The sequence below is a fragment of the Coloeus monedula genome (assembly GCF_965178545.1).
Source record: "Coloeus monedula genome assembly, chromosome: 22".
NCBI lineage: Eukaryota > Metazoa > Chordata > Aves > Passeriformes > Corvidae > Coloeus > Coloeus monedula.
In genome coordinates this window covers 2,104,083-2,379,747 of record NC_138802.1, presented here as the reverse complement: position 1 = coordinate 2,379,747, position 275,665 = coordinate 2,104,083, and the positions used below count along the sequence as shown (strand labels likewise).

Sequence of the window (275,665 nt, the reverse complement as noted above, 5' to 3'; positions counted from 1 at the left end):
GAGTCACTTAACTCTTCAGTCTAAAGACTGCAGATGCTGAAGCAATCCCAGTGTCCTGGGGTGGGGAGGAGCTGGGGGGTGGCAGTGCCAGCCAGGGACAGCTCTGCTTTCCTTGGAGGCCCTGGGTGTTGCTGCTGGCGCAGCTGGGCAGGCGCCTGGAGCTGGGCACAATGGGCTTTGTGTGCTGGCTCTCCTGCAGCCCCAAAAGGGTGAGTAAATGCCACTACATCAAATAAAACCATTGCACAGAGCACTGCTCACTCAACAGTGACCTCATGGTAGGGGAGTTGTCAGAAAGCAAGGAAGGGCACAGCATGTGGGAGTGGAGGAGCTATTTCAAGCACTTAATTTGTGGGCATCCACTGTGTGAGGATCCTTCAGATTTCACTCCTGGAAGCCAAAAAGTGATGGCTGACAATAAATCAGTCTCCAGACTCTGGCTATGATAACCATAGAGAGTGCTGAAAATGTGTATCTACCAGGCAACAACACCCCTGTCTTAGGAATCTTCCCCTTCACAGAGGTCAGGTACTGAGAAGAAGCATCCAGAGGACAAAAAGAAGTAAAAAAAATTAAAGAATGCATGTAAAAACAGAGATATTGGTGCCCTCACAGGGTTAGGCAGGGTAAGGAGCAGGTGCCACCAACCAGCTGAAGGCACCACTGGTACCCAACATCTCCGTGTGAGCAGAGGTGTCACCCAGTGTACCTGCATTCCTGGGACTGCAAAACTCGCATCAGTACTTTCACAGGATTGAAGTGAACATAAGGTTCTGGGTTTCACTGGTCAAAGTTTCCATTATTAAAACTCAAAATGTGTTTGTTCTCTCAGGGGGAGGGTTGGACCAGAATAACAGGAACAGGTGGTTATTTCTGGAGGGCTGAAAATAAAGTAAACTCTCCCTGTAAAACTCCAGCTGACGTTCTGTGAAGCACTTATGGAAATCTGAACAAGTTCTAGTCCCTTTCATAAGAGAAAAGCCTGTTATTTTAGCTGGCGCCTCAAAAGTGATCATATTTGACTTCTTGGGGGCACAATGGCTGCTCAAGACAGGATTGGGTTTCCTTCTGTTGGATTGCTTTGTTCTTTGGGAGCAGAGTGCCAGCCCTCACATGGGGCAGCACTTGGGCAATGAGAGACACAGGCTGATGTGGAAGGGAAAACAAATGGTTGGATGTGGGAAAGCAGATCCATTGGGAAAGTGTACAGCCTGTGCTGCTTCACCCAGGACACTACTACAGTTACTGTGTCTGCAAAATGTAACCTTGGGTGTTCCACTGCCATTGCACTGAGAGTTACCACTATTAGAATCTTCATGGTGCAAACCTGCAATGGTCAGAGAGGCACACCTTCAGTTTACTGGAAATTTAGGGATCTGTGAGGATGCTCCTACCCACACAATTCTCATGTAGAATGTATTTTATATGCAACAGCTTCTTGATATTTCTCCAATAAACAGAAAATTGACTGGGACAACTGAAGACTGGAAACAATTCCTTGGTAACTTAGACACACGGAGCTGACCCAGGAGTAGTGGGTTTAGGCAATTCCTTGAGCACAGAGCTGAGGGTGCTGGTGTGTTCTCCTGGCATGAATCAAAGCCAAGTCCCAGTGCCCAGCAGAAGCTCAGCACAGCTCCTGCACGTTCGTCTCTTGGAAAGGCACAAAATCCTGTTCAGTTCTGTGCTTCCAGAGTGGGTTATCCACAATTGTAGCACAGTGGGCATTAAACCTGCCAGGGGACTCCAAACATGGAACCTGGTGTTTCTGTTTCCATATTACAGGACTCCAGTAGGGATGGAGCTGCTACTGTGAGGACAATATGGAAAATGCCACCTCAGAAATATTTCCATATTTCCCAGAAGATGAAGTTTTCTGCTCATCTAACTGCACTTGTGACCATTTTGCTTTCAAACTGAGCTTTGCAACTGTGACCACTCTTGGGTCCCTGGACACAAACTTGTGCTTTCAGATTTGGATCTAAAAGCAAACATGAACTTCATGGTGCTGATGCAGTTCTGGTTTAATGAGTAATTCACACTCGTGTATGATCTTTATAATCCTTAAAAGCAAACCCAGCTCATTTCTAAAGCAGAAAGTGAGAGAGTAAGCACTAGTGTCATACACATTTATTAATTCATGTTCTGCTTCTCCAGAAGTGACTTCAGCAATTGCTTCACACGTATGAGCACAGGTTTCCCTAAATGACCAATGGCCCCATGACCTTTAGCAGTGCTAGAAGGAAACAATGCTGTCACTTTGTCACATGCCATTGCTGAACCTGGAAACACTGGGTTTCAGTTCTATGAATCAAAAGTAGGGAATATCACCTGGTGCTTTCCAGGCATTGTGTCCGTTGGTGCTTTCCACGGAGTGGCTGCCCCCGGGATTGGGCTGGGCTGGCCCTGCCTGGACACCAGATGCCAACAAAGCCACTCCATCACTGCCCTCCTCAGCTGGACAGGGAGGAGAATACAACAAAAGGCTCACGGGTGGAGATAAGGAATTTCTACATTTGAAATGTTCGACACAGTTAAATAGCCTGGAGCAAACCGATCCCAAAGAGCCGTCAATACCTTTTCAGTCGTGTTTCATGTGTTTTAAGAAGACTATTTTTAGAAAGGGAAATTACCTGCTCTTCTAAACATTTGTTTCTGACTCATATATTTCATACCAGGTTTCTCATTCCTTTATTTCTCCTTCAATCCCTCTGGCATAGCAGAGGCACAGGCGTGTGTCCAGCTGCTGCACACCTGATGCATTCTGTTCTGGTAAGAGCATCGAGCGCAGTCCCGAATCGCTACAGGGAAATGTCTGCAAGCCGAGCCCTCTGCCTTCCCTGTGTCCCCTCCCTCACCTCCCGGTCACGGCACGCGGGGCTGGGGCTGGGGCTGAGGCTGGGGCACTGCGGGGGGAGCCGGGCAGCTCTGCCCCGCCCGGCCCCGACCCCTCCCGCGGGCGGGCGAAGGAACCGGAGCCGCGGGGCCCGGCCGGGGCGGTCCTGCCTGGTCGTACCCGGCCCTGCCCCGCCGAGGCTCTGCCCCCCCGGCGATGATGCCGGTTATTTATTCCGCTGCCCAGCACGGGCTGTCCCCGAGGGCTCGGTGTCCCCTTTCAGCGCCGGCCCCGTGTCCTTGAAGCAGCGGCTGCGGCTCCCCGCGGGCTCCGGCAGCCGCGGCGCTCACGGACACTCGCCCGCACCCTGGAGGCTCCCGAGCACATGCAGCAGGGAGACGAGGCACTTTTCCTTTGGCCACCTGCTGATCCCATCCCGGGTTCCCCCTTTTCCTAGGCATCGCTCTGTTCTGGGAACAACTGTGAGAACTCTGCCCGGTGAGTAACCCGCTGCCTGTTCCCAAACCTCTCCCACCGTGACCAAGTGACATTCCCACACCAGGACAGTGACTTGCTGATGGCCATCCTTTACAACTTCTGTTTCGATCTCTAAGACAGTCAGCAACTTTTAAATTTCACTTGGCTGCCTTTGCTCTGTAGACTGAGGTGAATGGTCCTCTCCCAAGACGACTCTGAAATGTCACTTTGGAACAGTTTGCAGATCCTCTCCTGTGGTCAGAACCATCGTTCTGGTACAGGAAATCCTTTGCAGGAGGTTCAGTACGTACAACCCTGCTGTGGCAGCTGCACTCATGAAATGTCACAGGAGCTGTTCTCCTTTTGTACTGCACTACAGCTGAAAAAAGCCATTTCTGGCTGCATTGGACCTCTGCAAAAATAACTTTAAAATATCTAGAGGACGCAGGCAGTTGTCTAGACCAGCATTTTCAGACAGGACTATGGTATGAGGCACCTCATCTCAGCTACCTTTAAATAACACTGATTTGGTTTTTTGGGAATCCTTCACGAGTCATTCTCTCTCCCAAGCAAGAGTAAAGCACCACTCAATAAAAACATTTCTTGATTCAGAAGCAACTTTTCCAGTGGGATTATTTGCATGTTCTCATCTGGAGTAATGGTACAGCTATGAACAACAATCTAAAGTGGTTTTGATCCATACTCTTAGTGAGTGCTTTCCCTTTCCCACCCCAGGGAAGTGCATTCCCTGTCATACATGCCTTATTTAAACCAGTGAATCATCTGCCTTCCTTCACAGATGCCCTCAGAACATGTCTGATTGGACAAGTCTGTGGTATGTCTGGTAAGTTGGCTTTTAATCTTACTAACCCAGAACCATTTGGAAGTTGTTATGAGCAGTACTTGGAGCAAGGCAATGGAAACGCTTCTCTCGGGCAGGATCAGGGAAGGGTTTCTCTGTTTCCTCAGAGCTGCCAGAGGAACGGACTGGATGAGGCATGGGGAGATTGGGTGTCAGGTGGGGACCAGCATTCATCCAGGGCTGCGTCATCTTTCCCTTCTGAGTGCACTGGAGTTGAACTGAAGGGCTTGTTTGTTCTTCCTAAATAGCCAGAGCTTTGCTGGTCATTGGCTCTTTGCACAGGGCAGCTTCCAGCAGGGATTTGTTGGGATGTGGCACTGCCCTGTCCTTGGCTCGCTCCCTTCTACGGGACAGGGACAGTCACCCTCTGCTGCGCTTCCTTCTGAACTCCAGCGAGCACAGAGCTGAGCACTGCCTGCTGGAGTGCCTGGAAAGGGGAAACTGGGATAAGAGAGAGAGGATTCACAAGGGGATTCATCTCTTGTCTCACACGTGTTACAGGTGCCCTGACATAGTTTTCATGGTTTGCATTCTGTCCATACTTTGGTGGCAGCACACAGAGGGAGTTGGTTACTTTTACCTTGTTCAGTCTTGAGCAATTTTGGTTGATACTCTTTGCTTTCTTAACATGTGCTGCTACACAGAGCTGTTTAAAAAGACACAGTTACCAAAAATGGATTGAGAAAGCTTCTAAAAGCCTCCATGAGAAGAGTGAGTTACTTTGAGAAACTGAGGGGTGGGAAGGTGGAGTTTCAGTGGAGAGGAGAACCTGAAACACAGATACATCAGCCTAGGTACATTGTAAATTGTTAAATGATAAACTTCCTTAAACAATAGCTAGAGATAGAATTGTGTTTTCAAGGCATAAATATAATTTAATATAATATCATTGCCATGCTCATTTATAAAGAGAGGCACTAGACTTGTGGAAGTTCATGCTTGTATTTCCCTCCAAGTACAAACCCTCTCCTGCTGTGGAAAGCAGAGCCATTCTCCCTGCAGAGAAGTTGAAAATAACCCAAAATAGTGAATGTTACAGCACCTGTGAGCCAGAATGGATTGTACTGATGGGCAGTAGTTCTTCAACTTGTGACTGAGTATTTGTGATCCAACTTTCTAATCCAGGATCCAGCACCATTCAGAACTAAATCAAGGAGGCTTGGCCTGTCTTCCAGTTATTTAGAGTGAAATTATATTCTGATTTAGAATAAGTAAAACATAAGCAGTAGAATGATGGTGTTTTCCCTCCCTCTTTCAGGTTGATCTTGCTGACGGTGTTCCTGCTCCTGCTCTGTGGGGTCTCAGCGAGCTGCATCAAATTCTGCTGCCGGAAGAAGAGGCTTCCAGTGGAGACCTTCCCTCGGCACCCTTGTGACTTGACAGTGATTGGCATTGACAGTGACAGCACTGCCCACAGCACAGTGACCTGTGAGTATCCTCTGGGAGTCACCTGTTCCATGGAGCATTGCTCCAGAACCTGTGCCTGGAATTATGTGTCCAGCCCCGGCAGGAATGGGAACTTCCCAGTGCACTCCCAGAACAACTTCCAGCCCCACAGGGTGGGCACAAGACGTGAAGGGAGGGATCAGGGTGGCACAGTGAGTGACAGTGAAGACCAGGAGTGATTCTATATGGACAGCTTTAGTGTACAGGGCAAATGTTCTGACACCACAAAAGTCTGTAATTTCCTGGAAAAAAGCAGGGCTAGCCCTTTATATATCAGTGTTCCACGCAGGTGTTTAATTTTTATTTTTCATTCTTTTTCTTCACAGCATATAGCTCATGGCAGTACCCTCCAAGTGTCCAGATTCCTTCGGTATTTGTGGATATGGATAAGAACACTGTGTCTCCTCCAGCTTACAGCCTCTATGCAATGGACTTGCCACCTTCCTATGATGAAGCTGTTCAAATGGGAAAGCAAGTGGCATGGATAAACCAGAAACTTAATGACATCCCTGAACAGGTGACACCCGGTGAGCTGAATCCCAGCCAGTCCCCACCTGACACAATCAACAGAGATCCAGCAACACAGGCAGATTCAGAAGATTCAGAAAATGCCACAAAAGAACAGCCACAGATCTGACTCAGTTCAGATGGGGAGTAAAGGAAGGGAAGGATTGTAAGAGTTAAAGAAGACATGAAGAGTTTGGGTTTATAAGTAGGTTATGATGGAAAGATGTTTCTTCTCATGCCCTTGTAATGATCTGTCAGAAGAAATGTTTTCTGTGACTGCTGTAATCCCCTGGTAAAGCTTCTTCAAGGATATGAAATGAGGTAAAAGGGCAGCCGTTTAAAAATGCCTGTAAAAGTGGGACATGAATGCTTGTTCATCTTCTGATAAAAAAATTGTTCCTTGTGTCCAGCAATAAAAAAGGTCAGGAGAATTTTGCCACCTTGGGAATACACACTCAGAACAGTACAAACAGGAAGCTGTTGTTCTAGAACAGAAGTTTCCCAAGCTGGAGTTGAAGGGGGAATCCCAGCAAGTGATGCTGAACAGCCTCTGTAGTTTCTCTTCTTTTGAGAACATCAGCTGTCCAGAAAACTGCTGAGGACAAAGTGCTGCACAGTGGCTCATGTTCCTCAAGGAGCAGGAAGATGCCAGGACAGGAGAGAGTGGAGGGAAATGCTTTGTGCTGTTTCACAGCTACACACAGGGAAGGAGACAGATGAGACACGACATTTCTGTCGTGGTGGTGGTCATGACACCTGAAGGGATTGTTTCTGAGGTTTTGTAAATCTTTCCATTTCTATTTTCAAGACGAGTTGCCTTGTGGGTGGGTTCCTTTTGCTATTTGTTTTTCCAGATAAAGTACACATTAATTCCAAAGAGACACTTGCACACATGGTTTGGTATTACTGATGTGTTTCAAATATTCATCAAATGTTTCAAAGACGCCTTTATATTTTGTTATCTGCTCAGGTGTCAGGATCTCAGGCTGCACAGGAAAGGAAAAACACAGGTTCCTAGCAGCTTTTACCAGTGCAGAACATGGACGAGCTCAGGAATGAGCAGGGTGACACAAAACATGCTCGTGCCGAGCCATCCAGAATAAGTTAGAGATACAAATACCACAGTACGGGCTGGGCAAAAGTTCAAAGAAATTACTCTTAGGGATGTTCTTCATGAAGTACCGATAGAGGGATAATTGCTGAGCATCATTTTAAAACTGGGAGCTTGGAGCTGATTACAGCAGTTGCAGCCCAGACAAAAATATGGGCTGTAGAAGCAGGTTTTTAATGCCAGCTCTTTCCCTTGCCCCTGCATATTCCAAATGATCCGAATTTTGTCCACTCCTAAGCAGTGATTTTCTTTGAATCCACTTTAGCAAGGTGCTAATCTGGCTGCCTTTAAGAACATGAGCAATTGCCAGGGTGGCTCATTGCTCTGGAAAAGAGCAGCAACCAAAGCCTGAGCACTCGGTGCTATTAGTGAATGTAGCATAAATTTAGGTGTCTGTCATTAACAGGCAGCAGAAGTGGTGGGCACAAAAGCCTGCACAGCTTTTAGAAGACTGTTACTCTCTGACAACCATTACTGCAAGAACTGCCCTGGAAATGAGCACTAATGATTTAAAAATGAAGATCTCTGCCAGCCGCAGGCCCGAGATGCTGCTACAGAGTCATGTGTGTGAGCTGTCCGTGAGTCTGGCTCCCGAGGGAAGGGTCGCTTCTATATTTAACTTACATGTAACTTACTATGAGGGTTGACTGGTGTAACAAATCTGCTTCTCTTGTGTCTCCTCTCTGTCATCCTTCATTATATTTCTCCTGTTTTATTCTTTCCTCTGCCTTCCTTAATTGTGTCAAGATGGAGACTGGGAATAACCCAGGGTAACTATTTGGATGTCTCTGGCTGGAAGTGCAATATGTGCCCAGTCCTGGATGTCTCCAAGTCACAAATACAGTAGATATATTTTTATTTATTGACATTTTCCACAGCACTCAGAACAAGGTTTCTGCCCTTTCAAAGAAGGAATATGTGTTGGAGGGAAATGGCTGAGCGCTCACTCACAAGTAGAGATGGGAATTCAAAGCCAGGCAAATGAAACAACCGTGACTGACACAAGAGGGCAGTCCCTCCCTTCTCGCTGTGCGCAGAGGCTCATCACCGGCATCGGCTCGGGAAGGGACTGAGCTGGCTGGACGAGGATGGGGAACAACCACCGCGGTTCGAGTTCCCTGCCCTGCCCTTCGCGCCTTGGTTTGCACAACGCCTCGGCAGGGCCTGACACGGGACCTGCCAAACTGCAAGTTTTGCTCTGTTTGATCAGAGGAGATGCAAAACCCCAAGAAAAGCCCAAATGCCTGTGACTTCCTAGGAATAAGGGCATAATCTGGTGTATCCTTTCTAACACCTAAGGAAAAGTCATGTTTTGCCCAGGTTCTTGCCTTATAATGTGGTTCATTAACTCGAACAGAAACCATGTGCCAACACCAACTACTGACCCAATCAGCCCTCAGGAACACGGACTGTCCTCTGCACACCAAAAGCAGCTCAGTTTGCTCCGTGACCTTCATAGTTAGGAAATTATTAAGGCCTTTCTTGTGACCTGCCTTCTCTAGAGCCTGCTAAGGGTAACCCCATGCTGGAGTCCTTCCTGTAATGGAGGGTTGAAGAGATCCCTCATCCCTACACGGCTCCTGTTTTCATGGAACAGTTAGAACTTCACATTTTTGAAACCTACAGTCCTCTATCACTTTGCTTGAAATAGGTCAGTGGATTCAGAAGTTATCAGTTGGGTGTGCAGTGTGGAAGGAGGGGAAGCAGGACACAGATTTGACTGTGATTCCAAAGCCTCACTTCCAGAATAAACCAGGTTTAAAAAGAACACCAGGTGGGAGGTTGGTCCCACAGCAGGTTATAGGCTTGGCCTGATGGAGGATCTAAGAATTCTGGTTTGTCAGGCTGGTGGTTTTCACCATCACTAGATGTGTTCAAGTCTGATTATATCCACACAAGCTTTGTGACATCTCTAAGGGAAAAGCCCCTCTCTGTAATTACCCAAAGTGCATTTTTAATTGTGATTTATATTTGGTCCTCAGTTTGGCACTGTTCAGCATGCAATTTTTCTTCTCTCATTTGTTCAAAATGATCATTTTGTCAGTTATTTTCTGCTGTTCTTTGCTGGCTGTGTGAAAGAGCCTGTGCTGGGGAGATGGACTGCTGAGGCTGGAGCCTCCATCACTGTCTCTCCTCTCACACAAATGCACTCAGCACGAGCACTTGTGCTCAGAAAGAAAACGCAGCCATGGAAGTAAATTTCCTCAATAATTCATGGGCTTTATAGCCCAGAGCAAATTATACCTTGGCTCTGTCACAAAATTCAGGTTGCAAATCCCTTTATAGGCAAGCTCGTTAACAATATAAGTAAAGTGGTACCTCTAGAATGGCTTTGGTAATTGATGCATTATAATCTTTGGAGAGTATTTAGTGGTGAACCTGCAGCATCCAGACTGAGGCATCAGAGGGGTCTGGATACAGGAAAAGTCAGAGAAAAAAACATTTCTTTGTTTGCCTTGCAGTTGCCTTTGTCTGCCTCACTGGCCTCAAATAGCTCAGAAGGTTTGGTTGCTTTGTTTTCTAACTGCATTTTGTCTTTATCAGCTGCAGTTTCTGAGGGAAAAGGATCTCTGCTGCTGCCAGTACAGATGAGTGGGACACTTGGACACGTGCAAAACCTGCTCATTTATGGAACAAAATATCTCTGCCACAACCACTTTCCACAATCTTAGCTGTCTGGTTCTGATCCTAATCCTCTTTGCCTGTTAGAACTTTTTTTGCTTAGGGAGACACTGCCTAATATTGCTGCTTTCCTTCACCCACAATTAAAATTCAAACTGCAAGAGATGCCTTGGAATCCTTTTCAGAGCAGACAATGAAAAAGTATCACAGGGGAATTGTGCTCTAAAAACTGGAAAAGACAATAAATGTTTTATGAAATTCTACATCCTAAGGTCAAACTCAATGCACAAAAAAGGCTTAGGTGCAAACACACATTGCTGGGAAAACATTTTGTTCTGGTCAGTCAAAATTTAGAATATAAGATGCCAGAGCTCTTTTTATCTTACTGGGAGGAAAAAGAGGCCTGTAGAAAAGAAGGCAGACTTTCAAAGATATTTCAAAATTTTTTTTTTAAATAACAAAGCTCACCTTGAGCACTCAGAGAAAGGAGAAAATCAATTTCTATTTCAACCTAGAAATGCCTGAATCTGCAGTAAAGGGCTTAATTTTTACTCACTTTTTACCCTGCTTTCCCAAGTAGCTCAAAAAGGAAACAGAAGAGAAGAGACTGATGTCAAGCTCTTATTTGTGCATTGTTTTTTCTCTTTCCATGCTAGGAGTTTATGGCATAAGCTACTTCCTTCCACAGCTAAGGAAGTGAAGTCCCAAGGTCCAAGTACTGACCTGGAAAACCCAGTTTGCTGCCTTTTCTGCCAGACTTCCCACATGACACTGGTCTGTAGAACAGGGACTGTAGCACTGCCTTTTCTTGCACAGAATTTGGAGGATGAATACATTGAGCGTGGGCTGCGCTGTCATATTGAAATACAGGTACAGTCAGAGCATGATGAACTTTGTGTGGGACATGAAGTACAGGAAAAAACCTCCCCACTCCCTCCCCCTCTTAAGGGGCAAATCTGGAGAAGAAACTTGGGCAAAGTGTGAGATTTAGAAACAGCCCCTGGACTTCAGGTGCCTCATCCAGTCATCATCACAACATTCCTAACTAGGGGAAGATGCTGAGGGGAGAGAGGCAAGAAGGTTTGTTCAGCTCCACGGGGCTGGAAATGCTTCATTCCCCAAAAACCCTTGTCAGGCAGCTGTCAGAGAGCCCAGGCCGCTGTGCTGAAGGTAGGAGAAGCTGCTCTGCCCCGCACATAAGGTCACTCCAGCTGGGTTTGAAGGTAATAGAGATGTGATTAGCCGGCAAAGCAGACGGCCATAAAAATAAACACCCAGTGTGTGTTTGGAGAACGTTTCCTCTGCCCTTGGCTGAGCTGCCTGCTCCCAGCAGATGGGGGAAGTGAGCCGGAGTGGTCCCGGTGAAGGTCGGCTGGGCAGACTGCAAGGCCAACACACAGAGCGGCAATTACATTTAGTGCGGTTATTTGGAGGGAAAAAACCGTGGTATGCTTTTATTCCTTACTTATTTCACATATCGACTTTTCTCTCTTGATAAAAGGCCCACCGTACCTGCTGTAAAATACTGAGATTCAAATTACTTGGGCCATCTGGGAAATAAAAAAGCATATGTTCGGTTATTTTCCACTGTAATAATGAGGAAAAATTCGGTGATAACAAGTAGGGTTATCTTTCAATCAAGAAACATCCTGGAGTGTGACAGACTCCAGCTCTACCACAGATATCCTGGGCATCTAGATAGGTACCAATTTCAATGTCTCTGCCTCTATTTTCCACTGGTAAACAATTCTAGGATCCAGAGGTTGGAAAGGACCTTTGGACATCCCCTAATCCAGCCCCTCCTGCTCACTGGGGCCAACCAGAACAGCTTGCCCTGCCCACTCTGGCTCTGAATTCTCCAAGGATCTCACTGCCCCTCTGGGCACTCTGTTCTACTGTCTGGCCCCCTCCCCCCTTTTACAGTGAAAATAGGTTTTTGAATGTTTGAGTGGAATTTCCTGTATTTGGGATTGTTCCCACTGCTTCCTACCTTGCAAGCTGGTGCCTAGTGAGAAAAGTCTGCCTCTGTCTTCTTTCTACTCTCCCCCCAGGTATTTATACACATTTATAGATCCCTCCCGTACCACCTCATCCTGAGGCCAAAGACTCCCAGCTTGCTCATCCTTCCCTCATACGTCAGATGCTTCAATGCCTTAATCATCCAAATATTTAACTCCATCTTTTCTCCAACTTGTCTAAATCATCCAGGAATTTCCCCTGAATTCCAGTGCGCTATTTAATGGATTTCTACTGCATGTGGAACAAAGAGCTGCAAAAAGCAGAGCATGAAGTCCCCCGTGGCCGCCTGTCCCTGTGCCTCCTCCCTTGGCTGGCGGCGGTGCCACCTGGGCACGAGCTGATTGCAGGGCTGGCACTGTCATTGCATCACCTCACACAGCCAGGGAGCACCACGAGTGCGTGACGGCGGCCACCTCGGCGTGGCCCCACGGGAAGGAAATTGCCAAGGTGAAATCAGAGGAAGATGCATCTCCCCTCTCTCCTCTGCTCTACATGAACTGTTTAATCAGAAATGGACGAGCTGCTGGAAAGCAGGAAAAATAAATGCAACCTTCTCCCTGCTTTGCATGGGACTTTGGGGTGGAAGGTGCTACAGAAATACCCCTCCTTTGGGAGACCATGCTTTAGAAGCGCAGGAAATTGCTTGGATTAAAAAAAGAACACAAGGAATAATGCTTTTCCAGCCAGAGAAGGAAGAGAGATTTCCCTTCCTTTCTCTAGTTTATCACATTGTCACCAAGAAGAAAACCGTATTTCATCAGAGCATGGCCTTGCTCCCCCAGGTTTCAAACAAAATGGTTATCGATGAAAAAATCGTACATGAATTGTAGCTAGAGATACTGCAAACCCACTGCTCAGTGCTATGCCAGAATAATAATAATGAAAATTCCAAGTTTCTCATTGATTCCTACCTCTTGGTTTCCTAACACACCCCACTCTTCTAGGTACAAAACCTACACCCCAAAATCTCCAAGCTTTAATCGACATGCAAGATGCCAGGTAACACGTTAATGTAATTAGACAGCACAAAAAATCAGGATAAGGATAATTTGAGCAGCTATGGAATTAGTCTGGTGCCTTCTTCATCCACTTATAATTATAAATCATAAAAGTGCAAGTGTGTACATGTGTCTAATCAACTGATGGCTGTCACACACAGCCCTTCTTCCTGTCCCCTTGATTTGTGTGATCAGGCCTGGTCCTTTCAGGTGGCCCCTTGGTGCCTCTTCCTTCCGTATCTCTGCGCAGACACTTACCCACAGACCTGTGGTCAATCCTGATGCCCAAACTAGCTCCTTTGAGTCTGAAACAACATTCAGAGAAATGAAACTGAAAAAAAAAGGGAGTTTCTCATCCATCTGGAGATGGGGTGGGGGATGGAAGAAGCAACTGCTAGGTCCAAAAATCAGTCAGATTGTTCTTTATGACATGAGCCCCAAACCACAGGTGTGCATGTGGAAGGGTCTTTCTTCAAATCTGCATGTTTGATCTCTAGTGATTCACATCTAAAGCTGTGGCTGCATTGTCTTGAATTCAGGGAAGGCTCCAGTATAAAATCTCTGGCACAGGAAGTTCAGTTTCCTCTCCAGGTTTCCTTCCTCCACCTCCTTATATGCAGAATAGCATGGAACTCACTTCAGCCTTGCCACTGCGAGTGACAACTCTTAGGACTGCAGAGCAGTTTGAGTTTATGGCCCACACCTTCAGCTCAAGTGTTCAAGGAAGGCAGCACAGATCAGTGGATCTTGGTGACAGCACTTAATCCCAAAATATCCTCAACTGCTGAGCTGTGTTTTGTACCTGCACATGAAGCTGCACCCACTCCCCAAGCAAACATAATCAACAAGGGTGATACAGTGTCCCTTAGTGACATTCACCCCATTTCCACTGTCAAATTCTTATTGATGACAGTGGGCATCAATCAAAGGCAGAAAATTTGGTCGTCGCATAACTTTGATACAAAGTAAGAAGAACTGTGGAAAAGCAGGTTTGGATCCAGTCAATGCCTAAGCTACCACTAATTATAACAGGCTAATTTCACTTTCTAGATATTTATCTAGGTTTTGGTTTCCTTTAAAAACAGCTTGCTAGACTCCAGGCCAAGGGCCAGGCAGTTCAATTGCCCAGTTTGAGCCTCAAACTAAAACAGGAAAAATGTGAACAGCATTACAACTGGAAGTCAATGTGAAGTTTGCTGGGAGAATGGCAATGTTTGAATGTTACAAAACATTAAACCTCTGAGCTACGTCCGTAGGAACAGAATCTGTGTATCTGTGAGCAGAGATCCTCACCAGCATCCCAGAAGCAAAATGCCATGGAGTGGGCACTCAGCAGGGCTAAACTGCAGTATGGCAAGGCACTGATGCAGCTCATGATGCTTCCAGTTCTGGTATCTGGTTGTGGGGCTCTCTCTGGGATGTGTGTCTCTGCTACCAGAGCACAGTGCATGTCTTCCCTCCAAGAATTCTCTCCTGGTGTAACAAACCCTGCAGGCTGTACTTGCAGAGTGTGACTAAGCTCCACCAAGCAGAGGTTATTCCATCCCCAGCCCCTCTCCTGAAAAGAACGTGCTATACTGGGGAAGGAACAGAGGCAGCACCTGCCTCAGTACCTTTCACAGCACAGCTGGAGCAGACACCCGCAGAGCTGCAGTGAGAGAGGGAGAGCACCTGCACGGCTCAGCCCCCTCCAGGACAGCCCCAGCACGGACTGTTCTGGGCAGTGGGACTGGGAACAGGACAGGCAGGGAGCTCTGGTACCCCCCTGGATTGACTCTTTGTTCCCAAGATCCCCCCTCTCCTCTCCACTGCCAGACAGAAATACACAGATCTGGCTTTAGCTGTAGCACAGCCTCAGCAAGTGCAGAAAATAACCTCAGGCAGCCCATGCAGACAGAGCAGAACACTGCCCTTGGCTCCTCTCTGCCAGCTTTCCCAGGAGACACGCGTTCCCAACGTCCAGCCTCCCGCCAGGCTGGAAAAACGCCACAATCTCAAAGCACAGACAGGGGAGTCACCTCACTGCCAAAGGCAGGAGGTCGGCCGGGGCAGCGGTGAGGGGTTAAAAGCCACGAGTCACCTGCTACTTCATACAAGAAAACAGAAGAGCAAAAGAGTCATTGAGTTTCAGTCACATCCAGATGCTCAAAGTGAGAGATTAATAAATAATAAATAGGAGTAGCATCAATTACAAATGCCAAAGGGGGATGATGTCTCTGGATGCATTTCTGCTGACTGGTGCATATTAGAAAACCACAGAGTGCTTTTAGCTTTGACTCCAACATTAATTTTGGCAGCGGAAAGAGGTTTTATTAAAAGTACTGAAAATGTCATTCATCTTTATTCGTATTACATTTCTTACAAGGCTTTAAAACCCCAATATGGAACTATGGGGAGATGAAAAAATTGAAATTGACTCATCTGATCGTAAAAATAAATGAAACTCTAAACATGTTCTAAATAGTAAGAAGTACATTTGGGTATTATATTTCTAATACTGTAAGGTGGTGCTGATATTATCTGTTTTTCAAGGTTTGGTTTTTCTCTAAGGTGTTCTTTTTGAATCCCTTACAAACTAAATTATTTGTAGGTATGCTATGATGGTAGCACATAATCCATAGGGGAAAAAAATAAATAAAAGGTGGGAATGTGAAGAACTGAAACAATTCAATTACTATTTTTAAATTCAAAGGAAACAAAACTATTCTTTGAAGTGCTACCCAGTAATCTAAGAGGTTCAAAGTTCTGCTGTAAGCCCATCCATTTATTCAGAACTGTCACCATGTTTTTTGTCTATTTTAGTTAAGCGCTGAATTGAATATTGATAATGGTGGATCTTTTCTAGGATGTTCCAAAGCTGAAGTTAGTGGGAAATTTGAGTTACTTACAGTCTAGGACCCCTAACCTGGAATTCAGATTTTTCTGCTGCAAATGCAAAATTTCCAAAATCCAAAATGAAAAAAAAAAAAAAAAAAAAAAAAAAAAAAAATTCTGATGCAAATCCCTACTGGCACCACTGTGGCAGAAATCCCAAAAGCCCAATGGCCTTTATGTTGTATTGGATTGGCACAACACACCCCAGAAACAGAACAGCACAACTCCACCTCAACACACGTTGGCAACACTGGGGCTCTGTTGCTGAGCTTTTGGAGGTGAGAAATGAGCATTTCATGTTGCTCACGGTGTAATACGAAAGCTGGTTTCCAGCTGCTACAGTTCTTGAGTAAAAATGTCTTTAATCAAGCATCAAATCTCAACACACAATAATCACCTACAAGTAGATTTTATTCTCAGGTCTGAAACTAGTTTGTTCAGTGAGTAAAAAGTTAAGGATTTTTAGAGATCACTGGGATTTTATGGGTTTTCTTCCTAGTTTTGTGTTTGTTCATGACAATGTTATCATTGGGGAAAGGGGGTGGTTTATGTTACTTTGAGTATCTATTTTTTAATGTATTTCTTGACTCTTTAGAAATTCTTAGTCCAAACTTGTTTGTGTTTTAAGGTTTATAAAAATATTTCCCATCAAAATTATTTCTTCAATAAATATTTTGGCTTGACTAAGCAAAAATAGACATGTACAGGGGCTTATTTTTTTCCACTATATGTAACTGTATAAAAACTAAATTTCACATGCTGTTTATTTACTAAAACATTCATTCAGCCTCTGAAAATCAGACTGTGTTGGCTGTTTGTACTTTGTCAGTTCCCTTGAGCAGTGGCTTGAGAGATGTTACACTTTATATATGTTTTGTTTTGCTGCTTGGAAACATGAATTTTATAAGCACGTTCTTTGTAACAGGTCCTCACATGGAAGGGTTTCACAGAATCAGGATCTTTGCTGACAAGTGGTTTGAGATTTGGGATATTTACTGTAACAGATCCCAGAGGTCACAAGAAAGTTCTCTTTTTTGTAAATTTAGAACCCAGCCCAGCCCCTTGCTCGAAGAACATGAACTTTCGGAGATAGAAGTGTAGAGCTTGGCTGCAAGTTCTTTCATTCTGAGCAGAAATTGAACTGTATTTTGCTTGGTCCCAGGACATTTTCCCAAATAAGTACTTATTTTTGGAGTACAAGATGTAACCATCACTGAACCTATTCATTTTATTACCTACAGCAATTAAATTAATGACTACTGACCTTTTCAAGTACACCTTATCCCTCTTTAAGGCAATTAGGCTTTGTTTGACTTCCCACAGATTCTCCAAGGACAGTGGTACAAGTCCCCTGACCATGAATATTTTTGGTTTATGACTGCAATTTTTGTTTTCTGGATTGTGGATTCTTGCAGCAGCACTGAAGTTCTCCTTCAGCTGCAGGTCAGGCTCTTTGAGAGAACAGAAATGTCTGGTAGCAGCTTCCCTAGGACACACACCTGTGCCCACTTTCCCAAACTGCTATGTCAAGGATGGAAGAACGGGATGGAAGCTCCATGGGAATCTGACACACAGCAAGGTAAACAAATTCTTTCTCGAACTTCACCACAGGTCTGGTGTGTCTGACATCATGGAAAGTTTAGTAGCTAGGCTGAATTCTCAATGTGGATTCTAAACTCCCAGCATCTCCTGGGTCCCAGTTGTTTTTCTGTTAGTTGCTCAGGGAACCCCTTGAGGAAAGTCCCTTTAAATGGGGAAATATGAGGCTTTAAGCTTTTCCTCAAACTGCTTGATTAGCATTCATGCAACCCAAATGTTACTTACTTAAAGGAAGACCTACATGTGTGCAATTGGTTGTGTGTTTATAGATGTGTACATACATGCTGCAGAATCTGATTTCTAAGATGATTATAACAATTCTCTTTGCTGCTATTATATTATTTTCCAGGAACACCAAAGGACTTTTAAAAGCCAAGCTACAGCTTGCAAGTTTAAAGGTACAGCAAAAAATGTAAACTTGCAACAGATAACTGAGTACAAAGGAAAACCAGAATAATCCCCAGCACATGGAAAAGAGCTCTGATACAATTGATTGTAGGGAAAAAGCACTCAAAGCTATTCTTCTGGTTTTCTCAAGATGGATTTATACAAATAGAATAAAAAAAAAAAAGGGAGAATTGGTGTTTGTTAAGTGCATAAGCATGCTCACACCAACCTTGAGACACCTGTTTCAAGGTTGGAAGATGAAAAAACAGAAGAGTTCAGAACAGAGTTTACTCCCAGCAGAGGAGTTCTGTATTTTGTTGAACAAGTACCCACATAGGTTACAAAACTCTGTATCACACTGTAGGATTGTACCACAGTATAAAATCATGTGTTGACTGTGAGGAACAGTAGATCCAGGTTCAAGCAACCCCAATATTTCATCTCCCTTCTTTCTATAAACTGCTGGGTGTTGGTGGCTAAATAATTTTACATCATTCTGCTGCAGCTTCCTATTTTTTTTATTTTTTTTTTTTTTGCTTTGGAAAATGCTTCAAGTTCTGCTAAATATAGGAACTAGGAATAAATTTGTATTATCGTTGAAGTCAGAGATACCTGTGACATTGATTTTTTTAAATGGGTCACAAGGCAATAGGAGCAAGGTTTTTCCCTGGAAATAAAAGCACCTCCAGCCAGAATTTGTGAGAAAACAAGACTAGAATTTGTGAGAAAACAAGACTAGAATTTGTGAGAAAACAGGACTAGAGATAATGCGTTTTAGGACATGTAGCCCAGTGTGTCCTGTTCCAGTGTAGCTTATTGTGCCTCTGTTGAGGACGAGCTCTTCAAAGACAGTCATATACAGACAAGATTATATATAACATATATATAACATTCCCAGGAACACACCCAGGACAGCTGTGGGCCCTCACAACTGTGCTACTTCACTTACACGGCAATGGATTTTTCCAAAGGATTTTGAAGTGACTTGCAAAGTCTCCCAACGGTTCTGAATTAACTGTCCTTGAACCCATTTCACAGATAACCCATCCTGATCCTCACCATAAGAAAGGAGTTCAGGATCATCTTCCACCACTGTATTAGTTTAAAACTCAGGTGTATGGACTTCCCTAACTGACATGAATTCAACTCTCAGAACCAGTTCCCCTTACCTTAGAACCTTGTCAATTATATTCTCTGCAGACTAACACAGTTTCGCTAATTTTATGTGATGTTCTCAGAAGTCGTTTAAAATAACTCTTTTGTTCCATAATAATAGGGAAACTGAAAGAAACTGTGAGAATGCAGAATGTAACTAAGGAGACTGAGCTACTCCTACTTTTTGCTCTGCCTGGCCCCACTGAGGATTTATATTCAGTTTTCTTTTACTTATTTATTTTCTCTAATGAATGATCTTGATATTCTGCTACCTGGGTCCTTCCTCAGAAGGTAGCAGTGATGATTGTCATCCAGTTGTTAAAGAAGTGACAAATAACAGCACGTTGGAACAGCTCTGAATAAGGTTTAAAAAAATAAAACAATAGTAAAAAAAAAGAGTTCTGAATAGACTCAGGATTGAAGCATAGCTGAAGTTTAGACATTGTATAAGCTTCCTTTAATTTTGGTGCAATGTCAGGAGAAATGAGAGTTCTGCTTTGCTTTAGGGACCAATTGGAGAACTTCAAACTAATCCAAAATCACGTGAGTGTCTCCTTGGCTCTCTCCAGGGTTCACAGAGTGCACTCTTATAGCCATCAAAGGACACAAAGGCAGACAAAACGTTATGGAATGGGAAATGGTGCCGGTGTGATTCTGGAATATGAGGTGGAGTTTTGAGTCAGTCTATTTAAAACACTTATCTGAGGTTACAAAGAAAGGAGGCAAACCATAATTATTTATTATTTCAGCAGTATTCTTATACCGTCTGAGGAGCTATGGAATCTTGAGAAGTGCTGATTTTTCACCCTTTTTCAGAAAGCATAAATTATACCTGTTTGGTGACAGTTATTCTTACAGAGACCAGGAGCATCTTGATTTACCTTAAAAACTGTGCAATATTTTCACTCAGATACCAACATGTAAATTTTGATTATAACAATGTTAGCGGTATGCAAAAATTAATTACTTTATGAAGTGAAACTGCCCGAAGTTTCATCTAACTCAGGATGTTCCCTACGAAGGGGTTAATGTCAGCTGATTGAGAAAAAGGTGCAAGAAGTTTTGCAATGGAGAACTATGGAGCAACCTTTTTACAGAGAGGTTTTCTGTGGCTCTAACCCAAGAGCAAAACTGTAACTTCAAGGTGGACTAACAAAAAACCATAAAAATTGGTTTTATTAATTATCTATACTAGTTCTTCAGGTATTTACAGGTATTTTCAGCTAGTTAGTTTAGTTACAAAAAATATTTTTGCAGTGTGTAGAAACAGATAAACTTATATCTGACAAGTCCACTTACTTCTGGTGATTTGCACACTCGTCCACTGAACACTAAATACTAGGGCAGTTTATGGATCTGTGTGCCCATACAAAAAAAATTAAGATTAAAAATGAAAAAGAAATTTTAAAAATAAAGGTAATGCCTGTGCAGTAGCTTCCAGCACGGGACAGCAGAATAAACCACCCTGTTGCACACAGCAAGATGGGATTCTTCTGACAGGTTTTAAAATGCAGCAAAACTGATTTGTCCAGTGAGATTTACAAACCAAACCCACCCCACCTGGAACAACCTCCCCTCTGTAAACAACCATTTCCAATCCTCAGGATCCCTCCCCATAATAGCAGTGGAACTGTACATCAATCAAATTTCTCACTGGAGAATAAGATATAATTAAATCACAGGATCAGAAACAGGAACTATTGCAACAGTTGTATTTTTAGGTGTGCTGAAAGCATTAGCTGTGTGTAAATGTGCTATAAACACTCCTGACTGATCCAGATTCCTTACCCAAATTCCATGGATTTGAAGATGTGGCAGAGCACAAGACCTGGGGAGAGAAATTCCCTTTAGCTCTCATGAGACAGAGAATGCATAAAAATTAGAATGCAAGAAAAAAATTCGAGATTCCTAGGAGAAGATAAGATCTGAATGTGTATTTTATTAAAAAAACAAAACCCAAACAAAGCATGTTTAGTTAGTAGAATTGGTAAAAGAATGTAAGAGAAATATAAGGAAGAAAAGCAGTACCTGTATGATAAGAACGTGCAATGGGAAAAAGGCATGCATTAGTTCATAATGGTAACACTTGTAATTATGTAATTTATGATATAATTAATTCACACTACAATTGTTCTAGTCCAATAACAAAATCTCAATGCAGCTATTTTCTCAAAGAAGCAAAATGTGATTTACTATTTGCTATCAATCTCAGAACGTTATTTTTGTTCATTACACAGATTTTTTTCTGTATGATCCAGTGCTAGCTGAAAAATTTCCACAAAATCTTGTAAAATTAAGTAATTTTTCTTTGTAAAACAAGGATTTTTCTTCTTCTTCTTTTTTTTTTTTTAAATCCATTATGGAGAGCACCTTTTTTTTGCCTGATGTGGTAAATGGTCATTCTTTTCCACACAAATGGTATATTCCCAAAAGGATATTTTAATCTCTGCTAAGACTAAAAGCAATCTCTAACTAAATAATATTTAAATAATTTTTTAAAATCATGCAATTTGCCTTCTATAAATCTCCCTAAGATTTAATGACTAAATTATTGTGTGTAACTGCTTTTGAAATCTGTAGGCAACTTTGCAAATATCTAGTAAAAGTTGTGGTGTTCCTTAAGCACTTAGATTTAATCAGTATTTTCCAGATGGGGATGCTGGATGAATCTCTAGCCTCAAGAACATTGACATCCCCGCATGCATACAATGTGGTTCCAGAGATTTTAATAGGATAATTCCTGTCCACATTTCAGGGGTGGAACAGAAATTTCCCCATGGTTATTGGAAAGAATATTAGCAATTTGGGACAGCAATTCAAGAATAATTTATTCTAATTTCAGTAAATTTCTTATTTCGTTATTTGTAAATCTCAGGGTGATGAATTGAAGCTTTAGTGCATCATAAAGGTTATTTAAAAACAAACATTTGATTATTATAAAGCAAAGGCTTAACCACACCAGGATCTAATAGCTTTTCATAACAGACAACCTGAATAATAGCCAACCCACTTTCCTACAGTTTAATTGGCAAACCTGCTCTTTCTCTTTCTAATTAAAGGTAACCACACCTCCCTTCAGAAAGCATGACAGAAGGAACACTTTGGTTTAAATTCCAGGGAAGCAAGAATCTACCGGGGGAAGAGTTTGCAGAAAAAATATTGGCCTCTTTAACCATTTTTTTTGGTTGTTTTTTGTTGTGCTTTGTGGGGGGTTTTGTTTATTTTATTACAGTGTATTCGAGCTGGATAGGTTTGAACTGAAAATTGGCTATAATGCTGTGGGTTGTTTCACTTTTTCCTATAAACCTATTTTGGTTACCAAGTAATCTCACCTTTCACCAAGGTATAAACATATACTGGGAAAAACCCACAGATTTAGACCAGTGACAGGAGGAAAAGTGATGCAATACTGTATCTCTACTTACTTTTCAATATTAATTAGGGTTTCAGTATGCGAGTTCTGGTGTGAAATGATTCCATTTTGGTAACATCTCTCCTGCCTGGTTTGCCTGAGGTCCCGCCTGCAAGACAGAAATCGCAATTTTTATGCTTCTTTTTTTTTTTTTTCCCCCCCTACTTTCTCTTTCATGCAAACCCTTCCAGAGCAGTGATGAATGCTGTGAGGAGAATATGAAAAGAACGCTCTGGAAACTTTGGCTGTGTAAGTATCTTTATAAGCAAAGCTGGGAAAATAGAAGTTCTAAGCTACAGAATTGCTACTTGTCAAGTTCCTGAGGGAAAGATGACAGAATCACAGATTTTTTTAGGGTTGGAAGGGCCCTCTGGAGATCACCCTGGCCAAGGCAGGGTCACCGGGAGCAGATGAAGCAGGAACTTGTCGAGGTGGGTTTGGAATGTCTCCAGAAAGGGAGACTCCACGCCCTCCCAGAGCAGCTGCTCCCTGCCACCCTCATGGAAAAAAGCTCTTCCTCATGTTGAGGCGGAACTTCTGCTTTAGTTTACAGTCATTTCTCCTCGTCCTGTCGCTGGGCACCGCTGACGAGTCTGCCACCATCCTCTGTCACCCCTGGGAGATATTTTTATTCATTAATGAGATCCCTCCTCAGCCTTCCCTTCCCAGACTAACCAGGCCCAGCTCCCGCAGTCTCTCCTCACACGATGATATGAAGGTATTTATTGCTTGCCAGCCTCTTGTGAGCAGCATTTTAAGGCCTGTGGCCTCTCTCCCGCCCTTTCACACTCCGCAGCCCGGAGCGCTCCCATTTGACATGGTGAGGGGGCTCTGCCTCTCCCAGCCCTGAGCTTAAACACCATTTGTGGGTTCAGTTTCGTGTCTTTCTGTTCCCATCCGGCTCTTTCAGACTTGTTTTTGGCCTGCAGGGCCGGCGAGGCGACCGCGACCCCCCCCGTACACCGCCCGCCCTCGCCCTTTGTTCGCTGAGGGGAGGGAGCGCGCGGGAGCGCGGGCGGGAGGAGGGAAGCGCGCGGCCGCCGCCAGCGTAAGGGGCCGAAGGGCGTTGCCCGCGCGCGAGAGCGCGCACCGCGAGGCTCCCGGGAGCGCGCACCGCCCGCCCTCCCTCCCGGCCGCGCTGGGCGGGTGCCCGGTGGAGGCGGCGGAGCCTCCGGTGAGGCTCGCGGCGGCCGGGGCTGTGCGGGGCCAGGGCGGGGCGGTGGAGCCTCCGGTGAGGGTCGGCGGGGAGCGGCGGGACCGCGCGGGTCGGCGGGCCGGGGCGGGGCGGGAGCCGAGCCGGGGTTTCCCGGGCGGGCAGCACGGGCGGGGCGGAGGGAGGAGGTGAAGGAGGGAGGTTCGCCGCGCCCAGGCTGCCGCTGCCCGATGGCTGCGGGGAGCTGAGCGGGCTGAGGAGGAGTCGAGACCCAGCGACACCCCCTCCCCCGCGGATCCCTCCTTCCCGCTCGGCTCTGCCGCCTTCCCCGGGACCCGCCGGGCGCAGCGCGGGCGGCTCCCCCGCTCCTCCTCCGCCGCCTCCTCCTCCTCCTCCGCCCCCCTTCCCTCCCCAGGCCGGCGGGACGCGGGCAGGACCGCGGGCGGCGGACGGACCGGCCCGGTTCATGAGCAGCGGCCGGGAGGGCAGGTAACCGTGTGAGGGGTGCGGGGAGGGCAGGGGTCCTTCAGAACGCGTTTCCCGCCCGCCGAACCCCGGCCGGCCCCACCCCGGGGCCATCTTCCCTCGGCTCCCCCTCAGCCCCGCTCCTTCCCCTCCCCCGCGCTTCCTCCTGCCGCACTTCTCCTTTCCCTCTCCTTTCCTCCCCTGTCCTCCCCTTCCGCCGCCGCACCGGGGGCCCCCCGGGCCGCCGCCTCCTCATCGCCCCCGTTCTCGGCGACCCTCGGTATGGCGGGGTTGGAAATAGCCCCCCTCCCCCGCGCTTCCCACCTCCTCGGGGCTCCAGCTTCCCCTAAAAAAGAAGTGTGTTTGTAGCTGGAGGAGGAGGGGAAAAAGGTGGGGGTGGGACTGATTCCCTCTCGAAGGCTTCCAGGCGAAAAGGGAGGAGACCTCGGATCTTGCGGGGTTCCATTTTTAATTGTAATTACGCTGTAGTGGTCTCTGCTAGACGGTTTTGGGGTCTTGTCTTAAGCCACAAAAGGCGAGTTTCCCGAGCGATCCAGCCGGCAGAGGGAATATTTGGAGAGAGATTCAAGGGGAAAAAGAAGCAATGGTGTGTCTGCTGTAATGGTGGAAAACTGATTAAGAGGAGCCGGGGGTGAGACAAACAGGGTAAGGCTGCTTCCAGCACCCCCAGCCAGCCAAGGGCTCGCAGATGGGGCTCATGCTGGGTGTGCTGGGCGAGGGAGGGGTAGGGAAGGTTTTGTTCTCGTTAAAACCGGAACCGAGGATGGATTCAAACCGCATATTAGTTCCCCCATGTATTATGGTGCTGCATATTTTTGTGTGCCCGTAGCAGCGATAACGAAGATCATGGAGGGTGTTTGCTACAATAGAAAGATGGAGTTTTCTCCTCGGAAATGCTGTTTAAAATATTACTTCAATTCCTAGCTTTTTATCGAAAGGCTTTCAGCTTTTTTTTTTTTATTATTTTTTTTTTAAATCCATACAAGGGGTATTGGACGTGTAGGATTTTTAACAGCTTTGTAGGGAATGAAGATGTGTAAAGCCGTGCATGTAAATATGAAAGAGATGAGGCGTTTTGTTAAGAAAAAAATCTTGTCCAGAAGAAAATCAGAATGATATAGAGGTTGTCGTAAGATGTCAATTTATCATTCCTGAAGATGAACTGAAATTTTAACGAATGTGATATTTCATTATTCTCTAACAAAGTCATGGCTGGGACTCGTTTTAAACCAGGCATCCTTTCTAGGATGTGCCGACTGCCACGTTATTATGTATTGTCTCCACGGGAGGAAATAGGAGGAAAGGACTGTAAATGTAGGGCTTAAGTGATTATTGAAACAGCTTTTGAGAATAGTTGGCTCAACTTGGAGAGGTGATTTAAGACTGAAAAATTAAACATTTTGCTGCTGTAGGATGTCTGCACCTAATCGTGAGAGATTTATCCCATATTTAAGCTGATCTGGACACAAGGATGTGAATCGAGACAAAATGCTGTCGATGTCTATGTGAAATACGTGTGAGGAAACGAAGATGATATGTTAATACCTAAATCCGTCCTAAATGTGGTAGATCAGAGTTTATTTCTCTCCCTTGTGTGCTTGAGGAGAGGAGAAGGAGAAGGGGTGATAATAGTGTAGTTGTTTTGGTGGCTGCAGATTAGCCAGGGTGTGTGTTTGATTTTCTTTTTGCTGTGAATGAATGGATCTCTCTGTGCCTGGGCCCAGTAGCTGCAACAAGATGGCGTTTGCAGCAAGGCAGCTCTCATTTTTCAACTCCTCCTCACCCCAGCTTTGCCAAACTAGATCTTATTTCGTAATTGTGTTTTAGATTTACTTTCTCGTTCTCTTTGCTTTCTTCTGTTCTGGGGTGGGGGTAGGAGGAACATTTGGAAGATTGCTGCGAGAAATCTGTGGGGTTTTTTTCTTAATTTTTGTGAGCTCCTCCAGATAGGAACTAGGTGGGAGGAGTAAATAGTTTTATTGAAATGTTCACATAGGCTCTTAACTGAATAAAGGAGTGACACAATTTTCGTTTTTACCTTCCAGTGCCTGCTTAACACCACCAAAATGTTCCTGGCTTTTATTAAGCCTGTTGCTAAAAAACAGTTTTTAATTGTAGAGCACAGGTATACAAAGACTGCTGGGCCGTGGGTCTGTGCTGGCCAGGTAATCATCAGATCAGAGCCTGTGCAGACAGGTGTCTTTCTGTGGCACAGAAGAGTCTCCTGTCTGCTTCAGAACACTCACAATTTTTAAGACTGCTGCTGACCCAGAATTACTGCCATCCTCTAGATAACTGTTCTTTTAATGGGTGGGAATAAGAAAGGCTTGGGGGATGTTAAAGCAGCTCCGTGTCTGAGAAGTAGTCTGTTTCAAAATGACATTACAAATTTTTAAAGCCTTTTATGTGTGTTTTTAGTACCTTTTAAGAAAAATGGACTTTTGATTTGTAACTTTTGTGATATTTCACTATAATGCCAAGCTCCTTTACTTTGGTAGCCTAAATAAAATAGCTTGGTTAATATTTGATATACTGGACTTAGGCTTAAAACAATACACTTCCCAGCAAGAAAAATAAGAAATGCTTGTTATGTCTCCTGTATTCAAATGACCTCCAAACCTTTGATAATATCAAACATTTTAGTAATGTTTATCTATGACTTAATATATAATCAGTTGTTTGTTAGTTTATTGTAGTAACCCAGCTGTAGCTCATGCAGAAGGAAGCTGGGAAGCAGCAGAGCTGATTTTCAGTTGAGGCTTGTGGTGCTGGTGTTTTTTTTAATTAAAAAAAAGCTGAAATTAGCTGAGTGCATTTTACTCCTTTGGTGTTTCAAGAACATTTTTTTTAAATTAAGAATACTGTCCAATAAGCTGCTAGTTCCATTTGATGTTAATGTCCTGTTAAACCTGAAATTACTTGTGCAATTTTTTTGTTACTACTACTTTGGCCTTTTAGTATGGGATCAGAAAGGAGCAGAGTGAAGTGAGATTCTGTTTTGGGTAAGATAAATTACATTTATCCTTGTTGAGTCCTTGCAGCTGCTAAGTCAGTATGTAGCAGGCATCCTAGCATGAAATCTTTGACAACATGGTAAATTAAAATTCCACAGGAAATCTTAGCAGAACAGTTTTTTAAATCACCTCCATCCCTCATGGAAATTTGGAGATGCTGTATTTGGACTTAATGAAAATTCTTGTGTAAGTAATCAATGAAGTTCTGTATAATCAGGGAGTGTATAGAATTTTGTGTAGCATTATTCTTTATATCATCCCAGAAGAAAACACTCCACAGCTATTAAAAATTTTAAAACTTGAACCATGAAACGAGTTTACTTAGAATAAGAAAATCCTTCAACTAATGCAATTTCAAGGCCCTTTAATTATCGTAGAAGTATATATTGTGTTTGTAGGATGCCTTTTCCTGAAGTTAAGCAAGATGTTGGCTGCACTGTGTAACTTCCTGGTGCTTTGGAGGCTTCGATTTGGTCATGTGGAAAACAACTAAACTGTTTCTTCTTAAATAGTAACTTAGTTATGATTTCTCAATCCCTGTGAAACCAGATGCCAATTCATCTGAAACTTTTGTTGTTTTTGTAGATTCCTACCAGGCCTGGAGCTGTGGTTAGGGATGTTAAGCAAGTGTTAGGTTCAGCTGGTTTTATAGTTACTGCAATAAAAAATTGGAGTTGTTTGCATTCTGTGAAACCAGTGGTAGATTTGTCTCCCCTACATAGGGCTCAGCTCATGTTCTAGGCACTGAATTGGATTAAATTCTTACCGTCCATGGATTTTGCCTCTCAGCATTAGTGGATTGGTAATTGATATTCTCAATTTTAATATCCAGTTTTAGCCATATGGCACAGTGTATTATCTCAGGAATGGCATTTAGCTCTGCTTTGTTACGAGCAAGCTGAAATGGGAAATTGGGCATTCCAGTGGTTGAATTACACTTAGGTGAGTTGTCTTTGGAGTCTCTAATGCCTGTGGTCATGCCAGAATTTTAGATGGGGACTTTTTTTTTTTTTTTTTTTACAGGATTTCACTGGTTATGTGGCAAAAAAGAAGTATAACCTTGAAAGCAGCTTGCTTGCATTAATGAAATGTTTCTTAAGCATGTGACTGAAGATAAAGTGGACATTTTTTGAAGGGAGTCTCTTGGTTGCTTCAAGTGCAGACTGAAAATGAAAAGAATACATACTCCATTCAAAATGTTTTTTTTCTCCCCACTGATAAAGTTGGAACTAGTATTAGCCAAGGTCATGATAAAAAACAAAAATACCCCCAAGCCCCTATGTTTCTATTTAACATAGTGTCTCAATTTATTATTTCTTCACAGGGTGTCCAGTGTGCTGGGGATTTTGTGAGTGTGGATTTGTTTTTCACCAAACAGAAATATATGCAGAATCCATAGATACTTGAGCCAACTGGTAGTTGAGCAGAACATTAAGAGGTTTTTAAAAGCTTTGAGCTGGCTATGAGCAGTACCTTTACTTTAGATGCCAAAATAATCAACGTAAATTGCTGTGGAAGGCTTCCTAGTACAAAAATATGGACACTCCAAGATAGGTTTTGAGGCAGAATATTGCATTTTTATTAAAGTAGTAGAGGATTTCCGAGTAGAGAGAAAGGAGATGGTTAGCCTTGGAATACAAAGGCACACTTAAAAATAATTTTATGAACATAAAAATCACGTCTTCTTGGCCTCTTTCTTTAACAGCTGACCTTCTAAAATGAGTTCTTCGCAATTAACTTCTTGTAAGAGTATTCATTTGTATTAAATACTTGTCCGTTGCATTTATTAGAGAGGTACAGAATGTGTTGTGATTTATTAGTCTCTTGGAATATAATGGAATATTTCTGCCTGTCTGGAGGGCTTGAGTGTACTGGTTACGGGGGTGATGTTTGCCTTGCCCAGTATATTCTTAGAAATGCAGGAATTTTCTGTCTTGAACCCAGCTAGGGAGTAATGACAATATTCATGGATGCCATCTGGAAGCAGCCAAGATGTGGTGTTGCTTGCTATGTATATCTTACGCTCAGTTTTAGTGGGGGTGCTGGAATTAGATGCCTACATGGGAATTTTTTTATGTGTTAGCCAAAAAAATACTTCTTTGGGGACATTATGGAAGTGTAATTTGTAAGGAGCCTTGGAAATAATAACTTCTTAATTCTCTCCAGGATTTTCAGCACTGGCCTAAAGTGGCAGAAAATAAGGATACATCCAGATGTTACACGTTGACCTGGTTATTGATATTTGGGGGTGGAGGGGAGTGTGACAGGACACAGGAATAAGGGCTTGAGAAAGCAGTTAAAAAGCAAATGTTGAGATATTGCTGGATTTAAGTCTCGATAAAATCCAATACAAATCACTCCAGCAGGTTTAAAATAGGAATACTTCAGAAGGTGTTGCAGATGTTTAGGGGACCTGGATTGGGGTTAATGAATATGTTCCCTGTGTCAGATATTCCACAGTAATTAAGAATTGTTGAAAACAAGGTATTTTTGTCATGAAGGGAAGACCTACAGTTATTTCTGTATTTGGTGGGACTGAAGGGTTAAAATTTGATCATCTTGTGCTGTGTCTTATTTTGGAATCCTAATAATGGATAAGTGAAAATGAGGCTGAAGACCTGAGGAAGGTGATCTGAGGGAGCTTAAAGGAGGCAAGCTGTAAGGTAGCTCTGTAATTGAAGGTGGTAAAGATAGGCTAAATCTTGGAGTTCTTTTCATAGGTGGTGTTTAGAACTTGATGAGGGAAAAATTAGTAGCAGATAATACAGTGAAGGGAAAGAGGCTGGTTAAAAATCTACTTGCCATTTTAATGTGAAATGTAATTCATTTCTGTAAGTAGTCTGTCTGAAACTGCTTCATTAAAAATAAGTATATTCATTTGATGAGGTAGAATATCAACTTGTCATCTGCAATTTCTAAAGGTTCTGTGTTTAGAAGAGAAATACATTCTAGATGTTATAAGGATTAATTCAATTGTGGACAGTTAAATATTTTTTCTATGCATTTCTACCTTGATCAGAAGAAGGTTTGCCTACAATTTCATGCCAGTTATGTTTATCATGTTTTTTTTCAGATGAGAATATTTTTGATGTCTTCTTGAAAACTGCAGTAATGCCTGCCAGCACTCCCCAAAAAAAGAAAATATTAATTATCTGTAATTAGATAGATTAGATAATTTTTTGTAGCTTTATGTAACGTGGTCCTATATTCAAAGCTATGTATAGATTTTTGTCACTATTTTAAGCTTCTTCTTTTTTTCCCCCAGCAAAGGGAAAAAAAAAAAAAGTAAAACCAAAATACTTCTCTCTGGAAACTCAGAGCTCCATCCAACTCCATCTAAACTCCTGCATGCTGTGTATCAAAATAGGTTTAGGGAATATTTTATCAGTTCAGATATCAGTGCTGATTTGGCTCACCCTCACTGCAAAATCAAACCGTGTTGAGGATGAGGGAATAAATAAGAAATTTCAAGGCTTTCTGTATGACTTTGAAAAAGACAGCTGTGGGTGTTGGCCTTCGCTGACAGGAAGGTGATGCCTTGTCTTCCTGCCTTGTTTTGTCTTCTGTTACAGTAACCTTAATTACAGCAGCTGATGCCAGTTATTTTCTTTCTTAAAGAAAAAGAGTTTCTGTGTAACTGTTACAGGTGAGCTGTTCATTCTATGCATCTCGATTTTCTTACTGCATTTCTGGCTTTTTTGCCTGGCTTGGATTAGATTTAGGGAACCATCTTAAAAGTCTTCTCAGGCACATGTGCTTTGTGTTTATCCTGCCATTTCAGGATGTACTAAAATCTGTCAATAAATAGAGGTTATCTAAAATTACTTGCAAAACCACGAAGTTATGTGACAAGCTGAGTGGGTTTTGTTTTATTTTTGTGAAATGTTGAAATTTTCAGCCCTGATCTGACAGAAGAATTTTTAATTGTGTGCTTCAAATTGGAGTTTAACTTCCATGGAAACAGAAATACTCATGCCCAGTATTAATGGGGTGTTCCTTACTGTAAGGACTTTCTCACTGGCACATCTGTGCTAACATGGGATATTTTCCCAGATTTCTTTTCCTGAGGGCAACTGTGCAGGATGTTGAGCTTACAGATGTTGTTGGAGATCACATGTCCTGTTTGTATCTGTCCAGATGTGCCTTGCAAGCTCGGGGTGTTGCTGCCCTTCTGTAATCTGTGGGAAATAAGGCTTTTTCCTGGAATTGGAGAAGTTGAATCTCTGGAATCACACAAACCACTTTGTATTCAGTCCAACTGTTTGGAGTTTTTTGTAGGTATTTGAGGGATTTACCAAAACAAATGAGGGATAGGAGGTGGGTCAAAGCTCCAAGGTTAAAACCATACAGAAGATGGTATAAATGTGCCTTTTTTTGTTGATGCAGAGATCTTAAAAGTTAATGCTTGGTTATCATCAGTAGTGAAATTTGTAAGGCCAGGCAGAAATGTTCACTCTGTCGACAGCACTGATCAGAAATCCCTGAACTTACTTCTTAGTTTGATATGTGTGCAATGCTGATATTTTCTAGTAAGATCTTTGTGGTGAAACCCAGTGCAGAAAGTCTGGTTTAGTCATATGTGTGAAGTTCTGTTGTGTTTATTTAAATAATATTTGAGCTGATACATCTTGGCTAACACCGAATGGTTCAAGGTATGTTTTGAATGTAACAATGCTTGAATCTCAAAATAAAAAAGTAAACTTAGGTTTCAGTATCTAAAATACTCGAGTTTATAGCTGCATGATACAAAACTTACTATGTTTTGTTTCCAGTAAATGATGTAACAGAGCAGGCCTACGCCTGCTTCAAGATGCTGAGAAGAAATCTGTTTATGGTCCTCTTGCATTTTATCATTTTGGTTCCCAAAACTCTGGGGTTTTTTTTGTTGTTTTTCAGATAGCCTAACAAATGTGTTGGGAGGTTGGTGTGGTAATTTTCTCTGTTTGTCTAGAAAAACAAAGTAGATGTGATAGTCTGCTGAAACCTTTGGTGCTTGAAATAAGCTGATACTGTACTAATTAAGGAGCTGTCTTTGTTGGAGCATATGTTTGATATTCCTGTTGCATGTTCTCTGTGAAGTGGCAGAACTCTGAAGATAGGCTGCTGTCTGTGTAACAAAGGTGGTGTCTGTACAAAGATCAGGAACGGGCTGCTTGATGCTGATGGCAGTTTAATTGTGCTGCAGGTTACCAAGTCCTGGATTTCACTGCAGCTGTCAGATATTATCTGGCCAGCGCCTGAAAACTTACTGTGCAAGTTCCCTGCTGAAAATGCTGTGTAGTACTCAAAGAAAATAAGACTGAACAGGAACCATTTAACAAATTTAAATCTTGACAAAGTAGTGGGGTCTTCAATAGGTGCCTGAGGTGCTGGGGAGGTGGGATTTTGTGTGTGGAAACTCAAATATCATAGACACTCTGGACAGTGAGGTCAAATTGGTTTGACTTAGATTCTTCCTTTCTTCTAACTATGGACAGGAGATGAAATTTCAGCATTTCAGGAGGTACTGAAGTTCAGCACTTCAGGAAGTGCTGTGGTTTATCCTACTGAGACACCCACAGCTGATGAAGGGTGGAGGGAGCTTGTGCAGATCTTGCCTCTGGGGCTGGAAGGTCTGGGCAGAGCGGTTACCCGGTGGGAGCACTTAGCAGCTCCAAGCAAGCACCCTGTGCTGGTGCTTATCCAGAGGGGCTGTGCTGAGGCTCTTGGGATCAGGGCAGAACCTCAGGAGCTCCAGGGCTCAAACAACTTTCTTGGCTGCTGGTTTGGCACCACTTTGGAGGTATTTTTTTCCATAGAATAGGTGGGATTGTCTTCTGATGTTTTCAGTTTTGTCTTTCTCAGTTAATTCCCTGGTGTTACTTTATTTTTTTTCTATTTATCGTGGATTCCTCTATATTTTGATCACCTAACAAGATGGATACCATCTCCAGGAATGCAACTGATACTTAAAGATTAATGCCAGAAGTTTTCAGAGGGTTAATGCAGATCCTATGGGAAGAGGAATGTCCAAGGGTGAAAGTGAGTATTTCCTGCTGTACCTTTGTGCTTTCTGCTGTGATACTGGCCCTGGGCTGTACTCTCATATCAGCACTGAGCGTTGTTGCCTTGTCTGTTCCCAAACACCACTTCTCAGTCTGATGGATTCAAGGGCTCCTGCATTACTCGACTTTTCAGGCTCAGCCTTGCTTTTCTTGTTCTTCCGTACCTTATTTTGTACAAACAGTACACATCAAAATACAGCAATTGGGAGAAGTCAATGAGCTACTCAGGGCATAAATCATTGCTATCAAAACTAATGGAGCTGCTTGCACATTGATTAAAGATGGGGTATGTTGATTCTGGGGCTAGAGAACAAAGTATTGCTCAGTCTATTTTGGGTGAAAAGATTAGAGAAGTCATGCCATATTTTAATCTCTACTGAGTATCTTTTATCTGCTATATGCATATAATATATTTTGTTGATTTTAAAGTCCATTGAAATACTACTTATCTTCAGACTGGTGCTGGAAAGCAGCTGTTTTTCATGGTGTAGCTAAACTTATTCTAACAGTGTTCTGTTAATCTCTTACTGAAGATCAGTGTGCTGTTTGAACACTGAATTCTTATTTCAGTGAATTAAATGTATTCTGTTTTTTAGCTGGGGCTTGGATAAAGATCTTTTACACAGTTGTAAAGAATGAATATTTTGCTTTTAGCTGATCTCTGAGGCTTTGTACAGTCTGTGTAGCAGAGGCACAAAGGAGCAGATGGTTTGTTCCAATGTCTTAACTCCCCTATTTTTGTTGGGGCAGATGTGACAGCAGCTGTGGTGAGAAGGTAGTTATCAACTCGCGTCCAGCCTGACTCTAAGATGGGGGTTACTTTTGTTGCTTCAATTGGATTTTTCCTTCTTATTATTTTTACTTTATAAAAGCTTAATACAGTAAAAGCTTGCTTGCTTTCTCTGAGTCGTTCCAAGGCAGAGCAGAAAGAAAAATCCCTGTTTCTGAAGCGCTCTCTCAGGGTTTGATCCTGACAGTGAAAGGCATTTTGGGTGGAACTTTTGATCCGTGTGGGGAAGCACAATTGAGATTTGATAGAATATGGACTATCTTGCTGCTCCTGGAAACACAGTGTGTTTCTCATTAGTGTTCTGAGGGCCTTGGTGCAGTGAGACATGGCAGCATGTGAGGTTCTCAGCCTGTGCCTGCATGCTCAGAAGAGGGAAATGCTTTTCAGAAGCAAAGTTGTCCATAAAAGATCACTTTAGATGTGTAAATGTCTCCCTTAGATCAAGAGTAGAGATACCCCAATTTGATTGGTTATTCATCCTTGGTTTTTAATGGTTTTACTTTTAAGGATGTAAAAAGTAGGGTTGCTAAGTGTAGCTTTCTGGAAGTTGGTTGTATTTTTTAAAAGGGTGTAGACAGGAAGCAGCTGATTCTCCTTTGAGTCAGTTGACTCTTTGTTAGCTGGCATATGTAGAACGAAATGGGTGATTCAGCTCCTGTTGATAAAATAGTGGAGCTAAAATTTATGGAAATACAAAATACAATAATGGGAATTTCTGCTGATTTTCTGTGCTTATGTAGGCACAGAGTGTTACTGATTTCTTTTTTTTTTTAATTAGTATTTTTCATGTCAATTCTGCTATTTTTGTTTCTGGGTTTTTTTGTCTTGTAAATAAGTGATCACATAGCCCATTTCCTCCTCTAATGTAATAAATATTGTAGTGAAGATCTTAATGTACCTGCTGATGTCACTGTGTTGGTAATATCTGAACATGATTTTTAACAAGGTGAACATCATTCCAAGACAGATGTGTCAGCCAGCAGAGCTGAGAGAAATCCCATCCAGGCTTTTGGAACCTACTTGTTCTGTTACACTTTAATCCCTGACAGGGCAGCTGATCCACTTGATGGATTTCATTGTAATCTTCAGGATTTTGGTAACAGGAGGTGCCTCTGCCAGGTTTTGCATCTCCCCATTCATTGATTTGCCTGTGAATTCAGTGCAGTGTGATCCAGTCACATGCTGGACTCCTCTCAGCACCTACTGGGAAATATTTGGGGAGAGCTTGAGCAGAACATCATCCTGATGGAGAAATACATCAATCTTTGTGAGGACTTCCTGAGCATTTTTAAATCACAGAAAATGAACTGAAGGCTACTTGAAAATTGGCTTACCCAGAAGTGACTTTTAAAAGACAGTATTTGGATACTTAATGGGAATTCTCAAGAATTACATTTCTTAATAGGATTGCAATTTACTAAGAGCATGTTTTAAATTGTGGATTAAAAACTTGTTTTGATACCTGAATAAACATGGTTTAAATGTTGACTTCTACTAAAAAGAAACAACTATATGTATTTAGGTGTGTAAAGTGTTTTCATTTGCTGTGTAATGATTCTGTCACTGATTTGTCACACTGGGACACTGTGAACTGCACCTACAGCTGTGTGCTTCCATTTCTGGCTTCTAGGAGAAAATGTTGTCTGTATAGCTTGGATTGTGAGCTGCCCCAAACCTATAGATTCAGCTGATAGACATGAGACATCACACATTTTCTGAAAAGATAATATCCTGATTACGGTGGCATTACTTGGTAATATCACAGGAATATTGCAGTCTTACTTTAATTATTAATTATTAAAGCAAGACTGCAATATTCCTGTGGCGCGTGTGCTCTGCCCTGCTTAAGTAGACACAGATTCTTGTGGGTTTGCAGATGAAGTGAAAATATCAGTAAAAACTGGAGGTTCATGATAAAAGGGTTGAAAGAAGCAATGAAAAATGACAGTTGAAGTAAGAAACAACAATTCTGTTACTGTAAGGCTCTGCAGATGGAAGCATCTAGTAACAAATGCTTAGTCATTTCTCTGTTGGTTAATTAATAGTAATATATTCTCCTTCAGTGCTGCCTGTGTTTTGTTTGTCAGTCTGAAGGGAGATGTCTAGTAGTATGGAACAGCAAAATTGCTTGGGTTTGGATAAGGGGTTACTTTAGGAAAGTGACAATTTTCAGTGACTTTTTTTTTGATAAATGTAGCTCGAAATATATGCACAAGCAGATCCTAAGTGTTTAGTGCTTACTCTGGTTGTTTTGGGGTGTTTTTTACATTCTTTTTAAATTGTAAGATCAGGAAGGAAGACTGCCAAAAACATCACTGGCTAGTTGGATAAAATTGATGAGGTTATGTATAAATGTGTTGCTGTTCAGAATGACTATCTGCATAGAGACAGATTTGAATAAAACCTAGAATATTGGCTTATTGTGATTTAATAAATACAAGTTTGTTGAAAACTTACACTAAATACCAGTGATTTTTGTTCTTAAAATAAGTTACCTTTCCATACATGCTTCTTATGAGGAAGTGTAAAAATGCTCTTAAATGGGAATTCCTCTGAGAGGAAGACAGAAAAGAAGAGATGTAGTTAGGAAATCTTTGGGCTCGGGCACTAAAGTACCAAGAGTTATTAATATTCGTGAACTACTTCAAAGATCTCTTAAGACCCTTCTTTTTAAAAAATGTTATTTTAAGCATTTGGCTTTAGGCATCTGTTAAACTTGTAATATCAGTTCTTTCCCTTTTTTACAGAAATTCTCTGCTGTACCTAGAATATTAAGATGATTTTTTTTTTAATAATGCACATGGCTTCCAGATGCATTTAGAAAGGATTAATGAAGTGACCTGTTACAGTCCAGATTTTTATGCTTAAATATTGCATCAGTATGATTCTTTTTTTAAATGTAGGTCATGGGATTAGCATCAGGAAATGTGAGTGTTTTGCCAACATGGGATTCTGTCTTCCATGAAGACAGCTGGAGTTTGTGCAGTGTTGGTGGCACAAGGAGACATGGACCACTTCACATCAGAGGTGTTTATTGCAGTCATGTGTCCTGCCATGATCTTAGCATTGTTGTCTGCTTGTTAGGCTGCTATTTTGAGAAAGTGGTAAACTATCCAAAAGGTTTATTTTCAAGTACTTGTTAAACAGAGGGAGGGATGACTCTTTGGAAAATCTAGGCATGCAAGCAAGAGCTGATGGATTATGCATGATTAGCATTTTGGTGACTTTCAGTAGGTGTTGTGTTGTGTTACTGTGTGGTAACAACCTCTGGCATATTGAGGAATTTGAACATTGAAGTTTAACTTTTATGGTGAATTATTCATATTCTGTAGCAGTTTTGGAGGAGACAAAAACACACTGTTCCTCTGAGACAGTAGCTCCAATTTGGGACTTCGAATGTGAAAGCGCCTTGCTGAATTTGGGTTTTGCAAGGTCTTTCAAGGTTTCCAGATTTGATAATATTTTGTTTCTTCCCTGAATTTTCTGAAATAAAAGCCCAATTTTATTTTTTTTCTTTTTCTGAATAGTAGCAGCTGTTTATGGTGGATGGGTTTGGTCTGGGGTGTTTGTTACTTTTGTGGGGGTTTTGGATTCTGAAGTGCCAGATTGAAGCAGTGAGGCACTTGTGAATTGCCTCACTGCTTCACTGAAGGCGGTTTGGTGGAAGGCGACGTTGGCTGATTAGAGGCTGTTCTGTGTAGGTCTGTTGTGCCTGCTTTTTCCTGTTGTATGTACAGTTTAGTGTGAATGAGGTTACAGGATGAAGGAATGTGGCCAGAACTTTGGAAGGACCCTAGAACTGACCTTCATTCTTTAGCCAACAATTTTCCTGTGTTCTGTGCAGCAAGGAGAATTTTTTTTATTCCAGATGCACTCTTGTAGGTCCATTGAGCAGAGCAGAAAAAGTGCACAAGTTTCTTCAGGAGGAAAACACTTCTAGAGTTCTTCTACTTGAAACAAAACACACAAAATCTCTAAAACTCTCAACATCAGTGACCCTAGAAGTGGGACCTGTTCCATATTGAGCTATAGGTAATAGTGGAGCATTTGTGAAATCAGGTTGTTAAGTTGCAGCTATTTTTAGCTTGTGTAATTATCATTTTGCTCGCACACTATATTGAAAATGGAAATTTGTGAGCTCTCTAGCCAGCCAATGTGGCTGCTGCAAGATGAGCATTAACACTGATCGACCTGATGCTTGTTTTGTGTGTACTTCCCACTAATATATGGAAAAATGTCTACTGAGCACAGCGACTGCTTCAGCTGGGAACTTGGCAATTCTTCAGCACAAGAAGCAGCCAATACCTCCCACAGAAACATTCAGCTGTGCTGGCCTTGCACGACACAAGTGCTTTCAGGAAGTTTTCGAAGGAGTTGTACAATCTCCTGTTGTCCCTACCAGGGTGAACTCTTTGGCAAACCTGTTAGTAAGGTATTGCTTGCTTTTCAGAGTTTGTGTACTTGGAAATTACAGACGTGGCAGATGGTTCCCAGAAAGGAGACTTCAAATAAAGGAGGAGTTGTATCCTTTCACTCCAGCGTATTTAGATTTATGAATTTGTAATTATTATTTTATACTTCTCTAGGTTGTACTTCAAAGCTGCCCTTGGAGGAGGTGACAGCAAAGACTTGGCTTTCTGGACTCCAGGTCTGCACTCCCCAGGGAAAGTGAGCTGGAATTAACTCTTGGAGGGGCACATGCCCAAAACATCCATCAAGCTGCCAGCTGTCTGCTAGAGCTCTTAATGTTGATAATTAGGATCGAGTCATTAAACCGAGGATAGGGTTTATTTGGGAGTTTTTTGTGTACAGAATAATCTTGAAACTTTAAATTTGAAACTTACAATTACTGTTGTCTGGTGGCACATTGGCATTTCATGATGTTGGCAGTGATTCGGCAAGATGGTGTAATCACTTGGGCTTCTAGATACTGTTCTGTGATAATAATCAGCTATGTAGACTATAAGAAATGATTTTAATAAACTAACTTGCAATTGCTGGTTGCACAGACATTATCTCTGCCTTGTGAGTGATATATTACAGTGGTGATGATGTTGGGTACCTGAACAGGAGCATCTGCAGGCTAAATTAGGAACTGCCTGCCTCCTTCCAGCCATCCCTGCTGGCTCAGGGGTGCTCTTCACAGGGGTGCAGAGCAGCAAAGTAACTTCACTTGAAATTGCTGGTTTATCTTAATAGTAATACTGAGGTTTGCTAGTAGGTTTTTGGATGGTTTGAGGTTTTTTGTTGTTCGTTTGGGGTTTTTTTCCCTCCAGTGAAGTTACTGTTGAGTGCCTTGAATAAAACAACCCTATGTGCCACTCTCGCAGGAGGATGTGTTATGCAAGACATTTTTAAGATTCAAGTGGTGTAATGGTCATGAAAACCAGTTTTTACTAGTGTTGGTTGAGATCCAGGTTAAACTGTGTTGATAAAGCTACTAAAATACATGTGTACAGAAGACTGCACACATTGATTACACCCCCCACTGAACACATCTCTCAGCTTCTCTGTGTTCTTACAGCAGGGACAACTGCTGGGACGCCTGGGCAAACCTCATCCCAGGGTTTGAGCCAGATCCTCAGTTGTCTGATGCCTGGCCCCACATCAGGTTGTGCATGAATTGCTGGTGTGTTTTAAGGACTAGAATGCCTTTGCAGTAATTCAGATACTAGCCTTGGCATCGAGTCAATGTGTGTGTGAAGCAGTCTTGAGAAGGCTGGAATTAATATCCAGAATATTTGGGGTTTAAGTCTCTCATTGAATCTGTAGGTCAAGAGAAAAACGTGTTTATGTGGGTAATGGCTTTGGAGAGGGTACAGTGAGTGTGTTTAATCTGTTTAGGAAGTTGCTTCATTTTGGAGAGTTGTTCAGATTTCCTACTATAAAATAATTCAAAATGCTTGCCGTACTCTTACAAGTCCTCTTTCTTCCTTTTCTTCCCTGCTTTCCCCAGCCTCATGAAAAAAGTTGTGGTGTCTTTTGCAGAAGTGTCTTCTTCATATGGAGACTTGTATCTGGAATATGCTGGAGTCGAGATTAATTTTTAGGCTGGGTTGTCAGCTTAGAATAACTATTTCAGTATCTGTAAAGAAAAAGGGATATTGGGCTGGCAGCAGTCAGTGAGTACTTGTCATAGGGAAGCTTTACCCAGAAATGACGAAGCTTTTGACTTTTGGAGTTACTTTACTCTTTTTTTAGTCCAAATGGCTGTGCTGGTTCCTCTCTTGGAGCAGGAGGCTGTGGGCATGTGGGGACACCGGGAACACCGACCATGTGTGGGGCTGGCTCACCTCCAGGTGCTTCGGTGTGGTGGTTTAACCACTTGAACCATGCTCCAAGTGTTCTGTGGAACTTTTTGTTCTCTCCTGTTTTTGAAACCCCAGTTTTTGGTGTCAAGGACCTGCAGCTCTGGGCTCAGGAGGGCTGTCAGGGCAGTGTGTGGAGCTCCTTACAAGAACTCTTTTGCTGAGCCAGTGCTGCGGTGCACAGAATGAACTGGCCTCTAATTTTCATGTTGCTTTTACCAGGCTACATTTTAGCTAAAAATGGAAGCTTGTGGCAATGCAGATCTTTTTTTCATGAGTAGCTTGTCTACTTTTGTCCTTAAATGAGCTCCATTTTTAAGGTAGAATTGAAAATATCTTCGTTGCCAGGACTGCGTTCTGTGAGCATCGCAGGGTGCTTTCAGCATCCTCAAGTGAAAACTTAACCCTTTGAAAAACAAACTCAACTTCTGTGGAAAAGTTTGCTGTTATGCTTCCTTCCTCTTCTTGCAGGCTGGTTAAAGTGGCTTTTTTTTGTTTTGTTTTTGTTTTTCTTTTTTGCAGAAGGCATATGAAATCTGCAACACCTCTCCTGCATTAATGAGGGTGCAGCACAGGACAATAATGGTGTGTGCTTTGGCCTTTGCTATTCTGTATTCTGTGTGCTGTTAGTGTGCCAGCATAAATTTACTTGTTTACATTTCAGGTAATTCTTTCAGAATTTCATTAGATTTCATTATCTCTGGAGTGGGGGCAAATTTTTTTCCTGTCAAGACTTCTGAAAGTTGACTGGAGTTGCTGTATTTTCAGAACTTTAAATGGTCATGTCACGTATTTGTGTCTGAGGGGTTGGAGTTCGGCCTCTTAAGTGTGAGTTACTGTTCTATGTCCCAAAGTGTGTTCTGGCAGTAACAAACAAAACTGCTTACACTGTGATGGTTTCATAATCACAGTATTAAACTGTTCATCTATAAATGAGCTTGGGTGAGGATGATCCATATCCTAAGTAGCTTAACCTCCATACCAGACACTGAAGTGGTTTGTAAATTCTCCAGCTAGTAGTGAACTGTAAAATCAGAAACACGCATTATGTGTGAGATTTTAGTTGAAAGTGTGTGGAGTTTTAGGCTGGCTTTCTGATGTAAGGTCATTTTGCTTCAGTACCTTCTTGCTTTGTGCTCAGAATCATCTCCCCTGTCCTGATGCAGCGGCTTTGAACCCTCAGGTGTCCCCTGGCATCACCCCCAGCCCTTATCTTGGTGTGTGACAGAGCTAGATCCAGATGTTCGGGATGTAGAAGTGATTGTTGGTGTTTCAGATCTTGGGGTGAACAAAAATATTGCTTTGTGCTGCCAGGGGAAGAAACTGTTCCAAAATGCATTATATTTTTCCCCTTGCTGCAAAGCCAGTTTGTTAAAGAGTGCAGTCCAGAATGTGAGTGTGTGAGTTATTTAATGTGTCAATTCTTTTTGTACTTTTTAATATCATTAGTGCTTTAAAGTTGTAACTCTTCAAGAAGAGCGGTGTGCTCTCACTTGAGCTCGTTAGTAGGAGGTTTATGTAACTTCTTCTGATAAAATAGATATCATGATATTTAACTGTGCTTAGAAGGCAAATGTACCTCAGGAACAGGATCGAGCAGAAATAATTCCAGTGTGTTGAAAATGCTGGTGGGGGGGGGGGGGGGGGGGGCACTTTGTAGTACAGTGAAAATTGTACGAGTGAGACTATATTTTATTCTAATCCTAAATTCTCTAATAGCATGGACTTCTCTATCACTAGGGCAGGAGAACTGACCTCAGATTGCAGGAGTTTTCTTGGGAGAAGAATGTCAGAATGAGCTCCTTGACAGAAGCCCCGTCTTTCGGTTGTGTTACTGTTACTAAAACTGTGCCCATTTCCTTCATGAAGGCAGGCCAGCTGTTCAAGTTAGCTAACAGAAATAGTCTGCACTTTGATAGTAGTTTAATTTCTGTTAGATTTGTTGAGAAATTGGTGCTCTTTCTGATAATTACATTAATTGTGGTTTTGGTGTCTTTTTTTTCCAGAATTTACATGTTTGACAGCAGAAGTTGGCTTTCTACTGTAGTGAGAGAAAATGTAAGTAGAGAAAAAAGATGATTTTTTTTTTTTTTCCCAGTCCTTGAGAAACATCCTATTTTTAAAAAGTGGTTAACTTCATGTTTCTGGCTGTTAATCTGTGCAGCCTAAAATACCTGTTTTCTGCTTCAGCATGTGTATTCTTGTGTCAACAGGAAGGATTTTAAAATGGCCAGGAAACCTGCTAAATAATAGATGTTAGTGCCTGCCTTCTGACAGAGAGGGAACTGGCAAAGCAGAGGGAGACCACAGATGAAACTGTTTCATCTCAGTGGGGCAGGGAACTGTAATAAATAAAATGATGAGAATAGTCATTCTCTCATGAATGAAAAATTACTTCTCCACCATGTTTGACAAAAGAAGGCCAAATTTCTTTTGAGCAAAGTGGCTCTTGTCAGAATGTTCTTTTCAATGTGTCAGTCTTATTTAAACAGAACCTAAAAGTTTCCGAGTTTATATTCTGTGTAATTGTAATTATTGCTGTTGTTCTTGGAGCAGTAAAATCTTCATTACCTTCCAGACTTTAACTTGAATTTCTGTGCAGCTCTGTAGTCTGGGAGGAACATTGCTAATTGGCCAAGTATTTGCTCAGTTAAATCTGTTATTTTCAATTACTAGATATTTACCTGTTTTTCAAAAAGCAGGCAGCAGGCTTTATTTCTCTACCCATATCTCCCTCTGGATCCAAAGGGACCCTGAATTCTTTCTTCCTACTTTAGTTTATGTAAACGAGAGAGAGAACACCTCAGATTTGTTCCACAAGCAATTCTGATCTCATTGTGTTTCCCACTGAATAGAAGTGAAATAAGAAATCAATCTCTACTCCTGAAAACAAAAAGAACCCTCAGCTTTTCAAAGCCAGTGTGATGTCAGCTCACTGTAACTAACAGTGAGTTGTGGATAATTCCTTTGTCATTGTGAAAATGTCCAAGCTGCTGTGCATGTTGTTAATAGGATTTGTGGTATCTGATAGATTAGCACAGCTTCATTTAATCAGATGACCTGCTCTGGGACTGTCTGGTGGCCATACTGTGAGCTCGTTGTTAAGGCTGTAAAGTTTGGGCTCTGTTTTTGCAAATGTTTTGCTCTTCAGCCAGGCTGGAGTGATGTGTATTGGCAGGAAAGAGGTTGAGGGAACAAATGTCAGACAGCCTGTTCATGGGAGAACAGAGATTTGCTAAACCTCCTTAGAAAATTACTGTGCTTGAGTAAAATATGAACAATTTATCTTCAAACCCTCTGTGTTACCAGACTGCATCCACAATGGCTTGGTGGGATTTATGTTAGGCTTTGGTGGTAGTAATGTCTGCTAAAAATACCTTGTGGCACACAAAGTTTGACCAGCAAGGGATAGAAATTTAAAATATTTGACTTAATGATAGCTGTGATTTCAAATGTGGGGTTTTTTCTTTAATCTGCAGAGATTGTTCACAGGACAGAGAGAGGGTGGAAGACTCCATCCTTTTTTTTTTTTTTTTTCCTTTCCTTTTCTTAGTAGGAATGGTGTGAGAAAATTAAATAAAGAATATTTTAGTAAGCATTGCTTCATTGCTGTTACCAGCAGAGGAATTTCAGAGAGGAATAATATTTAACAGTGGAATATATGTTTGGATGGGTTGTATTCAGCTCTCAAGATCAGGCTACAAATAAATGTGAGGGTGTTAGTGGTATCTTGTTTTCAGTAACTGGACTTAATTGGATAAACAGCTTGAGCTGTGGAAAGGACACTGGAGTTGTTACAATGAAATGAGTGAATTTGAATTCTTCCTCAGCCTTTGAATTTCTCTGTCTCTGGTTTCAGAACAGTGAGTGAATAATTCTTACTCTTTAAATAAGAATTAGTCCACTGGGATCCTGAGTATATCTCAATTTGCAGGAAGCACATGGAAGTTTTGTAAGACTTGCTACAGTTTAAAAACTTAGTTCAAAGCTGTTGGACACACAACTGACTGACTGGACGTGCAAAACTCTGCTCTTACATTGGAATACAGCTCATGTCACTTGGAGAAAAGCAAACCCTGAGCTGTTCCTTTGACATAAATGATAGGCTAAACCCTTTTGATACAGCTGAATTGTGAAGTTTTGTCATATATAGAAAGTAACAAATCAGGAAAAGTCAGTAGTTGGTTTTCCTGTGTGGGAAACAAAGGAACAAAGTGACTTTTCTATGGGTAACTTGTCAGAAGAGATTAGAGGCTTGGGTCATCTGGAGTAGTGGGGAATAGTGAAGTGCCCTGAAGTGCACAGATTGTTATCCCCAGCAAGAAGAGAATTACCCACAAGGTATACTGGTCAGCAGGATTAGGGGAAATAAGCTTAGACCAGAGACACTTAAGCACTTCAGCCCCTGGAAAGGTCTTGAGGGCGTTCAGGAAAGTGAATGTGTTATTCCTGAGAAGCTGCCTTCAGGGACACACTCACATATTCCAAAGAAAGTGAGGTAAGCATGAGTTTGGCTCCTACCTATTTCTGCACAGCTATGGGGGTAATTTGGGGAAAAGGAGTGTGGAACCTGAGGAGTGACTTTTTTCCTGACGTTTGCTTGATTTAGAAATGCAATAACTTCTTTCAAAAGCCAGAAATAGAATCATCATCCACATCAAGCTTACAGGTTCTTCTAGAAATCTTCTTGGAAAATGGGGTTAAATGCCTTTAGAACATGCCAAGAAATAAAAATCTGTTTCAGGATACTCAGTTGTGCTTGTCTGTGATGAGCAGAGACTGTTCAATGGATGATCTATTCTGTAATATCAATAAATCTATATAAAAATTTCCCATCTACAAAGAGTAACAATAGATAAAAGTATTTTTACCCATACATTCTTCTGACCTTATGTGATATTTTAATCTTTTAAAGATACTTCTTTTAATACAAGACCAGTAAGCTCTGATTTACAGTATAGCTACGAAGGACATGGGAGGCTGGAACACTTTCCTCCCATAGATCTCATATTTCTACCATAAATTTAGTTGTCTAAAACTTAGTATAAAAGAAATAGAGGCACAGCCAAGCTGCTTTGCTGTTTATCCCATAAATTTTACAGTTTGCTTCAGAGAACTCCTATATTTTAATGCCCTTGGCTGCTGTAGGGTTGTCATTTCCTGAGTGAGTGAGTTCAGTCGTGTTGGCAGGAATTAGCACTTCCTGTTGATGTTGAAACAACAAAGACTACAAAGAGAATGTGGAAATCTGCTTTAAACAATTCCTATGGATGCTGACAGAAAGGCAGCTCAGAGTTTGGAGTTGCTTGGAATGCCTAGGGGTGAAGTTGGAATTCCTAAGAGTGAATCTATCTTCAAGATAGGAACTTAGATGGATACAAGATGTTGCAGATGGGAAAATGAGCTTTTTTTTATGTGACTTTTTTCTTAGGATAAGGGTTCATCTCCTTAGGCCTCTCCCTGTTCCATGCAAAGAAGCTTTGTTTCATTTAAATGCAAGAGAATTCTCTCAGTGCACCAATTCTACAGAAATAAATTGGTGCTATTTTAAGGAGAGCATATCTGCTCTGACTGACGTGAGATTATTCCTCCTATTGTATTTTTAAATAAAGCTGCATGTAAAGTCTTCAGTGTAGTTCCTTGTACCTGCAGCTGGAATTCTTGGTATCCTGAGGCTTTATTGCAATCTCATCCATGAGTTGCTGTGACCTTGAGCAGAACACGAAAGTTTTGGAATTTCTTGCTCTGAAATAGAAGGGATACCATCTCTGAATTCTCTGTCTGGAGTGGTCAGTATTTGCTTAGTAGGAAATGGGCTTATATATTAACTTAGAGAATGGCAGAACTGGATATGAAAAAGCTGAAAGATCTGAACAATTGCACTTTATTCTTAAATTAATTCCTTTCTGACAAGAGCAGTGCATTAGTGTTTCACCAGGTGTGTGAACTGCCCAGGAGCTGCAGACATGCTCAAAATTCTAACAGATACCCAGCCCAGAGTGTTTGTCTGAGATGCAGAATGAGTACAACATCTTGAGAAACAAAAGAGCATTCAAGAGAAAAGCAGGATAATAAAACACTCAGGATGGCTTTTGTCTTAACTGGATTTTGGACTGAGCTGAACAAGCAATCTTAAAGGGGCTTAGAGATGACCCTGGAACCAGAAGAGAGAAGGAAGAGACCCAGTTTCACAATGAAGTGAAAGGGCCTTGAAGTTGTATGAGTGGAGGTTTTGGGAGAGAAGCCAACTGAAATTCCTTTTCTAAGATACTGTGGGTTTCAGAGAAAAGGAAAAAATCGTAAATGATGCTATGACAAGATCTGGCATCTGTTCCTAGAGGTTTTCAGTTTGGAATAACTACTATGGAGAGAGCTTCAACCTAAGTCTGGTTATGGGGGATAGAAATATTTAGGGAATATTGAAGTCTAAACTATTTTGAAGCGTCTTTTAACAGTGGTGTTTGTTCTGCTGCTCTAATTTACCTTGACATTATGTTCTCTGTTACTGTGACTGGATAAAAATTTGGAAGTTATCCTCATCTTTCTCCTTGGGAAGGGCTTTAAGAGGAAAACAAAACCCCCATGCTTGCAAAGATAAATAAGCTGATTAAATCTTAACAGAATATAATATATAAAGCTGCTAGCAAAGCGTTTCCTTTACTTAATAGTAAAGGGTCAATTCTGGCTAATAAAATGTTAAAAAATCACACTCTCAGTGTTAATTTGTAAACTCCAGGTGTTCTGTGTAGTATTTGAAATTGGAACCAATTATCTTGTTCTGCAATAAAAGATAAAATTCATCAGCATGTTTCTTCAGCATCTTCCCTTGCTATCAAGCTGCAGAGATTCTAAAACAAAAACTTCAGGAACAGCTGAGTTGGAGATGTGGAATGCTAGGGAAAATGCCAACAGTATCTTTCTGGAACAGAGACTTTTAAAGATAAATTGTACATTTTATAGGAAATATCCATATGATTATAATATTGGGAAACAGCCCAATAGTTGAGCAACTCTATAGGCAAAAGCTGAGGTTGTTTCAGTGGTTGTGATGTTTTAGAGAGCCTCTGCCTTGCTGGCTCTATAAAATACATAGGAGTAATTTGGTGCCTATGGATACTGGGAAAACAGAGACTTAGAGGGGAGCAGTGACTCTTGGCTGTGGTTTCTCAAACTCCTGCCCTCAACCCGGCAAAAAATGACTGGTTTTACTCTGACAACATGTTCATGTTACAGTCTGCTCTGGTATCTGAGACATTTTAGCAGTTATCAAGTAAAACCCTTAACATGTGTGAGTGATCTTCTTTTCTCCAGATAGCAGAACAATGTTTTTCTTAACCATGATGTGGCAGACAGTTTTTACAGCATTTTGCAGGTTCTTGTGTCAGTGTAAATCCTTACTCTTTGCTGGGAGGGTTCCTTACTCTGTTCTGAAGACCTGCAGGGAAGTTCTGACTTCCATGTCTAAAATTGGTGTTACCTGCTTACTCACCCTTGGGCAACTTGAATTTATACAAAAATGAATCAGAAACACTAATGAAAAAAAGAAAGAGGCCTGGGGGAGAGAAATAAGTCCAAATCCTGTTTTATTTCCTGTGGCTGGAAACAAAACACATCCATTTGTGGCAACACCTTCTGCTGTGGAGATTTCAGACACGCATTTTCACCTGTTCTCCAGTGTTTAGAAATCAATCTGCCATTTTTTTTTCAAGTGCTGTTTGAAGTGGTTGAAAGGACTTGTAACTTCAAACTCGGATTTCTCCTAATTCTCCTGCTTCTGACCTGTCTTTCAGATTTCTGGTTGTTTCAGAGGTGGCAGTGGAGCACACCTTTAGCACAGGAAAATGAGCGAGCTTGACCAGTTACGCCAGGAGGCCGAGCAACTGAAAAACCAAATCAGAGTATGTATTGTGCCTCAAGACAAATGAATGTGTCTTGAGGAGGACAGAAATGATGCCTTAAATGTTTCTCCAATGTCAAACTTAATGTAGAAAGGGCAAGTACATGTGACTGCTTTAGAAAACTACTTTTTTGGTCTTTTATATTGCTTAGTAAATAATAGTTACATAAGCAATGCATAAAATTGCTGATCAAAATAAATGTTTACTGAAGTTTGTCTGAGCTAGAGCATAACTAAAGTTAAAAAAACCTTAAAATAAGGTCAGTGATAAAGTTAGTCAGAGCTTAGTCCAGTAAGGTCTTAAAAACCTCTGAGGTTGAAGGCTGCACAGCCTGTCTGGACAAGCAGTCCCATTGCTTGAGTGTCTTTGTGGTGAAAGTCATGTTACCTTTCTCCCAAAAGAAGAAGAAATTTCAAAGTTCCATGCTCAATGTGTTTTGACAGCAGGCAGTGTATTATGTTAATGCTGCTGTTAGGATGGGTCCTCTCTGGGTGACAAACAGAAATGTTTTCTGAACCTTGGGTTCAGGGGGCTTAATCAGCTTGACAAAACAGAGAGAAAGAAACACACAGAACTCCATCCAATTTCTCTAATTTCCTTCTCTTGCAGGATGCTAGGAAAGCATGTGCAGATGCCACCCTGGCTCAGGTAAGAATTTCAGAGTTTAGCAGGAATTAAGATCTGTCTCCTTTACAAAAAGAAAATGCTGTGGAAGAAGGTGAATGCAAGTGAATCTGGGTTTGCCTCCTGTAGCAATTTTTTTTTGCCTTTGGGTGTTTTCTTCCAGAAATAAGTATATGTTTGTCTAGTTCCTGAGAGCAGTGGCCTTGAGCAGTGGTTTCTTTGAGTGACTCAGGACACATTTCTGCTGCTTAATGGAAAATAATGCTCTGCTCTGGAGCTGGGTGCAGTACTGTTGTCACCCTGATAATCTGAGCCATAAGGCCTGCTGAGGTTAAACTACTTCAATGTGTGCTACATTTATCTGTGCAGGAGGAGAAAACCCAGATCAAAGATCTGAAATCCTAGAAGTCTAAGAAGATATGACCTAAACAAAACAATTTCTGGGAGTGTTTATAAATGCAGTAGGCTACTTGAGTCATGTGATAAAGACATGCTACTTAAAATTACATAACTTCTGAATGGAGAGTTTGTAAAAAATCAGTCAGTATTGAGAAAGTGGGACTTTGGGCTGCAGTGGAACTGTGTGTGAGATGTTACTTGTGAACAGTGAAGGGAAAAACTCAGTGTGTGATGTTTTCCTGTTTCAGATCACAGCCAATATCGACCCGGTGGGGAGAATCCAGATGCGCACTAGGAGAACGCTCCGGGGACACCTGGCCAAAATTTATGCAATGCACTGGGGGACTGATTCCAGGTGGGTACAAAACTGGATCACTTGGCTTCATTGCTCTCTGGAAAGTTGAGTGCACAGTTCTTGGGACCACTGGGAATTAATAATTCTGAGAGAACTTGGACAGCCAAGAGAATTCAGAAACACTGAATGCCATGATTTTCCTCCATGTTTTTGTAATCCAAATCTACATTTGGTGCCCAAATCCCAGTCCTTGTCTACTTGCCTGAAAAATTCTGAGGAACTGTGGAAATAGAATAGATATCATTATCAGTTGTCTTTTTTCCTTAAAAGCTTCCTGTTAACTACTGATTCATTTAAAGAGAAACTAAATGCTACTGGTATCAGCTGCTTTAATTCTCTTTTCTTTACAGTGTTCATCACAAAGGTGTTCCTTGTGTGCCCACAATGATTGTGTTTCCTTTCTGTTTCCTCTCTAGGCTTCTAGTTAGTGCCTCACAGGATGGCAAACTTATAATTTGGGACAGCTATACTACAAACAAGGTAAGGCCAGCTGGTTCATTGCTGTGTAATTCAATTGTGAATGCATCAGAAGGAAGTGTTACCCATCATCATTTTGGCTCTGTTGCTTCCCTAGTCCTAAATCCAGATTTTGAATTCTCCAGAACAATCGAGTTGTGTGTAAAGAACACAGCAGTGTCTTCAGTGTGTGAAAATGTGCACCACACATGGAGAACAAGGAAAAACTTTGTTCCAAAGAATGTTTTGATTTGTTTTGATACTGCAGAAAAGTGATTAGCAGAGAGCAGGCCGTGATGAGCTTGTTGCACCAGAAGGGGCAGAGATTTAGGCAGAGCCATATTAATTTGTTGTCTGCAGTGAAGTCCTGAAGGACCTGACATGTTCTAGTGAGTCATCACTTCGTGGCTGCAATCACACGAGGCAGTTCGGGACTACTTTCATTTGACAGTGATTGGTAATTAGTGATCACGGCCACTGTTACTGTCAGCAATTCCCATGTAGCCCCTTGTGGTTTGGCTGACAGAGCTGCTTGAGTTTGGTGCATGGAACTGGCTTAATTTCAAAAAAATTTTCCTAGCTTAGCTCTTCCTAGCATTAAAATCAGTGTTACCAATGCACTGGAGCAAATGGCATAACTTTACTAAAAAGTTAATATAATACGGTTTGCAAGTTAAAAATAAACCCTCTCCTTTTTACCTTCATCCTCCTCCTTTGACCCCAGCCTGCAGGTAAATATAATCTTAAATTACTGTGTCTACTGTAGGATGGTAAAATCATCACTGTACACCATGATTTCTGTATTGGTATCTTCAATTCTTTTATCAATGCTAATTAATCCATGCAATATTCTTTTGGCAGTTCCAGCACACACTGGAAGTAACAGTCTTGCCATCAATTTGATCTTTTCCTAATGATAAATTAAAATGGCTCAAAGTGAATATTCCAAATAGTTCTTTAGTAGAAGACTTCCAAAAATGAGCTGGTTGTGGTTTTGGGATAGGGTTGGGGTTTTTTTAGCTGCTGTTTGCTGCAGGATCACTGATTACTGGCTGTCCCTCTGCTTCTAATGAAATCTTTACTTAAGGAATTCAGGAAGATTGTTAATATTGCATGAAAAAATCACCACAGTTCTAAGGACACCAGCCCTTTCCTGAAGACTTTATGAACACATTTAAGGGATGAACGTAACGAGTTAACAAGAGGGAACAGGTTTAGCTTCTATAATTATCTAAAAAAAGTTCTCTGAGCACAGAATGACAAGGAAACATGGGGTAGTTATTTAAATGTGAAGCTTGATTGCTTGCAGTGGGTTTCCAAAGAAGGATTTAAATGGCAGTGGAAGCAGCGATTTCCTTACTTGTTCATTCACAGCATCTAAGCCTGGAATTGGCAGTTTTGCTGACTGTGCTTGGAAGTCAATATTTTCCTGAACCTATAATAAACCAATAGTAATCAGAGCACTGAAATGAAATAATTCACTTTTTACCAAAATTGCTGATGAAACTGGATTCAGGAAAAGCAAATCTGAGGTTTTATTACGTCATTACTTGTTCTGACGAGCTTCATATGCAAGTTACCCCCAAAATAGTTTGATACTCAAACAGCTGTTTTTTTCTTGCTTTTCTGCCAAAAAGATGATGTCTGTCTTGAGAGACAGGTGAAAAACTTCCTGGTGGTGCAGCACTGAGTGCAGTTTTTGAGATTAAATCCAGGCCCGTCTCTCTTTCAGGTGCATGCGATTCCCCTGCGCTCCTCCTGGGTCATGACTTGTGCATATGCTCCTTCTGGGAATTACGTGGCTTGTGGTGGGCTCGACAACATCTGCTCCATTTATAACTTGAAAACTCGTGAAGGGAATGTCCGTGTCAGCCGTGAGCTCGCTGGGCACACAGGTGAGTGGCTGCTCACACTTACCTCAGCACACGGTGAAGATTAAAAAAAAAATCCTATAAATATAATCTCCTAATTAAAATCTACTTCCTTCCTCAGGCAGGACCTTAGTTGCACACTACCTGGTTTTAAATGTTTTTTAACAGTTTTTCTGCTGCAGAATTGAACAAAACTTAGAGCTGGAAGTTGACGTTTGCAGGTTTTTGAATTTTTTGCTGTAGTTTGAATTCTGTGCTGTGTGAAATGGAGGTGGTTAGCAGGCAGACTGATTTTGTAATCAGGGTGGTTCCATTGATGGTTTGTCAGATGGGATTTCAGGAAAAAAGATCTTCAGAGCGTTCAGATGAAATTCTTTGATGCCACTGTTGGGAAACACGCAATGTCCATGCTCAGGTCTTTGTACTGACCAGGAATGCAGTTTGGTTTTCCTCATTAGTGGTCTGATACAGTTGAGGTCATCAGCATTTGTTGCTGCTGGATGCAGTGACACTGAGATCCACTTTCTAAGAAAGTTGAGTCTGTGCAGTGCAGGCTCACTTGGACTTTTGCCCAGCTTGGCCAGTGGATTCCACACTTCCCCCTTCCTCTGGTTGGGTTGGGGTGGTCTGTAAAGAGCCAAACCACATCTTGTCCAAAACATTGCAGATTCCTATACAAAAATCATCTGTTGCATTTTAGGCTTTTAGTGTTTCTTGCTGCAGCTTCAGGAGAGGGGAAGCAGCTTGTTAGCAAACCAGTATTGCCTTTGAAGGGTAATCTCTTGCCTTATCTGTGCACCTTTTATTCTGTTTCCAGGCTACTTGTCCTGCTGTCGTTTCCTGGATGATAATCAGATCGTCACCAGCTCTGGCGACACCACTTGGTAAGCTGGGACACTGGGACAGCCCTGTCAGGAAGGGCTTTTCAAACCCATTCTCTGAAGGAAACTTTGTCCTTCATAAACCTTATCATGACCACAAGACTGTGGTGATTGGTGCTCATATATCACTTTTGCTGGTAATTTCAACTCTGTGAGCCTTGGCTGTTTCCTTGTGCCTGGTGTTCTGAAGAGCCTGACCTAATTCTGTGTTAAGATGTTCTGGGAATTTTTTTATTAATATAACTATTTGGCCTGCAGGAATAACTGTATTAGACTAATGATTTTCCTCAAAACTCTTTTTGTATTCATTATTTATTATTTTAAAAGTCATGTTTGGATATTTCTAATAAAGAATGTAGTTAATGTTGTTATTCAGAAGAGTTCCTAGAAAATATTCTACAGTGACAATAGCTGGGTTTCTTGAGGAGAATGTAGGTGTATGTCTTCATAAATACTGGTTTCTGAACTAAAAAAGGCCTCCATCTTTTTTTCATAGGTTTTTCTATTATATCTATTTCTTTAAAAGCATTGCAGTTCTCCCAAGCAGCAGCACTTAGAGCAAAGGTTGTCTAATAAATACCTCTCCTACACAATGCCAGTCTCTTTGAATACCTGTTTATTAGCCCACTGATTCTGAGTAGCTATTGAATATATATGGGATTAAAACCAAAAATGTTTGGTGTTCAGAAAATCCAAAAAACTATAACAAAATGAGAGGTTTTGTAGAAATGATGCTCTTTATAAGAGAATACAGCTGCTTCAGGAGTTCCTGTAGTAATTCTGCAGCTGTTTGACATCACCTCAGTTCAGCCAAGCTTCAAAGGACTTTACCAAAGTGCAGGCATCTCTTGTTTGCATGGTTTGAACCTGCTACTGATGGGTCTGGTTTGCTAAGAAATTACAGAAATTAAAAATCCTGACTTCCTAAAGTGTTTAGACCTCTTCTTAAGGAGATGATAGTGTTCTTTCATCCTTTTATACTCTTACATATCACTGTAGTAGTGATTTGGCTGACTTGCAACTTCAAGATCAGACATAATTCACAGACATAATTCACAACGTTTCTCATCCTCTGTAAGTTTATAAAAATGAGAAATGCTGGCTCAGCTTTTGCTGTGGCCTTACACTGCTGCTTTAAATGAAGCTGTAGTAGTACTGGATAACAGGCATGGCAGAGAACTTTGGGATGAACAGCCCTCACTGTCAGTCATCAGTTTTTTGCACTCTTTTTCAGTTTAAAACCCCCCAATGTTTTAAAATTAAGGATAATTTTAAGGTCTTCCATGCACAATTAATCTGCAACAGCCAGATAGTTCAACCAAAAATGTTTATTTCTATTGTCAGTATCAGTCTTGTTAATACTTTCTGGAGTTTTACTTAGCAGTGATACAAAGACCTTACAAAGGAGCACAGACGTGTTGATTTGTCTCTTTAATTATTTTTTCCAGTGCTCTCTGGGACATAGAAACTGGTCAGCAGACAACCACATTTACTGGGCACACTGGAGACGTGATGAGTTTGTCCCTTGCTCCTGATGCCCGGTGTTTTGTTTCTGGTGCCTGCGATGCCTCTGCCAAACTGTGGGATGTTAGAGAAGGAATGTGCCGGCAAACCTTCACCGGCCACGAGTCGGACATCAATGCCATCTGTGTATGTAGCTGCTTCATTTATCATTTTCTATTTCTCTGGTCTCAGCTCTTCAGCATGATAAAGTATTTTCAGGGGTTTTTTAAATAAGTTTGTGGAGCTGAGGGAATTACCTGAAATTTGTGGTGAATGGAAACCGGGTGTTGGTTCGTGAATTTCTTCACTGGGTTTGCTGTATCCCACTGTAGAGAGGTGCATCCTCTTGTTTGCTGTTTTCTGGTGTGATGCAGAGGGATCCAATCTGAAACCATGTGTGGTTTTTTCCCTCCCCCACTGCAGTTCTTCCCCAACGGCAACGCCTTTGCCACGGGCTCGGACGATGCCACGTGCCGGCTCTTCGACCTGCGGGCCGACCAGGAGCTGATGGTTTATTCCCATGACAACATCATCTGTGGCATCACCTCTGTAGCATTTTCCAAGAGTGGCCGCCTGCTCCTAGCTGGGTATGATGACTTCAACTGCAACGTGTGGGACACGCTGAAAGCTGATAGAGCAGGTAAATGGTGCTGGGTTGGAATACTGGAAACTCAGTGTGGATATTTTATTGGAGTCCCCACCCCTGGAGGTGTCCAGGGAACGTCTGGACGTGGCACTCGGTGCTCTGGGCAGGGTGACAAGGTGGGGACCAGCCACAGGTTGGACTTGATGGCCTTAGTGGCCTTTTCAGCCTCTCATTCTGTGATACTGAATGTGTGGATTGAGTCTTATGCACAGATCTGTCAGCACTCACTGTCTCAACTTCAGAACTCTCTGAAAACCTCATTAGGCTGCCCAGTGATGTTACAAATCCATTGGAATCCTGCTCAAGGATGGATGCTTGAGAACAGGAAGATTGCCATTAAAAACAAGGGCTTGGAGTGGATGGATATTCTTTTTTAGACTTCATGGCTTTGTTCATGCATTAACTATTCAAAGCAATTCAACATTAATGTTGCTATTTATACACAAGACTTTTTTTTTTTCCTGGTATTTGTAGCAGTAGTTGTAGAGACAACCAGCAAAACAACAGAGACTGGTTTATCTTTTGAGGAAACAAACATGAAATTCATGGTTCAAAGATGAAGAGAATATGACTTCGGTTTTTTAAAATGAAAACTTTTGTTGGAAAAAAGTTATAAATTAGGCCACAAATGTTTCATTACTCTCATCAGAACAGGACATGAGAACAAATATTCTGCATATTGAAATGTTCCAAGGCTTCAGATTGCTGGGCAGATTTGGCACTTCTGATACTAAACACTTCTGTATCTTCTGATACTGGCACTTCTGTATGAAACACCTTTGTGGTTCTGTATTCAGTACAAGTATTAAAGACTCTTTGGTGCTGATTTTGTTTTACCAAATTGCAGCACTTTCTGTTGCTGGTGGTAGAATGAGGAGAGTCCTATGAGCATTCTAATTCATGTAGAAAGATTAATTTCAAGTCCATCAAGAATATCTTGGCTCAGTGCTGTGGACTGGAAAGCTTGAACATAATTAGGTTTTCTTTTTACCCCCTTGAAACCCTTAAATTAAAGGGGATAGAGGAAAATGTTGTCTCCCTTAATTCTTCTGTTTAGTGTCTCAATTCTTTTTTTTAATGGTGCTATAATTGAATTGTATTAGATCTCCATATTGACAAATAGATTGTATGGAGGAGTCTGTCTTGTGAATGTAGTAAGAGAAAATGGGATGAAAAATGCTTTAGAGTTCATAACATAATTCACTTTAACTTGTGGTTTTAAAATTTTTTACAAATGTAAAAATTTCGTAAAATTTAACTGATCTTTATCACTGTGGTGAGGAGCAGAAGCTGTGCAGTGCATGGTTGTACTGCATCTATTGCTGTGACATTGGCAGAGTCTTCAGGGCTGTCACTTCACAACTCAGGGGAGACCAGTAAAAGTCATAATAAAGGGAATATACAAGGAAAACTTTGGAATAATGCCTTTACTGAATTACCCCCTTGTGAACCCACCTAGCTCTGTCTGAGTCTGTGCTTGTAAAACCAGAGGCATTTAAAAATTCCAGCTGTGTTTGTTCAAGGTTTTTGACTGTAGAGGTTGGCTAATCCAAATGTGCCTTGGTGTTACTTGAACTGAGACAGGAAATCACCAACATAATGCAATTTATTGGTTACATTTCTCATTTCTAGGTGTCCTTGCTGGTCACGATAACCGTGTCAGTTGCTTAGGTGTGACTGATGATGGCATGGCAGTGGCAACAGGGTCATGGGACAGCTTCCTCAAGATCTGGAACTGAAGTAGGTGAGTACCCAACTCATTAAGGTTGGGTTGGGATGCAGAATGCTTTTTGATCATTCAGGTTAGGAAGTCACTGGGGAACAAACCCCAGCAGTTGGGTGGTTTAGAGCACCATTAGTTTAATGTATGCAGTGCCATTTTTCTGGTGGCCTGTTTTTGACATACTGTACTTTGCTGTGTGGATTTTTGAGTAAATAAATATCACTGGGAAAGTGGGGGGATAATGCCTGGATGTGTCAGTGGTGGGGAGAGCAGAGCTTGCCACTTGCTTGCAGTTTATCAAGTGCAACTCTCACCAGATGTTTCTGTGTGCCAGAAGAGCAGCGGACTCCACGACTGGAAGAAGTTTCCAACGGTTGAAAATTAAAAACGATAGCATATCCAATCCAACCATACTAACTTGGACCCCCATCCTCCCCAACTTCAAAGGGCAAGATCTTTTCTGTCTCCTGTTGCTGAAATGAAGAGCACAATTACCTTTCCAAGAAGAATTTCTGTGTTGTAAGCAAAATGAAATTGTGCATTCCTTTTGGGACCATTTTTTTTTGTCTTGAGAATTTAAAAAAAATGAAACACTATCATAAAAAGCATGACCAGAAAATAAACTTGAGCATAATTGTGAAACAGTTAGCTTTCACTGTAGTTTCCAAGTTGAAGTTAAGGACTTTATCTCACACACTTGCAAATTTTAAAGTCATGTTTGTAGCAGGTTTTTTTCAAGTTTCCTTTTTAAATACATTTCCGTATGTATTTAATTGAGCAAAACAAGGGAGTCCTAGCCCAGAGCACCTGGGGGTTGTCAACGCTGTAAATTTAGTCCCTAATTTTTTTTATTTTTATTTTCTAGTATCACAGATAATTGTTGCACAAAACTTGGCATATATAGGATAATGTTAAGCAGTAAGGTAACCAAGCACATGCTGTAAAAGGTAATGAATGCTTGTTTAAAGAATCCTTTCACCTTTTATGGATAACAAATGCAATCCTTGGTCCCTCCTGCCCCCCCTTTTTCACCACACTGATTTTTTTAATCTGTTTTGGTTTGTCCACTTGGAAGGGCAGTTTATATATCCTAACACTATCCTGTAAGTCTCAACAACCAGGAATCTCTGTTTTCAAAAGAGACCTATCCTACACTTGGGTATTGAGTCAATTCTTTGTGTATGAAATGATGTACAAATCAATGTTTTGAAAATAATGATCTTGAACTTTCTAAGTTAAACAGAAAAAAAAAAACCTTTTTTGATTGTTTGCCATATTGGGTGGGTTTACTCTTAGAATCGCATGCTGTAGAAATGCTAAAAAGTGCATATTGGACTAAGTCCTTAGATGTTTTTTCTTTGAAGAAATAACCTGTTTAAAAACTGTAACCATTGTCGCTGTATTCATTTATTGTTGCTACTCTGTGCATAAATCTATGAAGAACTCCAGTACAAAGCTATGCACGTTTTGGAGTAGCGTGATAAGTCACTTTTTTTTTAAAAAAAAAAAAAGAAACAGCCTGTTCAAACAATCGCTGTCAAAGATTCTGGGGTGTGGGAGGAGGGAACCTAGACCATCTTCTTTATAAATCAGTTCCTCACAGCCAGTTCCTCTTGCAGGATGAGTCCTTTGCATCTGATCAGAGTCATTTTTGTAATGAGCAGGTTTTCCTGGCTTTCTTTTCAAATAAAATGTTAAAAGCAGCAGTGTTTGGACAGCAGATTGTTCTGTTAAACTTTCCTATCTTCTCACTGTATCCAGAAATGCTCCTTCCTAGCAGCAGTAGTAGCTTTTCTCCATTTTGTTTTTTCTGCAACATTCTGTACAAAAATGTGCTGTAATTGTGCGTTAGGCCTGGATTTGGCATAAAAGATGAGTTCCCTCTTACTCTCTTTCATGAAACTACTCTGTAGAGCTTTCTCCACGCCCTGTATCCCTCTTCACCTTTTGTATTTAATTTTAAAGTCAGTGTACTTCAAGAAAGCTGGATGCAAGATAGATACTATATTAAAATGTAATGTTATTTAAGATGTAATAAAGCAGTTTGACATGAGTTTTGACTGATCTGTTTTGCAGCTTATTGTTCAACATGTAGAACATCTTCTGAGTTGTGAAATAAACACACAAGAGGAGGAAATGCTGTCCCCAGAGAAATGGTTTGGTGTTTTTAAATGGTTAATGGTTAATTATTGGGCAGAGTATGCACTTAACTCCAAATTCAAGGAGCCAACACACTTCACGTGGTGCACATCACAAAAATGCTTTGTGCAAGAGGAGTGGAGCACCTGAAGTAGGAAATCAAAGCAAAATGCTGAGTAACTTCTTTTAAAACTTTTGTGTCCTTTACTAGGAGAAGAATTGAGTGGAACATCTTTGTGTTACTGCCACGTGAGGATCTGGCCACAGCAGCTCTGTTGTCACTGTTAGATTGACAGGGTAAGAAGTCACTTTCATGCTCAGTAAGAACAAAGTCTCCACGAGGCAGAATTTTATCTAAAAAAAAAAAAAAAATTTAAAAAGGATTTTATAGCCAGAGAAGCAGATTTCTGAAATGAGGTGTTAAAAAGCAGTTGGTTCAACAGATTGGTATTGGTTGACTTGAGGGTTTGGTTTTGTGTTTTTAGTGGGTAAAGTCCCATCTCTTGTTCTGACCTAAACAAAAGTGGATTTTCCCTCATTTCACATCAACCAAGAGAAATTCCAAAGCCATGGTTTGGTCTCATACCAAACATGGAAATTCTCATCCTCAATGGAGAGGTTTTTAAAAGCTGGGAGTATGGAAAATATGATGGTGACATTACTTAACTCTGAGCATTGGGGTTTTGGACTGCAAGAGACTGGTAAGTAGCTCATGGCTGGAAATGCTTTAATTTGGGAATTCACATTTAGTGGTTTCCAATTCCAAATGCTGTAGCTGGGGGCTTTCCACTCAATGTGAAATACTTTTATTCCAAGGGATGTTTCATATGTGACTCTGGTCTGTAATAAAATCAGTCATCTGTCTTGCCTTCCTTAATCGCAATCCATGTGTTAAATTTGTGTGTCCTGCCTATGCTGGCAGTAAAATACCTGCCAAGACAGTGGCTTCTTGTGACAGGAGGCTGGTGTGCAGCCCTTTGGGATTTATTTGAAATGCAAACAGTTGCAGTTGCCTCTTAGTACTCTTATTTTTATGTTAAATATGAAATTTTATTTTATTTAAACACCTGTATGTTTGGTTATTCAGAGAGCTGCAACTGGAGAAAAATGGGTGTGCAAAGGGAGCTCTGAACTCTTGAGTCTGACTCTGGGCCAAACTCTCTTGAGTTTTGAATGCCTTTAATTTTAGGATGTACCCAAATGAAAATGATTTATGTAATCTTACCTACAAGCTCTACCTGTGGGCTTTGAAAAGATTCTGACTTGGAGATAGCTGTGGGATGTAGTTCCAAAGAGCAGCTTCCCCCAGCTGCTTGCAAATCTCTGGTGCTAATTTTGTATTTCTGGTTCAGATTCCATGACCTGAGAACACAAATCTCTGAGAATGGGATTGGAATCCTCTCATGGAGTTTCAGGGAAGGGGTGAAGGAAGAGAGAACAAATTTCTCAATCCCAGGACCTTGAGTTAAGACCTTTAGCATTTTCTGTTCCCCTCAAGGCCTTTAATTTCTTCATGAATTAAATAAAAGATCCGAGGTTCCGCTACCAGCAGAAAAGAAGTGAGTTGGGCATTTTACCTTTTGACCATTAAGTCCCCTGGAGTGTTTTAAATCAGTTGTGAAACACACTTAGAATGACTGATTGAATCATGCCCTATAGGAGCTAAAAATAGAATAATCTGGTTTCTGGGAAGTGGCAGAGTAAATAGAGAAGAATAAAACCTGTCACCCATGCTGAGTTCTGTGTGCCTTGGTCTGAAGCAAGTCAGGATCCTGTGTGGTTTTATGATTAACACATTTTAGTGTAGGTGTAACCATGAATTCACATTGGAGGGGAAAGAATAAAAGAAGTGCCTGATGAACGAGTTCTAACAGCAGCTGGCTATTTTTGCATAGTGCTGTTCTCTTCTCTTCATGCAATCTCTTCAGAGTGCCTCTGCTTTAACCATCAGGCTACTCAGTAATCTGAGTTGGTCTTGTTACATTGCATTCCAACGTGTAAGAATTCTCCTGAAGCCTGTGGAAAGTTGGATTTGTTGTGTTTCAGGGTTCTGTGAGGAAGTTTGGAAAAGTGAAACCAGAGATTTCAGTTTCCCTCTTGGCAGAGCAGGGATGCCTGGTGCATTCCCTGTCCCTCCTTCTGGGCATGGCCCTGTCACATGGCAATTCCCAGAGATGGCAGCAGACATCTGCTGTCCTGCATCCTGTCACATGTGCTTTTTCCTGGTAGATTTAAACATTATTGCTTTGGTCCATTATACCTGATGAGTTCAAAAATTCCTGCTCTGTCTCCTGGTCTTTTCCTGACCACTCCTGGGTGCTGTCCTGTCCTCACTGCTCTTGTGGCACGGGAATCCCTCCATCACTCCCAAATGAGGGCTTTGAGCCCGACCTGCCTGGCTGCTGATCCAGCCTAACTGCCCAGGTTAAACCCTCTCTCCAGGAAAGACTGCTGGGACAATCTGCAGTTCCCATTTCCTGGCAGGAGATGGAACATGACTGGCAGATTCCTGGCCTGGCCACAGGGCCACAGTTGGAGCTGGACTTTGCCTGCTCTGTCTGTAACCTGGTAGTGCAGACAAGGGAAGAATTTCTTCGTGTAGCACTCACTCTATGGGTTAAATCAATTCAGTGGAAGCAGGAAAGCTTCAACTATTGATGAATTTTGAGGTCCCAGGTCAGGAGTTGATGTTTCCTTTTGATAATCTGGGGCTTTTCAAAAGTAAATTCATTAAAGGAAAGCCAAATTGAATCATTCTGAGACTGCTCAGCTTTTTCTTCTACTACCAATAGTAAAGAGTCTCCAATGAGTCTTTTTAAATAAGGGATAGTAACTGCATTGGTAAAATTATCCAGTATTTCACTTAGCTGGGAAAAAAGCCATAGAACTGTGAATAAAAACAGAGTGAACTTCTCATTGTTTAGAGAGCTGGCTGCTCAAAACTTGCCCTTTAGGAATACAGGCCCTCCACAATACTCATTCAAGTAATTCCTGGCTTAACCCAAGACAATTTTGTCATAAAATAGAACAAAGAGAATCTTCCTGCTTTATTATTCATAAACCATTTGCTCTGGTAAAGTGCAGTGAGATGTGATTGACCCTGAGAGGGAATTGTCTGGGGAGCTGGAAGTGCAAAATGAAAAGTTTATTTGATGTAACAGATTTTTAAATGGCAAAATAGATGAGGGAGGGGAATGTCTGTTAAAAAGGGGGTGGGGGGGAGAAGTCTGTTAAAAAGGCCCTGAAGATGGGAAAACGCTGAGTTCCCAGGAATATTGTCTGGAAGCACAAACAGTGCAGCTCCATCTGGTGGTACAAAACCCATGAAATGGGTGGTCAGTGCAGGGAGAACGTGTGTGACAAAGCAGCCTGTGCTGAATTTGGCTGCAATTCGTGTTCCTGCACATGCAGCCCCTCCTTCCTGCGTCTCCAGGGTCCATTGAACGTGTGCAGATTTTTCCATAAGGCCTTACAAACAAAACAAGCTTTTCCTAATGTTTACTTTTAGAGGGATTTTCTTTCCCAGTGTTTTATGTAAAAACCTCAGATGGTGAAGATGGAGAGGTTAAAAAGGAGCCAGAATTAACTGGAGCAGGGGCTTGTGGACAACTTTAAACCCAGCTCTTATTTAGAAAGGATTCCCTGCACTTCTCTCCAGCCCCTCTCCCCCACTATTCCTGAACTCCCTCTCACAATTTTTTCCACGCTCTGTCACAGCCCTGATCAAAATCCCTGCTCTTGTCAGCCTCCATCCTCTGCTTTAGGTAGGAATGGGGATCTGGAGTCTCTAATAAAGATATTTAATTGGTGCTCATGCTGATCTCAGCCTGGTGCCCTGTGCTGCTGTGCCAGGCAAGTCCCTCTGCAGTGGAAATTTGGATTGTGCTGTCACACACACTCCTGTTGCACCAGAGAGAACCATCACATGCATTCCAAACCCCTTGTTTATAAAAGCAAACATATTTTAATATGTATAGAATTGTAATATTTAGGGTTTTTTTCTCTTTTGCAAAATCAGGGTTGATGTTGAGTGAGGAGAAGTAGGCAGCAGCAGCTCCTTTCCTACCCTGGCTGGTGCTTGGCAGGGTGAGTCATCCTGGAATAACACGTAACTGCATATATTTATCTCCACTTCCATTGATTTTTCACCAGAGTTCCTTATCTTTGCTTTATTGATTTATTTTCTGGGGTATTATAAGCAAAACTGAAACAAGGTCCAATGGGAATAATCATGTCTGATCCTTGGGTCCCTAGAACTGTTTCTTAATCCGGTGGGAAGAGGCAGACAGGATTTAGAGTGAATGGGAGACAACATCTGACATTTAAAATTACTGAAGTTATTTTTTTCTGTGTTCTCTTCCACACAGAAAGTGCTCAGAATGTCCTGTTAGTACCTGAGGGTCTTTCACTTCAACTTGGGAAGCCAAAGTTCATCCCACCTTCTGCCAATAGAAGAATAAAAATAACAATGGTACTAGCTGGAGTTGAAAGCCATCCCTCTCCTGGAATCACTGAAAATTCAGCCTCATACTGATTTGTGTTTTTCTTGTGTTTAAGAATTTAACAATTCCTTCCACCCTGAAAGCAATAAAAAGCAGGTGAGGAGTGTAAGGTGAGACATTGAGCTCCTCTTAAGACCACCAGCTCTCCCTTCCCTCTGGCCCCTGCAGGTTTTTTCCAAGCCCAGGAGCTGTTTAACTGATAAAATAGCTGCTGTTCTTTGCCTAGTGGGGCTCTGAGCCTTGAATGAACAGTAAGTATTCAGGGAGCGACAGCTCTGGGAGTGATGGACACCAGTTTGCACTAATGAGAGATCTGGGAGCTTTGCCAAGGATGACTGCATCACTTAATTGAACAATTCTATATTTCATCTGCCTCTTGCATCAGACATGTGTTTAACCCATTGCATTCTGAAATCTCGGCAAATCTTGGCCCAGGTGCCAGAGTTGCCCAGGGAATGAGCTCTGAGTGAACTCTAAAGGAAATCCAGAGAGCCAAGAACACTCAGCATGGAGGAAAATGAGTGAGATTCATTGGCCAGACTGGTGTCTGTCAGTGGCAGCTCTAAAAAGTGATGTTGGAATTAAAAAATGATCCTGTTGAGCCGTTCTATCTCCCTTCTCCCAAGGCTTATTTCAATCAAGTGATAGCATCAGACGTGGTGGCAGGAAATGGAGCAATTACAGATAGACCTCAAGGAACAGCTTATCAGAACTGAAGGTTAAACTTTCATAAGCAGAAGGATCATTCCTGTTCTTTGAAGCCTGTCACTGTTCTATGCACCAAGAGTTACTTAACCAGAAATAAAAGATGGGGGCCAGGCAGCCTCTGACCTCAGCTCTGATGGGAAAGTGAAAGTTCCTCACCGAGTTGTAGAGCTTGAATTAACTAATTTCTCTTTCTCCATTAAAAAATAAATCCAAGCTCTCAGGCCTGCTTTATGGTGTGTCAGCTGTATGCACCTTTAGAGTCCAAATTATCCTGCCAGGTCTTGGCACTTGAGCCAGCCCCATCAGTTAAAATTTGTGGTGCATTCTGGATGGAGAACAGGCAGTTAAGGTTAGTGGTACCTGTGCCAAGAACTCCAAAACCTGCTGTCCTCCTGTTGGTTCTGAATAGTTGAACTTATTTATACACTATTTCTAGTGCCTCACTGTTTATGTTTTGAATGGGAAGCAGCAGCACTGGCAATATTTGCTTTTGCAGGGTGAGGTTTGCAAAGAATCCTCTTCACCTGAACCATTTTCTCTTTTTTTTAAAGAAATCCAGTAAGAAATCCATTGTTAAACCTGTGTGTGCCCATTTGAACCCCTTTGCCACCTTGATAGACCTCCTAAAAGATTTCATCACGTTCCTGTAACTGTAATATTTGGGTGTGAGCCAGGGACAGCACAAATATCCCTAATTTTACAGTTTATTCTAATAGAGATCATCTCAGGAGTTGTGTCTGGCCGAGTTTTCATGGGACATCCTCTGCAGTTTTAGCACAGGGATTTCTAAGCCAGTTCCTCCTACTCAGTGCTGGTTTTTTGGGGGTGGTTGAGAGGCTTTAATCCCGTGCAGTGTGGACACCCAGCTCTGTGGAGGGAGGCCAGACCATAAAATAATTGTCTGGGCCCTTTGAAAAATTACATAACTGGGCAACTGCACCACATGGGAAAGCGCCTTGGATCTTCCCCCCTTCTCCCTCCTTTTCCATGTCACAAAGCCAACAACTTCCATCATTAATCCAGAGCTTTTTAGGGTCCAGTTGTGAAACAGGCTGCAAGTGAATTTAATTTGTATCCCACCCTTGCAGGCTGGCTCAGATCCAGCCTGGGGAGCCTGAGCAGAGCCTGTGCATTAAGCACTAACTCGCAGCAATTATTTAGGAGCTTTCCTTGCATGAGTGGTCAGGTGCTGTGAACATCAAATACTGCTTTTCCTAGGCTTGTATGGCATTTGGGGGCTGACTTCCAGCCTCTAGTCATAACTAAGTAATTAACTAGCAGCTTAATTATATCAAAACAATTTGATTTCTGGTCGCTTATGTTGAAATTTTGGGTTCAGTGGGATGTTTGACAGAATGTGCTTGAACTTCCTGATTTTACAGGAGGAAACAAATATGAGGTGTAGAGAGCAAGACCCCGAAGTTCATCAGAAGCTTTTTAGCTGTGGATTTTGCCCCGTGCTGGGACATTTGTATTCACACAGAACAGATGCTGCTCATCGATAATCGATCAATGACTGCTGTATTTACCTCCTTTGGCAAGGAATCTTCCCATGAGGAGCGTGAAAACCGCACCAAATCCGCTGTGGTGCTGGATAACGGGACAAAATTTGCCTCTTTTTCCTGCAGAACGTGTCCGTGAGAGAGAGAAGCGGGATGCGGCTTCTGCTGCCACCTGGTGCTGGCGCCCAGTTTGGCCGGGGAACTGGTCCCAGTGATGCGCAAGGCAAATGTAAGGGTCTTTCTCGACGTCCAGGCTTGGCCCAAGGGCAAATGAGACACCAAAATATAGGCTGGAAAAACAGAGGAGAAATTATGAATATATAAACATATATAATATAGGAATATATGGCACTAGTTCCAATGGATTTGTGGGGTGTGGAGTAGCTTAAAGCCCATGCTAAGATGCCACTTTGATGGGACACAGTGAGCAATCATTTCCCCAAATACATTATTTATAGCAGCAAAGATGCCCCTCAGAGCACGTTGTATTTCAGTGGTTTGGGGATGGACAGCTGCTCTTGTCAGGGAATAATAGTTACAGACAATATTTCTGTAAAACCTGCAAAGCACCTCCTGCCACATCCTTCTGGCCCTCTTAGGTTTGCCAGGGTGAAATGTGAATTTTCTGCATTCATTTATAGACATTAAGTCCGATGAGGAGCAATTATTTCCTCTGAACGAATTGATCTTTACAGCCAATGTGTAAAGGAGTAGCAACCCCAAATTTTTGTGTGTTCCAAACAGATCTAAAAATGCAGGGAATTGTCTGGGAAAAACAAAACTGAGCTGACCTGGCTGTACTCTCATAGAGGTGGTGAGAGCAGCATTACTGAGCTCAGGGAAGAAGTTCATCTTTGGTGTTCGAAAACCTTCTGAGCTTAATTAAAACCTTCTGAGCTTAATTAAAACCCTCAGTGAAGAGCTCTGCCTGATCCCAGGAGCAGCAGAGGGCACTGCTGCTGTTCTTACAGCTGCTCTTCCCTGGTTTCCAGGGTTTCAGAGAAACCCAGGATAGGCTCAGTGGGAAGGGGATCATCGAGTGCAGCTCCTGGCCCTGCACAGGACACCCCAAGGAGTGCCCAGCTCTGTGTGGGGTTTGGAGCAGGGTTTAGGGTGTGATGAGCAGCTACTGCACCTCCTGTCCCACACTCAGGGTGTCCCTGCCCTGGGGACAGAGGAGTGACAGGGTCCCCATGGCCCTGTGTGTGGCGTCTCTGCCCAGCCCTGAGGGGTGGTGAATGCAGCTGGACATGACAGGGCTAAAACCGAGCCTAAGGAATGTCTGACCTCCTCAGGGATCCCCAAGTCCTCTTTTCCTGTGGCTGGGAGTTGTTCAGTCATGGATTTATAAATGTGACGTTGCTGACCTGGTTACTGAGCATTTTCTTTCACAACAGGTGGATGCCCAGGGACAAAACAGGAAGGACAGGCAGGATTCAGGATCAGCCACGGAGCCTGGGAATCTGTGCTGGTGAGTGGGGAGCACTGCCAGCACTGGGAATGATAGAAAGTTTGTTCTCCAGCAGTACAGGGAGAAATTAGAAATTGCAGGAAACAAAAAGGTATCTGCTGGGTTCAGAAAAAGCACATTTTTAAGGAAGAGGTTGTTACCTGGGAGAATGAGGTAGAGGCAGGTCTGCTGGGAGGGCAATGTGCACAGATGTTATTTTGGATGATATCTGGGTGATTTTTTGCAGGTTTTTAAAGTAGCTGCCTGGCCACAGAATTAGGAAAATCATCTGTGAAGAAGGAAGGTAAATGGGTGTCTAAGTGTAGCTAGTTAGTAACCATGAGAACAAATCTACTAGAACAGACTGGTGCCCTTTTTTTTTCTGGTACTTTTTCTAATAAAATGTTTTGGGGGAAGGAGAGGCTTCACTGGGGGCCACAGTTACTCTCAGCCTTCTGTCTGAGGCAGCAGGACCAGTAATTTTACCCAGGCTATTGTAAATGCAGGTGCAGAGCTCCTGAGTGTGTCATTCTTTTATCTGAAAAATTACCCCGCTCTTTTCTATGAAGAAAAAGGATCATTTAACTACAGTGCAGGCTGTTCTTTTAATAAGGGGTATTGGGGAGGTATACTTCCTTTTGTGCAGAGGCAAAGGATATCTGCATCACCTTTCTGAGAATTAGAACAAAGGGGGTGAACAGGAGGGTTTTCAAATGCATCTGTGATCTGAGCATCTGCAAAATACAAGGGAGTTGAATACATGAAAAGAAGAAGTTAATAATGCTGGGCTATAGAGAATTCTGATGCAAATGAACCAGAAGTTGGCAGAGACCAGTCTCTTTTCATTTCTGTTTTTGACAGTCACAAGAGTGTGATGTAAGGCTTATATTCAGAATTAATCCTACCTTGCGCTGAAGCTTCTGGATTCCAGACTGATTTCCTCTGCATTTTTGTGGTTCTGATCATATCAACTGCTTTGATGTTTCTGGTTTCAGAATTAGATTTCATTTTTCCCCTTGCAGAGATTTTTTCCAAGCATTAATTCTGTCTCTTCAAGTCCACGTTGTGGTGGCATTTGCCTTAGTTTGACTCTCCTCTCGGAGAAAAGTTCCATCTGATCCTCAAGAGCAGACTGGATCCAAGCACTTACTTCTGAAGATCTTCCATAAAATTTCAGGTTTCTCAACAAGAAAACTAAAATTTGTTTTAAAGGTGTCCGGGTAATATTAAGTCACTGGTCAGAATTCCTTCTTGTGCTATCAAATAACTCACAGGGCAGCACAAACGTGAAAGTCAAAGGAATAAAGAGCCTCAATTACAAAAAAAAAAAAAAAAAAAAAAAAAAAAACAAAACAAAAAAAAACGAGGATGAGCAACTTTTTAAATCCAGGGACTGTTTCGTGGGGGTTTTAACCAGTGTTTAATACAGGGCTGGAGTGTTTGATAAGCAAACGACTGCAACGGAGCAGAGCCACACGGTGAGGTGATGTCAGTGACTTTGCTGATTGGGGACAACAAAGCTCTTGAACGTCCAACTGTGGAGTCTTAGGGCTGCAAGGAAATTTTTGGTAATGACCAAGCTGCAAATTGGCTCCCTGGTGGCTCTGAGAGCAGAAATTGGCGTTAACTCCTGGTGAGCTAACAAGGATCAGCCTCCCTGCAGGATGGCTCTGTGTGCTTGCAGTGCTCCAAGGACTCTGGTACCTGCTGAGGCAGCTGGTTTGGGATAAGGTTTTGTTGTGGCAGCCGAGACAAAACAATGAGCCTCCCATCTGCATTCCCTTTGGAACAAGAACGTGGTGTTTCACACCTATACAGAGCCTGCAGTGGTAATTCTTTCCCTTGCCAGTAACAAAAACAGGGTTTGGCCATTTTACTTTTCCTGTCACCTGTTGAACTTGCACCTGTTGTTATTTCAGCCCGTTCCGAAGCTGCCAGTGCCTGGTGACACGTGGTAACAAAGAGGAATCCAGTGCAGAGGAACCATCTCACTCTTGTTGGCACTCCTCAGGTTATTTTCAAAGTCTGGGCAGTTATGGAAGCTGGTGACCCAACTTCCTCCATTCTTACAGCACGGTGTTTATCTTGCTCGCTCGACTTGGGTGACTTCTGGCAAGGAAAGGCCCCAGAATAACCAGTCCCCCCAGCATCAAGGGCCAACTGGTAGCTGGAGTGGCAGTTTCAGTATCTTTGAGCAGTTTGTGATGGCATTGGGGTGTGTTCTGACGATAGTCCAGGTGATACAAATAAGCCCTTTTCCTTGAAATACTGAGAGCTGGAATTCTGACCTCTCTCCTGTATTCCTGCCATAAATACTGGAAGCACTGGCAGCTTGTGGGCAGGAAGCAACTGCAATTCCCAGACCTCCCCAAAACAAAGGTATTTTATAGAAAACCAAGATGTTTTCCCCACAGTTCCCTTCAGAATTGCAGACAATGTTGACTTTGCCAGTGTGAAAGTTTTGCCTAGTAAAGGTTTAAGGGGTGCTTGGCTTTAGAGGGATCCTACAGAAAACAGAATTCATTCCTCTGGGCTGCACATCTTGCTGGTAACTTGGTTTAAAATCCAGCACTGCAGGACTGTGCTTGCAGAAGGATCTGGGAAACAGAAGCAACCAGAAGCTTTTAAATTTTCCAGTTCATCAGGCTGCTTTCCTGAAAAGAATCGAGGTCTGCTGTGAACTCAAAAGAATCACCAGTTTTCCTGGGAACAGTGAAATGGTGTGATAAGTAGACCAGTTTTTAAATTATTTTTAGGTACAAGTGGAAACCCATCCACTTCAGAACTCTTCTGGGGTGCATGCAACGACGCATTTCCCGTGTCAGGGAGATTACGATCTTGACAAGATTGATAAAGAGGAAAGTAACTGGTTTTATCTGTTTTAAAGGCAGAAAAGCAGACTCCGTTAGTCACTCAGGAAGACACAGAGCACCTCCCAAACACCACAACCCATTCTCTGCAGGTCTCTCTCTCCTCCACATCCTGCTTCAAGACAGGAGGTAAGTCCTGGCTGCATATTATGATATTCGTCTTCATGTTGGATTTCTCCAAAATCTCTCCACTTCTCTTACCTAACTTTCCTTTCCTGGCTGCCAGCAGTTCTCAGTCCTACCCTGCCACTGGCAAAGATGATCTGGGGTTGGAGTTTGGGTATCAAGCCAACATTCCCAATCGCTTATCTCAGATTCATTAACCCTTGTGCAAGTCAAATAATGTAGTTCAGCCTTAAAATTGGGACAATGACATTTACATAACGATTGGAGGTGTTGGTAATCAGCCTGAATAATGAAAAGCATTTCCCTGTGTTTGTGTCAGTGTGTGACCATTGAGAAATAATTTATTTGTCACATTCACGTGCCACCAACTCCATCAGAATTTAGGCTTTGTGGTACCTTTTTATTTCTCGTGATTCCTCAGGAATTCTGAGTCATCAGAGGCTGTTTGAAATGAAGGTTGAGAGGTAAGAGCTATGTTCTTCAACCCTGTTAGATGTTAATAGAGACAATTTGCTAATTGCTTCCTGCTCAGTGGAAATGCCTCCTGCTGGAGGTGGGTTTGGGGTGTAGGTGGAGGCTGAACAGAGCCTCTCTGTACCAGGCACATCTATGCAAGTTGTCAAACAACAGCATTTTTGTGGAATTATCTTCTTTTTTGTTGTTTCTAGCAACTGAGAGCCCCAACAGGGAAAAAAAAAAAAAAAAAGGCAGAATGTTTTTATGCTCATTTCTCAAGTTACTGCCAACATTTCTCTTTATTTTCTTCCCTGGGAGAAAGGAAGCACAACCTGGCTTAGACTGCTGAGCCGCAGCGTTCTGGTCACAGTGTTAGGGAGAACAAGCTCAAAAGGGACCTAAAACTCTTCTGTTTCTCCTGTCACTGCAGTCTGTAGAGGGAAGAGCTGTCACAGCCTGGGACACACATCCCAACACCCAAGCAGAGCTCCCAAGGTCGCTGCTGAACTTGCCCAGCTCAGAGCTGCTGTTTTAACTGCAGCCTTTTTATAAATAGGACAGGCTCAGCTGCTTAGCAGTCTTATCTCCACCAATTACCAGGGATAAGTGCTCCTCGTGCTGCAGAGTTCAGGCCTCTTACAAAATATTGAGCAACCGCAGGGAAGACGCTGAGCTGTGGGAAGAACAACCTGCCACTTAAAGTGTTTATTTTTGAGCAGCCAATGTAAATTGTCGTGGCTGTAGTGGGGATTTATCGCTTTCACCCTGCTGAATTTGGAAGAATCCATCTCAAGAGCCAGCTCAGAGGGCAACCTCTTCCTTGGTCAGTGAGTGGTGGCTGGCAGGGGCTCCATGTCCAAGCATCTCTCCTGGGATGGTTTTTCACTTCGGGTTTCAGGGCAATGTTTGACTCCCTAAAGCTGAATTCCTGCCTAGTGTCATGTTCTGGTGTCCCTTTACAGTTTGAGAATCCCTTTCAGCACATTAAAGACATTTGAGGCTCTGAGGTATCATTAACCCCACAGAGCTGTGTATTGTTGCCTTAATTCCTTTCACACTGGCCTCTGGAAAGAAATACTAAAGAGAAATTTTGGCTCAAAATCCTGTACTTTCGAGAGTGGTGTAACATGGCCAGTGGTATTTTCCCACATCCAGCAACTGCTTCCTCTTTTTCAAGTTTGTTTCAGCCTTTACTGACCATCAGTTATTTACAGCTCCCTGGTTCCTCAAAAACAAATTACTACATAAAGGAAGAAGAAGAAGAAAAAAAAATCCCCAATTGCCACATTCTCATATGGTGTAACTTGCTCTTACTGAGTGGATTCATCCTGGTGTGATTTATCCAGTGATCCTCATGTGTGAGTGTGGCCTCTTTAAAGTAGCATTGGTAGAAGATGCAATTTTGAAATTACAAAACCCAATGGGTTTGGTAACTGAAGAATTGTTTTCTTGTTGGCATCCATCCAGGGGCTTGATCCCACCTCTGTTGAAGTTTGTGACAAAGCTCCTGATGATATCAATGTACCAAAACCTTTTGGTTTTTTTCCAGTTCAAGTACAGCCTGGGAAATGGTTTCTTACATTTCACCACTTTATGTCTGTACTTGAGATTGAGTGATCCTCGCAAAGTGGCGTGCGCTGTCAAACAGTTTTGTGTCAGAAAGGATAATTAGCCGATGACGAAAGGCCAGATTAAGGTAAATTTCGTGACAGGCACTGTAGGGAGATAGGAGCAGGGTGCAGGGAAGCGTGTGCCAACAGCCACACCCGTGGCAAAGGGCGTGGTGTGAGCTGGAGGGCAAAAGGCAGATGGAGAGCAGGGCATGGTGCAGTGTGTGCCTGCCCTGGGAGGTGAAAGGGTCGGGGAGGTGGGATGGTTGGAGGCGAGACATGCGGAATGGTGGGAGATGGGATGGCTGCAGGGGTTGGATGGTGGGAGATGGGGTGGTTGGAGGGGTGGGATGGTGGGAGATGGGGTGGTTGGAGGTCGGAAGTGTGGGGTTCCTGCAGGGCTGGTATGGCTGGAGGTCGGAAGTGCGGGGTTCCTGCAGGGCTGGGATGGCTGGAGGTCGGAAGTGCGGGGTTCCTGCAGGGCTGGGATGGCTGGAGGTCGGAAGTGCGGGGTTCCTGCAGGGCTGGGATGGTTGGAGGTCGGAAGTGCGGGGTTCCTGCAGGGCTGGGATGGCTGGAGGTCGGAAGTGTGGGATGGTTGCAGGTGAGGGGTGTGGGCTGCCTGGAGGTGTGGGATGCGCCATGTCCCCCATAGGCACCTCTAACGCCGATATAACCCGACGCGATCTCGGACATTCAGGCGATCGCTACACACCCACAGCCCACCTAGCATCCCCGCGCCGAACCCGTGGCTAATTACCGCTAATTAGCGCTAATTAACCCGCGGGCCGGAGGCGGCCCCGCGCAGCCGCACCGCCCGCGCCTGCGCGCCGGGCCCGCGGCGGTACCGCGCCTGCGCGGGGCGGCGGGGAGGGGACGATGGAGGCGCGCAGGGCCCGCCGGCCCCGCGCCCCTCACAGCGCCCGCCGCCGCCAGCGCCGCCAGCTCCGCCGCGGGGCTCGGCCCTGAGGGACGCCGTGAGTCGGGGAGCCGCGGAGGGCAGCGCGGCCGGGACGGGCGGCCCTGAGGGGGGAGCGGTGCGCGTGTCCCCGGCGCGCGCGTGTGTGTGTGTGTGTGTGTGTGTGTCCCCGGTGCGTGAGCGCGGTGCCCGTCCCTGTGTCCCTCCGGTGCCCGTCCCTGTGTCCCTCCGGTGCCCGTCCCTGTGTCCCTCCGGTGCCCGTCCCTGTGTCCTCTCCCCTGTCCCTGTCCCCGCCGGGGCTGCTCGGGCCGCCGCCCCAAGTGCCCACATCCCGGTGGCTCCGGCAAACCCTGGAGGGGTGTCCGTGGGCAGCGGCGGGGCGGGACGCTTCCCGCAGGGATAACGGGCCAGCCCCGCTGTTCGCCTCCCGAGGGTCCGGCCCTGGCTTCGGGGGGTTCGTGCCCCACGCGTGGTGGGGTTCCGGAGAGGAAGGGTTAACAAATGGACTTGTTTTGCCTGGGCCGCGGACACGTGATGGTCATACTGTCTAGTTTTTGGTGGAAATAGCATTTGGGTGTGTAATCAAAACCTAAATTTGCAACTGCTGTCAGACTGCTGGGTTTTAATAGGGGTTTTGGTTTTCTTCAGGCACGCTGGAATAGGAAATTCTGAACTAAACCAAGCTTTGTCTGTGTGATAGAGTTGTTCCTTCTGTTTTGTGTGTGACAGGGGGTTTAGTGACTTAGGGATGGAGTCATAGGCGTGTAACCTCTGCTGCAGTGCTTTCTTCAGCCAAATACAACCAAAAAAAAAAGCTCCACAGAGCAGAGCAATCAAGCACACAATGCTTTGTAGCAATGGGACAAGGGGTACCAGTTTTGGATAAAGCACTACCCTCTTATGCTTCAAGAGAAAGTTGATAATAGAGTACAAAAGGAGCTTTGAATGACTGATGCAACTTCCAAGAAATCAGTATAAATGCTGCAGAGTCGGAGGTGGGTTAAAATACTGTGAGGACTTTGTTGGGACGGACCCTGCAGTAATCCTTTAACGAGGATGATTTAGGGCAGGGTGTTTGACAGGAGTAGTTTGTTACGAAATAACAGCTTACAAGCATGGTCGTTATAAAATAAAATTAAATCCCTTGGTGATTTGCAGCCTTGTGCTCCTTTTGGGGATGTCATGGGGTTGTGTAAAGGTGGTTTGATGAAGCCCTTGGAAGTTCTGGGTCAGGGGAACGTTCAGTGAGATTGAAAATGGGAAACTACAATAAAACTGGAGCTGGATACGTGTGACAGGTGATTCACCTGGCTGCTGTGTTCCCATCACAGGTATTTATTGTTAGATGTTGACACTTTCTCAGCTGTTCTTTATTCTGCCGTGTTGGACATTGAAATACTTACTTTTCTTGTGGGTTTTTTTGTTTTTTTTTTTTTTTTGGACATGATTTAAAACAGAGCAGGCCTTTCATTAGTTTGTTACCATGTGCTTAAAAGTTTTTTGGATCCAATCCTGGGAGCTGTTCAGTGGTAGTTTTATCTTATGTCAAGTCTGCTTATTCAATAAAGGTCTTGTGAGGGAATGTTAATTAAACAGTACACGGCGTAAGCTGTGGTTAAAACATCCTGAACTGGAAAGTATTACATGGAGGGAATATCAAGTTCTTAGGCTGTATTTAGTAGGTCTGTACACTTCTTACTCCCAGTTTTGTGCTAATCTGATTTTCTTTACTGTCAGCATCTGTCAGATGAGCATTCTTCAGTCAAAGTCACATGGAAACGCATCTTGCTTATTACATAAATTATTATTCTCTGCCTCCCTTACTTAACCAACGGGCACAAAATTTATATATGAGCTTAAACTGTCTAAAAATAGAGGTACATTTTGCTAGTCTTAGCTAGACAAAATTGCAAGTCTTTTGCAATGGCTGTTTCCCAAGTTGTGGTCACAGGTGACGCAGCAATGAGTAACCCCCAGGTAAACATTGATACCTTTCCAAGGGCAGGATGCTATAAATTTTTAATGGCTGGCAGTAATTGCACCTCTTTGTAGTGGTGCTCTCCTTGGGTAAGCCTAAGCTACAGCAGGAGCAAAAGTACTTTCTAATTTGATTAGGTGGCAGTGCTGTCTAATTTAGTAATGAGTCCAAAATTACAGCTGCGTTTTATTGATGGTTTTGTCGTCTACAAGTTGGGGTGCTGGTGAAACTGTGGGGTTTGCCATCCTCTGGGGACTTTCCCCCCAGATATCCTCATTGTGGGGTGATTTCCCAGAGACATAGTCCATTTTAATGGTTACAGCAATGTTTAGTTCCTCTCTCTGCTGGGTAAGGTGGGAAGTTCATCCAAAGCGATGAAACCGTTGGAAAAACAGCTGCAAATTTTTACTGAACCAACTTTTTCCCCCCATGTTGGAATGAACTGACTTGAGGAATGTGCCGTTCCTCTGGGCTGCACTCACTTGGATACTATTTGTTTATAGTTTAGTGTTTGTTCATACACTGAAAGTTGGTTTCTATTTTTGTTCTGATAAGATTTCTTCTCTGCTTGCTTCAAGTAATGACGAGAACTTGCACACGAGCTCTGTAGAACTTCCGCAGTTGTTTCAAGTTTGGGGTTTGTTTTGGTTTTGGGTTTTTTTTTTTTACTTCTGCAAAGCTGTGCTCTAACCAGCTGTTTATCTTTCATTTGTGCTGGTTTTTCGTGGAACTGAAATATTGCACATTTGTCCTTATTTTATCCTGTTTGTTTTGGACCGTCCCCCCAGTTTGTCAAAAATTAGTTAAGAACTTAGGTATCGTCCTCCAACTTGTTTTTGTCTCTCCTCAGCTTGGTATTAACCTCTTTTTTTTTCAAAAGCTGAGGCTTACTAAGGTTATTTCTGTTGCATTATTTGACAGGGTTTTTTTCTTTTTGCTCTTAGAGTATTCTATTTTATCTGCTCAATATATATATCACCTAATAGGAGACTTCATAGTTTTTCCTGTGCCTTAATTCCTTGGCACGTATTTAAAGCTTTTCTTTCTTTTCAATATCCAAAAGAAATTAATTTTATCTCTTATGTAACTGAAGACATGAATCTGTGCTGGTCTTGAAACAGCTTTGTACTGAGCCTCTTCTCAATCTGGGAACACACTGGTCATTTTTAATTCCAAGGTTTTCTGATTACCTTGCAGAACTTCCCAGTTGCTCAGATTCTTTGGGGATATGTTTATCAGTGAGTGTGAGCTCTGTGTTTCGTGTAGCATGCTCCTCCAGATTTTCTTGCAGGGACTTTAAAGCACTTTAATTGCTGAAAAACAATTATAAAAACCACTGGGAAAACTTCACCTTGGTCAGCAGTGCTGACCACAGAGCGGGAGCTGAAAAAAGCAGGGAAATGGCTCAAAGCACCGACTCATCTCAGCAGCAATGCTCATCTTCTGGACAATTCCAGGAATTTCTTCATGTCTAGCACAATTCCAGTAATTTTTTGATGTTCAGCACGTAATCTACTGAGAGAAGAGGGGTTGTTTTAGCAAAGCTTTCGTTTTTCTTGGAGCCAGCTAAAAACGTAATTCGAATTTAAAGGAAAGCTCTGTTACCTTTGCGAATACTGAGATTTTCCCTCTCCCTCTCCATCCCAGGGATTGAATTTCTCTCTGGCTGAGGTTCCTTCAGTTCCAGGATGGAGATGAGTCGGGAGAAGCTGTGTGCCAGCAAGGCTGATGGGAGCTCAGACTCTGCCTACCACTGCTCAGCATGTCACGATGATGAGGAGTGGGGCAGCACGAGCCGGGGGCGAGCCAAGTCACGGAGTTTGTCAGCTTCACCAGCCCTTGGAAGCACCAAAGAATTCAGGTAAGGTCCCTGCTTTTTCCCCTTGTTGCTAAAATATATGAAGTTATCTAGATTTTGGTTTTTAAATATGCCCATGAGGGATTCTTAAAATGCTCCTCAGAAGGTTCAAAACGAAGGTGGGGAGTTGAAGGTGGGGTGTTGACTATGAGCAGACTCATAAACAGAATCTCATGGCTTGTCAAAACAGGTCTCTGCAGAGCTCACAGTCTCCAAAAAACGATCAATCAACAGTAGAGACAATTCAGACTTTTACGAAAGCTCAAGCCAGAACTTTAGTGCTGTGTGTTAAAAACCTGTGTGTTAGGTTGCGTGTGAGGCAGCAAAAAGTGAGTTTGTGTTTGCAGACGGTTTCAGAGCAGTGAGAAACACCCACCCATTCTTTTTTTTGAGCCAAATTTCTGATCGCATTGCAAAGCTCTTGTCATGTGGACAGGGTGGATAGAACTTTTGATTTGGTGATCTTTGGACCCGCTGTAAATAGTGAACAGCGGGCAGGGGTAGCGCCGTGTCTTGATCTTGTGGGAAGCACAGCTGGACTTCACCTTCCTTGTGCTGTGACCATCCCTAAAGCACGGGCAGAGCCACGGAGGAGCTGCTCAGCAGATGGAATTCCTGTGCAGAGCTCCTGCTTTGCTGGTAGGAATGTTCTTGGGAGGCAAGAGGAGATACGGGTGAGGCTGAAGATCTCAGGGGGCGGCTTTGTGGTGAAGGGAGGGAAGCTAAAAGCCTTGAAAGGTTAGGAAAATACCTTCTCTTTGTGTGTAGTTCAATGAATTCAATGGTTCTGGGAAGTGTTTTCTGGTGGCTGTGCTCTGTTGTTGCTCTGGTGATGTGTGTATGGCCAATATATAAGACTTGATGTTTAAATTGTGCTGTAAAACTGGTGGTTTTCCCCTTCTCTGCTTAAACCTTTCAGTCAACCTGCATAGACGACCATGTGGTCTGAATTTTTGTGTATTTATTTTTTAGCTAAACAGCTGCTTTTTCAACCAGAAGTGCTCTGTCCATTGTGGGTTTGAATCAGGGTAATTGCTTCCGAGACTTTCCTTCATTAGGATGCTCTGCAGTCATTCACTGGCTGTCTTCACTTCAGAGCTAAATTGTCTCAAGGCATTTTGCAGGCTGTCAGGAAGTGCTGCTCTCAGGCTTCCTCTGTGGTGTTCAGCTTGAGGTAGCTGCCCAGCTGCTGGGAACTGATAAGTAGATTTCCCTAAAAGATGTAGAATTTGCAGGGCATTGCTGCTCATTCTTAGCAAAGGCAGCCTGGCTGTGAATGGCTTTAAATCCTGTTCACTCAAACACTTTATTGAGCACTAATAAAACCAAGTGAAATCTCAGGGAAAATTTACACCAGTTACTAATTAGAGCTTGCAAGCGAAACTTTGTTGGAATGTCATGAAGGTCAGATGTGGATATTTAATGCCTTGTGTGGGAACAGAATTTGGCCAGTTATTGGGAGTGGCATCAAATAATGACCTGTGTTGTGAGAAGGCAAAAATTACACTTATCTGGGAGAAGCTGGAGTGGAGCAAGAAGTGGGAGGTGATGCTGCCAGGGTGTTATTTAACTATCCTAATTCCAAGGGTAATTGTTCACAAGTAGAGAGAGACTTATCATCCCTTTGCCTATATTGGCACACACATTAATCTCTTGTTATGTCAGTGCTTCCTCATTTTTCTGTTTATTATAAGTAAGGTAAACTTTGTAAAACACTTAGCAATGTTTTTATTTGACTTGGTTAGTCACGCCTGGACTTACAGATGGAAAAGAAATTATTCTGGTTTTGTTACTGGCATTCAAATCTTAGACTTGCATATTTTATTTGGCATGGAACAAATAAGATGGTGCTGGTGTTCCTTAATTATATAGATATGTTTAACCTGTGATCTGGTTTTGATTTTTATTAGATTTCTGAGGGTTTTTTTAGCTCTAGGAGTGAGTCATCAGGCTGGCCTGAGCTACTTTGTAACACACAATGGAAGGCACTGCAGTGATGATTGTTACTGCCAAGCAATAGGTGATTGAATTAAGCCCAGGAAAGGCATGTTTCCCTCTTCTTTTTAATGGAATAATTCTAACAGCAGTCACATAATGCTTCAACAGTTCCATGACTTGAGCAAGTTTTGCTCCCAGCTCCAGCTTTGCTGGAGGAGCTGAGGCAGAAGAGTTCTGAGTTGCTCCAGATAATCTCATCCTAGAGCCAGGAGTAACCCTGTGTCCTGGTGGGATTCAATTCTGAGGATAAATGACACCTCAGAGCTCCTGTTTATTTGAAGACAAAAATCTTATTAGAGAAATAAATGAGGAGAAATAGCATTTTTTTTAACCTGTTCAGAATTGCAGCCTGATGCTGCAGATACAAATCTCCATGTACCTTAGAGCTGAAGAATTTGTTTGATTAATTTATTAAGGGTGTTCAAATGACCAAGACACACATTGCTGTGACTTGACCATGCCAAAAACATCTGAAGGTGTTGGAGAACTCCTTGTAAGTGCTTGTCTAGGCACACAGTGGGAAACCCAATGTCTGTACATTACTGCCCTTAGTGAGGGTGGGAGCACTCACTGAGCTGTTTTAGCTGTATTTGTACCAGATTCAGTCATTCTCAAAATGTGTGCTTCTAGATAAGATGTAGTGCTTCAAGAAACACAGAATAAAAGTGTTGTTCTTGTGCCTGCAGCAGTGAAATTGGTGTCACTTAGGAGCTGATGCAGGCAGTGGAAATGTGAGAGCTAATCTGTAAGATTACCCTGCCTGGGAGCCTCTCACGTAGGTTTAAGAAATGCACTTTGCCCTGCATTGCTTTTGTGCAGCTGCTTCAAAGGAGGGTTTGGTGTTTGAGCATCAGATAGACCCAGTTTGTCATCACATCTCTTTTACTCACTGATTATTTTCTCTGCATTCAGGAGAACACGCTCCTTGCATGGACCATGCCCCGTGACCACGTTTGGACCAAAGGCCTGCATGCTGCAGAATCCTAAAACGATTATGTGAGTACTCATCCCATCAGTGGCATTGTGCTCTTTCTGTGGGAAAGAAAACCAGCTTGCTTTTCCACTGATTCCACTTTTTTCACCCCCTAATCAACACTTGTTTGTATTTTATCTGATATTTCAAGATTTTCATGTTGCTTGATTGCCATCCTGGGGGCTGCTTTGCCAAGTTGGCGTGGTCTACAGTCCATAGTTTGATGTCTAAAATGGCAGCTCTCATATTTCCAACCCAACAAAAATTCTTCTGGGCAGCACAAGGGGAGGAAGAAGAACTGTTCTGTGTGCTGTGAAATCTGAGGGAAGCCTTCTCCCTCTCTTGGTGACGGCGTTTGAATTTGTACTTTCAATTTTTGTGTTTGATCTGTGGTACTTTCAGTTAAGGCAAGTTTGCTTTTAGACTGTTGATAAATGGTGGAAATAAGGCTGGTTTCTGCTTAGTGGGCAAATAAACATTTCAGTTTTGTAGGTTGGGTGGCATAAAGTGGCGCTTTCTACACCAGGTGTTACATACTTAATAAATGGGGTCTTGACTTGGCCAGGTGAGGAATTTCAGGGTTTAACCAAGGCAGTGCTCCCTATTTTTGGGGGGCCCTGGCACAGAGAAGCTGTGGCTGCCCCATCTCTGAAATTGTCCAAGGCCAGGCTGGATGGGGCTTGGAACACCCTGGGGCAGTGGAAGGTGGGACTGGCTGGGCTTTAAGGCCCTTCCAACCCAAACCATTCTGTGATTTTTGCCCCTTTAAAAAAGTTTTATTTCCTTGCTCTTGCAGTTAAATATAAGATATTGCAGTCAATATTTATTTGCCTAAATCTCTACTTCTGTAGACAGTAATCTTCCCGGTGACATCCACCCCTTTCCTGGGAAAGTGTGACACAAATCCCTCCCTTTGATAACTCAGAACTTCCTCATTCTCCCCGGGTGCTGCAGTGCAGCTGAAAGCCAGCCCAGGTTGTGTTTACCCACCTGACCTGGGGCATTGCTCCTCCCAGGGGCTGGCCCAGGACAGGGATAAAAGGACAGGGATGGGGTTGTGCCAGGGCAAAGCTTGGGCAGGCAGGGCTGGGAGCAGAGCTGCCCTTAGGCTGCTGTAGGGAAAAGCAAACTGTAAATTACTTTTACTACACACGAGGTTTTGTGGCTTCTAAAAACAAGCAAGACCTTGTTGGGTTTTTTTCCTCCTCTGCTGTGGATAGTTTAATTTTGCTAAACTCTCCTCACTGGAGGGATATTTTTTTTTTTAACAGAAAATTGTCATTTTTATGTGCAGGCTTAAGTTAGGGAAGGTTGGGTGTCTCAGTATAACCAGCAGCTCTAGAACTTGCAAACCTGTTTTTTGATGAGCAGAAGGATTGAATGACTACTCAGTGAAAAAAGGATCAGTGGCCTCTTGAGAGAAGGGGAAATCAAATACCTGTTTTGGGGTTTTTTTTGTTTGGTTTTTTTTTTTTGAAATGGAATTTTCATTATGAAATCTTGCCTTGAAGATCTGGAATACAAGTTTTACTGCAGGATTTTTCTGTAAAGCCTCAAAACTTTTTATCAGAGCTGACTGAAATCTTCAATAGAAGAAAAAACATTTTTCAGAGAAAAATGTATTCTTCTGAGGTTGCAGTTAGTAATAAGTGATAAAAGCCTCAGCCTTTTGTTTTATTTGGAGCTGTTGCAATTGACTGAGTCCTGGAAGGAAACATGAAGATCTTAAAGCAAGTTATGAATAATTTTTCATTCAGTAGAACTGCATGGAATTGGTGAGTACAGCTGAAAGAGGCAGACTGGCTTTTGTTTGAATGAAGTTGGTGCTAGTTCTGGGTTTATTCAGTGCTGCAATCTTTAGTTCTTGTCAGCATTATTGATACTAAAGTCCTGCATTTGTCTTTAGTTTGTGCTGTATTTGTATCTCAAATGTTAGCACTGAAATAAAATGAATTTTAAATTTACATTAAGCTGTTGGACTTAGAGTATTGGATGGGGCAAAAATTATGTTGTGGCTTTTTCAGATCCTCTAATTGAGTGTTTCTCCTTTTGAGTCAGCACTAAAACAAGAGGAAATCAGCATTGTGGTGTCAGTCAGAAGTTGATCTGAGAGTTTTTGTGGTGCTTCTGTTCAGGTCCCTGTTGGCCAGGGCCAGGTACCAGAATTAGCAGTTGTTGGTTATCACCTGCACATAGTGAAGGACAAAATCATTGCAATATGAATTACTGCCTTCCCCTGCCTGCTGTGTAGGGCTGTGTGCCCTCCATACTTTTTTTACCAGATCAGAAAGGTGTCACAACAAAATGTGGTGATGTTTGGGGCTTTTTATCCCCTAGGCACATTCAGGATCCAGCAAGCCAGCGGTTGACATGGAACAAACCCCCCAAGAGTGTCCTTGTGATTAAGAAGATCCGTGATGCCAGTCTGCTGCAGCCCTTCAAAGAGCTCTGTGTGTACCTGACTGAGGTGAGAAAATACAAATTATACCTCAGCTCTCTCCAGCTGCTGATTCTGTACAGAACTGTGCTGTGCAAACAAATTTTTACACCCACTGCATGTACTAAAACTTGTTGTGGGGCTTAAGATCAGTATGAAGCTTAAAACTAGAACTATTAAAGTAAAAACTTCCATTCTGTTTGCAGTTCTAAATTACAGGAGTGGGATATAAAAAGCTTAAACCCTTAAGCCTTGAGCAAACACAACAGTGTCTCATGTAATCTATATTCCAAGCTTTAATTTATTAAATGGTCTGTGCATGCTGCAAAATTCTCATTAGGATCAGACCACACATTACAAACACCCAGCAGGTGCAGAACACTGCTGTAAAATACTATTTATGTGTCTTAAATTAGTGGAAATTATGGAGAGAGTCAAGTGTGTTGTTAGGAGGTCACTCATGAGCTTATTTCCTCTCTCTTCAGGAGAACAATATGATAGTGTATGTAGAAAAAAAAGTACTGGAAGACCCTGCTATAGCTAATGATGAGAATTTCGGACCAGTGAAGAAGAAATTTTGCACCTTCAGAGAAGGTATGGAAATGATTTCTTGAAAGGATAGTTGGAGTGGTTTTTTGGTTTTGTCTTGGTGTTTTCTTAGCTGTTGGGTCAAGTCTGTAAAACTTTCGTGTCTTTTGCACACAGTTGTTGTTACATCTTAGTTGTGCTTTTTGTGTATTTGTGAGGGAATGTTTGCATGCTGCAAATTGTGATTTTTCTTCCTGTTTTTTGTTAGGAAATTAAGATTGTGGATACAGTTTAATTCAAAACTTTCTATTTCAATGTTGCTCCTAGACTATGATGATATCTCCAATCAGATAGACTTTATCATATGCCTGGGAGGAGATGGGACCTTACTTTATGCTTCTTCACTTTTTCAGGTTGGTTCTTATGGGAAATAGACCCAGAAACTTTTCTTTTGGAAGTATTTAAAAGTGCATTTTCCCCCCTTTGTTGCTGAGTTCAGCATTTGTCTTTTGTTCTTCGTCCCTTCTTTTTTATCCAGCCTGTTTTACCTTGTGAAAAATAATGTCAAATGTGTTGTTTTTGTTAAGCACAGTTGAAGTTTCATCAGTAGTCACAATATTTACAGGCAATTAGTTGAAGTATGAATTGCTTTGACTGAGTAGCTTTAAAACTCTTTTCTTTATTGATAGGGTAGTGTACCTCCAGTTATGGCTTTTCATCTGGGATCCCTTGGATTTCTTACTCCATTTAATTTTGAGAATTTTCAGTCCCAAGTCACTCAGGTTATAGAAGGTAAATTTAAGGGGACGAGGTGTGGTGTTTGTTTGTTACTTTTTCTTAATCAACTCTTTTAGGTTGGCCCTTAAGATTTGAAATTTGAGAAATGTATCTGAAGTGAACAGAAATCTTAAATGAACAGAAATATATCTTAAATTAACAGAAGTTTTGCATTGCATTGACCCATCCAGTGCTGCTCTCTGTACTGCTCTGCAAAGGAAAAGGGCTAAGAAATAACTTTGTGGAGTAAATAAGTATAAAATAGCTGTCATTTAGTGTAAATTCTACATTAAACATAGAAATCAAGTGCAGTGTTTAAGTACTGAGAAGTCAGGCAAATAAAATATTTGAGGAAATAAATTCTTTGTCCCTTGAATGTGAGGTTATTTGAGTTGCATCCAAAGTAGATTCTGGAAAAGATGTATAAAACTCTCACATTACCAGAATGTTGTCTTTTAATACATGTTTCTAATGCTTTAATTTTCTTTAAGCTTAGCTTTTGTCTTACTGAAGATCACATGAGCCCAGCAGTGTTTTCCAATCTGAATCATGTCTATACAGAATTTAAATTTTCTTTGTACATAATAAGAAAAGTGGGAAGGGACTGGCTTGAAATTTGCCTTTGATTTTTGCTCATTGCTGCTAAAAATTAATTTTGAGCTTCAGCCAAGTGTAGCCAGTTATGCTGGGAATGAAACTGGGAATGTTGAAAGCTCAGGAATAGATGGATGGCATTTCATAGAGCGTGCTGTCATTGCTGGGGTTTATTTCCTGTGCCAGCTTTTCATTTTTGTGTGTTTTCCCCTGTGTTTCCTCTCCAGGCAATGCAGCTCTTGTTCTCCGGAGCAGGCTCAAGGTGAAGGTGGTGAAGGAGCCCAGGGAGAAAACAACAGTCCAGAATGGGATAGAGGAAAATGGAGTCGTGTCTGCAAACCTGGAGAAAGAAGTGGGCAAGCAAATTATGCAATATCAGGTCAGAGGGCAAAGCAAGCAACAAGAACCAGGATAGTTTGTAACTTCGTATGTGTTTTATGAAAACTCCCCCCAGCAGTCCAGGGCTGGTCCTTGCTGCTCCAACTCACTCTGCATGCTGAGGAATTGCTGCACGTATTTGTGCACTCAGAAATGCTGATCAGAATTTCACAGAATTGTTTAGGCTGGAAAATACCTGCAAGATGGAGCCCAACCTTCCTTCTGTTTTGAAGACAAAGTAGTAGTTCTAAAGTGAGATACACCAAGCATTTTTATAAATGAGAAGAAAAACCTTGCACATTGTTAGTGACCAACTCCTGGAAATAATTCTTAACATCTCAGAAATTCAGCTGGCACGTGATAGGACAGAAGTGTAAAGAGTTTAATTTGCAGGTACTAAATCAGCACAAATATTTAGAAGATCTGGAAAAACTGCTTTGTTTTGACACTTATTTCATTGCCAAGGCAGCAGCAGCAAACTTGGGTAATGTTTGGTGTCTTGGCAGGTCCTCAATGAAGTTGTGGTGGATCGTGGCCCTTCCTCCTACCTGTCCAACGTGGATGTGTTTCTGGATGGGCACCTGATAACCACGGTGCAAGGAGATGGTGAGTGCTGCTGGAGCTTTCCCAGCTCAGGGGCAGGCTGCTTTGTTTTCCTGGAGGGTTTTCTCTCATGGAAACAGAGCCTCAGTTCAGTGCTGACAGCAAACATGAGTGTGCAAAGAGTAGGTGTGTTTATTCCCCCAGTGAAGCTTTAAGGTGCTGAAAGATTTTGTTCATGGGCTTGTGAGGGCAAGTAGCTCTTTTTTGGGGTATTACATTTCAGTCTAAGGGCAAGAAATAGCTCACAAGAGATTGGCCTGGATATCTGGAATTTGCTGAAGGCAAACAATCTCCACTCATGAACAACAGGAGTTAATCTTTAAAGCTCTTACCCTAAAGAAAAAAAAATGAAAGTCATTATTACAAAATTGTGTAACTCAAGATGCAGAAGTTTGTGTAACTTCTGAAACCACGTGGCAGGGTCAGAGGGGAGTTTCTCACTTGCTGTGTGTTGGGCTGCAGTTGAACTGTGAAATCCGAGTGGAGAGGTTCACTTTCCTGGCAGTGGGGTTTGTTGGAGTCTCCCAGAGCAATCCCTGGTTGTTGATGCTGATGGCAGTGCCTGTTTGCTGTCCCTGCGGTGAGAGTGGGGTTTCTTGGTGTCTCCCAGAGCAATCCCTGGTTATTCAATGCTGATGGCAGTGCCTGTTTGCTGTCCCCAGGGGTGATCGTGTCCACGCCGACCGGCAGCACCGCGTACGCCGCCGCAGCCGGAGCCTCCATGATCCACCCCAACGTCCCTGCTATCATGATCACCCCCATCTGCCCCCACTCCCTGTCCTTCAGACCCATTGTGGTTCCTGCTGGAGTGGAACTCAAGGTTGGCTTCTGTCATTTTATTTCTCCTTGTGAATTAAAAACTTCTGGAGTGGCCACGGGAATATGAGGAGGGTGGGAAGTGCCGTGTGTCTCCTGCTTGCTCCCACTTGGAGCAGGTTCAGACCAAGTCTGATTCAAGAATGTGGTTTTCTTTAGAAGAATTTCCCCACCAGTGGAATACTTTACACTTTTCCTACTGGCTTGTAGCTCTGTAACGTTCTACAAAATGGGAATTCCTACATTTGCATGCTGAAAAATATTACATAATCTTGGCTAAAGTGCCTGTAAATGATCCGTGCTGAAGGGAATCAAAAATTCTCCTTTCATGCAGAAATATTGCAGAGTTTAAGTATATATTGGTAGCATTATCTGCAATTCAGTATTTAGCTTTTGTTAATGTTGTCTTGCAGGACAAAAAAGGGGTATTTAACACCTGGATATAAAATAGACTTAGACAATGTGCATTTTGAACAAATATTCTTGTGCAGGGAAGAACTCCTTTCTCCTTTTGTCTCTGTTACAAGCCTGCTTAAGTAGGAAGAAAGCTGATTTGGAAGGGCTCCTAGAAAAGTTAGAGGATTAGCATTGAAAATGAGTGTGTTCTGGACTTTTTGCTCCTGTTTTACAGCATAAATTGAATGTTTATTCATGGCACTGCTCTCAGCCCACGCTTACTTTCATGTCAGTGGGTGTTACTGGCCAGTGGTAGTTAATTCTTTTAATAGGAATGTATGTCAAATAGGAGCAAAACTTCCTAAATTTGACAGCTTTGGAGTCGTTATGTATTAAAATCTATTTTTCTGGATCAACTTTTTAATTTTTCTTGAAAGAGAAGCTAAATCAGCTCCTGAATTAAACTAAATTAACTGAATTAAAGCATGAACTGGCTGGAACTGGAAGGTCTGTGTGGGTTATGACCTTGTACTTATAAAAAGGGGATTTATTACATCGAGAAAAATATATGTTTATCAACAAAAAATGAAGGTTTGGAGCTTGAGTGGTGTTACTGCACTGCTGCCATGAACAGATGAGGAATTCCAGTGCAGCTGTGGAGTTACAAAGACTCAGCTCTGTGCTCAGAGGGAGGATGGAGGAGGTGTTTGTTCCTTGCTCTTGAGTTTTGGACCTCAAGTTCAGCTCATTCCTGTTTTTCAGATTATGCTCTCCCCGGATGCCAGGAACACAGCGTGGGTTTCGTTTGATGGAAGGAAGAGGCAGGAAATATGCCATGGAGACAGGTCAAGCCTTTTTTCTGATTGTATTATCTCTAAGTATAGAAAATCCTGATTCATGCAGCTCCCTCACTCTCTAACATCTGCCAAAAGGAGTTTTGGCAGTGAAGAAACAAGCTTCTATAAACCCTAACACCTCCTAGAGCACAAACTGCACTAAAAGGATTTCATTTCTAACTTGAGTTCTTTAGATCTTCCCATAAAAGCAAGTGAAATGTTCAGACTCTGTAAACATTGCATGCTTGGCAAGGAAGATGGGCATATCTTTAGAAAACTCTGTAAATTTTAGCTTCAAGATGAATCCTAGGAGTTTTGGGAGGTATAAACCAACAGGAGCTGCCTGTGAGCAGAGCTGCTGGAAAACTCCATGTGGTTTAAACTGGGTTAACTGGGAGTGGTTGTGGTCACTTGCTCTGGCTTTGAGTGAGCAGAAGGGTGTGAAGTCCCTCAGTTCTGTGTTCAGTATGTGGTGGTGGAGGTGACTAAAGGCAACTGTGGGAAGGAGATTGGCAGGTTTGTTATTCAGGATGCCCTTTTTCCTCTTGGCCCACACAAGTTGCCGTGAAGGAAAATGTACAGCTGGTGTAAGCCTCCATCCTGAAAAGTTTTATTTCCTCTGAGCTGGAATCATCTCTAGAAGTAGTTGAGGAGCCCAGTGAAGATTTAAACCCAGGGTTTGGCCCATGGTTACACTCTGGAATCCTTAGGCCTGTTGCAACTGAAAGGCCAAGGTGGTGCTTTGGGTTTCCTTGTCCCTGTGTGGGTGATGTGAAGCCCAGCCAGAGGCTGCAGGGTGCCATGGAGGGGCTCACAGAAGTGTCACACAAAGTGTCCCCAGAGCAGCTGCTCGTTGTTTACAGCTCAGCTGAGTTCAGCTTTAGCTTCGATCACTGATCATGCAGAGCTGCTGTTTGGCAGTGTTGGTGAATCAGTGCTGCGCTGGGTGGGGAGCAGGCTGGGGTTTGGGGAGCAGGCTGGGGTTTGGGGAGCAGGCTGGGGTTTGGGGAGCAGGCTGGGGTTTGTTCAGGTTGCTGTGTGCTGTCCCTGCCTGACTGTCCCGTGCTGTTGCAGTATCAGCATCACTACCTCTTGCTACCCCCTCCCCTCCATCTGCTTCCGGGACCCCGTGAGCGACTGGTTCGAGAGCCTGGCCGAGTGCCTGCACTGGAACGTCCGCAAGAAGCAGAACAACTTCGCCGTGGAAGAAGAAGAGTTCTGAGTGTCCACATCCAGCAGGACTGGGGCACTGGAATGTGGCAGTATCCCTCCTCTCTGCTTGGATTTTGGAGCTCTTGGTGTGGGCACCGCCCTGGACCTGCCTTGTGGTTGTGGTTTCTATCCCTCAGATCCTGTGGCTGGAGAGGGTTGTGTTCCTTTCTGTCCACCAAGAGTAGGAGTGGAAGGCTCTGATGGTTCTAATCCAGTGTGAATTTCCTTCCAAATGAGCAGTCTGAGAGTGGATTGTTCCTGACTGCTACCAACAACCACATCTGCAGATTTGATTGTAACCTCTAACTTACCAGTTCCATGGTAGGCTGAATGTAGCTACACCAGGGAAAAGTGGCAGCAGAAAAGTGGCATTAAAATCTCCTCTTTCGGTTTGTAACTCCATTTAACACTGCTAGGAATAGAAAGGCTCTGAGAAGGTTTCTTAAAAAAAAAAAAGCTCCTCTTTGTTATCTTAAATACACCTTGCCCAGAAAATACTTTCTTACTTGCAAATGTGACACACTGAAGAAACACCCACAAAGGATGTTTTTTATTAATAGATGGAATTAATAATAAGTATATATTTTTATATATACACTTCTCTCTTGTGCCCATTTGAGCAGTGGCTGACCCTTGGCTGTCAGCACTGTGGAATTGCCCACAAACCACAGGGATGAGCATTAATTATTGCAGGTGTCTGTGGGTTTGTAGCTGAGCTGATTCATAGCTCTGCACTTCCTCTTGGTGGGAATCATCCGTGTGTTGGTTTTTCCTATTATTTTTGTTGGATTCCCTAGGATAAATGGTAGCATTAGAGACTATCATGTTTAAAAAAAAAAATTCTCCAAGTGTTCAAGAAGAATCTGGACTTCAGTTGCTACTGTATTCTAGTTCCACTGTTGTCCTGAAGAAAACACCCTGTTCTAGATCCTGAATGCCCTCAACTTCCATGGATACGTTCCAACTCTTGGTGCTGAGTAATCCAGGATGGGATACTGCATTGGTGGGCTGGAGCAATGAGAGGACACATTCCCAGTGGAGTAGCAATGGTGCCTTCAGCACACTCAAGATATTCTAAGTCTCATATTTACTTTTTTTAAGATGCTTTCAAACGTTTCTAAACTTCTCTCTGTACATATTTTATTGCGTGTGCTTTTATGAAAGAACAACAACAACAAAAAACCCAACAAAAGAACTGGTTGGGGGGGGAAAAAAAGGGTTTGTACTGTACTTTAACTGCAAAATAGCAAACCCAAGGATAATGTTTACATTTATGTTCTCTGTGGTGCAGTGTCATGATCATCTTACCCAAACTTCAGCATTTTCAAGTCTTGCTGCATTGGTCACAAAAGGAAGGGACAGGAGCTGTTAAATGCCCGTGGCAGATTCTTGCCAAGGGATGAATTTACTGATTGAGGTGGGTTTTCCTTGGGAATGGAGTGAGAATCTCTGCTGAACTTTTTCCATGATTGTCTTAACGTTGTTTCTGTGGTCCAAAGTGGAAATAGGAAATGGGTTCATTTCCAAACTCTGCCTGACCTGTTGGCCTCTGGTGGTTTCAATAATGTCTCATCCCTTTTGGATGCTGCCCTGGGCTGAGTCCATGAAATGCAGGTGAGAGCACTTTTCCAGAAAAGAGAAGCAAACTCTTGGGTAACGATTCAAATCACAATGAAAGTGTGTTCATATAAATTAATACTTGGTTTGTACATTTTGTAAAATAGAATATTGGTTTGATTTGGTCAAAAACAGACAGATTTTGGGATATCTTGGAGAATATCCAGAGAGCTTTTGGGATTTCTCTTTCACTTGAATCCGTAGTAATTGTTTTATCACTGTTTTGAAGCTGCTTACGGGTTTCCTAAGTGGAGTACTCAGTTATTTGATAACTGGTTACTTTTTGAACTAGAGAAGTGTCAGGCTTTTTGCTTTGAAACTGTTTTATTTAAACATGCAATAATTAAGAGAAGGAACAGTGTATGGTGTCTAGAGAAACGTGTGGATGAGTGGAGAGTGAAGCAGTTCTAGGCACACTGGGGAGTGGAAATCATTTTGCAGAGGTGAAATGATTTATGAGCCTTATCTAGTATTTTTTTAAAGATAAAACTATATTCAGCACTTTTTATTTATGCTTTTTATAATACTAAAGCTATTCTTGATTAAATTGCTGAACTTTTAATTTTCAGAGTGCACAGGTCATGAAATCTGTAATCAAAGTGTACTGAACTACTTTAGATCTACATTAGGGGTTGGCTTGAAATTTATTCTTTCAATTTATCACCTGCTGCAATTGCATTGCTGGCTCTGAGGCTGCTGCAGCTTTGCTTGTACAAAATTCCTGCTGATAAAAGCCATTTTCTGGGTGGCTGATCAGCCCAGGCAGAGCTGCAGCCCCTGGCTAAGGCAGGGCAGTCACTCAGTGACTTCAGTCCTGGCTTTTCCTCCAAAAGCTGCCTTGATTCTCCCTGTCCCAGCTGCTTTCTGCCTGAGCACAGCCTGGGCTGTGTTAATACATCACAAAGTTTATCTGAGTGTACAAAGTCCCTTTTCAAGACTTTTAATTTGCAAACTGCAGGAGAGTGAGGCTGGGGCAGCCCTGGAGTTGTGCATTTTAACTGCTCCAGGAGGGGGGGAGTTGAACCAGAAAAAAGCTGAAATGCACCTCACTTTATTGGCAATAAAACTTCATTTTGCTGATGTAGCTTATTCAGAATAACTTGGTTAAACTGTGCTAAAAGGGGTTTGCTGATTAGGAGTTTTTAATAAAAGGGTTTGTAAGTCACTGGTACCTGCAAATCCTTTACATCTACAAAGGGCCAAAATGAAAGCTGGGAAATTCATTTGGTTTTGGGTTTTTTTTAAAAAAAAAAAAAAGTTATCCTCTGGTAGAAATTGAAGAAGTTGTTACCAACTGTAGTAGGGAATAAAGCAGTGTACTGAATTTTTAAAAGACGAAAAATCCTGTTACATATTGTTAACACATTGAAAACTTTGTTTAAATATTGTTGAGAAACAAAATATTTTTCAATCCTTTCAATAAAATCTTTTTGTAAAGTTGGATTTGTCGCTTTGCCCTTTGACTGGGGAGGATATGAAATTGGGAATACACAGCTACGTGCTTGGAATTGTGTGGGGTTTGACACTTCTCATGGGACAGTGGCATCTCTTTTCTGGGAATACACCCAAAGTTTTTTTGAATGTCTGATACCATTTGTTCCTCAAAAGTCTCAAAATAAATGCTGGATTTGCTGTGCAAGTCAAAACAAACCTTGTGCACAACCAGCTGGGCTGCATTAAATGCTGTTTTTGAAAGCCCAAGAATAGAAATACCAGGAAAGAAAGAGGTAAGGGCAATGCTGATCAAATAATCCCTGATAATTTAATACCCAGCAAGTTTAGGATTGAAAATGGGGTTTAAATGCCTGTGGCACGTTCTGCCAAGTTCTGGAAACTTCTCCCATGGAACTTGAGATTAATGATGATGTTAAAGAGTCTTTTGGTTTCATAATTAATCTGTAACTCATTCCAGCAGTTGAGATGTGAGGAGAGGCCTTTTGCATGAAAAGGAGCTGTTTTTACGTGGAGTTCTTGTTTTACAAGACACCATGGAAAGGGTTTTCCCTCTTTCCATGCCAGGCTGGTGACAAACCCTTGCTGCCCATGGCCAGAGCAGTTCCTGTGACAGTGACACTGTGACCTGGCCATAAAACTGCTCCTAATTCTGAGCCAGCACAGGCTTTGTGCAGGAGCAGAGCCTTCCCCTCCTGCTCTGCTGCCTCTGGGCTTGGCTTGGGGAAGGACTGAAAATGTTTTATTGTGATGTTTAAATGTTTAATTCTTCCAGCAGCAACTCCTGCTGCCACTGTGACTTGTGGGATGAAGTCACAGAGTCAGCTGCTGCTCCGTCAGCTCCTGCAGTCTGGCCACACACAATTAACCTCTTCTTGCCTTCTTTGGGCTCCAGATAAAGTAGATTGGAGTCAGGTTTAGGAGATTAGGATGAGAAAAAAATATTTTTAGAGCAGTTTTGATGGAATCCTTGTAAATTTCCCTAATAAGCTGTAATAATTTTTTAATTTTGCTTTTTGCAGTGTGTAACTACCTGCAAGATAAAGATTGGTGCTGTTCCATGTGAAATAATTATCCACACACAAACTGTGCTTATACTTTATTAAAAAATAGCCAGTAGTTAAAGGTTCCAGTCAATAAAATACCAAACTTTTAAATTACAATATTAAAGGCTTAATTGTAACAGTCCCCCTGGTACGAAATGGCACCTTGGTTACACTGAGGGAGGGGTGAGGTTACAGGGAGTAATTTTCATGTGTAACTGGGGTTAAAAAAAAAAAAATAATTGAAATATTCTGAAGCCAAAGGAGCAGGAAGAGCCCCAGCAAGGGGACACCACTGCCACCAAAACATCAGGGCTGGACCTGCTAAGAAATGATGGCAGCACAATCCACTTCTAGACTGGGGTACAGAGGATGGGTGTGCAAATTTCCTTCATGATCTTTGTGTATATCCAGGCAAAAAGCATTGAAAGGAGCAACATTCCCCACTCACATGCACGTGTGAACCCCTGTGCTTCCACAGCAGCAGGAAAAGAAGGAGTGAAAGATGCTTTGTCCTGGCAGCAGGATCAGCTGGGAATTTCCCAAGCTCTTTAAGCTGTGTCCCACCTGCACTGCTCCAAGCACTGTGTGACATCTTCCTGAACCTCCTCCATCCTGGGAAAGTGACCCATTACCTCCACCCTGACTGCAGCTCCTTGGTCAGGAGTTCCTGGTGTGACTTCACTCTGTGAGAGCTGCAGGGGGGGCACAGGGAGGGCTCAGGAGTCGATCCTTCCATAGGAAGAAAACACTGTGGGAAGAGAGGGAGCTCAGTCAGCACCACTGCAGAGGCTCAGTGCCCCTCGTGGAACAGGAGAGCTTTGGGGCATTTCACATTAGTGGCTCTCCAGGTCCCTTTATTGTCTCTGTATTACACACTGTGAAGTAGACAGAGATCTGCTCACACAGGTGTGATTCTCTGGACAGCAGCAAAAGGTTGCCAGCAGCTTTCTTCAGGGAAAAGCCTCATCTATTCCACCCAGCCCAGTTATTCTGAGGCTGCAGACCTGCTTGCTGTCATTGGGGATCTGCCTTTTCCTGTGACCATCCCTAAGGATTTTCCTGGCTATTTCACTGTGACTGTGACAGGACAGGCTCCACCCTTCCCAGGGAATTTTTGGGGTACTTACTTCTCTCCCTCAGCCCCTGCCCGAAGCTGCGGTAGACGTGAACCAGAGCCCAGAACAGAACAGATTTTATTGTGACAGAAATGCAGGAGCCAGTGATGAAAGCAGCTTCCAGGGTGTAAGAATTGCCTTTGCCCCACTCCCTTATCACCTGCAGGAAAAGGGAGACATGAAACCATCACCACCTGCTGCCACAAAGCCTTGAAGCCACGACATGCAACCAAGCACTGAATTTCTGAGAGGAGCAACGAGGTGGTCATTGGGGGAAAGAAAAAACAAAAACCCAACTGGCTGCTTTGAAACCATCTCAGTTGTCTGATTTTATGATGTACAGACACTGGGGGGTCCTGCTGTGCTCTGCCAGCTCAAACAGGCCTGGAATAATGGGAAGATCCATTTGATAAAAGGGTCCTCGAGGCTGTGGGTGGCTGCAGCCCCCGGGCTTTGGTGGTGTCTGGGGGCTGTGGATGTGAGGTATGAGAAACACTGGCCATTCTCAGCATTCCAGCCCTGCCCAGGATGAACAGCCTGGTTTCCCCTTGCCCTCCTCTCTCCTCACCTCCTTTCACACATCTTGTGGGAGGTGCCCACTGATAAAGGTTTTATCAGTGTTCCAGTGCCAAAAAACTGCCCCAAACTGGAGTTTGTTGGGCTTGCACTGCCTTGTTTTGGCTACAGCAGGATCAACAGCTAGGGGTGCTGCCTAAGAAATTCTTTAAAATGCAACAACTGAGCCCTGGTCAAATGCTCTGGCACCACTTGAGGCTTCTTGGGAAGAAGGGGACGAGTTGCATATCTTGAACAAGATTTTGTTTCATCTTCCCCTCATCATTCTTTGCAGGGACTTCCAGAGCCTCTCCCTCTAATCAGTTCAAGCCCAAGTGGACATGGCCCCTGTCCTGAAAAGCTGATCCTGGAGAGGCAGGATGTGCTCTGTTCTCTTTAAATCCAGCAGGAGCTGCAGGGAAGGGGTGAGGCAGCACCTTTGAGGCCTGAGGAGGGCGAGGATGAGACCCCCAGCCTTGCTCCCCTTACCGTGTAGAGCAGGTAGATGACATAAACCACCTCAGGCACATTCTGAATCAGAAAAACCCACACCAGAGGCTTCAGCTCTTTTAAAATCTGCAAAGTAAGATGTAAAACAAGCTTTTTAAGTCATTGCTATATGCTCTATAAAAGCTGCATAATTTTCATAGCATTCCAAGTGTTGGTTAAGCTTTGCTCTCCACCTGCCTTCTCCACCTGTGTTTTCAGCAGGAAATTCAGCCTCTGTTTTCCACTGAGCTGGGCCAGGAGTGATGATGTCCCTTCTCTCTGGGTACACTGAGATTTTCTCTAAGAGCTGAATGTTTTCACAGATAACAGACTGAAAGCTCCCTGTGACTTTTTCTCCACCTCTATTTTTTGCTACAGAGAAGTGCAGTCACTGAGGAGTCAAATGTGGGAGAAGCGAGAGGATTGAAGTGTCAGGAGAATTTAATTTCACAATTCACCCTGGGACTTGGGAAAGAAGAAAGGGACCTGAGCTGGGAGGGCAGGTCTGAGCAAAGGCAGGAAAAGCAGCTGAGGCACTGGGGGTGAGAGCAGTGACTGTGCCAATGTTAGGATTGGATTTGATGCATCTGACCAGGACCAGATCTCCCCCAAACCCAAAAGTGATGTGTTTTAAAAGCACAATTTTAGCAAGAAAAGCCATCAAAACACATAGGAAGTTGTATTTCAGCTGTCAGGAATTTGTGTGAATGACTAAAGCAAACACCCCAGGAGCCTAAAACAACATCCACCCCCAAAAACCCCTAAACTCCTTCCTGGTAATAAAAAACTCACTTATCTGATGTACTTTGGCCCTGATTCTGCAATCATTCTTGGAACAGAGGCTTAAGATTTCAGAGGAGGTTCAGTCTGACATGAAAAACGACATTTTAAGTTCACAAATCTTTAAGTTAACCTGGAAACTGTTCCTGAGCTTTGAAGGAGATGCCCCAATAAAGGACCCCTCATTTTCTGGTGTGGTTTCCTAAGGATTCACTGTATCTGTATCACTGGAATAATCTGGGGGACTGCTCCCAGTTTCACCCAGCCTTGGCAGAGGTAGAAATATTGAAGACAGCGTGATCCTCCAGGTTTCATTAAAGTGCCCAAGGACTGAGACTAAAGCAATGTGAAACAATGACAATGTGACATTGTTTCACTCCGTGTGCTCAGCTCAGGCACAGATTTAGACAAAACCTGGCTTCAGCATTGTTGGCTCTGCTGTTCTCCATCCTGGCTCCCTTCCCTGAGCCTGTGGGAATCCCTCAGGGTGAGGATGTGCAGTGCCAGGGGTTGTGTGTCCCTGGTGTCTCTGTAGCTGGACACTCACTGCAATGATGCCCACGGTGACCTTCAGGCAGCCCCACACGACGCCCGTGGCTGAGATGATGTTGTGCAGCAGGGTGACCTCGTGCAGGCTGATCAGCAGGATGCACAGGCACAGCTGGGGGAGGCAAAGCTTTGGTGAAATCATTGCTTGGAGACCATGCAGCCCCACCAAAAAATACCTGCCACAAACTCCCTGCCAACAGCAAGTTGGGCACGGGTCTAAAAGCTGAAATGATTCCTCATGGAATGGGAAGCAAGGACAGAGGTACTTAATAATCCATAATAGCAACAACACAGGACAGGGAGAGCAGATAAAGCTTCAGTAATGCAGCACTAAATAAGAATGAGGGGTGGTTACAGAAGTAACAGATCTTGGGTTCACTTCCCCCGTCTGTAACTTCATTTTCTGTCTCACTGCCCTGTTGGTCAAGTTCCCCTCTCCCATCCCAGAATAATTTCCTCAGTGCAGGAGCCAGCTGGAAAGCAGGAGACTGGAGGCTGAGATGTGCAGGAATAACCTTGCTTATTTCAGGAGGCCATGGGTGGGTTGGAGCTCCTGGATGCAATTGGTTTTTTACGGATAAACTTCCCAAAACCAAGATTCAGTTCTCCTTTTGTGCAGGACAACAATAAAATACATTTTGATTCATTTTAATGGATTTTAGCTAAGCTGTGGCAAACACATGGAGATACAAGCATTATTAAGTTAACATTAATAAAGGTAAGAGAGACAATTGCTCTTGGAAGTTGATAGCTCAGCTAATCCAGGATATTATCAATAAGAGGGAAAAAGGGAATGTGGGGGCTCTGTACCTGTGCCTGCAGATCAAAAGTGAGCATGGAAAAGCAGAGGTTGAGCATGAAGTACTGGGCCTGGAGGCTCTCCAGGGCACCCCCCACCCGGAATGCCATCATGGACTGGCTCTGGATGAGGATGATGGCACAGATCACATCGAAGGAGCCCACCAGCAGGATCAGCACGAAACGGGCCTGCAGGGAAGAGAAACAGGGATGGGATTGGCCACAGCAGGGACAGGCTGGCACCTGGAACCCAGCTGGAAATACAGACAGGAGTAACAAAATCTTAATAGAAACTGGTTCTGAGCTCCCTGGTGGAATAAACCAACCTTTCCCACTGGGGACAGCGGGTTATTCCGAATGCTGGACTTGTAAAATCCCAAGAAATCCAGTTTTGTGTCTGGGTTGTGCTGGCATTCGCACTCAATGTCTGCTGCCTTAAGGATGGCTCAAGTGGCAAAAGGTCCTTCAGAATTACATCAATATGAAAATACTTATAACTAGAAATGATTCTGGCTCAGGAAGCAGAGTTACAGTAATCCAAGTTACAGTTAGAGCAGTGAAAAAAATACTTAATAGTACTGCTCACATTTACACCAGGCTTTACTTTGAAGTCCCTGTTTAATATTTAAACTGATGACTTGGCTGTGCATTTCTTTGATGCCTGTTCCTTATTGGCCCCACCAACACAGTTTGCTGCAGATAAAGTGGGTCTATTTAAACATCCAATTGATAAATAAACGGAATTGGCAAAGGCTGCTTTGCTCCATCTCCCTTGCCTGGCTGCCACTTCTGTTGAAGAGTAATTTTTGGATGACTTCAGAGCAGGGAAACACCTTGTTGAGAAATATGTGATAAAAAGAAAGCACTTCCACAAAGCACAGCAAGTGGAAATTTAACTACAAATCTTAGGAAGGCCCAAAAAACAATCCTTTAATAAATTTTACTGCTATGAAATGCAAACAAGATAACCCACAGTAGCATTATTGTATCTTCTTGCTTCCTTGCAGCTTCCCATAAATCTCATAAAAACACATTTATGAGCATTGAGGTAACGGCTGTGCCTATAGGTTGGGGGTTCCAGTTCTAGCCATAGGTTAGGTTTATGTGACTTTAGGGCAGACATTTAATAAAAGGAAATCTGAAGCAGAGTAGGTGAAGTGAAGGATATATTTTGAAGTAATCTTGCGTAATTTTGTGATATCTCTGTTATTTTTGGGTGCTGCCATAAGGAAATTCAGAGAACACCTAAGAGGAGATTTGCAGTTGTGGGTGTGCACATTTTGTTGTCCAGTAGGAATAATTCAGCCAGATCCTCTGTTATCAGCAACAATAATATATATATATAATTTCTTTTATTTTTTTTATATATGTAAGATAAAATCTGTGTTACCACAGACACCTTGCCTTCCCAATGATGGATTTTCAAACCCAAGCTGTGGGGGAAGGTAAAGCTGATTAAAAGCAGGAGACTGACCAGGAGTTTTGGCTTCTGCTCAGCAGGGAGCACGGTGAAGTTGATGATGGAGCGGAGCATCACGAGCAGGATGGAGAGCACGAAGACAATGAGCTCCTGGCGGTTCTCCTGCAGGATGCCCCTGGTCACATAATACACACAGAACACTGGGGAGGAGAGGGAATGTCAGTGCCAGGCCAAACAGGGGCAAAACTTCCAAAGTGGAAGGATCAAAGTGTCCCTGAGGCTCCTCGGTCTTTGTTCTTACCAAAAATCTTACCTAAACCAGATAATTAAAACGCTCCCCACTGTTTAGCACACACAAGAAATTAAATAATGAGTTAGATTATTTTTAAATTACTTGTGAAGTAACACCATGAAAATGGCAGTGTATTATCCAAACTGGCAGCTGGGCTGGGTTATTCTATGAATACCACACTGAACATTATGTCCTATTGTTTCTCTGAATTCAATGAAAACAGCACCATTTTTAGTAAAGAACTGAAATCACATCATCTTCCCAGAGTAATTCAGGTGACTAAAAAGCAGTTTATTACTCAGACACACCCCTCAACAGTGCTGTCTGTGTGCTCTGGCCACTGCACATGGTTTGTGTGTGGAACTGAACCTGGACTGGATTCAGTTTACTTAATTGTGGAAATTTTGAAACACCCCACCCTGCAAACTATAATCCAAAAAAGAGTCGGGTCAGGGAAGGTCTGAGTTCTATTTTTATAAAATACATCAGCCCCCAGTCAGCTGTTGCTATGAACTTTATGCCTTTTTGGCAAAATTTAAATAAGACAAAGGCTTTGTTCTTTCACAGGATGCTCCTGCAAACACTGGTTGATTCTTACACAGCCAAAATAATAACAAATTTCTTTTTCCAAAGCACTGATTCCTTTAACTCCACACATCAAATCATCCACATTTGCTGTGCTGGGACACGGGGACAGTGTTGTACAAATTCTCAAATTTAATAATAACTTCAGTCTCCCTAAACAGACCTTTAGTGAATGAACTTCCTTTTTCACTGCCCTTAACAGGGACTGAGGAAATGGGAAATGATTGGCAAATTACAAAGTGAACCATGTGATTTTCTGGCCATGACCTCAGGAATGGCCGAAAGGCTTAAGATGGTATTTCCTCGTTTTGCAAATTCAGCTGCTAAATCCAAAGAAACCTGTGCAAATTTGAAAATAAACTCTTTTTTGGTCATTTTGCAGAGATGGCATATGCACATGAAATTTCCTGAAATCCTCGTGTTTATTATTTTCATGTTAATTTCTGTTTAACACAAATGGACCCAAGAAGTTTCTGCTGAAGCTCTACTTGGAACTACCCAAGGAAGGAAGCTTGGACTGTGGACACCTGAATTGCCAGCATATTATGGCTCAGACATTAAAATAGGAACTGGTGAGGTTTTCTGGCATAGCTGAACATCCTGTAGCTCTTATATAAGAAACTTCAGCTGCTGCTTAATCACATTATTATTATTATTTTCATTATTTTCTCCATCCAAACTGTGTTTCTTACCAACTCCAACCAGCTGAATAAAGGAAATGGTGAAATCCTCCTCAGTCTGGCGGACCAGTGTCTCTATGGTCAGCCCTATGACACTCAGCAGGGACAAAATTGTGACACAGAAGTAGATCTTCACAGGGAATGAGAGCTCTGAGCATGGTTTTATCTGTAAAGGGAGAAAATTCTTAAACACATCATGCAGAACAAACTCGTTGCTGTTCCTAAACACATTGAGGTGAGTGGGGTAGATGAGACAGTGGAAAAAGAGAAACTCCACAGTTGAATTGAAACTCCCAAACTGCTGAGGAAGGGAGAAGTCTAACTTTTATTTCACAAATAATCTCAGCCTAGATTGTCCTGATTTATACCCACAGCCCTTGTGCCTCACAAGGCCATGGTATTATAATCCATGAGATGAAGATTGCCAGTGCCCACATACACACCTGCCAGAGCACGGAAACAATGTTTTCCTAAACTTTTAGTTTTAGAAAATTGTAAAGACAGGGTCAGCGTTCTCGTTTTTATTAAAATACTTCAGGCGAAGCAACATCCTTGCAGGAATTTAACACTCGGTTTGTTCAGCCTGGAGGAGACTGAGGAGAGTCCTCAGGGGCCGCAGCTCCTCCTGAGGGGCAGCTCCGATCTGTCTGTGGCAGGGACGGGACCCAGGGAACGGCTGGGGCTGTGTCAGGGGAGGTTTAGGTTGGATATCAGGGAAAGGTTCTTCCCCCAGAGGGGGCTGGGCACTGAACCCAGGGAATGGGCACGGCCCCGGGGCTGCCGGAGCTGCAGGAGCTGTCAGGGATGCCCAGGGTGGGATCGCTGCGGTGGCTGTGCAGGGCCAGGAGCTGGATCAATGATCTTATGGGTCCCTTTCCAGCTCGACATTCCACGATGCTGTCAGGAGAGCTGCGTGCCGTGACAAACCTCGGCGTGTGGACACCCGACCTCCCTGATCCACCTGACTCTGGACATGGATTTGAGCCATGTTTTTCCATTCCCCCCGGGCAGAGAAACGCGGAGGACACCGGTAACCTGCCCACAGCAGCAGAGATGTACTCACGGGGCCGCAGGGCGTGGGGATGAGCTGCCGGTGCCGCGGGGTGAGGTTGGGCAGGTTCGGCCCCGCCGGGGCCGCGGCGCCGCTGTGGGAGAGAGAGCGGGACCGTCAGGCGGCCGTACCACCCCCACAGCGGGGGGGGAGCCGCCGGCGACCCCCCATCCCCAGCACAGGCACCTCCAGGTAAGGCGCAGGGGGAGCGCGGGGAGGCGCCCCCGCGCCGCGCGTGGTGCGGCCCGCGCCGCCCGTACCTGCCGTCCATGGCGGCGGCCGCGCGTCGCGTCCCGCCCCGGCTGCCGGCCCTACATGGCTGCGGAGGGGTCCCGGCGGCGCTTCCGGGGCCGGCCGGCGCGTCACTTCCCCGGCACGGGCGGGAAGCCCTCCCTGGGATCCTCCCGGGCGGCGGGGCCGCCGCGCTCCCGCCCCTCCGCCCCGGGGGTCCCCTCGGCGCTGGGCATCCCGCCCGGCTCGATGGAGGGGCTGTCCGCAGCGAAGCGCCCGGCGGGGCTCTGCGCGGTTCTACCCGGCTGTGCGTGCCCTGTAACTCCCTTTTGCTCTGCTTGATTTCCTCGTGGTTTTGGTAAAATGGCCTCCCCGCTACCGCGGTGACAAAGGGGCGAGCCCGGCGCTCGGCTCCGCGGTCCCCGTCCAGCCGCCGGGGCCCGGCGGGGCGCTGCGTGGCCGGACCCTCCTCCCCGCCCGGCGCGGGGCTCTGGGCACGGCAGAGGATGGGCGGCTGCAGCCCGGCGTTACCGGAGCCGGCGTTACCGCGGCCCGGCGTTACCGGAGCCCGGCGTTCTCGGAGCCCGGCGTTACCGCGGCCCGGCGTTACCGGAGCCCGGCGTTCTCGGAGCCCGGCGTTCTCGGAGCCCGGCGTTCTCGGAGCCCGGCGTTACCGGAGCCGGTGTCACCGGAGCCCGGCGTTACCGGAGCCGTGTGAGCGCCGGGGCTGCGGCAGCAGCGAGCGGAGAGCGCCCAGGTGCCGGCCGGGATGCGCTGAGGGCTCCGGGGACGGAGGGAAGGAAGGAGGGGAGGGATGGGAGCGGCGGGCGCTGCCGCAGAGAAGGATCCCGAGGCGGGCCTGGGTAGGGGGATGGCGGTGCTGAAAAGCCCCTGGGCCCCAAGGCTGGGTCGGAAGGGCCGCGGTGCTCCCGCGGAGGGCTCCGAACCCCGCTCCGGCTGCTGCGGCGAGAGGGATGCACCGGGAGCTGCGGGCACCGGGACACGGGCGGGAATGGGAATGGGAATGGGAATGGCCTGCGGGGAGCCGGTTCGGAATGCGGAGGGAAGGCTCTGGCAGTGGGTGAGCAGAAACACATCTGGAGTGCCACAAAGTGCTAAGCTCTTTCAGCGTCTTCTCTGTATGGGATCTGTTAATAACTGTGCTGTTGTATTTGTAGTGTTTGTAACATCTTGGATGCTCTCGTTGCCATTAGTGGAGCAGTGTTAATATCCGCAGCTTGCTCAGGCTGCTGAGTTTTGCGCATCTGCTGCCTTGGGAGCAACGTTTGGGTGACCTTTTGTGTAACAGATGAAGGGTCATGGACGCAAACCTTTGTTTTTTCACTGTCAGATCAGCCTTAGCTTCCCAAACCCTTGCAACATACTTGAGCTTTAGTTTCTTTCTGTGTAAAGCCGACTCGGTAAAGTTCTTTTTGGATATTTTTTCCACCTTAATACATCGTTACTGATAGTGTAGCTAAGGGTTGGGAGAAGATACGAGGAGTGTAAGAGGCACTGCACGCTGCTGGTTCTTTTGAGCTGGAAGATTGAGTCTTTGTGTGTAATCCAAGAGAAACAACTGCCAACCACTGCCACGTTTTCATCTGTTGGTAAACATCAGCGGCTGGTTGGCCTTGAGGGAGGAAGACTGAATTAGTTCCAGATGGAGAACTCTTTCAGCCCATTTAGACTTTCCAGTTGATTTAAGCCAGCAGGTCAGTAATTTAGGGGAGTAGTTTTGTTCTTATTTGCTGTTCTGCTTCCTGCCATGTGTGGAATCAGAGATATCAAATCTGATATCGCAGCGCTGCTGAGGGTGGGGCTTTGGTTGTGCTTAATTGGTCTTGGTTTTAATTAAGTTGCATAAACAGAAAAGATATTTAGAAAGCTGTGTTAATTAACTATTTTGAACGTAGAGGGGTATTTTTTTAATGTCCTGGAAAAGGAGGAGGAGTCAAGAATCCATTTTTCTTAACAAATTCTCTTGGAGAATGCGTCTCTTTTGTCAAAGTGTTGTGTTAATCTGGATCACCACAAGTTCGTGGTTTAATGTGATGCTGTCAGAGGGTCCCATACCTCAGTGTGCTGCTGGCATGAATTCCTGGAAAAATGGGAAGTGATAAGGAGATGGGGATGGAAATCTTCAGCATATGGCTGTAATAACTAGAGAATGTGAGGAATGGAAAATTTCACTTTGAAGTAGCTGCTGTGTAGGATCCTGAGACTGACACGAGATATTTTAACTCCTTAGTACCTTGTTGTGATTTATTTGAGATGCCACATTGGATATTTTAAAAGCATTAAAAAATAAAACCTTAAGAAAGGAAGCTGTGAACTGTTCACAGAATCACGGCAGGTGCAGTAGCTCTTGTTACAACTCTTGTACTTCTCCTGCCATTGATTATGAGAGGAGTAAAGATGACAGGGTGGTTTTATTGTTGTCTGTACTCTGCTGCTGTAACTTCCCACATTTTGTGTAATTTGTAAAAGAAAAAAGCTCTAGTTGCAAATCATTTAATGCCTTTTGCTGCCAAGTCTGTTTAAAAGGCTTTAAGAATTAGTTGCAAGTGCTAATATTGAATTGCAAGGTAGGGCAAAATGAGGAAGGTTGCATTATTCACATGGAAATAAATAAATAACCCCACTGGAAAGCTCTTGGACACCTGGATACATTTACCAGGGTAACTGTGTTTGTGATTACTGGGAGTTACAGCCCTTGATTATTGATTACTGTCTTTGACTCGGATTGATAACAGGTTAATTAGTACAAAGGGCAGAGTTTCCTGCTTGGATTTGCTGCGTTGGGAAGATTTTTCTGGGGAGTGGTTAAAGACAGAGATCAAAGACACTGTAGAATCTGGAAGAGGAGTTAGTTACAATTGGAAAGGCTGTGTTGAGGTGCTTCAGAGGAAAAAGGACATAAACCCACAAAGTCTGGTGTGTCTGTATGTGCTATTCCAGAATAAAAAAACCCCTCCCTAAGATAAGTTCTTGTTGCTTAATCTTGGCATCAGGACATTAGGGGGTCAAAATCCAGTCTAAAAGATTACAGAAGTCTCTTTATCTTTCATAAAGTACAGGTGAAATGTGCTACCTTTGCTGCATTAGGGATGTAAAATGTCATATGTTTCTTTCTTCTTTCTCTTTTTTCCCTCTTAGGCAGAAAACATGGAACAGCCCACATGAGGAAGCATGTGGAGTTTGTATTCATGCAAGATGTTTTTTGGAGGACCAAGCCCAGTTTTCCAGGCCCCTGGGAGATGAAACATTAATCACATGACATTTTTGTTTCAACAAAAGCTGTGTCAGTGTTGCTTTGTGTGAAGGACAAATACTCATTTCTTCACCTCACCATGTCGGCTGTGACAAGTGCCCCGACACCGGAGGCCCCGAGTCCAACCCCGCTGAAGGAGAAGCCAAAGGGAAAATCCCTGTTCCAGCTGGGCTCACTCTTTGCTAACAGGAGTGAGAAGTTTGTGATTGCTCGTAGTGACAGCTTGCCAGAGGAGAATGTCCTGAAAATCACAATCACAGAGACCACGGTCATCGAGTCCGACCTGGGCATCTGGAATTCCCACGCTCTCATCTACCTCACTTTGTGGTTTTTCTTCAGCTTTTGCACTCTGTTCCTTAACAAATACATTCTGTCCTTGCTGGAGGGAGAGCCCAGCATGCTAGGTACCCTGCCTTTCCTTTCCACCTGAATTCCAGGGAGAGATTTATTTATTTTACTGGAACAGGCTCCCCAGGGAATGGGAGCCCCAAAAGCTGCCAGAACTCCAGCAGCATTTGGATAATGCTGTCAGGCACAGGGTGGGATTGTTGGGGGTCTGTGCAGGGATAAGAGTTGGATTGGATGATCCCTGTGGGTCTCTTCCAGCTCAGGATATTCCATGATCCTATGATTTGGCAATACCAGACCATCCCATATAAAGCTGAGGGAGAGACTGCTTCAACTGAAGGGAAAAATGCCTGGTTGGAAGATGTGGGGAGGGATCTTGGGGCTGGGAATTTGGGACTTTGGCCTTTAAAGTGGTTTCTGACACTCTTCTTTCCTCTACTCACTGAAAGATGAAATTTTGCTTGCAGAGGAGCTTCAAGGTGGGGGGGAAAAAAAGTCATTTTTTTGTTTTCTGTGTTGGAGGGTTTAAAAAACAGTCAAATTTTGAGTAAGTTGTTGATGCTCTCCAGAGCTGTGCAGTGCAAGAGTTGCCTTTGGTGATCTCCATTATCCAATGGCCACTTTAGTTATTTGTTCTTTTTTAAGGGGCAAACAAAGGGCAGTTTATCTGTGAACCAGGTTTATAAACATTTAATTTATTGAGCTGCCTTGCTTAAATGTAGAAGTAAAGGGCTTTCGTGAGAATATATAAAATCCAGGCAGTGATCTCTTAACTGCATAGAAGTTTGTCTAAGAAATGTTCTCACATTGTTTGATTTGTTGTATTCCAGCATCTGATCTGGCTTTGTTTCCCCTCTCTGATCCTCTTTTAGGTGCTGTTCAAATGCTTTCAACCACCTTCATTGGCTGCATCAAAATGTTTGTCCCGTGCTGTCTGTACCAGCACAAAACCCGCATCTCCTACCCCCCTAACTTCATCATGATAATGCTCTTTGTTGGATTAATGAGGTAAATGGGGAAAGATTTCCTGCACTGTCTTTGCTAATATTTGTGGTTTTCTAAACAAAAGCTGTATTTTCCTGGCTCTCTGCCTTTTCATTCTTGATGAGGTATTTGGAGTATTCACCTTTCTCCTCCAAGAAATAGCCCAGGACGATCTTATTTTTATTTCCTGTTGCTCCTTTTCCCAGATGTCAATAATTTTTTGGCTGCCTTGCCTTCCCATCACATTTACCTCTTTTCAGAGTACACTTCCCTTTCCATTTCCTTTCTTCCTGCTCTCTTTTGAGGCTGATGTTTGTTTAGTGTGTTAGTGTTTACCAGCCTTTTGCCTCAAAAGTGATCCAGGCTATTAACATTTATCTTTTGTAAAGTCAGTGTTTGCTGGGTGCTGGGATTGTATCAGTTTGTGGTTGAGGAGAGAATAAAAATGGTTTTGTTTCCTCTACCCTGCATAACTGATAAAGAATAATCAAATAAGCCATGAATTAAATTAATGTCATGGTTTAAACTGTGGGAATTATGTAGCATATCTAATTTACACTAAAGATAGATAACTGCAGATAAAGTTTCCTCAGTGAATTACTGTTTCTCAGAAGATTTTCACTTTTCACTGAGCCTGTTGAAAACTTTGGCGTAAAAAATGGTCACTTGAACCTTGGAGTGTGTTAAAAAGTAAACTTTGTTTTCTGGAAATCCACTCTACAGCCAAAGATGTTGCACAATTGCCCAAGGGTGCCTTTATTTGCTTTAAATAAATAAATGCTTAAGCCAAAGCTGAAAGAAATAGATCTGACCTTGCAGGTGCAGGAGAAATTACAGTGCAATTCTTTTTGTGCCGGGTGTCTACGAGTAGCTCTTAAAGCATTATTTTAATTTCTTCTGGTGCACTAATTAATTCCTTCATTTCTTAAAAATTAATTTCTTCTAATGTTCTTCTGCTTCAGATTTGCAACAGTGGTCCTGGGCCTGGTCAGCTTGAAGAATGTGGCAGTTTCATTTGCAGAAACTGTGAAAAGCTCTGCTCCTATTTTCACTGTCATCATGTCTCGGATGATATTGGGGGAATACACTGGTGAGTCCTGAAATGAGATTTAATTACTCTGTTTTATTTATTAGCCATGGTCAAAGAAAATCCATCAAAATATAATAAATGCAGCTGGAAGGATCAGTCTGAACTTAATGAGTATGTAGAATTAAAAAGGGTTTGGTGTAAGGGCATTGTTGTTATTTTTCTGTCAAGAAATATTCTTGTGGCTTGAAATAACTGAAGTTCAGCGTGGTCCTTCTTCTTTGCTGTTCAGAATTTAAAATTCTCTCAAAAACCAATGCAGCAATTAAACTGAGAGTGACCCTTTTCTTTTGCAGGGTTGCTGGTGAATCTCTCCCTGATCCCTGTGATGGGAGGGCTGGCTCTGTGCACAGCCACTGAAATCAGCTTCAACATCCTGGGCTTCTCAGCAGCTCTCTCCACCAACATCATGGACTGGTGAGGCACAGGGAGAGCTCTGGCTGTGGAAAAAAGCAATTTCTTTCATTGGTAGCTGAAAGAAAATTGTTTAATGTAGTTAATTCTGTACAGTGCATTGAAATGGTGGTATTGAAAATGCATTTTTAACAAATTATTCATTTTCTCTCTCATATCTAATAGCATTATTGAAATTAAATCATAAAACTTCATTAGGTCAAACTTCTTTCTATACTTGTAGAAAATATTTACCCACCTGAGGGAAACAGGATTGATTGATTGATTGATTTGTCCTAATTAAAATACAGCTAAATGATAATTTTGAAAACTTTTTTAAAATTTTTTTTCTAGTTTGCAAAACGTCTTTTCCAAAAAACTGCTCAGTGGAGATAAATACAGATTTTCGTAAGTATTCAAAATATTTCAGGTTTGGTTATAGTGGGGCTGCATAAGAAAACAAAATATTTATCATTATATTACACCAGAAGGTGTAAATCTGATCACCTTTATCATTTTATCAGGGAAAGAAAACTCCCCTGAGCTCCCACTGCAAGTTTCATAATCTGCTACAACTCTCAGCAAATCCCCCCAAAATAATAATTTCACAGAAATCAGTCCTTATTCTGCAATCAGGAACCATCCTTAGCATTGGTGGGGGGGCAGAAAGCAACTTTTTATCGATGAAACTGAAACCAAGAGTAAAGTCTTGTGCTAAAAAACACCTTTCACGATATATTTGCATTTTGCCATGAGATAAAAAGCTGCTTTTTGGTCTTTTGTGCCTTTTAGCTTCAGTCCCTGAGAGCAAACCTCTATCTTTGCTTTGAAAAAGGAAGCTTTAAATCATTTTAATATATTTTTTTTCTCTCCTTTGTAGAGCCCCAGAGCTTCAGTTCTACACAAGTGCTGCTGCTGTGGTTATGCTTATTCCAGCTTGGATATTTTTCATGGTAATTTGAAATCATTATCATTAGTTTAGGGTTTTTTTTAATTGTAAGCAGAATGTGCAACAAAGGTTAATCTTAAATTTTACCTTTCATCCTTCCCATTTTTTAAAATCAGCCTCAAATACAACTCATCTTACATTTGCAAGAGATTGGGGGAGTAAAAAAGAGAAAACTGTAAAAGAAATCATTTAATATAGACATGAATTAATCCAAAAAGCCTGAGTTTATCTCAAGATTTTTGAGTTCAAATCACAATTTTATCTCAGTGCATTTGAAGTTTGAGGTAAAGACTTGCAAACAAAATCTGGAATATTTGGTGACTTTTTGTTGATATTCATGTGGTGTACAGAAATATTAATTCTCTGAAAGCAAATTTTTTTGGAGAAAAAACGTCAGGATCTAAATGTCTTTAAATATTTTAGGTTTTGTTGGGCTAAAATTTAAACTTAAAACTACATCTGCTTCTAACAGTTGGGTGGAAAACCACTTTTAGATTTTTCTCATGAACTAAACCCTTAAATTCCTTTTTTTTTTTTTTTGCCATTTAGGATGTGCCTGTGATTGGGAAAAGTGGGAGGAGCTTCAGCTACAACCAGGATATTGTCTTTCTCCTCCTGATAGATGGAGTCCTGTTCCACCTGCAGAGTGTCACAGCCTATGCCTTGATGGGGAAAATTTCTCCTGTGACTTTCAGGTAAAATTGTCAGGAACACTGTTTTTTGTCAGGAAACACTATTTTACTTTTTTTTTTTGGTCAGGAACACTATTTTATATTTTTTTGTCAGCAACAATATTTTACATTTTTTTGGTCAGGAACACTGTATTTTTTTTGTATGGAACACTATTTTTTCTTTTGATCAGGAACAATATTTTCTATCTTTTTGTCAGGAACACTATTTTATATTCCTTTTCAGGAACACTATTTTATATTTTTTTGTCAGGAGCACCATTTTATAACTTTTTGGTCAAGAACACTATTTTGTATTTTTTTGTCAAGAACACTATTTTATATTCTTCTTTTCCTGCTCAGTATTTCTGCTTGGGAACCAGGCAGTAAAGATAGTATGCAAAGAGATGAAAGAGGTAAATCACAGGATGGTTTGGGTTGGAAGTGGAATCTGTGTTGGTGTTGAAAAGCAAAGAAAACAAGGGAGTGTGCAAAGAGATGAATGAGGGAAATCAGGTTGGTTGGGGTTGAAAATGAAATCTGAGGTGATGCTTAGAAAAAAAAAGAAAACTGCAAAGAGATGAATGAGGTAAATCACAGGATGGTTGGGGTTGGAAGGGGAGTCTGAGGTGGAAAACTAAAGGTATTTGCAAAGAGATGAATGAGGTAAATCAGGATTGGAGAAGGGGAATCTGAGGTGGTGTTTAGGAGCAAGGCAGACATTAAAGCCTGGCTGTGGGACATGGCAGAGCTGCTGCCCCTGGTGTCCCTGCTGCCCCTGGTGTCCCTGCTGCCCCTGGTGTCCCTGCTGCCCCTGGTGTCCCTGCTGCCCCTGGTGTCCCTGGTGTCCCTGCTGCCCCTGGTGTCCCTGCTGTCCCTGCTGTCCCTGCTGCCCCTGGTGTTCCTGCTGCCCCTGATGCCCCTGCTGTTGTTTGCAGCGTTGCCAGCACTGTCAAACACGCCCTGTCCATCTGGCTCAGCATCATCGTGTTTGGCAACAAGATCACCAGCCTGTCAGCTGTTGGCACTGTCCTGGTCACCGTGGGGGTCCTGCTCTACAACAAAGCCAAGCAGCACCAGCAGGAGACCCTGCACAGCCTGGCCATGGCCCCACAGCCCCCACCAGGGCCCACCGAGGACACCGAGCCGCTGATCCCCAAGGATTTGGAACCCTATGATTAATGTGGTTTATCCTTCCAACCGAGTGTGGCTCCAAGGAAATCTGGATGTGTTGTTCCTTTGAGTTCCTGGCAGGTTGAGCCCAGGACTTGAAGCAGGAAGGACCTGGGAAGGATCCAGGAAAGCTTTGGGAAAGAGGACCTGGAATGTGGTAAACGTGGGCTTTGTTGTCTTTCCTTGACTGCAAACCATGTACAAGCCTGTGTTGGTGAAAGAACTTCAATGTCTTGTGGGAAAACAATTCCTGTCTCCCTCCCCATCCAAAAAATGTGAAAATGTGGCTCCACCACTGTATTCTGCTGGCAGAGGGATGGAATTGGTGCATCATGGAAATTCCTGGTTGTTGCTCTCCATTTCCTGCATCCTCCATCATTCCTGTGTGGTGTAGAGATGGAAGAGGTCCAAGGAGGGGATTGCCCCACTCTGCTCGAGCCCTGAGGGCTTTTTGGGCCCCAAAACCTGCCAGAGCTCCAGGAATATTTGGCCAACACAAGATGGGATTTTGGAACATCTGTGCAGGGCAGGAGTTGGACTGGATGATCCTCGTGGGTCCCCTCCCACTCAGGATATTCCATAATCCTAAGAGAGACCCCCCCCCTTCTCTCCCAGAAAACAACTTTATAGGTTTGGCTGAAGCAAACTATGGGAAATGAGCAGTGGTGAGCACCCACTGCTGACTGCAAATCTAAGATTTGTAGGGGTTTTCCTCCTAAAATTTAACGTGGAAATACCGCATTCTGATCGTGTATGTGACAAAACTGAGATGCAAATATTCACACACACATACCCTGTGTAAATGGAGTGCTGAGTTAAATACTTGTAGTTGCTTAGAGGTAAAAAAACACTGAAAATTGTGGTGACAAAGGAAGCAGGATCTCTGTATTTCTGTAAAGAAACCGTTTTGTTATTTTAATTTCATTTTATTACGCATTTCTGGTAAGAGGAAATAAATTTGGGGTGGTTTTTTATATTATTTCTAAGAGTGCAACAAAAGGCTGCCTTTTAGAAACTCAGGGTTATGAGTCTGACCTGTGTGTAAAATATCTGTCTAATTTCTGATTGTGTGAAGAATCTCAGAGGTATCTGTGACAGATGGAAGGGAGGAATATTAACCATAAACTGAGGCAAATCTTTATTTCTGCTGCTCTTAAGTTTCCTTTTTTTAAAGGAAATTTGGTTTTGTGGTAGATCAAAGATTAAAAGTTCACTTTCCTCTTCAAAATTCTGAAGAACAGCCATTAGTTTTGGCAAAAAAAATTTAAAAAGCGCACATGTAGCTACAAAAAACATTCAAATGGACTTTTTGGGAACAAAGCTAAGTTAAAATGAGTGGATTTTAATAATTGCCACTCTTCTGGAAGGTTGTAGCATGGATATAGAGTGGTCTTTATGGTAAAAATAATGGCTAACAGGAAGTTACCAGTAGAATTCCTGTAAAATTTAGGCTCATGGTTACATTTCCACACCTGAGTGGCTGCCTGGGGCAGATTCCCCAAAGATCTGAGGGAGGGAAATGCCAATTTTTTTCATCCTTGTGTATGTGATCTGTCTGTGGTATTTTGTTTCTTTTGTACTCTTGTCACTTTTATAAAAGCTGTGGACTATGGCGTGGAGCTCTGTGGGGTTTTTTTTTGGTTTGTTTTCTGCCAAATACACTGAGATTTTTGAAAGTACAACTACCAAAAAAAAAAAAAAGAAAAAAAAAGAAAACAAAGTCTGGTTTGTGTCATATTTCTGCTTTAGGTGACAAACAGAAATCCCAGCTCTGCTCCCAAGTAAATCCCACCATCAGCTGCTTGAGGTTCATTTTAAAACCCACTGGGTTTTGGCCTTTCTGTGACCAAAACACTGCCCTGGGAGGATTTGGGAATGAGATTTTAACACCCGGGGCAGCCCCTGCTCTGTGGCAGCACAACCATCCTCTTCTGACGGGCTTTGTTCCAGTGTTGATCTCGTGTATTTTTCTTTGCCCTCTCTTTGGCCTTTGCTTTCCTTAAATTAAACAAAGCAACCTCTTGACTGTCCACTCATAAAACCTTTTTATTCTCCACTCAGGCTGGTCCATCATCTCTGCTGCTGTGCAAACAAGGAGGAGCTTTTGGCTCCTCGTTAAGAATTCACGAGGGTGTCACACCCCAGCTCTGCCTGTCGGGTGACAGCAGCAGTGCTGCCCACAAAATCGATTTCTGGGCAACATTTTAGAGTTTCTGCCACTGCATTTCCCCCAGGTACCCGTGAGGAGGATGAGCTCTGTGAGCTGGAGCCTTGCAGATTATTTATTTGACATTTTTCAGTACACTCAGAGCATGTGTTCCCTAAATGTGAATTCCTGGTGAGCGGAGGTGCAGGTGCCACAGCACTCTAAATTGTCATTATTGACATTATTGACTTCTAAATTGTCATTATTTCCCATTAGATGGCCCATTATATGACATTATGATGTCATTATTATATGACATTATTATATCGTTGTATGACATTATGATGTCATTATTATATGACATTATTATATCGTTGTATGACATGTCATTATATGTCATTATTATATGTCATTATTATATCGTTGTATGACATTTTTGTCATTATTATACGACATTATTATATCGTTGTATGACATTATTATATCATTAATATTTGACATTATTATGCCATTATTATATGACATTATTATATCGTTCTATGACATTGTTATGTCATTATTATACGACATGATTATATCGTCGTATGACATTTTTATGTCATTATTATACGACATTATAATATTGTCGTATTTCCAGTGGGGGATGGATAATTAGGGATCAAGGCATGCTGATCTTTGCTGTTCTGTGCCGTGTTCGGTCACTGGGCCACACTCTCACTCATTTCCATTTAGGAATTGCAGCTTTGGGTTGCAATCGCGCTTTTTTCACTCCAACTCGACACTTTGATGTGGCATTAAAGGCGGCCCTGTGGCGACACCGCCTCCATTCCCACCCCTGCCGGGTGTGGGTTTGTATTTACCGCCGAACGGGCACAGCCTGGAGGTTCAGTAATGCCGCTCCGGCTGGCGGGGCCGTTGAGGAACGCACCAATTAACGGCTCATTAACGAGTTGCGCTAATTACCGCCCCGTGAGGCGCCGCCGACGTCATCGGCGTGCGGCGGCGGGCGGAAGTGACGCGTTACTCGCGCGCTGCTGGTCGCACTCCCCGGTGGCGGCGGCGGTGAGCGGGGCCGGGGGGGCTCCGGGGGGGCTGAGGGGACACCGAGAGAGCTGGGGGGACACCGGGGGAGCCTCAGGGGCTGAGGGGACACCGGGGGAGCCTCAGCGCTGAGGGCGGGCGGCGGAGCGGCCGCGCTGCCGGCCCGCGGGTGGCACCGCTCCGTGAGGGCCGCGGGGCTGTGTGACCCCCTCGCCGCCGGCGGCCGGGGCTGTGCGGGGAGCGGGCGGTGCTGGCCGCTCAAATGGGGTTGGTTTAGCGGTGTGCGACAAGCCGGGGATGGCACACGAGCGAGAGACAGCGATGAGTTATCTCAGAGTTGGGTGCTCGGTGTGTTCCGCAGGTCAAACCCCTCCAGCTGTCAACTTTTTGCTGTTTATTCGTTCCAGAAAACCAACGAGTTAGTGCTCGTTGGGTATAAGTTACGTAGTTCTCTTGTTAATTAATATTCTGCCTTCTATCGGTTAATTATTCTTTCGCTTCTCATCCTAATTAGTGCCACGCTCAGTGTTTCTCGTCCTTTGGGTCGGGGGTGGTGCTGGACTCACCTTTTACTCAGTGACAGCTGATTTCAGCACAGCTGCTGAATTGGCTTGATGACTTTCTTCCTTATCTCAGGAGTTCTGACACATATCCCATAAACTCTGCCTTCCTCGTGTCCTTTTTTCCCCCAAGCTTTGTTAACTCCCCCGAGGTCTCAGGTCATTTTTGAGCGTGTGACACCAAATCTTGGCCATAAACTGTGTTTTCTGTGCACTCCAGCAGCTCCCTGAGTTTGCAGCAGGGCCTTCATTCCTTTGGCTTTAAATCTTCTGGGATTAAACCAAACATTTTTCAGTTCATCATAAGTCAGCTCCAGCCTGGCTTTACTCAAAAATGGAACGTGAAGTGTTTGCACTGAAAAAAATGGGTGTGAAACAGGGTTGTCTGTGGGGTTTGTGAACATCTCCTTCTTTTTCAGAGGGTGTTGTTTTTTTTAACTCAAATGGGTGATGAAAAGGACTCTTGGAAAGTGAAAACTTTAGATGAAATTCTCCAGGAGAAGAAGCGAAGGAAGGAGCAAGAGGAGAAGGCAGAGATAAAACGTATGAAAAATGTAAGCTGCCCTTTGGGATTCATTTTAGTGGAATCAGTGGCTTTATTAGTGGAAAACTGCATTTTCATGGGGTGCAGTGCCTGTATCCTGATTTTCTGGTGAGAACAAGGCTCATGCCCTGTCAGCTGAAATATTCTTTGTCTAATTCCAAAGTTTCACAAAAATAGGATGCTTTGTGAAGATTCCATTGGTCTTGCATTATACACTGGGTTTTGTTATAGTTATTTGTCAGAAAAGATAAATAAATTAATGTAATTAACTGGGAGTTGCAGCCCAAGGAACAACTTCTAAAGATTTATAGAAAAACGTGTTAAGGCAAATTTGGAATCACTTTTATGTTGCTGTTTGGTTTGGTACAGCTGTGTACAGAATAATTATTGCAGAAAAAAGCCCACAGTAGCTGCTGCAATCCTCCTTAGTTTTTAATTTTGTTTAATTATGTTGAATTAAAGCAGTTCAGCTGTAATTGCAGTCAGAGTGCTGCTCTCATAAATCAGTGGATTTTACAGGGGTGACCAGTCGAGGCTGGATTTCTGAGCCAGCAGTGGAAGGCTTCAGTGATATTTAAATTTTTTTCATTTTGAGACATACAAATAAATGGAATTTTCCCTCTCTTTTGATTCCCTCAGTCAGATGACAGGGATTCCAAGCGGGATTCTCTTGAAGAGGGGGAGCTGAGAGACCATCGCATGGAAATAACCATCAGGAACTCACCATACAGGAGGGAAGACTCAATGGAAGACAGGTAAGAATAAGGAAATAAAAAGACAAAGAGTTCCTGAAATGAACCTTTAGAAGTCCTGAGAAGAGAGTTTCAAATACCTGAAGGGAAAAATCTCATTTTTTAGTGTGCAGAAGTGGCAAATCCTTCTCAGAGAACACACCAGGGTAACTTTTTTGAAGCACTGGTTAAGATTTAACAGCGTGTTGTGGTCCCATTTTGATTTAGGGTTATTGCAGAAATTCAGTATAAAATGGGAATCTTTTCAAAAAGAGGAAATAACTCCTGCTCTGTTTGACAGCACCTGTCACCTCCCTGAGTTTATTCCTGTCCTGCCTTTTAGGGGAGAAGAAGATGATTCCTTGGCTATTAAACCACCCCAGCAAATGTCCCGGAAAGAAAAAACCCATCATAGGAAAGATGAGAAGAGGAAAGAGAAACGCAGGCACCGAAGTCATTCTGCAGAAGGTGCTTCTTGCCACACTTGGAAGCTTCTGGTTTCTGGGAACTTCCCCTTGGGAAGCTCTGTGTAGAGTAAATAACAATAATTCAGACTAAAGGAGACATAGCAGGTGGATAATTTACAGAGGAATTTAAACTTTTATTATTTCTTTGGCTGTGTTTAGTGCCTTATGGAAATTACAGGGGTATGAACATGGTTGAGAGGACAGAAATCATTTTGGGACAGGGACACTGAGGTCACTTTCACTCCTTGAAGCCTGATAAGCTTCTCTCTGGCTTCACTGAGCGAAAGGCCTCTGATCTTTGTACCTACCAAGGAAAAAAAACATCCTTTCTAGAGACATTCCCGTTGTCTTCCTGTCACTAACAACCATTTTTTACTTCAATACAAGTATTTGTGCAAGATCTTACAGACTTTGGACTTTGCAATCCTCTTTCAGCACAGGATTTTCTCTTTAAGAAAACAACAGAGATGATGGCAATAGGTTCCCATCAGTTCCACCCTCTCTGAGTTTTGCTTTGTGAAAACGGGAGCGCTGAATATTTTGACCAGTAACACTCAGAAATTGATTTCTGTTTGTTTAAGGGAAACATGCCAGAGTGAAAGAGAAAGAACGGGAGCATGAGCGTAGGAAGAGACATAGAGAAGAGCAGGATAAAGCCCGGCGTGAATGGGAGAGACAGAAACGGAGAGAGATGGCAAGGGAGCATTCCAGGAGGGAGAGGTACATCCATCCCTCCCTCCCCTGGGGAGGGAGATGAGCAGTTGCCTCCTCTGATCCATCTCTGAGCGTTTGTTGTTCTGAAATGACCAAAAAAAAAAAAAAAAACCCACAGTGAAAACTTGTCTGTGTTCCTGGGAGTGTGTTCTTCACTTTAATTGTTTCAAAGTTGCTTCAGTGCCATGGACGTTCCAGGTGAATTCACTGCCAGTGGTTCACTGTAACAAAAAGATTGGATGGTCTTAGAGGTTTTTTCCAACGTAAAAAAAAAAAAAAAAGAGTACAAACCAGATTTGCAAAGTATCAAGGCATTAATTAACTGAACTGGCTTCATTTCTGCTTAAATCCTGATAGGGTGGAGAATTCCTGGTCTGGGTCTTTGAAACCTGTTTTTTAAAGGGTCGGCTGAAAAACTCCACCTGTTTTTGACTGATGCACAGCTGGGGGTGTTGATAAGGAAGTTGAGTTTAGTGGTTTAGTGCTGCAAACCAGATTTCCTTCTCTTCACGAGCTGAATTGGTAACAAAACAAAAATTATTTTCCAGAGATCGTCTGGAGCAACTGGAGAGGGAAAGGGAAAGAAAAATCCGGGAGCAGCAGAAGGAGCAACGGGAGCAAAAGGAGCGAGAAAGGAGAGCTGAGGAGAGGAGGAAGGAGAGGGAAGCCAGGAGAGAAGGTGACTCTCTCTGCATAAATATTCTTCATACTCTCTATCACTTTCCTATCTGCTGACACAGTGGTGGAGTGGAGGGATAGAAAGTGGCCAGAATTTTTTAAAAAGTTAAAGTGGGGAGACCTTTCACTGGGAGGGAAAAGGAAATCGAAGTTCTACATGGGGAGATAAAAACAAGTGATGATGTTATGTGCCTAAAATATCCTGGCAGGTTGGTTGTCAGTGAGTCTTTGCCTCTCCCTGTCAGGGAGATTTCCCATAAAAACAAGATTTCTGGAGGTGCCACTGTGTGCACCCAGCGTGATCCCAGTGGTTCTGAACTCTTTGGCTGAGTCTAACTCAATTTGGTAGAGGTTGAAACCTCAAAATTCAACGTTTTAAGGATTTGGGGGAATAAACTGCAAAGGGGGGAGAGGTCATGTAAGTACTCCAGGCATGGAAAATGCTGCAGTGGGAGTCAGGTGGGAAGATCTGGTGCCTGAACTGTTTAAGTTCTGCACATGAACTCTTTGCACAGCGTGTTGGGTATTTGCAATCTAAGCTCACATAATTTTTGGTTAAAGAATCTCTGTCCCAACTTTCAGAGGTAAAATCAGAGCCCATTCCTGTGATGATTGGAAAAGGTTTTTCAAGAATAGCAGAACAAACCATATTTTTTTGCTTTTCTTTCTTGCTCAGCTCATACCAAACAGCTCCTTTTTGTGCTTGGCTTTATGCTGATAGTGCTCAATCTGTGTAACCTTTCATTTAATTGGTTTTATTGTTCTGAATGTTCTGTCAGCTCCTTCTAAACCTCAGCTGGTTTTATTCTTTTACATTTTTTCCACTTCTTTCTCTGGCATTAATGCTTTAGAATCAGGGTATTTACTGTGTAACATACAGGGCAGCTTGCTTCTGTTTTCAAGTGTGGCAGCAGCTTTCTCTAAGCAGTACAAATCCATATTTTATTTGAGATAAATCAAAGCCCTTCATTCTCCTAGATTTAAGTAGGTTCTTCTCCCACTCTTCCCCGTTACCCTGTAAAACAAAAAAATGAAAAGCATTCCCATCAGGTGGCTGTGGCAGACAGGACAACTCTAATTAGGCAGATGTAACAATTTCTTGTGGTTTTGTTTTCCCTAGTTTCTGCACACCATAGAACAGTGAGGGAAGAATATGGAGACAAAGTAAAAATGAGACCCTGGAGTCGCAGCCCTTTGCGCCAGCAGAGAGACAAGCTTGAGCAAGGAGAGAGCAGGAAACCAGGTAGCATCTGCCACTCTACACTGTCTTTGGGGGCAGCAGGAGCTGGGCTGGGGTAGTGTTCAATTTTTAGTCTTAAACAAACATCCCAGGTGCTCAGTTTAAAGTATTGTCCACCTCAGCTCCAGCAGCATAACTCTGGAATCTTCACAGATCTCTACATTTGTGCTGTTTGCTAAAGCAATGCTGGTTTTGCAGGAGTTGTACCAGTGACAAATGGAATGGATTTAGGGGTAGGAGTAGGAATTGGAAAAGTTTCTGAATGAGTTACCCCGTTCAGTGGTGAAAGAAGCAGCTGACTGAATTTTTAAAATCCTGCAGTTGAATTCCCTTGCAGGTTAAAAAGGGATTGGTACCTCCAGCTCCAGTTGGATTTGTGGTTAGGAGCTAAACTACCCTAAAAAGTGACCTCACTGAGATCAATGTAAGCATCACTGGTGTTGTCATCTTGTAGAAGAAATGAAATCCTTAAGGCAGTGTTCTGCTTAGATGGTGAATTTTGTTTTCCAAGCCAGAAAATGATCCCACCTGAAGGTTCTGGGGGTAGAGAACTTGCACAAGTGTCATAAAGATGCCTTTGTTGGAAGGAGGAAAGCTCTGTGTCTGCCTTGCTAACGTGTGCAGCTGTGAAAAGAAGTGTAGCCACTCAAATCAGGATGGAGTCAGCTGGAATTCCAGGTGGAGGCAGGCAGCAAGTCCTGGGAAACTCCTGCCTAATCAACCACCAGGGATTTTTCATGGGGATCAGAGAGTCTGCACTGGAGCAGTGAGCACTGACAGTAACCAGTGTGTAGGCACCCTGTCCTGGTGATTCTTGTCACCATGGTACTTTTTTTCCTTTTTTCCCCTGTTTTAATTAATATTAGAAGAGCTCAGGAACACAACATGTTTAAAAACCAGGTCAATATTCCATATTTTTGGCTGTTGATCCTGCACCACTGCAATTCAGAAAAGCTGTTTGTCATTGAGCAGAGTGTGAAATGATTATATTTTTTTTTTCTTTTTAGTGCTCTGAATTTCCAATACTGAATGTTCAGCACTGATTTAATGCCAGCAGAAAGTGAAGCAGTTACCTGGGAGTTCAGAGGCTTGGAAATGATACTCAATTAGCTCTGTGTTTTTAATTTTTATGGTTTCAGCAGTAAAAGAAGAGAAACCAGAAGAGAGGGATCCTCTGTCAGACTTGCAAGACATCAGTGACAGTGAGAGAAAAACCAGCTCAGCAGAGTCTTCCTCAGGTGATTAAATGCAATTTAGGAGATGTGATTAATTGTACAGATGTAATTAATCTCTCTGCTGAGTAAGCACTGTTGGTGTGTGCTTGCTCAGTTGTGTGTTTGATTATTCCTGGACAGAATCTGGATCAGGCTCAGAAGAGGAGGAGGAAGAGTCCAGCAGTGAAGGCTCTGAGGAAGAGGGAGAGGAAGAGGAGGAGGAGGAGGAGACAGGAAGCAATTCTGAGGAAGTGTCTGAGCAATCAGCAGGTGAGGATCACAAAGCAGGGCCTACAGGGGTGTGTGGTTTTCTTTTTTTCCTCATCCTGTGTTGTTTTATTTGAACGTTTTCCTTTTCTCTTAGTCTAGGGTAGGCTGAGACCTCTCAGGTCAAGATAACTAAAAAGAAAAAACCCAAGTACAAGTCATATTCTATCCTTTTGTGTAGAGGTAATACCAATTCTTCATCTAAGAAGCCACATCAGAAACCTGAAAGTCATTCTTGTCTCCCTAAGTGGTCAACAGTTCAAGTGGTTCTGTAACACATCAAATATTCTGCAGAGCACAGTCTTGCACTTCGTTGGGGGGTGGTGAAATCCAAATGTCTTTGTCATTTTGAATCCTTTTCAGTTGCAAATTTCAGAACTTTTTTTCAAGTGAATGAACGTAATAACAAAAGGTTCAGTTAAAAAGTCTGCGTGCAGCCATTCTTTAATTAGCAAAGAAAAGGCACAGAAGCAGCCTCTGATGGCTGGGTGTTTTTCTTGAAAATCAATTCTAGTTAATAAGCAAATATTAATAATTTATTTACCTGCCCACATCCCAGTTCCCAGGTAATTGGTAAGAATTGTGTTCCCTGTTGGAAGCATTTGCTGTCCAAGTGAAACAGAAGTGCTTGGTCACTGCCAGTGCAGAAGGCCTGGTGAGATAGGAAAGGATTTCAGCAGGGATTTGCCTCCCAAGGAGCTGCAGGAGTTTTTTCAATCAAACCTGGTTCTGTTTTGCAGAGGAGGTGAGCGAAGAGGAAATGAGTGAAGAGGAGGAACAGGAGAATGGAAACCACATCCCAGTTGGTACAATGCAAATACTGGCTATTTTAAAGAAGTGTTTGGCTGAGTTTTTGCAGCAGAATAAATCTATTTCTGCAAATATTTAAAATACTTTAAATGCCATTCTCATGTCAAACTCAGAAATTCCTTGAAATCCTCTCCAAGCTTTATGTTTAGAGGGAATCAGTCTAATGAGCTGATGTTTCCTTCTCTTTCGTTTTGTGTTCTTTTGTCCTGTCCTCTCATCACAAAAGCTTTGCAGTCAGAGTGGAGATCCTGGGTCAGTTTTCTCTTTCATTCTGGTATAAAGATTTATTCTTCTGTCCTGCTGCATTAACACTGTAACCTGTAGGTCCATGACTCTGAATTCTTGAAAACATCACCTCTGCCAAGAGGAGGAATTGGACTTTTCCATGATCCTCTCCCATACAGTGATCAATGTCACCACCTTTATTTGCCTAAAGCTGAGTTTAATTATTCCAGACAACTCCTCTTTCCACGACTGATTCTGACTTTTAAAGTTACAGAGTCGAGGTTTGACCGAGATTCAGCAGGGAGTGAGGTGGAGGAGGAGGAGGTCGGGGAGGGATCCCCTCATTCCAATGCCATGACAGAAGGGGAATATATTCCTGATTCTCCAGCTTCCTCTCCCATTGAGCTGAAACAGGAGCTTCCCAAGTATCTTCCTGCCCTCCAGGTAGGGGCTCACCCTCTTAAATGTAGATAAGAATGGAATTACATAATTGATACCTATTATCTTGATATTGCTGTCTGGAAATAGATCCTTGTGAGAGAAGAGTTCTGTTACCATAAACAGAAACTGGTTGTTCTTTATGTAGCAAAGTGCAGAAATACTAATAAAATTCAGATTTTTACTAACTAATTATGTGAAAGTTATCAGTGTATGGTGCTGAGTTGCTGCCTTTGCCTTTGTGGCAGGTATTTCAGACTATTCTGTGCAAAAGTGAATGGAATAATTTAGTTAATCTGCTGAAACACAGGCTCTGTCCAGGACTCTTTTAGAAACTCTATGAAAAATAAAACCCCAGGATACCTTTCTCATATGGTGCAGCCATACAGTTAAATTCTTCTGGTAAATTTTAACTATGCCTGTGAAGTTGCTGAAGTTTACTGGATTTTTTTAAAAAAAATCCAACCAAAACCTTCCCCCAGATGCTGGAGGAGTAAATGTTGTCCCTCTGTTTTTTCAGGGATGTCGCAGCGTGGAGGAATTCCAGTGTTTGAACAGGATTGAAGAAGGAACCTATGGTGTGGTGTACAGAGCAAAGGACAAAAAGACTGGTGGGTATCAGTGCCCTCCAGTTTCTTCAGGGTATTTAGGGCTGCACTTGTGTGCAAATTACCATTCTGCATTTTTCAGTGATGAAATCAATCTGTTTAAAGTATTTCTTTACCAGCAAGCTGGTTGCTTTCAAGGCAAAACAGCGCAGTTAATTGAATATTTAATCACTGAGAGAACACTGGGGGACCTGGTAATGTGTATTTATTAACTGTGTGATGATGGGAAATGTTTCCTTTGCAGATGAAATTGTGGCTCTGAAGCGACTGAAAATGGAGAAGGAGAAGGAAGGCTTTCCCATTACTTCTCTGAGAGAAATAAATACAATTCTGAAAGCACAGCACCTAAACATTGTCACTGTCAGAGTAAGGCTGCAATCCTTTATCTCAAAAGTAGTTTTGTTCTTGAAATATTCCTCTTGGCTTTCAAATGCCTTATAAAATATCAGCAACCTTGGCAGAGCTTGCTTCTGTGACCAGTTGTGTGCTGCTTATAAGGCTGCATAGACATCACTGTCTCCACAATTTTGATGTTTTGTAAAAAATGAGCTGTTTTTTAATAGCAAAAATACATTTTCTGAGGATTTTACCATCCTCTTGCCAGTAGATTTCTAAAATTGATTTTGGATGCTTTTTAAATACCATGTGCCGGTTTTGATCATCTGTTTGTGCATTGCAGGAGATCGTTGTGGGCAGTAACATGGATAAAATCTATATTGTGATGAACTATGTAGAACACGACCTCAAGAGCCTGATGGAAACAATGAAGCAGCCTTTTCTGCCAGGTACTGTTTGCCAGAGTCTCCTGAAATTCTCAGAGCTGGAAAAGTGGCCAACACAAATGGCAGTGGCCCTGCTGGCAGGAGAGAGCTGGCTTTGGGCAGTGCCATGTGTTGCTTTGGAATGTCCTGTGTTCCTTGGAACTGACACTTCCTGGCTTTTTCTGTTTGTTCTGTAAAACCTGACACAAGTTAAGGTTGGCTGTTGGCTGGGAGTGCTGATCCTCGTGCTGACAGCTGGTGATGAATCCAGTTTGTGTGTTTGGGGTGGAGTGGAGCTGTTCAGAGGTGAAACTGGGGGAGTTTCCCCTGTGCTGAACTGGAAAAGTGCACTGGGCTTTAATTTTGGCTGCTTCCTATGAGAGGCAATAATTTCTGAGCATAATTTGGATGCATTCCAGCTGCCCAAATGAATTTTGCTTTGTTGGCAGCTCTGTGGGTGTGACTGCTCCTGTTCTGTGACACATTTTTATGGTTCAGGCTATGCTGTGATTTTAACTTGCCACTCCTTCCTGCCCCTTTCCCTGTTCTCCAAACAAACAAAACAAAAATTAAAGGTAGATTAATTTTCTTCAATGCATTTGGGGTTTTTTTTCATCATTCCAGGGGAAGTGAAGACTTTGATGATTCAGTTACTGCGAGGGGTCAAACACCTCCACGACAACTGGATCCTGCACCGAGACTTGAAAACTTCCAACCTGCTGCTCAGTCATTCAGGCATTCTGAAAGTAAGAATTAGGAAACAAAATGAGGAAATCAGGACAAATTCTGTGCTGCAGAATTACAGAGTTACAGCTGTGCCCAGAGCTGAGCACAGTTCTGTGCAGTGGCCATCGTGGCACTGCTGGTGAATGAGCACTGCTGGAAATGTTGTTTATTTTCCTTTCAGGTTGGAGATTTTGGATTAGCCAGGGAATATGGGTCTCCCCTGAAGCCCTACACCCCTGTGGTTGTGACACTATGGTACAGAGCTCCAGAGCTGTTGCTTGGAGCAAAGGTGAGCTCCTCCTTGTTGCTCTGGCTGCTGGAGCACTGACTCTGCAGCCTGATTGTATTTTATAAATCATGAACAAAGTGTGAGCATGCTTGGGTCTTTATATTGATTCAGAGGAGAAAATCCTGAATATTCAGTATTACTGTTCCTAATGACACAGCTGAAAACCTTCCATCTTCCCTGGGCACAGGGTGGGTGCGTGACAGATGGGTTTTGTCCCTTGGAATGCTGATGTGGTCAGTGCTGATGGATTCCTCATGGATTGTGGCAAACTGTCACCTTTGGCAGCTGGATTTTTAAATGTCTTTTTAAATTAGTCTAAAACTCGTGACATCTGAGAGCAGAACAAGGTACTGGTAGTCTTCTAGAACATTCCCTGCTGATAACTGAAATCTGGGTGAAATCAGTGAGGCTCTGTAGGGTTGCAGTGAGAAGAGCCATGCCATAAAAAATACTGGTTTATCAGCTGTGCTGCTTTGCTTGTGAGTGAAAAAAGGAGGCATCAGTGTGGAGACTTCCACCTTTCATCCTGAAATAGTTGTGTACATGGATATTGCTCATAATTGACAGTAACTACAACTTCTAAATAAATACAGCTGAGACCTGGCCCTTGGGTATGGGTTGGGGTTGTTGTGCTCAAAAAAACCCAAACAAACCCCCAAAAACCACAACACCCCTCCAAACAACTCAGTGAAAATATCTCCCTGATTTTTCTGAGGTATGGTTTTATTCCCTTGCTTTCCAGGAGTATTCCACAGCCATAGACATGTGGTCAGTGGGGTGTATTTTTGGGGAGCTGCTGACACAGAAGCCGCTGTTCCCAGGGAAGTCAGAAATCGACCAGATTAACAAAGTTTTTAAGGTAACTTCTTAAATGGTTTTGGATTTTAACTGGTTTTAGAAACAGGAACATTGGAGTAGTGCTTGTTGCTCTTTAACAGATATTCAGCCTTAATAAAAAGTTATTTAATCTGCTTTACAACACTTTGAGTAGGCCGAGACCACGATTTGTTTTGTCTGTTTCCTCTGGATACTTCCCAACCCCTAAGGAATAAAGAAAGGGTTGCACTCTGAATTTATTAAGGAGATATTTTAATTTGCAGGATCTGGGTACTCCCAGTGAAAAAATCTGGCCTGGTTACAATGAGCTGCCAGCAGTGAAGAAAATGACCTTCACGGAGTATCCCTACAACAACCTGCGCAAGAGATTCGGGGCTCTCCTCTCTGACCAGGGCTTTGACCTGATGAACAAGTGGGTGCCAAATTCCAGGGGATCCCTGAGAATATGTGGGCAGGAAAAGAATTTTCTGTGTTGTGAAAGGTTTATGAAATCAACCCCAGGCTGTGCAGTTACACTGTGTTACAGGAGTACCTGGTGTATTAATAGAATGTCTAAAATCTCTCTTTAAATAGTAAAAAAAAAAGGCATTGTAAAATATTCGGATGGAATTATCCTGGATCACTGTGGAGCTTTATCTGCCTATCCAGAGGGTCTGAGGTATCCAGGGATTTACCCCTCTGTGAGCAGATCCCTACAGAAGTTGCTTGGGTGTGTAGTTCCAGCTGCTGTCCCATTAATTACAGCTTCATGCAGGAGCCTGCCTTAAAAATCAGTTCTGTTAGATGATCTGGCAGCAATCATTAACAGAATTACACCCAATTAATAGAATTACACCCTATACCCCTGTCATAGAATTGTGCCCAATTAATAGAATTGTACCTAATACCCAGTAATGAAATTATATCCTATACCAGCAATAGAATGAAACCAAATTAATAGAATGACACCCAATACCAGTAATAGAATTATACCAAATTAATAGTTACACCCATTACCTAGTCACAGAATTAGAGCCAATACCCAGTTAATAGAATTATACCAAATACCCATAGAATTGTACCCAGTTAATAGAATTATATTCATACAATTATACCCAATACCAGTAATAGAATTAAACCAAAATAATAAAATTATACTCAATACCAGTAATAGAATTATACCAAGTTAATAGAATTTTACCCAATACTCAATTAATAGAATTGTACCCAATTAATAGAATTATATTCATAGAATTATACCCAATACCAGTAATAGAATTAAACCAAATTAATAAAATTATACCCAATACCCAATTAATAGAATGAAACCAAATTAATAGAATTTTACCCAGTACCCAATTAATAGAATTATACCCAATTAATAGAATTATACCCAATACCAGTAAGAGAATTATACCAAGTTAATAGAATTTTACCCAATACCCAATTAATAGAATTATACCCAATTAATAGAATTGTACCCAATACCCAGTAATAAAATGATCCCAAATTAATAGAATGACACCCAATACCATGAATAGAATTATATGAATGGAATTATTATTAATAAAATTATACCCAATACCAGTCATAGAATGATACCAAATTAATAGAATTGTACCCAATTAATAGAATTGTACCCAATTAATAGAATTATACCCAATTAATAGAATTTTACCCAATACCTGTAATAGAATGATACCAAGTTAATAGAATTTTACCCAATACTCAATTAATAAAATTATACCCAATTAATAGAATTATACCCAATACCATTAATAGAATGATACAACGTTCATAGAGTTTTACCCAATTCTCAATTAATAGGATTGTACCCAATTAATAGAATTATATTCATAGAATTATACCCAATACCAGTAATAGAATTAAACCAAATTAATAAAATTATACCCAGTACCAGTTATAGAATGATACCAAGTTAATAGGATTTTACCCATTACTCAATTAATAGAAATATACCAAATTAATAGAATTTTACCCAATGTTCAATTAATAGAATTATACCCAATTAATAGAATTGTACCCAGTACCCAGTAATAAAATGATCCCAAATTAATAGAATGACACCCAATACCATTAATAGAATTAAAGCCAATGAATAGAATTATTATTAATAAAATTATACTCAATACCAGTAATAGAATGATACCAAATTAATAGAATCTTACCCAATACTCAATTAATAAAATTGTACCCAATTAATAGAATTATATTCATAGAATTATACCCAATACCAGTAATAGAATTAAACCAAATTAATAGAATTATACCCAGTACTCAATTAATAGAGTGATACCAAATTAATAGAATTATACCCAGTACTCAATTAATAGAGTGATACCAAATCAATAGAATTATCCCCAATACCAGTAATAGAATTAAACCAAATTAATAGAATTATACCCAGTACTCAATTAATAGAGTGATACCAAATCAATAGAATTATCCCCAATACCAGTAATAGAATTAAACCAAATTAATAGAATTATACCCAGTACTCAATTAATAGAGTGATACCAAATTAATAGAATTATCCCCAATACCAGTAATAGAATTATACCAAATTAATAGAATTTTACCCAGTACCCAATTAATAAAATTATACCCAATTAATAGAATTGTACCCAGTAATAAAATGATCCCAAATTAATAGAATGACACCCAATACCATGAATAGAATTAAAGCCAATGAATAGAATTATTATTAATAAAATTATCCCCAATACCCCGTCATAGAATTACACCCAACAAACAGAGTTACACCCCATACCAGTAGTAGCATTACCCCCAAAACCCAGTGACAGAATCGTGTTCAACATCACAAAACTCTCACCCTCATTGCTGAACAATCCCCACTTTGAGGGGCTGAAATTCCCATGTTTTTCCTGCCTCCTTGGCAGCTTCCTGACCTATTACCCAGCGCGCAGGATCACGGCCGAGGACGGGCTGAAGCACGAGTACTTCCGTGAGACCCCGCTGCCCATCGACCCCTCCATGTTCCCCACCTGGCCAGCCAAGAGCGAGCAGCAGCGGGTCAAGAGGGGCACCAGCCCCCGGCCCCCCGAGGGAGGGCTGGGCTACAGCCAGCTGGTGAGTGTGGCACAGCTCCAGAGCCTGCCCTGGGCATGTGGGCTCTGCCCAGCTTTCCTTCCCAAAGCCAGGGCTGGTGAGTGTGGCACAGCTCCAGAGCCTGCCCTGGGGCTGGGCACGTGGGCTCTGCCCAGCTTTCCTTCCCAAAGGCAGTGCTGGTGAGTGTGGCACAGCTCCAGAGCCTGCCCTGGGCCTGGGCATGTGGGCTCTGCCCAGCTTTCCTTCCCAAAGCCAGGGCTGGTCAGTCAGGCACTGGAATCATCTTTGGGCACTGGGATTGTCTGTGGAGGTGGTGGAGTCGCCATCCCTGGATGTGGCACTCAGTGCCAGGGTTTAGTTGGTGAGGCAGTGTTGGGTCATAGGTTGGGCTTGGTGATCTCAAAGGTCTTTTGCAGCCTGGTTCATTCTGTGAGTGTGGCACAGCTCCAGAGCCTCACCTGGGCTGGGCACGTGGGCTCTGTGCTGCTGGGATTGAGTTGGGATCCTGAGATTGACCTGGACTGGCAGGGAAAGTCCAGCTTTCCTTCCCAAAGCCAGTGCCAGTTACTGCTCTGCTCCCAGAATCACCAATTCTAGGCATAATCAGAAGGAAATAATGTCTGCTTTTATCCCAGTGCAGAGCAGTTTCTCCTTTTAAAGTGTTCATTGTTTTACACTTTCAACTAAGCTGTTAAATTTGGGTTGAAATAAATCCACAGCCTGGGAAACCATACAGATCTTGGGGATAGAAGCAGATGCCTTTTTCCAGTCTTGGAGAATTCCTAAAAGGCCAGGCTGGTCTTCTATCTGGTATTTATCTTTTCCATCTATCTGTGAGGATTGTGCTGTTCACACAATATGCCATGTTAGAGTCTCAGGTGCCCTAATTTTAGAAAATTCTTATCACCCATTCCGTGTCTCAGCATGGCTGAAATGGCTCTGTACAATATTGTGCCCAATTAAATAATAGAAAAAGTTTATTAAGCCTTGATTTTTCAGGACTGTCATGGAGGATGTGCAGTGTGTGTTGGATTAGATGCTCAATAAGTGGAGTTTACACTTATTTATACCCAATTTTTTATCTTTCCCATGCAGGCAGAAGTGGGTACAGGAAGTAGGAACACTCAAACTGCCTTTAGCAAAGAAAACTTTTAAAATGCTAATATTCAAAGATTATGAATAACCTAGCATCAACCTTAACTGTGATGCCACCAAATCAAACATTTATTTCTCATCTCAAGATAGGGGGGTTTTTTGTTGTTGTTTAGATTTCTGGAGAGTTAAATGCAGCTGCACAGCCCCTGATTTTGCTTGGTTTTCACAGGGTGATGATGATCTCAAGGACACAGGTTTCCATCTGACCACCACAAATCAAGGAGCATCTGCTGCAGGACCTGGCTTCAGCCTCAAGTTTTGAACTCAACGTGAAAAAAGGGGGGGGAAACAAAAACCCCACAAAGAAAAAAGAAAAATCACCATTCATGTGAGTGGATTTGAGTGCTCCAGTTCTGTTCTTCGTGTCGGGGCACGAGATGTTTTTCCCTGTGAAAAAACTCAAACATTATCACAGATTCCAAGGCTCTTGTTTTATAAATCAATGTGGAGTTTAACTGCTGCATTCCATTAGAGGACTGGAGTTACCTGCAAACCCCAGGATCATCACAAACTGTGACAAAGGACAACTTGAAATAACAGTCCTGGAACAGTTTCTGGTTTATTTTTAGGGGTTTTTTTTGTTGAGTTTGTTTTGTTTTCCTTGTAAATTTGTAGAATTAAAATACGTTTTCAATTGTTTAATAGTGTGAAGGATTTCATTGCTTCACATGCAGCAAAGTGGGATGTTGGTGACAGTAAAGAGAGTTTATTTTTTATTTTAAGTAAATTGTTTGTGTCTGAATATATTTGGGGCAAAAAAAAGAAAAAAAGACAATTCTGAGGTTTGTGTCTTGTTACCTTGGAGAGACTCCCTGACCACATTTTTTTTTTTGTTCTGTAAATGTATTTACAGTGGTGCAAAACTAATTACTCTATTGTTTTATAAAACAAAAAGATTTAATATGGAGACTTGAAACTTTATTTTCTATGAAAGTTGTTGTTGGTTTTTTTTTTTTTTTAAATATGCCCTTTTTCCATGCAGAGAAGAGCTCAGGTTTAGTGGTTGTGTAATGCCACATTCCAGTCCTTTCTGGGGCAAGAGGAGAAGGAGGAATCATGTTGGAATCTCATCCTCTGGAGCCCCTGATTTGTGAAGCTGTCACTTTGTTCTGGGAACAGGGAGATCTGGAAAACACCACATTTTCATGCAACCACAGCTGGGCACCAGGCCAGCAAGGGATTAACTCAAATCCTAAACATTTTATCAGTTTCAGTACGTTCTGGAGAGTTTTCCTGGGCCATGTGCAACGTGGATGTGCTGCAGTTGTGGCGAGTTGGGAAAGCAGTCTGGTTGTTTTCCTGTGGAGGAAGACAAATCCCTGTTCCCTTCTGAAGGAGAAACAGCTGAAACATTCCTGATTCCAGAAGCTTCCCCAGGAACCCACTGAAAAGCAGGAGTGCAGGGAAGCTCTGAAGGATTAAACCATGACCCCACTGCATAGTTTGGCTATGACATGGAATGATTCCCTTCCCAGCTTCCCTGCCCCCAGCTTTGCCAGCCACTCCTAAGCTCTTTTCCAGCTGGATGTGGCACTTTTACCTCATTCTGGGTGCCTGGAGGAGGAAACCACCTCATCTCCCCCAGGACTCAAGGCTCAGACCCCTCAAGGACCAAGCTCTGAGCACTAAATGCCTGTTTGGGATAAGAGGAAAACCCACAGACCACAGGAAAGCACTTTGGGGGAAAAGCTTTGCTGTGGATCCTTGAACTGAACATCTTGGAATGGACAACTGAGGAGCAAACCAGGGTTTGTGTGATCCTCATCCTTCTGACCAGTGAAAGAAAAGTGAAATTAAGGCTTAACCTTGTAATTTCTTCTATTGCACTGCACCAGGGTGTAAAAAATGGCAGGAAAACATTCCCAGAGTATAAAACTTGTCCTTTTCCTGCCATCCCAGTGTGCTGGGGGCTGGGGCAGAGTCTGCTCTTGGATTGCAGCAGTTCACAGTGCCCCACACAGCTCTGTCTGACACTTTTCTTACAAAAACAATGGTTTTTAATCCTCTGTACAGCAAATAGTTGATAAATTCTTTGTCATTAAAACGAATCTGGAAGAGTTTGACATCCCAGTAACAGTCTCAGAGTCTCTTTTGCCCAGGGTACCGAAGCAGCTGATGGAGAATTCAGTTGCACTACTGGAGATTAAAAATAAAATGCCAAAGAAACAATTGGAAACAGAAGCAGCAGGAACTTGGAAGGGCTCATTCCAGGGCTGTGTCAGTGCTTCAGTCTGATTCTCCAGGAATAAGTAGTCAGGATTCTTTCTTTTTTCTTCACTATGCAAGTGTAAGTTCCTTCATTAATTGCATTTGCAATGATGCTCATGTGATCTTCATTTAGGGATAAATAACCTGGATATGAATATTCCAGAAGCTCCTTATCTTTGTACCAGCTGTCGGAAGAAAAAAAATAATAGAAATTAAACTGAATATTTGTGGTAGGAGTTATTTCTACTAAGAAATTTTGCTGAATAAGTGTAGAGCAGAGACTTTAACAAAACACAGTTGAGGTTTAGTCTGTATTTCAGGTGGAGAATGAGGTTTAACAGGGCACAGTCCTGAGTCTAAACCAACTCATGGGTTTGAGCCAACCTAAATTTTAGATACATCCAGAACCTGTTCATAATTTAGTAACAACCAATTAATTATTAACTGAAAGGCTAAATTTAAATTTCAGGTTTTTCTGCAGAATATAGCCAGGGAACTTGGCTTGATGGTAGGAATTAGCTTTGTGCAACAGATATAGATTGGATTTTATCCTTTTTAAGCTCCAGATTATAAACTCCATTCTTCTTTACCCTGCTTTGTCATCCTTCCTTGTGGTTTTTGGTGTGTAGAGTCTCCTAAGGCCTGGGAGAAGGGACAGAGCACTTACTAGACTTTGCCTTTTTTATGGATGATCTTCTGCCCACAGCGGAAGGTGACGTTCCTGCCCTCAGAAACTGTCTTGGTTTTGGTCCTTGGTGGGGGCAGAGTGGGAGGCACTGTTGGAAATGGGAATTCTGTCCAGGGAGAGAAGGAAATGGCAAAGTTAACGAGCTTTAGCCACCCCAAAACACTTTCACAAAATCATCATTTAAGGAGCCTTCAAAGTATTCATTTAGAAGTGCCTTGTTCTGAGCAGTTTTTGGACAGACAAGTAACATAATTAATGGGCAAAGATAAAAATTCTGTGGTGTGTGAACTGAGGTGGATAAAAATCAACTTCCCCCTTCACAGCTATGGAAGAGGAGATGAACAGGCCAGTGCCTGAAAAGCCCATGGAATATCTGGGTTTGTAATTATCTGATTGCATCTTTCATTAATGTGGTCTAAAGGAGTATCTCTGTGCTGAAGAAAGAGGCACTGGTTATACAGGACATCCTAAGGCCAGTAGTATTTATCTGAATTTAATTCCACAGCTGCAGCAACTTCACCTGGTCCTGCATTGATTCCTCATCTGGATCCATAACCTGAGACTGGATCAGGTGATTAACATCCCTTATCTCCTGTTCTGTGGAGCAGCTCCAGTCCAGCTGTGCTGGAGCTGTCCTTTGTCTTGTTTCTGTCCCCTCCCTGCTTCAGGACCTGCTCTGCAGCCCCTCTCTCTGCATGGCTATTCCCTGGCTCAGCTACACCAGAGAGGAATGGGACAATTTAATGTTCCACTCCATAAATGTTTAATTAGTCCTCGTTCCAGGCCTGGATCTGGACTCAGATGTACAAGACACCATCTCTGTTGTGCTGCTTGGAGTTGGATCACTTGTGTCCACTGAGTTCTGGTGTGAAATTAAGATCCTCCCTATCCCAACCTCCCTTTTACCTCCTCCCTCTGTGCAGCCCTCACCCCAAATCCCAGAAAAACCCCTGGATACCGTAGCAGAAGTCACAGGTGGACGGGCAGTGCTTCTTCATCAGCTTCCTGCGCTTCTCACAGAAGCCTTTTTTTGCCCACGATGGGCACATAAATAACCTGTCCTTACAGCCTGAAACAGGAGGAGAGGAGGTGTCAGAGGGGCTGGGGGAGATGGAGAGACCCAATTTAGGTGAAATTTGTCAGTTTGTGCTCAGAAGGAACAACGTGGAGCTGGGATGGGGAACGATCTAAAGCAGGAGCACAAGAGCTGGAGGTGGGATGTGACACCATGAGAGCTCCACAGCAGCCAGGCAAAGCCCTGCAGAGCAGATCCCTGCTCCTCACCGTAGAGCCTGTGGATTCCCCACACCTCATCCTGGGAGATGGTCTTTTTGCCAGTCAGGGTGGCGTTGATGTGCATGAGGGCGTTGGGGTTCAGGGAGTGCATGAGGCCCAGGGCGTGTCCGATCTCGTGGGCTGCCACATGGACCAGGTCTGTGAGCCAAACTCCTGGGGGAAAAGGAAAACCAGCTGGAATTGTGTGTCATATCAAAGTACAACTGGTGTACAGCTCTGCTTTATCCCACAGTTCTTCCTGGTGGAAAACCAGGGGAAAGATTTCAGCAGTAGAACGGGCAATGTTGTCCCAGTTTCATCTTCTCCGTAGCTGCTTGGGCCCCAACAGAGCCAATTATTTCCATGTGCTTCTGATTTCCAGCAGCAGGATCCAGAGCAGTGCCAGGCTCCAGGAGAGCTGCTCTGGACCAGCAAAGTTTGACCCAGTGCAATAGTGACCCTCCTCACTCTGTTCCCACAGCCCTGAGCAGAAGAAATGGGATTGGGAAGATTCCAGTCTGAAAGAGGTTTGACCTCTGCATCCCCCACAGCCTGGAGTCAAACTCAAGCCTCTTGGCAGCATCCAGCACGTGGATTTTAACTAAGGATGTGGTTGAACTATCCAGTAATTCCACTAATTCCAGTAATTCCAGCAAGAAATGGCCCTGCCACCGCACAGCTGGAGGAACGACTTCCAAACCCACAATAAAATCCCAACTGTTTCTGTTGTCTCTTTCCCAGATCAGGCAAATCCCAGACTAAATCCCAGGCCTCCACCATGTGCTCCCTGTGTTACCTTTCTTCCAGCTGAACCTGGTGTTCCCCAGGATCCAATACTCATGGTCATCAAAGTGGATTTCTCCATGGGGTGGGAAGAAGGCGTGAGCCAGTTCCCCCGTGGTGCCATCGAAGCAGTGGTGGGTCAGGGACTCCAGGCAGTCCGTGTGGTTGATGGAGTAGAAACCTGTGGAAAAAGCAGCAGGTTGAGGGGTATCCAGCAGCATCAGCCTGCCAGGAAGCCCCTGGATCACTGGAAAGGTCTCTGGTGGGATCCCAGGTTTTTGCCAACCTCCAGAGCCACAAAATGAAGGATAAATGCAAAGCATTTCTCAGGGCTGACAGCAACACTCAGCCCTGTGCTGACCCTGGATTTAGAGCTGCTCCAGTGAATTTGTTTTCCAGTGGGGAATGCTGAGCTCCTTTTGCAACACCCTGTGGAAATTATCTTTTTGAGGGAGAGGCTGGACAGAGCTGATAACCCCTGGATTGCTCCATTTTGAACATAAATAAGCAGATGCTTTGGAGTCATAGCTGCAGCAGGATCACAGTGGATCCTGAATCCCTGGAATTGGGCACTGGGAGCTCCAGGTGGTGGCAGGACAGAGTCCTGGGAGGAACATCACGTCCTGCAGCACCAGAGGGGAACGTGTTGCAAAATGAGGGTGAATCTGCCGGCTGTGCCCTTGGCACAGGGAATCTGTGCTTCACACACAGAAATCCCAGACAGAATTGACATCTGGGCTTGAGGCTGAGCAGGAAACACCTCAGCACTGACCTTTTCTAGGCCCCAGGAAAACTCAGGAGCAGCCACAGAGCACTTGAGGGGAAGAGGGAAGGGATGGAGCAATGACTGCGCCAGTGGGATCAGCAAAAGGGAGCCTGAACCCACCAACAGCTGGAATCCTTCACCTGCTCTGTGGCTCTGTGTGACCCTGGGGCTGTCACTCCACCTTCCAACACTCCATTTCACCATCTGTGGAGTAAGAACCTGTGGATTCTTATTTTCCTGTGGCTTTCCCCACCTGTGGGATCCCATCCCAGAATCTGAGGATTCACTCTTGGCAAATGCCTGAAACTTCCCAACCACCATTCACAGAAAGTGTGAATTGTGACATTAATATTTCCTTGAGCAGACAAAAGCAGTTTTTCTCTGCCTGCCCAAAGGCAAAAGGACACCCCAAACCTTATCCAAGAGGCGCTGCTGAGTCCACACAGCACGGGAGGCCTCTCCTGCCTCCCAACTCCTGGATTACACACTGGAATTGCTGGAGTTAGCACACCCCACAGCTCCCTGCCCCAGCTCAGGATCACAGGGGGGGGACTCACCAATTTTGAGGTCACTGGGGAGGTGCCGTGGGACCTCCCTGAAGCTGAACGGGGACACCTCGCTCCACATGCGGAACGCGGCCGCCAGCCCCCGGCGCGTGTCCCTGGCGCTCAGGAGGTTCCTTGGGAAGGACAGGATCCTGCAGGGACACACAGGACAGCCTCAGGAAAACACCCCTGGCTCCTCAAACAGCTGGAGGCTCTCCAGGGCTGCTTCAATCAAGGATTTCTCCAGTGTTTCAAAGCACTCGCTGCAAGAGGTTCGGATCAGGAGTAGCTGGAGCTGGATGTTAATAATATTTAATAAAGCACCCAGAGGGGTGAATAAATTCCTGATATTCTTTACAATCACATGTTCTGGACTAACTCCAGCTTTTGTTCTTCCTCTCCTGCACAGGTTCTCTTGGAAAACTGTTTTTATCCTGATTATGTCCCAGTCTGCTGTGCAGTGTCGCCAGAAGAAGAAAGAGCTGCATTCCAGCAGCAGGGAATTCTTGCTCCTGACCCTTGGGCTCCCACAGATGTGCAGACACTGGTGTGGAATAGTCAGGCAGAACTTCCAAAAGGGTTCCAATGGATGTCAAAGGTTTGATAGGAAAACAAGTTATTTCCTTGGAAAAAATCCATAGGAAAAGGAGTTATTTCCTTTGAAAAAAATTCTAATCCCTCAGGATAGAGACTCAGAAGAGGTTTTTGCTTAGGCCACAGGGAAAACTCTGGGAAAACTCCTGGTAAAAGCTGGGAGAAGCCCTGCTTGGACCATGGAAATGCACGGGTGGCTCCTAGGAACTTACCTCGTCCCACAGGAAGATCTGCATTCAGGGAATTGCCTCAAGTGGAGCAATTGGGAAAAGCTGGGCATATTCTCTATCCCCTCTGGATGTTTTTTAGCTATGCTGATTATGTTCTCCCCTCGTCCCAGCACATCCTAAAGGGAGCAGAAGGTTTCGTATCAAGCCAGGCTGTTCATGAGGGCAAACCTGGGCAATGAAGGCTCTCACGAGGCTGAGCCTGTTTGGGATGAGCACAAGGGGAAGGAGCAGAGCCTTCCCTCACCACGGGACTGTCAGCAAGGGCTTTTCATTGTTTATTTGTCAGCAGGCACAGTGAGAGAGATTCCTAAAATCCCTCGGCACTGAGAGCCCTGAAATCACAGAAATCCTGGGGTCACATTCCACCAGTGATCTCCCTCGGCGCGGATTTCGGTTCATACAGAGCTCTTAAAAAACCACCAGGATGACAGAACTAATCCTCAATCACAACCTTCTGAGGGAGGTCCCTGTTGTGGGGAGTCTGAATCTTCCCTGAGCAGTTCCACTCCAGTGAGAGGTGCAGCATTTGTCGAAATATTCCTGCTGTGGAGTGGCTTTAGCAGCTCTCCCTGCCCTGGCACACGGCTCAGCAAAAGCCCCAGGGCCAAGATCCAAAGCCACTGGATACAGCAGGAAAAGCTCAGGCCCCAGGATCACTTTTGGGGCTCATTCCAGGCCTTACTTGTAGGTGAGGTTGAAGTGGTCCCACTTGAGGTGCCCCGGGGTGATCGTGTAGCGTCTGCTCCGCGCCGGGGGCCGAGGAGGAGCTGGGATGTGCAGGGCTGAGACATCTTCCTTAAAGACAAAACAGGAGGTTGGAGGAGATGGGAGAGACTCCAGGACGGTGTAGAATAAAAACTGTGTGAAACAGGACACCTGGGGGCTGGGGAGCACTGCTGGTTCTGCCTTGGGGGTATGCAAGGGATGAGACTGGTCCTGCATCATCCCAAAACAGCCACTCTCCTCCTGGAGAGCAGAACTGAGGCCTCAGGAGGCTCCTGGCCACTCTGCCTGGAAAGTTTTCATTTCCTCCTCTCTTTGCCACAGAAGAAATGTAAATCTGGAGAAATGACTAAAACAGGCAACTCTTTGTGCAGGGAGCTCTTTCAGAGAGCTGTGCTGTGCATCTGAAATGCCTTCAAAGTAAACAGGAGCCCTGGAAACCCTGGAGTGCCTTTAAAGCATCGAACAGCAAAAGCCATCACATTTTGTGACACGTCTGACTCCAGCTAGAAAAGCCTTTTAGTACCTGGAGGGAAATGAATGGGACCCAACAGGGTTTTCTGGAAGTCTTCCAGCTCTGTCTCCCCTTTTTGGGGCTGAGACACTGAAAATCTCTGGGCTCCAGAGGCACCAAGAGCCACAGACAGTGGCCATGGTACAGAAGCTGCACCACGAGAGTCTGTCCGGCCTCACAGCACATTCCACAGGCAGCAAGAGCTGTCTCCAGTTTCCTCATGGAAGAACTGAGGCCCTGGGAGCCAAAACAGCACATCCCTGCTGTCACAGCAAGGCAGGGGCGAGACAAGAGGCCTGAGGGGACAGCTCCTGGTCCTGCCCGAAGCACGAGCACCTTTCCATGGCTTCAACAGGCTGGGGCAGCTCCCAGCAGGAAACCTTCTCCTGCTCATGTCTGACAGCCCCATTTCCTTCCATCCTGACCTCATCTCAGCACCTTTCTTTCATACAAGGACAGATTTCAGTGTTCCCTGCAGCTGGCTCACCCTCAGAAACCAGCACCACCTTTTAAGGACCAGGATGGTGACAGAGCTGGGAGCCAACACCTCCCTGCTGGCTGCAGATTTTGGCAGGGTTTGGATCCCATTTTTTGGTTCATTCAGCTCCAGGCCTTGCCCTTTCCTCCCTGGGCACGTGGGATGTGGGTCACTGGCTGCTGTCCCTCTCCCTTCACCCCCAGAGGGTTTTAGCTCTGATTCTACTCTGACAATGCCATTTTTTTGGGCTAAGAAAGGAAAATTCTGCCTCCTTTTGAGCAGCACAGGCAAGGTGGAGGATCTGCCGGAGCTGCAAGAGGAGCCAGGAGGAGATTAGCTCATAATTACAGCGTAATAAGGTATTTTCCCCTTTTATTTTTCTCGAAGTTCTTTCAAGTAGAGGAGAATTATGCAAATCCTCCCTTTGTTGTTTTCTCCAGGATCCGTGCCAGGATTGGGGCTGGTTACACATTTATCCTGGCATCAGGATTACTGGGAATTCTGTCAGTCTCCAGAAGACTCTGACTCAGGAGTTGTTAACTTCACACTGGGGTGAGCGAGGTGTTAAAGCTCCTCAGGGTTTCTCTGTCCTTGTGCTGGATGTTCTGGCAAAGCTGGGGCACTCTGGATTTGCAACCCAGCCTCTACAACCCACCGACCCCACAGCTGGTGCCATTCCCAGTTTCTGGGGCACAGGGAGCAGCAGCACAGCCCAGTTTGTCTCCTCTGGCTGTTAAATCCCTCCAGCACAGGGGGAATCCTGAGCTCTCCCAGTCCCCTGGGACAACTCCAGCCAGATGGAGCCTGCTGGCTTCTCCTTCTGCAAGGAAAACTGCAGCCCCAAGGGAGGAAAACGATTTCTTTTCTACAACCACTGAGCATAAAAGCTTAAAGCCATTAGTGCTGAACGGACAAAGGGGAGAAATTAAAATAATGTCTCAGTTGTCCTCAAAATCCAAACCAAGGAGATCAGAGCATCAGCCACTGACCTGTGGGATCCAGGGAGGTGCCGAGGGTCGAGTTCTTTGCTCAAACCTGGGCTCTGCTCTCCTCCAGGCTCTGTTTTAGCCATCACTGGCACAACAAAGATGCTTTTAATTAACAGAAAGTGTCGCCAAATGAATGGGGGAAGGGTGGGGAACCACCCGAAGGCTGCAGCTCAGGCCTGGGGGTCAAACAGCAGCGCAGTGACCCAGTTAAAAATCCCCAGCACAATCAAAGGATCTGGCTGGGTGCCAAAGAGCCAAGATTTTGGGGATATATGGAACTGAAAAGGTCAGACACCCCCAGGAAGAAACCCAGTGAGCTGTGGGTTAAGGTCTCAAATACTCCAAATGTTTGGGAGATACTGGAAGGAGAGTATTAAATTCTCTCTCTCAACAACGTAGATATTAAAAATATATATAAATTCTATCTACATATAAAAATAATAGAAATAATATATAAAAATATATAAAGATAAATTATAGATGTAATATAATGATATATAATAGAAATTATATATAAAAATAATACAAGTTTTCTAGAAAACTAATATGAATTTTATATTAAAATAGGATAAATTTGTTAAAAATTATCTTAAAATAAGATCAATTTTATATAAAAAGATCAATTTTATATAAAAAAATCAAATTTATATTAAAATAAGATAAATGTTATAATAAAATAAATTTTATAATAAAATAATACCAGTCATATATATATAACAATATTAATTATATATATAAAAATAAATGAAAAATTTAAAAATACATACATATATAAAGGGAGACACTGGCCAACAGCCCTGCTCTGAATTATTCACCCTGTGCACTCAAACCTCCAGTAATTTACTTCACTGAACTGTAATGACTGTAATTAATTCCCTTCTCCCTCCCAGCCATGCAGTTCCCCTCAAGCCAAACAGACACATCACTCTGAATTAGGACCAATTAATAACAGCCTGAGCATGTGATGCAAATGAAGGGGGTAATGCCAGGATGTTCATACACACAAAAACCAGGAGAGGATGTACCTAAAGATTCTTTTTTTAGATAAAATTCAAGGCTAAAATTAAGCTAAAGGAAAAAGTGAAGATCAACTTGTGAGAGTCCCAGAGCTTTGCCATGGTCACCTCTGGATTCAGTGTCCCAGCACATCCTGCCCAGGGATGGACCCCAAAACAGAGGCAGCCGAGAGTTCTGGAGGTCCCAGCTTAGCCCCCACACCACAAACCCTGGAGTGCAGGGAAGCTCAGCTCAGCTCAGCACAGAAATCCCAATCCAGGCAATGCCACATCAGCCTGAGCTGGGGAAGTGGGGAATCCACAGGAGCAGCCAAAGCTCCGAGGGAAAACCACCCCAACCTTGTGTGAGTTCCCTGTTTGCTTGTCCCAGGCTGCACACACAGCTCCAACCCCCTGATTCCTCTGGGATGCACAATTATCTTCTGGGATCCTTTGCAAGAAGAGGGGGCTCAAACAGCCCTAAACACATCTTGTTGCCTTCTCAGACATTTATCTATTTAGATCTTTTCAATCTATAGATCCATTTATCTACTGACATCTATTTCTCTATTCAGATCCATTTATCTATAGATCTGTTTAGGTCTACCCCTCTATTTAGATTTATTTAGAGATTTATTCAGATCGATTGATCTATTTAGATATTTACATATTTATCTCTTTATTTAGATTAGATCTTTAGATATTTATCTCTTTAGATATTTATCTCTTTAGATCCCAGCCTCTAACTGCAACACACAATCACCTCTATTTGACACCCCACACCCTACTCCCCTCCCAGGCGTTTGAGAAGCAGATCCCTTCTCCTCACCTGAATTTCCTGAACTGCAGCTCCAGCTGGATATTCCACAACCACCAGCAAAGCCAGCGCAGGGAACAGACACAAAAATCCCACCGTGGTTCTCCAGCCACTGCTCTTCTTGTCCAGGGACAGGGAGCTTTTCCTTCTGCCTGCAGAAAGTTGTTCTGCCTGATCCATGTCGTCCTTTAGGAGTTTTTGGAAGGAGATGGGACAGGCACTCAAGACATTCCCTGCACAGAATGCATCTGTAATCCTTGAGCTCACATTTGGAGCGTTTGTGAGTAGCCCTGCAGCTACTGCCAGAGCTGTGCAGAACCAGTGGAGTTTCAAAAAGCTCTAAAAAAAAATTAAAAAAAAAAAATAGAAAAAGGAAAAAAAAAAGTAGACTTTACATTAAGCCTCTTTCCAATGTGCCAAAGATTCTCTCAGGCTCTGCCAAGTGGGATCATGTTACTGCAGCTGAAAGTTGGGCTGGCGGAGCAACAGCAGCAAAGTGAAACAAGCTGGGGTGGACATGAACTCTTCTCTTTAACTGTGTCATCAACAGAGGGCAAATCTGCAGTTGTCAGCTTTATGGAATGAAAAAAAAAACCCAAAAAGCCCAGGGGAGGGGGCAGCAAGAGGAATCCAGAAGGGCAACATCACCCCCTTGGAATGTGTCACTGGGGATGCTCAGAGTCATTTGTCACGGGCTGTCCTCGGGAGCGGATGGAAAATGAGATGCTGGAGAGCAGGCTGGGCTTGTCTGCTTGGGAAACTGCTCAGGGAGTTACAAACTCACACAAAAGTAAACACCAGCCCCTCTTCCATCAAACTTGGCTGGGGATCTGCACGTTTCTGGTGTAATTGGGTTATCAAGTGTTTTCGGAATCACGCTGATTTTGGGTCCCAAAGACTGGCTTGGAGGGGTTTGTCAGCTTGTCTTAAGCTGGGAGGTTCTTTGAGGCATCTCCAGGCACGAATCAATTCAGGACTTTTTGAAAAAGCTTCCTCAGAAACTCTCAGGTTTTCAGAGACTGCTGCACTTTTCTGTCTGGTCCTGAGGAGAGGTGAACTCAACCCCAGTTCTGCCCAGGCAGAGGAAAAGAACTCTGCAAGCTCCCAGTTCCACCAGCAAATGCCAGGGAGGGGGAAGGTCATGTAAAAATTCCTTGGGGGCATTTGAAAGGGTTCAGAAAAGCCTTGTAATTTTAATAATGAAAAAATGCTTTAATTGGAATATTTTCCACCCTAGTTCATAATCAAGCCTGCAGCATTTTATAAGTTTCATGTATTTTCAGACTAAAGTCAGCCTGGAGCTTTTAAACAACTCAGGATAAATAAGGCCAGGGAGTCTGGGTGTACAATTTCATGAACATTTTCCTTTTCAGTTCTCACCACGAAAAACCACCACAAAGTGCAGCGGTCGTCCAGACCCCAGGAAAAGGACAGGATAAGGAGTAACAGGCAAGGAAGCAATGGATAGGATTACAAAGGGAAGCTGGAAGCAGGAGGAAGAGCACAAAGCCAGGGTCCAGGGCTCTCCCTCCTGTGGAATTGGCTCCCCTCAGCTGCTTGCTGCAGCTTTCTAGGGATGGTTCCTCCTTCCCCAGCAGCACCACTGGCAGAAGGAATGTGCCTGTGCATGACTGAAAAAATCCTTCATCTGGAGCTCCAGGGAGAGATGCAAATGCAGCCCCATTTGTGGTTTGAGCTGCAATCACAGCACAAAGGGAGAAACTCAACTGATCAGTGCCCTGAGTCCCCGAACTCTCAAAGTTTCTTTTAGAGCCTGCAGATGAGAACAGAAAGGCTGATTGAGAGGGGAGTCTTGAAGGAAAAACCTGCCTTGGAATGGGGCTCCAAACCTCCAGCCAAGAGCTCTTCTCCAGTAAGGCAGCACTGGCTTGAAAGAAAAATATTGTTATCAAACACAGAGCTGGAAGAACATTGAGTTTCAGTCACGGAACAGCTTTAAGTGCCTCTGCCTCTCCCAGAGCCAGCAAGACTCAGCAGTGCTCGAGGGAGATTTTAATTTATGCTCTGCACACCCACCTCTCCTCCTGCCAGAGCATCCCGGTCCCTGGGGGCAGTTCAATGTCCCCCAGTCCTGACCCAGGGCAGGGCTTTGTCCTGCACCTTGGACAGGCTCAGAGCCCAGCTCTGGGCAGGTGAAGAGACTTGCCCGAGGTCGCTGTGGAATCTGGCAGATCGGGAACCTGAAACCCTCCAAGCACCCACTCACTGCCTCATTTTTGTGAAGGGGAGCACGGGAGCCTGAGCTTTGAAGCAGAGATTGGGGACTCACACAAGCACAGCCTGAGGGGACCAAGAATTTCCTTCATAACGTAAAGAAAGTTAAAGTTTATGTAAAATCCATCTCAGCACAGCCCCTTGCAAAGCGAGTGCACAGAGCTTTAGTAAAACGCGTTTTTAGCACCTCACTGTTTCTGAAAACTTCTCCATGCAGCTACTAAAGGTTAGCACAGCCAAGAAAACCCTTTTCCATGAGTCACTGAACGATTCTGAATGGGAAGAGACCACGCTGCACACGATCTCTTTTATCTTGTGCTGGCTGAATGGGAGTCTTGGGCTGCAGAGATGATCCACGACCCCTGCGACATTTTAGGATCCCGCTCCCCTGTCAGGTTATCCCTGGATGGGTCAGCAGTGAGAGCAGGGTTTCTTGGAAAGCACTTTGCTTTCTCTCCCCTCATGCTGAGCATGCACTGTGCCCGTCCACACTGAAATTCAGCACACCCAACCCCACCAAACCCCTGGCTGCAGAGCGCTCTCAAAATGATTCAAGTTTAAGCCAAATATTTGCTGAGAAACCAGCTCAGCAGTAAGGCCAAGACAAACCTCAGTTTTTAGGGCAATGAGAGTCAGATGAGGAGAGCTCCTCTGCTGAGGCACTCAGGACTCCCCAGATGCAGCTGGTGGAGCTAAAGGAGCCTCAGGATCTCCTTGCTGTGCCCACCAGCAATACCTACCCCTGATAAAGTCCCTGCACCTCTGGAGCCAGCAGGGCACAGAACCCTCAGCTGGAAATACTCCCCACACTTTACCAGGCAGCTGCTGCTGCAGCTCCAGAGTTCTGCTGAGTTTTAGAGGTTCTGGAGTGCAGATATTTGGTTTGGACTCCAGGCAGGATCTGTCATCCTGACTATATTTGGACAGCAGAAACATTCCTGGCGTTGGTTTGTGTCTCTGAGCAGTGGAACACATGACACTGAGGGAATCCATACGGTGTAATGGGGAAAGGGGAGCGAGGCAGGGCATGGAACTGACTCTGCTTTGTCCTCCCTGCGAGCAGCAGGACCTGGATTCTCCATTGTAGGGAGCTGGGATTTTCCAAGCCAACATCCAGGGATGCACATCCCGAGCTCTGGGAAGCAGCAGGCTCCAAACAGCTGTCAGGAGGGAAGGAATGTTGCATAAAACCCACAATGGGCAACGAGGGGCCGTGGAGAACATAAAGCACGGGCTCATTTGCACAACACGATGCACTCCCCTTGTTCAATCACCTCAGCCTGGCTTTGCTCTTTTCACTCATTTGCTGAAATGTTTGGTTTAAAGCAGGGCTGTGCATTAACACACAACACATGGCTCCCTTCCCCAGGGCAGCCTTTAGCTCAAAATTAAATATTTTTTCACCTCTATGGATTATTCTTAGCATTTCTCTCCTTTCCTTTGTTCAGCCTCCACGAAATGTTATTTTCAGCACTATTTCCAGTATCTCCACTCCATTTCTCAGGACACTGGCATTGCTTCATCCCAGCCCCCAAAACAACACAAAACCAATCTATGACAACAAATATTACAACAAAACCTGCGCTAAGAGATGCATCAAGAGAACAACCACCAAGGAACCTCACCTCTCAGGAAACCTCTTTATTTATTCAGGGCTAAGAGCCTGTTATTCATCACTGGAACAAAACACTCCCATCAGCTTCCCCTGCTGGGATTTGGGAAATCTGCACGGAGGTGGGGAAAGGAGAAGGACTCAATATCTGATGGCTCAAGGCACCAGGAGCGAGATTTTCATCTGCAGGGCACTGCTCCAAAGCCAGGCCACAGGGAATGTGATTTACCACAGAGCAGCTCCTCGGTGGCCCATGTGAAAGGAATCAGGAAACCCTCACAGCCCTTCCTTTAAAAAGCACTTACAGATTTAGCCCTTCAGCTCCCAACTTGGGGGGAAAAGAAAACAAAACCAACAACCCAACATTCTTGCGTGGTTCCTGTGGGAATGGCACTGAAAATTTGTGCTTTTTCTGTGGGTTGTAGGCTAAAAAAAGGGTTTTGTGTGCTCTAACAGGGAGCAATGCTCCCGAGGGAGGGGGAGAACAGGAATGTTTGGGGCCTGAAGAGAATTCTCCCACTTTCTGTCCTGCAGCCCCTCGTGATCAGCATCTGCTGATGTTCCTAGAAAAATCCATGCTCTGATGAATAACAAATGAGCTGAAAACAGCTCCAGCTGGCAAGGAAAAAGGAATATTTTGCTTAACTGTCAGTTTGAGCTGCTGCTCACAGAAGGGCCTGCACTGGCCTGACCTCGCATTACACGGAGCCCTGACCCCAGGCAGGAGCTCAGCACTGCAGTCCTGGCCACGCAGGGAGCAGAATTTCAGGGATAAAATCAGGGAGAAAGGTTTCTCAAACCACAGATAACAAAGTGAATCCACACTGAACTAAGAACTGCTTCCCTGGGTGGGGATATTTTTGTCGCTGGTGGGATGTATTAATAAGCTGTTATTAATATTATTAATCCATTTGTGGGTGGACCAATGCTCCTGGAATCCTGGGAGCAGCACTGATTAATGGGAACATAAAGGAGAGATGGGTTCTTTACCTGACTCTGCCTTTTAACTATTTCCCTTCTCTCTACTCCCTCAGTGCCTGTAAAACACAGAATTTTGGCCACACTTCCAAACAAAAGATTTAGAAAATTCTTGTGCCAAGTATGAGTATGAGCTGACCTGTTAAAATTGAAGTTGTACACCAGAAAAACTTGGGAATATTGAAGGCCCAGAGACACATCCAGGAGATGGCAGAAGCTCCAGGAACTCCTTTGCAGAGGACACATCCAAGCCTCCTTTTTGGGAGACCAGCTGGTCACAAACATCAAGCAGAAAGCTGCTCATTACCCACACTAATTAACCAATGATGGTATTTGCCTTTAAAGGAGCATTTCCCACTGCTCTGGCATCTCCTTCCCTCCCTGCAGCAGCAGGAACAACTTCCCTGTTCCTATAACCAGCAAGAAATCCAAAACCCAGCAAGAAATCCAATAGGAAATGGGTAGAAAATGATAAAAAGATCTTCCCCCACCTCTCCTGTCTCACGAGCTCTCAGCAGATTTGACACAGGTTTATCAAGGAAGATAAACCAGAACTTCCCTCTCCCTTCCAAAGCCTGAGCTGAGCCCAGTGTGGGGGGCAAAGTTTGCCAAAAACATTCTTGGCACAAAGGGGCACCTGCTGCCTTCTGCCACCTCTTGAGTTGAAAACAGATAAAACATAAAATTGAGGGGAGCTCTTCCCTTCCTTCAAAATCTGTTTTCATTAGCCAGGAAAGGAAAAAAAAATCACTTTTAAACAACTTCAATTTCCTGCAACAGCTGCACAGCTTGGAAGTCAAAGGCTGCACTCTTGCTACAATTTTTTTTCCTTTAGGGAAAAGAATCACTTGGAAGCCTCTCTTCATTTAGCACCCAAAGAAACCATCTTAAAAAAATTAAGCAGATGCTCCATGTTGTTTTTCCTGAATAAAAGGACACCTTTGGAATGAGAGATGAGAATTGCACAACAGATATTGAACATTTTGCCACCTCTGTCCCCTCTCCCCTGGTGCCAGCACAAATACAACACACATGGTGAAATATCCTTCAGCATTTTGGACTTATGGGGAGGCTTGTGAATTAATTATTCTTTAAAAAATGCTTAGCATGGGGCTGGGGTAATAAATAGTCTGCAAAATGATTCCCTTGTACCAAAAAGTGGTGGATAAAAGCAGCTCTTACAGGATGAAGTTGGCTCAGATTTGTACTTTTTGAGAGCAGCCTTTGCAGAGCACTTTTGTTTTGCTGCCCCAGCAAAGAATTTGGGGAAATTTCTGACTTATTCCAAAGGGATTCCCATCAGCATGAACTTCTGGGAAAGAATGAGAACCTGCACCTCTGGTTTTTACACCAAAGTTGATTCTGAAATTCAGCTTTATGTTATTTGGGTGTTAAGTACGACCCAAGCAAATAATTTAGGGGTTAAATCTGATCCATTTTCACAGATTTAAAAAAACCCCACCTATTGAAACTGTAACAAGCTCAAGTGAATATTTTGGTAAGTATTATCTCTAGGAGGAAAGAACTGGTGAAATAACTTTCTCAATACACCACAGGGTTGTAAGTAATAAATATTCCCATAACCACCACACATTCCACACAGTTCAACATATCTTGAAAAGATTTGCCACCTCTTTGCTAACGAACAAAGGGAGCAGAGGAACACAGGAATCAGGGTTTTTTTTGTTTTGTTTGTTTAAATATTGCTTCCAATACGTAACAAACAGGAGGTTTGGGCATCATTGTGTCACCAGAGATACCCCCCACACAAAGAGCCACACTTCCACCAAAATTTACTTTACAGGATGACTCAGTGGATAATAATTCTTCACTCAGTTGGAAAACAGTACAGCTGAATCCAGAGTGCAGCTACTGTTTGTACATTCATTTTTAATGCTCAGGAAAATATATACTTTTATTTTATTAAGTTTTGCTGCAAAACAAAGAAACAAAAATGAAATCCCTTTTTTTCCCCCCCTCCCCCCATATCTTAATTATTACTATTTATTTTCTTTACACTTTGATTGGAGTATTTAACACCTGCCTTTGGCATTATGGATAGAAAGCTCAGGAGTCTCTGAACACACGGTTGTGCCAAAAAAAGAAAAAATAAAATAAAATATGGAAGAAGAAGAGGAAGAGTGTCACTTAGAGGTCAGAAATATTTGTTGTAACAGATTTTCTCCAATCAGTGTTCACTACTTTTTCTCTAAGGCACACGCTCTGTCTTTAGGACCTCCTGACATCCAGGTTTGCCTCTCGGTGCTGTTGTTGAGCCCCAAGGGTTCAGAGGGGGCTGATTTGGGACATCACCTCCCTGTCCCTGACATCTGGGAGAGCTGATCCCCGGGATCTCCTCAGGAATTGAGTGGGAGCTCCCAACAGTCCTGGAGCTGGATGCCTCTGGAGCATCTCCTGGGGAATCTGTTCAGCTCTGCTCTGCAAGTGTGGCTGGGTCAGTGGTGGTGGTGGATGAGCAGCACAGGTGAGGGGCTGTCCCCTCCCTGGGACACCACGGCAGAGGGGCCTCCTCCTCCTCCTCCTCCTCCTCCTCCCCCCAGCACATCCCTTCTGTGCTTCCCTCTCTTTTTTCCAGGGAGCCAAACCCCTCAGAGCGTGACAGAGGGGAAGCAGAGGAGGACGTGGGGCCGGGGGGAGCGAAGCCTCCTCAGACAAAGATCTGGATCCTCTCTCGGATGGCCTGGCGGCAGATGGGGCACACGGTGAGGGCGGAGCTGCAGTCTGGGCATGAGCCGTGGCCACACTGGAACACCAGCTTGATCTGGTCGTCGATGCAGATGGGGCAGGTGATCCTCTCCTCCATCTGCCGGTAGCGGCTCTGCAGCTCCTCCATCAGCTTCCTCTGCTCCGTGGACTCGGAGCTGGGGCTGCACTCCACCTCTGTGCTGTCTGTGGGCAGAGCACGGGGTCAGAGCAGGGTTAACCACGGGGTTCTGCCCCTCAGCAGCAGCATTTCACTCACACTGCACTCTCTGCACTGAGTCTCATCCAGGGATTAAATAAAAAGCCTTGGGGTGATGCTTTTTACAGACTGTTGCCTTCCTCTGCTTACTTGCTCAGTGGTTTGGGTGTGTTTGGGGTGGTTTGGTGGTTTGTTTTTTTAATCCTGTCTGAGATTCCTGCCTTGGTGCTCTGGAATATGCTGCTCCCTTCAAGTGAAAATATTCAAAGATGGTTGATGCTCTCACAGGGCCACAAACACTGTGTTCTCCCTCCTCCTGGTCACACTCGGGACTCAAATTTCTGGCTAAGAAATGGCTAAGAAATGTGTGTGTGTCTTTCAGAATGAGAAAAGAAAGATTCAGAAGAAACCATCTGAATGACTTGTGTTGATTTTTATGCACATGAAGCTACGCAAGTAAGAGTCATTTGGTCAGCTCTGTGAAATGAAAGAATCCCAAATCCTGCCTAACTGGAGCTTAGGTAAATATTCTCCTGGTTTCAGCTCTCACTGCTCATCTTCTGCTCCTGAATCACTGATTAGGCAGCTTTACACTTCACTTCAGATGTCCCTTTCCTCAGCATTCTGGAATTGCACATCAGTGGTGCAAGAAGTGATTTCAAATCCTCTCCTCAGGGACAGGGAGTTTGTCAAAGGCAAGCACTGAAGACATCACTGCTGGGGAAATCCTGCTGGTATTTGAGAGACCTTGATGTTCCTCCTCCACTGGAAGCTTGCCTGCAAACGTCTTATTTGGAATTCCCATCATTATTTTGCTGCCAGTCTGCAGCAAAGATAAATGCTCCTGTCCACTGTCAGGTCAAAGTGGTATTTTTGGCATTGTGCAGCTCCAAAGAGGAGTTCTGGCTCTGCCAGCTGTGCATGTCCAGTGCCATGGGACTGAGTCCTGCTTTTTTTTCCAGGCATCAGGTGACAAGGCTTGAGCTTGACTCCAAAAAGGAGCCCACAATGCTCAGTCACGTGCAGCAGGACACACAATTAAACCCTCACAAGCACTCTGGGAAAGGCTTCAGTGGCAAAAGCAAACCCTGCTGACATCACAACTCATCCTGACACTGGGAAATGTGGGCAGGAGACAAATCTGTTTGAAACTGGGCTAAAGAGCTTTATTGAAACACTGGGACATGCCAGCCCTGCACGGACACTGATTTCAGCCCAGGGACAAGCGAGGCTTGCACAAGATGTAATTTTCCCTCCCTCATAAATTTTCACTGTTAAATCACCCCATGTGAGAACACACCGGGGAACCTGGGGCTTGCTTTCACTACACAAAATAAGCCAGGCCCAGGCAAAGCTCCCTTCAATGTCCTGTCCTGTCTAAGCAGTTGAGCTTGGCCTGGGTGACCTGAGAAAATCTACTTTTTTTCTCTCTAAAGGTGGATAATGCACACACACACACACACACAAAGGCCAAAAGAAATGAACTCTCTTATTGCACTGAAAATCACTGATGCCCCTCAAACTAACACTGTGCAGGACCCTCCCCACAGCCCTGATCAGCAGCAACAGCCAGAACATACCTTGTTTCAGTTTTTTGGTTATTGTCACTTGACATTTGATGCACTTCTTCATCCTCCTGGAGCATTCTACCAGAGGCGACACAAGGAGAGATGACAATTAAGGCCACAACAGACTCAAGAATATCAGATTTGTACAACCTGAGGCCTCCCTGGGTGAACTGAGGATTGTTCCTGCATGGAATGAGGTCACTACCTGCTTCCTGAGCTGTGCCCTATTCCCTTGTTTAATTTTCCCCAGGTCAGCAGCAAACACAACACCTTTAAATCCTCCCTGCTCTGTGCCACTGGAGCTGCTGCACTGATCCCAACAGCTCTGGGGGAAGAGGATGAAGCTCTGGCACAGAGTCCTGACCAAATTCCCTGTGGTCACACTGTGCCGTGTGAGATAAACTTGCTGACAAGTCTGAGCAGGCTGCCCTTAAATCAGCTGAAATGCAACGAGTTACAAAAGCCAGAGGAGAGGGAAATCCTTCTCAGGAGGTTTCTGAGGGATGAAGCACTGACAGCTAGAACTGAGGCATCTGGCTCTCCCTCTGAATTGCCCAGGCATCTCTGAGCCCAAGCAAAGCTGCCTGGAGTCCCAACCAGCAGGTGGGCAGAACATTCTGTGTTTTTCAGAGATAACTTTGGCTGTCTGAGATGCTGCAATCAGGCTGGGGTTGCTTCAGGACACAAACAGCACAATAGCTCTGTGTCTAAGCAGGGCTGGGTTTCTGACAGGGCAGACAGGCAGGCTGGGTGGGGGAACAGGAAAAAAAATTTTAAAAAAGGGGAAAAAATCAGTGTGGACTCACCTTCACACACAATACTGTGCTGGCATGGGAAGAAATGGATGAGCAAGGCCAGCTCTGAGCAGACCAGGCACTCTGTGGGCACTGCCACGCTGGAGACACTGAGGTTGGTCATGGTGTTGGGCGTGGTGTGCACACGGCGAAGGCTGCAGGTGATGGTTGAGCTCTCTGAAGAAACCTGCTGTTCCCTGCAAGCAGAAGCCAGCAGGAAATGTGAGCCACAAGCTCCTGCAGCAGTGGGTAACACTGAACTGATCCCTGGGAAACACTCCTCAAAGAGACAGAGCAGCACATGCTCAGGGAGGATAAACCTGGGAACCTTCCCTGCCCTGCTGGGAACAGCTCAGCTGGGATCCTGACTAGTTCTGTCCAAAAAGAAAGGAAAAGAGCAGGGATCTCGAATATTTACACTAGTTGAAATCATGCTCTTTTGGAGGTAACAGTAAGGTAACAGCACAATCATCTGCTGAAACCAGTAATGAGAAGTGCCAGCCTGACAAAAATGACATTTTTTAAGCAAAAAGCTCAATCCAACACATACTGAACTGACAGAATTCCTAGGGAAGATGCTAAAGGGACACATTTCACCTGTAATTTGCAGTGGGCCAGAAGCATGGCCAATGGCAGCACTGCTGGGTGGCTCCTCCTCCAGCAGGAACAGCACTGAGCCTGTGCCCTCAGATCAAACAGAACTCTGCTTTCATGTTTGCAAAGTCAAAATCCAAACAAATGCTCCTCAGAACCCGAGCAAAAGCCAGCTTTGACTTGCTATACTCTCCCTTTGGCATCTTCTCAGCTATTTCTCTTATCAGCTTCAAAACAAGTGTTCATCTAGCCCTGGAATAAATTCTGTGGGTTTCGGTGCCCACTCTTTTGTCACACTCTCTTTAAATATCTGTCAATGAAGAATCAAATGAAAGTAAAACAGAACCCAGGATTACTCTGCAAAGTTGCTCTTGGCCTCAGTGGCCAGGCTCCTCTTGGCCTCAGTTTGCATAGAGCCACATTAATCTGCTTTTCCCAACCCTTCCAAACTCAGCACATACCCTCACATAACCCCTCCAGAAACACAGGGCAGCTCCAGAAGAAACAGGAGGCGCTCAGGGTGACATCCAGAGCGTCTCAGAGAGGCTCCAACACTCCTGGAGCAGCTGCAGAGACACCAGAACTGGGGAAAACTCTGGTTTGCAAGGGTTTCCTGAGGCTTACCTGAATTTCTGTGAGAAGTCTTTGACAATCTGGATGATCCTTCCATCTGTAATGAGGTCCAAAGGAGACTTTCCCCGATGATTTGCATAATTAATGTCTGCTCCTTCTTGTGCTAAGTAGCAGGCAATGGCAGTCCCAACATTCAGCTCCACATTTCCCAGGAAGCCAGAAGCCTGCAGCTAAAAGAAGTTGAGAAACGCACTCTGTCAACAGAAGCAGCTTCTGATCCTCTGCTCTGATTTGTACCAAAATTTAAATAAATTCTTAAACCTTGTGCTTAAAACTTGGAAGTGCAACTTTTTGAAAGCACACAAAGATTCTTTTGGCCTTTATGTAAATAATGGGTTCAAATCTTGCATTCCAGGGCCAGGAGTGCCTCAGACTGATCCTACCTGGTGATAATCCCTACAAATCAGAGAAATGGGCATTCACTTCTCCAGGGAGTGAAAAGGAAGAAGCTGAAGACTCCACAGAACTGGTGAGCAGCTGCTGCACAGGGCCCTAAATGACAGCTATTTAAAGAGCCAAATTTTGATGTGCATGATCCCAAATAATTTGAAGTCAAGTCACATATTCCACTGACTTAAAAGACCAGAGCATGTCAGCCAGGGCAAGTAAAATTAGATGTGAAAGAATCTACAGCATTTAGAGATGATGTTACTGTAAATAATACTGGGAATGACATGAACAGATCCCTCTTTAGGACTTCCTGCAGCCAGAACCTCAGACCTGCACTTGAGCCATCAGCTCCTGGTGGTTTGCTAAGGAGCAGGATGGAAGAGCAATGCACTGTGCTTTTCCAAACAGCTAAAAAGGAGGAATGGGTGGTTTCACTTACTCTGATAATTTCAAATTTAATAATAATAATAATAATTTAAAAATTTATGCTGGATTTTCCAGTGAATTAAATTATCCCCACACCTTTGGCCTATCCTGCAGTGATTTCTAGATCTTTATGTCCATGGATACAGAGCAGCACAGAGAAATCCAGTTCAGGCTTTGTAACAGCTTCCCCCTTCTCCTTCAGCCTGCTCCATCCCCCTCTCTCCCCGCTGTACATCTGCAGATAACTGGGGTGTCTGTGGTCAGCTCTCCTCATATTTTCCATGCCATCAGACAGAAACGAATTGCTGTGGTTCTGGGGCATGAATTAAACCCAGGAGTCTCTTGGCTCTGCAGCTGAATTCATGACCTTTCTCATGTCAGGAAAGAAGTGCACAATGCTCATAAAAATATCAGAGACAGCTCTGAATTGCTGTCTGACTATGTCAACTTTCATGCTATAAATTCAGGAGGATCTATTCCTGCTTTCCCACAAGCAAGGTTTGTTTCGATGCTCCCCATCTGGACCGACTTTGGAGTTTCCCTACCTTCCTTCAACCCCTAGACCCCACAACCCGCTGCTGTTGTACCATGGAACATTTCCCTGCCCCTTGGTGCTGGAATTCTGCTCCCAGCTCACCTTGGAAAGGAGGGAGGCCCCCATGTCCCCCTCCCGCTTCTCCATGGCGAGGGCCATGAGCTGCTGGCGCTCCAGGGCGATGTGCATGGCCGTGTCCCCGTCCTCATCCTCAGCATTGACGTCGCTGCCCTGGCTCACCAGCAGCTGCACCATCCCCACGTGGCCCTGGATCACAGCCAGGTGCAGCGGGCTCTGGTTCCTGTTGTTCTTCAGGTTGACGTCGCAGCGACCCTGGAAAAGCAGGAATTGCACCAGAGGGAGTTGTGGCTGCTGAGCGTGGCTGGAGAACTGGGAGTGTGATGCCTTTTCCTGGTCTTAAAATCAAGAGTCGTACCTTGGTATTTATTTTACCTTGGTATTTATTTTACCTTGGTATTTATTTTAAGGAACCTTAGGTGCACATGTCCAGGTCATGTGCATCGAGCTGCACCCTGCCTGAGTATCCCCAAAGATTGGGCATAACATTATAGGTGTTACTAATTAGCAGATCTATCAAAGATTCCCCAGTGAGAGGCTCGAGTGAGCTCCCCTCCCCAGGGAGCCTTCCCCTGGATGGTTCTATCTTGTTTTACAGGATGTGTTCTGGAGAGGACCTTGGGCTCTGGGGCACACTGATCCCTGGCTATGAAGCTTCTAAAATGTTGAGTCTCTGAGCTTGACAAACGAGTCCAAGAATGGAGGCAAAAAGCACTGGGAATACAGAAGTTGTAAAAAGGTATAACAGGGGTATAAAAGAAAAGGCAAAAAATCTTCATGGCATCAAGTGTGGGGCCTGGGAGGGCCCAAATCCCACTTTATCTTCACTGAACATTCCAGTTCCAACCCGCTTTGTTCTGAGCCAAGACACTTTTCTCCTCCCTGCCAGTGCCAAAGGAGAATCCCCCCCAGGAATGCCAAGCCCTGCTCTTCAGCCTGGCAAACAGTGCCAGCTCTTCAAAGGGACAGGGACATCCCTGTGGGTCTCAGTGTTAACTCAGGAGTGGTTGGGAAATGTGGGGCTTGGGAGTGAGACAAATGGGAGTGGGACAGGTTTTCTTGATGGTGGGTTTGGGTCATTTCTTACCTCTTTGATGAGAATTTCAGCCACTTCCATGTGGTTATTGAGAGCAGCAAGGTGCAGGGCAGTGAATCCATCTTCCTTTTTGGAGTCCACCAGCTGCCGAGCCCTGGCCAGAATCTTCTTTATGGCCCTGCAGAGTTGGAGAGGTTAACAGAGATGGAAGAATTAATTTGTGCCTCTCCTGCCCAGGAGTTATCAATGTCCATGTTTTACCAGGCAGCACCACGAGCTGACAGCAGCAATGAAGAGCAGACCCTCAAACTCACAAATGGAATTACAAGAATACAACAAAAGCCCTCAGTTATCATTTCATAAAATAGGATAAAGCCACACTGCTTTGAAAATAATGAGCAGATTTATCCTTGGAAGAGCTCCAGAGGCTCTCAGTCTTTACTAAGACCTTCTCCTGTCCTTCCAAGTGTGAACTCAAACATCTGAGACTGTCCAGAAACAGAGAGATTTCCTAGCCTAGGGAAGCATGAGAAAGATGGGATGGGGAAAGCAGGCAGAAGTTTCCTGTGAAGGCCTGAAGGAGGCCAACAGCCCTACCCAGCCATATCCAAATGCAAGAAATGTGTAACCAACTACCCAGACCCACACCTGCCACCTTCTTAGACAGCCAGCACAAATTAACATCTGCAAAAGGCATAAAAATTGGGAAAAAAAAAGGTCACTTACAGCTTGTTGCCTTTCAGAGCAGAATAGTGGAGCAGGTTGAAGCCTTGACAGTTCTGGACAGTGAAATCTATGTTGGGAACTTCAGTGAGAATCTCAATCACGACTTTGTAGTCCAGAGTGATAGCATAATGCAGGGGTGTGTCTCCCTGGGAATCCTACACATGGAGACCCAAGCAAACACAGGTTACCAACCTCAGAAACTCCAAGGAAACCCCCTGTGAGCTGCTGGAAGTCCTGACCAGCTTTGAGGGACTGACCCAGCACAGAACAGCCCCATCACCACACAAACACACCCTAAAAATGGGCTGGGCCCAAGTCACCGTCACTGCCATCCTTAAAAATCTTATTGCTGGGAACAACACACAGGAACAGCAGGTCAGCTTTCCCTGGAAGCCTGAATCCAGCAGAAAATGCTGATGTGATGAAGAAGGGGCAGACCCAAACCTGGAATTTCAGGGTACTGAAATCCAGGAATATTTCCCACCCATTTTAAGAGCACGACTTTCCAATTCTACAAAGCCACAAATGGTGTGAGACATAAAGCAGCACCTTCCCACCTCAAAAAAACCCCAAACACCTCCCTACCCTAAATCCCTGAAATCCCAAACTTACTGGGAGGTTGACATCACAGTTGTGCTCACAGAGGGCCCTCACCACCTCGGTGAATCCCTGGCTGACAGCGACGTACAGGGCTGTGCACTTGGCATGGTTCAGCAGGTCTGCACTGGCTCCTTTAGCCAGGAGCACACGGGCAACCTCAGCCTGGTTTCTGGTTTACAAGCAGGGACAAAACCAGATTAGAGTCAATCCTGTGCACACAGTAAATTCTTCCTTCTTGCAAAGCAACAGAACTCAGGTTTTGTATCCTCTCAGCCTCACCCCACTTCTCTTAGTGTTAAAAAAACTCCCACATGCAACAAAACCTTCCTAATTTGTGCTCTCTGCTCTAAAACAACAGGAATTCTCATTCTTAATGATGAATTCTTCCCTGGTAACTGATGATAAAATTCAAAATCTCATCTTGCTCTGGAAAACGCACAAACTTACAGAACCCAACCAAACAAATTGATCTCAATCCACCAAACCACCTCCCTCAGCCCCTTGGAAAGAGTTTAATGACTGAAACTTCCTTATCACTTTCTTTTTCTGATTCCCTCTGAAAATTCCTAGCATGGAAACTGAACTAGCTGTGGAGGATGAGAAATCCCTGTGCTAAGAAATCCTGTGCTAGATAGAAATCCTTCTGGAAAGAAGGATGCTGTTGTAGAGAAAGAAATGCACCTGTGGGCTGAAACTCCAAGGCCAATTCCCAACATCAAAACCAGAGGAAAAGCCTCCACCAGCCACACATCCTTGACACAGAGTGTCCATTTCTATCTAGGATGGAAGTTTTCCATCAGGGATAGCAGGAGGGGAGGTGTCCTACCCAAAGGCTGCGTAGTGCAGCGCCGTGTCCCCCTCGTCGTCCCGCAGGTTGACGTTGGCGTGTGCCTGCAGCAGGGTCTTCACCACCTCCAGGTGCCCCTGGTAAGAGGCAATTTGAAGAGCAGTCCTGCCCTGGTTCTTGGCATCGACCTTTGGGAAGGGCAGAGACACAGAAAATAAGGGATGACCTTGTCCTGTGCTGGGAGCAGAGTGGGAACTGCCCAGAAATCCCACAAAGTCCGTGCCCTGCTGGCTCCTCTCCCTGGCCAGCAGCTCCCAGCTGACCTTGTCCCAAAACATTTTGGAAGGGGAAGGGGACAGCACGTTTAGTGAAGAGGGGAGAAGTGAGAGAACAGAGCTGGAAGCCAGAGCTGTGATTGCACAGCCCTGCTGCCAAATCGCTCTGTGCCTGCGAGCACAACACGCCTTGATATCCCTGCCAACAATTCCCTTCCCGAGAGGGAAATGTGTGAGGAAATCAAATTAGCTTTGCATAAGGCCTTGGAGGTGCCAAGTCCCCACTGTGCTGTGCTGCTGCAGGTACTTCAGTGGGTGCAGTGGCTGCAGGGGAGATCTCAGTGCTCGAGTGCTGCAGTGAGAGTTCTGGAGAATTAAAGGCACTGAAGAACAAGAGGCAAGAGGGAACAAAAAGGCAAAGTAGCTACTGAAACCAGTGGGAGGCTAAGGAGAGGAGAAGGAGGCACAAAACCTCAGCAGACTGGCAAGGAGAACAAGTTAATAGTCAAGGTTTTTTCCCTGCAGCTGATTTTATGCAGCAGTCAGAGCAGGAGGGGCAGCACTTCCCTGGATAGGCACAAAATGATGGGCGAGTCCTTTGGGCAAAGAGGAATTAGAGGTCACTGCTGTTCTTCCACCTAGACAAGGCAGACAGTGCTGATAAGCTGGAAAAACCCTGCCAAGCAATTCCAACCTGCTCTAAGTGAACCTCAAATCCAGCCTGCTCTCTGTAAGACTCCAACAGAAATAGCTGATTTATTAATATAAATATTGGAGTAGAAATAGAAGTCTACTAAAAACAACTGATCATATCATGGATTCTTACTCTTGGGACTTTCCTGTCTGGGATCAATTTGAGAATTGCAGTTATTTGTGTCTCCTTCCCATCCCCAGAACCCCCGTTAAGTTTATAAATAAAGAACTACAATAAATACCAGAAAAATAACCACTAAATCAGCTTCACAGGGGTTCCTTCAGAGCTGATGCTGCTTTTCCTGGGTCACAGCTCCTCCTGCCAGCCCCACAGACACAGCCCCAACAAAACCTCTTTTTGTTACCAGTGGTTTCCAAGGACACACTGCTGAAAGACTTTGGTGGTTCTTGTTTCCCCCTGTTCCTAAACCCTGAGCCCCTCCCTGAAGGAGGTTTCAGGAGATGTGATGCTGACAGTTTGGCACTCTGCAGGCACAGAAATTGTCCAGCAACAAGTCCAGCCCAGTTCCCTGCTCCAGTCAGACATGAGATAAGACACTGCACAGATCTGGGCAGCTTTTCTCCCTCCTGATTCCAACAATGTGATTGTATAAGGTCCTCTAAGGACAGGCACAGCCAGACACAATCCCTGGCTTCCTTTTCCAGCAGATCCTCTGATATCTGCTCCTGTTTTCATATAGATAAATCCCTCTCCCCCTCATTCTACAGCTGCAGTGGCCATACAGGAAACCTGGGAAAAGCCAGCTTGGGAAAGGTGCTGTAAGGACTTTAGTTCAGATTTAATGCCACAAACTAGAGGCACCAAATATGCACATTTAACTTGTGAATTTAATCCTAAATTGCCACAAAATAATATTCCAACTGATAGGAGATATCACTAAGCCTGAAAAATATCTTATTTTTCTCACATCCTTTTCCCTGCTCGACTACAAAATTTTATGACAGAGTTTTAAAGAGTAGAAACAAAGGAAAAAGAACCATTTTTGTCTTCCAAACTTGCCTTGTCTGGGTATTTCTGGAGGAGCTCCCGGACTTTGGCTGCGTTGTTGAGGGCTGCACAAATGACCAGGCACCCTGCGTGCTCCGACTCCGTCCTCTGGGACAGCAGCTTCTCCAGGACAGTCACCAAAGTACCTGAAAAAGAGACAAAAATGGACCTGTCACCACACAATTCTCAGTGTTTGAGGGGACAGAGTTGTCACAGCTCCCCAGGCAGAGCAAAGTGAAAAATTTTGCAAGTTCTCCCTCAAGTTTGCAAGTCTGACTTGAGGAAACAGTCCAAGATCCATCTACATCAGGAAAACAAAAAAATCCTGGCAAGTCTGTCCTCTCTCCCACATGATCCTGACATCCAGAGGAAATCAGGATGGTCAGGCCACAAAAAAAAATGTATGAGCAGATGTGCAAAGCACCCAAAAAATCCACTCCACGCACCATGTGATCCCAAACTCGATTTCAGGGAGGATTAGGCAAAATAATTGTTGATTTCACAACAGTTCCATGCAAGGACCTGGGAATATTTCACAAGCCCTCAAGAATCAGTGTCCTTGTAGAGGAAACAGGATGGAACAGGGGACTGGGACAGGACAAGGATGAGGCAAATACTGAACCTAGGGCAGTGCTGTGGTTAGCAATTCTGAGTCCTAAATTCTGTATTTTCCTGTCAAGACCAGCACTTCCCAGTCCTAAATGCTGTGTTTTCCTGTCAAGGCCAGCTTTCCTTGCCCAGTAAGGCAGAGCTGGGCTTTATTCTGCATTTTCCCATTAATCCCAGCATTTCCAAGTCCTATACTCTGCATTTTCCTGTCAAGGCCAGCTTTCCTTGCCCAGTAAGGCAGAGCTGGGCTTTATTCTACATTTTCCCATTAATCCCAGTATTTTCCAGTCCTAAATTCTGCATTTTCCCAATAATCTCAGCATTTCCAAGTCCTAAATTCTCTTTTTTCTTGTTAAGGCCAGCTTTGCTTCCCCAGTGGGGCACAGCTGGGCTTTATTCTATATTTTCCTGTTAAGGCCAGCATTTCAAAATCCTAAATTCTGCATTTTCCCATTAATCCCAGCATTTCCCAGTCCTAAACTCTGCATTTTCCTAAGCTTTGTCTGCCCAGTAAGGCACAGCTGGACTTTAGTTCTCCAGGCAGGGAAGAACATCTGGATTTTAGCACCCTCCAAAGAGCTGGATCCAAGAGCTGCCAGCCCCTGGGAGACCAGACTTGTCCCTCACTTTTGGATTCCTTGGCACTCTCTGTGGTCATCAGGTTGGCCTCCTCCTCCCTCTGGTAGGCTGTCAGGCAGGCAGGGTTGAAGGTCCAGGACTGTCCCCCCACTGACACTCGCAGATCTCCATCCCCATAGACCTTGATCACCTTCCCAATGTGCCCCAGGGTCTGCAAAGAAAAAAAAAGGATTTTCTTTTTTCTCCCCCCTCCCCACCCAAAACTGCAGTTCCCAGACCCAAAGCCAAGGTTTTGGGGTTTGTTTTTATTTTCGCAAAGCTGCAGCTCCCGCTGTGTGAAAAGAAGCACTGGACAAGTGACACACTCGCAGACAGCTCCCACTTCGAGGACACCAGAGGGCTCTCACCAGTTTCTCTCTCACTGGTTTGGCATGGCAGGGTTTTCCCAGACACATGGAAACGGCTGGGGAGGGAGGTGCTGATAAGAACTGATCAAACTGGGACTAGGGATGGTTTCCTCTGGGCTTTAGCTGCTCCTGGAGGACACCTGTATCCCACTTTTTAGCCATACTGGGCTGATCAGACCATTTTTGCACTTCCCTGCCTCATTCCAGAGAATCAGGGAGAGCATAAGAGGATTTTGCTTATGGAAACCTCTCATGTGAGTTGGTGGCAGCCAAATCCTTTTTGAGGGATTCCCCCTTTTCCCGTTTGGGTGCCGTGGACACGGTGGCATCACCGAGAGCCACCAGCACCAGGGGCTGGGCAGGGACTTCCCAGCAGGAATTCTGGGGGGGGATACAAGCCCATCTCTAAGTGCTCAGGGCTTGGGGGAAGCTCAGGAGGTTACTGGACTGTCCTGGAACTGGAACTGGCGCGCACTCACAGGTGCCATCTCATCTGTCCACTCCCCATGACCAGGTTGGAACCGCTTCACTGTTTCCATATCATCTATCACCCGGACCACATCACCAACCCAAAAGGTGTTGAGCTACAAGAAAAAGAAAGTCATAAGCTTTTGGGGGATGAAGCTACACACACACACACACACACACACACAGAGAAAAAAATAATAGTGATCAGCCCCTCCACCCCACTCCCAAAATCCCAACAAACAAGACACCCACTGAGTCAAAAAACAGCATTGCAAAACATAAATGCAGCTAGCAAGAAAGCTGTAACCACTGAGCTGCAAAATAAACACAGACCAATTCTCTTTTAAGCCAAGTGCCCATTTAAGTAGGGAAATAATTTGGAACAGGCAGTTCCCTCACTTCTTTTCCTCCAAATTGTTTGTAATTAATACCAGATAAAGTACAGAAGTTTTCTTGGTCCATCTCCTCGCTACACCTGGCTCGGCACTGCAGATTTTAATTCACTCTAATAAGGAAGTTAAATCTGTTTGTTATTTAAAACAGAAAAGGGAAACCAGGGTTTATCTGTGCTGGTAATTTGCCAGATGCTCCCTCTGCTCACTGAGCTGGGAGGGGAGCAGTGTCAAAACACACTTTTCAGAGCAGACTAATTTTGTGCAAAACAGTCTGACACTGCATTTTCCACTGGTATTGGGAGTTTTTAGCATTGTGACCTTGCTCAGGTCAGAATTTTATGGTCTTCCAGCAGCTTCTTCTGTACCTAATTATCTCTTTTTCTAATCATCCACATTTCAAAGTCCTCAAACCTCTGGGGAAGGCCAGAGCTGTGAGCTTTGGAAATGCAGCCACAAAATGAGAAGGGCTGGATGAAAGATTCAGAAGAAATCAGAGAGAAGCGAGACAAAGATGCAAAAAAGAACAACGTGGAAACACAAAGCAGAGAAGAACAAAAAAAATCAAAGGGAAATTATGTGGGAGAAGGTTCATCACAAGGGAAAGGCAGCTGCAGAAGGATGAGGTACTGGAAGCTGAAATTAAGAAACGGAGTTTACCTTAAGGACTTAGAAATGCAAGAAGTTCATAAAATAGGACAACTGTGTTTATAACAGCACGGTGTTCCTTCAGCACCTGCTGGTGACACTCTGAGCCCTAACCCAGCAGGTTCAGTGACCTCCCTGCAGCATTCCCAGGCCAGGCCCAGCACCTACCTTGGTCAGGGCTCCAGGATGGAAAGTCCAGCGGGTCTCACTGTTGAACTGGACCCTCACGTCCCCTCTGTCTGTGATCCTGTGCACGGTCCCTGTCTGGCCAATGAACTTTGGATAGGAGGGGAAAAACAAAGAAAAAGCAAAAAAAGGAGGGAAAAGCCCCTAAATAAATCATGTTGCTTAATAGTGGGGAAAGAAGGCATCCAAGGCATAGGTGGCTAAATCACCCAGCATTTCCCATCCACAGTGCTCCCAAACCTGCTCTACATGAGATGCAACCATTGTTTTTCTACAAAAGGAGGGGAAAGGCTCCTCTAAAAGCTCCTCTGAAGGAGCAGCGTATTGGGGGAGGAGGGGGATAGGAATACAAAGTGCAAAAATGCTTGAAAATGTGGCACAAATGGTCCTCCTTCCAAATGACAGAGGTGGGCAGGGATTCCAACATTGTTCTGCGTTATAAAATACCAGCAAGGCACAGTCTGGGAGGGGAAAAGGGGCATGGTACAGAAAACAAAATAAAACTGTGTGGTGCAGGGTTCTAGGTCTGCTGTTCTGGCAGGTTCTGAGCAGCTCATGGTCTATAAAGATGTAAAAAATGCCAGTTTCTGAGGTGACAGGAGGTTCCTGTTTCTCTGCTATCATCCCTCTCTACCCCTGCATTCCCCAACAACAGGAATTCAGGAGCACAGAGGTTTAACAGCCAACAACAGACACAGCAACACCCAAAAACTACAGCTTTGGGGCTGTACTCCTTAGCTGGAGTAAAAGAATTCATGGCTCCACTGGCAGCCTTGTTGAAGTTCATCAGAAGATACCAAGTCCCTGCCTGCCAGGCTGAAAAAAAAACCCAAAAAAAGAGGCTGAGGCTCAGTTAGGAAATTTCCAGTTTAAAACTGAAACGGCAGAGTTTGCCTTGACATTTTAAAGCCTGATTTCAAAAAGTCTGCTCACCTGTAGGGCAGGTTGGGCCAGGATACGTATTTAACCTATCTTTTATAGTTTTATAGCATTTATTCATGCTATTCTACAGTAATAGGTGCTATTTCTAGCTTTACTTCCTCCACTCTCTGGGGTTTTTAGGATAACAGGTGACAGCAGACTGATGGCTCTTCAATTTAAAGGGAAGACTAAGCTTCAAAAATACCATATGGGCTGAGAAATTCTTGGCCCTGGTCAGGGACAGAGCCTAGTGCTGACAAAACACATAACTTTCATTACCAGTAATGCACAGCACAAAAGAAGCCAAACAAGGAATGGATCCAGAACTCCAAAGAAAAGATCCGTGGCTCATTTAAAAACAAACAAACCAGCCATTATTATCTTTTTTTTTTTTCTTCCAAGACTTTTGCAGGGATCCACAAGGCCACTCTCATCCCAACAGAGCCTAAAAATAACTCTGACTCCAGTGTCCTATCACTAAAAATATCTGTATTTGTGATTCAGTCGACTTTAAGGTCACACAAAGATGTTCTGCTAACTTTCTGGGCAGTGCAGAATGAGGGAGAGGCTGGAATTGTATCCAGGGGAGTATCCAGGGACATACCTCGGCCATTTTGGGGTTCCAGCCTCCGTGGCCCTCCTGCATCTCACGCAGGATGTCGATGTCCAGCAGGCACTTCACCTTGTCCCCGTGCTGGAAGGGATGCCTGTCTGTGCTCTCCTTCCTCTGCAGCTCAGCTGGTTTCCCTGGGGACAACAAGGACAGCACCCACAGGCATGCAGGGTGCAGTCACACACCTCAGCTTCGTTACAAGGGTTGAAAATTAACATTAATTGGGGCGGAATGGTGCAAACCCCTTTTCATGCCCTATACACTCTATAGGGCAGCACTGTGCAGAGGAATCAGTAGGATTTAACTCTAACTGGATATTAATATGAATTAAACAGAAGCAGCTCTAACAAGACACATTTTGTTCCTCTGCAGAGCGGGGAATGCCTCTCAGGCTGAGGCAGACACCAGGAGCTGGTCTTAGCAATCCACTCACCCACAACTGCTGTTCAGACACACCCACACAGCACCCAAACTTAGTTCTCCCCTCCCCAAGCAGCCACAGAACTCACTCTGAGGAGTGCCTTGCCCTCCTACCCTTCCCATGTAGCCATATCCCTGGAATTAAGCTCCTCATCCAACCCTCCCCTCCCCTCATGCTCTTGCCAAACTGCTCAGGGAGAGAAAAGTCTGAGAAAGACAAATAAAAGTCTGCCTGAAAAGTTTTATCTGAAAAGTCTGATAAAAACCCTGATTCTGCTGCTGCAAACACAAAACCAGACCACTCTGTTTTCCTTCAGGGGAGCCAAAGATGGTCCCTGCACCTCATTAAAAAAACAACCCCACAACTAAATTACACCTGGGTAAAAAAAAGCTTCAAGTCCAAAACCACAAGGAGTTTCCTTGGACTTAAGAGGAAAGGTGGATGGCAGCAAGTTGCCAATACAGACTTCACCTTTTCCCATCACTTTTTCTAATTTTTGGCTGTTCCGTTCTCCAAAGTCTCCCTTTGGTCACATTCCCCCCACTGAACACACTTTTGGCTCCACCAGGAAAGTGTTTGCTCTCTAAAAGCACAGTGAACAACAGCTTGTCTGAAGAATTAAAAGCTTTGGATGGACAAATTTGACCAAAGTGAGAAAAGCTGGATTCTCTGTAACAGAGTAGGAATTTCCTGCATTTCCAGCAGAAATTGTGTTCCTTGGGATACAACTGTGGGTAACCGATGGTTTTACCACCAAAAGGCCAAACTATTTCATCAACAACTCTGAGATCAAGCCCCATGCTCACACACAAACCAAATTCTCTCAAATGATGCTTATTAACTGGGAACCTCAGAAAATCAGGAGGTGGTTTTATGTCTTCCACGCAAAATGGCTTCAGCGCCAAGGGCTGTGTGAATCACAACTTCTCAACACAGACTTCTCTCAGCAAAGGTTTGTTTCCACCCACCTAATTTTGGGAGATGCTCCTTGTAGTAGAAGCCCCCAGAAGCCTCCACGGTACATTTGAGGTCCACTTTTCCCTTGTGGCCCACCCTGTAAACGTTGGTGGTTCCATCTGCCCAGGTGACGCTGGCAACGCTGCGGCCGGTCTCCACGTCCCAGCCCCGGATATCGACCACGCGGCCAGTCTTACCTTCACCCCCTGAGGGGAAAAGAAGTGAAAATCAGGAAAATTGGATCATGAGACAACTCACTTTGACCAATTAAGAGGGAATCTCTGCGTTAAGTTTGTAGAAACCCAGCGAGACGCTCATTTTGGAATGATTCTGTGGAGAATTCCTGGTGTGCAGGAGCATGGCCTAGTTAGGGAACACACACATGGTGTCATGGCACCACACTGTGGCAAGAAAAAAAACTCAGCAGTGCTGCAAAACCCACCCAGGATCTTTAAATCTCTCCCCAACACCGGCCAGGTGGAGAAACAGCAAATAAAATTTGTTTTCTTCAAATCCAGAACAGAAGGATGGATGTGTGGAGGTGAAGCTGGATGGGCACCGGGACGTGCTCTCATCCAAGAGACAACACTGAGCCTCATGAAGGCAGTCAGGGTTTGCAGGTTCCCAACCCCACTCTGCTGCCAAGTCACTCTGTGGTGCACTTGGGCAGGTCCCAACACTTCCCCAGGACTTCCCCAAATGGGGACAGCAACATCTGTCTCACTGAGGAACTTCTGATTGTCTGCAAAGTCCTGCAATTTAACAGCTCAAAGGAGCTGAATTCCTCATCTAGCAGCTCATCTGAAAAGTACAATGCAAACATTGGGTTTTGGTGTCAGTTCTATCCATGACACGGCTGTGGATGGGCACAGCTCCACCAAAACCATGCTCATGGAGAGCTGGATTTGGGGTTCTTCTCACTGCTCCTGCTCAGGGAGCTGCTTTCAGGTCACCACCACCAGAAGCAGCACAAGTCTCAGACATGTAAATGCTGCTCTGATCTCAAAAGGATGGATAAGCTGTATTGAGCATAAGCTGCTTTTGCTCTCAGACCCTGCAAGTATCCATGTACTCCACTGAACCCAGAGCTGCAATAAATGGCAGAGTCAACTTTGGAAACCTTTGAACTTCTGACTTAATTCTTAAGGGGCAAAAGGAGCTGTAAACATCACAGTGTGTGTCCAGGGCTCTGGGACAAACGGGCAGGAAAGCTTCCTTAGCCCTGGAGCACCACACAGAAATGCTATCAGTGAACTGGGGACAGGCATTACACCCCAAAAACAGCTTTAAAAAGGCTTTTTTGTCTCACTGCATTTTCAGCCTGAAGGTTTCAATTCCTACAGAAAGCAGCAACCACTCTCCAGGAACCACAGAGTCCTTCATCAGTGCACGACGTGAAACCCTCCTTATAGAGAATTTCTCCTCACTGTCCTCAAAAGTATCCAAACAAGGACATTCCACAGAATTCCAAAAGAAAATGGATATTGTACACAAAGTCAGATAAACCTTCCACTATCAATTAAAGCTTTTTCAGGAAAAGAGGGGTCTTTATTTTCTTGTAACATGGTGTGCATTTACAATTTTACACAAGAACTTCCAGGATGGTTCCCAGAGGTTTTCAGATCTATGAAAAGAAAAGCAGCAAAACTTCCTTCCCACACCCTGAATGAAGGCACACAGTTTATGTCAGACATGTGACAAGTAATACAAGAAAACAAGGTGTATTTAATGCTTTAAAGAACAGGAACCTGCATCACCTGACCAGCTCCCCCAGAAGCTGCTGCTTAGCACATGGATTTTCAACCAGCAATTTGCAAAAATAAAATATTATATATATATATATAAATCTTTTAAAAAATCAAATGGTGTTTTACAGGACATCCCAAAAGCAGCTTACCATCCTGGTTACCCCACTCCCAGTCAGGCCCACGGACCACTTTAGCCCCCTGGAAAGTCCCTTTTAATGTGATGCGAGTCAAATTCTGTCGAGGGCTCACTAGGACCCTGAAAAAACAGAATAAGAGAAAACAAATGAATTTGTTGTTGTTACAGACACTGATAAAGCTCTGTTCCAGCTGAGGGCTGTCACATGAGGACCATCCTTCACTTTAGGGCAGTGGACATTACTAGGATGGCCCTGCATGGAGGCACTAATGGAGCTCAGCACATTCTATAACCTGAAAAGCAGAGATTAGACCAGCAGTGCTGTGGCTGGACCATTCCCAGTCTGCCACAGACCTTCCCACCTGCCCTGCACCCCACATCCCCAGCACAGACCCCGCTCCAGCTGAAGGGAAAAGGAAAAAGGTACCTACGTGATAGTGAACAGGGGGTCTGATGTCCTGTTAAAGCAGCTCCCAATTCCCATAATGTCACAGCAGCCTCTCTGCTGGCTCTGTGTGTGCTGTCCCCAGGCTGGCACAAAGCCTTCTCATGAGTCACCAAGCCACCAAAACCCACGAGGACCTGCCTGGTTGCTCACCCAGGGTGCAATCCCCTTTTCTAGGTGACTGCAAAGGTGCCCCAATCCATGCCCGTGGAGCCTGACAGGCTCTTGGCAGCTCCCAGCCCAGACAGAGCAACCCAAGTTCAGCAGCTGTTCCCCAGGGCAAGGGGAGGGGAAGCTTCTCGGGGGTAGGGCTGACCTCAGAACACTGTAATTATTTCCCATCTAATACCTCCAGAGGGAAGGTGGAGACTGAGGAGGATAAAAAGCTTATGCTTGAACTTACTGTTTACTTATCCACCAAATGCTTAAGTCTTTTACCTTTCTTAACCTGCTAACAGAGCTCCCACCTGTGGTTTACAACCTTACGTGTTTAAAAAGAGGGAGAGATTATTTATGACTTGCTCTTATGATCACTGAATGTTCATTACTCAGACTGGAGCTCAAAAGGAGGAAGATGAAGGCCCTGTATTTGGATGGCTGAGATTTTGTCTGGTTTAAGCACTATCAAGGCTGGATATTGTTATGAAAGAAGATAATGACAGTGGAGGGAAAAGCTCAGCTAAAAAGAGACACTGATCAGCATTCATTTTATTGCACTGTCAGGCACTACAGACTGGCTTCAAAACCAGCATGGATTTGGGTACAGCCTCTGAAAGAGCTTAGATGTTCTCACTGTATTTTGTTCAATGCTTTTCTAATAATTTATCAAAGACGTGTTAGCCAAGCCCTGAGACAAAGTGATAAAAATACACTTCTCTCCTATAAACCCTTCTCTCACAAGGGATGGGATTCAATGCAAAGATTCTTAGTGATAGTAAAATAAAGCCCTGAGTTAAGCTTAAGATGTTTAAATAGCAAAATATCCACCACTCATTCTATTCTTGGCATAAGTTCCCTTTTTGGATACTCACACAACAGTAGTCATTCCCCAGCTCAACATTCTCACGTTACTAACCTGCCACTTCCTCTGAAATTTGTGGTTGGGGACCAAAAAAACAAAGCTGAGCAGTTCAGAAAGCTGAGCTTGCTTAAAGCAGGGAAATGTAAAGAAATTCCATCTCCTGTCCTGCTGAAATACTGGGGGCCACCCACCAGAACTGTCCTCGTTCCCCAGCCTCACCAAAATTCTGACCCTGCTTTAAACCACTGCTGACCAGCACCCCCAAAGAGTGATGCAAGCACCAGATGTCCTGAGCCAATGATTCTTATAAAGGTTTTAATCTAACTCAAAATGTTTTGCTCCAAATACTGGCTAACAACCAAAGTTACTCAGAGTGCTGCAAAAATACCCCCGGGATAAATTTAATCACTGTGATACTGCCTTTAATAACAACGTTAATTATGACAGCACAAGTCTGCAGCCGTTTCTGCCCTACAAATTCCAAGGATATTAAATTACTGTCGAGCCCAGAAAGCACTTGGGAGCATGTACTGTACAGAATGAAGTTATGGCTCTCTCCAGCATGCTGGGAACCACTCCCTGAGGATGTGGCTTCTCTGAGGTGCTTATTTGGCTTTTGACATCCTTGAGAACTCTGCTCCAGCATCTGGAACAGCAGCATCACCCCTGCTTTAGAGAGAGGGATGGGAGATCCAAATCAACTGATCTGGAGAAATTTACACAAAAACTACTTTTAACTTGCAGCAGCAAGTCAGAGCTCCTTCACACCAGGCCTGGTTGATGTTTTGTGAGATTTTTCTGCTGCAGAAAGTTCTCATCTAAAGAAATAAACACAATGAAGGGGACTGGGAAGTACAAGGGATGGTCACCCTGTAAGGTGGCAGGCCATAAATATCACAGTAATCCCTTCAGAAAGGCACAGCTCTAAACCAGAGTTTCAACTTGTGGGAGACCCAAACCCACATCCCTCCCAGGACACACAAAGATCCACCTCCAGAAAAGCCAGCAGGAGCTACAGGTAAAACTGACCTCAATGCAAGAAATCCCAGTTTTTCTAATCCCCCCCAGCAAAGCTTTTCCTGAAGCACTTCCAGCAAAGGATAAAGGAAGGCAGTTCTGACAGATGGTTGCTGGTCGCTCAAGCAGGAATCAGACTAAGACAAGGATGCTGGAGAGGGATCAGGATCACAAAAACCTATTTCAGGAACTGTCTTTACCCAGATTTTTTTCCTTTTCAATCCTCTCCTTCCTTCACAAGGCACAGTTCTTCACAAAACCAGCTGTATCTTTATAACACATCTTTATAAGTAAAAGCTGTGGTTTTTGGTAACTCCCAAAGTAACGTGGATCAAATCCTGTTCTGGAAAGCCACAGCAGGGAAGGTTTCAGACCAAGGCTACTAAATGGGAAGTAAAAAGGTTCCTGCAGGCAGTTTTTCACAACTGTGCCCTCAGAGAGGTTCATACAGAGCCCTTAAAGGCAGAATATTGCACTGAGAAGATGCAGAAGCACCATGGAGCACATGGAGTGAAAATGTCTTGTTATCATCCTTCAAACATCAATATTAGTTCAAAACCCAGGCTAAAGCTGGTTTAGTGAAGGTTTCTCTCGCTTGCAGTTTTGATCATGTAATTCCAGAAAAGATAAAGATAAAATATGCCATTGAAACACAATCCCTGTTCCACAAATCAAACAGAATAATCCAAATTGCACAAGGGAAGCCCCAGTGTGGCAATAATAATACAATAATACAAGAAAACAAGGCGTATTTAATGCTCTAAAGAACAGGAACCTGCATCACCTGACCAGCTCCCCTAGAAGCTGTTGCTTAGCACATGGATTTTCAACCAGCATTTTTCAAAAATAAAATATTATATATATATCTTTAAAAAAAAAATATATATATATAATATGTTTGGAGCTTTTTAAAGAGGCACAGGCAATTTATCTGGCAAATAATGGTGGGTTTTTTCCTAAAGGAAAATGATACAAATTCATTGAAAGAAAAAAAAATAATAAATTAATAGAAATAAATTCATTCATACTTCATGAGCACTTCGCTACAAGTCAGGAAATAAAAACGTCAGCACAGAAGAGTCGCATTCAATTCCAAATATTCCTCACCCAAATTTCTTAGCTTAAACTGCCACTGCCTAAATAACACAAGTTGAGGAGGTTACTATGTAAATAAACCTGCATCCCTGCATTGCCCAGTAATCAAACACCCAGCAGTTGTCACTCAGCTGCTGGATTAGTTCAGCTCTCAGTATAAGCAGCCACAGATGGGAGGTTGGATTATTAAAGCTGCCTTGAATGGGTCTGCACTGCACAGACCTAAATCAGAGCACGCACTTGTTCCTGGATCTGATTTCCAAATCCAGCTGGTAACTCCACCAGACAGAGCTGGTTTAAGAATTACAGATGAAAATAACTGCAATCTCTGTTTTGACTACAGGATAAAACACAGTGAGAGAAAATGTTTGTATTTCTTATGCCTGATTACACAAAACATTTCCCTGTGCAGCTCGCTGGCTCCTCCAGCTCCATTGTTTGCCAGGAAAGAAAAAAAAAACAGGGCTTGTGAAAAACTATTGAGGTTGTGATTTATTGGTGAGTGAAGGCTAGAAAATAGCCTGGGTAAAATGCACCACATCTGAAATTCAACTGAGCCCCACCCCTGAGCAGGGGATCCAAATGCCAGCGCTGCATGGGAATACCACAACACTAACATTTTGCATGAGATTATCTCAGGCTCGATTATTTGCAGAACTCACCAGAGTGTGCCTGACTTTTGCAGCCCTAATATAAACTTGATGAGCTTTGCTTTGCTGCCCTGCTCACAGACACTGATTTATCTTCCAATTACTAAGCACATATTCAGCAAATAGGTACAACAACCCTGAGAAAAGCTCTTCAGTAAAACTCAGCTGTTCCATCCTTTTAAGCCAAGGATGAGAGCCTCTCCCACAACAGCCATAAAATTCAAACCAAACAAGACCAATAAAAATAACAAATCAGGAGGTCAGGAAGAGATTACCTCAAACAGCAAAAGTTAAAAAGAAAATCAGCATTTCCTGTCACCTAAAGTTCAAACTCAGGTCATTTAAAGACCTGAAATAGCCTTCAGGTAAAGGTGTCTTCAAAGCCTCTTTAGAAAACTGATTGGGAATCCTCTGCAGTGTCTGTCTGGGGTTAAATCCTCCTTAAATCCTGGGATTAGTGACCTGCTACAAACAGGGATGTGTTGGCCTTGCCTGGTTCAGGTGGCCAGTGGTGGCTCTGGCAGCAACAGCAGGGATTTGGGAAGAACCAAAGCATCCCCATTCCCAGAGAAAGGAGGTGGGAGAATCCTGGTATCTAAAGGAGACTCATCCTGGATTTCACAGACACTCAACAACAAAACCCAAATCCACACAGCATTTACCACGTCTTCTTAAATACTCTGATTTTCTCTTTTTGTCCCTAGGGGACTGCCAAAGGTTTTATCTTCTACTTTATTTAGAAGGAAAAAAAAAATTAAAAAAAAAGCAAAAAGAAAAAGAGAGATGAGTGATCTAAGCAATAGTCAGTGAGTCATAAGCAGGCAATTTCTGCTCTCCCAAAAGGATGCTGCAGTGCCTAAGGCAAAGTGTCTGCACAGCTCAGACCTCCCTTATTCCAAAGAAATCCACTCCATGGCATTGATCAAAGGTGATCCGTGCCCTTTGTTTCACATCAGGGCATTCCATTCTCAATGCAGAGCACTCTCCAAACCCTGGACCAACAAATCACAGGTCTGCATTTGCACTAAAGCAAAATCTTCCCACTGCTTCCTGCCCCTGCACTGCAAGGCATTTCTGAGTAAAAGGGTTTTTATCTGCCAGCTCCCTGTGTGAAAGCTGCAGAAAACACCCATTTGTTGCAGTTATTGTGCCACCCTCGGTCAAATCCTGAAACCAAACCCATTTGTGACAACCTGTTTGCTCCAAAAGCTGAGTGACTTCCAAGAACCACAACGTGAACCTTTCATTCATCTTTAAAACCCGCAGCTTTCCACAACGGGGAGCTTCTTCCTTGTAACTTCCTAATTCCTCTCCATCCCAAAACCCAGCTGGAATCAATACCTGCCACACAGCAACAGCAGGAAAGGTGTTCCATTATCCAATTACAACTGCTGGTTTATCCTTGCCCCTTATGGAGGCTCCCAGAAATCACTGCCACGCCTGACAGGCTCATGCTGTGTCTCTTATTCTTTTCTTTTTTTTTCTTTTCTATTTTTATCAGCTGCTTGCTATTCTGAAGATCCTTATTCCTGCTAACACACAGCAAAGTAAATCAGAATAATGCTCATTTTATGAAGACTTGGTATCAGGCACTCTGGCCTATGTTTAGAGTTCTTTTTGTCACATAAAGTTGTTTTATATCACATTTTCTCTAACCACTCATCCAGCCACACTCAGAAAAAAAAATTTAAAAGGGCAAAAGCATGGCATGTAGGGAAAAAAAAAAACCCCAACCCAGCCAAAAAGCCACCAAAGCACCATCAGACATCACATTCTGCTCTGCACCTCCAAAGAGCTCTCCAGTGCTTCCACGACATTCCAGAGTGGTGCTGCAGTTTCTGGGAAAGTCAAACAATTCACACAGGACAGCTCTGGCCCTGGCAAGTTTGCTGGCCATCCTCCAAGCTCCCTTTTTCACCCTGACAGCAAGAACTGCACTGCCCAGCTCCAGCAGCAGCCCAGGCACAGGCAGAGACAAGCCTTGGGAGGGAAAATTGCTCTTTTTACATCCTCCACCACCCAGATTGCTCAGAAAAAAGGAACAAGTTCTGCAGAGAATGAGTCCTGAGGAGAAATTACCTAGAAATCTGCCTTTTGATCCAGGACAGCATTCCAGGTGCTCCTGGAGAAGGTCAGGTCCCTGCTGCCCAAAGGATTTCCCACCTGCAGGGTTGAGAAATCCCCAGCACAGGGCAGAAAATTGGGGCTGCTCTGCAGCAGTGCCTTTTTCTCTTTTTTTTTTTTTTTTTTTTTTTTAATTTAAATGTGAGTAAAATGATGTACCTTAAACTCAAATAAAACACGCAAGCAGGCATCCCTGAGTAACTACTTGGAGATAACTCCGTTATTAATAGAAAGAGAAAAAGCCCCCACATGTCTATTTTTATAGAGATGTGTATTTTTATAGATACACCAAATTGTGAGGCTCATTTCACAGTAGGAGCTGGCTGGCTTGTCATATTAACACAAGCTCCAGAAACACCCTAATCTGGTGGATAAACACAAGCCTCAAAGCTCAGGGGGGAGATTGTCTGGCCAGCAGCATCCCTCCTCTGCTAGGACTCGGAATTCTGGCTCAACCAACGCTGGCACCACTCTGGCAATCAGCTCCAGGCAGAGCTTCCCACATGGCAGGAAAAGCAGCTGCAAATCCCAAATCCCACACTGCTGCCTTTAGCACAGTAATTACACTTTTCATTCCACAGATGGATGCAAGGCACAGTGATATTTTCAAAAACATTAAAAAAAAAAAAAAGGAAAAAAAAAGAAAATCAATGACAGAGATAAGCTGATTTCTTATTCCTTCTCCTGAAGGCAAGAGGATTACATGATTCATCTTCATGCCCACTTTAGGAGGTGCAAATAAAAGTATTTTTGAGCCTGTTTTTGAGTTCTTCCTCAGGACAGGAGAACAGATCTTTCATGTTTTGGCAAATCATGGAGGAGCATAAAATTACAGATGCTGTTCCACAGGCATCAGTGCAGCAGTCACCTCCAAAAAAATTCATGTGCAGAGCAGGAGTAAATGAGAAAGTGCTGCCTCTTCAGCAAATAGACCCCAAGAATAAATCAACAATTTGGGAATGTAAGATCCCTTTCAGCCTCCCTGTGGCCTGAGAACAGCAAGTAGCAAAGCAAATCTAGGAAATTATTTATTGGGGGGGGCGGGGGGGGGGCGAGGAAGAGAAAAACCAGAGCAGAAATCATTCTTTTGTCACTTTATAAAAACACTCTGCAGGTTTCTGTTTGCTGCCCTTTTTTTCAAGCAGCTTCATAAAAAACTAACCATAATTCTATAGAACAAACTTTTCTGGTCGTTCCACCCAATCAGCAAAAATTGAGCACTGCCCCATAAATCTACAGGAATTTCTTTATAAATCACACAGACGTGTACAAGTTAGGTTGTACTGCTGTTGCTGGGTTATTCTGCACACCCCAGGGATGCACAGAGGAGGTTTTGGAGAGCATTAGGATGGAACTGAGCCCCCTAAATCTGCTGAGGGTGCAGTGGACTCACGGCTGGGAGTGAGCAGTCTCGTAGCGCTCGAAGGAGTGGGACAGGTCATGTTTGTTGTTCATGTAGCACTGGGTGCACAGGTCGTAGTCAAAGCACATTTTGCATTTCCACCTCATGCCTCGGATGCCGTGCTTCTTGCAGCAGTCACAGATGATGTTGGGGTGACGGACACCTAGGGGAGCAAAAGAGAATGGGAGATCCACACAAATTCCAGGGAAAACCAGGTTCTTAGAACCACCTTTCCAGAAAAAAACCTTTCACTGAGCCAAGGAGAAGCACAAGTACTTCACAATGCACCTAGAAATCCTGTCAGCCCTCTGTTCGCCTCTTTCCAGCTTCTTACATTCCCATTTTTTATCCCACTCATACCTAAAGTAAATATCTCTGCTCCTTACAGCACGAATACTGCTCATGGAAGAGTGCCATGCTTAGTGCTGGGCATTGCAACAGCTGTGTTTCTAAGGAGAAATTATTTAAGGGCTAGAAAACCCTGGCACAACTGTTCTGAATGAACCTACTCCTCTAGTCCACACTTTACAGAATTAGGGCACACAACTGTAAAGGGGACTTGAATGAAACTTGATGAATGCGTGTTTAAGGAGAAAAAAATCGTGTCTGGAAGGTGATGCAATAATACACTGTGAAGTGGTATGTGTAATATGAAATATCCACATTAGGGCCTCTCCTCCTAAAGCCATGTCTGCAGAATGACAAACTCAGTGGAAGTGTTCAGCTCACAGATGGAAAGAGGAGGAAAGCAGAGCCTTTGCACAGAGGGAAACAGGAATGTCCTGGCCATGCACAGGCTGAGTGTGCTCTGCCCACAGGTGCCAAAGGCTGTCCCAGCACATGGGACAGGGGCAGGAGGTGGCTTTGCCAGTGGCTGTGCCCCTGTCCTGGCCCTGCTCACCTATCTGGGCGTTGTCATAGAGCAGGAGGTCGTAAGCCCCCTGGAAGCCCGTGCGATAGTTGGTTCTGTTGCCCTGATCCCACTGCACCACCACGGTCTTGTCCGGCGTGGTGGGGCTGCCCGTCCGGCCGATCTCCACCACGGTGCCCACGTTGCCCTCGCCGCTGTCCTGGCTGCCCCACTTCCAGTCCACTCCACGGACTACCCGCATCCCGACCTGCATGCTGGCATGGGGGTCCAGGTCCATGGATCTGCACAGCAAACCCTAAAACTCCTCCTCGAGAGGGGTCTCGGAGACGGGCGGGATCAGCGGCAGCACTCGCGGCGTCACGGGCAGCATGGTCAGCACACCTGGAAATGCAACAGGAATTTAGGTGATGCCACTCCACACATGGCATTTCCTCCCAGAAGGATCAGGCTGCAGAAAAAGCCCGACCTGCTGAGCAGAGAAATCTCTGTTTTATTCAAAACTGGGATTCTCACAGCTTGAGCACTGATGAGAATGATAAAAAAACCAACCAGGCTTCCAAGGCTCATCAGCATCTGCAATAATATCCAAAAAACTTGTCCCAGAGTACTGTGAATGAGGGAAGAGAACTGGGAAAGGAGTCTTTACAAAATTCCAGTACCAGCCCTTGATTCCAAACTCAGGAATAAGCACAACAGCCACCAGAGACACAACAGCAGCAGACAAACAAGCACAGTAAATAAAATGGAAAGAAATTACCAAGAAAACACCAGCAGCACGATTTTAGCAATAAAATTCAATCTCAGTCTATTTTTCAGGAAGTCTCCTCACACGCATCTTATGTGAATACTGCACTGTTGAGTTTCACTTGCCCTTCAAGCCAGTTTTGGTTTTGATTTGAGGATACAGGAACTTTTAAAACTTGAAAGAAACGTTTGTCCGTTTCCCCCAAGTAACCGCAGTTTTTCAAAAACATGGCCAACGTCACAATAATTTCAGCCTTTTCCTGTTATGTATCAACGAGCTACAGCAGGAACAGGGAAGGGCTATTGCTCAGCCCGCAATAAACCCAGCAGATTTAGTGCTGGCATCAGTGAGACAGGGACAGCCTTCCCAACTGTTGCCATGACAATGGGTAAATGAGGTGAACACCACACAGATGCAGCACATCCTCAATTCTGAATTAGATCAAACAGATTCTTAAACAGATTCTCAAATCTCTCTTTCTCTCTTTACCAGCACTACAAGACAGAGGAGTGTGGCTTCCAATATGCAGAGCCTGGAAAAATCTCCTGTAGCATCCTCAGGCATCCCTGGGTCTCCCTCTTCCTCCTGAGCTATCCAGAACACCCAGATTTCCTCAAAACTTGAAAAAAAAGGCCCAAGAGGATGCCAAAGGATGAATAAAGCAGATGCTACAAGCAAAGCTCCCCCAGTGCCACGACACAGGGCCAGCTCAGCCCAGGATGAGGAGCTGGTCCAGCTGAGGGGATGTGCTCAGCCCCAGCTGCAGGAGCAGCTCTGGACCCTGGGACACGTTGTCAACGCTCCCACCTACCAATAAAAGCAACTGAAACCACCAAGCCCTAAAAATAAACCCATCCTCCAGCCAAACATCCTCTTTTGAATGCATGGAGGAGTCGTTTGATGCAAAATCACATTTCCAGCATGCAGCATGAGCCTGATTCCTGCTCAGCTTTAGCATCTCTGCAGCTTCAGCCTCTCCCTGCCACGCGTGGCTGTGACATCCAAACACCTGTCACACGAGAACAGCATCAAACCCAGCTGTCCTTGTGAACTTCACATCATCTTTGCTTCTAATCATCACTAAAAGTCGCCCTGGGCGAGTCTTTCATTTGTTTTTGTGGGGGTGGATGGAACATTGCTGAGTTGAAGGTGCACCAGTGTTTACTGTCTTTATGAGAGCAGGAATTATCAAAGAATATCCTTTTTAGAAAGCTCTGCAGAGCCTAGTGAGATCTTCCCTCTTCCTCCAGATCACAGATGAATAAAATGGACTATTTATTGCTCCAACTAAGAGGCAGAACTGCTTTTTTTTAAAGGCTGCTACGAACCAGTCAAGCAGAGAAAACAAATGGGAACATCCAACAACGCAAAAGGTACAAGAGAAGCACAATTTAATTATTGTTACAGGGCTTTTCCTTAAAGAGAACCACCACAACCCCTTCCTGTTTCATCCCAAGGAATCCCGTGCTTAGGGAAGGAAGCAACAAATTCCACAGGGTATTAGGTGGGGATAGAGGGCTGCTCCCCAGCCTTCAGAGTTTTCTGCCATTTCACTGGGCCTTCTTCCTCTCCCCAGGAATGAATGAACCATCACAGGCTTAGAACTCTCAGCATTCCAAGGAAGGCAATGCCAGCTCCAGCAATTACCGATCAAAGAACATTCCAGGCTGTGCCACAAACCCATAAAACGCAAATCCCTACAGTATAAAGGAGGATAATCCCTCCCTACCTGAAAAGAGCAGAGCAGGCTGGCACTGACACATCCTGGCAAGTGCCCAACAGAGAATCCCGACAGCAGAGCCAACCCTGTGTCCCAGAAAGGCAAACCCACACCTTCCCTGTGCACCTTCCCACAAATTTTGGATGCTGCTGGAGCTCAGCTGCACACTTGTGATGCTGAATGCTTTTGAAGGAGCTGTCAGGGCTGCAAAAACCACCACCAGTCCCTTGCTGGCTGATCTGAGGATGCCTTCCTAATGCGAATATTCCATTTTCCACACAAGAACGCACCAAGTGCATCCTGCATTCCCATCTCCTCTGCAGGGGCGATGCAGAACAGGGGGAAAGGGCTGTTCAAAATCTTTACGAGATTAATTAAGCGCTCTTGTGGCCTGAGCCCTGCCAGAGCAGCATTATTGACTTCCTAAGTGGAAATGTTTCACTCACTGAAGCAAATACTCCTCCCTTGATGCTGCCTGGGCCATAATTATTCCAGGGAAGGACAGGTATAGCTGCCAGAAATGATTCACAGAGAAAACATCGCTTTCCCATGGGAATTTCAAGGAACCATGAACAAATAATCCATTCTAAGAAAAGCAGATTTCTGAATCCTGATCTAACATTCCGACCTTGCCTACTGTAACACAGGAAAGAGCAGCCTAGCTGTAATCTGTGAGTCCAGCTTTAGGAAATCCCACTAAAACTTAACTGGAAAAAAGGGAAAATACTCCAGCTTTTAATCCACAACATTTTAGCTGCAATAATTGTGACAACTTTCTGCCAATATTCAACTGTGACAGCCCCAACATCCACCTCGTGGGAGGCAAAGGTTGCTGCTGGTCTGGCCCCACAGCAAACAGAACCCAGTGCTGTAAACAGTTGACAAAATCAGTGCCTGGAACCTGGTGATCACATTATTTGAACAGCATAGTAAACAGAGGAAGTGTTTAAAAGAAATAAAAAGCAGCTTTTTTTCTTCCCTTTACACATATCCTGCAGTTTGGATTGTCTTCTTGAGGTGAATTATTCCACTTAAAAGAGATTTGCCTATGCAGAGGATGCTTCCTCAGGTAACTGCAAATCACACACTTCTCCAAAATTCCCCACTTCCCCAATTGATAAACCCCCAAAGAGCATTTTGAAAATAAAATAATTCCCCATTTCTTACTCTTTCTGTTCTCTTTGACTCTTCCAGTGCCATTAAATGAAGTCTTATCAAGCCATTAAAAATGTAAATTGATCAGCTTCCACTACTGCAAAGCTTCAGGACTTAATTTTGCATATCCTCACACCAAGAATATCAACACGGACACAGTTTTGGTGTAATTAAGTCAGCTCACATTGACTTAAAAACTGCTGGTTTTTAGCAGTACTACTTTCTCCACTACTCCTGTGAGCATTTCCCTACAGAAATAAGACTCAGCAGGGTTTTCCCCCTTTCCTGACACAGCTTTCACAGCTCAGCAGCTGCCCAGAGCTCACCTACACCAACTGTTGTTCCCTACCTGTTTTCCTACCTACAAAACAGAAATAAATACTTTTATATTCTTTAATAACTAGGATCAAATACCTCTGCTCAAGGCTTAACAGCGGGATAAGTTTATTACCAAGGTTAGCATCCATGCCTAAAACCTTAAATTCCCACAAATATAGTCACTATTAGATGAAAACAGAGCAGAAAACCAGTAGAACACACAGGAAATTAATATTTTTATCCCACCACCAGACGGACAGTGCCTTGCAGCAGAGAAGCTGTGGCTGCCCCATCCCTGGAAGTGTCCAAGGCCAGGCTGGATGGGGCTTGGAGAAACCTGGGATAGTGGAAGGTGTCCCTGCCCATGGTAGGGGGTAGAATAGGATGGGCTTTACTGTCCTTTCCAACCCAAACCAGTCTGGAATTCCATTATATTTCCCCTGAGAAGCCACAAGGCCTCGGTGACACTTTTCTTCCCTTCTCCTTGTGCAGTCAGGAATTTTGTTTAGTCTAAAATTTTGCAAAATGGCATCACTGGCACAGGGGAGGGAGTGAGAGAGGAGCAGATGCTGTTTTTGTGGCTTAAATACCAACAGCAGATCAAGGAACCCATTCTACTGATAAATCAGTCTGAGCTGAAATTAAAAAATCGGATATGGGGCAGCTGCCACTGGCGAAATCAATCAATCAAAAAAAAAAAAGGTGAGGTGAAATCATTCCCAGGGCCCAAACCTCACCTGCTCCCAGAGTATATTTAACCTTATTACATAAACAGAATAAAGCAGGTGATTAATAGGCCTTTGCTCAGGGATTAATATCTTGTCGTTTCAGCGTCACCGTACGGGAGCAGGCACAGGCACATCCTGACACACAGGGAGGAAATGCTAAAAATAACCAGCCAAGCTCAGAGTCCCCACCGAGCATTTTATCTCTGCAATCAACACTTTGGCCTTTACAAATGCCAGCCCATTGATCTGTTTTGCCCAAACTGAATTTTACATTCCATTTTACGCCGCTTGTGTTCTGGCGCCGAGTTGTTCCTTTCCCTTTCAGCAACGTTTCAGTGGTTCTCACTCTGCTTTTCCACCTATTCCTTCACCTTGTTTAAGGATGCAGGTCTAAAGGAGGCACCTTTAGACAAATTTATTCATATTCAGGAGCAGTAGTTTTGTGCAAACTCTTGATTCCAGCATTCTGGTTTCCTAAAAAATGGCAAACAACCTTAGAATAAATCCTAAAAGTGGAAGAAATTAGAGGGAAGTTACAGATCTTAAATTTTGGGTTTATTATGTGTGAGTATGGCAGGACCCAAAAGCTGCAGTGGACACAAAAACTGAACTGAGTTGGCCTTGAACCTTCAATTTAACTCAAATTTCAACCCCACTGTGATGACAACAGGCACAGAAAACTGAACCTGCTCCAAAAACATCACACTCATCTGCACAAAATCCAAACTGGCTTTGTCACTGAGATCCGTGGACTGAAAAGGGCTTTTTGTCAGCAGTGAGTAACAAAATTAATTAAAAAGAAAGTGACAGTGATCACCCAGGAGCAAAGACACAGCACAGTGTTTTTCATGAATCAGCTCCGTGCTAACTGAAGGACTAAACCATGAAATGAACTGGATTGCACAATGGTCAATATTTGCTTTAAAACACAGAAATGCAAACACCACCTTCAGGAAACACCACCATAAACCAAAACTAAACAGCTGGCACAGGCTGCCACCACCAGAAGCCGTGGCACTCCACGGGGTACTGGGTTTGGCTGGGATTGACTTCATTTCCTTCACTGCAGCTTGTCTGGTGCTCTGGTTTGGATCTCTGACCAAAGCAGCACTGACAACACAGGGGGGTTTGAGCTGGGCAGAACAACCAAAGCCTATTCTGGTTTTCCCACTGAGGCTGAGGGTGCACAGGAATTTGGGAGGGAGCAGCCAGGGCAGCTGACCCTGAGTGACCACAGGGACATGCTCAGCAATAAAAACTGAGGCAAGAAAGAGGAAAGGGGAGTGTTTGGAGTCTCTTTACCTTCCCAAGCAATCCTTGCAGCTGAGGAAGTCCTGCTTCCTTAATTTTACCCTTCCAGTCCTGTTCCCTGTCCCACTGTGGCAGAAGGGAGCTGCCTGCCAGGGTTAACCCACCCCACACAGAAAGGTGGAATATCTTTTGCCAGGTCAGGGATGCTCAAAATTCACATTTCTACGTCAACATCAATCAAACCCTACAAAAGCACAAGTTCCCTCCAACAGCTTCTACTCCACAGGAAAACTTCAGGATTCAAATTGCTGAGATCAGCGCTTGCCTGCCCAGTGGAGAAATAAAAGTGATTACAAGTCAAAGTTCACACTGGGCATCTCGTGGATCTCTCTTATTACATCCCATGAGATAATTGCTCATGAGCCCGATAAAATTTCCTTCTGGCTTTTGATGAACTGTGTTCTTTCCAGGAGGGAGAAAAAACAGCTCCAGCCATTTGCTTTAATTGGAGCCGACAGTTTGCAGATCTGAGCCTGGAGCCTTGAAAAAGCTCAGTAGCTGATGAGAATCCACTTTTTCCTCAATAGCAGATCTCAGAGTTAAATTTACATTGCTCTACAGCAAAAACAAATACTCTCTGCCCACACACGCAACCACTAGGTAATGTTGTTTAAGGAAAAAAAGCAATTATTTGCTAAGTTTGAATGAAGGTCTTTGCATAGAAAAAAATGGGAGAATGGTATTTTAACTTGAAATTTAACATTTAAATGATATTTTAACTTTCCCATGCCCTCCATGGAAGATCCCTGTGGAAAACAAACAAAACCTCAATACAATTCCACTGAGTGATTCCTCTTCCATCTCCTGCCAGGAACCACCATCACTTTTCTGGCTCTTGAGTTTAAGAGGTCAATTATCAACCACCTGCATCCCTTGTTTCTGTGCCCAGAACAGTGACAAAAGCCACAATATTAAAAAAAAAAAGTTTAATAAAGTCAAATAAAACCCACCCAGGGCAGCTGGAAAATCTCCACTGCTTAAAGAAAAAGCTTAACAGACCCACCAGGAAGGGTTTCAGTGTACTTTATCATGCCTTGTGGAAAAGGATGGACTAGGTGGCCTCAGCAAAATCCCTTCCAGAACTATTTTCAATCATCTAGAAATAGAGGATCAGACAGAAACATATTCCAGCAGTGAGAAATCTGTCTTGGCAGCAGATTTCAACTGTGCTCTTCCTTGACATTGCTCTAATATATTTCTCAGAGGCAAGACCATCTGGCCCAGAGCTGATGGTGTGGAGCCCGGGTAAAGCTCAGGTCTGCATCTCTCTCACACCAGCTATCAACTCCTATTTACCATTAAAATCTGAGTTGGAGCACTTAAAAGTTCATAAACCTCCAATCTAATGACACGACTGCCTTGCCTGTCCAGACAGGCAGTAAGTGTCCCCAGAAGTCATTCAAAATCAAAATCCTGGTTTACTGCAGGAGTGAAAAAATCAAGAGGAATTAACTCTGATGTCCTGAGAGGTGGCTGAAAAGTGGGGCTGAGGAAACACAGAGCTGTGACTTTGGGATCGGGCTGCTCACAGGTATTTAAGATTCTGGGACCCTCAGCAGAGGTGCTACAATGGGATTAACAAATCCTTTGAGTTAGAAACACAACCTCCTCCAATTTTTCCAAATGAAAAGCAGCTCCTTCAGCCTGGCACGGAGGGAGCTGGAGCATGAAACCTGCTGGATCCCTGATGAGCCTTGATAGCTCATCCTACCAACTTGAGATTCCCCTTCAGGCTTCCAGAACGGTCAGCACTGTGCTCCTGCCTGCTTTCAGCCTGGAACCTGCCCATTCTGAGCTCTGAAAGCAGATCAGAAGGTTTAAGTCTAATCTCTCCTGACATGCCTTTGGCCAGGCAGGCGTGTGGGAGCAGAACAAAGTGAGGAGGAGCTGCTGCCTTCCTTACTCAACCAAGGTTTAGGGTCAGCACATCCATCATTCACCTCCAGGTCTGTGCATTTTGCAGGGCCTGATGTTATCTTTGTGCTCTGGGTACTCTGGAGAACACCAACAGCACTCTGCAGACGGGAAATGGAGCCGTAGGTACATGTGGGATTGGTGGCAGAGGCAGGAACAAAGCTCACACATCCCAACTCCAAGTTCTGTTTTCCTGGTCACAGGAAAAGAAGGAAGTTTCAGCCCCTGATCCAGCATGCACCCCTAATTTCCTTGGGGTCCCATCAGGGCATGTGGATCAAGGTCTAAGGCCAAGCCACTGATGTCCTGCCAGCACACACGTAACTTCGCTGATGACACTTTCCAGTCTAAATGCTGGAAGACTTCTTCTGTACTCTTGGAAATTTCAAACACTAGTACAGAGGTAAAAGAAATACTTAAATTCTGCAAGTCTCCCAAGAAACAACAGACCCCACTTTCTCTTTGTTTAAGGAGAATTCAATGATCTCTCTCCCATCAGAGCTTCCAGGGAGAGTGGATGGAGAGGTGTGTTGGTCTCCTTCTGAGGACACTGTATAACAATTCTGGCCCCTCCAGAAATGCCCTTGATAAGCCATGAATTAGAATCCCCGAAAAACAACCAGAACTCAAACAGGACTCTCCATTCTATCCCTGGAAAACAGCAACTGGAATGAGAAGGGCAGGATCAATGCTGCTGTGAGTGGCACAGTCACATTCAGCACAGCCCTGAATCCTGCCAGAGCCCAGGAGCACTTCTGTAGCAGAGATGATGAGCAAGGCAAACAGATTTGATGGGAACAGGCAGGGACAACACGACCTCAGAGAGCTGAACTAGGTTGGAGAAAGCCTTCAACTCCAGAGAAACCACCAGGACCAGCCTCTGTGGGCAACAGAATCAGACATACACAAACACAAGGCAGGAGAGGAGCTTGTTTCTGAGGCAGCAGCCACAGCTCTGAGCATCCCGTGCTCCTGGAGCCACCCAATTCTTGATCAAGGCAGCTTAAAAAGCCACGGACATACCCCTTCCCAAGAAACAGGGAAGGAGACAACTGCAACCACCACACTCAGAGTACTTCCACAGTTTTTTGCAGTTTTCCAGACATTTGACAAAGTTTTAGTGGACAAGGGTTGTGCACAGCATCCCAGTTCTTCCAAACAATCCCAGCAGTGGCCATTGCAGACCAAAGCAGGAGAGTAACAGATTCCTCATACACGAATTTGGCACAGGATTTTCGCAGCCACAGAGTTCCAAACATGCACTCAAAATAAATGTCAAAACATACAATGCTATACAGCAATATCAGAAGAAGCAGAGAATTGAGCCGAGCCAAATATCACACAAATATGAAGCTCCTTCTCATGGCAGTGACTCACAGAGCTGTGCTGTGCAAAGAGGAAGGGATGGGAAACACATTTACCTTTCAGAAGCCTAAAAAGGGAATTAACTCTTCAATAAAACAGGGCCAGTGGTGATGCTGTTAAATGACAGCGGGGAAGCTATTTGTTAATAATGCTGCAGGCATCCTAAAGGAGCTCCTGTCCTTCCAGCACAGAATTAAATCAGTCTGAAAACAGGCATACGGTACTGAAGATACATCAGTGCTAGAGCTGAGACTACAGTGATACCTGATACCCAACCTACTGCCCTGTAAGTTAAAAAAGAACTTTTTAAAGGAACCATCACGTGCCCAAAAGATGTCAGCTGCTCCAGACACAAACCTAGACACCTACAGCTCTGAGCAGGAAGCAAAGCTCAAAACAGAGCAAGAACTTCTCCAACTCTGCCAAGGCTGTGGAAGCTTCCCCTTCCTCATCTCCATTATCTGCTTATCACACAGTATCACTCCCATCATAAAAATGGGGGATGTGGGTTATTTACAGGAGCTGCATCCCTTGACAATTCACTCCTCCAGATCCTGAAACCATGAATGAAAAATTCAACAGGTAATCAAGCACGGAGGAAGGTCCTAGAAGGATGAACTGCCTCATTCTTTGTAGCAAGCAGTTTCAGGAAACTGTGGACTTGCTAAACAGAGGAGAAATAAAAATGCTATCTCATTTGAGCCAAATACACTCCCCCTATGGCAACAGAGAAGTGCAGAGGATGTCATGAGGCTCCTAGCCAAAAAGAGAGAAGGTTGAGCAGTAAAGCCAAGCTCAAGTGACCTCCATGAAGGTGAGCCAGGGCTCACTTGCTTCTCAGTGAGGTAGAAATCAGAATTTGTGACATTCAGAAAGTAATTCTGCAGCTGAGCACGGGCGGTGAAATGAGAGCAAACACCTCCAGCGCAGCTGCACCAACTTCTCTGGGTTTATTCTGGGTTTAGTCTGGCCCTTTCTGCCTCCATTCAGGCAGACTGCAAACACAGAAACACAGCAGAGAAAAAGCCACATGTGCCTGAGCTCCGAGCTGCCTTCCCCACACGCTCCAGGGACACGAAACTCCCGGCAGGAATCACCGCCCTCACCTCAGCCAGCCAGGCCTTACCTGCAGTACCTGTTGGGGAACAGGACGGGTGTTCCCACCCTCCAGAGCAACCAGGAAAATACGAATGGAGCGGGAGCAGCAGCAGCAGGGAGCGGGCGCGGCCTCAATCCCGGCTAAAGGGATCAGAACCACCCTGGCTGAAGGGGTCAGAACCACCCCGGCTGAAGGAGTCAGAACCAGCCGGGCTGAAGGAGTCAGAACCACCCCGGCTGAAGGGATCAGAACCACCCCGGCTGAAGGGATCAGAACCACCCCGGCTGAAGGGGTCAGAACCACCCCGGCTGAAGGGATCAGAACCACCCCGGCTGAAGGAGTCAGAACCACCCCGGCCAAAGGGGCCGGAACCACCCCGGCCGCTTCCAGCTGCCCCATCCAGAGAGGAAAAACTGGGAAAATCCCGGCACGTACCTCAGCGAGAAGGCAGAGCCGAGGATCCCCAGAGTCACAATCCCAGCGCTGCGCTCGCCGACGTCCCTCCTCCATCCCCACAGCCGCGCCCGGGCGGGCGGAGAAGGCGGGTGAGGAGCTCGTGTGGGAGCCGGGGCTGGGATCCGCCCTTATCCCGCTACTCCCCGGTGTGGCTGTCCCAAACCCCCCCGCCCCAGAGCCGGGCCGTGCCCCTGCAGCCGGGCCGCGTCCCCGCGGCCGCCGCGTCCCCGCGGTGCCGCTGCCGCAGCCGCAGCTCGGCCCCGGGGCCGCCCCGCCTGCGCTCCCGCGGGCAGCCGGGAGCCGTAGTTCCGCTCCGGGCGCTCCGACTACAACTCCCGGGAGCCCGCGGGGAGCCCACGGGGAGCCGCCGACCCGCCCCGGCTCGGGGCTGAGGGGAAAGGTTCGGCAGCGTGTCCCGTTTGGCCGGGCAGAGCGGCGGTGCGGCCCGCGGGAGGCGATGGGGAGGGATGCTCGTGGTTAAATGGTTGGGTGTGGGGGGTTTTTGGGATAACTCAGTGCAACAAGTCCTTGGTTTAGCGGGATCAAATGTTAAAAGAGTGGGTTTAGATTGGATATTGGGGGGAAGTTCTGCGCTGTGAAGGGGGTGAGGCGCTGGGACAGGTCGCTCAGGGAAGGTGTAGATCGCCCATCCCTGGAAGTGTTCAGTGCCAGGGCTTGGAGCAAGCTGGGGTGGTGGAAGGTGTCCCTGTCCACGGCAAGGGGTGGAGCGAGATCGTCTGCAAGGTCCCCTTCCAACCCAAACTGTTCTATGATTCTGTGAAGGGGGATTCGTGTCTTTGTTCAGCAGGTGGCCAGGAGGGCTTTGAAATCCTCCTCCCACTGCGTACCCCAGCCTTGTGCCTGGAATGAGATCATGGGTGGCTGAAGTGCCACCGGACATGAATCTGAACGCCTGAATCATGGAGTGGGTTGGAGTGGACCTTAAAGATCAAAGATCACCCAGCTCCAAGCCCTGCTGTGGACAGGGACACCTTCCACCAGGCCAGGTTGCTCCATCCAGCCTGGCCTTGAACCGTAAAGCACAAGACTACTACTTTCATAATTACTATCAGAGGCAATTTAGGAGTTTGTATCATGTCTCTGATGATGATACTGATGCCAGTGTTCATGTGGATCTCTCCTGTCAGGTGTAGGACACACACACTCTGCTGACTTCGCCCCTACTGAGCTCAGAGACACCTTGGAAACTCTCTGGTTAAGTGAGGTAAGACCTTGCCAGCATTACCACCCTGCACTCACAGCAGGAACATAGCAGCAAGGTCACAAAAAACATCCCTTGTGCCACCCCAGCCCGCCAGGAGCACCACCAGAGTCCTGCAACTCAAAGAGAGGGAAGAAGGACATCAGGCAGCAGCATTGCCTGGGGTTTGTGGAGACTGAAGAGAGCAAATTTCTGAGACAGTGTCACGGCACAGCAGCTGTTACCCTAAGTTTTATGGCTACAGGGTACAAAGGACCTGTCCAAAAACAATCCTGATGAAGCCAAACAGGAGGACTCGGTGTCCCTTGTCCTCTGTGTTGCGTGAAAGTGATGTTGGCCAGGCCAGCTAAACACACAAACTGGGGAAATGTGAGTATGACATGAGTGAATTGATCTGTCCTGGTCCTGACACAACTGCATTTGATGTCAGAAGGTGAAAAGTGAGTGCTGGGAAATATTTGGGGATGTGGTCAGTGAGTCTGAACATGCTCTGGTGTTCCCTCCCTCAGCCTGCTTTTTGCCAGGCAGGTTTATAATTCTATAAATCAATTTATTATTATTATTATTAATATTAATATAATATTTACATTAATATAAACATAAAGATAAATTAGGGACAGATTAATGCAACCAACACCAATTGTTCTACAAGATCCATTCATGGAGTAGCTGGTTTTGGGCTCACTCAATAAAGACCAAGATAATTTAGGCCTTACTTTTGCCAGTGCTTGTTGTAAACAGGAGCTTGCACATCCAGGCTCTGAGTTATGTCAGGTTGGGGGGTTTTTTTTCCGAGCTAATTTCTCTTTAAAAAATAAAAATTAAAATGAAATATTTTAAATTTTAAAAAAAATTTAATTCAAGCTAATCACTCTTTAAGAAATAAAAACTAAAAATTAAATATTTTAAAATAGAAAATAATTACAATTCAAGCTAATCTCTTTTAAAAAATAAAATTAAAATTTAAAAAATAAATTTAAAAAATTAACTTGGGCTTTGCAATGTTTCCTGCAACGGGCTGGAGTTGCACAGCACTGAATATGGGGGAGAAACCTCTGCTTTTCCGTGGCCCTGTCCCGGTTTTCCAAGGATATTCCCAGGAATCGTTCTTTGCCCACTGGATGCCGCTGTTCCACAGAAATATTCATTTCTTCAGCACCTTCTGTCGGTCATGGGAGCCGCTCCAGGGTCAGCCAGGCTATGTGGATTTATCCCTGGGAACCTGCCTTTTTTCCCCAAAGGAAATCTCCTTGATATTTTGCACTTTCCAGACACAGCAGATGGAAAACTTGGGCCACTTGATCCCTTTGTGATGAAGGGATCGAGGTGAACAGTGAAGGTGAACAGTTCATGGGATAAAAATATATTGGTGATTGAGGGGAGAACATTGCCCAAAATGTGTTTTCAGGACCTGTAGAGAAAAATAATTCCCCAGAGTTCACGTCCTGCAGTGCTGTTTTGCATTCTTAATACAGGAAAAAATTGGTTTTATAGGATTCTCTCCTTGAAAGCAGAGCCTGGAAGTGGCAGCAGGAGCCACTGATGTTACCTTGTGGCACTGCCTTCGGAGGCAGTGACCTGGATAAAGCAGCAAGGATGTGTGTTCTCCCACTTTTCAGAGAAAAATCAGTGGTATTTATAGCTCAGCTCAGCCTCAGAACAAAGCAAAGTGACCTACATCCCTCCAGTGCCCAGCTTTGGGAATTAACTTTGAGGAAATTCAGTTCCACATTTAGGTCTCTCTCCTCTGAAGCAAATGAAACCACGGCTTAATAGAATCCAAGCCCAAGGGGGATTCCTCTTTATTCCCTCACAGCAATTTTTAGCACTGGAAAACAACTGGAAAATGTGGCAAAAAGAATAATTAAGGGTAGCAGTACCAGGCAGGTGACAGACCCTGTGTGGGATAATCACCCGTGCCAGCAGTTCTGCTCTTTGAGGGGTATTTGGAGTCCCCTCTTCCTTCTGTGGCTGCTCCAGACAATATCTAAGGCAGGGTGCCTCCAATGCTCAGCATCACATTAGGAAAACTGGATCAGTCTTCTGGCCTTTGCTGAGTGTCCCAGCAGTGCCAGGTGGAAAAGTGGCTGAATTCTGGGATGGTTGTGCCTAAAGCCCAGGGTTGTGTGGAGGAGTCTAATGGAGAAACTCTTAATAAATTGCTAAATATCAAGTTTTGCCCCTGCACTCTGCCCACTTTCCCAGAAGCACATATAAAAAAAAAAAAAAAAAAAGCAAGTTTCCATTAAATTATTTCATTTCAAAATCAGAAATGTCTTCGCAGCCTCCCCTCTCTAATCTGGTTTATTTGTTGTGCTGGAGGAACACAGCATATGGAATTCTGCGAGGGAAGCCTGTCCATGCTGCTATAATTAGCTGTTGGTGGCGACAGCAGGCATCTTGGCTTCTTTATTATTTTAAAATTCTCAGCACTGTGTGATGGGATGAGTTTCTACCACCCCAGAATGCTAATGTGTGGGAAAGCCTGGGAGCAGAGCAGCATCCTGCTGCAGTAACAGAGCCTTCAAAATCCCAAAGTGATCCCGAGTGTGAGTGCAGTGAAATCAGTGGGGTTACACCAGCGCTGAACCTTCAAAATCCCACAGTGATCCCGAGTGTGAGTGCAGTGAAATCAGTGGGGTTACACCAGCACTGAGCCTTCAAAATCCCAAAGTAATCCCAAAGTGATCCCAAGTGTGAGTGCAGTGAAATCAGTGGGGTTACACCAGCACTGAACCTTCAAAATCCCACAGTGATCCCGAGTGTGAGTGCAGTGAAATCAGTGGGGTTACACCAGCACTGAACCTTCAAAATCCCAAAGTGATCCCGAGTGTGAGTGCAGTGAAATCAGTGGGGTTACACCAGCACTGAACCTTCAAAATCCCACAGTGATCCCGAGTGTGAGTGCAGTGAAATCAGTGGGGTTACACCAGCATTGAACCTTCAAAATCCCAAAGTGATCCCGAGTGTGAGTGCAGTGAAATCAGTGGGGTTACACCAGTGCTGAACTTGGGCCCAGCCACAGGATCCACAAGGATACCAATCCTGGTTTTTTTTTTCCCTGCTGCTGCAGTTATTTAAGCAACTCACTCATGTATCTGAGTCGAGGCCTGTGGGGCTGTAAATGGATGTTTGGCTTTGGTCCTGGGGAATTAGGTCCTTGTGCCTCCCTGGCTGTGGTGCACACCCAAGGATTTTATGAATAGTGTTCATGCTGTAATTCTTATCATGTCCTGCCTTAAATCAGAGTTAATTTTTAAAAGTGAACCTGCACACAACAGCCTCACCCTTTGAGTCCTTGATGAACCTCTTGCAAGCCCAGGTCTGGGGATTTTTACAATCACTGGTTTCTGCTGAAAACCCAATTCATGGAATCCTGGTGCTGTTGGAGGCCCCGGGAGAGGAGAGTCACCAGGAGGGACATCCCATCTTTGAGGAAAGAGACACTGCAAGGCTGATTATTCCCCACCAGAGTCCACTCCCCACTCCTGAGGTGCCCAGGGAAGGGGATTTGCTGCCGTTCCCAGACAGGGATCCCTCTTTTCTGTCCACACACCAAGAGGGAATCTGGTGGGAGCAAACTGCAGTGAGGAGTGTGAGACACTGCAGTGACCCTTCATGCCGAGCTGGAGGCAGGGAGGATGTGCCAATGGCAGATAAACAAGGCAAGTAAACACGGAGCAGGGGAAGAGGGGAGTAACTGGCAAAGTTTCAGAGAGAAAAAGCTGGAATTTCAGCATAATTGTCCTGTGCTGTGCTCCTCAGGGTGTTTAAGTGCACTGGAGGACTACCCACCAATGCATCATCTGCAGAAGACGGGCTTGAATTACTTTGCCCTAAAGGGGCTTTTTTCTTGTCTGAATGATAGGAGAGCTGGGAGAGTCACTTTCCACTGAGTGTTATGTAAGAAACAGAGCTGGAGCTCCTTGAGGTTGACTTTGCAGGAAGTGCTGGCTGGAAGGAGTGTTTTTGTGCAGCCAAATTGGCTGCTGTGCCTCTAGCCACGGGATCTGGGAGAGTCACAGGCACTCCTGCAGATTTTATCTCCCCCCACAGCCCCTGGGATGCGTGCAGGGAGGCAAATCAACAATGTGCTTTAAGATTTCTGGGCTGCTCAGACAGGAAAATACAGGCAGGTAACAACTTCTCAGTCGATCTAATACTTCTCTAATTAGAGGTCTTTCTGTAATTAGCTCATTGTCAGCTTGGCTGTTGGCCACAGAGAGAATTTTTGACAGGTCAATACAGAGCAAGAGCTGATCTCCATTTTTATGGCTTTGTGTTGTTTTCCTTATCAACGTCTTGCTACTAAAGACATCCATTCCTGCCAGCTTGGAGATGGATCCCTGGAAGGAGGCTGCTGAATCCACCCTAGGAGGATTCCCAGATAGTCCTCAGATCCTCTCCTCACTTCTGAAAACAGATGTGAACCTCAGACTCCACATCCCTCTGGCAAAACCCTTTAGACCCATTATCTGTGTGCAGGAAAAATGCTGAATGGAATTTCCAGAACCCAACTGCATGGTTCAGGGAAGTCTGTCCCATTTAAAATCAACAGTGATTAAGCAGTGTCTAAAATCTCACCCTTAGTCTGTCCATGGCCACAGTTAACACACAGTGACAAAGCAGAGATGACTTAAGCTCTTGGCTTATGGGGGTATTAAAAACCAGACTGAAATCTCCCTGGCTGACACCTCATGTGTAGAAATGCCAGCTTGAGTTGCTCATAAATGATCTTTCCAGCTTGATGTGTCATGGATATCTGCATAGCATGAAGTCAGACAAAGCAGCCCTGTGTCCAACTGATGAGGCTGGCTGATCCCAGCAGAATGCTTGTGCAGGCATGAAGCTTCCCCTGGAAAAACACTGGAGTGAGATCATGAGGAATTCTCATCTCTCTGTCATCCTGAGGTGCCACAGGGTGCAGTAGAACATCCTGGAGGAGGGACCAGAACATGCAGATCTGCTGCTGAGTGTTCTGTGTCAGCTCCACGCTGCTGCTGCCTTCTCCTCCCACCATCACCTGCACTGCCTGCTCAGGCTCCAGCCTGATTAACAACAATTAAAAAGCTCTCTGTTTTCCCCAGAATTTCCCCCACAACAATACAGTGACAAATGGCACTTCGCCCACAGTAAGGAAAATGCCTGTGCCTCCAGAATCCTGCCTCGTGACGGTGTGAGGAACTCCTGGATGATCCAGCACTGTGGGGCTGAGGCAGGCTTCCTTCCTGAAATACATTATTGAAGATAAATCCAGGGAGCAGTGTCCTGGGGTCTGTAGAATATGCCTTGCTGGGTTATTGGACTTTCATAAAGCTCAGTGGTCATGTAGGAAGAAAAATTTTAGTGCTGGTGCCAGTGTTCTCTCTGTCTGTGGCACAATTTCTCTCCAGCCAGAACAGAGCCCGTGTGGAATAGGAGGAAACTGAAATCCCAGCGACCAATTCCTTCACCCTCAAGGTGAGGACAGCTCATATCCAGGCTGTGGTCAGTCCTGCCAAGCTTTTCTCAAACGCTGGGCAGGGAGTTCAACCATCTTGTTCCACTTGTGCTTCTCTGGAATGGGCAGCTGAGGCTTTATCCACCTTAACCACGTGCAAAGCCTCCTCCTGGCATCTCTGCTTTTACCCTGACACCGAGACTGAAGGATGCACTGGAGGAAGAGGAGCTCCAACCGCCACGGATTTGGCTGCCTGATGCTTCAGGGCTGAGCAGAGCACAGAGTCCCCAGGTCCTTCAGTTCATGAGAAGAGGCTCATAATCCTTAATTAAAGATTAATTAAACCCCTCAAGGCCCCAGAGGCATGAAGCCATGGAGGGATTTGGGAATACAAGCTGTCTCTCTCATAAGGGGGGTGATGCTGGAACCCTGAGAGAGGAAAATTTAGCAGCAACTCACAAACCAAAAATCCCTTTGCTGTTGTTTGCTGTTGTTTTCTGGCACGCTGAGTTTTTATTACCTTTGGAAGCTGGAATGTTCCTTGGCTCTAATAAAAATGTCTGAACCTTGGAAAGGCAGTAAAAGCAAACAGGCAATGGAGTCACAGGCTCTGAGTGTGCTGTGATGCGTTTTCTGTGCACAATATGCTCTTTGCCCCTTCTTCTTTGGTTTTATCCCTCTGAAACCAATTTTTATTGCTTTTGATAAAAAATTTACCCAAATCATAGACTGGTCCAGGACTCAAAGCAAGGAAGATTCCCAGTCCAAACTGTAAAAGATGAGGTGGAACTAAAAGGTGGGGTTTTTTTTCCAGAGGATCTAAGATGGCATAGTTCACATGGTGGAAGATTTTGCACTGTAAATTCTTGGAGTAAAGATGATTTTTTGAAAGAATTATGAGTTTCTCTCAAAATACTTTGGGAGATGATGTTTTAATGTAAGTACCAAGTAACTGCCAAAATATCCAGACACCTTCTAATAATTGTGGCTCTCCTTGTGCTCCAGTTTCTATGGAATGCTCTTCTAGATGATGAATTTTAACTTGCAACTCAAATAAACCCAATGTTTAGGCCTCATTTTGCTCCCCCATTCCCCTTCTTTTGTATTCTCTTGTATGCCCAGAGTTTGCTCAGGGTTCTGGGATCTCATACTCTCAGTTTTAGGCACATCACAGATGACTCGAAGGACATCTGTAGGCTTGGGGAAGAGAACTCAGAGCACTGAGCCAACGTGTCATCGTGAGATGAAAAATAATCCCAACAACACATCCTGAAAAATGGTCCCATCGACTCCCCAGGGCAGCCTCTAATGAATTCTAATTAGAAGCTGTCACTTCTTGTTATGGGAAGACAGGAATGCTTCAGCTCTCCCACCCCTTAACCTTGGAGACACCGAGATGAGAGCTATCCCCAGGAATGGTTAAATTTCGGGCATTTTCGCTCCCGTAGGAAATTGATTGAGGATTTCTGTGTGGGGGAGGGCAGGCACCTCCAGGAGTGCTGGCAGGTTCCTCTCACGCTCTAAATCCCTGCACACCCAGATGCCTGCTTGAGAACACTTTATTTGTGCCTGTCATTTCTCATCCTCTGGGCTCCTGCCTCAAACTCCTCCCCTGCTCGGCCTATTCCCTCCCACATTTATGCCCTGGATTCCCAGAGTGGGTTTCCCTGGAAGGCACATGCAAACCCCATAAAGCCTGTAGGGTGAGTGGCCAGCATCAAAGGGTTGTGGATGTGGCCAATTTGATCTGTAGGTTTATAAAACTGCAACTCTAAACAATCCAGCCTCCCCTCTGCCTCCTCCCAGCACATTCCTTCCATCCATCTTTCTCAGACACTTGGTTTCTTGACAGCATTTACATAACCTGGCTGAAAACACTCCCACAGCCGATTAAATGCCTGCTATGAAACCCAAAGCTCTGATTAAAAGGCTGGAGCTTTCCAGGACTGCACTACTTGCACAGATGGTTAATGCTCATGGCTTGTTCTACAGAGGAGAAAGTGGCATTTTCCTTACAAGTACACACACCCCGAGCTTTCCCATGGGAATTGCTTGTTTTGTTCAGATTATTATTTTAAAGCTGTCATCAGATGTGATCACCCACTGGATTAGAGGGAGCAAAAGGAGATGATCAGAAAATCCCTGAGGCACAAAGCATTTTGAGTTGGGTTTGAAGGGAGCTGTCACCTATGAACAATTTGTTTAGCACTGGGGTCTCTCCTCCTCTGTAAATTCCTAAAAATTCTCGTGCCCAGTGGCTGCAGAGCTTCAGAGATGTGGGATGTTGTGGGAACTTGCACCAGGAAGAATCCTCTGAATCACATAAATACTGGTAAAGCAGGAGCAAGAGGCAAAGCCTTTGGCTCTCACTGGGACTGTACTGTTCATTTGGCCCTAGGCCTGGTGCAGAAATATGGGGTTAAATCTAAACCTGAGTTTATTGCAGGAGTAAAGGTCTTTATTACAAAAGTAAAGTGCTTGCTCACAGAAATTCCATCAATCAAATCTTGCTCAGATAAACATTCCCTAATCCAGATTTTAACCTTTTCCAGACTCCTTTCTGTCAAAAACCTCAAAAACTCCCAGTGTTTCTCAGGCCGGGACCAGCACATGAGGAAGTAATTAATGAGTGCAGGAGGGGGGAAAAAAGAAAAAGAAGAATGTGCTGAACAGAGGCAAAACTGGGACTGAAACCCCTCATCCCACAGGCTGCCTGCTCAGTCCTCAGGATGCAGACAAAAGACATTCCAGCTCCTGACAAACAGCCTGAAGAGATGCTGGAGCATTCAGCAACCCCCAGGGCTGGGCATTTGTGTAAAGACACAGTTGGACAGAAAATCTGTCTGGTACAGAGTAGGTGGAGTGTCTTGAACTGAGTATCTGGGAATCAGGAATGAGGTTATCCCTGGTCCTGCATGCACATGATCCATGGCAGACAAAGGCTGCATGAAACATCCCATCAGTGCTATTCTGGTTTTCAGAAAGAGCTGGAATAATCAGTTAATTCATTAAGGAAAGCCTGTAATGTTTAGTGGAAGCTGTACCCAGAGCCAGGACCGTCAGCCAAATCACCCCATTTCCAGCAGGCTGAGTCTCACCCAAGGTCTGGCAGAGCAAATCCACCAAATCCACTTAAAATGCTTGGGGGAAAAAAATCCTGCCATAAAGAAAGTTACCTTGGATGAATCCTAACCTTACAGGAACACTGTGCCTCAGTTTTCCCATCGACAGATGAGGGTGACAGAAGTGCCACTCAGCTAATTCCCAGCAGTGCTGTAAAGCTCATTTGAGGAACATTTCTGAAACCACCACGCAGGGTTCTTAGAGGGGAATTGCTGCTGAAGAACTGTTGTGATTGTTGTTTATTCCCCAGGTGCCTGAAAGATGGAACTTGGCAGAATTCCAGAAGAAATATCCGTGTGAGCTCAGATAAGGGATGAGCCAGCCTAACAGTCAGGCTGTTGGCACAGAGAAGTTTCATTATAAACCCGAGGGTCTTGCATAGATCTGAGCTCAAAACCCAGGCAAGGCTCCAGGAGCTTCATCTATCCCATGAGGTACAAAATCATGGAATGGTTTGGGTTGGAAGGGACCTTTAAAGGTCACCTTGTTCATCCATCACACACCTGGGTAAAACAAGCTGGACTCTGCTAGAAGAGAAGAGCCCACGTGGAGGGCATGGCCAGAACACCTTGGAATCCCCCATCCCTGGAAGTGTCCAAGGCCAGGCTGGATGGGGCTTGGAGCAACCCAGGACAGTGGGAGGTGTCCCTGCCCATGGCAGAGTAATGGAATGAGCTTTAATGTCCCTTCCAAGGAGAACCACTCGGAAAAAAGCCAAACTCGCATCCTTCTCCTCGTGCCGCCTTCCTGCCTTTATCAGCTCCTGTTTTCCCGAGGAGAAACCACAGCTTTTAGGTTTTAAACAACTCATGTGAGGATACTCTCCCGGTTAATCCATTCCCGTGTCCCTCATCCATCCCCGGTCAGCAACAGGTGCGGGGAGCCGCGGCTGTGACTTTGTCAGCTCGCTTGGAGCAGGGCAGGGAACACACGGACGAGGGGGCTCCAGGTGATGCCGGGAGCCCTCGGGGGGCGGCGGGGCTCGGGGCACTCCGGTCCCCCCGGTCCCCCCGGTCCCCCCCGGTCCCCCCCGGTCCCCGCAGCCCCTCCCGCCGCCGAGGGCGGACTCTCCGCCGCCGCAGCCCGGATGCCGCCGCCGCCGCGTTCCTGGCCGGTGTCCCGGCCCCGGTGCCGCCGCTTCCTCCCGGAGCTGCCGGCGGGGGAAGCCGCGGGGAGGGGGCCCGAGGGCTTCTCCTCTTCTCGCCGGGTTATTTTTTCCGGTCGCTGCTCCAGCGGGGGAGGTGGGAAGAGCCAAAGGCGGCGGTACCCCCTTCCCGCCCCCCCCCCCCCCCTCCGCCGCAGCACATGGGAAGCAAAAGTTTTCCTCCTCCTCCTGCTGCTCCTGCTCGGTGCCCTCCGCCGGCTGCCCTCGCCCCGCAGCCCCCCCGGCCGCCGGAGGATGCGGCGGCTCCGCTCGGACACCGGCCCGGGGCTGCGCCGCGTCCCGATGGACAGCGAGGAATAGAGCCCGGCAGAAACCTCTCCCGCCGCTCCGAGCGCTGGCAGGGAGCGAAGGCGAGCCTGCGACCGCATCTTCCGGAGGGATCCGCGAGTTTGCGGAGGAAAGGAGCTGTTGGGCGAAAATAATCAGATGCTTTAGCAGCGCCGGCGAGGCAGCGCCGCATCACCGCGCTCCGGCCCCGCCATGGGCACCGGGATGTGCTCGAGGAGGCAGAAGGGGCTGCTGCAGACCGGCTTCTGCCTGCTCACCGTAGCGTGCCTGGGCTCCGGAGTTTTCCTCTACAACCACTTGCAGCAGAAGGTGCGGAACGCCGAAGCGCTGGCGCAGAAATACAAACAGCAGCAGGAAGCGCTGTCAGCCCAGCTCCAAGGTGAGTGACCCGCTCTGCATGTGTCTCCGGGTGTGTGTGTGTGTGTGCACATCCTGCCCCAACTTCTCTCCCTCGCAGCGTTACCTGCCGCTGGCTTTGCTGCCCAGCCACACGCAGGGTGCCCTGGGGACTTTAAAGGCTCTTCGCGCCTTTAAAGATGCTGCGCCTGTTTCCTTCTCCCTCCCTCCCCCCCCGCCTTTGGCTGTCTGGAATTAGAACAGCCTTGAGTCGCAGCAAAGGGGGATCGGAGCGTGTTGGATCGGCGAGCTCAGCTGCGTCACGTCTATTCCATTTCTTCTGCCTTTGGCTGCAAATCTAAACCCCCGTCACGCTAAATGTGAAGCAGGAGAAACGCAGGGGCTGCTCGGGCAGGCTCTGAGATGCGGCTCCGCTCTCTGCCCCGTGTGGAAGTGAGCAGGGAGGGAAGGGATCTTCCACTAAAGTTTGTTGTCACAGTCTGCTGCCCGTTGCCTTTGCAAGGCGATAAACCCACCTCGTTCTCAAGAGGTTGATCCGGGGCTAGAAAAGTCTTGCCAGCATTTTTGGGGCTGATGGATGCTGCAGATTTTTAGCTCCCTAAGAAGAGGGGAGGAGGAGGAGGAGAAAGAATTGGCTTTTCTGATCCCGCTGACCAGCACTTGGCTCCTCTGGCAGGAGCTGCCGGAGACCGGAAGGCAAACACAGCGTGTGGATTCCTCCTCCCCCTTTCTCCCCTCGTTTGTCCTCCTTACATAAATGCCTCACTGTGGGAAAATGGGATTTTAGCCCACGGGGAGATGTCGGCAGGGAAGGCTGAGGACACGCGGTTACTCCACCGCTGAACTCTTATCTCCTTTGTCTAGCCTATCATTCCAGCCTTACTGTGTCTGCCAAGGCGACGTTTCCAGCAGCTGTCACAGGATTTGGAGCCTCCGGAGGGATTTGCTGAGCTCCCCGTGGAGAGGTTTGGTGGGAATCCCCTCGGGGTAGCCAGCACTCGGGTGTGTAATGCTGGAGGACGGGCTGCCTCTGGAGTGCCCAAATCCATGTGGTCAAAATATTGTTCTACTCAAGGTCAAGAGATTAATTTCACCCTTTCCCCCCCCACCCCCCCCCCCACCAAAGAGTCAATTTAGATCACAGTGTTTATATGGGAGCTCTTCCCCGGCTAAAATCAAACACGGGGGATCTGTCGTGACCTCCGTGGATACATCCTACAGCCTGTATTGCTGGGGCATTCTGTGACTCAACGTTTATGCCTTTTAGGGTTAAATCCTCTCCCGGTGGTTCTGCGTGCAGTGCTGTGATGCAAATGGAGCATCCCACCGGGGCTGCTGGTGCCCGGGGCTGTGTGTTCCTGTCGGCAGAGTGCGGGGGGCTGGCTGTGTGTTCCACCCCACGAAACAAAACCCGGTCAGCCTTGGGGATTGATCTAAAGTGTGTTCAGCGCTATTATCTTATGGTTTGGTTCCATCTTTCCTCACTCCACGAGGCAATCAAACAGCTGCAGCTCAGTCCCAGCTCAATTTCCACCTGCATCCCGAGTTTGGGATGTGCAGAGACCGGCAGGGCAGAAGTTAACCCACTTTCCTCTCTTTTGTGTCAGCATCTCTGCTCCTCTTGGAGAGAGGGGCTGCTTCTCCAGAGAATGACAGTGGTAGCCTCAGAGAACCCCAGTTTTGGGAACAACAGGCCAACAACTGAGCCAAGCTCATGTTTTTTCCACCCAAATATGTGTCAATGGCAGAGCTGCAGCCTGTTGCTGGGGTTTCTAACCCCCGTCAGTCCTCCCAATCCTAAATACAGTTGTTGCTATGGCTACCCTTCTTTATTTTGAGAAGACACTCACTTGTCCAACAATTTTAACAAAGGCAAGGCTTCTTTTTGGGTTTGGCTGCCGGGAGAAACCTGGCAAGTGGCGGATGGGAGCGATGCTCATGGGACTCTCGCAGTACAGAGGTGTCTGGCACACGGGGCCGTGGCTCTGGTGCTGTGTCTGCTCCCTGCAGGGCTCTGGGGACAAACCTGGGGCTCTGGGCTCTGTCCTTGCACTTGTTGCATGACTTTAATTCCTGTGTCTTCTTCTGCACCTGGTCCTGCCTTTTCAGCAGGGGATTTCATTGTTTTGGCAGCTCCTTTGGCAGCAGGTGACGGTGCTTTAGAGCCGAGTCCTGGCTGGATTCCAGCCCGGATTTAGACACTGACCACCCTCCATTCTCTCTTGTAAAAGCAAATTGTTAAAGACTTCCTGGCTCCCTGGCCTCCGAACTGTGCGGTGCCAGTTTGGTCGGATGAGTTGTTGCTGTGTCTCACCACAGAGGTGAGGATAGAGTCAGAGAATTTGGATTATCCTGAGCTGGAAGGGACCCACTGGATCATCAAAGTCCCACTCTTGGCCCTGGACACCCCAAAGAGTTGAGACGCTGCTGTGTGCAGTGCTGACTCCCTGCTCTGTGTAAAGCTGAACCCACTTGCTCTGGGCTCTGGGGACCTGCAGGAATGGCAGGAGAGATTAAAACTTTCTTTTCAAGTCATTAGAGGTTGCTTCAGTTTATCTGACTTTTAAAAACAGGGTCAGGGAGAGCCAGATTTTGTGTTGTAAAATCCTGAATGAACAGCCAGTGATCCGGAGCTGTCCCTGAAGCCTCCCCTGCTCCGGGATGGCCTCGTCAGGATCTGTGGCTGTGGGTGTTAGCACAGCCCATTGCTACAGATGCTTCCCATTGGTGGTGGGAAGCTCCCATCACATCAAAGCCTTGCCCTCAGGAGCTCTGCTAGATAAGACTGCAAGAAAGTCAGATGTGAGAAGGTCGGAAAGTGAGTGCCCAGGGCTCCCAAATCCTCTGGGAAGTGGCTGATGTTCTCAAGCTGACAATTCCTTTGGACAAGGCTTTCTAGCACGGAGTGGAGAAGCACACACGACCCACGGCGTGCTCAGCTGGGGAAGCCCTCAGGGTGACATCTGAGCAGTCTGCTGGGAAAAGTGTTCCTAAAAATAAAGCTGTCATGGAGGAGACACTTGGACAGCTGCAGAGATATCCTTCCAGGTTGGAGCCACTGCTGGAATGCTTTGGACAATATCAAAGTCCGAGTGGAGTGGCCCAGCCCAGGGGAAGCATCTTCATCACTGGGATGTTAACAAAGATAAGGAAGGAGATAGCCTGGCTCAGCCGTGGCACTGCCCTTCCTGCCCCTTGAGGGAGGTCAGAAGAGACAGAGGAATTTGCTGCTCCAGCATGACCTGAGTGGGGCTGGCAGGCTCCACAGTCCCACTTGGAGTGAGAGCATGGGCTCCTTCAAGATTTCAGCAGGGAATGGATCAGCACTGGTTTCATGCACGCAGACATCTCCCCACTCGGTTCATTTTCCTGGACACCGTGTGTTACAGCATGATTTGCCCCCAAAGGTCTTGGCTCTGCTGGGATCTGGGCTCTGGAAGGTTTCTTTCATCACCTCTCCCTCTGAGTGCTGCCCAGTGCCATCCTGGCCCATCTGAGGGATGAGGAGCCTGTTGGAGCTGAGCGTGGTGGCACTCACACATCGGAGCGGATTCAAGCCACCATCCATCAGGAGGCTCCTCTGACACTTCCATTTGTCGGGTGGCTGCTCAGCCCTCTTTGTTCTCGAGCTGTTTTGTGTGTAATGGGCTGCTTGGTTCAGTTTTTCTCAGTGGGCTGGGTTGTGGAAGGGGAAAAAAAAATCTCTCTTCTGCACTGAGGGCTAGTCTCAATGGCTGGGTTGTAGAAGGGGGAAAACATCTCTCCTGCATGGTGCTGATGCCTTTACAGAACAGGGGATTCTGGCTGCTTGAGTCTGGCAGGGACTTGGCCCACAGAAACCCAGTTTAGCCACTGACCACTAAAACATCTCCTGGGCATCACAGCTTGGGCTCCAAAGCAAACCTGAGTGCAAATACTCACAATTTGTGGGTGAGACTGGTGTGTTTTATCGGGAACACCCATGGTCTGCAGCCTAAACGTTCTCTCCCTGCTCCAGGCAGGAGAATAAATATGTGCTAAAAAAAATCTGTGGGGAGAAATTTGAGGTTTTTGTCATGCTCTGCCTCTCACTGCTTCCACAGTGGTGTACGAGCACAGGTCCCGGCTGGAGCGGTCCCTGCAGAAGGAGCGAGGCGAGCACAAGAAGACAAAGGAAGGTGAGTCCCTGGCATGGGTGGCACAGCAGTGGCCAGGCAAACCCCCAGCTGTCCCCAAAGCCCCTCCTGCCTCAGTGTGGCTGTCACTCAGTGGAATTTGGGAACAGTGAAGTGGAAGTGGCGTGTCCAGTGCCCATGGGCAGAGGGTGCTGGCAGGTGGGCTCTGTTCTCTCCACTCCTACACTTGTCCTCAGGCCAATCTGTGAGTAACACTCCCCCTGTCGTGGTGTTTCAAGTGCTGACTAAACCTGGCACTGGTCTGTGCTTTTTCCTCGGAAAGATGTCAGCTTTCTCCCAGAAGTGAGCTGAAGATGCTGAGCTCTACGAGTGCTCGGTGCTATCAGCATCACTGCCCTCCACGGTGGACAATGCAGACTGTCAGGCCCTTCAGAGCTGGTGCACGGAAGGAGAAACAAACATGCAGGGGATTTTAAGACCATGAAACACAGCAGGAAGCAGAAAGCCAACAGATGAACTCATGTGCCTTTCAGCAGAGTGCTGTGCTTGGGTGTCAGGCCCCTCTGCACCGGATTGTTGTTGGCAACTTAAGAACTTGGGTTTTATCTTTAACAGTGGTGTGTGGGGTAACACCCCTGCTCCTCACTCGGGCATGCTCTGTGCTTCTGGGTGCTGGATCCAGCATCCAGGTTTGGCTGCAGCTCTGTGGCTGCCTGGCTGAGGCAGAAGCTGCATTTCTGTGCTGCCTCTTTAATTAATTTGGTGAGGAAATGGAGCACCCTAATACACGTTACCTTGTCGTGGGACCTTCCTGTTTTAAGGAGGTGGCAGAGATGAGATCAGCACATGAGTTTGGGTCTCACAGCTTTGGTTCCCCTTTTCCAGGGTCATCTCTTGTTTCAGAGCACCCCAAAAAGTTTTTCAGCTTCCTTGACATCAAGCTGCAGCTGTTTGTGTGCTCAAGTAGGAAATCACCAATGCACTCGCCTGTGGAATGGGAAAGGAAGGACATTTGGGTGGACAGCTCTCATGGAAAATACTCCCACCTTCCCAAGGGCATGGAATGATCTCCCAGCAGCATCTGCATTCCAGCTTATTGACTTGCAGCCTTTTGCTCAGCAAGGGGCTGAGTTCCTTCTTCCTTCCCCCTCCCCTCCAAAATACAAACCAGATCCTTGTGAAATTCCAGCTCATTAAATCGTCTCCTTTTCTCCCATTTCTAGATTTTTTAGTGTACAAGTTAGAAGCTCAGGAAGCTCTCAACAAGGAGAAGGTAGGTGTGGCTTATCCCAGGGTGTCTGTGGAACAATGGGAAATATTTTTTTCTGGTGCCACCAGGGTCGTGAGGCCACTGGAAGGCAGGGAAGGCTCCGTGTGTGCATGATACAGGCTGAACTTTGGCTGACTCCTCTGCTCAAGGAGTGTGTGAGGATTTACTCCATCTCAGGGAAAGGGCTGGAGCTGTTCTGCCTGTTCTCCCACGTGTGACAGCCGAGGAGACGATTCCCAGCTCCTGGTGTGGCAGGGGAACTGCTGCTCCATGGGACAGAAGAGGCCTGGGGAGGCTGAGTGCAAGGCTCACCAAGGGGAACAAGGGCAAGAAAGGCCATGGGGGTGCTGGGGAAAGCATATCCATTGTTTTCTGTCTCCAGGGATTGTCAGATGATTTTCACCAGCCTGTGGACTTCCCACTCAGCAGGGAAAAGGACTCTTCAGTGAGGGCTGGGAAGAAATGCATCCCTGGGATACAGTCTGTCACATTCACTCAAGTTATCAGGCTGGGTTTATTCCTTTTACCAGAGCATCTGGGGATGAGATGCTGGAGAAGGGGAATCACTTTTAGCCCACTCCTCTGGGAGTGAACGTCAGCCTGTGACAGAAAAATACCTGAATTTTTGAATGGTGGGCAAGTCCTTTGCAATCTGGGCTTTTTTGCTGGGGATATTTCAGACTGTAGTGAGGATTTATGGGGTATTTATCACATTGAATTGGGGACTGTAGTGGCAGTCCCATGGTGCTTCATTTGCTCTTCATGGTGCTGCTTCACTTTGCTCTGAAGTGCCCAAACCCAGATCCCAGCAGATGTTTGTGAACCTGCCTGTACTGGGGCTGTCCCCTCTCAGGTGCCACTGCTGCCCTGGGGACAAAGCCTTTGGGTGATGCACACCCTCTGTGAGGGGATGATGGTGCTGGGGTGAAGAACGGGGACACAGAGGAAGGAGGTGACACTTAGTGGGGCATGAGCTGAGCTGTTGGGCTGGTGCAGACCCCTCTGGAGGGGTGAATCCCTCTCCTCTGCTGCTTTGTGCCAGCTGAGCTCAGTTTGGCTGCTGTGCCTGGTTACAGAGTTTGCCCGAGGCTCACTCCATTGCCTAGTGATCTATTTTTTTGTGGAAACGGTGCAATTTCTGTGTGTGGGCGACAGCCTGAGCTCTGCTGCTTTCTCTGCCTCCCCCTCAGCTGCTGCCAGGAGAGCTCAGCCTTCAGGGAAGGGGATTTACTGTGCAAAGCTCCTTCAGCACCAGGCCTGGCCTGGATAAGGGGCTGAAGGCTGGGGAAACCCACTCTAAATGTGAATTAAACATGCAGTCAATGAGCTGCTTGATAGGTTGCTTGGAAAAAGTTCTTTGGGAAGGCTCTTTGAAAAGGTTCTTTGAAAAGGTTCTTTGAAAAGGTTCTTTGAGAAGGTTCTTTGGAAAGGTTCTTTGAAAAGGTTCTTTAAAAAGGTTCTTTGAAAAGGTTCTTTGAAAAGGTTCTTCGAAAAGGTTCTTCAAAAAGGTTCTTTTCCAGCCTTGCAAGCTCTGCTCGTCCTCATGGTGGGCTTGTCCCAGGCCCTGCCCATGGGTGTGAAGGGCCAGCAGGGATTTGGGCAGGTTCTGCGTGGTTTTTCTCCCTGCTGTGGATTTTTCTGGACTCTAATGCCACTGTTTGGATCTTTTTCTCCCCAGCAAGACTCCATGAACAGATATGGGGCCCTCAGTTCCCAGCACAAGATCCTGAAGGTAAGGGAGGTCTGTCTGCTGTGTTTTAAGGGATGGAGAATCCCAGGAAGGACTGAGGGATTCCTGCACTGAGGGACGAGGTCCCTGTTGATCCACATTCCTTCCTGACTGCTCAGGTCCAGGGCAGTTCCCTGTTTGTTCTGTCTCAGGTTACAGCTTTCACCTACACCTCGTGTCAATGGGAGCCTTTGTGCACTTTTATCACACGGGGTTTTGCTGTTTTCTCTGGGTCTCTCGGTGTGAAAATGGGTTTATTCATTGGAACTTGCCCTTTGGGCTCGTACAAAATATTCCAGCCCGTGGAAAAGGCTCAGAGCAGGGCAGCTTATAGCGTTTCATAGCGTTTGATAGAATTTTGTAGCATTTTATAGAATTTTATAGAGTTTTATACCATTTTATAGCTTATCACGTGCTCTACCTGAAGCATATCTTGATGTTCAATTTTGCTTTTGTTGGAACAACGCAACTGGAGGCTGCTGGGGTGGTTTTTTAAACGTTTTTAGTCCGAGCCTTGGCAGTGAAATGCTAATTTAACTCGGGGATGGAGAAAGAGGGCTGGGTTCCAGCAGCCCTGAGCACCTCTGGGCTGGATTTCCTGAGCTGAGCTGGACCTCCAGCTGCTGCCTGGCTTTTGGATTCAAACTTGGGGGAAAAGGGAAGTACAGTTCTGTCTCTTGGGTATTCTCCAGCTCTGTGGATTCTGGGAACGCTCTGCAATAGCAACATTCCTCTTCATAGCAACTGCAGGCTGAGCAGAATGCTCTGCTTTGCTTCTCTCAAGGGGACACTCAGAGCTTTTTTGTCCTGGCTCCCTTTCTCTTGCTTCCTTTTATTGAAGGGGTGGGAAAAAGAAAAAAAACCCCAACCATCTATTTTTTAAAACTACATTTACAGCTGCTGAAAGACAAAACCAGCCCTTGGGACTGTGGGAGATTTCAAACCCTCCCCCCCAATCAAGCTGAAAAAGCAGTTTTTAGCCCAGTTTCTGCTCGTTATGAGGCTGTGGGTAACACTTCTGGCACTGGGGCCCAGGCAAAAATGCTTCCCAGTGGAGCTGGCTTGCTCAGGAGGAAGATTGCTGCCAGGAATGTCATCACCTAGGAAATGGGACACGTCATGCTGAACAGAAGCAAGTGAGCTGGAGGTCCCAAATGTGACCAAAGGGTTCCATGAAGCCACACCAGCACATCTGGCTGTGGTGTTCCTGGCCACTGCTGCCACCCTGCTCTGTGCTGGAGTCCTCCCTCGGCGGCTGATCCACATCTGGAGCTGGCACAGAGGGGTGAGGGGCTTGACTTTGCCCAAAAATAGCAGCTGGAGTTGTTGCCTGTGTCTGGGTTCCTGCTGGGGCCGGGCTTTCTCCTCCAAGTCCTTTCTTCCTCATGAGTGGAGATGAAAATGCTTTGCTGCCATCACTGCAGGAGGCATCCTGGCATTCCCTGCAGCAGGCAAAGGAATTCTGACATGGACTTCCTGAAGCTGCTGGAGCATGAAAAATGAGGTGTGGCCTTCCTCTGCTTGTGGGTTAAACATCCAGCTTATTGAGTGTACTTTGTCCAGTTGCTGTCCACAAAGTTAAATCAGGGCAGAAATAGCTGGGTTTGAGGTGCTGTTATTGCCTTTTTCACCTGATCATTTCTCCCTTGGGGAGAGAGATTTGAAACATCCTGGGCACTCTCTGCTGTTTAATGATAAGAGAAGTTGCTGCTCTGAATCCTTCCAGCTGAGTGCAAGATCTCCTGATTTTTGGGACATGAGCTGCCTTGGGAATGATATGATTTCCCTGTTTTGCATTGTGAGGGACCCAGAAATGCCAGGACAGCATCTCATCCCTCACCCCAGCTGCACTAAACATCATTTACACAACATCCATGGGCTGTGTCCTGCAGCTGCTGCTTGACTGAGTAAAACAGCAGAACTGTGAGCTGGGGAAGGGAATATTCTCACTCAGGTGGACATGGGAGATTCCTGGGTTCCTCAGGATACCTGGCCTTGGTGGGACTGACTCAGTCAGGCTCGCAGATAATTGAATTCTCTGAAAAGCAATCCCACGTGGGGTGTTCCAGACCTCCTGCCTGCAGCTCCTGCAGCAGCACCTTTGGATTCCTCCTGGAGTTTGCACACCCTGGTCCCAGACAGCCTCAGAAAGCAGCTGGGAGTGGGGATGCTCCCCACTTCTCTCCTTCCCCAGCCTCCTGCTGCTGTCAGAGGACGAATATTTCCCCCCTTCTTCCTGCCTGGGAGCAATCTGGGGACACTAATTATGCACATCACCTTGCAGGCAGAATGTGGCTTAGAAATTAATTGGCCTGAGCTGATGAGGACTTAAAATCCCTTGAATTTCACAAGAGTTTCTTGTTTAAATCAATCTTCCTTGCTAATGCTGTGGCTTCCAATGTGTTTGGTATCAAAATGATTTTAGGGAAGGGGTTCCTCTGCAGTGCTTTCTGCTAGGGGCTCTGATGAGAGCTCTAAGTACCTTTGAAAGCCAAAGCAGGAGTCTCCAGTTCTCTTTATTTTGCCTCTGGATCTTGTGATCTGATTAACCTGACATCCTTGTCTCTCTTCTTTGTTCTGCCTCTGGGACCCCTCCATCTTTTCCTCTGCACTGCCTGTATTTTTGGAGCACAGCTACATCTCTTTAAGTGGAGGATAATTGCTTCAGGGGGGATGCCTGGGCCACAGACACTTTGTTTTCCTGGAGATAAACGCGAGCATCGATAGCATTTAGAGGTTTGGGGTTTTTAAAACAAGATTTGTATTTTTTTTACCTCCCCGGAAGCCTGATTGAAATGGCTGCCTGAGTCCTGAGGAGGGATTGTGTGGCAGGGCCAGGGTTCACCTGAGAGCCAGTCAATCTGCATACATAATTGGTGTTGACAAACTGGATGTGGAAGGAAATCTCTGGGTTACCATGGTAACAAAAAAAAAGGAGGTGATTTCTGGTTCAGCGGGTCCCAGCAAAAGGATGTTTCTGTGTGGTTTGTTCCGGGGCTCTGCAAGAGGGGAGGGGAGAAGAGAGCAGCTTTCCAGCCCACTTTTATCTGGTGAATCCTTGGCCTGCTTGGAATTGTCCATGGACTTGTGAGAGTCTCGTTACCCTGGAACCGGATGCCTGCGAGCCCTGGGGTGCTGTGGGGAACGTGGGCTCTCCCTGGGTTCTGCCAGAGGATCCCTGCACAAGCTCTCCCCTCCTGTTGTAGCAGCTCTGAGGAGTGGCTGGGAGAACTTCCAGGCTGTTGGGAAGCAAAGCAAGCAGAGGGAAAACCGCTGGGTGTCCAGGTGTGTGTCCAACCCCTGAGGAGGGTCACGGGAATTAGACCCTGTCCCTGTTCAAAGGTGACAATTCCCATCCTGCTGTGTGCTGGTGCTCCATGGCAAGGAGCAGGGAATGTCCTTCAGATGTCTGGGATCTCTGGGAAAGCCCTTGGATTTGTGTTCCACAGGGATGTGGTTTGATACCAGCAGATGTCAAGGCCTGCACTGCGATGGATTCCTGCAGGGAGGAGCAGGTGCAGCTCCTGACTCTGTCCCAGAAAGGGACTTGTCACCAATTCTGCCTCCAAGGAGACCCCCAAAACCTCTTCCCAAAGTGGAATTTAGTTGGCATTTCACATCTTCCCCTGGACCACCGAGCACAGAGAGTGTTTGATTGTACCTGGGATTTCTGGCTGCCCCCTCAAGCAACTCATTAAACACACACTTGGCAATAGCTAAATCACTCCTCTTGTTCTGACTCTGTGCCTTCTTCTCCTCCCCAGAACCAGCACGATGATGTCAAGAAGCAGCTGCTGGACCTGCAGCTGCAGCACAACAGCCTGAAACTGGAACACCGCAAGAGCCTGGAGACCCACAGCCAGAAATTTGCCCAGCTGCAGCAGGAGAAGGACAGCGAGGTCACCAACCTGCAGGGTGAGGGTGATAAAAACTGAGAAAACACCAGGCAGGGGAAGGACTGGGATCAAGAGAGGGCAGAGATTCCTCTGCAGGCCCCCAAAAACACCCCCAGGAACAATTTTGTGGGACAATGTGCAGTGTCTTGGCCTCAGCTGGAGCATTGTCCTGCCTCAGGTGGTGGTGCAGGAACAAATCCTGCAAATTCTGGCATTGGAGCTTGGGAGCAAAATGAAACACACTTTTTGTAATTAATGGTGTAGGTCTGTAAAATGCAATTTAATAGTGCAGGTGTTGTAGGCAATGCTGATCCCTTTAATTCCCAAACAGTGGTTTTTATTTATTCTGCTGTTTAATTACATCGTGGGGCTTTTAAGGTTTGCATCTGTTCCTACTTGATGAGGTCTGGAACATCAAAATCTGCTCCTGTGTGTTTGGGTTTTTTCCTCTGCTCAGCAAAGCCCAGTGTAATATCTGATGAGCTTTTGGGTTGGAAGGGGGGAAATTGAGGACAAGTAAGTGAAACCTAAATATTTGATTGTCTCTCTTCCTGAAATGCACATTGTTAGAGTGGGATGGAGGGGTTTTTGCTAGATTGTCTCTCACTGAGAGCTCCATTCTCAGTCTGATGTCAACCTTCACTGCAAGGCAAGAGCACAGCACCCAACCTCAGAGGTGAAATGTGTTCTCTCAGGGCTGAATATAAAGAAAAGAAACCCCCTGTAATCAGAAATATCTGTAATTTTGAGCCTTGTGTGCAATTCATCCTATTGCAGTCATGGAAAAATTCCCATCCCAGCCCATAGTGCAGAGAAACCCAGTTCATCCTGCTCTGGGGATGTTCTGAGAGATCCAGGATCCAAAATAAGGCTGGCATTTTGGGACACAGCCTTTCCTTTCCATCCGAGGGTACACGGTGACATCCAAACCCCGGCACATCGCGTGCCCTGGAGCTGAAGCACTCAGGAGTGTGCAAAGAGCTTGAAAAAGCCCAACCTGGAGGCTGCAAGGCACAACTGTTCCTTAAAAGCCCAGGAATAAACATGCCTGAGGACAGAACTGTCCCATGATTATTTTCTCCAAGTGGGTCATGGGGTTTTTTTTTTGGTTGGTACCATCAAGAGGCAGCTTCTCTGTGCAGCAGGAGGGAATCTGTGGGCTCAGCAGAGCTGGCACATCCCTCTTGGGGTTCTTCCTTAAGCTTCCAGTTCCTCCAGGAAGGGGCAGTGACTCCCTGCTCCCCCTTCTCTTCATCTGCAAGGGGGAAGTGGAGTAAAAACCCAAATTATCTGACTTCTGTGGCAAACAGAGTGAGAGCCTGAGCTGAGAGCAGGAGTTAGGAAAGAGTCTGGAGAGAAGGAATTCCTGGGAGTGCTGGAAGGAATGATGAGCAGGTTTGTAATTGCTGGGCTTGGAGGGATCTGTGAGGTGAAGAGGAATTTGTGGTGAGAAAGGGAGATGCTACACTTGAAAAAATCCCTCTTTTAAGGAAATTTCTTCTTCTCCTCCTGCAGACACGGTGTTTAAACTCAGAGAAGAGAGCAAGCTCCTCAGGAAGGCCCACCAGGAGGTTCACTCCCAGCTCCTCAATGCCCAGGTAACCACCTGGGCTCTGCATTCCAATATTCTCTAAACAGTAAATCCTGCCACCAGCTGTATTCCAGGGTGGTGAGTTGCCTGAAACAGTGCTGGGAGGTGTTGGGAGTGTAGATCCACTCTGTAAAATTCTCCAGTCTGGAATCTGTCCCAGCAGCTGAAAATACAAGTTTGCTGCCCAAAGTCCCTGAATTCCCAGCCCTGGAATGCCTCCCCACATCCCAAATACTTCCAAGTGATGGTGGATTGATGGGTACAAGTTTTGCCTCCATCTGGTTTGTCCTGACTGGAAGTTTCCAATGAGTTCATATCCCAGGAACTCTTCTTGGCTGCCTTTTCCTTGTTCCTTTTATGTTTGCTTTGCTGAGGGGTTTTGTTGGTGTTTATTTGGATTTTAATGTTAATTTTAAGGTCATATTTCAGAGGGAAGAACTGAAATCAACAGAGCCTGCTCAGGAATTAATTTCCTGCTAAACTTTGCTTGCTGCTTGGAAGTTTTCCCACTCTGCCAAGTCCCTAATTTGGTCCATTTCCAGCACATGAAAAGGTCTCCCCCCTCAATTTCCTATAAATAACCAGGGTGGAAATGAGGAGGTTTTCCTGAGTGGCTTTTGGCTTTTTCAAGCCCTGCTTTTCAGGGTTGGGGATGAATGAAAGAAGCTGCAGGAGAGAGAGGAGGGTTGCATTTGCTTACCCAGTCCAGGAGAATCGATTTTCCTTTGTCTTGCAAAGTAAATTGGATTGTCAGGAAGGATTATGCCAATTATTGTCAGCCCTGCTGGGATGAGCACATCCAGGGGGAAATGCCTCCACTGGAAGGAAATGAGGTGACCTGGAGGTACAGGAGGAGAGGGAGGCCAGGAGTGCCAGGATACAATCCGTGTGCCAAGGCAGGAGTTAATCCATGGCTCCTGCACTGAACAGCATCAGGAAAAGGATCAGTGCAACAGCTCAGCACTTCACAAAGGGGAAATGCAGAATATCCATGAAATCTGGAGGGAAATCTGGGTTTGTCTTTAATGGTCGTGGATTTTCTCCAACCTTTCATATGTATAAAATACAGATTTTCTTTAGAATGTACCTCTGCCAAAGAGTGGCTCTTGCCAGCAGGGAGATGTTTAACCCTGTGTGAGGTTTCTCCGTGTCCTTCTCCCCCCTTCAGGCCCAGATGGAAGAGTTCAGGCAGCTCAAGGAAGCTCTCCAGAAGATGCCAGGCTTGAGAGGAGGAGGAGGAGGAGGAGGAGGAGGAGGAGGAGGAGGAGGTGGGAAGGGGCAGCAGCCCCTGGTGCCAGCCAGCAGCCAGCTGCAGCCAGGGAGGCAGAAGGTGTGGTATTCCCAGGAAAACCCAGGGAGCAGCATTCTGCAGGGCTCCTGGGGCTTTAAAATAACCATCCCAGCTCCCTCCAGCTGAGAATTCACTCTTGTCCTTCCTTCCTTCCTTCCTTCCCTGCAGGCTTTCCAGGCCAGCCAGGAGAACCGTCCCGCCGGGAACGCGCTGCCCTCCGCGGCGCCCGGCGCTCAGCAGCCGGCGGGGCAGGGATCCCACAGCCACGACGGCCCCAGGCCACAGCCACACGTGCCCTTCACCCAGCCAGCCCCAGCACACGATGCCAACTCGCTGCCAGAGGCCGTGCCAGCCTGGCCAGCGCAGCACGGGGACGGCCATGTGGTCAGGTTCACCCGCACCATGAACAGCCTGCCCAACGGGAACCCAGTAGGTTCCGCACTGGTTTCGTGTGGTCTTGGCTTGTGAAGAGCTCAGAGTTCTGGGATTTGTGGTGCTGTGAGTGTGGGTGGTGCTGGCCTCAGGTTTAACACGCTGAGGAGTTGGTGGTTTCACAGCCAGGCTCAGGGGTTCTTCTGTGAAGTGTGCAAAGAGTAAATCATCACGGTAGCCCCCCCCTCCCAGCCTTCCTGGGGTGGTTGAGAGGGAGTTATGGACTGCAAATCTCTAAAAAAAGACAATAATTGCAGTGTGGCTGGGCTTTAATTACAGTAATGTCAATGTGTGGGGGTGTTTTAAGGTAGTTTTGTTGTTCCTCTTTTCCTGGAGATTCACCTACCCCAGACAAGCCCAGGTCACGTAGGATCTGAATGATTCCTTTTAGGCTGTATTAAGGAGGAGTCTTCTACTGCAGGGTGGGCAGGACTGTTGATTTCTTTGGGATCATTTCAGAATGTTTGTTCTTTGATAAAGGATGTTCTGGCCCATAAACGTGTCCAGATTTGGGGGGTATTTGATAGCCCAGGTGTATCCTTGTGTCTCCTCTGCAGGACATGAAGATGGTGATGCGCATCCAGGTGCGAAGCCACGAGGAGAGCCAGGCTCCTGGGCTGTCCCTGGCCGACCCAAGACAGCCTTCTCCAGCAGAAAAACCTCCTATGCTGGACAGCCACCACTCAGCAGGGAACAGACAGGTGCAAATGCAAAGGTTGGTGACACAAAACTCTTCCAGTCTCAGCGTTCGGGGTGAAGGTGCCAAACAGGAACATCCCAGGTCTCTCTCTCCTTGTGTTTATTGTGGGTCTGTTTGAAAGATGTTGGAGGAACAGCTTTTTTTTTGGTGTGTTACTGGTATTGGTGGAATTCCTGGGAGTCTGGTCAGGGCTCAGGATCCAGTGGATGCTGTGCAGGCACAGGGGAAGCTGTTTATTGTCTCAGCAGCACTGGCAGGAGACTGCTCTGTTCTGAAAAAGGAAGAAAATGGCTCTCTGTGGCTGCAATAAATCAAAGTCTGGCCACACTCCAAAAAGTGACTCTGAAAATAGTGAAAAAAGTGACTCCTTTAACTTATTTATCCCCTGAGTGTGTGCAGGTCGTGTCTGTTCAGTTTATTGGAGCAAACAGGATTTCATTTCTGTTTTATCTGTAGAGGAAACTTCTGGATTTCATTCTAGACTCAGCCTGATCCTGCCCTTTCTTCCCTTCTATTTTTGTCTGTTCACTTAACCTGTGCCCTTTCGAGGGCAGAGACTGTGCTTTGCTTATTTCTTTAACTGGCCACGTCCTCCCCAAAGTGCTGGGATAAATCACATCTGCAGGGACACAGCTGGAACAGCTCCGGGGATGTTGTGGTTGCTGCAGGCAGGGCCGGGCGTGGCTGTGACTGAAGGTGAGGGTTGTGATGGCAGAATGGCCTTTCCTCACCATGCAGAGCCCAGCCAGGTTCCTGTCACCGTGTGAGGCAGAAAATGCAAACATTGATTTGTTTGGCGAGAGATTTCGGGGAGAACAGGGACCCCGGGGTGTCTGGTGTGCTTTGCTTTTCCTGGAGCTCTCACCGGGGAGTTACAGAGCAGCTGGAGGCTGTTGTTTACACGGGCTGAGATTTGTGATAAGGAGCACACAACCCAACCCTGCCAGAGCCAAGAGCAACACGGGGCTGCAGCAGAGCACAAAGGGGCCCCACAGCCAGGAACTGCTGCCCTGGGAGGCTCTGACCAGCGGGTTCCAGATGAGCTCCTGGTGGCCAACTGGCATTTTAATGGTTTTATAATGGGGAAGTCTGAGCTGAGGGCTGGATTGGGATTTTCCTCACTGGAGAGTTTGTGTGCTGGCTTAAAGAGCTGCTGAAGCTCAGGCTATTTGTCCTTTCCATCAGTTAAAACCTGAAATGTCTTAAATAGGTTTTTAAATCTCATGTAGAGGACAGGCTGGAGCAAGCAGTCATCCTGCTTGGAACTGCTGTAACTTACTGGGGTTAAAAGGTTTTGCTTCACTTATTTTTGAGTCCCTACCACTGGGATGTCATCCCTTCTTTGCTTCTGAAGCTGTCCCTGACTAAGGCTATTGAGCTATTTGGGAAGCATTCATTTTACTTTAGCAGCATCTTCATTTTCCATGAAGTCGGGACAATAAAGGAGACTTGTGGTTTCGGTGTTTTTAAACCCTTAGACGTGTGTGTTTGGGTATGTGTGAGGCAGGAGTAAGAATCTATTCAGAATTGGAGTTTACTGCTACATGGATGTCATTGTCATATGAATAATATTAAGGGAGTTCTACCATAAATTGTATTTACAAAGCAGAACTTATTTCGTACTCTGTGCCATATTAAATGTTCTTTTCCAAGCAGATATCACTGTAATTAATACAACCTGCTAGTTTTGACCAAAAGAAGTTAAATTAAGCCAGACTTCTGCATGTGTTGGAGTATTTTTTTGCTCTGCTTGCCATTATGAAATGGTTTTATGGAACATGTACTGAGGCTGGGGGTTCTGTTTGGTTGCAGCTGGAAGGACCTCGTTAGCAAGGTGAACGCCCAGATGGACGAGGAACAAGCCCATGGGTACCCCAAGAACCTTCACTTTGCCCCCAAGGCCGGGCAGGAGGTGCAGAGGGGCAGCCCCCAGCCCCCCAGCCCGAGGAGAGGGCCAGAGCAGGGGGTAGAGAAGGAGAGGGCGGATGAGGAGGAGCTGGAAATGGGTATGGAAATGTTTCATTCATGGCATTGAATTCCTCTGCACACACTCACAGAGCATTGGCAGGTCGAGATAAACCACCAGACTGGTGGCAGTGGCTTTAAGGAGACCCCACTGACTGTCCCTGTCCCTGTCTCTGTCCCTTGCAGATGCAGGAGTGATCGAGAGGGAGGAGAACGAGCACTCACAGAAAGAGGCTGTTGTCCAGGAGCCCATGGTGAGTAACCACAGCATCATAAAGCCACTCAGTGCTCTGGGAGGGACCTTAAAAATCCCTCATCCCACCCCCTGCCATGGCAGGGACACTCTCCACGATCCCAGGCTGCTCCAGCCTGGCTGTGAAAAGGCTGCTGCCGTGTTTCATCTGGCTTGGAATAAGAATCCAATAAATCAATAATGACCCAGAAGTTTCTATCATGTGCAACTCCAAACTCCTTGGATCTGGAGGGATTCAGAGGGATAACAAAGACTGGTTTGGGGATTTTTTTAACAAACATTAATAGGCTTGGTGAGGTGCAACCAAGTGCTCCAGGCCGGTGCTCCTGCTCACTGGGGAAGGGATTGTTCTGCCTCCTGAGGGAATGTCCTGCCAGGTATTTCTTTTCTTGTCCAGATGCCAGATGATGCTGCAGATCCTGCCCAGGACCCCAATAACCAAGGTGAGGATGAGTTTGAGGAGGCTGAGCTGGAGAGACCCGACTTTGAGGAGAAGGTGGGAGGCTCTGAGAAGTTCAAGGAGCCCAGCATCAAAGAAGAGTCCAAGGAGAAGCCACCAAAGGTGACTGACTGGGACAACCAGCAGGGCCAGGGAGGGATGCCCAGCTGTGGGTGGGTGGGCAGAGAGCTTAAGGACTGAAAGGAAAACATCATATTCCTGGATGGATCCATAATCCCACTGGCAGGCAGGAGAAAGCTCTTTAGCAAGTTGATCAAAACCAACCTAATTTTTCTTCCACTGGTTGTAATGGAGCTTGAAATTTACATTCCATAGGACTTTTTGGTTCTTTGTTTTGATTCTGCTTGTGTTTCTTACCACTACAATCAGCTGTGCAACTCCAACTCCGGGGTAGAGTGGAGCAGAATAAGGCAAGGTGCCAGAGTTTAGGAAATTATCTTTTAACCAAGTGCCAGAGCTTGCTCTGGCCTCGTCCTCTCTGCTTGTTAAGTCCCTCCTGGCATTTGCAACACCTTCATGGCTGGAGAGATGTGGAATAGGGCATGGCTCACTCCCAGCTGCTCCTGGAGAGGGGCTGGGACTTTTCATGCCCTTGGGACCAGAACCAGAGACAATAATCTGAGTCTGTGCTCGGTGCTGGTCAGTGCAGCCCTGTCCAAGGCTCCTGGCAGCAGCAACAACATGTGAGAGCTCTGCCTCCTTGTTTGCCTCCTTGCAGATGGAATCCATTTATTTAACAAAGTGTTTCTTGCTGCCTGAAGCCAGACTCTGCATCAGGGAAATGTTCATTTGTTTTGACAAGCAGCTGAACGTTTAAAAAAGGAGTGTTTTATCTGTCAGGCTCTAAAATCATGATTAATAGTGGGATTAAGAAAGAAAAAAAGAAATCCAGGCCAATGAAATCAAATAGAAGAGAGATGCTGGCACCAGCAGAGCAACACCTCCTTGAGATTGGTGCAAATGTGGAAAGAATTAGTGGCATAAATACCTGGCTTTCAGATCTGGCTGTGCTGTACTCACTAAAGCTCTACCCTCAAAGTTTCCCTGAGTCCTGGGGCTTGAGGCAACAGCCCCAGGGCCCTCCTGCTGCAGGAGAGACCTCCCTCTCCAAGTGGAAGGAGCTGCCAGCAGGTGGGAAAAGAGACTGGGTGAAGAAAGTAAATGGAGTTGGGGTTGCCTGATTGTCCCTCTGCTCCCCCTGATTCCCAGTGCAGCCCAGACTTCCAGACCTGGGGCTCTGATCCAGGGAGCTGTGTCCCTGGCAGGGAATGGGAGCAGGCTGGGGCACTCTCAACTGTGTCTGGCTGTGTTTTTCAGGATGCTGGCAGACCTGCCAAGCCCAGGGAAGACCCATTGGACGACTACCAAGAAGATCAGGAGCAAGAAATTGTACGACACCAAGGTTCTTCCTCTTTCCCTCTCTGGTGTGGCGTCACCTGGGTGTGTTGGCAGCCAGAAGCTGGGGAGGACTCAGCTTTTAGGGACTCCAGGTCTGCCTCTGCCTGCTCAGTGAGGTCTCCAGAGCAAACCTGGAGCCCACTGCTCCCTTTTCCCAGTGTTCAGAGCACCCTTTGTGCCCTGTGTCCCGTCCTCCTTTCGGTCTGCATCCACCTGCAGCAGCTCAGCTGTGGGATACTTCTCAAGCAGCAACTGGGAGGAATTACAGGAGGAATTGCAGGAGGAATCACAGGCTCTGCCAGTGCAGCAAGGCCAGCTCAATGTGTTTCTTCAAGCACGGGCTAGAGAGGATCACCCTGATGCCTTTTGGCTCACAGAGATAGAAATGAAGCCTCTTCCAGCCTCATTGATTCTCTCCCTGCCCTTTGTGAGTGGCTCCTGAGGGTTTTTTCTGCAGTTTCATCGGGATTGCTGAGGAGTTAAAGGTTTGGGCTGCCCGCTGGGAATGAAGGGAGTGGGGAAATAAGGGGTGGGCAGAGCAGAGGTGGTGTCAGGTCTCCTTCCCCTGTGTGAATCCAGGCCTCTTGTAGGTGTCTACACTGGATGGCTGGAGCTAAAAGCATCCATGGAGGCTGTGCTGGCTGCTGCACATCATGGGTGGGGTTCGTGACACAGTTTTAAATGTGGTGGATGGAGGATATCTGCCACTCTTATCAGCTCCTCCTATCAGCTCCTCCTATCAGCTCCTCATGCAGCAGAGGCAACAGGCTGAGACATCAAAGTTGCATTGTACTGCCAGGATATTAAATGTGCTTAAAACACCCTGGCTGATCATGGCAACACCTCTGTGTCCTGCCAGTGATACCTGAAGGTCAATGGCAGAGGTGGATTCTTCCCTGTTTTCCCAGGTTTCCAAAGCTGGGCTGCTTTGGTGGGACAGCTGTGCTCGGGAGCAGCGTGGTGTGCTGTCATTTAGGGTCTCCCTTGCTGATTTTTCCTTCCTGGCTGTTCCCTGTGCCCCCAGGAGGATCATGGAGGTGAGGTGGATGACAACGATGACCTGGAGCTTGTCCAAGAGCGGAGGGACCGTGTGGGAATGCAGGGAGCTGGTGGCAAGAAGGATGACTACTTCTGAAAGCTGCTGAAGGAAAACGGGATACTGCAGGAACGAGGGGATGGGAACTCCTCCTGGGAACTGGCTCCTGTATTAAACACTGCCCAGAACAAAGGCAGGAGGAGGAAACTGTCTGCAGGCCCTTGCAGGGGGTTTGCAGACCAGAATTCCATCTCGGTGTGGGGCCGCCGCTGCCTCCCCGGGCGATTGGGAGCGCTCTCAGACTGGGAATGATCTTATCCTGCTGCTTTTCTTGGAAGCACTTTTTGATTTACTGTGTTCTCCACCCTCTTGTTTTTCACATCCCCTTTCGAAGCTGGAGAGGGTTTCTTTGGTGGGTTTTGGGGGGTGTTTTTCACCCCCCTGGGCAGCGGAGGGGTGCCTGAGCTGGTCCCTGGACTCACTCGACTGATCTCTAATACAAAAGAATCTGTCTTCATAAATTACTTTACTCAGAAGTGTTTCTTTAACACACACCCTTTGCTCCCCTCTGAGTAGGGTGGGGAGGGAATCAGAAGAAGTTTCCTGCTCTTTGTCTGGAGCTGTGCAAGAGCACCAGCCATGGCCAGCAGCGTGTGTGTGTGTGGATGTGAACACCTGGACCCCCTTCCTGGTGCAGAGACCCTCCAGAGACTCGGAGCAGATCCTTGTAGAGTTCTCCTTTCCTTGGCTTTGAGCTGTGACAGTCCTGCTGGGCTCGGAGTGTCCCCATGGAATGCTGTTGCCATGGAACCCTGATGTCCTGGGCCCCTGGAGGTGAGGGATGGCCTGAGCTAAGACAGCTCTAAGACAGGGACAGCCACACCAAGAAACGGGAAAGAAGGAATATTTGCAGCCCAACGAATGCAGTTCCAACCTACTTGGCTTATTTCCAGTCTCCCAGTGTTTGACTGGGAACTAAGATAAATTTTGCTCCTTTTTAATTGGCAAGTTGGGTATTTCTTGTGTTGATGCAGTAGATTGAAACTTGTGGTACTTTACTTGGCCTCCAAAAGACATCTTACCTGACCTCAGGGAGAAAGAAGGAACAGTCAGGTGGAATTTAAAATGAAAGGAGAATGGGCTTAATCACGATATGTCAAAGCCCAGGACCTGTTTTAAGTGATAAGAACAGGGCAGAGCTGTCACACCCCCTGCCCTGTGCCAGACCCTGTGTCTGAGCTGTCTCCTGCTTCCTCATCACCACGTTGGAAATCTCAGACTCTGGAACCTCATTCATCAAACACAGCTTGTGGCTGAATGTCATCACCTGGTAAAAAATCAGAGCATCTTTGTTCTCTGTTTGAATTAGTTGGGCTCTTTTTAATCCCTTGTTTGTGGCATATTTTGCAAGCACTTTTAGACACTGGGAAAAACAGTATTTATTTCCCAATAAGCTCAGCCTTTTTCATTCTGACAGCATTGATTAGTTTTTCTTCCACTGGTTGTAATGGAGCTTGAAATTTACATTCCATAGGACTTTTTTGTTCTTTGTTTTGATTCTGCTTGTGTTTCTTACCACTACAATCAGCTGTGCAACTCCAACTCCGGGGTAGAGTGGAGCAGAATAAGGCAAGGTGCCAGAGTTTAGGAAATTATCTTTTAACCAAGTGCCAGAGCTGCTCATCGAGCCCAGCAAGGAGCTCCCTGCAAAACTCTGGTGGGGTTTAAGATATGCAAAATGCCCTGAGATGGTTAATGCTGCGTTAGTGCTTTCTCCTGGCAGCCCTGCTGTGTGAGGCAAGGCTCCTCTATAAATAGCACACTCACAGCACATCAGCTGTGGTTGCAGTTACTGCTTCAGAGCATCCTGATCAAAACTGCCTCTCATTCCCAGCTGGGCTGCTGAGATGCTGTTGTTTCCCAGGTCAGAGCAGCATCCCTGACCACACAGGCGTGGCCCCAGTGCCAAAGCTCCGTGCCCAGGCTGCCCCAGCTGTGCTCAGCACAGCTCTCCCTGCCTGCTCCTCTCATTCACTGCTCTCCCTTAGCCTGGCACTGCCAGAGCAGGGAGGTTCAGCCCTCACTGGGAGTGAATCAAGCACTGGAAATAGAAGCCCGGTGGGGGTGAGGCTGCTCACTGATTCAGGCTGCAGGATAATCTAAATTAGGAGGCAGATTCTCTGCGTTTGCATGTCTAGGATGAGTAATCCTCAAAGTTATGACTTGGAGGGAACTGTGGCAACTCAGCCCTGAATGCGAAGCTTGGAGGATGCTTTAGGAACCATATGTCATATGCTGCCCTTAGCTGAGAGCAAGCATCTCTGCCCTGGGGATTGTCTGCCCTGGCCATATCTGAGACTAAAATTAGCAGAGTGTTGCATAAATTGTGAGCTGTAGGTTGTCAGGGCTTCGTTGCCTGGCCCACAGCGAGTCGCCCCTGTTTTAATACTCGTTCCCTGTTTCCTCTAAGAAGAGACAACAAACCCAGTGGAGGAGAACCAGAAAAGCCAAAACCCCATGGTGCTGGGTCTGTCTGGAGGCCTGTAAAGCAATCTGGGATGCTGCTGGGGGTTCAATGTCTAAAGCAGATCACAGGGTTTGGCCTGAGCAGCAGAAAGTTGAAGCGATGACATGGAAAGGCCAGGCTGAGTTTTACTGCAGACTGGGGCACGGAACAAGGTCTCAGGAAACAGATGGATTGCTAAGAGAGCAAACAATGAGACAAAGGATTCACATGAAGCCAGCAGAGGCAGGCTGACCAAGCCAAAGCATGTGGACTTGCTTGGCTCTGGCATAAAGAATTGGGTTTTTGCTCAGAGACAGAGTGCAAGGCCAAAAGTGCAGCAGAAGGTGTAGTTAACCTGTAGTGTTATGAATTTTTTGATGGGTTCAGGGTCTTCACTGCTGTGCCAACCATTTTCCTTCCCTGCACCGCGCTCCAGACCCTTGGATCTCCCACCAGAACTCAGAGTGAGTTGTTAATCACAAGCAACCACAGAGACTGCTGCCAGATCTCTTCCCTGGGGATGGAAACGATGACAGCTCTGGAGTACAATCTGCTCTTCATCGCTGTCAGGAGAAAGACACAAAGTTTGAAGGAGGAAAAACTTGCTTGGTTTGGCTTCAGCCACTTCCTGAACACGCTCACATTTCTCAGGAAGGGCCATCAGGTCTCCAGTTTTGCATCCTGGCTGGAATTCCACACGTAAATTTGCCAAGAAGTGCCTTCAGCAGCACAGCACCTCTTCCTGCTCCAATAACCGAGTCTTTTCCAAGCCATAACCCCACCTTCAGCTTCCTTTTCTATGCTGATCCTATTTTTTTATTGATTCCCATTGGTCCCTCTTGGTATCAAAAGAGATTTCTGGCAACTTTCCATAGGGTAGGAGACACTCCCATTAAATCCACTTTAAAACTAGATGTGGAAACAACTTGCAACGTACTTGGTCTTACTTAAATTAAAATTAAATTGAAATTAATTGAAAATCGAAATTAAATTAAATTGAAATTACTTAAATTAAAGATTTCCTTAGGAACCAGACACTTGAAAAATCCAGCAGGAGAAGGTGTCCTGATGTCAGACCATTCATGTTCAACGCAGCAGAAAGCAAAATTACTGACACAAATTCCACACTGCTGCAAATTACACTTTGTGTATATGCAAGCATCACCTTCCATGCATGGTTTGGGTTTGGGTTTGTTTAGGCTATGCAATAAAAATAGGCCTCAGGATCTTATTTTTGGTGTATTTTCGACTTACATAAGACAATTAAAATTTTGTTTTTAAAGGAAACATACACAGCAAGCTGCAGATCTTGTGTTTCCAAATAGGTAACACATTGAAGAACTACAGCAGTGTGTTTAGGCACATTTCTGAGGGTCTGACAAAGTAATATGTTAATTATTCTATTTTACAAGTTAAATATAGACAAATGCTTATGTTTTGCTATAAAATCTGGAACACAACTCTATGTAAAACCTGATCAAAACAAACAAAAAGATATGTCGCTTTTTTTCCCTGCTACTCAGAAAACAAAGGACTTAAAGCAACTTTTACCAATTTAACAGCTCAAAGGATCTCCAAACACTGTTTAAGCCTGTATTTTTATTATTGCTTCATTAGGGCTCTTTTCTTTCCACATTTAGACAAGTCAATACTCTCGTGTACCTCTCTCATGGTCGTTCAGAGAACATTAATTACGGTGTAGTGCTGGGATGGAGCACTGCTGTCTCCTCCTGTGCTGCAAAATCAGCTGCTGGCTCCGCATCCAGGGATGGATGGAGGGCTGGTCCTGCTGCAGAGGGAGGAAATGGCATTTGGGGGAAGCAGCAGGAAGAGGAGTATCCTTGTTCCTTCTGTCTCAGGGTGTGCACTAAGACCCAGAGTTATCCCTGCTCTCAGCTGACCTCCTGGGAGGGTCTCGTGTCTTTCTCCCTGTCTTACATCCTTGCCGGGTTTATCTGAATTCCCAAAGCCAAGAGGTTAAAGCAGGCTGGGTGTGCGGTTATCACTATTTTAAAAATAAAATAAAAGCCGTGTAAGCTCCATTTCTTTGAACAAGGTTTGCATCAGTTGAAGGGGAGCTCTGTCACCTTCCCCAGCCCTGCCATGGACCGAAGTCCTGCTGGTGTCAGCCCCCGGGGACAGAGGCACCTCCCGGCCATCCAAAGGCACATTTCTGAGGGTTTTAACTATGTGATGTGAGAATTATTGTGTTTTACAGGTTAAATATAGACAAATGCTTCTGTTCTGCTATAAAAATTGAAGCAGGATCCTATGTAAAACCAGATCAAAACCACGGACCAATTTAAAATTAAGTAAAATTTAAAATAAATGTAAATTTTAAAAAAAACCAAACAACAAACCGCATTTTTTGGTGTGGAATGAAATCTGCAACTCGACCAAGACTGGACTGAGCAGTCCCCCCCAAGCGCCAGGGGAGGGACGGAGGGCTCTGAGCATCCCCCGTGCCGGCCCTTGTGGGGTCTGAGCATCCCTGTACCAACCCTTTCAGAGTCTCAGCATCCCCCGTGCCGGCCTTTGTGGGTCTGAGCATCCCTGTACCAACCCTTTCAGAGTCTCAGCATCCCCCGCGCCGGCCCTTGTGGGGTCTGAGCATCCCTGTACCAACCCTTTCAGAGTCTCAGCATCCCCCGTGCCGGCCCTTGTGGGGTCTGAGCATCCCTGTACCAACCCTTTCAGAGTCTCAGCACCCCCCGTGCCCGCCCCCGCGGGGTCTCACCATCCCCTTGTGCCGGCCCTTGCGGGGTCCCAGCACTCCCCGTGCCCGCCCCCGCGGGGTCTCAGCGCTCCGTGCGCCGTGCGGAGCCCCGAGAGCCGCGTCCGGGCGGCCACGAGCGGCCGCAGCGGGCGGGTGCTCCGCAGCCCGGCGAGAGTTAACGCCGGCACCGCCTCTCCATTGGCGGCCCCGCGGCGGCTGCGGAGCTCCGCTCGCCCCGCGCGTCCGCCGGCCCCGCGCTCCGAGGCTCCATGCGGCGGCCGCCGGCATGCCCGGCACGCCCAGCCTGCTGCCGCCGCTGCTCGCCCTGCTGTGCCTCGGGGTCGCCGACCCCAACCCCGACCCCGACCGCGACCCCGACGAGCCGTGGTGCCCCTACAAGGTGGGCGGCGATGGCGCGGCGGCGGCGGGGGCGCGGCTCTGCTTCCGCCCGCCGGCCCGCGGCTTCCAGTGCGCGGCGCGGGGGTGCCGCGCCCACCGCTCCGCGGGCGGTGCGCTGGTGGCCAACGTGCTGCGGAACGGCAGCGTGCTGCTGCAGTGGGGGCTGCGGCACTGGGGGCCGCCGCGCCCCGCCGCCGCCCTGCGCGGCTTCACGCTCAACTGCTCGTGGGACGGCACCTACACGCGCTTCCCCTGCGACAGCGTGGAGCTGGGCGCCGCATGTCGCGACTACCTGCTGGCCGAGGCGCACGGCAGCGTGCGCTACCGCCTGTGCCTGCAGCCGCGCTACGCCCCGCCGCGCCCCGCGCCGCCCGCGCAGTGCGTGGAGTTCCGCGTGGAGCCCGCGGCCATGCGCGACATCGTCGTGGCCATGACGGCCGTGGGGGGATCCATCTGCGTCATGCTCGTCTTCATCTGCCTGCTCGTGGCCTACATCACCGAGAACCTCATGAGCCCCGCGCTCGCCCGCGGAGGAGCCGCCGCTGCCGCCGGCCCGCGCCGCGCGTAGTGCGGGAAGGGATGCTGCTGATGCTGATGCTGATGCTGGTGCTGCTGCTGATGCTGCGCCGCGGAGCGCGGGGCTGGCGCCGGACAGCTCCCGCAGCCGTCATTCCAGAGCTTTCCGGAGAGGGAAGAGGTTTTCCAGACTGTTCTGGCAGCGTTGGATTTGCCATGCCCAAATTTCCAGGATGTGGGTTTCCATGGGAGCTCGGAGCTCTTCTTCGTCCTGGGGTGGCTTCTCAGCCAGAGCCATTCGCAGTGACTGAACTCGTGGCATCTCAGCGGATCAAAAAGCAATGGCAAAGGGCCACAAGCGCCAGAAATAGTCTGTTTTTAAGGGCAAGTGCAGATCTTGCCGAGGGCCTGTTGGAAAAGACTCTCCAGAACACCCTTATTTTAAACCTAAAACCTCTTGGTCTTAGACCTGTGCTTGATTTTATTCCTGTGGGGTAAAGTTGTTTAAAGTTCAGGAGAACTGACTGGTGGAACCACAACCCCCATAGCTAAGTGCGTGTTTGATCCAAAGCTCACTTAAACCAAGTGTTTTAGGTGGGTTTTGTATCATGCCTTATGCTGGTCACAAATTTTGGGGCCTACACTGGCCACTGTCCAAAAAACAACGGGGGTTTTCTGGTCAGCTCCAGCGACCACCAACATCCAACACCCGCTTTTCTCCCATTCAAACTGTGCCATAGTTTCACAAAGAGTGAAGGTAAAGGGATAAATTGAGTAAGAAAACTCCGTTTCGTTGAGCAACTAGGAACCAACCCTTAATTATAAGTAAGATATAAGTGAGCACCCCCGTTGCCCTCTGAAACCCCCTCCTTTAGCAATGCTGTGTGCAGCTGCACTAAGGTAGAAGCTTCTTGACCACAGAACTCACTGATGTTGTAGCCGAGTGTTTTGAGCATAGGAACACTCCTCGTTAACTCCTCACTTGATGCTGTAGTAAAGTAAGGTTTTAGCCATACTCCAGTACTGATTCTATTGTGCCTTAGTGCTGAGAATTTGTCCCATTTCTATTGGTGTATCTGTTCCTGTAGTCCTCATAGGCAAGTGTATCTCCCTCGTGTTATTGTCTCTGGAATTAGTGGTTGTTGGTTTGTCTGTTTTCTTTAAAAAAAAACAAACAAACAAACTTGGGCTGATCATTACTTGAAATTTAATATATACACAAAGTAGTTACCTTCAGAGAGGTATTTAGTGAGGTAGTTTTTAGTCCGTGTTGTTTGTATGTAGCTGACTGCTGTAACACAAAAAATTAATTTATTACCACTTAGAAACTGTGCACTTAAAGCAAAAAAGAAGTAGGGGAACGGCTCTGCTGTAAAGGGGTTGTTGCTGTTAAAACACGTCAGGTTCACGTGTGGTCTGTTTGTGTAAATGTTTAGCACTGGTGAACGACCTGTTTGCTTTTCCTTGTGAAAGTAGTTTGTGAAGTTTAAAGTTGGTGGTAGAGGGTAAGTATAGGAAGTGTATGGAATCCTTAATAACACAGAGTATTTGTACTGAACATAATCCCTTCGATAACTTGGGAGTGGCTGAGGAACTGAAGGTCTGCATTTCATCAGGCAGAAACACCTTTTTATTTGTTTGTTATTCCTGCTGTGTTTCCATTCTCACATGCAGCTGACTCCGTTTAAGTGTTCTGTGTTTATTACCTTGCCTAGGTACTTGATTTAAGCAACTTGCCAATGCCATCATTTTTGGTTTTTTATCCCTAAGGAGATGGACTGTTGGAAGAAAAGGCAGTTTTTAAGAACACAAAGACAAATTTTGGGTTTAAGTCAGCCTTTGCTGTAGCCAGTTCAGCACAGGAGCGTTGCAGTGCCACTGATTTGGGACATCTCTGTCAGCTTTTGTCAGCCAATGTCACTGTTCTGTTCTTCATCTTGTCATGAATTGCCAGATGTGGAAACCAGCTGTATAAACAATGAGCCTTGTACCACCTTGGCATTGAACTTAATAAATTAAGAGAATAATGAAAAGAAATGAATACTTCCTATGTATTTAAAGGTTCAAGATCTTGCTTGACTCAAAGTGAGTCTGCCCAAACTGGTCATAACCACATTCTCTTGTCTACTGTAAAATTATGACAGCATTAATGGGAAAATGAGAGGTTTATTCTTTGAATACTCGATTTTATTTACTAGAGGTTTAGACTAGAGATAACTGGGTAGTTCAGGTGGTAACACTGATGTAAGTCTGAGGAAATGGAAATTTAATTTACAGTTTTGAGTGTGACTGTCTTCAGTAAGACACCTCTGCAGGTAATAATGGATACAGTGACCTGCTAAAACAGCACCTAGGAGATGCTAAAGAGATGTTTTTGTAGTCATTTCACATTTTTATTCATCAGTCTCTGGGGATTGCATTGCAACAGCATCCTGGGCAGAGGGTAAAACCAGAATATAAATCCTGATAGAAGAAAATCTGTAATTTTCTAAAGGATTATTTTCATTTCTTTCCCTTGCTATGCATTATAAATGGGATGTGGGAAACAATATCTCAGTTTCTCATTCATTTTCAGCGGATTAAGCTTTAATTGAACACATCTTGGTGTGTGGGAAAGGAAATCAGAGCATTCCCTGTTTGATTTTGTGTGACATGAAGCAAAACATCTGCTGACCCATTGATGACTGGGATTTTTCCTTCTATCACAACTATAGAAATTTCCTCCACCGTGAATGTAGACATTTCTTCTGATAATAAAAGGGAAAATTACATGTGCACAGGCTTGGTACTAATTCAGCTCCCACAAGCCTTAGTGAGACTGCACAGTTCAAGCTTTCTCCAGTCTTTGCAGCAATTCCCAAAACATGCAGAGTAGCTTGTGGAGTGATAATCAATCCTGGCCTGTCCAGGCAGCAATAAAGAAATGGCAGAATGTTGATTTGTAACTGCCAAGAAGCTGCTTTGGGAAAAAGTGGAAATAGCTCCAAAGGCAACTACACATTCTCCATGTTACTACACAAGTACCTGCTATTAAAAATCCATGTGGTGCCTTCTTAGGTGTTTTATTATCCTGCATTTATCCAGTTATTTCCATTATAAATATCAGGCCACATCCAGGAGTTAAAATGAACAAGCTGCTTTTTCCTTGCCCTGTGCTGAATGTGAGGAAAACAACTGCTAAAATGTGAGCAGCTCAAAGCTCAGCTTGACCCCAGCTTTGAATCTTCTGGAGGAAACAGTCTGTGCCTCAGGCAAAGAATCTCTCTTAATTGCATTATGATATTTTTTTGTGGGACATAAATGGAAAGGCTGCCTGGCTTTATTTGGAGGTGCAGGCAAAAGCTGGTATTTTGCTTCCATGGAGACCTGGAGTTCAGTTTTATGAGGCTGCAAAATGCTGCTGTATTTCACCAGCACATTCCAAAAGAAAGGTGGGCTGGAAGGAGGAAAAAGTGGCAAGTAACAGTGTCACATTCCTGGTAAAAGCTTTGGAATTACAGCAGTGATGCTTGGATGGGGGGGTTTGGCAGTTTTAAGCCTGAGTAAAACCACCCTGAGACTGGTGGTGTTTCATCACAGGTCTGGTCACTGCATTTCTGATAATTCCCTAACCAGAACCACCAGGTGATCTGCAGGGAGCCTTTGCAAGAATAAGAATTAAGAAGATGATGGGCAGGGTTAGGAACGGCCCAGAGGAGACCCAAGGAAAGGTTTTTGTGGGAAGGGGCGAGGGAGCGCTGAGGGGACACGTTTAGGTGGGAAATGCTGGGTGACAAAGGGGCTGCTTGAGGAAAGAGGAAAGATTTCTTTGTGAAAGTTGAGGGGATAGTGAGAAGAGCTTTTCTTTTTACGGAAAATACAAGAGAAAGGCAGAGGTTTTACGTGGAGGGAAAAGAGGAGAATGGCAGGTTGTGGGAGCAAGTGCTGAATGTCAGGAAAAGGCTCTGCTGGAAGTGCTGTGGTGATAATGGGGAAAAAATTCAGAGAGTGGAAAAAATATCAATGGGAGGGCAGAAAATATTTTTAGGAAGCACTGAGGAGAGAGTCCTGCCTTGCTAGTGAGGTTCAGCTTTGCTGGGGAATAGATTTGTTCCTTTGATGTCCTGTATTTCTCTTGCTCTGCTACTTCCTCCTGCCATTGAAATGGGCAAGTAAACCAAAGTGGAAAAGCATTATGAGATGGAAAAGGGAAAAGATTATTAAAACCTCAGAGAAAAACGGGACTGAGCTGGGTTGAGCAAGGAACACCGTGATAATTTCGATAATGCGAGAAAACAGTTCTGAAACCAGCGCATTTCACCACTTGGTGGGTACATAACCAACTCCTAGTTTTGGCCATTCTCATTTGTGCAGTTTTCAGTAAAAGCGTGAGCGTTTACTCCTGAAATGCAGAATCCCGTGATTAATCCTAACAGCAGCCATCTGTCCGCGTTTTGTTCGCTGCGGATCCCCCTGGGCACAGACAGGGCGCTGGGCTTTTCCAGGTGTCGAGCCCAATTCTCTTCCTGGGGATGACTCAATCCTGCATCCAAGCGCTTCCCCTCGGGATCCTCGCGTGTCCCAGCCCCGCTGCAGCATTCGGCTGCCATCTAGTGCCAAAGGGAGGGAAAACTGTCCTAAAAACCTGCTTTTCTGACAAGCGGTGCTTTTAAATTCCACAGCCCGAGGAGCCCGCAAGATTCAGGGATTCGCGTTTTGCGTTGGGAGCGCTTGAGACCTCACCGCCCTTTATGTGAAGAAATCTTCCTAAGCTTCAACCCGAACCTCTCCTGGTGCAACTGAGGTCGTATCCTCTCGTCCTTTCCCTTGTTCTCTGGGAGAAATCCCGATCCCCCCTGGCTGCCCTCTCCTGTCAGGGAGTTGTGCAGAGCCACAAGGTCCCCTCTGATCCCTTTTTTCCCCCAGGCTGAGCCCCTTTCCCAGCTCCCTCAGCCTCTCCTGGGGCTCCAGACCCTTCCCCAGCTCCGCTCCCTGCCCTGGAACGAGAAGCTTTAGAATCCTGGAATATCCTGAGCTGGAAGGGACCCACAAGGATCATCCAGTTCAAGCCCTGGCCCTGCACAGCCACCGCAGCGATCCCACCCTGGGCATCCCTGACAGCTCCTGCAGCTCCGGCAGCCCCGGGGCCGTGCCCATTCCCTGGGTTCAGTGCCCAGCCCCCTCTGGGGGAAGAACCTTTCCCTGATATCCAACCTAAACCTCCCCTGACACAGCCCCAGCCGTTCCCTGGGTCCTGTCCCCGGTCACCACAGAGCTCAGCGCCTGCCCCTCCTCTTCCCCTCACGAAGATGTACATTGCAACGAGGACTCCCCTCAGCCTCCTCCAGGCTGAACATGCCCTCACATTCATCATAAAGCTTCCCCTCCACACCTTTCACTACCCTCCTCTCAGCACCAACACCTTCATATCTATTTTTTCATAATATTTGTGCCCCAAAACTCGGGGTGAGGCGGCATAACCCTCTCCCCCCATGCTGCGCCTAACGCTCCCCAGGGCTGGCCGGCGACTCACACGCCCCTCGCCCAGCACCCTCCGCTCCCTTCTCCCGGCACTCCCCTCACGGCGGCCGCGGCCGCTCCGCCTCCCCCGCGCCGTGCCGCGGTTGGCCGCGGCGGGGCCCTGCTGACACGTCCCGTCCCCGCCCGCCGCGCTGCGCCGCCATTTTGTGCGAGCGGCGGCCGGGAGGCGCGGGCAGCCGCAGCCGTGCCCGCCATGCCGTCCGCGCCGCTCCGCGTGGCCGTGGTGTGCTCCAGCAACCAGAACCGCAGCATGGAGGCGCACAACATCCTCAGGTAACCGCTGCTGCCCGGTTCCCCCACCGTGCTGGCGGCGCTCCGCTGTCAGGGAGGTGCGGATGGGGCCGTGCTTCGGGGCCCGCGCCCGGCCCGGCAGGCCCGCGGTTGCGGGGCAGCACCCAGCTTCCACCCCGCCTTCACCCTGCTTGTAGCCGCTTTTCATCCCGCTTTTACCGCGTTTTTACCCCCTTTTCACCTCCCTGGTACCCCCTTTTCGCCCCGTTTTCAGCTCACCTCCTCCGCGCCCCACTTCAGGCCGCGGTCGGGGGTCCCGGCCCTCCCTGACGGATCTGCGGCCCCAGGGCTGAAAACGCGGCCTGGGGACTTGGGCAGAGCAGGGTCCGTGTCTCGGCGTGTGGAAACTCAAACGTTCCCTTTTTCCCTTCCTCCCCCCCCCCCTTTTTTTTTTTTTTCTTTTCTTGAATGCATCTGAAAGGGGCCCACAGGGAAGCCGGAGAGGGAGTCTTCGTCAGGAGCTGGAGGGATAGGACAAGGAGTAATGGGCACAGAGTGAAAGAGGGGAAATTTAGGTGAGGTGTTAGGAAGAAATTTTTTTAGTGTTGTAAAAAAGGTGGTGAGACGCTGGCACAGGGAGATTGTGGCTGCCCCATCCCTGGAAGTGTCTAAGGCCGGGTTGGATGGGGCTTGGAGCAACCTGGGATAGTGGAAGGTGTTCCTGCCCCTAGGTTGGGTTTTAAGGTCCCTCCCAACCCCTTAACATTCTGTGAAGGTTAAGCCACTCCATGCCCTGAAAAGGGAGCCCTTTCCTCTCCCAGGAGAACCAGAACATTCAGTTCAGAATGCTAAATGTCTTTGAGATTATGAGTGTTAATCTGTTTAGCTCTCAGCTTGGCTGAAAAGGTGAGATGGGAGACTGGGACAGACTGACAGGCAGGAGAGACCTGATCTGCCTGAAATCATCTCCCTGAATTTTCCCTTTGCACTGCAGGAACGTGATTAGGGTGGTCGGGTTTATTTTATTAAAGTTATGCAAAGAAACACTCACATTAGAAATACATACTGATGGCATAGTAAGCAAAACAACTCTGTGTAAGCTGTGTGCTACCTGTAAATAAAAATAAAAGCTTTGGGAGGAATAAATAATAGAAACATTTGGTCTGGCAGCCATCTTACTGTGACAGCATTTCATGCACTTCACGCTCACACTTGGCATCGGATGTTACCTGATGAAAACATGGCATTGTTTTTCCTCTAATAATGCTGGAGCTGAGTTTTAATTGAAACCTGAGTTTTAAGGACAAAGTTAAATTTACTTGTAATGTCTGGTCTTTTCCTTCCCCAGCGTTTTTGGATAAATAAATCACTTCCGGTGTGACTGATGTTCACCAAATGTGGCAGGGGTGGTTTTTTAAAGTCCCTTCTCCCTTAAGATTTTAACTTAAAAGTAACAAAACCGTATTTAGAAAACGTTTGATTTTATTCACATCTTTTGTAGTTACAGTATCCGTAACATAAATGGCAAAACAGATAAATTGCTGATGCTGCTCTAAAGAAATAACTGCCCATATGCCAGTAAACGTCAGGAAAATGTGTGTTGGCTCAAAGCCAGCTTGTCTCACCAGTTCAGGGCAGTGTCTTGCTCTGTGTTGCACTGCAGCTGGAAGGAACACATGATTAAAAGAGGAAGAAGAGTTAGGAAGAAACGGAGGAATTACAAAACTTTAAGGTATTTTGTAAGTGGATGACGAGACTTTAAAGGACACAAATTCTGTGTGCTGTTGGAAGGCAAAGTCTGGGGTCCAGCACTCAGTGTGTTGCTTGTGTATTTTGTAATTAACCAAGTTTTAAACACTTTGTTCTGATTTTCCAGCAGAAGTCAGACTGAAGGTCTGTCTGAAGTTTGTTGATAGTTATTCTATCTAGAGCCATCGCCACAGGGGTGTGTTGAGCCATGGAAGCAAAGGGGAGCAGGAAGAGCAGTGCAGAAAGACACAACCCCTGTTGAAAAGCCGTCAGACTGGATGTGTGTAACCCTTCCCTAGGTCAGATCTTACTCATCCTGCAGTGTTTGCTTTCACAGATGTGAGTGCAGGCTCTGCTGGGGTGGGGTGAGGTGAGAAGCAGAACAGGCCTGGGTGCTGTGTAAGCCCTGCACAGCAATAACAAAAACATCCCCGTGTTACCAACACAAACCCACAACGTAGCCTCACGCCAGCTGCTGTTACAAAAATTAACTCTACCCCAGCCAAAACCAGCATATTCTGTAGGTGGTTTTATCTTTCATTTTACGTTTTGCCACAGAGCATGCACACTTAGGCCATGGTTCTCCCTCAAACAGAAGAGGAAGGCAGAAGGGTAAATCTCTCACAGCCAAACTTTTTTTATGCAGCAGTTTCCACATTTCTGTTTGCTTGGTAATACCCTGATGGCTTTGGAAGGAAGTTACTGAGTTCAAGTTCTCTGTGTCACTGCTGGTAATGAGAGCTCGTAAAATGCTGGTACACACTTCAGCCACCTAGTCCTTGTTTTAGAAAGCTAACTTTTAGGAAATTAGGAGTATGAACATGAGATCTTAGTGGCAGTAGAGGAATTCAAATGTTGCAACCCTTATAGCAAAAACTTAACTTTCATATTGATGTGAAGACTTCTAGTTCAGCACTGACAGTGTTAGAGGACTTAACTTGCACCCATGCTGTTTCCAGAAGTTGTTAGTCACAGCTTCTCTCCTGACATCATCTGTCAGCACCAAAATGCAGTGAGGTATTGACATTTGTATTGCCTAACTTAAGAAATCCTAAATTAATAAACCCCCAAGAAGGAGATGTTTTCACATTTTTATATTAAAGCACACTTTCATTTGACAGTTTAATAGTGATAATGCAAATTACAGCAAGTTGTTAGCATTCAAAATGAGTTAACAGTGCTTTTGTCCTGCTGTTCAACAGTGTGGGCTTGTTTTGGGGAGTGGTTTGGTTTTTTTAATATTGATTGGGTGGCATAAGATATTCTCTAAGTAGCCTACAAGGCTTGCTGGTTATTTTACTGCTACCTCTTGTGGAAAGGGATGTGGTAAAATTAGTGATTGGTCCCCTGAAAATCTTCACCACTCTGAGCTGCAGTGGCACTGCAGGATTTACTGCATTTGTTTCATTATTTAGTAAAATTTCTTACAGCCATTGTAAAGAGAGGCTGTGCTGTTATGAATGTACAGTAAGCTGAAAAACAATTTAATAAGAACATCAGAGATGCCTGAATAACAGTGAAATAAAAGAAAGGTGTGGACAAAAGTTCATGTCTCAAGCTGCACAGATTAATATTATTTCTCCTGCCAGTGCCTGAAACGGAGTGGTCCCAGTCTGGTGGGTCAGTTCAGTCCCAGGGTGGTCTCTGCCTTCAGAATTGGTGTTTGCAGTGAGCTCTGAGATCCTTTGGAGGGAAATGCTCAGGGGCACTTGAGTGGTGCTTGTGAGCTCGTTGTAATGAGCTTTGGACTGAGATGAGCACACCTGCTGAAAATGAGATCTATGCAGTGACTCACTTTGTCCTTAATATGCTGGCAGTTTATCTACAGCAGCATGAATAGTATTAAACAACTTCCTGAAATACGATCATTACTGTTAAAGTTTAAGCTCCACATTTTCAGAAATCAGTGCTAGGATAGTCTGTTAGTCTGTCTTACTTTACTCTTTATGACAAAGCTCATTGTTTTCCATCTTCTGGGTAGGTTTACTAGGCCAAAACCAAATACTGTATATCCATTTTCTTGTAGGAATTGTTCATTGTGAAAAATGTGCCACATTACCACAGACACCTGATGATTCCAGATGTGTCCAGCTGTTTAATAAAAGGCTCCTGAATAATGGCTCTGTGCAAGCATTTTTCCCTCTCTTATGCCCCAGTTGTTGCAAGAACGGTGTTGAAATGTTTTTAGGATATTTCATAGCGGTAGTATTTCGTTGTACCTGAAGCATAAGTAGTGTAAAAACTGACACTACCACTCACCAAGGTAAAAAGCACAAAATTCCATGTGAGGAACTCATATTCCAGCTATTCAAGGAAGTAATTTTGAATGGGTCGTGGGCCTTGGAGGCACAAATTTTTGATGTGTTGAATGTCAGAGATTTCAGATTGGCTTTATACGAGATCATGCAAACTTCAGGGACATCTACAGCAATTGGAGGTGGAGGTTTTAATGTGTGTGATCCAAGCAGACCTGTTTCAAAGAATAACATTAATGGAAAAAAAAAAAAAGTTAGGAGGAAACCATAGAAGAAAAGATCAAATTGAAACATGAATTTTTTAGCACTGCAATTTCTTCTGTAGATGTTATGCCTTTCTTCAAGTCCAGTAGAAGCAGCAGAATCAAGACTTGGGTCTGCAAGTATTGCAGGGAAAATAAATGAACAGTGACTCATAACTGCACCAGTTACATGTGATGGAGGACTGGGAGGGGCAAAGATTTGCACTTTTTTCCACTTGTATCCGTTTTCAGTCTTTAGTCCTGCAGAAAGAAGCAAGAAACCATCATGTATCTTGTCTGTTTACAGAAATAGGAACCTGTAAATAGTTGGCTGGAGGAAAAAGTGTGGGGAAGCAAGAAAAGAGAAGGGGGGGGGCTGTGTTCCAGTAGGAGGAACTGAAGGAAATAGGTGTTGATAGTTTCAGAGCAGTGTTTGAGTTTGGGGCAGAAGGTGATCACAGTCTCTGCCCAGAAGCATTTGGGATCACTTTGAAGATACCCTTTGAAGGCAAACAGACACATTGAGTCCGTGTCTTCTGCTGAATTTTCTTGTCTTGTGTGTGCAGACCAGCGAGTCAGAGGCTGGCTCTTGCACTGGGTCCCAATTATGCTCACTCTCCTCAGAGGAAAGCACTACAAATTCGGGGTTATTACTGGGGATGTGGGGACACAGGCATTGGGTTGTTCACTCCATTCAGTTTTTGCTAAAACCATTGATGCTGAAAGTGAGAGTCCTTAAAAAAAAAATGGATGAAGTTGTGGTCTCGCTGTTTCAAGTTAGATTGTCATTACAGACCCAAATGTTTCAGCCTTCTGGATGATAGCAACAGTATTTTACCATGTAACTTTGTCCATTAGATCACTAGAAAATCTCTTTTTTTGTCCCATTATTCAGTATATTGCCATGTTTTGTAATATTACTGAAGGATGTATTGAGGTTCAAGTACAAATATTTCAGTTCATCAGCAAGAACATTTTGGCATCACTCCTAAAGACAAGCAGGGTCCTGCCTCCTTTTTTTTTTTTTTCCAATTATAACTATTAACCAAGTAGTTGTTCATAAGAATGGAATGAAGTAGTCCCTGGTTTAGCCAAGAGTTTTAGGGAGCAGCCAGCAGAACATCTGCCCCACTTGTGTAAAGGTAATTGCACTGTATGGTTTTCAGTGCCAGGCACACAAATGTTTATCCTGGGCTTATTAAATTAGGCCATTTGGGCAACAAAGTGAGAAGAATAATGCAGTTGAGCCGACAATCTTAGCAGGACACTTAAATATTGACCAGTCAGTACAGTTATTTATTTGTATTAAGAAAAAAACATCTCTGCCTCCACTGTGTTGTCCATGAGTGAGTACACAACACACGCTTGTTGCAAATCCAGGATGCTGGAAAGCACAAAAGGAAAGCACAGAAGACATTTCCAAACAGCTGTGTACCATAATTGTAAGCAAATTCCTATCAAATAGAGGTGTTTCTTTAGGAATGGTGTGTGAGTTTGGATTGTAACTGCAAGGAAAACACGCGTTGGGTACTCTTGGCAATTTGGTTGCCCAACTGTTTGGCTGTGATTTGGTTGCTGGCTAAGAGGTGTTTTTAAAATTCACTCTGTGTTCTTCAGCGCTTTAATTTTTAAAGTCTGTCCAACCTCATGGCTTTCTTTCCTCCCTTCCCTTGTGTCTTTCAGCAAACGAGGATTCAGCGTCCGATCCTTTGGCACAGGGACTCACGTGAAACTGCCAGGACCAGCCCCGGACAAGCCAAATGTTTATGACTTCAAAACAACATATGATCAGATGTACAATGATCTGCTTAGGAAAGACAAAGAACTGTATCCCTGTGGCATGGCCTCTTTAAAAAATCCAGTGTGGTTCATCCTTGAAAGGTGTAATTCATTATTTGGCATTAAGAATCTAGAGTTGCTTGGCTGGCGAACTTTAAAATGATTTTAAGTTTATAGGAGGTTTTTTAACAATGGGCCTCTAATGCTCCCTTGTAAATTGTTACCCAGTTCCAATGCACACATTCCAAATGCTCTTTTGTAGTGTGTTACCATGTTTAGCTCTTGAGTGAACACATCAATACCCTCACAGATTGTCCATTGCCTCCCCTGCACTGTGGATCCTTCTCAGTGCTAAGACTGTCCTGGTTATGGATTTGGGAAGAGCGACCACCTCGACATTAATGTTGTATTTAGCTCAGACAAACTGCCAGGTAAGGCTTACAGAATACTTTCTCTGGGAGAGAGGATACCTTTCATTAAAGAGCTCACCCTTCTCACTGAGGATTTGTGATACGTGATTTGCTCTGTGCACCGAGAAAAAATAACTCTGTAGTTTGTTATAAACAATGGACAGAGGAGAGCCCAGTAACATTTAATCCTGGAGAGCAAAGGTGATCAGGGCTAGGCACACTACTGAAAATGTCCAAACTGCATTATTTTAAAATTCCTATATTTAAAGTTGATTTTTTTTTTAAAGAAAACCCACAAACAAGAATTGGGGAACTCATTCTAGATGTTTTTTCAACAAGTATCCTTTTTTAAAAAAAGTTCAAAATGTAGGATGTAGTCTTAAAAGGATCACATGAGATGTGCTGGTTTATTTGATTTTTTTTTTATCCCTCTGCCTATAGAGAAAAGGAAAATCTTGCAAACTCATCTTAATGAGGTATGCCATATCCATATCCTGATTAAAAGAACTGCTTAAAAGAAAATTCCTTGAGCTGAGAATTAATTTTAACAAGCACGAACGACTTGAGATTTCCTTTTTGAATTCTTCATTGCTGCTGTGCTGAGTATGGCAGTACTTAGTGACAAAAGCCAACAGAAAACCAACTTGTTCCCCCCCGCACTCAGCATATTTTGGAGTCACCATTGTGGTTCTGCTCCATGCTTTGCTGTGTTCCCCAAATAAATTTGCAGTGTTACAGTTAAACCTTTTCTCAAGATACAGGAGGTTTAAACAACAGCCACTGCAAGGGAAATAGGGCAACAGCAAATGACTCTGACTTTGCTTTTTTGATTCTCAGATAATTTAAGGTTTGCAGACTGAAGACTCTCAGCGCAGAAAGCAACTCCATTTCCAGAAGTGGGTTTTGAGGGTAAAGACTTTAACCAAAAGCAGACCTGCTCTCATCAGCGAGTTGTGGAATAGATTTTTTGTGACCCAGGGTCCCAGGGGCTCTCAGTTTTGTTGGGTGAGCATAACCTCAGAGAGGGGATGGGAATTACCTGTGGGGTGGAAGGGGCTGCTCTCCTCATGGGCTTGGAGTGTGGTTGGGATGGGGGAACAGAAGGAGGGGTGGTTCCATATGATTCAGCTGCTTATTCTGTTTCCCAGCCTTGCTTTCATCATCTGTAGCCTTTCCATGTGGTCTGAAATTCTGAGTCTTGCTGACAACACGCTGCTTGTTCCCATATTCCAGTGAGGAGACACCTGAAGTTTGAGTGCTCTCCTTCCAGGCGCTGTGGACACCAGCTACTCAGTGACATTGTGGCTGTGAGGGAACATCCTCTGCCCAAATAAATGACCCCCAGGTTCAGAAAGCAGTGGCCTCAAACAGAAATGAGCTGCTGCACTATTGGACCTCACTCAGAGCAAGGTTCAAAGTGTGTTAGAGAGAAGAGATGCACTGAACCTCTCCTGTTCACTTGTGAAGAGGGGGGACAACTATTAAAAACCCACTCTGCAGAGACTAAAAGCACCTTCATTGCAGTTAATTAGTGAAATACAGAGTGCAGCCTCTCATACCTTGAAGGCATATGTTGAATTTCAGAAGCACAGGAATAGGGGATTAATGGAGCCAGGAATACAGATTCAGTTGAGTAGGTGGTTACAGTAGATCTAAAATGGAAGTACTTCAAAGCCTTTTAAGATGTGGCAGTTAAAACTTAGAGTTAAAATAAGTATCAGCATCTCCCATTGCATTTTTAGAACATAGCATTTAAATTCCCTGAGCCCCAATCGAGGACTGCCCCAAAACCATTTAACACTGTTCTGAACGTGGCTTTTGGTTGCTTTTTAAAACATTCCTCTCTTATTTCTGGGACAACAGTAGAGAATTGTTTGAGGAGGACTCGTTTGAGGAGGACACAGCCATGGTCTGTAGTACCAATACATACACCACCTTGTATTTGCATGTGTAACCCACCTTTCCAGCATTAGCATTACTTGTCCTTATGATTACTTGCCCCTTACAACTCTGTGAAGGGGTTTGAGGACTTAATTCTAATTCTATGGTGGTGACTTTAGAGGTGAAACAAAAACAGAGCAAAACTGCTGGTGAGCCTTGCCTTCAAGTGAAGGCAGAAGCTAGTCAAGGGTGCAACTTGCTAAACAATTTGAATTTAAGCCCAGTTTAAATCTTCATCAGCAGTTGCTGTTATGCCCAGGGATAGGAGCTGTTCAAATGGAAATTTAACCAAAATTGTGCAGGAATTGCTCCTGGGTTCTTTATCAGTGTGAGTAACTCCATGGCTGATTGTTTCTTTCCTTTCCTCAACGCTGATGTGTCTGTGACCCTCACATTAAAGATATCTAACGATTTTCACAGATGGGGGGTATTTTTAATCAGGATTTCTAGGCAGCCTGCACCCACCCTGCAAGCTTGGGCTCCTGCTCTGTTCCTGACATTTTTTACTTCCTCTTTTAATTTGACCTCCCTAACTTTAGATAAGATTGCAATTTTAGCTCCTTAGCTACATCAGGTTATAAAACTATGGGGAGGGTGGAAAACGTGTCCTCAAGAACTTCCTAAAGCTGCTTCAGTTAGAAGGAAAATTCCAGAAATGAAGAAGAACTTGGTGCATCTCCCTTGAAGACACTTGATTCTTTTCTGTCAAAAAAAAAGGTAGTGATAATCTTGGTGATGGGATCTAGTTTTAACTCTGTGAACTCCATATTGAAGTTGGATGCCCATGTTGATATTTCCATGTAGCTCAGTCTTGAGGAGTAACTGACTTAAATTCTACTTCAGGTAAGCTCTTCATGCATGTATTTATCTTAACATTTTCATCTGGGTTTTCTTCCTGGATTTTGAACTGATAAGCACTTGTCAGCTTCTCTCCTGAGCTGTCACTCTTGAGTGTTCAGCAGGAGAGCTGTGTCTCTGGAAGCCACTTTGGAATGTTTTGTTTAGATATGTTGAGGGATTTTATTTTTTTTGTTGGGTTTGGGTATTTTCTTCTCCTTTTTTTTTTTTTTTGAAGCCTAACCTTGCAAGAGCTAAAAATAGTTGAAGTCATGGCCTGTGTGTCAGTGGCAAATCTTCTTCCAAAAGCAGTGCAGTACAAGTCTCATTTTCTTTCTTACCATGTCTTTCAAAGCACTTCGGTGCTCCTAGAAATAGAGAGAAGGGATGAGGATGGAAAGAAGTGTTTAAACTGGATTTGAAGACTTCTAAGAGGCACATTTCTGCAAATCAACACACTTCCAGCCACAGGCTGAATTCCAATCCCTTTTTCTCCATGAAGGATTGCAAGACCAAAACGCTTCACAAAATCTCAGGCCTTTCAAAGGCAGCACTTTTTCAGTACTTCTTCATCTGCCTTCTGATCACACTGCCTTTAATCTTGGCTTCATTCACATTAAAAAGGAAATACATCAAATTGTTAAAAATATATAAGCTAGATATATATTATTTAAATATTATTTCCCGTGTGTTTGAGCCTTGGGACGTGGTAGAAACTACAGACCCCAGTCTAATAGCAAATGCTTTTCAACAACATAAAACATCCTCTGCCATCCTGTCTCTTCTGGGTAGTCTGAAAGGTTTATTTCCCTTACCCAAGGTGAGTCCTAAACAGATGCTCTGAGGAATTCTGACTGAAGGATCCAGTCTGAGGCTGATGACTTGTATAAAATCCATTCAGAGCTGGAGTGATTCCATTCTTTGGCAGTTTCACCCCAGTTTGAAGCAGGGGAGCGAAGTGACAGTCGATGCTTCTTGCCTTGAAGTTGCCTCCTATTAACACAAAACTTCTGTGCCAACATTAGGGATGCTTATGCTTTTTTTTCTTTATTCCAAACCAATTCCTATTTTCATGGTAGCAACTGTAATTCCTTAAGCTGGCATTAACTGCAAGCCAGGAATGTTTCCTGCAGACCTCATCCAGTATGGTGCTTTCTCTGCAGGCTCCTGGTGCAAAGTGGCCCTGCTGGCTCTGTGATTGTGTTCTCAGGTTTCCTAAATGTGCTAAATGAAATGTTCTAATTGATTTAGGGTTTGCAGTGCTTGTGGTTTGCTCTGTTTGAGGTACCTTCTCTGGCTATAACTGGAGATTCTGAGTTTCACAGCACAGAGCGGTGACAGCAGCGGAAGCCAATTTGGAAATGGCTGTTGCAGCCCCTGTTTCCCTGGGAAAGGGGTGATTCATCCTTTCCCACAGACCTCTCTCACAGCACTTCCCCCCCTCCCAGTCCTACATTTGCTGCTCATCTTTGGAATCTGGCACTGCTTCCCAAACCTGCATCCCAAAGAAATCATCCCAAAGTCACTTGTGACCCTCCCGAGCCCTTTCGCTCACCTGCTGGTCCTTGGAATGACTGCAGAAGTGACATCTCTGTGTCCCTTACTGCCAGGTGATCAAACCCTGTAGATTCCAGCAATCCAAACCAAACTCCTCTTGAAGTTCATGCTTGGATGAAGTGCAGAGACAGCTATTTGATGGCACAGTCAGACATGCCACATCCTCAAGTCATCTTGTCCTTGGTACCCTTGTCGTTCTGGTAGTCCCTTCAGTACATCTGTGACATCCTTTCTCTGCCTCTTTGGCACTGGACTTTGCCATTACTCCCTTTCTTTTCCCCTCTGACGGCTTCAGTCTGTCCATTTTCACCCCAAATACAATTTCAGCTGCTCAGCACTAGCAAATTCTTGTCTGGCACTTGAGCTCAAGGTGTTGGCTTGCCTTCACTGATGTGTGGGTACAGACCCCTCAGCTCTGGGGCTCAGCCAGGCTTCAGGAAGTGAGCAGGGCTGGCATGTGGTTATTTCTATTTGGTTATTTCTATTATTTCAGTTGGATTTATCTGTGCAGCTCCTGGCTTACAAATGCTGGGTGCTTGCCCTTCACTAGGAAAAACAAGTTCAGTTTCTTTGCAGGTCATTCATGCACAGGCACGAATGTTGCAGAAATGTCACGGAGCCCAGCTTAGCATCTTCATGATAATTTGGATGGCATATTTTAGAATCATAGAATGGTTTGGGTTGGAAGGGACCTTAGAGCTCATCTTGTGCCACCCCCTGCCATGGTAGGGACACCTTCCACTGTCCTGGGGTGCTCCAAGCCCCATCCAACCTGGCCTGGAGCACTTCCAGGGCAGCCACAGCTTCTCTGGGCAACCTGTGCCAGGGCCTCCCCACCCTCAGAGGGAGAATTTTTTCCTAATACCCCATCTTACCCGCCTCTGTTTCCATTTGAATCCAACAGAACGGTTCAGTGTTAAGGTTTTATTAAGTTAGAGAACAACAAAAGACTTGTGAGCAGTCTCTGGTTTGTACTAAACTGCACAGTTTCAATTCCAGAGGAAAGGCATTGTGTTCTCTGGCTGTGGAGTGAAGGCAGTTATTGCAGCCATAACCACTGTGCTTGGAAAGTAGAATTTGTGCTGCCTGTGCCCATTTCCAGTCTTTCATTCCCTCAAAAAAGGAGCTGATTGTGAAGGTGGAAGAAGGTTGGGCAGCCTCACCCCCCCCCACACACTTCATTTAAGGAGATGTCCAGCTCCTAGCCCAACTGCCAGGCAGGCTTTAACACAATGTGTTCTGCTTATAATGCAGATACTAACAAATGAATTAAGGTGATATGGAAAAGAGACCTGCAAATGCCATTCATGCTTGGGTGAGAAGCACTCTGCTCTGCTCCTGGTTTTCCCAAAGAAGAAATGCAGTGTTTGAGGATGGTCTCAGCTGCACCAAAGGGAATAATCAGCAGATTGATTTGAAGATGTAGAAGCTTTGGGTGCCAGCCATTACTTTAAAAGATTTTTTTTGCCCCCCTAAAAATGATGTATACATTTTAGCAAATAGCATTTGCCCAGTTATGTTTAATAAATTGGCCTGTATATTTTCATAGAATGGCCTGGGTTGGAAGGGGCCTTAAATCTCATCTCATTCCACCCTTCTCCATGGGCAGGAACACCTTGCATAGACCAGGTTGCTCAGAGCTCCACCCAGCCTGGCTTTGGACGCTTTGGGCAGGGGGATAGGCATGAGAATTTTAGTTGTGTATATAATTAATTTCTATACCCCAACACTTGCAGCTCAAATCACTTGTGAGCTTCACCTTCACATGGGAGTTAAAATGAAGCTTATTGAATGCTTGGATCAGTAAGATCATTATTTTATTATACAGCACAGAGACTTAACTGTCTTGGCCATCTCTAGGTTGGTGCTCAGGGCTTTTGGGTTTTTTGGGTCCTGTCAGTGACAAATAATGATAAAGTTTGGAGGGGTGAGGGATGTTTGAAGGGATGTTTGGAGGGATGGTTGGTTACCCAGATGTCTGGAGCACAGAACAATCAACTGGATGGTAAAAGGCATTTCTGGTGTCTGTGACAGGAGTTTTAAATTTGGGTAGCAAAAGCAGTGAAAGCTTTAGGGGTTTAGCTAAACACATCCTTTCTGTTGTTTAAATAAATCTTCACACTAGTATGGGATATTCTTAGCTAAAAGGAGAGAATGCAGAGTCAGTAATAGAAATTCTCCATGAGAATGAGCAACAATGCTGTGCCTGTTGGAAAAATTCGACTTTTGTGCTGCAACATCTCCTTTTTATATCGAGCCTTTGCACTGCTGAGTCGTCATGCCTAAATTCCATCACTCTGTGGATCTGTTTAGCACAGTTACTCCAATAAAGGTGAAATCTGAATTGGACTCAGTGTAAAAATGAGATGGATTTCCTCTGCCAAGAGTTTGCAGTAGGTGAAGAGAAATGTAGGCTTGTTCTGGTGTCCTCCTGAGCATGGAAGGGCTACAAAGGTGTGACAGCACAGAAAACCAGGGGAAATTTTGTCCTGAAAAGAGAGCAGGGATGCACAGGACAGGGAGCATGGAGTTGAAATGTGTTGGAAGGAAATCAGAGCCTGACTTAAGTGATTCAACACCTGCCAGCGTGGTGGAAACCATTAATAAGTTGCAGTATCTGCATTCACCTGAGCTCCCAAGGAGCAAGAAGCTGGGTTTATTATGCACTGGAAGCAGTTTTGCAGAGCTCATCCCCTGCCTGCTCAAAGGATGAGGTGGTGCTGGCTTTTTCCAGGTGAAAAAGATTCCAGGCAACCAAATCGGAAAGCGCCATGAATCTGAACTGCTTCTCTCAGTCTCCTTTTATAGGCAGATGGACCCTTGGAAAAAAAAATAGCTGTAAGCTGGCAGCAGAGAGCTGGGCTGTGAAGCAGAAATCTTGTGTGGGTTTGGGAATCTGCATAATTCTGTCTCCAGGCTCAGTCAGGAAAGCGAGGGGACAGATGCCAGCAACATTTTATCCTAGAAAGGGAAAAAAGAGAACCCAAAAAGTGTGTGGGATGTTGTGGATTCTTTTTTTCCCCCCTCTTGAACTACAGGATGTAGAAATGAGGAGTACAGAGCCCAGGAAGGGCTCTCTTTCCAACTGAGCAAAGCAACGCAGGCAGATGTTGGCATATATTGGAAATGGCAGCTATTTTGGAAATGATATTTTGAAAATGCAGTCATTTTCCTGCTCTGCAGATAACCAGAGGTCTGAGGTGGCTGCATCCAAGTGGGGTTTTTTTTCCAAGTGTGACTAACCCCAGGAGAGTTCACAGGGGTGCTGGGCTGAACCAGTGGGTGCTGATGTGCAAGAGCTGCTGGTGAGAGCTTTGGGCTGTAAAGGACAATTCTTTAATAATACAAGCAGAAACCTTCTGGGAAAGAAGAGTGGTAAAAAAGGCTTGGGAGTGACGTGGAGAAAAGAAATGCAGCAGAAGTCATTTGGCTAATTGACAGCATTTAACTGTGCTAAACAGCCTATCACTCAGTTCGTGGTGCACAATTGAAATTACAACTAGTTGAAGTGCAGTGGTGCAGACACACAGAAGAACTGAATCTATTTTCAATGTGAAGTAGACTCCTGTAGGTAGAAAGCTGGGTTTAATTTTTAATGTAACTTAAACACTGGAGGGATTTAAAAGCTTTGGAGGCTGTTTGCTTGAACAGGAGCACCTTGAGCACACAGGTGCACATCTGGGCAGTAGAATTGGAGCTCCTGCAAGAAGGTAGGCAGGAAGTTGTAGGTCTTTCATTACAAAAATAGTAGTGTTTCCTGAAAAGAAATACATGTCTGTCAGCTTTTCAGCAAGGAAATAAGCCCAGATGACCTCTTACAGACTGCTACAAATAATGGAAATTGTTTTATTCTCAGAATTCTGTTATCTCAAGAAATTACAGGCTGTTATCCCTGTTATTATATTGTAAAATGGCTTAAAATACAGCTGTGTTAAAGTCAGGAGGAGATGCATCCACTCCCAGGCTTTCTCAGTCCAAACCTTTCCTGGTATTCCTAATTCACCCCTAAAACTTTGCCTTCAGAGGGAGTTTGGTTTTACTCAGACCTGCAGATTGATGTGACAGTCAAGCCTGGAGTGCTCCTGATGAAACTGCACGTCCCAGGAGGGTGGGAAAACAGTGGGATTAGAGAATCCTGCCTGCAAAGGGGCTCCAGGATGTAAAATCAGAGCCTCAAGGTTACAGCACCAGCATAAATTTAGCTCCCAAGCAGCATCACAGATTCCTTTCACACAGTGATGAGGCTCTGACAGGCATAAAGTCAGTGTTTTTCTTCATTCCCATTTATGCATCTCAGGATATTTTTATGGGATGTGCTTCTGAGGTTTCTTTGGCTTCCTTTGGAGGTTCAGTTGCATAAACCCACGTTCCAGGGAGGACTTTGTGCAGGTGGCACCTGAAACACCACAGGATTGCCTTTGAAGAGCGAGGCCCCTGGAGTGAGGGCCAGTGGCTGAAGGGAATGTAGGACATCCTGCTCACAGAAACAGCACAGGCTGGGGGTTCTGAGCATTTATAAAAATAGTTGCCCAAGAAAAGTTGTCCTTCTGAGGGCCTTTTAAAGCTGTGGTGCCAGTGACAGGTCTCTGAACAGCAGCTGCATGATGGGGATCACACTGTCACCTTAGGAATCTCTTTAGTGGTCACTGATCTTTAGATTTGCAAACAGAAAGAATATTTTATTTTAAAGGTGCAGTTATTATTTAACTTGTGCTGGTCATTTGCTCAAAACCATGACTTTCCTTCAAGTAAAGATACTTAACTCAAGCGTCTTCAGATACACACAGAATGGAATTTTACACATGTTGGACAGAAATAAGAGAATCAAGCCACGACCAGAAAGATTCCAGAACTGCAAAGATGTTTTTGATTTGATCCTAACGTGTGAAGAAAGAGTCTATGATCAAGTAGTAGAAGGTAAGGAGCTTGAACTGATAAACCAAGTTAACTTTGAGTGGTTTTTTTCCTCTCCTCCCTGAAGTCCTTCACAAATCTGGAAACATCTCTGTCTCCTCCAACTACTGAACACCAGTGAGGACAAGAGCTTGCAGTTACTGATGCAGATTTATGCACCAGAGAAGTGATGGCTGAGCACTTGTCCCCTAAAGGTGCTGGCAGCCACACAGAGTGTGTGTGCACAGCAAGGGCTGGATAAGGAAATTTATAGAAACTCCGTGTTTGGTTTGGAAATGCTCACAGATCTCAAAAACTTAAATTGGGATGAGCTGATGGAAAAACAAGTCTGAGCTGTCTTCCTTGTGCAGCTCCCCTCCCTTCCCTGCAGAAGGCTTCCTGTGACCTCCCAAGCAGTTTGTCCCCCTTAAATACCTCCTGTACGGGTGGAGAAACTTCACTTAACCCTGCAAATGTGCTCCAGCTCTGCCTTTAAATGAGTCAGAGATGTGCCAGAAGGATCTCAGCTGGGGATCCACATGAACACAGCACAGGGGATGCATGTGAACTCCCTCAGAGCCCTGGGGTTTCAGCAGGAACTCCATTAATTGCTGAGCTCAGAGCCTTGTGTGTCTGGAATTGCTGGGTATGGGTTTGTGTGAGGTTTAAGGAGTTTCCTCCACGCTGAAGCACCAGCCACGTGAATTGGTATCATCCACAGAACTTAAAGGCTGTCCCTTGGCCTCTTCAGTGGTCATGTCACAACAGCAGGATACTTCTGGGCTTTGCCAGGGTTCTGAATGCTCAGCTGAAGGGTTTGAAATGTGTTGGTGAGTTCTGAGAGCAACTGCTCTGGTCCTTGAGGGGATCTTCAGCAAGTGGAAAGCAGCTCTCACTCTGGTTTTTAAATGGGAGGGAGGGAGGTGAAGAGCAACCCTTGCTGATTTTCCAGCTCTCTACCTTCACAATGCCCTTCACAGCTGGCCCAAATGGCTCTGGATGTGAAAAATGATATTTTTAAACAGCTTTGCCAAAATGGAGGTGCAGAGTGGAGATAGGAGAGAGCAACTTTTGGCTTAGAAACTGGATGAAGAAGGAAGAATATGTTAGAGAGGCACCACACTAACACATGGGTGCACTTGTAGGAAAAATGTTTCGGTTTTTTCCCCCTCCACCCTTGTTAGTAAGTGAAAAACATTCAATTAAAGTAGAATTTGCTAATGTGACTATCAGTGCTTAGCTTGCAGGAGTTCATCCTGCAGTGGAACATTCAGAGTGTTGAATGTACAGTGCTTTAAAAAAAAAAAAAGAGCAATTAAAACCCTCCAGATGAGGAAGCCCAAAATCCTTCTTGACTTTTGAGGCTCTTGATCTTTAAAATTGTCAGAGTAAGAGGAGCAGTAACTTCTCTTGAGCAGGACAAGTAAACTGCCATGACCCTTTCATTTTGTTTCCAAAATCCATTTCTTGTTTTTTTGAAATAAAAGGGATTATGGTTTAAGACAATATTAAACAAATTCTAAAAAACACTTTAGAAAAGATGAATGTGACAACACCTATGTACTTTTAAAAATCGTATTACTACTCTGTGTACAATATGATACCATTCCACCCAAAGTTTTGCTGTTGTGTTTTGTTTTAAATAGATTTAAATTCCAGAGAGCAGGAGACGTGTCAGCCAGTCCATGTGATCAACGTGGACATTCAGGATAACCACGAGGAGGCAACGCTGGGTGCTTTCCTCATCTGTGAGCTCTGCCAGTGTGTAAGTAAAAGAGGAATCAGGAATCCTGGGGGTGCCTTGGACCCAGCTGGCTGCTCAGGGGCTGGGCTTTGTTTGCTGCTCCACAAAGCTCCTGCATATTACAGTTGTTCTGGTAAAATCCATGTCAAGATGCAAATTCCCACATTCTCCTGCTTATTTTCGGAGCTGTTGGGCAAGTGGGTGAGTTTAACTGAGCTCGTGGTTTCCAGAGTGAACTCCTTTCAAACCAGTTGTAATTAGGTGGGATTTAAAAGTGAGAGTTGCATTCTGAATCCCAATATCCTTAAAAATATCCTGCATTTTATTGTACCACACTAAACTAAAAACTACAACTAAAATGAGCTGCACTCAGTGTGATGAGAGCAGAGGAGGAACCTGTGTCCTTTTACACTCCAAGGCTGAGGAGTTCACCATCCCAGGCTGGTTTTGACTCCAGCCTGTGTGATCTATTCTGGTCTTAAATCCTTTCCAGCTCCAAGAAACCTAAAGAGGGTTCAAGGAGTTGAAATTTGAGCCATCTGTTCCGTGTGCCTGGAGCTATTCTGGAGCCTGCGTTTGTTATCTGGGGAGGAGGGATGGTGCCTACTCAACAAAGTCCTCCTGAAGTGCCACTTGGGTGGGCTGGGATCTGCAGATAAACATAAAGCAGAATATCTGTGCCTTTGGGAATGCTGGGAATCTCAATAAAAGCACCATTGGGTACAGGCTGCTGAGTGAGATTTCCCAGTAAACCAAAAAACTGGGATTATTACAGTGTTCTAAACACCATGTCCTTGGAGCCTGGTTGCTCAGTCTTTTTTCTCTTCTAGATACAGCACACAGAAGACATGGAAAATGAAATAGATGAGCTGTTACAGGAATTTGAAGAGAAAAGTGGAAGGACTTTTCTTCATACTGTCTGCTTTTATTAAAGCACATCTGTCTCTTAGGCCTTAATACAGATGAGGGAAGCATGTGTTTAAAGTTCTGATTATACTGTATTTTCCTGGAAAATGAATATTGATCTTTTGTTTGTTTGTTTGTTTGTTTAAAAACTCCTTTTCAGTGTCCTTTATTTTTTTTTTTTTTCAGGTATTCTGTCACAGGTAGGCAGAGATACTGCTTGGGCTTGTACATATAAAAAATGATTAAAAGTATACACAAAGGCCACCTATTTAAAAATGAAAATCAAGTTTTTCTTTAAATCCTACTTTAATTATTATAAGTAGGTTTTTAATTATAAAGAGAATGTTTCTTGAATATAAGTTTATAATGTATTTTTCCAGCTTATGGATTTATTTTATTTCAGTTGTGCTTTTTTTGGGGGTTTTGTTGTTTTTTTTTTTTTTAATTTTAATGTGACAGAATGGCTGAACTCTGTGAGGATGTGAATGGAACAATGAAAAAACTGAGTATCTGTATATTATTAGCTATAAAGTTGGAAGCATCCAATAAAAATAAAAAACCTGTAAGTTTGTCTGTTTTCAAAATAGAAGCTGAGGAAGTGTAGCTGTTCTTTTTGAGGTAAAACGTGGAATTTTTGTGTGAGGTGAAAGACTGTGAGGCTTTAACTGGAGCAGTCAAGGCCCACTGGATATAGGGAAGATGGGGCAAACTCCACAGTCAACAGAAATAATTGAAAGTTGGGGGTTTTTAACCAAAGTCGTTTTGAATGGAAGCATTTTCCTCCCTGACAGCAAAAGTAAACAGAGAATGGGGGTGTGCATACAAATAGAGCAAAAGCTCAGAGTTCTGTCTGCTCAGACTGATAAAAGTTAAAACAAACCAAATTATTCCACTTTTCACAGTGTGACTGGTAAAGTGCTGTTGCTTTCAGGCAAGAGAAAATCTTAAAAGTTGTTTTTTTAAAGGCACCTGTGGATGATGTGGAGCAAAGAAGGCTCTTTAAAACCGGGCTACATGAGGACAACTTTGTAAACATCGTGTTGGAAGGGTTTGTGCTCCTGGCTTCTCTCATTCTGTCACTGGCCTCTGACAGCTGACAGGAATCACCTCATTTTCCTTAACTTCAGTTGTTTTGCACATGCAGGAATTTGGTGCCAGGACTTTCAGTTCAGGCCAACGTTCCCCCCCTCTGTGCAGACAACATTGGCAGTGTTGCAGTGAGTCCTGTGGTGATGCTGCTTAACCTCTTTGAGGGAACACAAAATATATATTAAAGACCATCATTTCAGGTTCCACAGCTGCAAACTGCAAGTCCATACTGGAAAATGCTTCTTGGCAGCTGCAAATGCTGAGCTCTGAGTCAGGCCCTCAAAGAAACCTTACACCTCTCCACTCCTGGGAGCTGGGGCTGGCTGGGCTTGCCATGGCTTTGTGGTAAAACTCAGCCCTCTGCCAGCTCCCTCCCTGTCCTGGACAGTGTCCAAATGGGTCAGTGCATCCTAACTTGGGTCCTGGGAATCTTTAATAACCCAGAATTACCTGTGCTGGGGTTTTTCTGTCTGTTAAAAACACTTAAAGCAGAAATTCTGTGGAGAATGATTAGATCAGAACAAGCAGGGGATGGGGAGTTGGAGCAGCAGTTGTGATGAGGTTTGCTGAGTGTTTCTTTTCCAGTTGCCTGTCCCGTTTTATTCCTGGAGACTCTGTATTTGAAGGATTTCTGCTCCTCCTCATTTGTCTGTCTGGTACCATCTCTGTTTCCATGGGGATATTTCCAGCCAAAGGAAGGAGATGGTTCTGTAGGAACTGCTTCAGTTGATCCCTTTAAGAAGACATTCCAAGCAAGCACAGTGTGCTGAGTGTTTGGAGCAGAGTTTTCCTTCCCCAGCACTGAAGTTGCTCTGTGGCAAGGTGAAACTTGTTTGGAAATGTTTTCTACTTTCAACATTCATCTTATCCACAGTTCTTGGCTGTTGTTTCATAGAAAGGCAGAAAAACCCCACACAGGGTGTTTTAACCTGTGGTTTGTGTGTTCATGGGGATTTACAGCCGTCCTTTCTGTGGATTAGTTAGAACCCTTGACATGTCACTTCTCATTTAACGTGCAGGTTACTGAAAAATTTATGATTTATAAAAATACTTTTTCTCCACGTGCTTCATTAGCACTGAAATCGCCAGTGAAGCTCAGTTTACACAGGGATTTTATGGGGTTCTTGCCTTTGAGATACACACATTTATACATTCAAAAATATCTCTGTGTGGGTGTAAAACTGGCTAAACACAAGGCCAAAGTTATTTTCTGTGTCAAAAGAAATTTCAAGAGAAACATTTAATTTGAAGGAAATGGGACAAAATGTGATTTTCCTTTAAGAGCAGGGGGGGATATAAATGTTTGTGTGCTGGAGACTGATGGAGAATCAGTGCTGAAAGATTTCAAGGTCCCTTGTTGCCTTCTCCCTCTTTAGTGGAGAGAAGCAGGAAGAGCTCACACCCTGTGAGCACAGACTGAGAGGAATGAGAATTTCTGCTGGCAGGGAGAGTTTCCAGCGATCTGGGATATTCCCCCAGCTTCCACAGGGCGGGCAGAGGTGGCTTTAAAATGCAGATTCCTCCCATCCCCTCCTTTCCAAGCACAGTGGTTGTGTTTTGTCAGCACTTCTCTGGCTTTTTTGACTTTCTATGAAAGGCTGGATGGATTAAAGAATGACATCTATTGAAGTGTAAAGTTTTGCTCTCTGTGAAGCTGATGCTGCTCCTGTGTGGGCAGATCTTTGCCAGGGACTTCTTGAGGTTTCCATCCCTCTGCAGATCCCATCCATGAGGCACACAGCAGCAGAGCCCTGCTCACTCCTAGTCTGGAGTCTCTTTCACACAAGTCACCCTTGGTTTTGTGGTTTTTATTGTGGTTCTTGAGACCTTCAGAACATTCAGAACATCCTTCTCCCTGTCAGCGACATCAGCCCGTCTTTCAAATGGTTTTATGTAAATAAAACTGGGGATTCTGGTGGTTTTCTCCCTCTGCACTGCTGGTGTCTTATTCCTGAAGTTCCCTGCCTGTTGAGGAGTGCAGATCATGCAATCAGGCTGCCCGTGGCGGCAAAGAGCTTCTTCCCAAGGTTTTGGTGTTGCTGGATCTGTGCAAAGGTAGATGATCCCAAATAAACTTCCTCAGTGCAGCAGCCCGAGGAACTGTTGCTGAGTATCCAGCTTCAACTTCATTTCTCAGATGTGCTGGATCTTAGGAGAAGGTATTGATAAACACAAACACTTGTTCTGGCACAGAACTGGGGGGGAAAATGGGAATAAAAGCCGATGAGTGGAGTCCAGAGAGGGTATGGAAACAATTCAAAAGGAAAAGAAATGCTTGCTCTGGTTGGTGTTAGACTCTGCTGTAAACCCTGCCTTGTGTGAGCACCACAGAACTGAGCTGAGGTCGTGCTCCCTTCAAGAGAAAAGCAGAGGGAGTCAGTTCCTGCGGGTGTGGTTTGTGATAAACTCCTACCTGGGGCTGAATGTTCACAGGGGGGGAAAAAATACTGATTAGGGACTGACCAAATGCCACTGAGATCCCTTGAGGTGGCCTGTGCACTTGTCCAGGTGGGGATGCTGCTGACAGCACAACCTGAGGCTTGGAGCTGAGCAGGAGCCACAGGCAGGGTGGGTGCTGGTTTTCCAAAGGCAACAGCTAATCCTAGCAGTAATAATTAGGACTGAGTTTAACAAACCCGTTGTGGTGCCAGCTGGAAGCTTAGAGAGACACTCACACCTTAGAGAGTCCTTGCTCAGGTGTGGGTGTCACCTGGCTCAGTGCAGGTGTGACAGCAGCGCTTTGCCCAGGACCAGGCTGAAGTTTGTCACCTGTCAGGCAGCTCTGCTGAAGGTGGGAGGTGAAGGGCACTGGGAGCAACCAGGACTGTGGGGCTCACACCCAGAGGGGTCAGAGCAGGGATGTCTGGGACCCCAGAAGCCAGGACTGACCACAACAGGGATGTTTGGGATTCCCAGCAGCCAGGACTGACCACAACAGGGATGTTTGGGACCCCAGAAGCCAGGACTGACCACAACAGGGATGTTTGGGATTCCCAGCAGCCAGGACTGACCACAACAGGGATGTTTGGGATTCTCCTCAGTGCCTCCAGCCCAGCTGAGAGCTGACCCAGCCTGGTTTGTGGGAGGGCTGGGAGTGCAGAAACACTGACTGGGGAAACTTCAGTTCCACAAAATCCTCTGAGACTTGTCTTCAAACTGTCCCCTCTCGTGGTTTTATTCATCTGTGACTTTAGAAACGCTTTTGTTTTCCACAACCAGCAGAGTAACCAGCTGCAGCCTCTCTGAGCTCTGCACTTCCATGGCAGAATCCTCTTCTGAGCTCAGTCAGAAGTGGAAGTAGCTCAGGGCAGAGGGCTGTGCAGGGGGCAGCAAGAGGTGCCTTCCCAGCCCTGCTGCTCTTTTGCATGAAGAGCCTGGCTTGTCAAACGTTTCATGTGTGTGGTTCAATTTTAAAAAATTTAAAAAAAAAAAAAAATCTGCGAAGCAATCTGTGCTCTAATTTGAGGACACCATTTAGTGATTTTAATTGTGTGACAGTATTTTGGTATTTTCAATACCCAGTAGTAGGTTAATGACTGCTCCTTGAAGAATGGAGTTTATATAACACAAGTCATTACATAAGAAGGCTGATTGTGGCCTGAGGAGCAGAAGGAAAACAAATACTCAAAAATGCAAAACCCAGCACCAGCAAACTCTGCTTTGGCGACCCTGAGAAGCCCGAGAAAACGAACACCTGGGTTCTAGCGAGGAGAAACTCACCCTGAGCAAGGCTGAGGACCGGGACGGGAAGGCACTGCAGGACATCAAGCTCAGCTGCCACGCATTTCCCACGTGGTGGCTGGAATCGCTTCCTCCACCTCGCCTCGTTTGCTGTAAAAGGAACAACAACCAAACAAGCAGAAACTTATCGGCTGGTCACTTGTTTTCTTTTCGTTTTCCCAGCAGCTCGTAAACGTGGCCTGAGTTGGACTGACCAATACCACAGTGAGACAAAGCCGTGGAGATCCTGAAGCACGACCCTTTCCTTGGCCTTAGGGTTTGGTGGATGGGACAAAGTTCTCTGTGCCACAGAAGTGACGGGGTCTCTCTGCACCACCCCAGCCTTTCCCGGGGGACCAAGTGCGGGGAGGATTTGCAGCAGAGCTGGGATTTGCTCCCCGCTCCAAGGAGAGCCGGGCATCCTCTGCCTCCCTTGGGTGCCCTTTGGGTGCCTCCCGCGGGCCGGGGGCCCAGGGGCGAGGGGCCGGGACCCCCGCAAGGGCCGGCGCGGTCCGTGCGGGCAGAGCCGGCGGAAGGAGGCGCCGAGGGAAGCGCGGGGGCGCGGCGGAGCCCGGGGCTCGCACCCCCGGCCGTGCCCGGACCCCCGGGCGGAGGGAGGGCGGGGGGTCCCGGCGGGGCCGAGCCCGCGGGCGGCGAGAGGGGCCGGGGCCGACCCCGGGCGGAGGAAGGGCGGGGTGAGGATGGCGTGTGGCACTGGAAACGCGGCCAAGCGCCGCTGCCGGGGCTCCGCGTGCGGCTGCGGGGCGGGGGGAGCCCCGCAGGGCCGGCCCGCAGAGCTGCCGCCGCTCGCCATGAGCCGCTCCCGGAGCAGCGCCTCCCCACGTAGGTAAATGCCCGGGCTGGGGAGGGGGCGGCCGGCGCTGCCTGGGCGCATCTTCCCCCCCCGCTGCATCCCGCATCCCTCCCCTGCATCCCGCATCCCTCCCCCGAGCGGGGCCGGCCGGCGGCGCGGAGCCACCCGCGCCCGGGAGGGGCTGGGCCGGGGGCTGCCGGCGCGGAGCGAGCAGCGGGGACAGCGCAGCCCCGAGCCGGGAGGGTTCGTGGGGCTCATTTTGGGGGGGATTGAGGGTGGGCGCGGTGATTTGGGGGCTGGGGTTTTTTGGTTTTTTTTTTTTAATTTCCGATTTTTATTCGGCAGCGCTCGGCAGCGGGGATGATTTTGGGGAGGGTCGGGGGAGAGGATGCAATGAGGCTCCCCCGGAGTGGGTGATTTTTTTGCAGCCTGCCTCCTCCTCCCCCAGCCTCCCCCCCACCCCCCCCCCCCCCACCCCGGGTTTGGCTGCCTCGCTTCCCAGTTGCTGCATGAAGGCTGTGCTTGTACCGGCGTGTGCCCGCTCCCGGAGCCGCACACCCGCCGCGACCGCGGCCGGGGGGAGCCCGGGGCCAGTGGCGGGGGTGGAATTTTGATTTTTTTTTTTTTTTTTTAATTTTTCCTTTTTTTTTTTTATTTTTAATTTTTTTTTTTTTTTTTACCTGTCACATTCGTCCTAGAAAAATAAAAAAATAAAGCGGGCAGGGCGCGGGAGCCCGCGGCATCCCCGGCACGGGGGAGTGCGTGTGTGTGCGCGGGGGGCGCCCCGCCGCCCCGCCGCCCCCCGCCGCACCGCAGCGTGCGGGCAGCGAGCGCGATGCGCCCCGCGCTCGGCTCTGCGGAATAGCGCGGCCGCCGCTCGCCCTCCGCGGGCTGGGGGCGCACGGACCCGACCGCTGGCCATTCCCTATTGATGTCCATGAATGCAAACACCATGATTTTCATGATCCTGGGCGCCTCTATCGTTATGGTAAGAGATTTTGCTTATCTCCCTCCCCTCCATCGTCGTCCCCCAACCCCCCCTCCCCTCCCCACCCCTTCCACCTTCCCCCCCGCACTGTCCCTCAGCCTGTGCACCTCTGTGTGTGTGTGTGTGTGTGTGTGCGCGCGTGTGTGTGCCCCACTGAACACCAAAGATTCTTTTCTTGATGACTGCTTCAGTCTCTGGCAATCAAACTGGAGTCAATGTTTTATTCCATCATCCAGAGTTGACCAGATGCCTTGGTTGTGGGCTCTTACAGGCAATAGCTTGCTTGATGGACATGAATGCGTTGTTGGACAGATTTCACAATTACATCCTACCGCATCTGAGAGGGGAGGACCGAGTTTGTCACTGCAACTGTGGAAGGTGAGTTACCTGCAGAGCCTCTCCCTCCCCTGCCCCCCAGCCCCTTCCCACCTTGTCTCCCTGGGGAGGTGGTGACCAGCGACAGGGAGCTGCTGGCTGGGCTACCATCTTTGCATTCTGGCTGTGTCTCACCTTCCTCAGCAGCTCCTGCATGAACAGGAGCCGGGCTGGGGGGGGGTGGGGGTTGGTGGTTTTTTTCCCGGAAGAAGAGTTTTCTGTGCGCTTGGAAGTCCATTTTCCATGTTTGTGGATAGGCATTCGGGAGCCCTGGGAGAGTGAGTAACTTTGATTCAAACGTCTGTCATTTTGCCTTTGTTGTCAGTTGGGCCGTGATGTTCCCCAGCCTGTTTGTGGTCTGGGTGTTGCAGCTGGTGGTTGTGTGGCTTATAAATAGAACAGGGTTTGGAGAAATGAGAGGATCCCTGTCCAGGCCAGGATGTGGCTGTCTAGGACAGAGTCACTTTGAGGCTTTGCAATCTTTGATCAGATCTTAATTCCCTGTGGCTTTTCCTCCTGGGAGTTGTGATGCTGCTGGACACAGCACACCGAGGAGGCCGGGCTGTGCTTTTGGGGTGGATGCTGTGCCAGGAGTGCTGCACAAGTTTATGACTGGACAAATACCTGCCTCCCTCCGTAGCTCTTGGGAATGCTGAATTCTCCTAAACAACATCTCTCCTGTGTGTAATTGCTGAAGTGCTCAGCTTGAAACTGCGATCTGGCTGCTCTGGAATCCGTTCAGGCCCAGGGCTGAGTTCTGGGGAGGTGAATTTCCCCCTTCTCTGTGGGACTGCTGTTGGTGCTCCTTATCCTGCGCTCCCGGAGGCCTCGCTCCCCTCCTGTGCCTGGTTACTCACTGCCTGCGGGAGAGTTTCTTGTCTGTGGGGGAGGAAAGCAGCGCGAGGCTGTGCCAGATAAAGGACACGCTGGGAGAGCCCTCCCTTGTCACATCCAGCGTTTAGGTTTGAGCTTTACTCCTCTTGGAGCTGCCTCTGGAGCCAGCTGCATCCTGTCTCCCAGGCATCACATCCCCCTGGTGTCCCTGGAGTGGGAGCTGAGCTGGAGCTGGGATGTGCTTGGCTTTAGTGAAGAGAGGCTGCTTTGCCCTTCCACGCTGCCTCGCGCCCCAAAGGTGATCGGGGCCTTCCTCCCCACGGTTCCTCCTCAGCCTCCTGTGACAGAACAGCAGAGAAGGCACCGGCAGCACCTCCGGGGCCAAGAGCAGCCAGGCCTGGGGGATGTGGCAGCACACTCAGCTCCTTGGGCGTCTCCCTCTTAAGGTCAATTTGAAAGACTGTGGGCAAAAAACATCCACAGTGTCTTCGACTTGTTTTTGGCAAGGATTTGCTTTTTCTTAGCTTTTTTTTGGTTGTTTTGTTGGGGGTTTTTTTTGAGCCCTCTTGATGTTTTCTCTTAGTTTAGGACTTTTCCTCTGCTTCTTCCACCAGTTGTTCTTTTTGCTCATCGCTGCTTGGTTCAGTGGTGGTGAAAATGGGCTGCTGGTAATGGACTGTAATGTTTGGAGTGGCTGAGGAGTGACAGCTCTCACGGGTGGCTTGGCAGAGTGTCCCCTCTGCCCACGGCTGAGGAGGTGGCAGGGGCACCCCTCTCTGCTCTCCCTCTGTGTGTGTTGAGGCAGATAAATCGCCCGTGGCGCTCTCCACAGACATCACTGGGTCATTTCTTCGAAAGTGCATGAACCAGCTTCCAAACTGCCAAGCGTGGATGTGAGAGGAGGCAAAAAGCAAAGTTTATCTCTAGCCTCAGGTATGTGGGAGCAGTGGCTCTTGCCAGCAGAAACAGCCCACGAACCTCTGCTCCTGCCTGACGAGGAGACTTCACAAACCCTCCCTGGGCTGCGGGACCTGGGGTGGCCTCGTGCTGAGGTTTGCTCTGAGCTGCTGCCCCAATGGCAGCGTTTGGAGCCCTCTGATTTACAGGCTGGACGTGCCTCGTCCCTCCTGTCAGCTGTCCAAGAGCTCGGCCCTTGGGGCAGGGAGCTCTCCCAGGCAGGGCTGTGTCCTGGAGCCTGTTGTCAGCACTGCTACCAGGGCTTGATGAAGAACTTAATTTGCCAATAACCAAAGGGAGTCCTTGGAGGAGGGAGCTGGCTGCAGTTCAGTGTGTTGCAGGCAGGAATGGGGAAAATAAGTAAATGTTGCAGAAATGGAAGGGAAGGAGGAATTGGAATGAATGAAGATTGATGTGCAGTGGGCTGAGCTGCTGCAATTAATGATCTCCCTCCTGCCCCAGCCTGGGTCACAGTGTCAGTCAGACCCAATAACTCATTCAGAAATGTTTTCCTTCCCACTCTCCTGTTCTGGTTGTCTCCTTCCTCAGGGCGTCAGAGTGGAGCCCTTCCCCAGGAATTGTCCACCATGTCCAGGCACCCAGGCTGGACGTGAGTACCTGGCCTTGGGCACAGCAGGATGGGCTCTCCAGGAGGAGCTGCAATCTTTCCTGAGCTCATGTCCCTGTGAAGGCCTGGGAGCTGTTCCAGAGGTGGTGGCTGTGGGCAGGGAGGGCTGGCTCTGTGTCCCAGGTGCCAGCTGAGGCCAGGTGTGCCAGGGCATGGGGGGCTCTGGGCTCTGTCCTCAGAGCACCCTCAGCCTGGATCCCCACTCCCCTGGCAGTGGGATGGGCCCTGGCTGTTTCCAGCTCCAGTTTGGGACTCCCTTGTTCCTGTCCCCACTTTCTGCTCTGGCTGGGACCCGGTGTTGGTCTCTGGGGAGGCTGGCAGGCAACAGCACGAGCCGTGCCCAGGCTCTGCCCACATTCTGAGGGCTCTGGGGCCACTGGAGTCCCCCAGGGGCATGGCCAGCAGGGCTGGCTGCTCCAGCTGCCACCCCAAAGAGCTCCTCAGGCTCATGGAGGCTGTGGCTGGGTCTGTCCTGGTGGGCAGGGCTGTGCCTGTCCCTGGGCTCTGCCTGTTCTCCCCTCCACGGGACTCTGGCCCAGCAGGAAGGTCGCAGGACAAGTGCAAGGAGTGCTGTCGATTGTTTTGCCGTGTCCCTAAGCATTCTTTGTGTTTGCAGTGCCTGGGGAAGGTCAAGACACTGGGGAAGGGAACCAACCCCACCTCCAGGTGCTGCTGGATGCTGATCCCCACCCTCACCCTTCCCTGTGGGATCAGGGCCATTGGGGCTGAAGCTGTTGCTTGTCATTTTATGCCAGGAGCAATTTGTTGGGACAAGAGGGCCTGGGAGGTGCTTTTTGAGTCCGTGGTGTCAGATGGGAGCTGTGACACCTGTGCTGTGCAGAGTTTGGGTGGCTGCAGGGCCTGGAGCCCTGGGCTGGGGGGAGTTGGGCTACCTGGAGCTGCTCATGCTGCCCTGGCCCTGGCTGGTCCGTATTTGCAGTTTTTTAAGTGGCTCTGAGCCTCTGATTTCAGTCTGAGTGAGCCTGGGCTGGGCGGTGCCTTTGCCACGGAGTGTCCCTGCCCTGGTGGCCGAGCTGGACGTTCCTCTGGGCTCTGAGGGGTGGCTGATGTCCTCCTCCCTGCAGGTGAGGTGTCACCATCAGCCTGGGCTGGACTTTCCCGCTCCACAGCAGCAGAGCCAAGGAGGGCAGAGCTGCCAGCACCCCCCGGGCCATGGGAATGCAATCCACAGCTGGGAAAACTCTCCTGGCACTGCCTGGGAAGGGGAGCTGGAGTGAGAATGTCAGCAGAGAGACAGGGCTGGCCCTGGCACCTGGAGCTGAGCCTGCACAGACGGGCTGGGCATGACAGGGACTGTTCCTCTGTCACATCTGCCTCCAGGCTGCAGCACGGAGGGGTGACAGCCACGCTCCCGCTTGGCACTCTCCATTCTCGGTGTGTGGAGGCGTCCAGGCTGCCCAAATCCCTGTGCTGGGCCCTGCCCAAATCCCTGCTCGGGCCGTGGCTGTCCCCGGGGAGGGCAGGGCAGGGCTGTGCAGGACTGCAGAGGTGCAGCACTGCCCTCGTCCGAGCCTCTCCGTCCCAGCCAGCAAAGGGTCCTCTCTGGAAGCAGAGAGCTGGCAGCAGATCAGGAGCTGGGTGATGTCATGCAAAGGAAAAACACCAAAGGGTGTCCGTGGAGGAGGCAGGGTGAGCTGGAGGGAGCAGATGACACCTGAAAGGAGCAAGGATCTGCCAGAACAGCCTGGGGGGCTCGCAGGTTCCTGGTCTGGAGAGAACAGGGACCTCCAGAGCTCTGGCGTGTGTCCTCCTTGCCACTGACCTTCTGGGCGACCTTGGCTGAGCCTTTCCCTCCCAGGAATTGTCTCTCCCATGAGCAGGGCTGGGAAGGGCCAGGAGGAGGGTCAGCCTCATCTGGGTGCCAGCACCCTGCAGCAGAGCTGGGGGCCCAGCCAGCCTCGGGTCAGCTCTTCTTGCCCAAGGGATGCTCCAGCCCTGCCTTCCCCGGGCTCTGATCCGGGAAGGAAGGGACCTGTCCCGGGAAGAGAGCGTGGGGACCCTGCCATGCCCTGGGCTGGGCACGGGAATGTGTGAGGAGGCTGCAGGCCCTGCCCTGGTGCTGGTATCACTGGGGAGGGTGGCACTGCTGGCAGCTGGCAGGAGGGACACGAGGGACGTTTTTCCTCTCTTTCCACCTTTCCCAGCCGCTCTGGAAACCTCTCTGTCCCCAGACCCTCTGTGGACGTGCTGGGAGTGCTCTTTGCCTGGTGCTGGGGAGCACCAGCACTTCCCTGGGCTCCTGGCAGCTGTGCCAGGGCGATGTTTCCACCAGGACTAGCACCGGGGAGATGTTTTCGGCGGTGCCACCACCCTGGTGTGCAGCCTGGCCTTGCTGGGAACGGCTCTGCGAGGTCTGGGCTGCTCGGGATGCTGAGGAACGGCTGCAAGGTCAGGCAGGGATGCAGGGCAGGAGGCTCTGCCTCCCTCCAGCCCTGTGGGACTCCTGCCGGGGGGCTGGATAAGGCAAAATTCCCCCAAATCCTGCTGCAGCTGGCGGTGGGGAAGGGGCTGGTCCAGCCAGGATGTGGCAGCTGCAGCGTGAGCCCGGGAGATGTGACGTGGCTGCCACTGTCACCTGCCCGGGAGGGAGTCGGGCTGAGCCGGAGCATCGGCACGTCCCTGTCCCCATCCCTGTCCCCATCCCCGTCCCCATCGGAGCGGGGGGTGAGGGGAGCGGAGAGGCAGCGCCGGGCTCTGTGCGCTCGAAGCAGATCCGTGGCTTTTCCAGCGGCTCCCGAGCCGGGCTGTGGCTGCAGCAGCCGCGCTCACACAAGGTCACCGCAAGGGACAATAGCGCTGGGGGCAGCCGGCAGCGGAGCCGCTGCCCCGGGAGCAGCAGAGGAGCTTTTCCCTCTCTGTCCCAGGCTGGGAATGGGGACAGGGATGCTCCAGCTCGGGCACGCGTGTGTGGACACACAGAGCGAGCTGCCTGTGTCACCTGAGCCGGGTGACAGCACATCCAGCCTGTCCCCTTCTGCTGCCCAGGAGTTTGTGGCCCGAGGTGTGCTGGAATTTCTGTCCCCACCTTTGCTTGTGCTCCCTGTGGAAGCTCCAGCACTGTGGCATTTAAAGTAAAACCTTACAAAACAAAGGCCTTGTTGCCTTTGTAAAATTGTGGCTCAGGCCTGTTACTTTGGCTAGAGAAGGGCTGTGAGGAAAGTCAGTGAGAAGAAAAACAATTAGTTTTTACCTGTGAGAATGTAGTAACAACAGAAGCATGAAAGTTAAACAATAGAAGGAGAAAACAGCACCTCGAATTCAGAATGCTTATGCCATAGGTGGTGGTAGCACGTTGTGGTTAGTAATAGCCAAGGAGTCTGTTGTAGCAGTTTAGCAGCCAATGAATCTGTAACAGGAATGATAACACACAAAAGGTGTATAAAAGAGGCTGCTTTGATTAATAAATGGCTTTTTGGCCCTTGAAAGAGGCACTGTCCGGGTGTGTCGGGTGTGTCGTGACCGCCCCAACAGCGGCACAGCACAGCCAGGCTGGCTGGGCACGGCTCCGGATATCCCGGGATCCCCTGAGGGTGGGCACAGAGGGGAGGTGGCGCGGGGTTAACCCAGCACTAGCTGGCACTGCCCAGGAATTGGCCCTCAGGAATCATTTGGTGCGTCCTTTTCTTGTAAATAAACACGGACAGAACACGGGTTTGGCTGGTGAGGGCCTCATGTGACGCCTCTCTCACAGGGCCGTGGTCCCCAGAGACCTCACACCCACCCCTGAGCAGGGGCTGAGGTGATGCCAGGCTGAAGAGGGTTTTGTCTCTGAGGGGGGGTTTTGTCTCTGAGGGAGGTTTTTGGCTCTGAGGGGGGGTTTTGGCTCTGAGGGAGGGTTTTGTCTCTGAGGGGGGGTTTTGGCTCTGAGGGAGGTTTTTGGCTCTGAGGGGGGGTTTTGTCTCTGGGGGGGGGTTGTCTCTGAGGGGGGATTTTGGCTCTGAGGGGGGATTTTGGCTCTGAGGGGAGGTTTTTGTCCCTGAGGGGGGGTTTTTGTCTCTGAGGGAGGTTTTTGTCTCTGAGGGAGGGTTTTGGCTCTGAGGAGGGTTTTGTCCCTCTCACGAGGGTTTTGGTTGGTGAAGTGAGCCCTGGCTGCTGGGCTATGGCAGGGTTGTGTTCTGAGGAGCCAGACCCTGCCTGCCCTGCCCTGGCAGTGCCCTGGAGGAGCTGGTGGGGGTTTCCTGCGCCCACCCCCTGCTCAGCTCAGAGCTGACACATTCCCCCTCTGGATCTGGGCATGTTCCAGTTTCCAATCCCCCGGGCACGAGGTGGGACCCTGGTCCTCTGTTCACTATTAATAACGTGCTGTGCTGATGGGACGGGGTCTGATTCCCTCCTGGAACATCCCCCAGGGCTTCAGCAGCAGCAGAAAACTTGTGGGGCTCTGTCCCTGCTCTCATCCCCGTCTCTGTGAAGGCAAGGGAAGGATAAAATTCCCTGCAGCCCAGCTCTCCCAACTGTTGCAGCAGCAGGAAAAATTAATCTTCCCTGGGCTTTGCTAAACTCCTTCCAGAAAACTCCACAAAGTGGGAATGCAGCTCTGGGATCTCCTCTGTATGGAATTATTCTGGTGACTCGGGGTTCCCAAAAGCTGGAGGGCTGCAGGGTCTCAGGTGTTTTCCTGGGGAGCTTTAGTGACAGGAGGCTTTTCTTTTGAGGAAATTTGCACCTGGGATCCAAACTTTGGTTTCTAATTGTGGGTAATGGAGTTTCCTAATCCAGGCAGGGCAGAGGTCTTACCCTCTGTTGAATTTGGCCTCCCATGGAGCGTCAGGGACTCCACCTCTGAGCCTGGCCTGGAGCCACAGGCTTTGGGGACAGTCCCCTGCACAGGGAAAGGGAGCTGGTGACCCCAGAGGAGAGCCAGGCCCTCAGAGCTGCCCTGAGGTGCTGCTCAGCAAAGGGAGAGCTGGAGGAGATCCCACTGCAGAGTGCAGAGTCAGCCTGCACCGACAGGGACGAGGCAGGCAGGAGGTGACCGTGTCCCTTCCTTGGTGCCTGGCGAGCAGGGAACGAGGGCTGAGGGGGAGCAGGGTGGGAGGAGCACCCCCTGTGAGGGGTGAGGAGCCCTGTGCCCGTGTTGGGGCAGCACTGGTGGTGTTGGTCTGTGTGTGACATCCCTGAGCAGAGGCAGGGGCGAGCTCCAGGACCTTCCTCTTCTGGTGAAAACCACCCCAGAGCTCTGTGCTCGCTCCTAGGAACCTGTCCTGGGGGTGTGTGTGGGGGGGGAGTTTGGGTTCCCTGAGCCTCAGGGATGGCTGTGTTAGTGCTGGCGGGGGTTCAGGTGACACAGCACAGGTGACACAGCACAGGTGACACAGCACAGGTGACACACAGGGCTTGTGACACGGCCACGCAGAGGAGACACAGCCAGGCCCTGCCCAGGAAGCTCCAAGGAGTCCAGACTTTGTGGATTCAGCCTTTAGGCTGTGCCTGTGCTGCAGAAAGCAAAAGGGAGGGAGTTGGGGCCCGGCCAGGTGTGGGACATGGGAAATGTGTGTGTGCAGGGATTTGGGAAAGATGGAGCATGGGAGATGTGGGTTTGCACTTCAGGCATCAGCAGGAATTTGGGAAGGATGGGATGTGGGAGATACGTGTTTGTAGGAATTTGGGAAGCATGGGACATGGGAGACATGGGTTTGCAGGGATTTGGGAAGCATGGGACATGGGAGACATGGGTTTGCAGGGATTTGGGAAGCATGGGACATGGGAAGTGCTTGGCTGCATTGATGGGAACCCTCCCATTCCTTTTGGGGAGCCCTCCCTCACGCAGCCTCTGCCCCCGGATTTTCCAGTGCCAAAAGAGGGAAAATCTCTGTTCCAAACCATGCAGCACGAGGAGGCAGGAGCAGGGCTGCCCTCAGCCATCAGAGCTGCCATCTCCCGTCCCTTCCCAGCCTGCTCCCTTTTGCTGGATGGAAATGGGGACTGGAGGGTCTGGTTGCCACCCCGGAGCCCTTGCCAGCCCTGTGCCAGCACCCCCGGTTCCTGTGGCGCAGGTGGCCCCCATTAAGGCAGCGCTGAGATTAGGGCTGTTTTCAGAAGGTTCCTTTGAGTGGAGGTTTGTTTGTGTAAATATTTGGACGTTTCTCAGGCGTGATTATCGAGCAACCTGCACCTCATGAATATTCAGAGGCCTCAGCGATGCCTCCTCTGCTCGGCGAGTGGGAGCAGTGCCTGGGCGAGGAGGGACGGGATGCTGGGGACACTGGGCAGCGCTGGGACAGCCCCGTGCTCCTGGACTGGGGGCACTGGCGATGCCAGGATTGTGGTGGTGGAAGGCACGCGGGGCTGGACCTCACCTGGCTGGGCGTGTGGTCACTCCTGGGGTGTGGTCAGTGCCCGGCTGAGCGAGGCTGGGCAGCCTCGGCGCTCCTGGGAAGGTGAAGAGCTGCTCGAAGCAGGTGCAGAGCTCCAGAGCAGAGCTCTGCCTCCTGCATCCCCCATCCTCCGGGATCCTCCCACCCCTCACAGCTCCCAGGGACCTGTCACTGCTCATCCCCTCCCGTGCAGCCCCCACAGCCCTGCCTGGTTTTTTTCCTACTCTACAACTCCCTCACCCCCTCCCTGCCATTTTCTTGCTTTTCCCCAGGTGAACCTGGGTTTTTCAGCTTCATCCCAGGCTTGGTCTCCATCACCTCATGGCACAAACAAGCCCAATCCCCCTCCTGGCACGGGGCAGCCTCTCCAAGCCCTGGGAGCCTTGGGAAGCTTCGGAGCTGGGAGAGCTGCTCCTTTACCCCTGGAGGTGTTCAGGGGCCTGGGGGAGCTTTGCCAGCAGCTCGAGGATTCTGGCTGTCTGCTCCAGGCAGGAATTGCTGCCTGGTCCTGGAGGAAGCCCCCAGATTGAGGAGCAGGAGGAGCTGAGGTGGTCTTGGAGCTCGTGGGACTTTTCCAGGAGCGAGAGGCTGCAGGAGGAATTCCTTCCTGTGCCTCCTCTGTGGCTGTAAACACGCTCTGCCCTGATGTGTGAGGGACACGAGCCTCTTTTCACTGAGGGAGAGGGGACACAGAGCAGCAGATCCTCTCTGGGGACATCTGCGGAGCTGCCAGGGCAGGGCAGCAACAGGACAGTTGTCCCTCCTGCAGGGGATGGGGGTGGTGGCACTTTCAGGGCCACACAGCTGCTCTGGTGGCCTCTGCCTCCAACACGTGCCCTCTGCATCCCAGGGGTGGCCTTGTGCCGTCCTTGATCTCCTCTCCTGTGTTGTAGATGATGAGCCGGGGCACAGGGAGCCGTGTCAGGAATGTGACATCAGTTCCAGCCGTGGGGTTTTGTGCTTTCCTCCCTCCCTCTGTGCTGACAGCAGCACAAAAAGCCAGGACAGCCCTTCTCCTCCTGGGGATGGTGGGAGGAATGGGGTGGAAAGGTGAAAGAAAAATCTCCACTGATTTTTTCACCCCTGTTTCTGCCCCTGCTCCAGGCATCATGTCCATTATGTCATCCCTTACGACGGGGACCAGTCAGTGGTGGACTCCTCGGAGAATTACTTTGTGACTGACAATGTAACCAAGCAGGAGATTGATCTGATGCTGGGACTTTTGCTGGGCTTTTGTATAAGCTGGTTCCTGGTGTGGATGGACGGGGTTCTCCACTACGCCGTGCGGGCCTGGAGGACCAGCCGACGGTATGGTAAGTGCTGCTCCTCCTCCTCCTCCTCTTCCTCCTCTTCCCTCAGTCCCTGCCCTCTCCTTGGGAGCTGGAAAAGGCCAGCCTGATGCTTTATCCCACGTGGATGTGGCACAAACCTGGCCAGGGATGTCCCGGCCCTATTGATGCCGGGAGCTCGATGGTGCTCGCGGGTCGCTCCCAGCTCGGGATGTTCCACGATTCCCTGACCTGAGCAGGGGTGTTGGTGTGGGAATTCTGTGGGCAGAACATCTTTGGGCTGGACCAAAATTCCCCAGAAAAATCTGGATTTTTTTTTCTTTTCCCTAGCGCTGCTGGGAGAGCAGGCTGGTGTTGGTTGTGTAAAGCTGTGACATTGTGGTGACAATGACAGAGATCTGTGTGGTGTCAGCTGAGGTTTCCCACCCTCACAGCTGTCCAGATGGGGAGATGTTTTGTTCAGTTGTGCCATCAGCCCCACGGGGGAAAGGATTGGGCAGAACAGTCAGGCTTTGGAGCAGTTAAAATCCTGAATTAACACCCTGAGGAGCACCGAAAGATGCTCCTTCAGAGGCTCTCTCTGCCCCATGTTCCTCCCTCAGCATGGGCATCCCGTGGATTTTAATATTTGGAGGAGAAAAAGATGACAGGAAAACGATTAAATTAGAGAATGACTCGAAATTCCCTCAGAATGTGCCTACAAATCTCCATCTCTCCAGCTCCTGGCTGATGGTGCTGTTAAATCACAACTCGGAGGAGAAGGAGAAGCGAGCGAGAGGAAGATTTATCTGCAGGCCTATCAGAAATTCTAATTAGGGAAGTGGACTCTCTCTTTCTAAAAACTCAGATAAAAAACGATATTAATTTCCCATCAGTCTTCCCAAATCCCCAGCAGCAGTTTCTGAGTCGGGACTCTCCCGGGGCTCCGCTGCTGCTGCTGTTTCCCAAGCAGGGGCTGATTTTCCAGTGAGATCTCAGGTTCTGAGAGCCAGTTTTGGGGCTGTGACTCTTGATTTTCATCAGAGCTGCTGGAGGCAGCAGGGCTGGCAGGAGCTCTCCTTGTGGTGAGGTGTTCTTCAGAGCTGGGATCACCACCCAGCCTACCCCTTGTGAATGGAGGCTTTTATTTTTAGTAATTAATTTAGTATTTCAACTAATTGATCTGTTTCATTTTTTCCCCCCTCCTGGTGTTTGCCTATTTTAAGGCTTTTATAAAAGGCTTGGCCAACAGTGCAGTGAACCTAAATATTTCCTATTTATTCAAAATCAACGATGCAAATGAGTAATTTTAAAGGCAGCAAGCAGAAAGGAATTTGTTTCTTTGTTGAACAAAGCGAAAATTCCCTTCTGAGGAAAGAAATGGAGCCAGGGGCAGGGGAAACACAAATTCTGTGCTGGTACAGGGCGAGGAGTGCACGAGCACCACTCAGCAGTGACTCAGTGTCACACTGGGGCCTGATCAGCTCCAACCATGGCCTGTTACAATAACCTGGAGCTCCTTCCTGATGGGAGGGGTTTCTCAGAATAGCAAATATTCCGTAGGAACTCAGACAGCAGCTCCCTAGTAGCTGCAGGGCTGGTCAGGGCAGTCGCCAGCACCTCACAGCCATGGACTCAGAGACTTGTTTGGGATGGAAAAGACCTCAAAGACCGAGTCCAACCCACTCCCAGCACAGCAGCTCGTCCTTGGGCCATCTGTGCTTCTCTGGGACTTCCCTGTTGCCCTTTGAGGAGTTGGGCTCTGTGTATTTCTGGGTGGAATCGGGCAAAATTTTCATGGGTGTGGGTGGCAGCTGAAATGCTGCTGCAGGGAAAGGTTCCTGGGCTGAGGGATGAGCTAATGGGTAAAAAATGACCCTGGCCAGGTGTTGGGGGCAGAGGGTGGCACTGGTGCCACAGCCTGTCCCTGTGCAGCCCTGAAGGGAGCTCAGGGGTGGCTGTGCCTTGGGACAGCACCCTCACCTCTCCCTGCAACCCCTCACCTTCCCTCTCCTCCCTGCCTTCCAGACAATTCCTGGTCTTGGATCCCGAAATTTTGTAACTTGAAGGAGTTCAGGAAACGTCACCACCGGCAGTACGAGGAGGCCACCGGGAACATGGTGCACATCAAACAGAAGCTGTACCACAACGGGCACCCCAGCCCCCGGCACCTCTGAGGGACACCCTCCCCTCCAGGGACTGCAGCCAGCTTTTAAAACACACAGGACTTCGCTCTTCCTCCAGGGGAACAGCCTCTGGTTTGCTCCCAAGCCAGCTGAGGACAGGATTTTACGGAATCCAGCCCGGGTGTCCATGGGTGGACGCGCCACGATGCACAACTAAGCCAGTCCTGGATGCTACGCAGCCAAGACATTGCACTGTGTTCCACATTTTATTGTCAGACTCGTGTATATATGTAAAAAAAAAAAAAAAAAAAAAAAAGCAGACAAACAACAACGACAACAACAGAAAACCCAAAAAAAAAAAGAGAGAGAGAGAGAAAAAAGAGATTTGCATTATACTTTCAACCACCCCCCCACCCCCCCACCCCACCCCTTTTCCTGGCATTCACAGCTGTCCTGCACATCCAGGAATGCTGGCCGAGGGGATGGAGGTGGGACAGCACGAAGAAGATGCAGAGTGTCTCATCCAAGAGCTCCAGTCCCCCGTTTCTTTGGTCCTCTGGCTGGGTTTTGCCCTGCTCTGCCCCTCCCGTGCCTAGAATGGCTGGGCTGGGCACAGGTTTGGCTGGGGACTGCTGCCAGCGGGGGCGGGGGGAAGGCACGGTGTCCCTTTTGGTTTTGCTTTGGTTCACATTCTGGGGAGTTGCTGCAGGGGAAGGAAGCGCTGGGGATGTGTAAGGGGTTTGTTGTTTGCAGTGCTGTCCACTGAAAACCTGCCTTAAGCAACCCAATCTCAGAGCCAGGGGGATGGGGCTGTGAGGGCTCAGCCTGGGCTGGTGCCACTGGTGTGGTGGCACTTTTGGTGGCAGGGCTGCTGTCCTTCACTGGAGGAGGGTGGGATGTGTCAGATCTGACTTGTCCCTCTGCTCATAAACACCCCCCACCCCTTGCCTGGGAGGAAAGGAGCTGCTCTGCCCCTTTTCTTGTGGGGTGAGCCCGAGGTCCTGGTTAAAACACCCCAAAACCACTGACAGCGCAGTGAGGGGGCCCTGAACAGCCTCACTGCTCCTGCACATCAAACACCCCCCCTTGCCTGTGGGGCTTGGCTTGAGGGACACACAGAGACTTGGGCCTGAAGCCAAACTCCTCTCCAAACATCCCAAATGTCCCCAAGGCTGAGTCAAAGGGTGAGGATGCTCCGATGTGGTTTTGCCTTTGCTTCCCCTGGTGTGGATTTCGAGGCTCTGAAAGGAACCTCCCCCTCCAGAGACCTCCTTTACTCCCAGGCAGAGGGGTCTGAAGGTGCTGGAAAGCCACGGTGGTGGTGTCTGGTCCCTGCTCTGGTCCTGTTCTCCTGAAGGCAACAGCAGCAGGGGAGCCCAGGCTGTGGGATGTGCTGGGCAGCACAGCCAGGGTGGGGAGAGGGAGGATTTACTGGGAGAGAGGAAGGAGGAGGGAGATGCTCTCCCCAGGAATGTGACAGCCCTGAGCCCCCATTCCCCCTTCATCCATCGTTTTGTACTGAGTGGGTTTGGCTGAAATGGAGAAAACACCCAGAACTGAAGGATGGGGAGAATTGCCAGAACCTCTCCTTTCTTCCACGGATTCCTTGACACTCTGAGTGGCCTCCTGCTGTTGGATGGCAGGGAAAAGGACACCACGACTCCTGCCCTTCCCTCCCTGCTCCAGCTTCTGTGTCTTGGGTTTTTTTTTTCTATTTCTTATGCCCAGTTCAGTTAATTACAAGCCCCCAAACTACCCAAACATTCCCATTTCTCTGCCATCCCCACCTTTGCTATTCCCTAGTGCCTCTTGTCTTGGAGCCCCAGGTTCTTTCTGGACCTAAACAACTGCCTGGTCCATTCTTGTGTCTGTTTGGCTGTCTGTCATTCCTGGCTGTGATGTCTGAAATTCCTTAGGATCTAAGGAACAACTTTTCCTTGAGCAGCTCCTTTCCCTTGCAGCCTCCTGGCAGGGAAGAGCAGGGACTGTGTTATCAACAAGTCCTCAGGGGGGACAGCATTTTGTAGGGGAGGAAATTCCATCGTGATAAGGACAAATATCGAGTCCCTGGGACTGGTTATGGGGGGAGAAAAAAAGCACTTTAAAAGTAATTTTTCCACTTGCAGCCTCTCACAAGAGAGACTTAAGGCAGTGACCTAAACTCAGACTGAATGTAAAGCCTGGCTCTGCCCTGCTCTAGCAGCTGATCTTGGTTGAAATATCATTAAAAATGAAACAACTGGAAAGGGTGAATGGCTCACACCCATTAAGTTTGATCTGTCTGACCCACAGCAAAATTTTATAAGAATTTGAGGCTCTGGAAGAAAGGGGGAGAAAAAAAAAAATCTACACAGTAAATATTCCTGCTGTTTAAAACCAGAGTTTTAAAAAATCTGCAGCTCTCTCTTGCTCACACTTAGGCAAAAAAATAAACCAAGAAATGCTCTCAGTGCAGTTAAATTTACTGGGAGTAACTCACTGGTCTGTAATCCAGGGAAAGCAGGCAGGTTTTGTTGAGCAGGGTCGTCCCAGCACGCACTAAACCAGCGGGATTAATCCTGGGCAAACGCTCCTCATCCTGAATGAACGAGGGCCAGAATTCCTCCCCGTGCAGGGTGGGAATCCTGACCCAGCACATCTGGGATGGTTTCAAACTCCTGGGCGGGGACACCAAAACCAGGAGAGTTTTTCCTGAGAGCCTCAGGTCTGCCCTGTCTCCTCTTTGGGGAACGAGCTGCCAACAGGAAAGCAGAAGTGAAGGAGGCAGCTGGTTTTGGGGTGTTACAGCTGTTTTGGGGCTGTTACAGCCAGTTTTGGGGTATTGCAGTGGGGTTTTGGGGTGTTACAGCCAGTTTAGGGGTATTGCAGTGGGGTTTGAGGTATTACAGCTTATTTTGGTGTGTTGCAGCTGGTTTGGGGGTATTACAGCTGTTTTTTGGTGTGTTGCAGCTGGTTCTGGGGTATTACAGCTGTATTTGGAGTATTACAGCTGTTTTTTGGAGTGTTGCAGCTGGTTTTGGGGTGTTACAGCTGTATTTGGGGTATTACAGCTGGTTTGGGGGTGTTACAGCTGCATTTGGGGTATTACAACTGTATTTGGTGTGTTGCAGCTGGTTCTGGGGTGTTGCAGCTGATTTTGGTGTGTTGCAGCTGGTTTTGGGGTATTGCAGCTGGTTTTGGTGTGTTGCAGCTGGTTTTTTGAGTGTTGCAGTGGGTTTTGGGGTATTACAGCTGCTTTTTGGAGTGTTGCAGTGGGTTTTGGGGTATTACAGCTGTACTTGGTGTGTTGCAGCTGGTTTTGGGGTATTACAGCTGTATTTGGGGTGTTACAGCTGTATTTGGTGTGTTGCAGCTGTGTTTGGGGTATTACAGCTGCTTTTTGGGGTGTCGCCGAGCCAGCATCACCCGGCAGCCCCTTCTGCCCTGCTGCCACCATCCCTCCTGTCCCTGCCCCAGCTCCTGAGCCGATGCTGCTCCAGGCTGAGCCCTGCCAGCCCTGTCCCTTGTCCCCGTGTCGCAGCGGGGCCGCTCTGCCGCCGCCCCGTCGCTCTGTGCATGTGTTTGTTTTGTTTCTCTCCGCTCGTGGGGGTGTTTTCTCCTCGTCGAATTGTCCCTGCTGTGCTCGTGTTGACTCGTTTGCTGTTCTTTTGCCTCTGATCCAGTCTCCATACACACCCCCAAAAAAATAACACACCAAAAAAAACCCCAACCCCAATAACAACAACACCCAAACCCAGCAACAACCCCAGGCAAAGAGGGCTGAGTTGGGAGCAAATCTGGCAGCAGGGAGTGGGCACAGCAAGGTCAGGGCTGGGCAAGGAGCTGGACAGAGCCTGGGGAAGGGAAAACAGGGATGAGAAGTGTGGGAAGTGCAGGACAGCGGAGTGGGAAGTGTGGGCCCCGTCTCAGCGCTCGCCCGCCAGATGCTCCGGGGGAGGCTGCAGGCTCTGGTGCTGGGGGGGATCTTGTGGGGTATTTTTGGAGCAAAGACACAGCTCAAAACTCCATGTGCTGGTTCTCCAGAGCTGGGATTGGTGCTGAGAATGTTCTCCTGTGGTTTTGGTGTGAGGAGCCCCTCTGGGAATGTTCTCCTGTGTTCCTGGTGTGAGGAGCCCTTCTGGGAAGGTTCTCCTGTGGTTTTGGTGTGAGGAGCCGTTCTGGGAACGTTCTCCTGTGTTCCTGGTGTGAGGAGCCTCTCTGGGAAGGTTCTCCTGTGGTTTTGGTGTGAGGAGCCCCTCTGGGAAGGTTCTCCTGTGGTTTTGGTGTGAGGAGCCCTGGCCTGGCCGCCTGCACGGGGAATGGTTGGGAAGGAGAGGTGTGGAAAGCAGAAATCCATTGCCTTGCCCAGTAGCTCTTTTTTAAACTCAAATCCCATCCTCAGTTCTGGCTCTGCTGAATAAACCCCTGGCCAATATAAACAACAAACAGTGAGAAGGGCCCTTCCTCTTTGAGGAACAGTTTGGGAAAGTGTCTCCTGTATCCCATCCATGCATCCATCCACTGTGCCCTCTCACTGCTGAGCCAGCCAGGGACACCTCAGCTGGCCCATCTGGCACCACCTCATCCATAAGAAGCCCAGGAGAGAGCCTGGGATGGTGTCCCAGGCACTCACAGCACGCTGGGGTGGGTTTAGTTACTCTCACTGCTGTTCTACCTCATTTTCTGGTTGCATTTTCAGCTGGGGGAAGAAGAATCCCTGCTAAAAAGGGGTGTTGAAAACAGCCACTGAGGTGATGAAGGCACTGGAGCATCTCTCCTTTGAGGGAACTGGGGAAGCTGGGACTGATCATGCTGGGGAAGGATCAATCCCTGTAGGGAGAGTGCAAAGAAATGGGAGCAGGCTCTTTAAGAGGTGTCCAGTGATGGACCAGAAGCACGAAATGAAACATGGGGGGTTCTACTTGAACATCCTGCACGTGGTGAGAAGGGAGGGTGATGCTCACCTGTGCTGGAGGGAGAGGCTGGCAGGAGCTGAGGGGCACAGGGAGCTCAGTGTCACTTCAGATCTCACCTCCCAGCACTGTTGAACATCCAGCCCGGCATTGATGAAGAGATTTGGGTCATCACAGAGGTGATGAAGCTTCTTCTGCATTCAGGGGGTTTGGAAGGTAAAAACAGCCGACAGAACCTCCCAGAGCACCTCTGGATGTGGAAGAGCAGAAGTTCTTCCATGATTAGAGCATGTGGTACAAATAGAGACACAGAGCCATCATTTTCCAGCCTGGATGCACCGGTGGGACAGTTCTGGGTTTTAGTGAGCAGCAGTGGGACAGAGAGCAGGGAATTATCTGTTGGGCAGGGACACAGGACTGCTGCTTCCACCCTGGGATGGGGTGAAAGTGAAAAGTCCCCTCAGCCCAGCTCCCTGGGGTGGCCAGGAGGACAAGGAGCAGCAAGTGAACTTCCTGAAGGAAATAAAAGACTCAAACAAAAAGAGCCAGGCCTGTGCCTTCCCTGCAGGTGGGGCAGAGGAGAGGGAAACAGAGGAGTGGGAAGATGTGGCAGAGTCAGGAGGAGCCGCTCAGCCTGGCTGGGCTGTGGGGGTCCTGCTCCGGGTGTTCAGAGCTCTGCGTGTCCCCACGTGTCCCCTGCATGGAGCCCGGCCCTCCTTTGGCACCTCCAGCCATTGGCACTCGTTTCTTTTGCAGTTTCACCTCTCGGGATTCCCAGCAGGGCTGACCCCGGGGTGGCTCATTCCCAGCTCCCACCGAGGCAGAGGAAGCCCTGCACTCACTGCAGGGAGGTTTTTCACGTGAAACACCAGGATAGAGCTTGGAGTGCTGTTTCCCCTGATCGTTAATCCCTCTTTTCTTTTTTTTTTCCTGCACCCAAACCACTTCTGCATGCAGCAGGCAGGGAGAGGCACAGCACAGACTACCAGAGAGAGAGATTAAACTCTGCTCCGAGTCTAATCACAGGATAATCTCTACTGTGGTTGAAAAGCAATAATGGCTAATTTTTTTACTAAATACACTTGCACAGGCAGATGTCACCCAGGGCTTGTGCTCTCCAGTGGCCAGAGGGGTGGCAGCCTGCGCTGAGGCTCCGGGGAGCAGCTGAAGGTGCAGAGAGCTTGGGGTGGGGGAGGCAATAGAAAAAGCACACTGTGATTTTATTTGGGTCAACGAGTGAGTGTATTTCAGCCATTCCTTCCCTTTCAATAAGATGTTTGTATAATAGAGAACCAGTTCAGCTCCTGGAACTAAGCCCGTCCTTTGCTGTTTGTCAGTAAAATAGTTTTTTGCATGTTTTTTGCATCTGAGTGGTTTTTCCAACCCTTTGAAGCCAGTGATTCCCCCTGGGGCACAGCTGGGGCACCACAGAGCAGCAGCTCCCCGGTTTGGGGCAGGGGGGGTGACAGGAGGAGGTGCAAACAAGGCTGGGGGGGGGGTGGGAGAGCTGTCCTAACCTCTGAGTTCTGTGACATCACAGGACACTGTCCCAGATTTTCACCTGCCTGGCTCCTGCTCGCTGGGATAACAGGGGAGCTCTAAGATCTTTAAAAGAAGATAAAATATTTCACTAAATTAAAAAAAAAATATTAAATATTAAATTTAAATATTAATATTAAAATGTTTCACTAAAATTCACTAAAATTCTGGATGCAAGCTGCTTCCAGAGAGGAGCCTGGGCCTCTCCTGCCCGTTGCCTGCAAGGGCAGGAAAGGCAGGAAGAGGGCAGGAATCTCAGGCCTTTGGCATGGAAAAGTGGGATCATTTCCCATTCCAGCAGTACTGGAATCTGCCACCATGAACCAGTTCTTCAGCATCCCCCATTCTGCTCCTTGCTGGCACAGGGCCACCCACACAGAACAGCTCTGACCCTGCCACAAAGGTGGTGATGCAGGACTGGTTCCACGAGTCTGGGCACAGCTGGGCACAGCTGGGCACGTCCCAGGCTTGGTGCAGACAAAGCAGAGCAGACAATAAACCCCAGCACCCGAGACAAGGGCTGATAGAAGATTCTGAGTGGTTTTTCTCCACCCAAAGCACAAGCACAGGTTGGCAGGGAAGCGTTTCCCAGGGAGATTCCCACCTTCCCGAGTCCCAGAACAGGGATGTGGTGCCAGGGCAGCGTGTGGTGCTCACATCCCTGTGCTGCCACAACGGGAATCTCCTCCCAGCCTTTCACATTCCAAAGCAAATCCTTCAATGGATGGCAGCTGGGAGTAGCCAGAGCTGGCCAGGCTGTAAATCTGTCCCCCAGCTGCAGGGCTGAGGCACCACGACCACGTTTCCAGTGGCAGGGCCAGGATGGGAGTGATGGATTGCCCACGAATCCATCTGCTCTGGGATTTGCTCTCCAATGCAAAATACCATTTTAATAAAGTGCTGCTGGCTCATAACTCAGTGTCAGGAGAGGAGATAACCTCAGCCTGGGGTTGTCTGGCCCTGCCTGGAGTGTTAAAGAGCTGGGTGCCACCTCCACGGGGACAGCAGTTGCCCTGCAGCTGGCAGCGAGCCAGGGACAGATCCCTGCATTTAAACCTTGGATGGGGCAGGAATTGAGGATGACAGGCAACCTTTCTTCCCCTTCCTGTCACCTTCCACAGGAGCAGCAGCAGCGACAGCAACAGCCCGAGGTGTCCAGTGGGCAGCAGGGCATGGAAGCACCTCGCTGGCAGCCAGGAGAGGGCACAGGGAGAGGGGCAAGGAATGGCTTGGGAAGGCAGGATTAGGAGAGTTGGGAGCAAAAGGGCCTGGGATGCACGTGTCCAGCAGCCCAGGGCACAAGGTGTGAAGGAAGGAAGTGTGTGGGAGTGGATGGAGAACTGTGCTCTCTGTGGAAATGAAAAGGGTCACCCAGCAGCAGCGGGCACAGGTCTGTGCCTTTCCTTCCATGCACTGGGAAGAGATGAAACTGGGCTGGAAGACTGAATCCAAGGAAAACAATTTGTCCACAGCACCTCTGCCCCTCTGTACCTGCCTCACCTGGCAGATGGAGCACCCTAAGTCCCCTCAATCCTCCTCCAACAGGCTCAACCTCTGTTTTTTCCTGCTCCACCTCCTCGGTTGTCCCAGCCTGGGTGCCAGCTCCCCCTCTGCTTCCCAGGTGGGATGTGAGGCATCTGTCACTGAGCAGGAGCTGGATACAGGCTGGATCCACGCTCCTGGGCACACCCAGCCCTGCTCCTGCTGCTAAGGGCACAAGTGGGGGTGAACCCCAGGCACTGCTCTGCCCAGAGCCACCAACAGCTCTGAGAAGGAGGGTGAGAACTCCCTGGGGATTTCAGCCCCACAGATGCTGCACAACCTCCCAGGGGCTGTGCAGGGAGATTGGGAAGGGAGGGAAGGAGCAGGTGAGCCCTGAAGTGCTGCACTCCTGGGATTCCAACAGCACCAGGCCTGCACAGGAGCTCTGCCCAGCTGATTCTGTGAGGATTTTTGGGGGTTCACACACACAGGACCAATGCAGTGCCCTGCAGATCCACCAGTCCCCCCAGAGCTGAGCAGAGCATGCTGCTCCCCCTGCTTCCATCAGGGCCCGGATTCCATCTGCAGCAGGAATCAGCAGAGAGCTGAGGCAGCAGCTGCGGTGCCTCTCCCAGCTCCACAGCAGCATTCCAGCCCCTGGGATCAGCAGAAGCACGGGCACGCAGCACAAGGACAAGGCAGAGCACCTTTCCCCTCCCCCTGCTCCTCCTGTGCTCCATGGAGATGCCCGGGGAAGGAGGGGGGAGGAATGGAAGAGATGGAAGGGAGGAATGTGGCACAACTCGGGATTGGAATCACACGAGCAGAGCTGGTCCCTCACATCATTGCTTAGCAAGGGGCTCTGCTCAGCTCCCATCAGTGGGGCTGGACAGAAATAATCCCAGGAAAAATCTTAACTGGGAAAGGGAAAGCCTGGAATAACTAATCCTGAGCAGTGGACTAAAGGACAACTACACCTAGGCTGAGGAGGAAGGGAAAAAAGTGGGATTTGAGTTGATTTTAGTCATTCTGAACATCAAATGTGTGGTTTGGTCGTACAGAGATCCCCCCCAGCCCACAGCAATGCACCTGGCACCAGGTGAGTGTCAGAGGGCCACACAAGTGGGAACCTCACCACAGGAGCAGCTTCCAAAGTGCCTCTTCACATCCTGCAAGGGGAAAATATCAGGGAATTATTGTGGGAGATGCTGGCAGCCCAGGCAGGGAAGGTTTGGAGCCTCAGGAATTATTCCCTGGTGCCCCACAAGGCTCTGTCTGAGGACAGGGTTCTGCTCCTGAGCTCACCAGCTCCTGCCAGGGAACCTCTCAGAGCTCAGCCAGCCCTGGGATGGACAAAGTGGGGCTGGTGTCAGTTCCGTTGTGAGGAGAGCAGCTCAGCAAGGTACTCAAGGGCACAGATTTAGGTCAGGCCAATGTGCTTGTGCTGTGTAGCTACAGAAGAGGCCTCAGAGTAGAGCAAGAGTTCA

At 46.1% G+C, this 275,665-nt stretch overlaps 11 protein-coding genes across 25 annotated transcripts; 9 read left to right on the top strand and 2 right to left on the bottom strand.

Moving 5' to 3' along the window:
- The first annotated feature begins 3,110 nt into the window (after window positions 1–3,110).
- TMEM52 (transmembrane protein 52) lies at window positions 3,111–7,960 on the top strand. Its single transcript, XM_082295672.1, has 4 exons — window positions 3,111–3,334; window positions 4,113–4,157; window positions 5,434–5,603; window positions 5,948–7,960. The coding sequence occupies exons 2-4, from the start codon at window positions 4,126–4,128 to the stop codon at window positions 6,256–6,258; spliced, it is 513 nt and encodes a 170-aa protein (XP_082151798.1). The 5' UTR covers window positions 3,111–3,334; window positions 4,113–4,125; the 3' UTR covers window positions 6,259–7,960.
- A 15,498-nt stretch (window positions 7,961–23,458) lies between these two features.
- GNB1 (G protein subunit beta 1) lies at window positions 23,459–58,509 on the top strand. 8 transcript variants are annotated; one of them, XM_082295937.1, is made up of 13 exons: window positions 23,640–23,947; window positions 32,875–32,979; window positions 42,107–42,158; window positions 47,891–47,998; window positions 48,608–48,646; window positions 49,270–49,376; window positions 49,793–49,856; window positions 51,565–51,727; window positions 52,521–52,587; window positions 54,033–54,234; window positions 54,511–54,727; window positions 56,366–56,477; window positions 56,791–58,509. In XM_082295937.1, exons 4-12 carry the CDS (start codon window positions 47,942–47,944, stop codon window positions 56,470–56,472), a joined length of 1,023 nt encoding a protein of 340 aa, XP_082152063.1. In that variant the 5' UTR covers window positions 23,640–23,947; window positions 32,875–32,979; window positions 42,107–42,158; window positions 47,891–47,941; the 3' UTR covers window positions 56,473–56,477; window positions 56,791–58,509. The 8 variants fall into 8 exon arrangements, with proteins under 8 accessions (XP_082152065.1, XP_082152063.1, XP_082152069.1 ...); XM_082295939.1 differs by lacking the exons at window positions 23,640–23,947; window positions 32,875–32,979 and adding an exon at window positions 23,459–23,479; XM_082295943.1 differs by lacking the exon at window positions 32,875–32,979 and having other exon boundaries at window positions 56,366–56,473; window positions 56,794–58,509.
- A 14,172-nt stretch (window positions 58,510–72,681) lies between these two features.
- NADK (NAD kinase) lies at window positions 72,682–91,095 on the top strand. Of its 2 annotated transcripts, none has more exons than XM_082295804.1 (12): window positions 72,682–72,796; window positions 76,364–76,577; window positions 79,485–79,568; window positions 81,883–82,012; window positions 82,468–82,576; window positions 82,838–82,923; window positions 83,200–83,302; window positions 84,109–84,260; window positions 84,766–84,865; window positions 85,525–85,682; window positions 86,837–86,919; window positions 87,985–91,095. In XM_082295804.1, exons 2-12 carry the CDS (start codon window positions 76,405–76,407, stop codon window positions 88,130–88,132), a joined length of 1,326 nt encoding a protein of 441 aa, XP_082151930.1. In that variant the 5' UTR covers window positions 72,682–72,796; window positions 76,364–76,404; the 3' UTR covers window positions 88,133–91,095. The 2 variants fall into 2 exon arrangements, with proteins under 2 accessions (XP_082151930.1, XP_082151931.1); XM_082295805.1 differs by lacking the exon at window positions 72,682–72,796 and adding an exon at window positions 73,960–74,069.
- A 1,183-nt stretch (window positions 91,096–92,278) lies between these two features.
- LOC309581109 (uncharacterized protein) lies at window positions 92,279–100,893 on the bottom strand. The gene is made up of 9 exons (XM_082295544.1): window positions 100,812–100,893; window positions 100,564–100,645; window positions 99,513–99,666; window positions 97,998–98,143; window positions 96,536–96,712; window positions 95,724–95,837; window positions 94,397–94,483; window positions 93,365–93,512; window positions 92,279–92,985 (listed from the first exon to the last, which is right to left on the bottom strand). Exons 1-9 carry the CDS (start codon window positions 100,820–100,822, stop codon window positions 92,954–92,956), a joined length of 951 nt encoding a protein of 316 aa, XP_082151670.1. The 5' UTR covers window positions 100,823–100,893; the 3' UTR covers window positions 92,279–92,953.
- Window positions 100,894–100,963: 70 nt separating this feature from the next.
- Window positions 100,964–111,215, top strand: SLC35E2B (solute carrier family 35 member E2B). 3 transcript variants are annotated; one of them, XM_082295928.1, is made up of 9 exons: window positions 100,964–101,089; window positions 103,942–104,460; window positions 105,277–105,412; window positions 106,351–106,478; window positions 106,772–106,892; window positions 107,223–107,276; window positions 107,749–107,821; window positions 108,367–108,512; window positions 109,424–111,215. In XM_082295928.1, exons 2-9 carry the CDS (start codon window positions 104,136–104,138, stop codon window positions 109,665–109,667), a joined length of 1,227 nt encoding a protein of 408 aa, XP_082152054.1. In that variant the 5' UTR covers window positions 100,964–101,089; window positions 103,942–104,135; the 3' UTR covers window positions 109,668–111,215. The 3 variants fall into 3 exon arrangements, with proteins under 3 accessions (XP_082152054.1, XP_082152056.1, XP_082152055.1); XM_082295930.1 differs by having other exon boundaries at window positions 101,062–101,100; XM_082295929.1 differs by lacking the exon at window positions 100,964–101,089 and adding an exon at window positions 102,367–102,497.
- A 1,631-nt stretch (window positions 111,216–112,846) lies between these two features.
- Window positions 112,847–128,820, top strand: CDK11B (cyclin dependent kinase 11B). 5 transcript variants are annotated; one of them, XM_082295523.1, is made up of 20 exons: window positions 112,847–112,866; window positions 113,825–113,959; window positions 114,589–114,704; window positions 115,024–115,148; window positions 115,729–115,867; window positions 116,410–116,540; window positions 117,660–117,782; window positions 118,922–119,017; window positions 119,135–119,263; window positions 120,001–120,066; window positions 120,570–120,739; window positions 121,254–121,344; window positions 121,586–121,707; window positions 122,021–122,126; window positions 122,727–122,848; window positions 123,010–123,117; window positions 123,860–123,976; window positions 124,218–124,366; window positions 126,855–127,044; window positions 128,348–128,820. In XM_082295523.1, exons 2-20 carry the CDS (start codon window positions 113,849–113,851, stop codon window positions 128,438–128,440), a joined length of 2,304 nt encoding a protein of 767 aa, XP_082151649.1. In that variant the 5' UTR covers window positions 112,847–112,866; window positions 113,825–113,848; the 3' UTR covers window positions 128,441–128,820. The 5 variants fall into 5 exon arrangements, with proteins under 5 accessions (XP_082151649.1, XP_082151647.1, XP_082151648.1 ...); XM_082295521.1 differs by having other exon boundaries at window positions 120,564–120,739; XM_082295522.1 differs by having other exon boundaries at window positions 118,919–119,017.
- Window positions 128,821–130,396: 1,576 nt separating this feature from the next.
- Window positions 130,397–185,454, bottom strand: LOC309581114 (E3 ubiquitin-protein ligase MIB2-like; the record flags this gene model as incomplete). The annotated part of the gene is given in 27 exon segments (XM_082295553.1): window positions 130,397–130,571; window positions 131,054–131,180; window positions 132,033–132,143; window positions 132,359–132,523; window positions 133,146–133,313; window positions 134,456–134,595; window positions 135,950–136,062; window positions 139,796–139,985; window positions 139,987–140,122; window positions 149,112–149,177; window positions 149,906–150,090; window positions 151,112–151,290; window positions 152,574–152,804; window positions 153,637–153,763; window positions 154,312–154,466; window positions 154,924–155,080; window positions 155,738–155,886; window positions 157,688–157,821; window positions 158,912–159,074; window positions 159,750–159,854; window positions 160,947–161,054; window positions 162,490–162,632; window positions 163,888–164,082; window positions 165,774–165,880; window positions 173,506–173,677; window positions 174,416–174,766; window positions 185,176–185,454. Coding segments are annotated over 26 exon segments (3,948 nt in total). The 5' UTR covers window positions 174,663–174,766; window positions 185,176–185,454.
- Window positions 185,455–196,618: 11,164 nt separating this feature from the next.
- LOC309581244 (uncharacterized protein) lies at window positions 196,619–217,227 on the top strand. The gene is made up of 14 exons (XM_082295732.1): window positions 196,619–196,813; window positions 200,874–200,948; window positions 202,130–202,179; window positions 203,855–203,908; window positions 207,670–207,820; window positions 209,317–209,399; window positions 210,561–210,722; window positions 210,852–211,112; window positions 211,673–211,830; window positions 213,628–213,821; window positions 213,967–214,034; window positions 214,431–214,595; window positions 215,811–215,882; window positions 216,916–217,227. Exons 1-14 carry the CDS (start codon window positions 196,627–196,629, stop codon window positions 217,024–217,026), a joined length of 1,791 nt encoding a protein of 596 aa, XP_082151858.1. The 5' UTR covers window positions 196,619–196,626; the 3' UTR covers window positions 217,027–217,227.
- A 5,208-nt stretch (window positions 217,228–222,435) lies between these two features.
- Window positions 222,436–223,116, top strand: FNDC10 (fibronectin type III domain containing 10; the record flags this gene model as incomplete). The annotated part of the gene is made up of 1 exon (XM_082295646.1): window positions 222,436–223,116. One exon carries the CDS (start codon window positions 222,436–222,438, stop codon window positions 223,114–223,116), a length of 681 nt encoding a protein of 226 aa, XP_082151772.1.
- A 5,608-nt stretch (window positions 223,117–228,724) lies between these two features.
- Window positions 228,725–247,694, top strand: SSU72 (SSU72 homolog, RNA polymerase II CTD phosphatase). Its single transcript, XM_082295803.1, has 5 exons — window positions 228,725–228,857; window positions 234,745–234,888; window positions 244,363–244,502; window positions 246,125–246,243; window positions 247,053–247,694. Exons 1-5 carry the CDS (start codon window positions 228,778–228,780, stop codon window positions 247,152–247,154), a joined length of 585 nt encoding a protein of 194 aa, XP_082151929.1. The 5' UTR covers window positions 228,725–228,777; the 3' UTR covers window positions 247,155–247,694.
- A 5,988-nt stretch (window positions 247,695–253,682) lies between these two features.
- TMEM240 (transmembrane protein 240) lies at window positions 253,683–266,316 on the top strand (the record flags this gene model as incomplete). The annotated part of the gene is made up of 4 exons (XM_082295648.1): window positions 253,683–253,739; window positions 254,011–254,117; window positions 263,976–264,184; window positions 266,168–266,316. 4 exons carry the CDS (start codon window positions 253,683–253,685, stop codon window positions 266,314–266,316), a joined length of 522 nt encoding a protein of 173 aa, XP_082151774.1.
- Window positions 266,317–275,665: the final 9,349 nt, after the last annotated feature.

Excerpts from the sequence above, each read along its gene's own strand:
- TMEM52 (XM_082295672.1), top strand. The coding sequence starts at position 4,126 with ATGTCTGATTGGACAAGTCTGTGGTATGTCTG. Across the intron at positions 4,158-5,433 it reads ACAAGTCTGTGGTATGTCTG|GTTGATCTTGCTGACGGTGT; the intron begins GTAAGTTGGCTT and ends TCCCTCTTTCAG. Across the intron at positions 5,604-5,947 it reads TGCCCACAGCACAGTGACCT|CATATAGCTCATGGCAGTAC; the intron begins GTGAGTATCCTC and ends TTTTCTTCACAG.
- GNB1 (XM_082295939.1), top strand. The coding sequence starts at position 47,942 with ATGAGCGAGCTTGACCAGTTACGCCAGGAGGCCGAGCAACTGAAAAAC. Across the intron at positions 48,647-49,269 it reads CAGATGCCACCCTGGCTCAG|ATCACAGCCAATATCGACCC; the intron begins GTAAGAATTTCA and ends TTCCTGTTTCAG. Across the intron at positions 49,377-49,792 it reads CACTGGGGGACTGATTCCAG|GCTTCTAGTTAGTGCCTCAC; the intron begins GTGGGTACAAAA and ends TTTCCTCTCTAG.
- NADK (XM_082295804.1), top strand. The coding sequence starts at position 76,405 with ATGGAGATGAGTCGGGAGAAGCTGTGTGCCAGCAAGGCTGATGGGAGC. Across the intron at positions 82,577-82,837 it reads ATTTTGCACCTTCAGAGAAG|ACTATGATGATATCTCCAAT; the intron begins GTATGGAAATGA and ends TGTTGCTCCTAG. Across the intron at positions 83,303-84,108 it reads AGTCACTCAGGTTATAGAAG|GCAATGCAGCTCTTGTTCTC; the intron begins GTAAATTTAAGG and ends TTTCCTCTCCAG.
- LOC309581109 (XM_082295544.1), bottom strand. Across the intron at positions 99,667-100,563 it reads TCCCCACGCCCTGCGGCCCC|ATAAAACCATGCTCAGAGCT; the intron begins GTGAGTACATCT and ends CTCCCTTTACAG. Across the intron at positions 98,144-99,512 it reads TATTCAGCTGGTTGGAGTTG|TGTTCTGTGTGTATTATGTG; the intron begins GTAAGAAACACA and ends TCTCCTCCCCAG.
- SLC35E2B (XM_082295928.1), top strand. The coding sequence starts at position 104,136 with ATGTCGGCTGTGACAAGTGCCCCGACACCGGAGGCCCCGAGTCCAACC. Across the intron at positions 105,413-106,350 it reads CTCTTTGTTGGATTAATGAG|ATTTGCAACAGTGGTCCTGG; the intron begins GTAAATGGGGAA and ends CTTCTGCTTCAG. Across the intron at positions 106,893-107,222 it reads TCCACCAACATCATGGACTG|TTTGCAAAACGTCTTTTCCA; the intron begins GTGAGGCACAGG and ends TTTTTTTTCTAG.
- CDK11B (XM_082295520.1), top strand. The coding sequence starts at position 113,849 with ATGGGTGATGAAAAGGACTCTTGGAAAGTGAAAACTTTAGATGAAATT. Across the intron at positions 120,067-120,563 it reads TGGAAACCACATCCCAGTTG|TTACAGAGTCGAGGTTTGAC; the intron begins GTACAATGCAAA and ends TGACTTTTAAAG. Across the intron at positions 123,118-123,859 it reads AGCTGTTGCTTGGAGCAAAG|GAGTATTCCACAGCCATAGA; the intron begins GTGAGCTCCTCC and ends CTTGCTTTCCAG.
- LOC309581244 (XM_082295732.1), top strand. The coding sequence starts at position 196,627 with ATGGGCACCGGGATGTGCTCGAGGAGGCAGAAGGGGCTGCTGCAGACC. Across the intron at positions 214,035-214,430 it reads CTGTTGTCCAGGAGCCCATG|ATGCCAGATGATGCTGCAGA; the intron begins GTGAGTAACCAC and ends TTTCTTGTCCAG. Across the intron at positions 214,596-215,810 it reads CCAAGGAGAAGCCACCAAAG|GATGCTGGCAGACCTGCCAA; the intron begins GTGACTGACTGG and ends TGTGTTTTTCAG.
- SSU72 (XM_082295803.1), top strand. The coding sequence starts at position 228,778 with ATGCCGTCCGCGCCGCTCCGCGTGGCCGTGGTGTGCTCCAGCAACCAG. Across the intron at positions 244,503-246,124 it reads CTATGATCAAGTAGTAGAAG|ATTTAAATTCCAGAGAGCAG; the intron begins GTAAGGAGCTTG and ends TGTTTTAAATAG. Across the intron at positions 246,244-247,052 it reads TCTGTGAGCTCTGCCAGTGT|ATACAGCACACAGAAGACAT; the intron begins GTAAGTAAAAGA and ends TTTCTCTTCTAG.